The 278,250-nt window shown below is 45.9% G+C and overlaps 4 protein-coding genes across 10 annotated transcripts; 3 read left to right on the forward strand and 1 right to left on the reverse strand.

The window, feature by feature from the left end:
- The first annotated feature begins 662 nt into the window (after window positions 1-662).
- On the forward strand, window positions 663-59,204 carry SYT12 (synaptotagmin 12). 2 transcript variants are annotated; one of them, XM_038407909.2, is made up of 9 exons: window positions 718-907; window positions 4,672-4,732; window positions 14,917-14,984; window positions 17,280-17,473; window positions 21,732-22,124; window positions 48,081-48,296; window positions 49,769-49,889; window positions 51,395-51,528; window positions 55,275-59,204. In XM_038407909.2, exons 3-9 carry the CDS (start codon window positions 14,951-14,953, stop codon window positions 55,446-55,448), a joined length of 1,266 nt encoding a protein of 421 aa, XP_038263837.1. In that variant the 5' UTR covers window positions 718-907; window positions 4,672-4,732; window positions 14,917-14,950; the 3' UTR covers window positions 55,449-59,204. The 2 variants fall into 2 exon arrangements, with proteins under 2 accessions (XP_038263836.1, XP_038263837.1); XM_038407908.2 differs by lacking the exon at window positions 4,672-4,732 and having other exon boundaries at window positions 663-907.
- A 30,429-nt stretch (window positions 59,205-89,633) lies between these two features.
- On the reverse strand, window positions 89,634-167,908 carry IGHMBP2 (immunoglobulin mu DNA binding protein 2). Of its 3 annotated transcripts, none has more exons than XM_038404688.2 (15): window positions 167,777-167,908; window positions 166,064-166,233; window positions 162,989-163,181; window positions 161,930-162,027; window positions 147,530-147,693; window positions 145,673-145,873; window positions 138,144-138,291; window positions 129,930-130,104; window positions 114,627-114,809; window positions 107,536-107,654; window positions 100,819-100,913; window positions 100,179-100,302; window positions 96,706-97,545; window positions 95,177-95,361; window positions 89,634-90,196 (listed from the first exon to the last, which is right to left on the reverse strand). In XM_038404688.2, exons 1-15 carry the CDS (start codon window positions 167,851-167,853, stop codon window positions 89,999-90,001), a joined length of 2,970 nt encoding a protein of 989 aa, XP_038260616.1. In that variant the 5' UTR covers window positions 167,854-167,908; the 3' UTR covers window positions 89,634-89,998. The 3 variants fall into 3 exon arrangements, with proteins under 3 accessions (XP_038260616.1, XP_038260618.1, XP_043373843.1); XM_043517908.1 differs by lacking the exon at window positions 89,634-90,196 and adding an exon at window positions 93,028-93,084; XM_038404690.2 differs by lacking the exons at window positions 161,930-162,027; window positions 162,989-163,181.
- Window positions 167,909-167,962: 54 nt separating this feature from the next.
- MRPL21 (mitochondrial ribosomal protein L21) lies at window positions 167,963-192,894 on the forward strand. 4 transcript variants are annotated; one of them, XM_043517910.1, is made up of 8 exons: window positions 167,988-168,040; window positions 169,461-169,533; window positions 172,819-172,879; window positions 178,995-179,080; window positions 182,678-182,841; window positions 185,060-185,112; window positions 191,352-191,455; window positions 192,750-192,894. In XM_043517910.1, the coding sequence occupies exons 2-8, from the start codon at window positions 169,461-169,463 to the stop codon at window positions 192,812-192,814; spliced, it is 606 nt and encodes a 201-aa protein (XP_043373845.1). In that variant the 5' UTR covers window positions 167,988-168,040; the 3' UTR covers window positions 192,815-192,894. The 4 variants fall into 4 exon arrangements, with proteins under 4 accessions (XP_038260621.1, XP_043373845.1, XP_043373846.1 ...); XM_038404693.2 differs by lacking the exon at window positions 169,461-169,533 and having other exon boundaries at window positions 167,963-168,040; XM_043517911.1 differs by lacking the exons at window positions 167,988-168,040; window positions 191,352-191,455.
- A 19,707-nt stretch (window positions 192,895-212,601) lies between these two features.
- Window positions 212,602-235,697, forward strand: LOC119858029 (ras-related and estrogen-regulated growth inhibitor-like). Its single transcript, XM_038407842.2, has 4 exons — window positions 212,602-213,217; window positions 226,595-226,651; window positions 229,966-230,039; window positions 232,236-235,697. The coding sequence occupies exons 1-4, from the start codon at window positions 213,121-213,123 to the stop codon at window positions 232,719-232,721; spliced, it is 714 nt and encodes a 237-aa protein (XP_038263770.1). The 5' UTR covers window positions 212,602-213,120; the 3' UTR covers window positions 232,722-235,697.
- Window positions 235,698-278,250: the final 42,553 nt, after the last annotated feature.

Raw genomic sequence — 278,250 nt, forward strand, 5'->3', positions numbered from 1 at the left:
GAGAGGCTGGAGAGTGACTGAGTCTGGGCAATGGAGCTTCCCCTGGCTAGGCCAGTGGGGCTAACTCGGCACAGATCACTAGTGCCTGAAAGACGTTCTGCTCCCCAGCCTGCACCACTGAGCTGCACCCTGGTGGTGGAGGGCTCAGCCCGGTTCCCAGTCAGTGTCTCCAGCTTGCAAAGACCCAGCAGCACCATTTGGTGCCTGAGCATCTCAGCTGAAAGAGGCCAAGCCTTGAGGAAGCCAAGCCATGGAGGCTGAACGATCTCATCAGCCCCAGGGGTGACCCCTCCAGGGTGCGCAGCGTGGGAGGGAAGCCTGCCTTGGGTCACACCTGTTCTGTGACTTAAGAGTCCTTCATCTTCCAGGGCTGCCCGTGCGGCTCTGGGTTCACAGGTGGATTTATAGGGGTGAGGGAGCCATGCCCAGGTCAGCTCCAGCCCCATCCGGCTTGGCAAAAGAGGCAGCGCAGGGGTTTCGATGCCCAGCCCCACATGGAGTTTGGGGCACACACGTGGAGGCGGCCAGGATGCCCCGGCTCTCCCCAGGCCGGGCTCGCGGCGGACGGGGTGACTGCAGGGAAGGCGGCGGAGGCTCGCGCTGCCACCCCTCCCCTGTGAGCCCCGGCGGGCACGCGGGGGCGGGGCTGGCACCGCCACACACGGAGCGGCGGCGGGCGAGGCTCAGCGGCGCGGCGCGCTTGTGTGTGGACGGAGCAGGGGGCGCGGCGCGGCGCGGCGCCTGCTTAGCCTGGAGCCGAGCTCCTGGACGATCGCAGCCCGCTCTTCTGGCTGGGGGCGGCGGGGGCTGCTGGCTGTCCAGGCCGCGGGGGGTGGCTCCGTGAGGCGCCCGAGCCCAGCCGCGGAGTTCGCAGGCGGGTCCGCGCTGCACCGCAGTCCCGGGCGAGGTAGGCGGGCGGCCTCGGAGCGGAGCAGCGCAGCGCGCGGGCTTCTCCCTGCGGCCAGGGGCCCTTCCCCACCTGCTGCCGGGTCTGCTGGCCCAGCAGGTGCCCGCTTCCCGGCTCTGGCTGGCTTCGTGCGTGCGGCTTGGCTGGGGCCCTCCCGCGGGGCGGGCTCCGCGGGACGCCTCATGCAGGCAGGCGAGCGGGGCGGTGTGGAGCCCCCACGCGTCCAGGGGGCGAGCAGCCGGGGACGGTGCAAGGGGCTGCGGCGGGAGAGCAGCTCCCGGGGACGGGGCGTGCAGCAAAGGGCTGGTGCAGCGCCCGCCCGCTCCGGCCCCCCGCGCGCTGCCTGCACCGCGCCGAGGCAGGTGCAGTCCCTTGCCCAGCAGCCACTGCCTGCCCCCGGGGGGGGGCTTTCCCTGCAGACCCAGGGCCGGGCATGACTAGCCACAGCCCACGTTTCTCCCGGCGGTTCAGGCTCCTACGAAGTTTCAAGCTCCGGCCCGGGACCAAGGGAGGTATTTAGGCCAGGCTGCCACGCGGGGGCTCCCCTCCCAGTTGTCCACCCCAGCGCGGATCAGGTGGGGGTGTGCTGCGGGGCTCGGGGACGGGGCTGCGGGTGCTGTGTGTCGGTGCACCCCCGAGGTAGCGCGTTGCTGGGTCTCTGGCGGGGAGGGGGGGCCGTGCTCGCTCCAGCGTGGCGCTCCCTGGTTGAACGCGGTCAGGAGCTTAGATACTTGCCTTCGTAGTTAGCACTGAGCTGCTTCTTCCCGGGGGAGAGCCGGAGTGCTCCAGTTTCCTGTGTGAACCCCCCCGGGGCCCGAGCTGGGACGTGTGAAATGCTGAATGGCCGGTGAATGACCACATCTGTGTGTGGGAATCTAGGGCCCCTGGTGGTGAGTGCTGTAGAAATGCTGCTAGGAGAGATGACTTTCTGCCCTATTCAGAAACACTGAATATCTTAGAAAAAAGAAAAGGAGTACTTGTGGCACCTTAGAGACTAACAAATTTATTAGAGCATAAGCTTTCGTGAGCTACAGCTCACTTCATCGGAAGTGAGCTGTAGCTCACGAAAGCTTATGCTCTAATAAATTTGTTAGTCTCTAAGGTGCCACAAGTACTCCTTTTCTTTTTGCGAATACAGACTAACACGGCTGCTACTCTGAAACCTGTGAATATCTTAGGGGTGGTTTCTCAGCTGCGTGGAGTTGGGGAAAAAGGTGGCTTCACACCACAGGGGCAGGTTCAGTCTGTCACAGTTTAGGTAGCCTTGAGGCTGCAGTAAATTGCCTCTGGCTACAATGACCCTCAAGGGGCTGGTTCACCAGCTGGGGCAGCAACAAAGGAGGTGGAGATAAATCAGATCTACACTGCCAAGATTTCCCTGGTGCTGGGACAATCCCCAGGAGGTCAGGTAAACAAACTTTATGCCCCTTGTAAGCTGCCAAAGCCTCATGAAGGGGCTGGATCAGGGCTGAGACTTGACCCTCTGAATGTGCTGTGATTCAGTGTGTTCTAGATTAAAGGGGGTTTAGGTACGTAACTAACACATGCTGCTAGAACTAGACTGGGTCTTACACACAGATACGCGGAGGTCACATTCTCTGCCTTTTACTGCCCCGTCAACCTGCAGAAGCTGGGAAAAATGCAGATCCATTTTTCAGAGACTTTCTAATGAAAGAGGCTAGCCTGCACCGTGATGGCTTGGAATCTCTTGGGAATGGCTGCAAGCTCAGAAATTCACGGAGAAGGGCTGACTGCACCTTTGTAAGAATTTCAGCTCTTGTGCACCTGTGAGAATCCCTCCAGCCTCCTCTTGAACCTGACTGGCTCTTGTATCTCAAGGTTCCATTTTTAAAGGAGGGAAAATCCTAACTCTCCCCAGATAAATTCTTCCACGGCTTCTCCTGTTAACTCCTCCACATTGCCCTCCCAGACATTGCTGCATTTAACTTCTTCTGTAGGATGCAAACACACCCAGAGGGCAAGGCCTGCTTTGCATGCATGGAACCCTGGGCACTGTGCAAGAGGGAACACTTGAAACCGCCATCTTGTTTGCATGCATGTTGGAATGCAGATTTTGGTGTGAACCACTAAGGAAAACATGGGGGTCGGTTCTAGTGGCAGGTGTTTGCCTTAGGGAATTTGGGCAAGAAAACGCCATTTTGGCAGTGGGAAATATCCCCTCATTGTTCACAGTAGGGCTAGTGAGCTGGTTAACTGCTGGACTATCCTCAGAGGGCGCTTGCCTGTGGACTTCCAGCCAGTGCTTAATTTGTGCCAGGGCTCAGCCCCAGCAACTCTGGGTTTGCCACATTGCTTATGAAAGTGTTTTTAAAAAAAAAAAAAAAAAAAAATTGCTTGCGCCCTGGCACCTGTTTCATTATAAATTAAGCACTGCTTCCGGCCACCAGTTTGATGCTCAGTGTCAAGGAGGGACAGCTGTGACATGAACCCTCCTCCAGGTCACTCTCCTTTCACAAAGCCCTTCCAAGACTTGGGCACTTGCCATTCATCTATTCTGACTCCTCCTCTTCCCCCTTCCAAATGCACGTCAGCCACGTTCACTAGTTTCAGCGCATGGAGGTGCCAGCTGCCCCGGGCACTGGGGAAGTTTAACCCTCCCCGTGGGCAGGTGGTTTCTGCTGGGGGGTGGGCCACCTTTAATCTGCAGCTTTGCACTGTGAGAACCCAGGCCATAGAGGCAATTGAATTGGTATGTCCTCCCCACCATCCTGACTACATCACTTCCCTGGCGTCAGTGGCCCCCACCCAATCCACATTGTGAACACTTTGTATAGCAAAGCTTCCCCACTCACCAAACTCTCCACAACTGGTGCCTTGTCTGAGACTCCAGGCCTGCGTTATGCTACCATAAACCCATCAGAAAATCTAACGTGGGGCTTTTTGCTCCCCCCCAGCCTGGCTTCTCTTTCCGAGTTGATCCTGCAGTGAAACCATAGTGCTGAGTTTCAGACAGAATTTGCTGTGTGGATATGGGGCTGTTACTGCATTGCAGGGAGGGGAGCTGAGCTGGGAAGGAGAAACTTAAAGGGCTGAATTCGTATCAAAGAGGAAGACGGGAAGCAGTGACTTCGGCCGCTGCCCAGAGGGAATTCCTATTGTATAAGGGGGTGGTTGCCTAGTGGTTATGGCAGGAGACTAGGATGTTAGGATACCTGGCTCTGACACTGATCCGCTGGGTGGCTTGGGCAAGTCACTTGACGGGTGTGTACCTCAGTTTCCCCATAAGTGAAATGGGGATAGTTATGGGCCAGGCTGCAGGAAGGCCTCCTCAGGGAATCATGTGGGAAGTATTTTCAGGACAGTGGTACACAAATATAGGATACAGCCATGAAATACTTGCTAGCTTGCAGATACCCCATTATGGGGAAGTCCTCCTTTAGCCAATTCTGCTGCTTTCATTTGCTCTCTTTTAACAGCAATTGAGGTGTGGGATGAAATCGAGAGGGGAGAGCCAGTGAAAGCAGGACTGTGCTACAGGGAAAGCACCTGTATATAGAATATCATGCGAAGATCTGGAGTGTGGATTCTAGTCAGTGGCACTGGCTGCGGGGGGTGAGCTGGGGAGCTGTTGGGACTGTGAACACAAGGTTGGGGTAGTGTTTGGGAGTTGAATGGCCTCAGAATCGGAGGGTGGGGGCAGGTAATGGGGGGAGCATGCGGCATTGATGGGGGGAGACGGATGGAAGGAGGAGGGAAGGGATGAGATTAAGTTATTGCTGATCTATATCTGTAACCCATTGCAGGACCCTTTAAGGAGAGTGGATAGACAAGTGGTCCCCTCTACTGGGGTGAAGGGACATACAGGTGAGAGTCTGGTTGTTTTCGGGTACCCCCTGCCTCTCACAGGGAGAAGAGGGGGGTGCTGTGCGGGAGCACTGCTCAGCCAGTCCAGGGAGCAAAATGAGGTGGGAGCTCCCCTCTGCTTTTAGTAGCTGTATATTCAAGCCCCGTGAGTCCTCAAATCCAGGCTGGAAATCTCCTGGAAGAGGCTGTCTCATGAGATTCCCTCTAGTGCTTCCAGCTGGGGCAGAGCCCCCAGGAGCAGCCTTGGCTGTGGCATCTCAGCCCTACAGTCTCTGCTTGGAGCCTGAGAGCTCGCTGGCACGTGGGACTGAACCAGCGTTTCTGAAAGCAGGATGCCTCTCAGGAGAGGTTCCATACCTATTGTGGCTGAAGTTTCAGGTAGGACCTGAATGCCCCTGGCTCAGCGCCACCTGTCCTCTGGACTCTGTAGGTGAGTTATTGCCTCTTGCATGCCAGGCAGTGAGGATGCCAGGTATTTCCGGAGATTTAGTAACATCACTGTTATATTACTGTGAGCTCTTTGGCACAGGGCCTCTCTCTCACTCTGTGTTTGTACAGCACAATGGGGATATAATTTCAATACTAACAATCACTCTAAAGAAAATTGGTATCTCAGCTGCCTTTCTGGCTGTCCTGTGCTACTGAGGCAGTAACATAATAGACTGTACAACATTTTCCAGAGCAACACTAAAAAGATACCTCTCGCTGGGAGTTCTTACCACTCGGTGTCATTATCCAGTAGGTGTTTGGCTATTCCTGTCAAGAGCACTGGAACAGTGCTGCCCTCGCGGGTGGCTCTCCGTGACTCGCTCTGATAGAATGACTTGGTGTGATACACCCAGAATGGCCGTGGTTTGCTCAGTTGAAATCCATACCTGGGGCATAATGTGGGCACTATTCTGTTGCTCTGAAAGGCAGAGATTTCAGGTATGTTCTGTTCTGGGCAAAGTCGCCTGCAAGTAGTCTTGTTTCTTTGAAAATTTGGGAGTGAATTTAGCGCATGTGAAAGGAATGAGTAAGTAGTACTTGGCATGGGGTGCACCACCCAACTCTGCCAATGTATTTCTGTCCTGACTTACAGTCCCCTTGCTAGTCCAGCCCATGGTCTCACACCCTGCCCTCTTGCTGTACCTCGCTTCTGGCCCATGACGCTCCCTCCTATTCCGTTCCAAGGCTTTGTAACAATGCCGTCCTCTCAGAGGTCGTTGTCATCAGCTGGGATAGAATCTAGACCCTCCTGCTCAAAAGTCCAGGCCCCCACCACCTCAGCTAAAGGAGAATCCCAAGTAGGAACAGAAATATTAAGGCTTTTACAGTCTTCATTGACTGCAGCTGTTAGAGGGTTGCAGAAGTACCAGAGCTGGCTAGAACTTGGGAGTTTTGGCTCACAAGGGGTTGTGGAAGCTGGATTGATTAGGTTAGATTTGCATGGGTTCCCACCCTGGGTGTGGCTTTGGATGTTTCAGGTTCAAAGCCAATAAGCCACTGAGTTTTGCCTGGTTTTGTTCAGAAGGTTCTGATCAAGCAGACTGGGTCAGGTCGGACATTCTCCACTGGGGGAGCGAAAGCTGTCAATGATGCCAAAGCAGAATTGCCCTGTGAGGCCTCTGGCAATGGGCCTTCCCAGCAGCAGGTGCTCAGAAGGGAAGGATTCGGAAGTGGGCTGTTCTTCCTAGTTTCTTCTCCAACTCTAAATTTCCTTCAGTTCTGCTGTTACATTGCACCTCAGCCTGGCCTCATCTAATCACTTTCTCTCTCCTGCTGTTTTCCTCCAGGGGCCATCCCCACTACATTTGAAATCAATAGGAAGCTCCAATCAATTGAGAACTAACAGGCCAGCGCATTGACTACCATTGAATTGTCCATTGCCTAACCACTCATCCACATGCTGAAACTCCTGCCTCTTTCCCTCTCCGTTATCTTGGAAATCATTTATGTCCTCGCATAATGATCATTCTGGGGACAAATACCACTTCCCAGTAAGCTAGCAGTCAGTGCTGACCTGTCCTGCTGTGCTCTGTGGAACTCTGCGAATTTCTTTCCTTGGTCAAATGTTGTATATACACACAAAGTTCAAATACACCCACAGCTCTTAGGGTGGACCAAAAATCATCATAGTTCCATTGACTTGATTTACAACAGTTGAGAATCTGGCCCTCTCTTTCCAGACCTTCGCAGAGCCTTTATTAGGAGTTTGTACCACACTTGAATAATAACCATGGTTTCTGCAAGTCAAAAACAGGCCTGTCAATACTGAACAGTCAATAGGCATCGATTGTAGATTCCTTTTTGGGTGAGAATCTCATAGAGCAAGTTATTTATTTACACCATGCACTGGGTATGTGGAATAGCAGGAAATCTCAATATACTCATGGGCAAGATTCAGTTACTTCTTAAAGGTGTAAACACAGGTGGGAATCAGCTCATGTATGGCTGCCAGCTTCTTTCTGTCTTGAGCACAATGGAGTGGGATTAGTCAGGGACTCGTTCTCCATCTGCCTGGCTGTCAGTCAGTGAGGTATCTCCATCCACATTTGTGGCTTTAGCAAATATGCTTGCTGGGAGTCAGTACCTGCTGGGAAATCAGTGGAGTTACCCTAGATTTACATCCCTACAAGTGAGGGCAGAATGGCCCCTTGTATTTAAAGAATCCTTCCAGCAGACTTGAACAAATAGCACACACGGCCATGGTTTCCAATACCCTACCACTGGCTTTCACCTCGCAGTTTGTGTACTCAGCTACCTGGGTGTCAGTAGAAGTTCCCTCCTTTCCTTTTCTGCTGTGATTCACTCTGTGCCATGGATTTCCTTCCCACAATTCTCTGCCACCGAAGCCCTCCCGAGGCCACAAACACTAGATGAATGCATGACTGAATGAATCGGGCAGCGGCAAAAAAGGAGAGAGCTTTGTGTGTAAATATTCCCATAAAGGCACAAGTTAACTGGCCGCTGGGGCTCAGGCCGATATCTCCCCCATAGCCAGGCATGGGGAGGGGGTTTCTGCACACCCGGTGACCGTGACCACTGCCGGAGGCCAGATAATGGACTAGAGAGACCGTTATTTTAGTCCAGTCTGGCAATTTCCTGCATTCTGTGTCTCAGTCTGTGGTATTTATCGGGTGCCTATCACCATAGTATCTAAGCACGTCACAATGTTTAATGTATTTATCCTCACAACACGCCTGTGCCATTATTCCCATTTTACAGGTGGGGAAACTGAGGAAGAGCAATAAAGTGACTCACCTAAAACTGCAGAGAGAACCTATGGTAAAGCGGGGATTACAGTGCGGGAGGGCCAGGTTCTTATCCACATGCTCAGGCCACTGGAGCACAGTACTTGGTTGTGTCTGGGGGACGGCAACTGGAAAAAGGTTTAGTAGTTGGGAGGTAGATGCAGAGGACTGTTTTGGGGGCCTGTGGGCAAGGTGGCAGCTAGAGTGGAAGGTGGGTTGATGGGATTGATCTGTGGGATGGGGTGGATTGAATGTTCAGTGAGGGCCCATTACACAGAATCTTTGCTTGTGGGGCAGTTGCTGTCTTTCTGTCCTGTGTTTGTACAGTGCCTAGCACAGTGGGGTCCTGGTTTGTGACTGGCTTCTTGGTGCTACCACAGTACAAATAATAATAAGACAATATCCCTGCACAATGTATTAGTTTAAACCCCTTCTAATGGGGGGACAGCGCTGAGGGTAAAACGGTTCCCAGGAAGCTGGTCTGGTCAAAGCGTGTTGGTGGGGTCTGTGCTCTCCATTCCCGAGGGGACATTTAACTGCCAGGATGTCTCCCAGGGGGCTGTTTTCCTCCTCCTGCAAAGCACAAGCTATTTATTTCTCCATTGCGAATGGAATATGATTTCCCTGGCTCCGCTCCCCAGTCTGCAGCTGCTCATAAAGAAAACTAACAAGGATCTGGCTCCAACCGCCTTGTCTTCATTAGATTGTCACCAGCCTCCGCTGGCTCTGCCGGCGCTTTAATGAAACTGCTGGTGACGCATACTGTCAGGTTGAAATAATGGGGCTGGTTGAGAGGCATGGAAAGATTTAACAATAAGTCCTTCCCCACCAGCAAAGCCATGAGGGAGGTCTTGCACCACAGCACCCAGCTCCAAAGGAAAGCAGAAATTCACACTCAGTTCTGAGAGGCCCAGAACGGGCATTTCATTGAAATGCCCAAGGGAGAGTCTGAGTTATTCAAATCCAGGGGGTTGAATCTGTAGCCCCAGTGAATCAATGTAGCTGAAGTTGATGGAGCTATTTACGCTAGCTGGAGGGTTTGGCCTTTAAATCTCCAGGCTGTCTGTTCAGTAAGGACAATCCTGTATTCACTACAGGGCATGGAAAAGTAGCTGTAGGTTTCTCTCCTCCATAATCCCTGGGCTCAAAGGATGGGATTTGAAGGGGAGAGCTGGAAAGCCACAAAATGACTCAGTGAAGTGCTCAAGGGAAAGGGGTGTAATTAATACAAAATACTCAAGTTCCCCACAAATTCAACCCACCTCCTCAGCATCTTTTGCCCATGCATTGAAGTCCAACATTTATGCAGCCAGGACCATACAAAAATAATTCAGTTTCTACATGAAACTCCAAAGTGAATCTGGAGATGTATTTGAAACCTGCTAAACTTCTAGCCTTAGGTTTACAGCTGGTTGGGTGAGAATTTCAGTGAAAAAGTTCAAAAGAGAGGAAAGACTTTGGGGGTTTTTCAAAAAATGTTGCAGGAATTTGCAAGTTTTTGGATGAAAATTTTCACTGAGAACTCTGATTTTTCCTTTAAAAACATGGAAAAATTTTGAGGAACACAAAAATCTAGTTTAGGAAAAAAAGGCCAAAAAAAAAGGTGTAATGGAAAATGTTCCACCCGTGCTACATGTGGCATTAAAATGTTCCCTCTGAATTGTAGCTAAGGGCTATACTAAGCAGAACAGTATGCCAGCATCCTAGCCTTATGCTATGCTCTGTTCTCAGTAGACTGAGTTTCAAATCAGGTCACAAGTGAAATGATTTTAGCACAGTCTCACCTAAGTCTCTAGCCCATGTCTGTCCACTGCGCACAGATCGGCCTGCTTTGCCCAGGACGAGCTCCAGGGTGGGGTGTTGGAACAGTGCTACCAGTCTTTCATCTTCAGCTGTATGCCCGCCAGACTTGCCTCACTCCCATTGCTGTTTAGCACTTACGATTCTGTTGCAATATAAACCCTTTAACAACCAGCCAAGATTTTAGGGTAGGGGTGGAAAAGACTCTGCCTCATCTTGACTTTTATCGAAGGGGATCTGTTACCTTGGCAGCTTGCCGTGGTAGGAGCCACTTGCTGAGTTGGAAGCTGATTGCCAAGCTGAAATTGGAAAGAGGAGCCAGGTGTTTATCCTGCTAACATGTTTTCTTTGTCAAAGACTCATTCCATGGGGTTTTGTTGAATTTCTGTCTTTCAATTGGATGTGCAGGTGTAACCCACATACCTGGGTGTGGTGTACTGTCCCATCTAGAGGCACCGAGACCACTTAGAAGAGCTAGAGATGAATGAGTTTGCTCTACAGTCTTAGCTAACAGCCAGTTGGCTTTTAGCTCATGCACTAAGCTCCAGAGGTCCCCAGTTCGATCGTGCTAGCCGGCGACCAGGGTCTGTTGGCGTTACACAGGTATATCCAGTAGGCAGCCTAGGGAGAGGCTTCCAGACAGCAGCCACAGCAGCAGCAATGGTTGTACTCACTCCAGCGTGACTACCATTACCATAACGTGAGGACAGTCCAGACCCAAAAGCATTGATTTTGAGACAGACATGATCTCTTTTGGTCTGAGCACAGCACTGGAAGCCACAAATTCCTGAATGCTGCTCCCCCTCTGACACTGACTCTCTCTGACTTGGGGCAAATCAGTTACCCCTCTCCCTGCTGCAGATTCCCCATTCATAAAATGGGGATTACAATACTTGGCTAAATCCCCATTTTACAGATGAAAAAACTGAGGCAGAGTAGTTTGCCCAGGGCCCCAGAAGGAGTCTGTGTCAGTCTTAGTTACTGCACGGGCGCATTGTACTGTGAGTCATGCTAAATTTGACTCCTGCTTATCCCATGGATCCTAGGTGCATAGCGTTATGACTTGGCACTGGTGGCAGGGAGATCTGACAAGTGTTTAAATGACCGCAGTTTTTTTCCAGCTCTTCATGTATGTTTTTCCTTTGAGAGCTGCTTATTCTTCAGAGTAGCTTTGAATTTACAGCCCACCTATAGAAACGGTCCTCTGGGGATGCCAGACAAGTTTTTACTTTAACCCTGTGCAACTGGAGATTTAATTCCATCCACTTGATATTCTAATGGTGCTTCCTAGCACTGACATCTCTGGGCTTGGAAGAGTTTAATGTGCGTATGTGACTCTGTGAAAGCCCCCCGGCCCAGCTGTAGAAGGATGACTACGCAAAGCATCCTGGGATGTGGATAGTGTCTGACAGGCTAATCATTCTGTGAATTTTCTTCGTTGTCTAGTTTAATCTTTTCTGATGCAGTGAGACGAATAACACAGCAGAACACCAGTGCTGGAAGCCGCAAGCCTTTCCTGAGCACTGTAGCTGAACACTGGCAATGGAAAGAATCTACCTGAGCAACCAAGCACCCATGTAAAATAACAATTAATTTGCAACCCCAATGCAAGAGGGACTTTCTCTGCCAAGTAGAATGGCATTGTGCAATGGCAGAGGGAACACACCAGGCCAAATCTGCCCCTGCTAGTTCTCTCAGGAGCCCACAGTCTGCCCTGAGGAGGGTCATGGAGTCAGCATTCTTATGCAGAGGTTTTAAGGGAATGTTCTCCCTGCGCGTAAACTAAGAAGTTTGGGGTTTTGTCTATTGGCATCTTCTAATGATCTGCAATAGGCCTTGTACTGTGAGTGTATTGGCAAGGGTCTTTTTGCATAGCTGTGTTGGATAAAGCACCTTAAAAACATATGGCCTTGCAAAGATTCTACCTAAATGTAGCAGAGGCCATGAATTTAGAGTGTGCCCAGCAAATTAGCCAGGCACCATGTTGGAAAATTCCTCCAGGCCCCAGAGGTAATAAACAGCCACTGCTGCAAGAATCAACTGACCGGGTATGGCAGAATCGATACATTGGAGTGATTTAGGAAAAACACTGATCCCCTATTGAATTGGCAAGCTGTCTATTCTCCAGAACAGAGCCAGCTAGACTTAGCAAGGAGCTAAACAATGGTGAAATAGGAGATGCAGTGAGAGAGGAAGCTGAAAGGTGCAACAGCCATGTATGCTTAAAAACAGAGTGGAAAAGGGGTGGGGTGAAAAGTCTGGGGAAAATAAGCCCCCTGTGGGCTCTGACCTGGAGGAGTCCGTCCAAAGAGAGAATTAAAAGGACTAGGGGGTAGGGCTCACTTCACCAGCTGGGTTCAACAAGTCCAAACAATTGCTCTTTCTTCACATGGTGAAAACAGCCCAATGGCTGACTGTTAGTAGAATTACGGTGGCGCTTAGAGGTCCCAAAGAGCAAAGCCTCACCGTGTTAGGTGCTGTATATGTAGTTAGGAAGAGACAGCCCCTGCTCCAAAGAGCTTACAGTCTGAACAGACACAGGCAAAGGAAGTATTATTATCCCCACATCACAGATGAGGAACTGAGACCCAGAGATTGTCACTTGGCTGAGGTCACCCAGGGAGTCTGCAGGAGGGCTGGGCTCTTGGGTCCCAGTCCAGTGACTTAAGCACAAGTCCCTCCTTCCTGACTGTCTGTGGAAGAGTGATCTAAATTTTAGGCCTCCCAATGGGAAGAGAACCGTGACAAGCACACCTAGCGCCAGCAGACTGAATGTACCCGTCACCTTTCCATCAGCCTGAGAAGTGGGGAAAGCGGGGAAGACGATGGAGCGTGGAGATCCCTGTGAAAGGCAGCAGAGCCATTGCCCTCTCAAAGACATTTGGAGGCCAAATCCTAGGGAAATGGGCCAAATCCTGCCAAAATATCCATCATCTGGAAGGGAGCTGTAATTCTTCTTCCACACAGAAAGGAGACCTCAGCAATGACTGATAAATCAGAGTCCGGTTGGCAGTTTATAGCGCAGTAGTTTAGCAAGGTTGAACCGAGCAATCAATGAACTCTATTGCTGGACTTTGACCAAGACATGAGGCAGGTTTTGATCAAGACTTTCCTCAGGAGCCCACCTGCACGTCGTGCAGCGCTGCAGGAGGGGAAGGTCTGGAATGCCCCCTGGGATGCTATTCTCATGGAATTTCCCACCAGGCTAAAACCCATGTTAAGGGTTGGATGCCCTGTGCTCATAAGCTTCCAACCCAATCCTAGCTGTCTTGGGTATTTAGATGGTTCCTGTTATGGTAGTACCCGAGAAATGTCATACCTTTAAGGTATTTATTCTCACAACACTAGCTCTAGGTGCTTGGAGCAGTGCAGGGACTGCGTGCCACGTGGGTGGGGAGAGATGTACTGGGCAGAGACACTGCCTCCGCTATGCATTAGCCAATGGAGTTGGCTGGGCATGGGGGGAGGGGTAATGCTGCACCCCATAAAGGAGTGACCCAAATGACACTCCCTAGTGAAACGGGAGCCTCAGGAGGAAGAGTGTCTCTCTATGGCCAGATGCCCCTGGGGTGGTGTCTACCCCTTGGCCCTTACAATGGGCTGCGGCAAATAGCACTATGTAGCGCTGTGTGCACACCCCAGTCAGGGTCAGCAGGAGGAGCGGAATGTAGCCCGGTGGTCTGACTAAGACAGCCTGTTATTCCTGAGATGTGTGGGGCCGTCTGGAGTTGCGTGCATATGAATGGAGAAGTAATGGGGGTAATATATGAGCTGAGAGAGGTGCTGGATGGTACTAGTCCTATATAAATAATCAGAGGTGGTTGAAAAAAGGTGAGTATATTTCATAGGAAAATATTGAAAGAAACCATTTTTTAAATTTCATTTAAATTGTTTAATAATATTTTGGTGGGGGGTGGGACCCAGCTTCTCCGTTTATTCCTTTCTTTTCCTCTCCTCCCCATGCTTTTTTCCCCCTCAGTGGTGAAAAAGGGGAAATTATTGTTGTGGGAAGGGAAGGAGAGGAGTCAAAGTGGGATTTTTTTTTCTCCCCACCAAAACAAAAGCCACAACTATTTTAATTGAAAAGAAAAAAATATTGACCAAAATTACATTTCGTTATGGTTGGGGAAAAAAAAAGTTTTTCATCGAAAAAACCTTTTTTTGGCAGGGATGGGGAGGGGCGTGGAAGTGGGTGAGGCCTATAAATAGTCTCAGGCATATTCCCACTTATCTATTGTGCATCACTTATAATGTCAAGTGAAAACGAGCTCTCTCCAGTCCCTCTCTGGGCTGCGTGACAGAAAGTCAAACCCAGGCTTTGTCCAGGAGCAGCTACAGCCGCAATTGAGCAGGCTCTGAGTAAAGAGCCACAGTGCCCAGACCCCTCTCTCTGCTAATGCTAGTGCTCTATCTCCCCCTTCCTGCATTAAAGAGAAATGGAGGTCTGGGGCTGGAGCTCCATAACATGTAGGTTTCATATTCAGAGTTTGGGTTTAGTCCTGTGTTCAGATTGACATCTGGGTTTGGATTCCTACCACCCAGAAAGTTGCGGGGAGAAGGAGATGTCTGACTCAAGAGTTTGGTTTGAACCCATCCCTAGGTTGGTCACATATAGAATGCCATACCCTGAAATCAGGTAGTGTCCTTGTTGGCAGGGCCAGTGCCTGTTTTAGGTAAAGCCCCTTGCGTGGTGGACAACTGAAGAAAGTGCCAGCTAGCTGAGCTGTGAAACTGACAATAGTCTGGGGCAGATACCTCCACCACCAGGTCTGTCATGGGCTGACACTCTGCCTTTCCTCTTATGCAGGATTCCAGTGTCTCTCTCCTTCCCCTGTCCCACGCAGTCTTTGAACCAGCACCTCACATGCAGGGCATCAGGCCAGGGAGAGTTTGCGTGGCTGAGGAGAGGGAGAAATGGCCAACCTTTTTTTTGGTAACCCTTCCAAGCACATCTCTCTGATGCTCACCAAGCCCCTTCCCTGTGCACACCCTGTGGCAGAAGCCCTGGTTTTTCATTGTGGTCATCTGTCACGGGGCAGAATTTAAATCCAGTGACTGACTGATTGGAAATGCTCTTGTGTGAGAGATCAAATACCTCTCTCTTCTCTGTGTGCTTCTCCTCTCCTGACTACTTTTGTTTGTACATTTCAGGCAATCTCTCTAGCTGAGAGTAATAGAGCTGGACATGGACAGTAATATAGCTGAATACCGCATCAGTGGTGAGTACCTCTAAACAAGCACTAGGGGACGTTGTTTGGGATGGATTTGAGCTGTAATTCTCCGATCTGGGGAACAGAGAACAGCTGCCTTTCTGGGTGTCAGATGGGACTGGTACAGTGACCAGTTCTGAGAGGTCCATGTGGAAGTACTCTTAACACAGTGTATACACCTGTAGAACTCACTTTTGCAGGGCATTCCTGAGGCTACTAAATTGGAAACCTTTGCAAAATGGGATTATTCCCCCCCCCCCCCCAAAAAAACCCCATTGAAGTGAAGTTAAGTCTATAGGTGTGTACCAGTGGTTTGGAATGTGTTCCCTCCAATGTGTAGTAAGCCAGGAATTGGAGAATTAAGGGTTTACTCTGTCATGTCCTCACAACAGAGAATTAAGGGGTGTTGAGAATAATTCATTGATATTTTGAGATGCTCTAAGCATGGGGGCCATATACAGAATAAAACTTGCAATACTTACATTGTAATTGGGGCATGGATTGTCTTTGTTCTGTGTTTGTACAGTACCTATCACAATGGCATCTTGGTCCAGGATTAGGGTTCCCAAGTGCTACACAAGAAATAATAAATCATAATACACCCACTAGGATAAAAATCAAAAGGGCACTCCATCTTCATCTAATCCATCTATCAGTCCATCTATTTTTGTATTGCGGTAGAATCTAAATCTAAAGCTAAATCTAAATCTAGCACCCCAAACGGGGATCAGGGTCTCATTGAGCTTGGCACTGGACAAGCAGAACAAAAAGATGGTCCCTGGGCTGTCCCAAAGAGTTTACAGTCTAAGTACAAATGAAGAGACAAAGGGAAGTACAAGGTAATGATGAGACAGTACTGATCAGTGTGAAGAGGAGTGACCACAGCATACCTCATGCTTCACAGCCCAAGTAGATCACCAGCCATGATCAGGAAAAACTCCCCTTCTCTTCCCCACTCTATCACAATTAGATCAATTTTATAGGTATTATGGCTTCCTCTGACACATCCATCACTGACCATTGTCAGAGACAGGGTGTGGAAGTAGGTAGACCATTGTTCTGCTCAAATATGATATTCACAGTCTAAGACGAAGTCTTGGTTGTATATTTTTTAAGAAATGATGCGAGTGGACCAGAATGTTGTCATAAGAAAAGGGTCTGCTATTTGAGAAAAGGCCAGTTTCTGTTTTCACTGCTGGAGGCACAGATCTCATGGTGGCATTGCATGACAAGGATTTAATGTCTTGTTGCATGTTGAATGATGGATGTAGATTTAACTATTTTATGTGATGGATGCTGGCACAATGCAGCAACAATGTGAAATGTACCATGCTGGAACTCCTGTATTCTCTTAAGTTGACGGTGAAGAATGCAGATTTTTCTCTGTATAGCCAGATAGGCATAGGAAGCTTTCTCCCAAATTCATTTGGCATCACCAACCCATTGGAAACTGGCCTTGTAGAAAGGACAATGTATTTCATACACCCAGAGAGTATGTTCTGTACACTTTATATATGAATAAAATCATCTATTGAGGTAAATTGTCATAGTTCCATTGACTTTGATGGAGCTCTGACACTCTATACTAGATGAGGATCTAGCTTTGTGCATATGTGTGGGGGCTGAAATATATGAAAGCAACCCCGCACAAATTAGTTCATAGTGAGTGAAATGATGATTGCGATTTCCATCACAGCTCTTTGGTGGGAAACAATTACACAGGACCTGCCATTTTACAGGAGCAGATGAATGATCCATCTGGTCTGGTGTCCTGTTTCTGACAGTGGCCAATGCCACATGCTTCAGAAGAAGATGCCCCTTTTTCAGTCCCCCTTTTTCCCCATAATTTGGGGATGGGCATTCCTTCCTGGCCCGGGCTGGTGATCAGTCTTTGCTGTGAAGCATGAGGATTGAGAGCCCTTGGTTTAGTGTAACTTTAGATACCCTTGTGATTCACTTAATGATGATACCTAATCCTCTCTGAGTTTACTTAGCAGCGTTTCCCAGTAAAAGCCTGGCACTATTGCTCTGAAGTTAAATGTTATCGCTAGACAGCTTGTCCAGGAATTCCAGACTGGATCAGACCCAAGATCCTTCTGGTCCAGTATCCTGGCTCTGACTGTGGCCAGGACCAGATGCTGCAGAGGAAGGTGTAAGAAACCCTGCGGCAGGCAGATGCGGGATAATCTGCCACGCATTAGTTCTCATCCTCATCACTGAGAGATTGGTTTAAGCTCTGAAGCATGAGGTTTACTATCTCTGCCCCTGGACCCCACTCGTGACAATAACTCTCCTCTCTTCTAGTTATAAGGAGTCCGCACGGGTGGGAAATAGGCATCTATGTGACTGGTGCACTTGTTCTGCTGGGAATCGCTGCACTAAACCTGTGGAAACTATGGAAGTCTGGGAATTATCCAGCACCGTCTCCATTTCCCAATTACAACTACCGATACCTGGAACAAAAGTACGGGACTACATATTCGGACATCAAACACAAGGTAAAAGCCCTTCCTGTTCAGTGTGTCTAGGTCGCTAAAAAAACAGGAGTACTTGTGGCGCCTTAGAAACTAACAAATTTATTTGATTGTAAGCTTTTGTGGGCTACAGCCCACTTCATCGGATGCATAGAATGGAACATATGGTAAGAAGATATATACGCATACAGAGAACATGAAAAGGTGGAGTAAGAGGCTAATTAATTAATTAATAGCACAGTAGTGTCCAGGAAATGGACCGCTTATGTAGCCCAATCCACACAAGCGGTCCATTTTCTGGACACTACTGTGCTAATAAGCGATGGTCACATAAACACCACCCTATATCGGAAACCTATTGACCGCTATATTTACCTACATGCCTCCAGCTTTCATCCAGGACACACCACATGATCCATTATCTATAGCCAAGCTCTAAGATGCAACTGCATTTGCTCCAATCCCTCAGACAGAGACAAACACCTACAAGATCTCTATCAAGTGTTCTTAAAACTACAATACCCACCTGCTGAAGTGAAAAAACATATTGACAGAGCCAGAAGAGTACCCAGAAGTCACCTACTATAGGACAGGCCCAACAAGAAAATAACAGAATGTCACTAGCTGTCACCTTCAGCCCCCAACTAAAACCTCTCCAGCGCATCATCAAAGATCTACAGCCTATCCTGAAAAATGATCCTTCACTCTCACAGATCTTCCTCACTTACAGACAGCAGCCCAACCTGAAGCAAATACTCTCCAGCAACCACACAACAAAAACGCTAACCCAGGAACCTATCCTTGCAACAAAGCCCGATGCCAACTCTGTCCACCTATTTATTCAAGTGACACCATCATAGGACCTAATCACATTAGCCACACCATCAGGGGCTCGTTCACCTGCACATCTACCAATGTGATATATGCCATCATGTGCCAGCAATGCCCCTTTGTCATGTACGTTGGCCAAACTGGACAGTCTCTACGCAAAAGAATAAATGAACACAAATCTGACATCAGGAATCATAACATTCAAAAACCAATAGGAGAACACTTCAACCTCTCTGGCCACTCAGTAACAGACTGAAAGGTGGCAATTTTGCAACAGAAAAGCTTCAAAAACAGACTCCAATGAGAAACTGCTGTGCTTGAATTAATATGCAAACTACATACTATTAACTTGGGTTTGAATAGAGACTGGGAGTGGCTGGGTCATTACACATATCGAATCTGTTTCCCCATGTTAAGTATCCTCACACCATCTTGTCAACTGTCTGAAATGGGCCATCTTGATTATCACTACAAAAGTTTTTTTTTTTTTCCTGCTGATAATAGCTCTTCTTAATTAATTAGCCTCTTACTCCACCTTTTCATGTTCTGTGTGTGTGTGTGTGTATGTATATATATATATAATCTTCTTACTATATGTTCCATTCTATGCATCCGATGAAGTGGGCTGTAGTCCGCGAAAGCTTATGCTCAAATAAATTTTAGTCTCTAAGGTGCCACAAGTACTCCTGTTCTTTTTGTGGATACAGACTAACACGGCTGCTACTCTGAAATAGGTCGCTAAACGTTCCCAGCAGCCATCAAGCTTTTATAAAGACAGATCAATATGGAGAACATAATCAGCTCAATCCTTTGATTTCCTTAGCAAGGTCTCAAACAGAGGAAGAAACATCAAGCATTATTTTGGGGATAAATTAAATTTCAGGAATATATATTTTGGGGAAAAAACAAATAAACCTTGATCACAAGCCTGGCTAAATATACTGGCCCAGATCCTCAGCCGGTATAAGCTGGCATGTCTCCACTCACCTCAGCTGTGGATCTGGCCCATTGGGTCTGAAGCCTAGCATTCTATTGTTACCACCAGCCAGGAGGCAGAGGTGGACTTTGATCTTCGCTGCACGTCAGTAGGACATCAGCCTTCTGAAGAGTTTACTGACATTATTGCACTGTCCCATCCTGGTCACCAGTATTCTTTGGTATTGTTTTCCATAGACAGAGAGAGAGAGAGCATATGCTTTGGGTCTGGCTCCTACTTTGGAGTTTACTCAGCTCATGATGCAACTATTGCCTCGTAAACAGGGAGCGTCCTCAAATTATGGAAATAGAAGCTCGGTCTGACAAGCTGCTGTCAGGAGGACAGGGGGAATTCACAAAAGAAACTCTAAATCCACCAGAGTAGCTATTAACACCAACAAAGAAAGGAAAAATCAAGGCTGGGTTATTGCTTGTAAATCTTAGCAGGATGGGGAGTTAAGGACTGGAAGCCACAGGGTTAAATCACAATAACGCTGCTAAATTTGACCTAAACTCATAGTGTAGACCTAGTCACCTTATTACAAAGAGGACACTGTAGAAATGGAAGAGGCGCAAGGGAGCTGAGAGCAAACAGAATGATACAGGGGCTTTAACTTAGGGCTTGATCCAAAGCTCACTTAAGTCAATGAGTGTCTATCCCTCAACTTCAATGAGCTTTGGCCCTTAAGTGAGAGAAGAAACAGAATCCACTAGACATGTGGTGTTTGTAAACTAAAGGAGAAGATATGCATAGACCGAAACAAACAAGGGCCTGGGAAGGCAAGAGAAATGGCAGGATTGTCTGATGAAATGGTGCAAGAAGATATGGAGCTGATTCAGCTCCATTGAAGTAAATGGAAAGATGTCCACTAACTTCAATGGGAGTTGGATCAGGACCTCTGAGTTAAACAGGCATTCTTCAGAAAATGGAACTCCAACCCAAGTGAAGTCACTAGAAAGCAGCATAAACCACAGCAGAAACATGCAAGAAGAAAATTAGGAAGGCGATGAAGAAATTTGAAGAGCTAATAACCAAAGATAAAAAACAAATCACACAATGTTCTTTACATCTATTAGAATCAGGAAACCTGCAAGAGAATTGGTGGGGTGGCTGGACCATGCGAGGGGTACAATGAACAGTTACATGGTAGAGCCACAAAATGATTGCTTTGCATCACCTTTCATACAGACAAGGTTGGGAAGGTATTTGTCCTAGATCTGAGCTAAAGGAAAATATGACTCATTAGGTCCCTTCCAGTCCTCCAATCCAGTCCCCTGAGATTGCAGACAACTGTCATCTAATCCTATTAAGGAATTTACCAAGCTTCATCATAAAACCACTTAGGTTGTGTGCCCCTACTACTCTTATTGGGAGGCTGCCCCAGAACTCACTCCTTTGATGGTTAGAAACCTTCTACTTTCCAGCCTGCGTTTATTCATGGCCAGTTTTATATCCATTTATTCTTGTGACAATATCAGCCTTTAGTTTAAATAGTTTTTCTCTCTCCCTGCTGTTTACCCCCTGGATGGATTCATAGCGAGCACTCATATCCCTTCTCAGCCACACTCTTTTTAGTCTTCTCTGATCGTCCTAGTAGCTTTTCTCTGCACCTGTTCCAGTGTGAATTCATCTTTCTTGAACCTGGGTGATCAGAACTGTACACACTATTTCAGATGAGAATCTCTCTTTGTTACCTGTAGGTCATAGTACTACTGACAACTTTTTCGGTAGTACCTAAGTGACTTAGGAGCCAAAGTCTAATTGAAAGTCAATGGGATTTAGGCTTCTAAGTGCCTAAATCACTTTGAAAATGGAACTTAGGCTCCAAAGCTGCTTAGGCACTTGAGAGAGTGTAAAATTTCCTTATTTATGGGCTAAATGCTATTGGGTAACATAATCAGACACTTGAGCAAATATAGTTCACCCAGTAGGGGGCAGTGATGCATGTTATGTATTAGAGGTGGCCAAAAAAACGGAAGGGGGACCGATTTGTGGAAAAACTTCAAATTTTTGATTGGTTTTTTAAATTAATTATTTTTCATTTTTTGTACCTTTTTCATCATCTTTTTTATGTTCCAAAATGGAAAATTTTCAAAAATGGTTTGTTTTGAATATTTATATTTACAAATAACTAAGGTGTCAGTTGACTAATGAAAAGTTACCCTGCAGCAAAACGAGAAAGGGAGAAATAAGGGATGGGAAGGGGCTTTCATATCATATACCGTATATGTTCTAGTGCGTTATCTAGTCTCTCTTAAATGACCTAAGCACTTGTCCTGGGAGACTGTACCACAGCCTAATGCTGTAGATCTTCTTGTTAAGGAATCACCTTCATATCCCATGGCAATTGCATATTTAGACCCCTTAGCACTTAAGAGCCCCATATGCTTTGTTTCACATGTAGTAAGAAGTAGTTTGGAGAAGAAGGGATTAATGCAACCTGAGTGCCTCTTCTATCCTTTTCTATGTCTGCAGAGAGGGAGAGCCTCAAACTTCCGAAAGGCAGCGGAAAGGACGTCCCCTGTCCGCAAGCCTAGCCTGAAGATGGATGACACCTTTGAGAACATCAGTGAGCTGGGTACCTTAGAGTTGATGAGCAAAGACCTAGATCTGGGTCCATTCGGGCTACTAAAGAAATCTGTGTCCACTGACTCCCTCAGCTCCATCTCTTCCATTGGGAATAACTTTGGCCAAGACTTCACTGTGGGCCAGGTGGAAGTCAACATGGAGTACAATGTGTTCTCCAACACCCTGCATGTCACGCTGCTGCAAGGGAAGGACCTCCTGGAGAAGGAGGACATCAACTTTGAGTCTTGCTTTGTGCGTATTAGTTTGCTCCCAGATGAACAAATCATTGGCATTTCCAGGGTAAGTGTCTGTTACCTTCTTTTGCAGCATTTTTGGAGGGGGTGTGTGTGTGTGTGTGTGTGTGTGTGTGTGTTAAGTGAAATGTGTATGGGACTAGTCATTGTTCATGGTATTCGGACCTCTGAAAAGCTAGATCTCAACCTCCTTGCGGCAAATTGGCTGAGCAGTCGGGTCAAATCTGAGGGTGCATCTCCTGCTGCTCTCCTTTCCTGATAGGAGGGTGATAGGGCAGCATGAGTCAGTAGGGTCAGGGTGGATGGATGATTTATGAGAAGTGGGCCACAGAAGCAGTGCGTCTTGGAGCCCTGGGAGGAGTATGATAGCTGGAAGCAGTTGGCAGAGTGATTACTGCAACTTAGGGCCTCCTAGTGCTTGGAATGGCTACAACATTACCGCCAAGCTCACGGTATATAATGCAATGTCGTCTCATTTTTCGAAGAATTGGGGTAGGTTCTCAACGCATGGTCACTCCTGCGATAAAACCGATAGGCAAAGGAGTTCGCAAATGCAGAATCACGCTCTTGTCCCAGTCCTAATTGTCCATGATGGAACCTGAATGAATCTAGTTTGAATGAAGAAATGTACATTTTGAGTTGGAGAAGGAGCAGCTTTATCCAGCTGGGAAGGAAGTTGCAGGTCTGCACTGGTGACCTTCGCTGGTCGTGCACTGTAGAAAGACTCTTTATTTCAAAATTTGCCAGTAGGGGCAAGTTTGCACCATGTGGGACATTCTGCATCTCCTCTGCTAGAGCAGAAATGGGTGTACACTTAGTAGCAAGTTATACAATATAGGAGACCCCAAATACCTGCTGTTCAAGGGTCACCCCACATTTTTCAGCGTATCCTTGGGCACAGCTAACTCATCACATGTATGTTTCCATGTCCCTCCAAACATGAACAACCCTGGAGGTCATGTCTCCATGACATCAAAAACCATAGGTGCTGAAACTAGGGATGTGGGTGGGGGGGGTACAATCTGTGGACTGGGTGTGCTTGACTCAAGGGAACAATCCCCAAGGCCCCTGTTCCTGTAATAAATTACACAGCCTCTGATGCTGTCCCAGCCGTCTCTCCACCATGTACAGTTCCACCATCCAAACAAGCAGAGGCAGAAATATCACGGCGCTTGCAAATCCAGACTCTGATCTGAAATTGATGATCACAGCTTCCCGGTCTCCTGCTTGCTTGTGACAAATCAACATTCATTTCTGCTGTAGCTTGGCTGCTTCTAGAGCTGGGTGAGTGCCCCTGAGCAGCAGCTGTCCAAAGCGAGATTGCACTTCTCTGTGAACTTAGAGTATGATCGGTTTGTTCTGGGGATCACTTTTATCAAACAAATGCTGAGCACACATTGCATGATTCCTCTCGCATGGGCTTCCTTCCTTCCTATTTAGATACAGGCAAGCACTAGGCATTGGTCAGTTCCTGGGGCACTTGTACTAGTGTTTTCCAGCCCCCTCCTTAGATGTGGAGTCTGTCCTTCCAAGCGCGAGGTGGATCAGTTTACTTCAGGGCTATCATGGGCTGTTGTAGACAACTGATGACTCGTGTCACACTTGTTTATGAGGCATGAGACTGTGTGCATAAGAAAAGTGTGTAATAACTGTTGAGAGATGAAGGCTGGTCCTGTGGCTTGAGGCGCTGACCTGGAACAAATTAAAATCCGTGTTCGGTTCCTGATTCTGCCACAGGCTTCTGGTGTGACACTGGGCAAGTGGCTTAATCCCTGTGCCTAGTTCCCTATATTTATCATGGGGTTAATAGTGCTTCCTTTGTCTGTCCTGTCTGTTTAGACTATACACTCGTCAGGGCAGGGACTGTCTCTTACTATGTGTGTTCGCAGTACCCAGCACAGTGGGGCTCTGATCCCGGCTGGGCCTCTAAATGTTACCATAATCTAAACAACAGCCGTCATCTTTAGGGAATAACTCTGCATTGTTGGCTGAGAGGGCCAAGATCCCCTAATAGGAATGAGGGATGGGCATTACCTGTAATTCCCTGTCAGCTCAATATGGTAAAATGGCTGTTAACTGACAGCAAAGGGAGGAAACCTTTCGAGGGCTTTAATTCAAAAGCCTGCTGAAGGCAAGAACTCTTCCCATGCAGACAGGGTCCCGTGCTCGGATGCTCCTGGGCTGAGCTGACCAGTCCAGCTCTTGCCATCTCCAGCGTGTGTTTGACAGTGTGTCCGTGCCTGCGGATTTCAGGTCCAGTTCTGGAATGCTGAGCAGCTGCAGGAAGATGAGCGGCTATTGCCGGGTGCCCCCGATGAGCATTTTCCTGGGTGTTTGTTCTTGCCAGGCCACTCACACCTTTGGGGCGGTCATGCAGTGTGAGTGGGGAGTCAGGCTATAGGGATGCAGCCCAGCTACATCCATGGGCCATATTCAGCCCTGTCATTAGCAGGCAAAACACCATTCGAGTCAATGGAATCACACCGGCTTCTGCCAGCAAAGAATTTGGCCCCATGGCTGCAAAGGCATTGTCAGCAGAATTGTATGAGGGGAGTGGATGGCCGGGCACTACTCCTCAGTCCAAGTGGCTTGTTCTGTTCCATTCCCTGCTTCGTAGCTGACTTAGCACCTGAGCCAGTGCCCACTGAAGTCAATGGAAAGACTCCCATTGATTTCGCTTGGATAAGGCCCCCTGATGTGCCACAGTGAGCTGGGAGGTAGATGCAGCACCATGCAATGCACTGGGTATGTCTGCTGTGAGCTGCTGGCTGGGATCCAGTGGAATATTCTCCTCCCCAATCCTCAGCACTAGCCCTTCCGTTTCTCCCCAGCTGCGTCAGTGGTGAGTAATGGATTAATCCCGAAAGAAACCTCCACTGGGGCATGGGAAGCTCCGGGCAGACCCAGTTATAATTCAGAAGCTTCTTCCTTGGAAGTTGCTTGTGATTCCATCTGTCAATTTACTAACTGTAATGGGAGCAATTAAGTCTGTTCTATGAGATGGAAAGCACTGTAAAGAGAATTTTATTTCAATCGCTTCCCTAGTCAATGAGCTGCAGGCATGCCCTTCTAGCTCTTGGGAAGCAGGTCTGTGAGCAATATGCAAAGGGACCTGGGAGGTGCTGTCTCCTGGCAAAAGCAATAGAGCGGGGAGTTCGGACTCCTGAGTGCCTTTCCCAGCTCTGCTAATGACTTGCTCTCTAGCCTTAGACAAGGCACATATCCTCCCTGTAACTCACGTTCTTCATCTTACAGCAGGGGTCCTGATACAGACCCACCTCCCAGGGGCACTGTACTAACTCATGTCTGTAAAGCAGGAGAGAACCTTGTCTGGACAATTCAAGCATCCTGGATTTTGCAGGACATTCCACTCTGGCTGAATCAGGCTGCCTGTTTCACTGCATCACAAAGGCAGGGAAGGAGAGGAGTGACAGACTTCCACCAAATGTGCTGTAGCCTGTGGGAAAATGCTTTGAGAAGGAGACCATGGCCTCAGATCTTGTCTCTGTTTCATGTACTTCATAGCCCTTATTACTGACCAAGACCTTTTATCCCACCCCTAGGAGCCTGCCGGTGCTCTCCAGCTGGCTCGGAGTACCCAGGGAAAACTGATTGTGACAGGAGCACTCCCACCTGCAAATATTGGGAGACTGACCTGCTCCTCTGCACATGCAGCTGCTCTGATTTGCTGCCCTTTCCAGGAGGCAGGCAAGGGAATAGGGCAGGGCAGTGAATCAGGTGCAGACTTCCCCAAAGGAAGTCTATAAGCGTATAGTCTGTGGGGCAAACCCATAGCATTGGCTGGTCTGATTTTGGTTATCCCTCTGTTCACTGCTGGTTGTATTTCTATGCCCAGAATGGAGGGGGAGATGGCTAATGGTGGGGAGGAAGGCGAGTGAAAGGAAGAATATTAAAGGGAAAGGGAGACTGTGGGAGACAGGTCAGATCAGTTAAGAAAACTAAGAGAGGTGATTAGGTTGGGACCCAGCATGTGCTTAGCCTGAAGCATATGAGTCTTCCTGTTGAAAGTCAGTGGAATTGCTCACATGCTTAAAGTTAGCCACCTACCTACGTGTTTTGCTATATCCAGGCATTTGAGGGGGGAAAAGCCAAACTGAAACACGAACAAATGATGCCAAAGGATAGAGAAACGTGGGTGGGGAAAATCCAGAATGTGGAAAAGACTTGAAAAAAAGAGGCCTTGAAGATGGAGAATAGGGAGAGGAGAGAGGACGAAAAAAGATGTAGTTAGTCATTATTTGATCATATATAAAGTTTTAGTTTCTATAAGATTTTTGTATGTGATTTGTTGTTGCTATATTTGTGTGTGTTACCCCAGGGTCCCAGTCCTTAACCAGGACCTCATTGTGCTGGGTGCTTTACAAGCAGAACAAAAAGCAGAGTCCATGCCCCAAGCAGCTTACAATAGAAGTGTAAGACAAGAGATGACAGGTGGGGAAGCACGAGGAGACAATGAGATAATACAGATCAGCATGTTAGACAATTTTCTCAGCACACCAACTACCTAACTGTTGACAAGGTATGGAGGGGTTGGTTTGTGTTTTATTACTAGTGGCTTAGATTTGCTAGAAATAAATAACACGTTTCCCAGTTTTGTACTCAGAGGGCCACCCTCCCCCCTAAATCCACTGGCCTGGGGCACTCTGTGGATCATCAGTGATAGGTATGCTGGGGCAGCTACCTGGTAGCTCAGAGAGTAAAGGCTAAGCATTGGTGCCAACCACCATCCATTCTATTCCTCCTTCTGTTGCATGTGGCTTGCTCTTGCCTGTCCTGTCCACCTCTGTCCTCTTGGAAATGGCTGTCCGCTTCCAGCAGCATTGTGTGGTGTTTGTGCTTGGTTTCTGGACAAGCTAATTTGAGTGTGGCCAGGGAGGGGGAAGCCCCTGGGAGGCTAGATATGGAAAACGTGAAGACAATTAAAAGTTTGAGGAAACTGGACTGGAAGTTGCGTGTAATTTCTGTAAATGGGACGTTCCTCCAGCTGGTGATCCCGACGGGCTCTGTGTGTATCATGTAGGAGGCAAGTCTCTCTGAGCAGCTCAAAGGAACATGCAGGCATATTTCACATTTGCACGTGCAGTCATGCCGTTCTGCTCAGCCTTGACGTATATCAATTTATATATGTCGACATCCCAATTTAACTCCATGAGCACGAGCCAGGGCCAAAAGATTCAGACCGTTTCAACAAATGAGGAACTAAAATGACATCCCACAGGGACAGCTTGGATCCTACTGTGTGGTTTTTCACATCTTCCCCTTCCTAAATCTCCTCACTGCTCCACAGTTTCCTTTTAATTAGCCATGAGATAAGGAAAACACAATGCTAGATTTGCAGTGCTCAGCACTCACAACTGGGACCAGACCCTCCCTGCTGAGCTCTTTGCAAAATCTGGCTCCAATTAATAGAGATACCTAGCTCTTGTATAGCACTTTTCATCAGTACATCTCAAAGCACTTCACAATCTTTTAAATCACCCCTATGAGCTAACACGGGGCTATTGTACAGATGGGAAACTGAGGCACAGAGAGACTAAGTGACTTGCCCAAGGTCACAGAAAAATCTCTGTCAGAGCAGGGAATTGAACCCAGGTCTTCCAAGTCTTAGGCCAGGGCCCAAACCACACTACTATCCTTTCACTATAGTGGTGAGTTCCTGATGATCTTGCCCATAATGTCTCTTATTCCTTTTAATTTTTTGAGGGGGTAATTTTTAAATAAATCCATTTCTGGTAAATGACGCTAGGTGGCCAGCTTGAGACACTCCAGTCTCGTTCTGCCATGGAGCAGGGACAGCCGTGTTTGCTTGCTTGCTTGCTTCTCCCCCAGTCCCATCCCAAGCTGCCTTTGCTTTTACCTGGAGACACACCCTGCAGTCCCCAGGATCATTCAATTCCTGGCCTCTCCGCTGAGGCGGCCTACAAGGGTGCCAATTAATACCAGTTAAGATGGTGGCTTTTGTGCCATGGAGTCCTGCCCAGCAGAGACCAAACTGAAATCACTAATTCATACAGCAAAGGCTACATAGAACAATGGTCAGAAGTTAATGACTGATCATTGCCATTCTGGGCTGGATTTGAACCAGTCACCAAGGCCCTGATCCCCCAAAGGTTTCCATGCAAGTGAACCCCTATGGCCCTGCCAATGAAGTCAGTGGGGCTCCATACCGGTGCAGGACACCACCCACATGGAGTCTTTTGCAGGTTTCCAGCTATTGCAGGATTAGGGCCCTACAACTGAAAAGCTTCCTACCCCATTGCTCTGAGAATTTCAGTCCCACATTGCAAAGCCACTTGTTAAGGTGGCAAAGAGCTTTCCATTCTAAACCTGATTTTTGACCATATCCTCTAAGTTCCTCAGTAAAAGAAGTCCTTAATATTCAACATGTCTCATGATTCTTCTCTAGCCAGCTTGGTTTCTTTGGTTGGGGGTTGTGTTTTGCTGCTTTCTGTTGCAAAGTTTGAGGTTAGTTGGAGGCAGTGAAGTTGGAGAGAGTTGGTTCATTTTTGGAAAAGGCATGTGATGCTTTTGTCTCTGGCCTAGACACCCCAGCTTTGCCTTATTCAGTTGTCCTCAGTGAGGAGAGTTTGAGTACTTAAGGCAGGTTGCATGGTTAATTCTGGAGTTATTCGCTATCCAAGTTGGACACCCTGAATGTCCTGTCCAGTCCTGCCATATGTTGATGACTGACCCTGTAAACAGTCGTGCCCCACTAAGCTTTAGCTTAAAAAAGAAGTCTTCTTATCATTGCAACTAGTTTAAAGATATGAACTGATTCCAAGAGGTGGAACTTTGTCCAGCTCATGGCAAAACGCCCCAATCTGTCTCCTTTAAGCCAGATAGGAGGTCACTGGGAACCTGTCTGCTCCTGTCAATGAGCTTTGGATCAGGCCTATAAAACAAAGCCCCTCACAGCCTGAGCTGGAGAACTCAATCTACATCTACACAGACTAGAACCCCCGTGTATCTGCTGCACTTCATCCCTCCTTCCCGTCGGACGACATTTTCCTGTCTTCTCTTTACAAACTGGCGGTAGATGCCTGAGCACCACACCAGGACACACTGAAGCCTGGTTTGTAGCAGGCAGAGATGCAGGAAACCCAACTTTACTGAATGTGAGAGACCAGTGTCCCATGCTGAATCTCTACTATTTGTCCCGCTACAACTTGTCTCCCTCTTGCCTTCCAGAGCCCCTGGTCCTTCACCACCCTCATCCCTCTAGAAACGTGATCCTCTTTCTCAAGTTCCACTTATTCCGCTGCAAGGTCCACATGCAGAATGTTATATTTTCAGTTTGTAGGCCCAGCTACTTATGATTGGAAAGGCTCAGAACCAGTGGGGAGGGAAGGGAGGAATGCAAACATTGTCACAAATTATTGTTTTTGCTGACATTTTGTTTTCACCAACATTTACTCACTAGCTTCATTTACAATGTACCAATATCCACATTGGGTGGGCAGGGGCAGGGTTACAGTAGGGTTGCCAATTTTGAGTGGGCATATTCCTGGAAGTTTCATCACATGACATAATCTTTAATTAAAGATTAATTTTTAATTCCTGGAGGCTCCAGAACAATCCTGAAGGGTTGGCAACCCTAAATTACAGAGTCAGAGTTAAGGTTGTCTTTGTGGAACCTTATCTCCAAATTTCCAAGCTCTCAAACATTTGGTGGTTTGGGAGGTTTTTTTAACTACAGTGGTATAAGTATAATGTTGTTTGGAACTAACTGCCATATATTTATGACTCTAGCTCTGGCCTCACCAAATTGTTTATCTGGAAATTCAATGAACAAAAGAAGAAAAATCATCTTAGTAGGTAGTAAATTTTGGCTTCCGAAGATATCTGTGTAAAATACTCCAGCAAGTTTAAGATATTTTGACAGTGCCCTTTTAAGAATAATTTTCAGCACAAAGACCAGGCTCTCTGAATTTATGCGCTGTAGTTATTATTTATTGAGTCTATTTACAATTCACTAACACTATTTATAGTCGCATACTGGCCTGAGACAAGTAATGAAGACGCATTAGTCTCTTTTCTGTAGTGTTCTGTAGTCACTTGAAAAAAATTAATATTTATATAGTATCTTTCAATTCATAGATCCCCCAAAACTGTAGCAACTGTAGATATTTATACAGGGATCACTCCACCATTGATGTAGTGGAGTCATTTTGAGAGCCCATCTTTCCCCCAGAGAATGCCCAGATCTCCCATTGACCTCAGTGGGAGTTGCTCATAACCCATGGGGAAGCATAGGGCCATTGGGTGGCAGGCAGCAGCTGTCTAAGACCCGGATGTTGCAATAGGCTTTGCAGAAGCAGACCCAGTGTTCTCAACTCAAGATAAGTCTGTCAATATCTGGTGTTTTTCTTTGAGCTCCAGTTCCCGGATTCATGTGGTTAGAGGAGAACCTGAGCTTTCGTTTAAAGAAACAGGAAGTTTCTAGCCCTCACAATTGCAGAGAAAAGCTAGGAAATGTGAGTCTAGAGCATCCTAAAGGCTCAGAATCTGGACAAAGAACAAGAATCTCAAATTAATTATTTGTAATGATCTCATGAGTTTTGAATGCTTGGGGTTGGCAATACCACAGAGCCCCATCGAAATCCATGTGTTCTCTGTCTGTGTGCAAAGGTATGTCCACACTACAATTAGACATCTGTGGCTGGCCCGTGCCATTGACTCAGGCTCGCAGGGCTCTGGCTCAAGGGCTGTTTAATTGCAGTGTAGGCGTTTGAGCTCAGGCTGGAGGTGGGAGGTCCCAGAGCACAGGCTGCAGCCCAAGCTGGAACATCTATACCGCTTAGCCCAAGTCAGCTGGCACAGGCCAGCCATGGGCTTGTAATTGCAATGTAGATACACCCCCAGAGCCTACCCATGCTTAGGGGATCATAACCCAGCAGTGTCCTGTTATGCTACAGGACAATCAGTGGAGCATGCTGTACATCAGCTAAATGAAGCAACAGGGAGGATTTTACAAGAGGCAGCTGTCCAGTGGTAGGTATCATGGTGTGCAGGATCTCAGCTTCCCGGACTGACTGTGGGAACTGGAAGGGTGCAGAGAGCGGAGACGTGCAAACAAAGGTGATTTATTACCACCTGATCACAGAGCTCCAAATGGTAGAACTCAGACAGGAATGTTCAGGCCTTAAGGGTGCATCTACACTGTAAAACCAGCCCTGTGGTAGTGAGTCTCACTGGCCAGGTCAACTGACTCAGGCTTGCAGGGCTTGCGCTACGGGGCTAAAGTAGCAGTGTAGACGTTCCTGCTTAGGCTGGAGCCGGGGCTCTGAGCATACGTCTACACTGAGATTAAAAACACGTGGAGTCTCAGACGCTGAGCTCCAGGCTGAGGCTGAACATTTACATTGCAGCTTTATAGCTTTCTCTGAGCCCAAGCCCCGTGAGCCTGGGTCAGCTGATCTGGGCTAGCTGCGGCCATGCTGTGCTTCTTTTATCACAGTATAGACATACCCTGAGGACCCACCCCTCTTGCCAGGTCTCAGATCCTGGGCTCCAGCCTGAGCAGGAATGTCTACACTGCTACTTTTAGCCCCAGCGTACAAGCCCCATGAGCCTGAGTCAGTTGATCCAGGCTCTGAGACTCACTGCTGTGGGATTTGGTTTTCTGGGCTCTGTAGACATATCCTAACACTCCTCTCATATGATACTGGAGACATGTCACCTCTGTGGTTCTGCCCTTCCCCTGATTACAGCAGGCAATGTGGTGGTTTGTCACCCGGAGCCTGCCTCTGGCCTCATTCATCCTCTGTTCCACACAATCAGTTGCCATCAACATGTCATTGGTCACTTTCCCCTTTGTCCTTGTGGGAGGGGAAAGCAGGGTCATTAATGAGCCTTTGGCTACTTGTCCCTTTCTGTGACAATAATCAGCATGAAAGCCTTATCCACTGGACTGCACTGTGTGTGAGGTGATCTCCCCTCACCCCAATGGCAGTGTCTGCCATAGTACTTTTTTGGCATCCAGTGCCATGTTGCATCAGCGTTGTCAGCTCACGCAGCCCTGATGGATATCCCTGGTCACCAGCTGTGACGCCGCCTGTCTGTCTGGCAGCCCTGGGCATACTTAGTGCCTGAGAAATCTATCCAGAAGCTCAAGGGAGGCGAAAACAGCGCAGCCTGCAACGTGTTTGTTTATTTCTGCAGTCCAGAAACAGCATCATATATTTGCAGAGTGACAGTCACCCCATTGTGTTGAGTAATGATCAGTAAGAGGCTCATGCTCCTTTAGCGTTGTGTTTATCTATGGCAAAAGCAGAGTATTATGGTTACTGTGGGAACCAGAGTTTTCACAGTGTTTGTGTGTGCAAAACTTCAGCCATGAGGACTGCATTCAGTTTAGCTATTTGCAGTGAGTAGATTACACTCCACAGTGGCACAAGATCAGTCTCTATCCTCTTAAAGGTCACTCGCCATTTCTCACTGGAAACTCCAGAGGGTCCGTAGTGACTAGTTGTGTAATCTGGAAGTCATTTGCACTGCACAATAACAACAACTTTATGGGTTTTACAAACTTATGAACAACTTCATGTATTCTTGTGCGCCTGAAGATGGCACTCTTTATATTAACAGTCTACCCATACTCAAATATAGTCAGCTATATCTCGTTTATATGTAACACCTGTAATGCTTAGGGCAGGAGCATCAAACGTGTGGCCCACAGAACAGTTTCATCTGGCCCAGGACTTCCCATGAATCTTTGGGATCGTTTCATGACCCCAGAGTCTGCACTACAGGGGGTGTGATTTGTAGGGTGCACCAATGTGTTGTGTTCTAACTCCACCATGTAGACCCTGCTAGTGTGCATTGATGTGGTCCTGGACTAAAAACAGGTCTACATCAATGCACACTAAGGACATTTAGTGCACGCCAGTAGATCCACATGGTGCGTCCTACAAATCACACCCCTGTCGTCCAGACTTTGTAGCAGCAAAAGCTTGCATACAAGTGTAGAACCACATGGTCACATTGAAGAGGCTCTGGAGAGGAATAAGTCTGGCAGAAGGTGGTACAAGGCTGAGTGAGGGGAAAATGGCACGGAAAAGCGCTTACCTGCCAACTGGAGAATAGATACCCCAACCTGGCAAGTCGAAGAAAAGGAAATTTAAAATCTGTCAGAGGGTGAATGCAAGTAATCACCACCATGGTTTATCTTTAGCTATTTCTATTTAAGCTTTTGCTGGATGTGGCCCATGGTAAGTGGCAGGTATCAGATCAGGCCCGCCATGTGAAATGAGTTTGACTTGGGGCTTATCTACATAGTAGTAGGGTAATGTGCTTTAGAGGGGTGTGACTTCTGCACATGAGAGAATCTTTAGTGCAAATCACCAGGGTCTCCATGGCCCAGTTAACGTGCAGCATGTTAATGTGGTTTAGAAATCACACCCCCCCAGAGCACATTACCCGACAGCATAGACAAACCCTTAGGCTTGCTGGTCTATAAAGCACCACACCCATCAAAAATCTTTCTACTCCTCTGGGGAAACCATGTTATGAGGAGAGTCTTTAAATCAGAAGTCTTTATATCAAGACTGGTTGGCTTTCTATAAACTATCATCTGCTCTAGTTCTACCCAAGTTAATGGGACTGATGCAGGAATCACTGGGTGAGATTCTATGGCCCAGGTTATACATGAGGTCAAACTCTATGATCATAATGGTCCCTTCTGACTTTAAAAGTTATCAGCATGTCACCATGTTTCCCCATCTCAAGCCCAATAATGTCAGTAGGGCAGAGGCTAGGCAGGTGATGAGCTGAGATTAGAGCTACTGATAGGCTATGAATCAGTCTGTGCTAAAACAGCCTATTTTTGTTACCCTGGGTTCCCCCCCTCCCCTTTACTGGTTTCATCCACCTCCGATATCTTGGCTTTTACACTGTAAGCTTTTTGGAGCAGCGACTGTCATTTCCTATTTACAGACCAAAAAAACTGCATTCAGATGGCGTTAAGGTTGAGAATATAGGTTATTCTGGGTTAAAAAAAATATCATAAGGTAGTTATAATTTCCCAAAATCAAACATTACAGGCACAGTTCAGGCACTCAAATCACCTTAACTCTGCCCTGAAGTGATATCATGCAATAACTGTACAATTAAGGCATTTTAGTGTTTGTGGTCTCAGACTAGATAAAATTGATTTTTAAGGACACATTACATTCTTTTTTGTTTTTTTTTTTTTCTCCTGATGCGGCCGAGGTCTCTAGGCACTATGGCAAGATAATGGTAAATAATAATAAAGGCTCTATCCGTGCTGGCTGGCACTGTGTGGCAGGAACAATTCCATTATGCAATAAAACACAATGGTGTGAGTGTTATAGTCTAATAATGATGATGCCTTATTGTTGGTTAAGCTTGAAGCTATAGACTAAGTCCTACCACCAAGAGATGTAATTATGGTTTTCACAATAACAAATCCAATTATGAAATGAAAAGATTTCACATGTAATAATCAGGCCCAGAATTTCAAAGGTATGTGTGCTTGGCCTAAGCCAGCAAGCCAGTGCTCCCAGAGATGGTGTCTCTAGCTTCAGTTTTGCGAGAAGCTGGGAATGGGCGACAGGGGATGGATCATGTGATGATTACCTGCTCTGTTCATTCCCTCTGGGACACCAGGCATTGGCCACTGTCGGAAGACAGGATACTGGGCTAGATGGACCTTTGGTCTGACCCAGTATGGCCGTTCTTATGTTCGCTACGTGAAATCCCCAGCCTGCCTGCACATGGGAGAAGTCTGAGTGCCCACAAAATGCTAGGCCTCTCTTTTTAAAAAGTCTGGTGGCTGAGTGGATAAGATGCTCCACTACAATCCTGATAGTCATGGCTTCGAGTCTCACTTGATCTCACGTTGAAAGGCCACCTCCAATTCACCCAGCTGCAAAATGCGTACCTGATCCGTCAGGTTAGGGCAGTCAGATATGATGCTGGCCATGTCACTCCCTTTTGTACCATTGGCTATGAAACAGATGTGCCTGATCTGCATCCATGTGATGAGCCACTGGTTTGGGGGAACTTTGACTTTATCTCTTTTTAAACCCAAACTGAAGATGGCAATGAAAAGTACAATCTGAAGAAAGAGCCGAGGCTGGCTTTGCTTTGCTGGATGGCTGGTGTGGGGCTGGATTCCAGTTGTGCGTTTACTGCTTAAGTGTTCTCGACACATAAGTAGTGTTACATTTATTCAGGTAATTAACACCCTTGGACTGCACACTGTGACAAATAGTGTTGTTATTAAGCCTGTCATGGGAGAGTTCCATGTGCATAAAAGGGGCAGAGTTAGATGCCAGCAGATTTGGTAGATATTGTTCAGTTTGTTCTGTGCCTCCATCACGGCTAAGTTAGAGGTGGTAGGACATTCAGTTGGCCCGGCTGGGCAATTTTAAAGCCCTCTCCATAGAGAATAGGCAGCTGCACATTCTCTTAACTATAAAATCTTAACAAGCCCACAGGGAGGAGGAAAAGCCTGAAAATCAGCTTTTAAGAACCTCAAAGTTTTATCTGTGGGTTTAAGTTTCTAAGACAGCTAAACCTGAACCTAAGCAGAGAAATCCCCCTGAACATATTTCTCAGTCTCACTTTCAGGCCGTGTTCCTTTCAAGCACAGCTAGGAAGGTGGAAGGAAAGCAGATGTGATGAGGCCTGTTTTGTCATGTAGGTATGAATAATAAGCCCAAAAAATGATAACCTCTCTGCTTCCACTGAAGTCAACAAGAGCTATGGGTGCTCGCAGTAGAAGGGGGAAGTGTTTGATTACGGTCAATAACCACGCTGCTGTGCTATCTGGAATCACAGTCTTAAACAGAGGATGTGTTTAGTTAGAAAACAACTGCAAATATAAGTATTGCCCACTGTTGTGATTTTATCATGAATCTGATGATGTTTGATATTTTTCTTAAAGCCCCAGCTTCTGGAGTCTTGTAACTACCTTAGAATCTCTGCTTTTTTTTTTTTTTTATAAAAAAGTAAATTTCTTCCATTCATAGTTGCAGAGAAAAAAACTGAAAACATGGCTAGAGTTGTACCTTAAAGCTTAGAAACCAGAAGGCAAAGAAAAACTATTATTTTTCAGCCAGTCTCATTATTTATTTTGGGTGGGCCTGACCATGATTTTTGAATGTTTGAGGTTGGCAATACTGAGACTCAAACAGGCTTCCATTCAACTCGAGTTACAGCTCTGTCTCTCTTGTTTACCAGGGGCCGTTCCTTGTTTGGAACTCTATAAAGTGAACAGAAACTTCTAGTGGCTGAACTTGAAGTGCACTTGAAGTAAACATATCGTTTCACACATAGTCCATCAGTGTGTTAGAAAGTGTCTTTCCTGACAGTGCCAGCCCCAGTACAGTTGGGATCCAACAGCTACATTAAAAACAATTATAATGAGGGAGAGCATCCTTAACTCTGCATGTAGACAGTGCTACTATAACTCAGCCTCTTTGTGCACGTCCAGCTGATGCTAGGAAACTGTTGGCTTTGTAGAATTGGGCTGGGTATCGGGGTTGAGAGGAAAGTTTCCTCCATTCATCTCTGACTTTTTACTCAACACAGCTATGGGTCTCATGCATTCTCCAGTTCTCCCTAATTTCCATACCCCTGTTCTGATCCTGCCTCTCTCTGGGTGAGCTTTCTTGGTATGAAAGCAGCTTTCTTGGTATTCCTGTGCTCTTAATGTGTCCCTAATGAAGAAATACAGAACAGCAGGAGGGGAGGAGGAAATTAATGACATTACTTTCTGCCCCTCCAGACGGGTTCAAAATCAGCTTGAAGGTGAGGTGAAGATTTGCATCCATTATGCTCCTCACTGAACCCACTGTCCCTATTCCACCACCATGATACTGCTGGGACTGGCACTACGCAATTCCTCTTGGTGTCCCTCCAAATGCAGCATGCTGCTGAGATGAATTTTTAATGCCCGCTTCAGTTCAGACTGTTGCCATGTTCTCAGCCTAATTCTGTTTTTTCGGCGTGCCCAGGGAGGTTGTGTCACACCATCAAAAGAACTGGAATAGGGAGAGATGCGATAGTATTTCAATGACAGCTTGAACCCTAGAGCCCTCATTAGAGGCGCTCCTTGGAGGAGAGAGGGCAGGAAAGCCGTGGGAAGGAGGCATCTCTGTCTTGAGAATGTCAGAGCGAGGGTGCTGAGTGTGAGCCCTTCGGTGAGCAGGGGGATTGCATGCATTCCTTGGGGAATAGCTAATCTGCTGGAGTGTGGCGAGGAGACTGATTCCTTTTGAAGCACCAGTTCATTTAAAAGCTACTGGGCTTCGCTGTCCCATTGGCCAGTCCGCTGCATGCTCCCCCTGAATCCCTGCAAGGATAGCTTTGTGGTCAAGGCTTGGCAATGGGACACAAAAGAGCTGCTTCAGTTCCTCCCACAGACTCCATGTGGGACCCTGGACAAGTCCCTTAGGGTACATCATTGCTGCAGTAAAAAACCCATGGCAGCGAGTGTCAGGCCCAAGTCATGGGCTCGTGAGGCTTGTGCTAGACAGCTAAAAATAGCAGTGTAGGTGTCCCACGTGGGCGGGAGCCCAGGGTCTGAAACCCAGGGAGTGGGGAGCCTAAACATCTATGCTGCTATTTTTCTCCCGAGTCAGTAGATTAATAGCAGTGGGAAATGTGAGTACTGAGAATTGGGTGACCAGGCAAGGCCCATTCGCTGCAGTACTACATGTAGAATGCTTACGGGATTCATCTCAATGCAGTTACGTACTTTGGAATTTAGCCAGGACACCAGGGTTTATGCCTAGGTTGTGAAAAAGGCCAGGGTTTCTTTAACAACCATGAGTGATCTGGACATTACATTTCTATTGCATGCAAGCCCTCACACCATGACACAAGTGCCGCCCAATGGGCCTGGCTCCTACTGCTTTTCTAACTGGGGCTGAGTAAATGTAGGAGTCAGCTGGGGAAAGTTAATGTAACTGTTGGTGATGACATTGCGAAGCCCAAAGACAGAGCAGGGAGCATTTCCCTGCACGGCTCCAGTCGCATGCGTTGTTATTAAGGGCATGGCTACACTTGCAGATGTAGAGCGCTTTGAGTTAAACCAGCCTTCATAGCTCACAGTAAGGAAAGCGCTGCAGTCTGTCCACACTGACAGCTCAAGTGCACTGGCGTGGCTGCAACATGCTTTTCAAATGGAAGTGTGTGTGACAGGGAGTGTGTTGTGTGTATGTGGGGAGAGAGAGTGGGTTTTGGGGGGGCTGAGAGCATGTCAGCATGCTGTCTTGTAAGTTCAGACAGCAGCAGATCCCCCCTCGCCTCTCTCTCTCTCCCATAGCATTCCACACTAATGGTTGCTTTGTCTCGGAGCAGATAAGCAGCGGGCTGTCAGAAATGGAGCTTTCAAGGGCATTTCCGCATTCCTACAGCCGATTCCAAACAATGACAAGAGTGGCCACTTGACTTAAGGGGATTATGGGACGTTTCCGGAGGCCAATCAGAGCGTAGTAAAGCAACACCTCATTCACACTGGCGCCACAGCGCTCCAGTGAGGGCACAGCAAATGTTATTCCATTCGCCGAGGTGGAGTACCAGCAGCGCTGTAACTGTGGAGTCAGAGCGTGCCTTGCCAATGTGCATGGGTAGTGAGCTAGGGCACCCGGGGCTCCTTTATTGTGCTGTAACTCACAAGTGTAGCTAACTCTTGCAGGCCCCTGTGCTCCAGATGTGATGGGAGAGTGAAGAGGGAGGAATTGCCTTTCAAATGTCTCGTGGCAAGACATGACGGTCCATTATGATAACTAGCTGGCAGATGCAGCACGTCTGGGGTGTGCTACGGTGGAATTGCTGTGTTTAGGGTCTGCCAGAGAAGTCGCTAGAAAATAATACAGAGTGCTCCCTTACCTAGGACCTTGCTTTGCTGCTGAATATGGAAAAGCACTCAGGGTCTCACACAGCGGTGCACTGAACTACCTGGAGGGTCACTGGTGTCAACCCTTTCCATTACGGATGGGGGACTGGATCAGACAGGAGCAGGAGCCCCTCAAGCTTTGGCTGAATCTTGAATTGAACCATCTTGAGGGTTCAAAAAATCTTGTTTCACTTTAAAAAAAAAAAAAAAAATTATGGGTTTTGTACCTGTTGGTGCTTCCAGAGCAGGAAGCGAGAGCAGCCGAGCCTCTGGCCCTGAGCAGATGCAAAAAGCCTGTGATTGGATGAGTCCCTTCTCCCTGGATTTTCAGATCCAAGGTGTTTGCCCAACTCCGCTTGTGGCAGCTTAGCCAGATCTCACCTGAATCTTCAGGTTCACCCATCTGTTCAATGGAGTTTCTTTGCATTACTACACTGGAGACCCCACAGGCTGCTGGAAGCTAATGCCCGCAGCTGCTGGTAGGAGCACCCCAACTTTCTTATATGTGTGTGTGTCTGTGCAGAGCCTGTGAAACCAGCATTCTGGCCCCCGCCGCTGTCAGGGAAATGTGCACATTGAATCAACAACAAAGGTCAGATGGCTTGAAACTTGTCAGTGTTTATTAAGAGAGCTGCTTTCATCCCTCTCTTCCCTCAGGACTTCCTCACCCTCCTTTGGAATGGGGTCAGTGGGAGAATACTGGACAGGGAGGGAGATGGCTAAGAAGTTCCCCTGCCGCCCTGTGCTCTATCAACTCTCTGCAGAACCGGGACCCAGTCAGGCAATGAGTCCTCCTTTTATAAGCTGTGTTTCAGCCAGCCATTTGGTTCTAGTTCCTGTCTCAGAATGAATACAGCAAAGCATCTAAGCTGTCAGGTTTGCAAAAACCAGACCCCGTGACTGTTGAAAAATCTAACTGACACCTCAGGAAGAAAGTGACCTCATTTCCAGACATTGTTGTAACACAGCTCCGTGGGATGGGGCTGGTAGCTGGGATCTTTGGTGCTAAAAGCCTCAGCATCTGCTATATTACAGTCCTGGTTTCTATTCTGAGCTTTGTTTGGTGAGATCTTATGTAACTGATTTGTAAAATACAAGGATGCTATTTGACTGCCTTCCGGAAGGTAACAAGGCCTTGCTCTATACCGAGTGAAGTGTAAACAGCAGATAGAGGTGAGACCAGAACTCACAGGCCTGGTCTACACTTTAAAATTAGACTGATCTAGCTACATTGCTCAGGTCTGTGAAAAATGTTGTGCCCCAAGCACCAGTTAGGTCAACCTAACCCCCAGCGTAGACACGGCTAGATTGATAGAAGAATTCTTCCATCAACCTAGCTACTGCTTCTCGGAGAGGTGGATTAACTACATTGATGGGAAACCCCCTTCTGTCTATGTGGGAAGTGTCCATGCTACGGCGCTACATCAGCCCAGCCCCACAGCCATAGCCATGCCGCTGTAGGGGAGACATGGCCTCCGTTTCCAGGCTCCCTGCTTAGTACACTTTCCCCTTAGTACAATTTCCCCTAAACAGGCTATTAACAGAGGAGTCTGTCTCATTTGTGAAGCATGGAACAAGCAGCCAGATTGAGCTGAAAGGAAGGCCACCTGGCAAAATCCCATGCATGCGAGAGCTCTGCTGCTAACAAACGATGCTGTTGCACCAACGACCTTGCTGCTGGGTCCAGAACTGCATCTTTTGCCTCTGTTAAGTAGAAGCCAATGAAACACAAATCCTGTTCAGCTGAGTTCCTCCCCACCAGTGTGGGAGGGGATTTCCTGTAGTGGACAACAGTTGCCTTTCAGGGACAGTGCACCCGTCCTTGACTTAGCACTGCAGGCTTTCTCCTCTGTGCCGCAAACCTCCCACGCACACTGGAACTGAGAGAAAGCAGGCAGGGATGGAGCAGGAAGGGCTTGCTTTATGGCTTCATGTTCTCACAGAAAGCTCTAACCGTCCTGATTCATACAAGACGCTTTCTCAGTGCAGGTTTCAGAGTAGCAGCCGTGTTAGTCTGTATTCACAAAAAGAACAGGAGGACTTGTGGAACCTTAGAGACTAACAAATTTATTTGAGCATAAGCTTTCGTGAGCTACAGCTCACTTCATCAGATGCATTCGGTCTCTAAGGTGCCACAAGTCCTCCTTTTCTTTTCTCAGTGCAGCTGCTGCAGCGATCAGTTAGAAACAGCCTGTCCTGTTGGCAATGAAGCGCTGTTTTCCTGCTGGATCGCAGATTGGTCATTAATTGCTATGATGCCTGCATCAGTGGCAACTCGGAGCCCTCCAGACTCAACAGCAGGGAACAGGGAAGAACTTTTCTGTTGGGTTGCTGGACGACCTCCTTTCGGCTAAGTTTGGGTGCAGAATCCGATCTGAGCCCAACCTTCCACAGTCTGGGGGCGGCCAGGGTTAAGATCTGCCTCTCTTCTTATTTTCATGAGTGTAAAATCAGAGATGGCTTCATTGGACTCAATGGAGTGTAAACCTAATGTGAGAGCAGAATCAGGCCTTTAGCACTGCAGATTGGCCCACTTACAGAGAAAGAGAGAGCGAGCGATAAGTCACAAGGTTCTGAGCGGGCACTGATCCGGGTGTGAACATCCACAAAGCTGGGGGCAGGGAGGTTAGACCTCATGAACTCGGTCAGGCCCAGCTCTAGTTTATAAGAGCTGTAGTGACCTCTGAGTCGGGCGTCTGCTGGAGGTAATACCACTCTGCCTCCGGCCATCAACTCCTCCAGGCCATTAGCAATTTGGAGGCTGTTACTGCTTCAGTAGCTGGCTTGTAAGAGAGTCAGCGCAGAGCTCTGAGGAGTAAATGTGCAGAGAGCACTCCAGGCAGCATACTGAGCCCAAGGCTTTATTCTGAAGGGAGTAGCCAATTGTATGGATTTTACCCAGAGGGCAGGTGTGAGTTTCCTGTAAACCTGCCCTGTGGAGACGGGGAAGAATTTTCTCTGGAGAGGCCAAGGGAGCATGTGGCAGGGAATCATAGTGCTCTCAGGGGCATGCAGACTGCAGCTGGGGAGCCACCCCATGGCACTGCAAATCTGAGGAGCAATATCCAGGCAGTCAGAAAATAAATAGTACAAGGAGAGACAGGAAACCCAGAGGCATCACCAGAGAAAATCATAGGAGAGGCTCGCAGGGACACAGGCTTTCTGGGGCCAGATCCTCAGCTGGTGGAAATAACCCCATTGACTTCACCAGAGAGAGAGGCTGGCTTGCATCAGCTGAAGAGCTGGCTGCGAGTTTGCTTCCTCTTCTAATTACTTTTTCTTTTCAGTTTAATGTGTGATATTAAAATCCATTAGCCAAGCAGTTACTGAAACGAGATAATACAGCACTGGGTACAACTCAGCTTCTTGTGTGATAAATAACTTTATACATCATAATAGATCTTCTGTTCTACAGCAGATTTCTTCCAGAAGGATCCCAGACAGCCAACCCCAGGCATCCAGGATAGGGTGACCAGATGTCCGGTTTTTGACTGGAACACCCAGTCGGAAAGGGACCCTGGCAGCTCCAGTCAGCACCGCCGACGCGGCCATTAGAAGTCTGGTCAGCGGTGCTGCGGAGCTAAGGCAGGCTAGTCCCTACCTGTCCTGGCTCCGCGCTGTGCTCCGTAAGCAGCCAGCAGGTTGCCGGCAGGCGCACCAGGCAGCTCTGCGCCCTGCCCCCACCCCGAGCACCGGCTCTGCATCCCATTGGCTGGGAACCGTGACCAATGGGAGCTGCGGGAGCGGCACCTGCAGGCGAGAGCAGCGCGCACCACCACCTGCTGCACCTCCACCTAGGAGCCAGACCTGCTGGCCACTTCCAGGGCGCAGCACGGAGTCTGGACTGGCAGGAAGCCTGCCTTAGGACCCCTGCTGCACCACTGACGGGGAGCCGCCAGAGGTAAGCCCACGCTCCAGCTCCGGTCCCAACCCTGAGCCCCCCTCCTGCACCCCAAACTCCTCATCCCTGGCCCCACCCCAGAGCCTGCACCCCCAGATGGAGCCCGTACCCCCTCCTGCACCCCAACCCCCTGCCCCAGCACAGAGCCCCCTCCCACATCCTGGAGCCCCCTCCTGCACCTCAAACCCCTCATCCCTGGTCCCACCCCAGAGCCTGAAACCTCCAGCTGGAACCCTCACCCCCTCCCAACCTCCTGCCCAGTCTGGAGCCCCCTCCTGTAACTTGAACCCCTCATTTCTGCCCCCACACCCCAGTTAGAACCCTCACTCCCTTGCATACCCCAACCCTCTGCCCCAACCCAGTGAAAGTGAGTGAGGGTGGGGTAAAGTGAGCCACAGAGGGAGAGGGAATGTAGTGAGCAGGAGGAGGGGCCTCGGGGAAGAGGTGGGGCTATGGTGTTTGGTTTTGTGCAATTAGAAAGTTGGCAACCCTAATCCTGGAATTTCTCTCCCTTCCACTGAAATGCAGCCACCTCTGGGCTGGAGGGTGGCTGGTGCTTAATAGTGCACAGCACTGCTACACAACAGGGGCCCGAACCTGCAAACTCACACGGGTGGTCTCTCAAGCCAACTCTCATGAGTGAAGAACTATGGGTGGGGATAAGGGTATGTCGGATCAGGTCTTGCTTTAGGACAGGAAGCAGAGAAAAGGGAAAAAAGTAAAACATCAAATTTTTGACCAATCCCAATTGACAAATCCCCCCTGGAATGGCTTACGCGGGTAACTAGAGGAGTGGGGGGAACCCCATGAGACAGGGATCACGTCTCCTGCAGCCCAGGGAATGGAAGTGGACGCAGGAAACGCCGGCCAAGGTTCTGTTTTATCAGGCAGGTTTCACTGGTGCTAGCCCAGTGCAGCAGCCTCGGGCAAACACCACATGCTCCCACATGCACAGCCATCGTTCAGTCCTAAGTGTCCTTGGGAGCACGGGGGAGGCAGAGGGAGCTCTCACCACAGGACCCATTCTTCTGCTCCCCAAGTAGCACTGAGAGACTCTGAGGAGCCATGTCTGACCCTCTGCAGCTGGTCTGACAGGTTATCCTATTATGGCACTTTAGTGGGGAGGGGCCCATTTCTCCCCTTCCATTCCCCCTCCATTTATCCTCCCTCCTGCCCCTACATCCCCATGTTTCCTTGCACACACATGCATCCTGCCCGCTTCTGAGCACCCACAACCCACACAGATTTCAGTGAAGATGCTCAGCACCTCACAAGATGTGCTAGTAGGTCAGCAAACTCTCTTCCACTCTGTTCACTGGCTGGTCGGGGGCAGCTAGCATGGTGCATGCTGTGGTGTCACATGGAGAGGGAACCAGCAATGAGGGGAGGGATCCAACAGACTCCTTCCCTCCCCCTACCCCAGAGGCCCCACTGCTTGGGGGGGGAGGGTGTCACTTGTTAATACCACAGCTGGTGGTGTTCTCTGACTGCCCTTCCCAGGGTTCCTTTAAGCCTTGGTGTCTCTAGAACTTCCACATAACACACGCACGGAGGGAGAAGGCTGGTGCAGAGCCTGCCTGTGCTCCTCACACTGCATTCCCCCGCCTCATTTCAGGAGTTGTGGAATAGTGATAGCTCAGCAATCCCTAATCTTCCCTGTGTCAACAGCTCTCCCCTGGAATGCTTCCTTCAGCCCTATTTAGAAATTTCTGCACTGATATGGGGACAGCTATTGCTATGGAACAGGCTTGTGATTTTGCTCTCGCCCTGTGGAATCATAGTATGCTTATACATGAGGAATTTAGGGACGACCTAGAGCTCATTAATGGAACAAACTCACCGCAGCCCCATGTCACAGAATTAAAAAGCTGTGTCCCAAGAGTCTCAGCCCTCTCCTCTTTCCCCTAAGGCAGTGGTTCTCAACCAGGGGTACACATACCCTTGGGGGTACGCAGAGGTCTTCCAGGAGGGTACATCAACTCATCTAGATATTTGTCTACTTTTACAACAGGCTACAGAAAAAGCACTAGCCAAGTCTGTACAAACTAAAACTTCATATAATGACTTCGTTGTACTGCTCTATGTACTATACACTGAAATGTAAGTACAGTGTTTATATTCCAGTTGACTTATTTTATAATTCTATGGTAAAAATGAGAAAGGAAGCAACTGTTCAGTACTAGTGTGCTGAGACACTTTTTAATTTTTATGTCTGATTTTGTAAGTAAGTCGTTTTTAAGTGAGGTGAAACTTGGGAGTTCACAAGACAAATCTGAAAGGGGTAGAGTGGTCTGGAAAGGTTGAGAGCCACTGCCCTAATGTACCTTGATCTGCTTATTTAACTGTGTCATAACCATAAGGGCAGCCTAAAATTCTTCCTTACCTGCAAGGGGTTAAGAAGCTCAAGTAACCTGGTTGGCACCTGACCAAGGAACCAATTGGGAAAAAAGATACTTTCAAATCTGTGGGGAAGAGAGAGGTTTTGTTTTGGGTTCTTTGTTTTTCTGTGGCCGTTCGCTCTTGGAACTAAGAGGGACTGGACATCAATCCATGTTTTCCAAATCTTTCTGAACAAGTCTCTCATATTTCAGACTTGTAAGTAACAGCCAGGCAAGGCATATTAATGCATCCGATGAAGTGAGCTGTAGCTCAGGAAAGCTTATGCTCTAATAAATTTGTTAGTCTCTAAGGTGCCACAAGTACTCCTTTTCTTTTTGCAAGGCATATTAGTTTATCTTTGTTTTCTCAACTTGTGAATTTTCCCTTTGCTAGAGGGCAGTTTATCCCTGTTTTGTTGTAACTTTGAAACTAAGGCTAAAGGGGTTCCTCTGTGCACTTTGAATTTTCTGATACTTTGTAAGGTTAACTACTAGGCTAAGTTTACAGAGGTGATTCTTTTACCTTTTCTCTTTAAATAAAATTTTTCTTTTTAATAATCTGACTGATTTTTCCATTGTTCTAAGACCCAAAGGTTTGGGTCTGTAGTCCCTTTGTAATGAGCTGGTGAGGATATATGCTCAAGCCTTCCCTAGGAAAGGGGGTGTAAGCTTTGGGTAATATTTTGGGGGGAATAGGACTCCAAGTGGTCCTTTCCCTGATTGTTTGTTAAATCACTTGGTGGTGGCAGCGATCCCAAGGCAAGAAAGAAATCTGTGCCTTGGGGAAGTTTTAACTTAAGCTGGTAAGAATAAGCTTAGGGGGTCTTTCATGTGCGTCCCCACATCTGTACCCCAGAGTTCAGAGTGGGGAAGGAACTCTGACAAGCTGCCTTACAAGTCCAACTCAGTTTTTTCATAGAAATGTAGGGCTGGAAGGGTTCTCAAGAGGTCATCTAGTCCAGCCCCCTGTGCTGAGGAGGGACCAAGTAAACTTAGACCATCCCTGACAGGAGTTTATCTAACCTGTTCTTAAAAATTTCCAATGGTAGGGATTCCACAAGCTCCCTCACTAACCTGTGCCAGTACATAACTATCCTTATAGTTAGAAAGCTTTTTCTAATATCTAACCTAAATCCCCCTTGCTGCACATTAAGCCCATTCCTTCTTGTACTACCTTCAGCAGACATGGAGAACAATTGATCACCAGTCTCTTTATAACAAGCCTTAATGTATTTGAAGACTGTTATTGTGTTCTCCCCTCAGCCTTTTTTCTCAGGGCTACATGCTCAGATTTTTTAACCTTTCCTCATAGATCACATTTTCTAAATCTTTTATCATTTTTGTTGCTCTCCTCTGGATCCTTTCCAATTTGTTCACATCTCTCTCAAAGTGTAGTGCCAAAAACTGGACACAGTACTCCAGCTGAGGTCTTACCAGTGCCGAGTAGAGCAGGACAATTCCCTCCCGTTTCTTACATACAACACTCCTGTTAATACACCCCAAAATGATATTAGTCTTTTTTTGCAACTGCATCACGTTGTTGACTCGTAATCAATTTGTGAGTCACCATAACTCTGACACCCTTTTTTGCAGGTCTGTTATCTGGCCAGTTATTCCCCATTTTGTAGCTGTGCATTTGATTTTTCCTTCCTAAGTGTAGTAATTTGCACTTGTCTTTATTGACTTTCATCTTGTCGATCTCAGACCAATTCTCCAATTTATCAAGATTATTTTGAATTCTAATCCTGTCCTCTGAAGTGCTAGCAACCCCTTCTTCATCGTGGTGTCATCTGCACATTTTATAAGCATGCTCTTCATTCCATTGTCTAAGTCATTAATGAAAACATTGAATAGTACTGGCTCCAGAATAGACCCATTTGTGACCCCACGAGATACATCCTCCCAGTTTCCAACCAGTCGTGCAAATTTATAGTAATTTCATCTAGACCACGTTTCTCCAGATAAATCGTGTCTGTGGCTTTCCCCCTATCCACTAGGCCAGTAACCCATTAAAGAAGGAAACTAGGTTGGGTTGGCATGGTTTATTCTTGACAAATCCATGTTGGTTATTACTTATCACCCTATTGTCCTCTAGGTGTGTACAAATTGACTCTTTAATAATTTGTTCCAGTATTTTTCCAAGTAACAAAGTTCGACTGGCTGGTCTATAATTCCCTGAATCCTTTTTGTTCCCCTTTTTAAAGATAGGTACTATGTTTGCCCTTCATCCGTCCTCCATCTGGAACAAGGAGCCATCCTTTAGGTGCAGTGACTTGCTTTAATTCTGCACCTCACACAAGGACTTTCCTATCTTTTGTAGCCCCTTTTATCGAAGCACTTCACACACAGGAACTTCCTAAACCTCATGGCTTCCTGTGAAGTAGAGCACAGATATGTCTGGTGTCACCAATGGCAGTGTAAGCACATAACTAGCATGTTGTGGGGGGATAGCTGTGGGGCTGGCAGAACAAGCATCAGGGGATAGCCCTTTTGTAAATTTTGCCCTGACTTTCTGCCAACAGCTAGGAGAACCTTGGTTCTTAAGGTCTTGTGTGGGCAGATCCTCCCACTCAGTAAACTGCATGAAGCTCTATATGTCTCTACCCTGGAAGCACAAAGGGTTGGATCAATCCTGGTGGGATTTGAACCTGCCGTTCCGGCCACTTAGAGATCTACTAAACTGCTAACTTACTGCCTTTGAAGGGAATCTTTTTCAGAGCTTTCCAGGTGGTTTCAGCGGCTCTTTAAAGGAAAACACCCTCCCCCAAGTAACTCTCTGTAGTAGCACGTTCATCTCCTGCAGCCATAGCGTTGAACCTTCCTTTCTCTCGGCAGATTCAAAGGACTGCCTTTTCTGTCTTCTTTGATGAGAAGTTTTCCATCCCCTTGGACCCGTCTGTGCTGGAGGAAAACAGCTTGAGATTTTCTGTCTTTGGCATTGATGAGGATGAGAGGAACATCAGCACCGGGGTAGCAGAGCTGAAGCTGTTGGACTTGGATCTGGCCAGCCGCCCATTCAATGCTTGGCTCTATCTGCAGGACATGAACAAGGTGAGCTCTTGTCTTCTGCATGCTGGTGCCAGCTGGGCTCCCTGAAAATGAGTTAGTGGGGCAGGAAAGATAAGCGCTGTGTTTTCTGTACTTACTGGGTAGGCTACAGGCAGTGCTGGTTTGATTACTTCCCCAGCGGGAGCCGTCCAGTGCATGAAGTGTGAAAGAATTTCATCTTTACTGCTGGGTTAGGAACCAGAGCTGATGCTGAAGCACATGGGGGGAAACGGGTTAGGATATCATCCTGTTCAGTGGCATGGCACTGGCCAACGTTTCCTGCTGTGGAGTGAGGTGAACCCGGCCCCTTGCCCTCATAGTGCACCTCGCCAACTGTGTAATGATTCACCTGAGAGGAGCAATTCCCTCCTCCTCCCTGCAGGCCATCCGCTGACACCCCAAAGCATGTGCACCCTTTTCTCAGCTTAGATGGCTGTTCTGGCTATTTGGAGCCAGAGCACCAAAGCTGAGGTCCAGAACCAAATTTTCCAAGTGTTCAAGTGTTTGATTCTGGTGTTGGCTCAGGCCCAGCTCAGTTCATTAAGAGTCCTTGACTTCTTAAAAGCAGTGAAAATATTTGTCTCATTGACCTCCACAAGGTGAGGTGAAATAGCGTTTCCTTTTCTGCGTCTAGATTCACTGGCAGACCCTCAGCTGGTGTGGGTCAGCATTTACACCAGTGAGAATCCAGCCCTCTGCCTTTTGATTTAATCAATGTGACCCCTGTTTCTCCCAGTATGGGGCAAGGTAGCAAGGAGAATAGGGGGACGTGATCAGGGTTTCCCTCTGCTTCTGCTACCATTGATGACAGTTAGATGTCATCTTCATGTGTGACATCCATCTTTCTGAGGTACTTATGTGGCTTCCGCACTGTATTATCTGAGCCCCTCATAGCCCTCCATGTAGTTATCCATGCCACACCCCTGTGAGGTAGAGAAGTGCTATTTTCCCCATCTGCAAGAATTGAGACACAGAGACTAAGACCTTGTCTACACTTACAGCTTAGGTCGACATAGCTAAGGCTCTGAGGGAGGTGAAAAGTCCACCCCCTTGAGCACTGTAGCTCTGCCACCCTAAGTCCCCAGTGTAGGTTGATAAAAGACTGCTTCTGTCAACCTAGCTACTGTCACTTGGGAGGTGAAGTTACTACAGCTTTTTCCCATTGTCACGCACATCTACGCTGGGGGCTACAGTAACCCAGCCACCCCATAGTATGGACAAACTCTCTGTGAGTTTCCCATGGTCACACAGGCAGTTTGGAGCAGAGAATTGAACCCAGGTCTCCTGAGTCCCAATGCTCGCCTCTAACCACTAGGCCAGTCTCTGTAGGCTATAACTACTCTGGCTAGTTTCTGCTCTCATTCAGGGAAAAACTTTCCCTGCCAGAGAGTTATTTCTCCTTCCCCTCTTGTCTGTGAATGAGTCATTTCTGCTGACGTTTGCTGTTGGGTGACGGTGCCTTACGTGCCCTACAGGCAGTTGACTCGGTGGGAGAGATCTTGCTGTCTCTTAGTTACCTACCCACAGCGGAGAGGCTAACGGTCGTTGTGGTTAAAGCCAAAAACCTCGTGTGGACCAACAGCAAAATGACAGCAGGTGAGTGCGAGGCCATGAAAGAGCAGCTCCCACCAGAGGCCAGCTGTGTGCAGCTCTGCCCTGCGGCTTTCCCTGCTAGCACGGCTGCCCAGAGTGCATCTCTGCTGCATTAGTGCTGGAAGTGCTGCAGTGAGTCCAGGCACTTCACGCCTGTTAAATCAGCTGTAGCTCTGGGGAGCTCAGACGAGAAGCCCAGAACTTGAGCTCCAAAACCTCAGGCCTCTTGCCCTTGAGTCAAGGAGATCATGTAGAGCTGCTAGCGATGGCAGTTGTTGTTTACTGTTTGTAGTATGATAGTCCCGAATAGAGACTGGGCCCCATTGCACTAGCACTGCACTTAATCTCTGTATTGCTCAGCCACTAGGAGGCAGCATTGCTCACAGGCACTGTTTTTCTGTTGCCTCATTATAGTCACCAAGGGTCCCGTAGTTAAATGGGAAGGGCCTGTTCTGCCACTGGTGAATGGGGAGTTTATTCAAGTCACCCCCAGGCATACTAACAGGTTACATTATGTATTATTGCGGTAGTGCCTCGTAGCCCCAGTCATGGACCAGGACCTCCTGTGCTAGGTGCTGTACAACCACAGAGCAAACAGATGGTCCCTGTCCCAAAGAGCTAATGCAGAGCTAACTTGTGGGGGGGGGGTCACGTTCTTCCCCTCCCCCGATATCTGCCTTTCATTTAGCAACAGCTTCTATTCAGAGATTTTCAAAATGTGGGGTGTCCCCCGCTAGGGATGAACATCCAGGGAGGCGAGCAGCGATGCCAGCCCTGCATGAAAGGGCTCCATCCCCTGACTCACCTCAGCCAGAAGCCCCGCTTGTCAGCTTATCTCAAGTCCGGCAACCCCCACGCTTCGAGAGCTGGGCTCCATCCTTGTTAGTAGTGGCCAACACTGTCACCTGCTCTGTGGCGCCCCATGCCCCTCCCTCCAGCCCCTGCCCACCTCACCTCACCGGGACAGGGGCGGCATCTCCAGGCTGGGGCCAGCACCACCTGCACCGAAATGCTGTCCACTGGCCCGGGACAGGCGTTTGCAATGTCAACGCTTTCCTAAACTTGGTTGCGGTTTCTCTGCTTGAGGCAGCGCGTGGTCGGCACTGGGGTGGGGTTCAGGATGCAGCGCGCTAGCCGCTGTGGGGCTGGCTGGGAGCAGTGGGGCCACGGGGCACAAAGGTGGTGGAGAGAGAGGGGCTCGCCAAGGCTGCCAGAGGGGGCAGGGCAAATGGGTAGGAACATGTCATTCCTCCCTGTTCCTTCCCATGCCCCTCAGTCACTCCCACCCCTCGCCCTGCAGAGGCAATGCATGGAGAAGTCGTGTGTCCCCCCATAACCTTTAAATTGTGGGCCCCCCCATCACCAGTTACACGTCATCTCTGAGCTACTGTGCATATACACCTTTTCCCTGACGTTCAATGCTCCCTGCGCTCACTCAGCATTGTCTCTGCTTATGGGTGGAGGACAGTTGCCGAATGATGGTCCTTTGCTTCCCATTGTCCAAACAGATCCTTTCGTCAAAGTGTACTTGCTTCAGGACAGGAGGAAGATCAGCAAGAAGAAGACAGCTGTGAAGAGAGACGAGACAAATCCGGTGTTTAACGAGGCCATGATTTTCTCAGTGCCCGCAATCGTCCTACAGGTGAGAACTTCCCAGTCAAGGGCAGACTGAAGAGTTATAACTTTTTTTTTTTTTTTTTTTTAAAGCCAGAAAACTTTATACTGTTCATGAGATCCACCCAAACCTGCCTCTTGGGTCTACCCAACAGGGTGCGTTCAAGACTGCACCTTCCCTCCTCCCCCACATCAAGGAAATGACAGTACACCAGGGCCTGGGTATGTAACTAGAACTGCAGACTGAGCTGTAAATCTTCACTCCTCCTTAGCCTGACATTTACAGCTTTTATGAAATCTCCCAGAGTTTGACTGCTGCTTATTTCAGGGAAGAGATTTGGGCAGTGAGTTCCCTGGTGCAAATCAGAGACATTAAAATTAAATCCTGCAGCTGAAACAGGAGGGCCAATGGCTGAGATCTAACCAGGATCACTGCACGGCCTGGAAGCAGAGAGTAATTTCATTTAGCAAGTCAGTGGCTAATAAATGTGTCTGAAGGAGACACCTTCAAAGGACAGATAATAAGGTGGAAGGTTTCTTCAGTGGCATGGAAACAAGAAAGAGCCTATTAAGGGATGGTTGCCATAACAACATCTCCAGGGGTCTCCTGTTTCTCCCACCGTGAGGGTGATAGCACTGAGATCAAGGAGAACTGGACAAAGAGAAGGGAAATGAATGTGTCAGTGATAATGGCTAGAGCAGCAGTGAGTGAAAGCTAGATCTGTAGCGTATCAATCTGCAGGTGCGGATGAAACACACTTGAGCCTTTTCAAAGCAACCAGGAGAGGAAATCTCAGAAAATCAGCTTCAATAAGTCCAAGGACTCAGGAGACAGGAAGGGTGGATCAGTGGTTAAGGGGCTAGGCTGCTGCTCAGGAAAACCAGGTGCAGTTCTGTGCACCGCCACAGATTTTCTATGTGACCTTGGGCAAGTCGCTTAGTCTCTCTGTGCCATTTCAGTACCCCATCTGTAAAATGGCAATAATAGCACTTCCCACCACCCAGTGGTGCTGTAAGGTTAAGTACATGAAAGATTGGGAGGTACTGCAGTGATGGGGCTATACAAGTACCTAAGATGGATGGGCAGAGATGCAGTCCCTGATGACTGGGAAGAAGCAAACCTGGGACTGGAGCTCCATGTAGGGAAGGGAATACAGGAAATTGCCCTCTGCTTAGTCTGACGTCCATCCATGTAAACGATTCCAGCCTGTAACAAGGGAATTTGTGGTTGAACATTTAGGAGAGATGGGCTTTTTGAATGAACGTAGGCCACGCCAAACAAATGGAATAGCTGGGTCTATAGCTCACTGACTGAGGAGGCAATTGTCTTCCGCGGGCCATGGCTCTGGAGCAAAGGCAGCAGGCAGAAGCCTCAGCAGGCAAAGGGAGTGCCACCTCTCTGAGTGTCACACCCCTGTAGCATCAGGGACCTGGCTAAATACCAAGGCATGAATCAGAAATGTGCTGATTAGAACTGGATGGAAATTTCCCACCAAAACTTTTTTTCAGTGGAAAATGCTTTTTTCAACCAAAGTAGAAGTTCTCATGAAAAACTTACATTTTGATCCAAAGGTTTTGTTTATTGACTTCCCCCCCACCACCACCAACATTTCCAGTGGGGGAGGAACCCACTTGCTCCCACTTTTTCCTCCCCTTTTTTTCCCCAAGGGGTAAAAGACTTTTAAAAAAGTGAAAGCAAGTTATATTTTTCCTACCATAATGATGTGTTGTTTAAAACTTCACAACCAGGGGAAAATAAAACCCAATTAACAAAAAGTTTCAAGCAAAATTAAAGATGCTTGTTTTGAAATGTTCATATAATACACACCATCGTTTTCTGACCCGCTCTGTCTAGTGCTGATGGACAGAGCCTAATTTTGCATGGTAAGTAGAGATAGGCCCAAGCTGTACATCATAGTTCCAGATCTAAACTGCTCCAGAACTCAATATCCAGGCTGTTTCATTCACACACATCTTTCATGACAAGGCTTTCAAAGAGAGGAGCTGCTGGGGTCATTTCTAGGGCCCCCGTTAAAGTCAACGAGCGCTGAGGATGCTCAGCACCTCCCAGCAGCATCAGGCTCCTTGTGGGTGAAAGTCTCTCGGCTGTATCCTGAAAGGTGCTGAGTTCCTGCTACCCTGTGTGATATCAGTCGGCGTGATGCACTATGAGCTGGTCCTCGGCTGCTCTCAGGTTTTGGCCGGGTTGAAAAGCAGTTGTAGATCTAGAGGAGGATTTCTACAAAGGGGAATTTAATAGACAGCCAGCACTGACAGATATTATTCAGCTGGAACTCTCTTCCACCCAGCCCCCTACATGAACAGAACTGCACTGGCTTTGTGCTGGAGCTCCCTAAGTAGGAAGAAGTAGTGCTGGGCTTGCTGTTTCCATCTTGAGTTTAAGGGGAGGGTCATTTCTCTCCAAGCCCTACTCAGCAAGAGACTCTGTGGGAAGAATCCTGTTGACTTCAGGTCCCCTGTATGTTCCTGGCAGCTGGCTGGGGTGTGAGAGAATGTGCCATGCACTCGTCTCTGCAATTCGTTTGTAATCACTGACTGTTTTGGAAGTAGTGTGGGATGTAATGAAAAGCAGGGCTGGGTCGCTAAACTAACCAGATTTCAGAGTAGCAGCCGTGTTAGTCTGTATTCGCAAAAAGAAAAGGAGTACTTGTGGCACCTTAGAGACTAACAAATTTATTAGAGCATAAGCTTTCGTGAGCTACAGCTCACTTCATCGGATGCATTTGGTGGAATCTCTCCTCTGTTTTTTCCACCAAATGCATCCGATGAAGTGAGCTGTAGCTCACGAAAGCTTATGCTCTAATAAATTTGTTAGTCTCTAAGGTGCCACAAGTACTCCTTTTCTTTAAACTAACCAGAGTAATCTCCACTTTGCATGCAGGCTCACATGGAGCCAATTGCATTGCTCAGCTCATGCGAGAAAGGGGCTGCTGTGTACTCAGTACACAAGGGAAATATTCCTTGGGCTGAGGTCTGAGTTACACTCTCCAGTGCTAATTATTCATAATGCTGACCCCTTAGGCATTAACCAAAGCTATCCTAGCCACTAGTATTAAAGTTGGCTTTCACTCTGCAACGGCTCTGTGTATACATGGTTCCCAGTCCCACAGCAGATCAGCCTCCTCTGTGTATCCAGACTCTGATCTGCTGACTTGAGTGGCAACAATAAGGCTTATTATGGCTTTTTACACAGAGCCAGCACTCCCATGGGAGACTATTCCACCTTGTGTGTTGTTGGCAGAATTATTTATTATATTCCAGAGACAAGGTGGGGGAGGTAATATCCTTTATTGGACCAACTTCCGTTGGTGAGAGAGACAAGCTTTCGGGCTTACACAGAGCCCTTCTTAGGTCTGGGCTGAAGCGGGAAGTGAGAGTGAGTCTAATTGATGGCACAGACACCCTGTGCTAGCGTAAGTTTCCCCAGCTTGTACTCCCCTAGAATCCAATGGACTTTTCTATCAGTTTGGCCCCTTAAGTCTCATAAGGACCTACTCTCAGGAGATTTTGGAGACTCTGTGCTTTCAGGGATACCTCACTCATGATACTTGACCCTTGCCTTTCACTACCATCAGGCACCAAATTGTGCTTAGATTGCAGTGGGCTCTTTGGGGCAGGGACTCTATTTTTGTTCTGTGTTTGTACAGTGCCTCGCACAATAGGTCCTGTGACCGGGGCTCCGAGGTGCTACCTCAGTACAAATAAATAAATAAATGCCATGGGACATAAGTAATGTTTCCTGTGCCCCTCCAGGATCTGTCTCTCCGGGTGACGGTGGCAGAGTGTTGCGAAGATGGGAGAGCTGAAAACATTGGCCATGTCATCATTGGCCCATCGGCCAGCGGCATGGGCATCACGCACTGGAACCAGATGTTGGCCACCTTAAGGAAGCCGGTGTCCATGTGGCACCCAGTTCTACGAAACTAAGGGCAAAGTTACACTCTGCGAGTATCTTGCATGGTGCCTAGACTTCCCATAAGCAAATATTCTTGGCAAATGGACAGTGGTACGTGAGACATAAACTATTTTTCTAAATGTTCTTCACAAGTTCCATTTAGTAAGAAGGAGCAGCAGGGGAAGTCACTGAATCAGATCCTTGAGGAAGCTTCAGTGGACTAAAACCTGAGAGAAGAAGCAACTCGTGTGATTATGCGCAGAAGTAGTTTCCGGGCAAACACTTCCTTCCTAGCACTTCCTTTCCAGTGACACCGGCTTGGGAGTCCCATTATCCCTAATTGTTTGTGATTTTATTTTCCAGTGAATGTTACACAGCAGAGCATGGTCTGTTTACTGACTTAAGGGGGTTAGGGGTAAATTTGTGATCTCGCACCCACGGTGGGCTTAGCCCCACTGATTGTCAACACAGTGCCTGGGGGGAGTTTAGCCACATGGATTTTCATCTACATGATGGCCAGGCTGGCATTTAACCACTGGGTGTTTTCAGTGCAGGGTCCAAAGAGAAATTTATGGTTTTAATACAGTGCTGCCCTAACAATAGTGCCCTCTCCAAAAGGCGTCCTTTGGTTCCTCCTCTGGATGGCTCCCCGTTAAAAACTTGAGTTCAGGCAGAGTGAGCAGCTTCATAAATAATGGGTGCTTATCTTTCTTGTCCGATTACTGGACATTCTGAGCTAAACTGTGAGCAGAGGGAATACAAATGTTGACATTTTTAATAAAGGAGCAGTCTTTTTTAAAAAAGAAAGCTATTTCTCAATGCATAATATGAACCTAAAGGAGAGTTCCTTTAGGAAGAACTCATACTGCACTTTACCATTTCAATGAAACCAGCCTTTTCCACAGCCCATTCTCTCAAAGGCTCGATTCTGCAGTCAGTAGAAGTTGAGGGCCCTCAGCATCTTGGACACTTGGATTTTGGGGGCCTCCATGTTTGAGGTTGGCTGAAATTCTTCAAATTTCAATTAAAATGTCATCAAAATCTGACTGGGGAAAAATGGAGATGGTGGTGGAATTTGATAACGTTGGTGACTCCTGTTTTTTTGACCAACTATGGAACAGGGTGAAATGTTTTGAATTTCAAATGCCAACCAGAAAAGTGGGGAAAGTGTCTACTTACAAAACTACTGATTTATTTTTCCCCCCTCCTGTTTTCCAGCCAATTCCAGAGCCCAACGTGAGACACATTGGTGCCAATTTCCAGAGCTCCTGAGGTTCTGCAGACCTTCAGCTGAGATTGTGGGTGCTCAGCACCTCTGGAAGCCAGGCCCACAGGGTCTCGTACTGGGAACCCAACAGTGTAGACCTCAGTTTTTATTCAGTTGCCACTTAAAGGTCAAGTTTAGCACGTGCCAGCTAATCCCAGCCTCAACTCAGCCACTCCTCCTAGTGAAATAAACCTAGTGTTTCCAGCTATCACAGTTGTCGCAAATCTCATGATTTTTGGTGTTTTCCGTAAAGCCCCAGCACTTGGAATCCTGTAGTTACTTGCTAATCTCACTTAAAACAAAAACAACAAACAATGAAGTGTCTAGCCCTCGTGATAATGGAGAAAAGCTTGAAAGCATGAGCCCTCAGGGCTCAAATGCCACAAGCAAATGTAAAGAGCCCCAATTTTTTTATTTGTATAAAATGTCATGTTATTTCAGCCAATCTCGTGATTTTTGGGGTGGGCGCCTGATTCTCAGTTTTGAATTTAGGGATTGGCAAAAGTTCAGTCTCTTTGGGGACAATTGGTGTTTGTTTCAGGGCAGTGTAAAAACTGAGTGAGACTCTTCAGAAGAACCAGCTGCTGCTGAAAGCTGTGAAGGTGGAATGCAAACCCATTACAGGAGACATTTCCTGCCGTCTTTGAACTTGAAAAAGCCGTCAAGAACCAAAATCAGTGCTCTGTTGTGATGGGCTTTCCAGGAAATGAAGGGAGAGATTACTTAATAGAGGGGAAATAAAACCAGTCAGCTGTTTAATTCTACCTCTGTCCAACCAAATGGCATGGGGTGGGGGTGGGTGTTGGCTTCAGCATCTGGGCAGAACCATTAAAAGCAGGCACAGCTGATTGCAGCCAGGGATGGTTTCTTTAAAGCAGTTGTGGTCAGGCTACACCCTGTACCCTGCTGGGGAGGGACACCCAAGCTAGTAGAAGGAGAGGTGAGCAAAGAAATGGCGTGTATTTTCTTTGCTACCTGGAAGACTTCGCAGTGAGGATTCAGACAAGACGTGGGGGGTCTCTCAGACTGCAGCTCTGCTGGGTGCTGCCATGTCTTGGTAGGTATGAAGCTATTAGCAGGGTTCCCCCTGCTCCAGAATGCATGGTTAGCCTCCAGGGCTGGAGCATGCTCATTGCTTATGGGAGGGGAGACCCAAATATCAGTGGGCTCTGGGGAACCCCCATTTCCCCTCATCTTACCTGTGTAGGTGCAAGGCAACTTATGGACCTCACTGAAATACCCTGCAGGTTTCCTGGGTTCTAATGCAGCAGCATCTACTTGCTTGAGGGCAACCCCAAGCTTCCTGGGCACACAGTGCCATTGGGCAGCAGGCACTGGGCGAGAGCATACTGCGTACCCAGTGCCACTTCCCCAGCAAGGGGGCTTCCCCTTTGCTAGAGAAACATGCTTGTTTTCAGTGTGAATCACCCTTGTCAAATGCCTCAATCAAACGGTGAGGCAGTCTGTCAAGTCCAACAATTGCAGCTTTGGGAACATGAGACTAACTTTTCAGTTCCAGCAGCTTCCCACATCGCTAGTCAAAGGGCATGGGGCGAGGGGAGGCCTGTTCCTTAGCACTGGGTTCTGGGCTTGGCCCTGTGTCAAACTCTTCCCTCCTGCTCGCAAATGTTCTTCACAAATTGTTAGGATAAAATTGACGTTGGCTTTGAACTTTGTTGGCTATCGGGGCCTGATTAAAGGCTGACTTCAGTGGGCTTTGGTTCAGGTGTAATATTCCCCCTGTCTTGATTCAGACAAAGGTTAAAAGTCTTTTTATTTACATGGCCTAGTGTCCCAATTGTAGCTCCCTTTATGATGGAAGCAGAGCAAGGATGGTCTTATGATTAAGGCTCTGGCCCAAGCCTTAGGAGAAGGGGCTTTAGCCCTGGCTCTGATACAGGCGTATACACGGTATTGGGCTATCACTCAGACTGCACCATTACTGGATGTCTTTTTAAGAGCTATGCTGGAGTCCAGCCACCAAGTTATTAATGCGGAACTCACTGGGTGAGATCCCGTGGGCTGTGTGATACAGGAGGCCAGAAAAGATGATCACAATGCTCCCTTCTGGCCTTAAAATGTGTCTGTTGCAAATGTCCTTCCCATAGCATCAGATCCCTTTGGGAGCACAAGGCCAGGGCCGAAATGCTTTTGGCTGCAGGCTGTGATAATGCTCGGCCAAAAAAGAATGAAAACGTTAATGGTATTATGGGACTGACCAAAAAATAAAAAAGCAACAATGGCTGTAGTTAAAATTGGTACTTTGAATGCTTAATATTCTGCTCTCTCCACGCCATTGTTTTGTCAGCATTCCATCATAGCAGAGTAGAGCAACATGCCAGCAGGGGGGGGGGTCGGGGGGTTCTATGAAAAGTGTATCTAGCATCATGCCATAGCTGTGCTATGTATTTCAATGGTTATGTTATCACTTTAAAGACCTGTCAGCCTCAGTGTATCGCACCTGCCCTTCATTCCAGCTGAAAGATAAATAAACAGTGAGGAAACTTGGCAAATGACTTCATGCAGAGTTGTTTTCTTTGGCGCTCTGGAGCTAAAAACTGTCCATGATTGTAAAGTGTGCAGGGTTGTGTGAGAGGATGAACATAGGCAGGGGACCTCAGTTTCCCCATCCTTAAAAGGGGGACAATCTCCTTCCCACGAGAGGTTGTGAGCCCAACTTCATTAGTGTCTGTAACACACTGTGGATAAAAGGCATTGCAGATGAGCAGAGTCTTAATTATTTTCGTCTTGGTTTGAATGTCCCCCTTTAAAACCATTCTGAATGTAGGATTCATCAGCATGGGAAGAACCTGTGGAACGACCACCTGACGAGAGGGACACAGAGACAACGCACTGAGCAGTGTTTCAATGACACACACTTGTTTGAGACCCCTCCCCCCCAAAAAAACCTCTTTACGTGGGCCACCAAAGAGCCATAAGATGTTCAAGGATTTCACCTCCAAGGCAGTTACGGAGCAATGCCGAAGACATGAAGGCTCCATATCTCTCCCCAGCCACTCCCTGAGCCACCGGTGCTATTTAATGGGAATTGGAAGGCAAGGTTCCAAACGTGACTAGCAACATGTGGAATTCAGGTGCGTGGGTGGGGTGACTTCCAGGTGAAAATACAAAATTAGAAGCTGCAATCCCTGTTGATTAAAAACCAGCCAGACGTGAGTTAGGAGCAAATGGAAAGGCCGCTGCGCGTCTGTTACACTCACCTTAGTGCTGGGTGCGGAGGCAGGTGAGGCCGTGGGGGCTCTCTGGAGTCCCAAGGACCATGCCCTGCAGCCACAGAAGATGGGCCACAGTCTGCTCTCTGCACGGCCTCTCTAAACCCAGAGCAATTCAGCTAGAGACAGTGGGGTGTCTCTGGATTTGCAGTGGGGTTAGTGACAGCAGAATCTGTCCCAGTAAGTATAGCTGCTCTAGTCCTCCCTTGGCCTCTCAGGTCCTCCCTTGGCCTTTCCTCTGCCCATTTGTTTGCCCCTCTGTTTCCGAAGCCCTTCTTTATCTGCCTCTCTTCTCTCCTTCCCTGCCCCTCCTTCTCTCTTTCCATCAGCCCCCTTTCTCCGTCTCTCTGTTCTCCATTTCCCCTTCCCTTCTTTTTTTTTATCTGTCACATATCCCCTCTCTTTCTTCTGACCCCCTCCTCCTTCCCTGCTCTCTCCTACTAAGCTGCACAGCCCGGTCTAATTAACTGGCCAGCAGCAGCAGCACCTCTCGCCACTAATGCAAACACCTAGGCCCTTCCCTCATTTGCTCTCTGTGGCCCTGAGGAGACACCTCATTGCCAGGTGGACTGGGCCCTGCACCAATATCCTTGGGAGAGTTCAGCAGCCCTGGAGCCTCCAGACACTGCATTTGATTGAGCCATGGCAGCATTCTGAGGGAGGGCTATAAACCCCTTCCATATAATCAGCAAATAATTCTTCCAGCTTTGCTGGTTCCTCTGCTGCTGGGAATTGCATCCCATTGCCTCCCCCTCTCTGCCCTTAGGCTTTGGCTAGTGTGAGTCCAAAGGGTTACAATGACGTGCTGTGACAGGCAGTGCTGGTACCAGCCTTCCCAAACCGGCATTGCCCTGACATACACACACAACAGCTGAGTTAGAGGCCACAGAAGGGACATGGGCAAATAGGGCACTAGTGAGATTCAGTCCTGCCTTCTGACTGGATGCTGAGAAGAGATGGCTTGATCCCGTGAGAGGCCAATGAAAGACTCGGCAGGAGCTCCGAACATATCCATGCAAATGTATGCACACACACCATATTTTGTCAACCCATTAGGCAGGCATGTCTTCTGCCTCTCTGTATTTCTGTCCCCATTACTTCTGAACTGGCCTGTCTCAGCACAGACACCATCTTGTGTAAAACCTGGTCTGTAGGGAAGTAGTGTGGTCTAGTGGTTAGAGCACCGAACTGGGCCTTAGGAGACCTGGTTTCTAACCCTGGCTCTGCCACTTAGGTACTTACGTGCCTGACCACCAATGGAATTTAGCTTTTGTTCCCCCAACCCCCAAATCACCTCACACTCTTTAATGCAGTTCATAGCACCCCTGTGAGGTAGGGCCAGTATCCCCATTGAACAGCCAGAGAGCGACAGTACAGAAAGGTATTTAGGTTTCCAACTGCCTCTTCAAGCACCAGGAATGGGCTCAGAACTACTGCTTAGCTGCCACCTAACCCCATAGGAGCCTAAGTCTCCATAGTGCCTATGTTTCGGGGTGGGCATGCACACTGCCACCGAAGCACTGACACCACCTGACAGGGAATAGCTGCTCAGAGTCCTAGCACAAGCCAAAGCCCCAGCAGATACAAAGCAGGGGGTCCCAAATCATGTGTTCGCCTGCCTACCTTGCCAATGGGGCTGGCTTTTGCAGGTGTGCTTAGAGTGCATTCTGAATACTTGTCCTTGGGTTTTTCATGAAAAACAGTTGGCCTAGCTCAAGCCGCTAACTCCAGGTTCACAGCTGAGCATCCCCAGTAGTGGTAGGCATCTCCCTCTGGCCTGGCAGGCACCTAAAGGCCAGATCAACAGGTGTTAGGCACTGTAATAACTTTGAGGATACCCCATCCACATTTCCTCTGCATGCCTGGCTAGCTTAGGCAGCTGGCTGGCAGCCGAGAATCCCTTCCTTAGGTGCCTCACACTAATACATTATATAGGGAGCCCGAGCACCTAATGTAGAGCAAGGCTGCCACTGGGCTGGAGGCGTTAGGCATTGCAATGCCTCAGGGCTTGTGTGACTCTAGCCCTAAGTGACTTACCCAAGGCCACACACAAAGTCTGTGGCAGAGCAGGCCCTAATCACTGACCCACCTCTCCTCTCATGTGCGCTGCCTGACCCTGAGCAGGTCACTGCCACTCCATGCCAGCTGTTTCCTCTCAGCCATTGTCAGGCTCCTCTATTTAGATTGTGACTAACAGGCCCTGCTCTCAAAGATTGACAGTGTGTTTGTACAGCACCTAGCACAATGGGGCCCAAAGCTCAGTTGTTACACAAATACTAATAATTACTTCAGTTGGGCCAACGTCCCGCTCAGGAGTCCAGAGGGCTTTTTCAAGGACATTGCAGCAACTGCTCTGGAAAGTGGCTGTAAGAGGCCTTCCTGGATCACTGAAAACAGACACCATAAAGTCCATCTTAATTAAAAAGCATGGTTAATGCAAAGTTACGGTTTCCCAGCAGCAGCCTGTGTCCTTCCAAATTGTCAAGTTCAGCCAAACTAAAATGTCAGAGGGAAAAAACAAACAGGAATTACAGAGTTTAACTTACACACCCATGTAACTTTAACTCCGCCCTTCCCTCCCCCCCCCCCGCCCCCACTCCCCCAAGCTGGCAATAGCCACTGGGACTTATTCACATGCACTGCAGCAGCATTCAGTGTGATTGTAACCATATTGAACAGTTTTATGGAGGAGGCAGTAGGTTGGGCGAGAGGTGTTTGAGACCTGAGATGGGGGTTAGTTTGAGGGGTGTGACAAGCTGTGCCATCAGGCGATGAGGGAATGTTCCTACCCTGTGGGTGAGTAAAGGAAAGGGGCACGTGTGTACCTGAGAAGCTAGTCTGCAGCGTTTTAGTGCAAAATTGTGCAGGTTGGCTCAGACATCAGGCACCTGGGGGAGGTCTTGTGCTCCAATTGGCAGTAATGAGGGGGAGACCGAAGCAAATAAATAAAGGGGAATAAAGCAAAATGCCACATTTATTGTGAATACAGAAAGAATCATAGTAAGCACTTAATTATACCTATAACATTCCATTAAATTTCATATTTATTCACACATTCATTCATACACACACACAGATTCTGCAAGGTTGTTATCATAGTTACCAGCCTTAGAGTTGCTCATGCCAAGCCACTGGCCAGGTTGCCTGGACATGAGGAGGGAGCAGGGCCTTGTCAGATACTCATCCGATGCTCCTGGAAGTTGGTTTGCAGAATCAGACCCCAAAGTTCTCAGTTTCTAGAGTCCATTTTTATAGAAATTTATTCCTATGCCAGTCTATGGGAATTGCTTCATCATGCTGTTGCTGAATCAATCAGCAGATGGCACATTCCTGACGCCTCCGTGCTGCCAGATGTTATCTTGATCTTCGGTTCTCCCATCCTTGAGGCTGTTGGGTGGATTCCAGTCTGCTCTCCGGGGTCTTCTCATTGTTTCCACTTGACGCCTTCTTCGGCCAATCAACACTGGATTCTTAGGCTGGCACCTCCCTGATCATTCATTTATTATCCACACCAAGCATCCATCCACATACATCCTCTATCTCTATTTTAATCACAATTGTTAACAAAGCGAGATGAATACAACAAAAGGGCAGGTTTCAGAGTAGCAGCCGTGTTAGTCTGTATTCGCAAAAAGAAAAGGAGTACTTGTGGCACCTTAGAGACTAACAAATTTATTAGAGCATAAGCTTTCGTGAGCTACAGCTCACTTCATCGGATGCATCCGATGAAGTGAGCTGTAGCTCACGAAAGCTTATGCTCTAATAAATTTGTTAGTCTCTAAGGTGCCACAAGTACTCCTTTTCTTTTAACAAAAGGGCAGGGAGTCTCTGAGTGCTGTTTCTGTTGTTACAAAGTATTGCTTTGAGAACAGACTCTGTCTTAGGATGTACTAACACAATTAGCAGCTTGCAAGTTTCACACAGAGAGGGAGAGAAACAGTAAAAATAAGAGACCAAAAACCAAGAGACCTCTTAATTGGTAATACCCTGGAATTTAAACTATGGGGAATCAAACTCATTTGTGATTTTAACACAGAACTTCTTTAATATGATCCAACATAACACAGGCTGACCATTACCTGCTTCTGAGCTGAGTGTTTTACCAGCCACTTTCGCCCACCTATTTTGGTGTCACCAGCTTCCATTGCTGCATGTCTGAAGTGACATTTCCTCCCTTCCCATGGGCAGCCTCTGCACAGATGGCCATGAATAATCAGGGACCTTGCCTAGCGCTATTTTGAGCCATGTGTGGAGCTGCCACCTGTGCCTCCACAAGCCCAGGCCTGTGTTCAGTGAAATGTTCCTACCCAGCGCAGGGAACGCCATCCAAGTCAGCCCTCCCCCTCGCCCCCTCGCCACACACACCTCTTCCCTCTGGTTGTCAGAAGCTGCTGAATGTATCCTCCCCAACACAGCGGCTGTCAGCCAAGCTTGTAGAATACCACACGGGGCTGTCAACCGGCATGCAGCTGTGCTATCACTGGCACCGGTTCCAAAATCGGATCTCAGGAGTTGAAAAAGTGACTGTAAAATGTCACTATGAGGATTTCATAGCAATTCTCCCTTAGTGAAAAAGTTGCTCGCTGATGGGCCAGATCCTCCACAGGAGCATATCACCAGACCTGCATTGACTTCAGTTACACCAGCCCTGGGCATTTGGCCTGACGTTCCTAACTGGCAGTGCTGCAAACAGCCTGGGTTCAGAGACTCAAAGTGGGTTCTTTCTGCCCCTCATATCTGTAGTATCGGGTCTAGTAACTCACACTGTGCCGGGCTCCCTACCATCTCTCCATGTGACAGGTCTTGTCCTAGCAAACTTCCTGCCTAGCGATTTGCGTGCTCAGCTTTTACTGTTGCCCAGAGTCATGTCCATGGAGTGTAAACTCTTCATGGCAGGCCCAGTGGGACCTGATTCTGTTCTTACTCATGCAAAGATCATTCTCCTAGCCTGCTGCTTTACTATGTTACCTCGCTCTTTGACTTCCTCCACTGGCTCTCCATTCTCTATTGCATTAAACATAAGCGGCTTGTACACACTTTCAAGGCCCTTCATGGTCATATCCCACCCTACCTATCATCTCTCCTTCGCTGTTCCCTGCTGAGGCTCACCTCCACTCAGCCATGGTGGCAGCCTCCATTTCCCACTTACTACATTTTCAAAGAAGCACCTTTGTTCTTCTTCCCATGCTGTATCAATGAGCTTGGAGAAAATATAAAATAATTACTTGTAGAATTTGCAGATGACACAAAAATTAGTTGTATGGTAAATGATATAAGGACAAATCAATTATGCAAGGTGATTTGGCTCTCATGGTCAACTGGGTTCACTCGAACAACATTTTAATGCAGAAAATTTAAGGTCATATGTTGAGAAATCAAGAATGTAGGTCATACTTATAGGTTGGGGGGCTATTTTGGAGCATGCTTGGGAAGTGCTCCCCATAAACATCTGCACAGCTAGCTTGTCACCCTCCTCCCAAACCATCCTTTGCCAAGAGGCTCACAGATAGCTTGATAATGATTAACAGCTAGGCTGTTGGTAGGCAGAGAGCACTGCCTATCATGTCTCACTGGTTCCTTGTATTCCCTCATCTGTCTGTATCCATTTCCTGGCTTTTGTTTTACACTTTGATTGTAAGTCCCTTGGAGCTGGGGGTGGGGGGTGAGAAGTGTTCACCCCATACCAGCCTCTGAAGGAGTTAAGGTGGTTAGGTGGGCCCGTTAACCACCTAGGCTGCACCTGGAGGAGGAGCCGGGAGCAATGAGGACCAACTAAAGGATGATGCTTACCTGGACAAGAACAGAGGGGAGGGTGGTTGTATAAAGCCAGGTAGCTGAGGGCAGAAAAGGGCTGCAAGGGAGGAAGTCTACAGTCTCTCTCTCTGAGGCCTAGAGGACAGTGGAGAAGCCTGATAACTGGGTGGGTGAGCTTCTGTGGCCTGCGTTGTGCAGGAGGTCGGACTAGATGATCAGAATGGTCCCTTCTGACCTTAGTATCTATGATAAAGGCAATGTAGGAAGCAATCCAGGGAAACAGTAGCAAGTGGGAGAGCAGTGCAGCCTTTAGCTGGTGGTTGCCTTCTACCCTGGGTTCCAGCCCAGGGACTCTACAAGTCTGGGTTCCCCTACCAACCACTGGGGAAGTGGCACCAGGGAGGGGAAGTGAATTGGAAGACACAATCAGCGGAGAGAGACTTTGCTACACAAATGCCTGGAAGGGGAAAACTACAGCAACCTGGCTGGAGGGCCAAGCCACAAAGTGGGAGCCACTTTGTTTCAAGAGAGAGGGAGACCAAGTGAGCACCTACAGGAAAAGGCATCAGATTGTCAGAGCTAATCCCCAACCAGGCCCACAAAGAGGTGCTCCCGAGCTGAGTAGAGCACCCTGTGACAAGCAGGGACTATCTTTTTGTTCGGTGTTTGTCAAGTGCCTTGCACAATGGGGCCTTTGGGCTATGACTAGGGCTCCCAAGTGGCACAATAATACAAACAATTAATAATAAAAAAATCTGGAGCAACTCTGCTGAAGTTAATGGAATTACACAGGTGTAAAACCGGTGTGAGAGCGGAATCAGGTCCCTTGGGCTCAGTTCACCACACCCCTGCATGCCATGCATTCATTCACACCAGTGCCAAGTGAATGCCATTGCCTTTAAACATGGAGGATGATGGGGCTGCCCAGAGGGGAAGGAATCTTTTCTGTCATATCAAATGATCAGGGTCAGTTTTACATTTGTAGGAGATGGTCAGTGATGAAGTGTCTCTCTGTTGATGAAGCTCTTCTGAACATTTATCTTAGACAGCAAGCAGGCTGTGGGGTTTTTTTTGTTTTATTTTTGTCTGCAAAATATTCTGGGAAGCCTGACAGGACAGCGTGGGGGTGGATTTGGTATATTTACTAGAAAGCAAGTGACACTTGGGAAGCTAGATGATGTATTTAATGGCTGCGGTATTGAATCGTTTGAATGAATTGAGCAAAGAGTGTGAATGATCAATTTATCCTTGATTACAGATAATGCCAAAATAATTATGGACATGAATACTTAATGGATGGCATTTTCCTTTCTGCTTGGGTCCATTTGTTTTAGATATGAGTCTCATTTAAGGATTAAATCTTCATTTTTCATGGTTTCTCTCTCATTTCTTCCACGCACACCCTCTCTCTCTATCTCCCACCAAAAAATCACACCCCCAAATCCTTCCTCCACTCCAGTCTTTCACACTCAGTAGGGCCGGTTGCCCCTCTGTTACCTGCCATGCAAGTGACTAAAAAGACTGCATCAGCTCCCAGAAAAAGATAGATGAGCTACATCCAAACAGCACCACTGCCATGGCCTCCCTCTGTGGAATGAGCTGACGGCCGCACAGGGCTTTGGCAGCACTGAGACCAAAAGTGAGACCAAATGCAAAGCAGGAACGGCCAGAGAGAGAAAACACCACAGTATGCTCCCCCTCCCCCTCTACTACCACACACACACACACACACACACACGGCTCTAAAGTACAGTGACTGGAAAGGCTGAGGCACGGGGGATCAGATTCTGCTGCGTGCCTCAGTGAGAGGAAGGATTCCCCAGTGGTTTAGGGAACTACCCCGGAATTCAGGAGACAGGCTTAATTTCCTTGCTGTGCCATAGACTGTCTGGGTGGCCATGTAGTTGCTCTGTGCCTCAGTTTCCCCATCAGTAAAATGGGAATAAATGCACTCCCCTACTTCGCAGGGGTGTTGCGAAGATAAATACAGGACAGACTGTGAAGTGCTCAGTTACTACAGGTATGGGGGCCATAGCCGTACTTTGATAGACACATCCAGGAGGGGCTAGAAACTTCATTCACTTCAATGGAGTCAGTAGTTATTCTGGATTAACCCAATTGTCTGAAGAGTCAAGTCTGGCCTAGGGGTTCTCCCAGAGTGGGACACTATTGGGGGCCAGTGTCCCCACTGAAAGCAATTAGGAGACTCGCACACCCTAGAGGCTGCCTCTAAATAAGAAAGCCAAAGAAAATGTTAATGTACCATGGATGGCTTGTCAGCAATGGGGACAGAACTCAGGACCCAAAAGTATGAGCCTCTGTTGTTAATAATTTGTGTAGAGGTAGCCCTATGAGTCCCAGTCATGGACCAGAAACCTATTGTGCTCGGTACTGTACAAAGAACAAAAAGTCTCTGCCCCAAAGCATGTACAATCTCCATAAACTAAAGGAGAAGATGCTTTAGCTGGTGCTGAACAATCAGTTGCTATACATATAGCCACTAGAGGGGGACAGAGAGCAATGCTGGGTTAGCTTGGGTTCTGTCACCAGGGGATACCTTGCACGGATTGAAAAACTGTAGTATCCACCTTACCTCACCTTTCTTTTTACCTGCAAAATAAACTGTTCAATATGAGTAGTGTCCCCAGCACCTGTGAAAATACTTCTTGACCTGTCCCCCCAAGTTTGTCAAAGTGCTGGTTGAAACACCACCCTTGATAATCTATGTGGTTGATGCTAGCTAGAACTGAGTGTGGCAGACCAAATTTCTGAAGCTATGCTAGGGAACAAGACTTACTCGCCAGGGTACTTGTAAAAAGCTCTTTCAGACCTCAGCCATTGAACTATTCTGGAAAGCAAAGCTGAAGTTCCATGACCTCCCGTGTGGATTGATGTTGATGGCGGTTGGTTCCATGAGTTGTCCAGTCAAAGAAAAGAAACTTAGCTTCATGCTTTATGTGACTAATTGACAGAGAGTGAATGCTGAATGGCTCATCAATGACTGCAGGCCAAGAGTTGCGCACTGCGGCTTTTGTAGTGTGCTGGTGGACATTTCCCAAATAGAAAAAGAGGTGAAATAAACATATTGAAATGATTTGTTCTGAGTTATTTATCTAGCTCTGATCTTAGTGTATGGGCTTCCAAGACACTTGATAATTAGTCTTGCTTCTGGGCTATGTGGTCTTGGATTCAAGCCCCTTGTTCAGTCTTGGGTTTCTCCTCCCTGCTGCAATTGCAGTATTGTGCTGGCCTTTGGATGAGCCATTAAACTAAGCTCGGGTCCCTGGTGCTTGTCCAGATGGACATTGAAGCTGCCGTGGCACATTCTGAAAAACAAAGGTCCCAAGGTCTGATCCAATCTCTCTCTCAATAAGGGCCAGCTCCAAAGCCCACTGAAGTCAATGAGAGCCTTGCCAACTAACCTGGCTCTGGTGCTCAAGGGTGTGCACGAGCTGCTGCATCTGCTTCTTTTGCTTGCCTTGCCCTGCCAGGACCTAACTTATTGCTTTGTGAAGCACTCTGAGTATTAAAACTGCTGCCAAAAACATTCTGTTCCATGCAATGCATAATTTGATTTGGGTCAGTTGAGCCCAATGCTTCCCCTCAGAGAGACTCTGACCATATACAGATTCCAATCTCTCTGCTGGGGTGCAGGCCATATCCTGAGGTCTTCGGTAATTCTGAACACAACCTTAAGGACTATATGTGATCCATGACCCACAGAGCAATCTTTGCCCTAAACTGTGGGTTGCAACCCCAAATGGGGTTGCACCCTCAGCAGATGGGGCTATGGCGATCCCTAGTGTGCAGAGGATGCCGATTTGCTCAGCCCAGTGCAACCTCGCATGTACGGTGCATGGGAGGTCACAATGCATAGAGGACACGGTTTTGCTCTACAAACTGGCATCCTCCACTCAGCGAGACCTGACACACACCCAGGGTATGAGATCACCCTGTGGAGGATGGCATTTTGTAGAGCAAAATGGCGTCTTCCATGTGGCATGACCTTGCAAGCATGGTGAATGGGAAGTCATGCTGTGTGGAGGATGCCATTTTACTCTACAAAATGGCATCCTCTATGGTGTCTGGGGTCCTGGCAGGAAATACCTTATTACAATGGGGACAGAGAGTTTGGGAACCCCTGCCCTACAATCTTCGGAAGATTCAGCTGATACCTTTATGGCAACACCATTTGTAAGAACGTACAGTAAAAAGGCTGTTTTATTTCATAACTTACTAATGGGAGTACCTGGTGCTAACTTCTGCACAGGAAGACTGAGCTCATCATAAAACATTTCTATGCCCATCTATCACTGACACCTAAATGCCAGTTCACTGCTCTGATAAGGGCAAGATCGGGCCCTTAGTATGTATTCTAGTGCCTTGTCCATGCACATTTAAAATGGCTCAAGCAACACCATTTCCACCTCTCCCCTTGGAGCCTAATTTCATAGTTAGGCAGAGCTCTCCAGCAGGAAATGGTCCTTTGCTCAATTTTCGATCCCATCCCTTCCAGTTATTTCCCCTTGGACTAGTCTGTACAAATCTTTTCTCTCCTTAGGCCATGGCTGTACAAACAGCACTGCAGCGGTCTAGTGGAGAAGCTCTATGCTGACGGGCTCTCCTGTCGACATAAAAATACCACCTCCGTGAGTGGCACAAGCCATGTCAATGGGAGCAACTCTCCCGCCCGCTGCACACACCTGCACTTAAGTCAGTGTAACTTAAGTCACTCCGGAGGGTGAATATTTAACCCCCTCAGCCACATAAATTGTGGGGAATGAGCTGTTTGTTCACACAGAACATCACTGTCGAAATGTCGGTCAGTACTTTGCCTTGTGAGATGGAAAGGATACAATAACAGGAGGAGAAATCTAAGGAATGACACAGAGTGTGAGAAGTGGCTTTCATTTTCGCTTAGGCCCTGCTTTTTTGGCTAGAGTAAAATGGTTAATCAGCAATGAAACCCGCAGTACAGTGTTGTCGCCATGGGCTTTTGGCTCCACAGCACCATTAGATCCAGCCTTCTTCTGGAGAAGGATATGTGGGGGACAGGAAAAAAAACCTCTTGAGAATGGCTGTGACTTCCATTGACTTCAGAGGGTGCTAGAGGCACCCAAGCATCTCTCACGATTGTCCATTTGATATTCCAGATCCATCCATCTGTCATCTGGCCCAGTAGTGTGATATCCTGCCTCCAGCAGTGCTCAATCTCTGATGGCCCCGAAGAAGTCAACCTTTTCCACAGAGCAAGCCAACTGCATATTTCTGTCCATGAGGCAGGTGGATTCCTTGCTGTCCCATCAGTGGTCAGCTTCAGCCTTCCTGCATGAGGTTTGATTACCATTATCTCAGGCTTGTCTGCACTCCAGAGTTAGGTCGACATAAGTTGCCTAACGTCAGTGTCTATGTCACTATGTCAGTGTCTACACTACAGCCTTGTAGTAAGTGCCCTACTATACCGACAGAATAACTACACCTCCATGAGAGGGGTAGGGTTTATGTTGATGTAATTAGGGCGTTGCAGAGTTTGTGTCAGTGGTTCTCAATCTATTTACCATTGTGGGCTGCATCCAATACTACCTGTATGGCCCTTAGGATGTCACATGGGCCACAGCTGTGTGCTGATTGTGCCGCAAGCAACCCACAGATCGCAGGTTGAGAACCACTGGTCTGTGTAGACGCTGTGTTCCTTACAGTGGAAGCATTGACTAAGAGAACCAGGCAGGGGAAAAGATGGGCTACTGAAGGAGAAACAGAGCTCAAAAACAGGTTTGCAGAGTTGGAAAATGAAGAAGGGGCAGCAGGTGGTCACTGAAGGTGGAAGGGCAAGGAAGAAGAGAAGAGCAGCTAGTCCTATAGGAAAAGGGGAAGAGTCAATGGAGACTACACCAAATATGAGCCCCAGGAGGATACAGGATGGGTTGAAGAAGATTACAAGGGAGAAAAGGAATGGAAAGAACTTGCAGCCAGAGGGAACAGCGAATAGATTGGAGAATAGCACCGTCACCAGGAAAAGGCAGGTCTACATGATCAGGGACTCCTTACTGAGAAGAATAGACAGGCCTGTAACCAGAGCTGATCCAGAGAATAGAAGGTTTCAGAGTAGTAGCCGTGTTAGTCTGTATTCGCAAAAAGAAAAGGAGTGCTTGTGGCACCTTAGAGACTAACAAATTTATTTGAGCATAAGCTTTCGTGAGCTACAGCTCACTTCATTGGATGGGAAGCTCACGAAAGCTTATGCTCAAATAAATTTGTTAGTCTCTAAGGTGCTGCAAGTACTCCCTTTCTTTTTGAGAATAGAAGGGTGTGCTGTCTTCCAGGTGCTAAGAAATGGGATGTAGACCTGAGGTTGAAAAGGATCCTAAAGGGAGCGGGAAAAAATCCACTGGTTATCCTTCATGTGGGAACAAATGATACCAGTAGATTCTCGCTGGAACGTAGCAAGGGAGACTATGCCAGGCTGGGGAAGACGCTTAAGGAAATTGAGGCTCAGGTGATCTTCAGTGGGATTCTGCCTGTTCCTAGAGAAGGGCAACAAAGGTGTGACAAGATTATGACTATCAACAGATGGTTCAGGCAGTGGTGCTATAAGGAGGGCTTTGGGATGTATGGCCACTGGGAGGCATTCATGGACAGAGGACAGTTCTCTCGGGATGGACTTCATCTGAGTAGGGAAGGAAATAGACTTCTAGGATGGAGGCTGGTGCAACTGATTAAGAGAGCTTTAAACTAAGAATTTGGGGGAGATGGTTGGGAGATGTCCAGGTAATCTCCACGCCGGATTTTAGCATTGAGAGGGAAGAAAACAAAATAAGAAAGGATACAGCCGTGGGTAGGAGAATGGACATCAGGAGGAAGGGCAGTGTGGATACCAGTCTAATAGGTCATACTGGTGGTAGAATGTCCATGCCTAATCGGGTAAAGAATGTGAGTGAGGCCAAACAGCAAAAATTCAGATGTTTGTACACCAATGTGAGGAGCCTAGGTAAAAAAAATGGAGGAACTAGAGCTACTAGTGCAGGAAGTGAAACCAGATATTACAGGGATAACAGAAACATGGTGGAATAGTAGTCATGAGTGGACTACAGGTATTGAAGGGTATGTGCTATTTAGGAAAGACAGAAATAAAGGTAAAGGTGGTGGAGTAGCATTGTATATCAATGATGAGGTAGAATGTAAAGAAATAAGAAGCGATGGAATGGATAAGACAGAGTCCATCTGAGCAAAAACCACATTGGGGAAGAAAATGAGTAGAGTCTCTCCTGTGATAGTGCTTGGGGTGTACTATAGACCTCCGGGATCTAATTTGGATATGGATAGAGCCCTCTTTAATGTTTTTAATGAAGTAAATACTAATGGAAACTGCATGATCATGGGAGACTTTAACTTCCCAGATATAGACTGGAGGACAAGTGCTAGCAATAATAATAGGGCTCAGATTTTCCTAGATGCGATAGCTGATGGATTCCTTCATCAAGTCGTTGCTGAACCGACTAGAGGGGATGCCATTTTAGATTTGGTTTTGGTGAATAGTGAGGACCTTATAGAAGAAATGGTTGTAGGGGACAATCTTGGTTCAAGTGATCATGAGCTAATTCAGTTCAAACTGAATGGAAGGATAAACAAAAATAAATCTGCGACTACGGTATTTGATTTCAAAAGGGCTGACTTTCAAAAATTAAGGAAATTAGTTAGGGAAGTGGATTGGACTGAAGAATTTATGGATCTAAAGGTAGAGGAAGCCTGGGATTACTTTAAATCAAAGATGCAGAAGCTATTGGAAGCCTGCATCCCAAGAAAGGGGAAAAATTTCATCGGCAGGAGTTGTAGACCAAGCTGGATGAGCAAGCATCTCAGAGAGTTGATGAAGAAAAAGCAGAAAGCATACAGGGAGTGGAAGATGGGAGGGATCAGCAAGGAAAGCTACCTAATTGAGGTCAGAACATATAGTGATAAAGTGAGAAAGGCTAAAAGTCAAGTAGAGTTGGACCTTGCAAAGGGAATTAAAACCAATAGTAAAAGGTTCTATAGCCATATAAATAAGAAGAAAACAAAGAAAGAAGTGGGACCGCTAAACACTGGAGGATGCAGTGGAGGTTAAGGATAACTAGGCATTGCCCAATATCTAAACAAATACTTTACCTCAGTCTTTAATAAGGCTACTGAGGATCTTAGGGATAATGGTAGCATGACAAATGGGAATGAGGATATGGAGGTAGATATTACCATATCTGAGGTAGAAGCGAAACTCGAACAGCTTAATGGGACTAAATCGGGGGGCCCAGATAATTTCATCCAAGAATATTAAAGGAATTGGCACCCAAAATTGCAAACCCATTAGCAAGAATTTTTAATGAATCTGTAAACTCAGGGGTTGTACCATATACTGGAGAATTGCTAATATAGTTCCTATTATTAAGAAAGGAGAAAAAAAAAGTGATCTGGGTAACTAGAGGCCTGTTAGTTTGACATCTCTAGTATGCAAGGTCTTGGAAAAAATTTTGAAGGAGAAAGTAGTTAAGGACATTGAGGTCAATGGTAAATGGGACAAGATATAACATGGTTTTACAAAAGGTAGATCGTGCCAAACCAACCTGATCTCCTTCTTTGAGAAAGTAACTGATTTTTTAGACAAAGGAAACGCAGTGGATCTAATTTACCTAGCTTTCAGTAAGGTGTCTGATATGGTGCCATATGGGGAATTATTAGTTAAATTGGAAAAGATGGGGATCAATATGAAAATTGAAAGGTGGATAAGGAATTGGTTAAAGGGGAGACTACAGCGGGTCATACTGAAAGGTGAACTGTCAGGCTGGAGGGAGGTTACCAGTGGAGTTCCTCAGGGATCGGTTTTGGGATCAATCTTATTTAATCTTTTTATTACTGACCTCGGCACAAAAAGTGGGAGTATGCTAATAAAGTTTGCGGATGATACAAAGCTGGGAGGTATTGCCAATTCAGAGAAGGACCGGGATATCATACAGGAGTATCTGGATGACCTTGTAAACTGGAGTAATAGTAATAGGATGAAATTTAATAGTGAGAAGTGTAAGGTCATGCATTTAGGGATTAATAATAAGAATTTTAGTTATAAACTGGGGACGCATCAATTAGAAGTAATGGAGGAAGAGGAAGGACCTTGGAGTATTGGTTGACCATGGGATGACTATGAACCGCCAATGTGATATGGCCATGAAAAAAAATAATGCGGTCTTGGAATGCATCAGGCGAGGTATTTCCAGAAGAGATAAGGTGGTGTTAGTACTGTTATACAAGGCACTGGTGAGACCTCACCTGGAATACTGTGGCAGTTCTGGTCTCCAATGTTTAAGAAGGATGAATTCAAACTGGAACAGGCATAGAGAAGGGCTACTAGGATGATCCGAGGAATGGAAAACCTATCTTATGAAAGGAGACTTAAGGAGCTTGGCTTGCTTAGCCTAACCAAAAGACGGTTGAGGGGAGATATGATTGCTCTCTATAAATATATCAGAGGGATAAATATAGGAGAGGGAGAGGAATTATTTAAGCTCAGTACCAATGTGGACACAAGAACAAATGGATATAAACTGGCCATCGGGAAGTTTAGACTTGAAATTAGATGAAGGTTTCTAACCATCAGAAGAGTGAAGTTCTGGAATAGCCTTCCAAGGGAAGCAGTGGGGGCAAAAGACCCATCTGGCTTCAAGATTAAACTCGATAAGTTTATGGAGGAGATGGTATGATGGGTTAACATGATTTTGGCAATTAATTGATCTTTAAACATTCATGGTAAATAGGCCCAATGCCTGTGATGTGATGTTAGATGGGGTGGGATCTGAGTTACTACAGAGAATTCTTTCCTGGGTATCTGGCTGGTGAATCTTGCCCATACGCTCAGGGTTCAGCTGATCGCCATATTTGGGGTTGGGAAGGAATTTTCCTCCAGGGCAGATTGGAAGAGGCCCTGGAGGTTTTTTGTCTTCCTCTGTAGCATGGGGCACGGGTCACGTGCTGGAGGATTCTCTGCACCTTGAAATCTTTAAACCATGATTTAAGGACTTCAATAGCTCAGACATAGGTGAGAGGTTTATCGCAGGAGTGGGTGGGTGAGATTCTGTGGCCTGCATTGTGCAGGAGGTCAGACTAGATGATCATAATGGTCCCTTTCACCTTAATATCTATGAATCAGCTGTTGGCGGTCTTAAGAAAGCCAGCTCCTGGCTCCCCAGCCAGGCTGCTGCCACGTCTCCGCTCCAAGCCAGTCTGCCACCCAGGCTCCCAACTTGGGCTGCCTCCCAGATTCCCTGCTCCCCACTCCCTGCCAGGAGCACGGCAGCCCAGCGGATTCTGGGCATGGAGCTCCCTGCCAGAGGCAAGAAGCCCCAGGCAGCTGCCCTACCACTCCTGGCTGGGAACGGGGAGGATAGAAGCCCTGGAGAGCAGCTGGGCTCCTGGTAGGGAGCTGCATGGAGCTGACAGCCCTGGCTCTCAGCCCCCTATGCTGCCCCTCTTCAGACAGTGGGATGTGCTCCTGGTGAGGACACACACCACCAACAGGAGGAGGGCAGTGTGGAGAGGCGGTGGCTGTAGATTGCAGTGTAGACATGCCCATAGTCTCTACTGGTGTTCAATAACGGTCATACATTTATCCAGTGATCTTTCAAATCCATCCAGGCCTTCCTTTGCAATACAAAGAGTGGTTAAAGGCTTCTCAGGATCGAAACACTCACAAAAAAGAGAGAGGGTCTGACTGGACCCAGGAAAATGCCACAAATAGTTTCCTAGGAATAATCACAAGTTTAAACCAGTTCACGTCCATAGGTTTTGCACCCTGGCTCTGTGTGGGGGTGTGAATGTTCTAACCAACCTGTTTCCTGGCAGAAGCAGTGGCCATTGCAGTATATTCATGGAATACATGCTTCAAATGCACAATGGTGAGTGAAATCTGACTCGGAGAGTTATGCTCATCCAATCAGAGAACAGAAACACATCACATAGCCCACACCCAACCAACATATATGCAACTCACCAAAAAGTTCCAGATCATAGAATCATAGAATCTCAGGGTTGGAAGGGACCTCAGGAGGTCATATAGTCCAACCCCCTGCTCAAAGCAGGACCAATCCCCAACTAAATCATCCCAGCCAGGGTTTTATCAAGCCTGACCTTAAAAACTTCTATGGAAGGAGATTCCACCACCTCCCTAGGTAACACATTCCAGTGTTTCACCACCCTCCTAGTGAAAAGGTTTTTCCTAATATCCAACCTAAACCTCCCCCACTGCAACTTGAGACCATTATTCCTCATTCTGTCATCTGCTACCACTGAGAACAGTCTAGAGCCATCCTCTTTGGAACCCCCTTTCAGGTAGTTGAAAGCAGCTATCAAACCCCCCTCATTCTTCTCTTCTGCAGACTAAACAATCCCAGTTCCCTCAGCCTCTCCTCATAAGTCATGTGTTCCAGTCTCCTAATCATTTTTGTTGCCCTCTGCTGGACTATTTCCAATTTTTCCACATCCATCTTGTAGTGTGGGGCCCAAAACTGGTCACAGTACTCCAGATGAGGCCTCACCAATGTCGAATAGAGGGGAATGATCACGTCCCTCGATCTGCTGACAATGCCCCTACTTATACATCCCAAAATGCCATTGCCTTCTTGGCAACAATGGCACACTGTTGGCTCATATCCGGCTTCTCCTCCACTGTAACCCCTTTTCTGGTCCTTTTCTGCAGAACTGCTGCCGAGCCATTCGGTCCCTAGTCCATAGCGGTGCATGGGATTCTTCCATCCTAGGTGCAGGACTCTGCACTTGTCCTTGTTGAACCTCATCAGATTTCTTTTGGCCCAATCCTCTGATTTATCTAGGTCCCTTGGTATCCTATCCCTACCCTCCAGCATATCTACCTCACCTCCCAGTTTAGTGTCATCTGAAAACTTGCTGAGGGTGCAATCCACGCCATCCTCCAGATCATTTATGAAGATATTGAACAAAACCGGCCCGAGGACTGACACTTGGGGCATTCCACTTGATACTGGCTGCCAACTAGACATGGAGCCATTGATCACTACCCGCTGAGCCCGACAATCTAGCCAACTTTCTATCCACCTTATAGTCCATTCATCCAGCCCATACTTCTTTAACTTGCTGGCAAGAATACTGCGGGAAACCATGTCAAAAGCTTTGCTAAAGTCAAGGAACAACACGTTCACTGCTTTCCCCTCATCCACAGAGCCAGTTATCTCGTCATAGAAGGCAATTAGGTTAGTCAGGATGAATTAGTAGAGGCCAGATCTGGCTGGGAAATGCAGAAAGTCTTGTCTTTTTTGGAGCTGTTATTAGTCCATACATGGATAGTCCTCCAGGACTATCAGTTACGCGTTAGGATTCTTCAGCAGACTTTTCACATTTTAAAAAGGTGGTTCCGCTCTGAAAGGTGACTGGGCACCAAGAGCCCTTTCTCATGCAGCCAGCGTTCTCCCAATTTGTCTTCAGAATCAGATCAGCTGGCTTTAGTGACAAAAAAAGCCCTCATTACTTTTTACTCCCGCTAGCTCTGCAGAGCCAAAACTAAGAGGGAAGAAACTGGATTCTATGCCTTTTTGCGCAGTGCAGACCAAGGAGGAGACACCAGTGGTAAGGTTTTCAAAAGCACCTATGCGACTTGGGTGCCCCAGTCCCATTTCAAAAATGACTTCAATATTTAGGAGCCTTAATTCCATGGGATTTAGGCTCCTAAGTGCCTGCCACTTCTGAAAAAGGGACTTAGGTGCTTTTGAAAATTGTACCCAACACTTTTAGGAAAAGATGGGTCAACACCCCAGAGAAACTAAAAGACAAGTATTTGCTTACTGCCAATACAGTGAAAACCAGGAACTGTTACAGGCTGAGAAAACAGTTTCCACTGTTTGCTGTACTGGATCCTCCATCTCTATGGTGGCTTCAAGTTGTTGCTGACCCCACAATTCCTTTAATGGAGATGATAGCATGGCACAATAGGTGCCAATATACATGAGAGGTAAGAACTGGCTGCAGATTTCGAAGGAGAGAGGCCCTTGGCTCAGAAGTAGGAATCTGAAAGGACTCCCTCTGCCTAGTGACTGTAGAGAGTTGACATGTTTTAGTGGGGCAGCTGGTGACTTTTTCAGATCCGCCTTTTCTGTTTATTTGTTAGGGAAATGTAAATGACATAATTAAGATCAACTGGCTGCTGGGCAGGAGGCCCAGAGGAAACCTTAGCCACTTCGCTGCAAGTCTGTCCATTTCCTGGTGCTGGCATATTTTATCTTTACAGAGTAACTGTGTGGAAGGAATTAATGTTCTCCTTGGATTTATTATGTGGCATTGTAGTCTCTCGGCTCGCTTCTGATCTTTTGTACTCAGAGAACGGAGCAGGGCTGGTGATATCATATACTTCACTCTTGAAGTATTCCAGAACGCTTTACTAACTAATAGACAGTTAGCAGTGCAGGAGGGAAAGGGAAGCCAGCATATGCTCAGCACGACCTCAGACAGAGCCTGGGATATAAGGTCTGATATAAAGAGAGAAGGAATGTTGGCCTGAACATTGCGACTATCCCCTAAAGTGTTATGGGATCTTTAACCCCCACCTGGACAACCAGCAGGGCATTGGAAAGGTCTCACCTGAGGATTCAGAGAGTTTAAGGCCAGAAGTGACTATCAGATCATCTAGTGTGACCTCCTCCATGTCACAAGCCCAGTTACTCCTCCTCTCCTAGCACCATCTTCCCTAGCATGGCACTGCAATGTCAGTGTTTTCTATCTAAGCTCCATGCCTGGGGTTTGGTTTAACCTTCATGGGCCAGAACCTCCGCCGCCATAAATTGCTGTAGCATCATTGACTTCAATGGCGCTGAGCAACTTCATACCAGCTGAGAATCTGGCCCATGATTTTCAAACCTAGAGACAAGGGGCTTGATTCACGGCTGCCTGTAGTCGTGGTACCTGTGCAAGGTGGGTGGGAAACATTATCAAACCGGAAGGGTAGCATTTTACACCCACGTTGCCTGGGGTAAAAGTCGACCCATGGTGCCCAAGAAACAGGTGCAAGAGTGAACTCATCCAAGCCAAACTCTACCCATACATTGCTCATGTGCTGAAACATCTTCCTAATCCCAGGGCAGCAGACTCTAGCATCTAGGACAAGTTTACTTGGCATCCATGGTCCACTGGGTCATCTGTCAACACCTTACTGATTGGGCCAAAAACCATGTGCTGCATCGATCACAGACCTAAGAGTGGCTATACTTCAACAAAAAAGCTTCAAAAACAGACTCCAAGGAGAGACTGCTGAATTGGAATTAATTTGCAAACTGGATACAATTAACTTAGGCTTGAATAGAGACTGGGAATGGATGAGTCATTACACAAAGTAAAACTATTTCCCCATGGTATTTCTCCCCCCCACCCCACCCCCCACTGTTCCTCTGATATTCTTGTTAACTGCTGGAATTAGCCTACCTGCTTGTCACCATGGAAGGTTTTCCTCCTTTCCCCCCCCTGCTGTGGGTGATGGCTTATCTTAAGTGATCACTCTCCTTACAGTGTGTATGATAAACCCATTGTTTCATGTTCTCTGTGTGTGTGTATATAAATCTCTCCTCTGTTTTTTCCACCAAATGCATCCGATGAAGTGAGCTGTAGCTCACGAAAGCTTATGCTCTAATAAATTTGTTAGTCTCTAAGGTGCCACAAGTACTCCTTTTCTTTTTGCGAATACAGACTAACACGGCTGCTACTCTGAAACCTGTGTTAACTCTGCAGGTTATAAAGAGACCCTGGATGTCAGGGTAAAACCGGAACACAGTCAGGATGCTCTTTGGTCCCATCTCTATTCACTCATCTCTCATAGCGGCATTAATTATGATGCAATTCAGCAGCACAGGGAGAGGCAACAGCCTCTTCCATCACTGATGAATGGAACATAGGTCAGAGAACCAGGGAACAGGGGTCCCCCTGCTCCTTGATAAAACAGACAGTTAGCCCGTTCTGATGTCCCAAAGTATTGGCACAATCCAAGATACAACCTCCAGCTGGTTTGTGGGAGAAGCCCTCTCAGACTGAAGTGTGTCACTGAGACCAAGGAGGCCATATCTCTGCCTGGGACGGTCACAGGTTAGTTCTGGCCGACAGTCAAGGAGAATGGTTGCAAGAGGATTACAGTAGAGAATGTAAAGAGAGAAAAGTCTCCTTCATGGATGGGAGAGAATGTGCGTCTCTGAAGCACAGAACAGATCCAGGTTGCTACTAAACTGGTTGATACTAAACTGGGAGGAGTGGTAGATACGCTGGAGGGGAGGGATAGGATACAGAAGGACCTAGACAAATTGGAGGATTGGGCCAAAAGAAATCTAATGAGGTTCAATAAGGATAAGTGCAGGGTCCTGCACTTAGGATGGAAGAATCCAATGCACCGCTACAGACTAGGGACCGAATGGCTCGGCAGCAGTTCTGCGGAAAAGGACCTAGGGGTGACAGTGGACGAGAAGCTGGATATGAGTCAGCAGTGTGCCCTTGTTGCCAAGAAGGCCAATGGCATTTTGGGATGTATAAGTAGGGGCATAGCGAGCAGATCGAGGGACGTGATCGTTCCCCTCTATTCGACACTGGTGAGGCCTCATCTGGAGTACTGTGTCCAGTTTTGGGCCCCACACTACAGGAAGGATGTGGATAAATTGGAAAGAGTACAGCGAAGGGCAACAAAAATGATTAGGGGTCTAGAGGACATGACTTATGAGGAGAGGCTGAGGGAGCTGGGATTGTTTAGTCTGCAGAAGAGAAGAATGAGGGGGGATTTGATAGCTGCTTTCAACTACCTGAAAGGGGGTTTCAAAGAGGATGGCTCTAGACTGTTCTCAATGGTAGCAGATGACAGAACGAGGAGTAATGGTCTCAAGTTGCAGTGGGGGAGGTTTAGATTGGATATTAGGAAAAACTTTTTCACTAAGAGGGTGGTGAAACACTGGAATGCGTTACCTAGGGAGGTGGTAGAATCTCCTTCCTTAGAGGTTTTTAAGGTCAGGCTCGACAAAGCCCTGGCTGGGATGATTTAACTGGGACTTGGTCCTGCTTTGAGCAGGGGGTTGGACTAGATGACCTTCTGGGGTCCCTTCCAACCCTGATATTCTATGATTCTATGATTCTATGCATGGACTATAGTTTGGGTCAAATGATCTCCTACAGAGCAGCATGTTCTCTGTATTGCAGATCAGAGGCAGTGAGGGGCTAGGAAGAATGGTGCAATTTACTTAGCGGCACATTGGCAACTCCTGTTTCTCAGCCAGTCCTAGGGACAACAGCAACAAGCCCTGCTATCATCCTGTGAGTTTGGGTAGTAAACCAGAAGGCCCTGCAGATCCTTTGAGAGATACATGGATAGCTGGGGGCATCCCAAGGGAATGGGCAGCACAGGTGCTATATGCGAGTCTTTCAGCAGGTAGAGGTAAGAGATTCATCATCTTCATTTGCCAGCTCCCAACAGGTTGGCTCACAGATGAGGTCTCAAGATGAAGAAGCGACTGGCACATATAGCCAGAGCCATCCTTGTTCACCATATTAGCTAAAGATAAAGAGCCTGACGTTATTTATTACTCTTTCCATCTCATGATTTTGGGGGGCCTGTTCCACGGTTTTTAAACATTTGGGGCTGGCACTACTGCTCACTTCTCATCTAGTCTGGCTCCACAAGACTGAATGAAAGCCATCTGGTGCCCTAGCCACAACCAACATGGCCCTTCCCTGTCATGGCCGTGCCCCTCTTCAGTGTGGTAGCAGGTTTCATTGTTCAGATAAATGGGGTAGATCACATCTCTTGGAGCTATTGTTCCAGGCTGGCTGTAGACTCTAGCAGGCATCAGTTACACCTGGTTAATGGTTCAAGCTGTTCTTTGCATCCATGAGGACTAAGAATACATTTTCAAGGAAAGAAGAGATTCTGATCTCATCATGCGACTCCAGAAGCTAGTGCCTTAATTCCACCTTCTGGCTCTGTAGCCCATTACTAATTCCCTGAGCTATACATGCACCCAGTTCTCCTTTTCTTTATTTGTGGGTACCACTCAATCGTGCCAAGGCCACACAGGGAATGTGCAAGGGCACAAAAATCTTTACGTTTTTGTTGCTAATTGCGTGTGGTTGGAAAGACATTTGCCTCTAAACCAGTAACAGGGTGAGGTATCTAGACTCTTCTGTGTGACCCACCCTTCCCCACAGCCTAACCACTTAATACCACCAGGCATAACGTATAGACGGGACAAAAAGCGATCTCTTGGATGATAGGAAGTGAATGGCTTTGCTTGGACTGTGGATGGTCAAGAAATAGAACGCAGAGGTTGAACAAACCAGAACACACGGGCACTGGATATGGGGGTGGGGAGCAAAGGGCCATTGACCCTCCCCCCAACTTTTTAAATAGGGGATTGTGCTCCTGCACTTCTTAAACAGAGGGGCCATGAACTCATCAGGGGCACAATGAAGGAAGCACAGCCACCTCCCCCATTGGCTTTGGACTGGAGTTGGCTAGTGTAATGGCAGAGCCCCTACCTTGCTGGCTTGACAGAGGGGTGGCGAGCCCACCCTCCAGGTTGCAACCTCACTCACTCAAATTTGACCCGGTCGCCCCTCTGTCATGATCAGGCCAAGCTTGGAGTTCCCTGTTTTGCAGGCCACTGACAGAACGCACAGCTCATCTATTATCCACAATTCATGCAGCACTCCCAACTGGGAAACAAGGAATCAGACCATCAGTCCCCCAGGGCAGAACAAAGCCCTAACCATGAGGCTGCTGGGCCAAAACATGCACCCTCTCTAGCCTGAGGAGGGAGAGCTGTGGAGCAGGAAATGAATGTGGGTCGCTTGCATTGCAGTTCAGGGAAACTGCTCACTTAAATGACGTTAATATCTGGGACATGCAGGGCCAAGCAATGGCCAATGATGCTCCTTGGTGGGCTTCCTTTTAGCCACCCAAAAGCTTGTTTTTCTTTATTAAATATGGCCACTTACACAACCTGCAGCTGAGATCTGGGGTCAGTGGCCTCCCCTTGCTTTAAGAACCACACGTGTGTAATGCAGTGGTCCCTTTGTTTAACAATTTGTCTACCACATCAAAACTTTTTGCCAGTCAAAGAAACAAATCCCTCCAATCTATCTAGGAAATGGGAATGTCCCATCTCTGTTCTATCAAAGTGCTGACGAATTTACATTGAGCACATGGTCTGAAAGGCTATTCTCCATGTATATGGCATGGATTTGAGACTGTAAGCCCTTCAGAGTAGGATTTGTCTCCTGCTGTGTGTTTGTATGATGCCTAGCTCAATAGGGCCCTGATCAGCTGGGCTTCTAGCTGCTGCCATAATACAAATAATAATAATAACGAATTATCATTGTATGAGTTACTCTCAGCAGTGCAGTGATGCTGAGCCATTCTCTTTAGTGCGGCTATTGTGAGAAAACTATTGCATGCAACTACGTTGTGCTCTGAAAGGGTCATTCTAGGATGAGACGTCAACTCGCACGACAAGGACAAATCAAAGAACCCTGGAGAGAGCAACAGTGGAGTAGAATTCTCACCCCGACTTGCACCGCAGCATGTGCCTCTCCCCTCTCTGCAAGATGGAATGTGCCAGCCCTGCTGCTGTGCACATCAGATCCCAACCAGTGGAGCCACTCATTGAATTAACTCATTGGGAGGAGGCCTCTGTTCCTGCAGCCAAAGGCTTTGATTTCTTCTCCCCAATTCTGGATGCACTGGCTTAATGGGCAGCTGGGTGGCCACGCACCACTGCACCCTTCCTGCAGCTCGCTCTCCAGTAATTTTCTGAGGTTAGCACAAGCCACAAACTTGAGGCAGTGGACTGGAAGGCAGCCTCCGGCTCCAATGAGCACTCTTTGCATAAGAACAACGGCGCCAACAAACACCTTATATATTTTTTATGGGAGTCTGTATACACGAGTCCCACAGGCAGTGCAGGCGACACGTAGCAAGTCCGGCTGCTTGCTCAGCCCTGCGTAACTGTGAGAAGACATTTCCCTCCCTGGGACACAGGAACAAGAATGATTTTATTGCTGTAGCACCTGCTTTCTGGATTATTACACAACACCACCAAATCCAGATTGAGGGCCAGCTCCACAGTTACTTCAGATTTACAGAGGTTGGCCCTAAATGATTTGAAACAGCCAAGACTAAAACAGGATCAATTCAAACCATTTGGAAAATCAATGTGCCAGCCCAAAGGCCGTCAGGAACAAACTAGTCTAGAGGGGACTAATTCGAGGGCTGTTAAGGCCCGTGCTGCTGCTCCAAATCCCAGCGCTCAGCTGCGCTGTTCCCTTCACCTCCTGAAAGTAGGATGGCACAGAAGGAAGCAGGGTGCTGAGTGCAATCGGCACGGTCACATTTTAAACTCCATCCTTGCCAACAAGGGCAGCAGCCTGTGACCTGAACACAGTAGCGTGGGTTGAGGACCCCATCTGCTGCCCACTCCAGAGCTGCCACGCTCCAGGTAAAATATTTCACCAAATCTCACCCCAGGCAAATAGAATTTGCATCATCAGCTATTTTTCTGAGTTTCTATATATTTGCAAAAAGAAAAGGAGGACTTGTGGCACCTTAGAGACTAAATTTATTAAAATAAATTTGTTAGTCTCTAAGGTGCCACAAGTCCTCCTTTTCTTTTTGTGGATACAGACTAACAAGGCTGCTACTCTGAAACCTGTCAGTATATATTTGCAGAGATTCATATGTTTCAAGGCCCAAATAGACCATTACCACCATGCAGTCTGCCCCACTGCATAGCACCGGCCATAGATTTTCACCCAGCAGTTGCTACCTTGAGCCTAGTAGTTTGTGACTAAGTTAGAGCTTATCTTTCAGGCAGATGTTTTTTGAAAGGGGAAATTCCTTTCCAAGGATTCCTGTCCACCTGCCAGGGCTCCTTTCCTAGACTCAGTGAAAGTGTCAGGAGCAATTCTGCTGTCCATCACATGCACCAAGTGCATCTGACACGCTTGCCACATGGGAAATCATTTGTGTTTCAATGCCTTTCTCTCTGTTTAATATCCAGTTCCAGATGTTTTATTTCCTCTCTGACTCTTTGTTGTCAGCTTTAAGCTCTATTTTGGCATCTTTCAATACAAATGTTTTTCCCGGGTGGGAAGAGGAAAGGGGGCTTCAATGCAGAAGAATCACTAGTCAGGTTGCAGAAAACTCACCTGAAAGATCTGGTGGTGCAGCAAATTTTTCTCAAAGTTTGGCTCACTGGAAAGTGGGCTCACCTGCTGGTGGGCCTGGTGCACATTCAGGTGAACTCTAGCACTTAATAGAGCAGTGCTTTATCAACACTACCTAATTGGACTCATGAGGCAGGTGGGTGTTATTGTCCCCATTTCACAGATGAGGACACTAAGGCAGAAAGGTTGATTAAAGCCACAGAGCATGTCAGCGTCAGAGCCGAGATCAGAACGCAGGGGTCCTTTGTTCTCAGCTCCATGCCTCATCCACTAGACCACACTGCCTCTTGCACTGTTGACTTATCTCGCCTTATAGCCAGAAGCCACACTAGCAACTGTTGATGACTGGGAGTGTCCCTAATGCCCATTACAGTAGCCAAGCCAGCACACAGCAACAAACTGGTCATGGCAGCTGGTCTCAGGGCTTCCAAAGGCCAGCCACAAGGACACCAGCTAGAAACTTCAAAAGAAAAGTGAGATTAGCCTTGCTCTTTCCAGACGCCTGAAATGGAGCAGGCCTTCCCAGGCCCCAAAGGGGGAAATGGCTAGGCTTGTTTGGACACTTTATGGAACCTAGACACCCAGGTCATTTCTAGAGATACAAACTTGGCCCAGGTCTCCAATCCTTAGCCCACCCCGAGTTCTCACTGAACTTCTAGCAGCTTCATGAGTGCTCTCTGATGCGAGACTCTGTTCGTGCTGCCCTCCCCTGTGACTCAGAGAGAGCCACCCTTCGGCTGCGTTTGCTTCTGAATGTTGTTCCTGATAATGGGCTACAATTTCATGTTGCTTCACCTAGAGCTTATGCAGGCACATCACGGGGGCAGCAAGAAGTTCAATATTTCTGGGGGAGAAGGGATGACTCCATATTAGGACAAAGAGGATATTAGTTTCTACTCTCTGGTTGCATCTGGGTAGTTGCTTGCTATTTTAATGTTTATATTATTGCATGGTTTACTAGTGTTTTGGAAAGGAATGGTCAACAGGTCAACTCCTAATTTGCCTTTGGGCCCCCTAGCCACCATTGTCAGAATTCATGAGCACTAGGAATGCTCCGAGGTGGCTGCATACAGGAGAAGTACTGGGTCTCTCTGCACACAGATGGTATTTAAATCCCAGGCACTATGAAGAAATTGGTGCTTAAGGAAACAGTCTCCATTAATCTGAGATATTCCTCCTCACGTTCAAAGTGATCTGTGCCCAAATTGGTTTTCTTCTTCCTCTGAAGTAGCATCATCCTGTCTGAATACATGAGGTGCACTTTCATAGAAAAATGGCTTTTCCACTGGAGTCCAATTCTCCCATGTCCTGAGTAACCTCAGCTTCTATTGCAGTAGTTCTCAAATTTTTTTTTTCACGGACCAATTGAAAATTGCTGAGCATCTCAGTGGACCACTTAAAGATCTTTCCAAAAGTTGTTTGCACCATTAGCTAAGTATTGTAAAGCGCTTTGGATTAAAGCACTATATAAAAAAAACCTTAATAATAATAATTAACATTCTTTGTTTACAAATAAAAGCACACAACTCATTTTAATATCAAGAGTCATGCCTTTCTAATGCGATGGATGTGCCCTCTCTTCCCCGCTGCAGCAGCCCCCGAGCTGGGACTAGGAAGGGGGGTGTCTCTCTCTCTCTCCCCCACCGCAGCAGTCCCCGAGTTGAGGCTGGGAAGGTGGAGGTGGTCTCTCCATGGCAGCCACAGCCCTGGAGCTGGGGATAGTTGTCTCTTTCTCTGGCCACCTCAGCCTTGCATGTCCCAAGTTCCCACACCCCCTCTTCTCACCCCACTGCCCCTCCCACCTACCCCCATTCCCCCCAAGGCCACCACCTCCCCTTACATGCACATCTTCTCCAGGGTTCAGGCACCTAATTCATGGAGCCATGCCTGCACGGCTCCACAGATTAGGTGGGTGGCCCTTCATTCTCTCGTGTGCGGCTGCCCAGGTGCGCACCTTAGAGGGAACTATCCACAGACGACCTGAATGGAGCTCCGCAGACCACAGTTTGAGAATCTCTGTTCTATTGACTCCATTGGGGATGGCAGGTGCTCACCACTTCGTTGAATAAAGCCCTGGGTGAAGATTCCCCTGCTGCCTCCCTGAAGCAAACAGGAGGCAGCTTAGGTAAGATGGTAACATTGCTTTACTTGATGGAGTATAAGCAAACCCAATGGCTTTCCTGTCCACTGGGAGAGAGCCTGGAAACCCAGGAATTGTTTTCACGTGGGAAGACGATTTCTCATAGCCCTTAGGAACATGGAGATTTTATCAACCAAAAACCCTTCCAAAAAATTCTTCAACCCCAACAGACCACATTGTAGAGAGCCGGTTTGAAGGGAAGGAAGATAGGAGCCTGGTGGTGGAACAGGACCAGAGTGAAGCTTGGTTGGGTGACCTTAGCTAAGCATTTCCAATGGTTGGCTGCTGTTTGCATTTTAATGCTGAACCTTACATTTTGAAAATTAAGGTTTTTCCATCTTTTTTTTCCAAATTCACTTTTTTTGGGGTTAACCGCAACATTCTTTTAAGGCATTTTCTGAAGAGATATAGGGTATATCTGATCAACCCTCGTTCTGGCGACACACATACTTTGCCTGGGGGAGGTTTGAGAGTTTGGCACCAGCCTGGCTTCATATTACACCTCCTTCTTGGCATGGCCTATGGCTTCCTGCCTCCTCTCCTTCTGGACTGTGCGTTTCAGATTTGGTGCATTCAGAAGATGAAGAAATGTTTGTTTCTGATTCTCCTTGCTCCAAGTTTTTGGAGATTCTCCATTTCCTACAGCCTTTAAAACAAGGTGGCCACAGAAACCTTTGTATTCCCTGCTGAAGCTTAATTAAGAAACCCTGGCTTCTCAGATGTAACTGACCCCAATCTTTACTCTTTGGGGGCAAAATCCCCCCAACCCAGAAGGCCTGCACAAAGCTTTTTGCATCATTAAGCCATGTTGACAGGGCTTGAGAAGTGTTCAGGCCTTGTGCTGATTTTCTGCCCAAAGGTGAATTTCACCCTTAGTGCCCAAAGTGGTCCCTCCCCACTTCTGAAGTACAAAGAGATATGGGGAAAGAAAGTGCAGATATTTAATGAGGTTTCCTTCAAGGCAGATATTTATCTAACCGTCATTCTGTCCTCCAAATACACCAGATATAACCCAAATCCTAAACTGGGTCAATATCTACTGCACACTAGTACAGAAATGAGCCAAGGGGTAGGAGCTGCTGTGCTTCCTAGATACGGCCGACACCGAGCATTCTGGGGGCACCGTGTCGGCTCAGTCATAGAAGTGGTCTGTCAAGTTGCCGTTGGCTCACTCAACCTCCACCTTGTGGTCAAGGTTTTGGAATATGCCTGATCATATTCCAATTAATTTAAAATGTTTAGTAGAGGGGCACATGTGGCAGCTAAAATGTTTACCATTCAGAGATGGAAGACTCTTGTCCTGTCTGCCTTTTCACACTGGTTAGCACAAAAGACCCAGTTGAGTGACCTGGAAAATTTCATTTCATTCTGACTCAAAAATCTTGTTTGTTCTTCAGTACACAAGTGAGATTTCTGGGCTGGAGAAACTGAATTGGTTATGCTATTTTTATTCTGTTGTTTCCTTAATGCATAGTCACCTGAGGCTAAGTTGTTCCCACCCCACTGGTTATGAGGTTCTCATATCATATCTCATGGACATTTAACTTATTAGAGTATCACATTGACACACATTGTCACACTGACAGCTTACTGCTTACAGGGTTTCATACCATTCTTTATTGTAATTCCGTGCATCCTCTCTGTATACATTACCACGAGCCAAACAAAGCAAATAACCTTCCCCCCTCCCCTACCCCACCCTTACCAGCAGTGCATTTTAGATTGGTCTTGACTGATATTTATTTTGCAGCACATCATACAGTCACAGAGCAGCTCTAAGCTTTACACTCTTCCAAACGAAAAGGTTCTTTTTCTGTCTTCAGCACAGTAAGAACTCAGGTTACAAAGGCCATAGATTTAAGATCCCCATTGGCTTTCCACATCCCTGTGTGTTCAACTGGAATATCAGTCCCAAAAGGGAAACATGATGGAATTCAGACTCTGAGAGTAAATCCCTCATTTTTCTTTGTCTTTCTTTTTGCTCTTTCTCTGGCTGGTCAATTCATTAAGTTTTTTATCCAGGCGCCTCTGGAGATGAGCTCTTTTTGCTGGGTCCAGTGACTTGTCTTTTGATCCACTCCCAGCGTAGAGAATTCCTTCTCTGCTAATTTTCTGCCGAGCTTGTGCTTTGGCTTTCTCCCCACACCCATGAATCTGTAGGAGACAAAACAATAATTTTGGTGGCAGACCTGGAACTGCCTTGAGGTGTTACCCAGAAAATGCCTTATGAATGAGTGGCATTGTTAGAACCTGAAGTTCCTCATGCAGACTTCTAAGCTTGAGCATACTTCACAGGCCATAAAAATGTCCACTGGTTATTTATAGCTCTTTTAATTCAGAAACAAAATACATAAGTCATTTGCCTGATAGAATACACATAGTAATTAAATCATCCCTTTAGACAGCTTAAGTATTTCCTTCACAAAGTCTAAACATTTTGGGAGATCATTGCTCCACCATTTGAGTCACCAGATTTTTTAAACTTCTCTCATACCATCTGGTGAAATATTAACTCTGTTTTCTAACCTGCGGTGTTAATGTCTGCTATTTCTTTTCTCTCTCATTGAGAGAATGCATCTAAAATAGGTCTCATCAAGCAGGTATTGCACTTAAAGTCAGAAAAGTGACTTTTGGGGGGGAAAAAGGCACCTTTTATTCAAATATCTGCCCCTTCTGTGTGGGCCTATTTACACTGGGGAAATTTTCTAATTGGTTTTAAAATCAGGTCAGCTAAACCAGTTTCAAAACTGGACAGAACTGTAGTGAAGACTCTGCTTAAGGTGGCCTGATTCACTCAACTCTTTTTAAGATTATTACTGGTTCTGTAAGACAGGGTCAGGCCACCTTAAATCACTTAAAACCAGGTTGAAACCAATGCTCTTACCAGTTTACCGAATCGGTTTTGTTCAACCTATTTTAAAACCAGTTTGACATTTTCCCAGTGTAGACAGACCCTTAGAGTCATATTACCTGATTCTTTTATTGACATGACAAACATTTTTACTAGTTAGCACTACAGGGCCAGGTGGTAAACTCTTTAGGGCAAGGACTATCTTTTTATTCGGTGTTTGTAGACTGCCTGGCACAGTGGAGTCACGGTCCATGACTGAGGCACTCCTAGGCACTACAGTAATATAAATAATAAATGTTAAGGAATAAAGAACTGGCTTCTGATCTGCCATATGCAACATAAACATTACTGCCACCTAAATTCTTACTCTGGAGTATTTGTTACCACGGCTTACGTAGCCAGAGAGAGAGAGAACACAGCTGGGTTTTCAGATGCCAGCAACAGCTTGCAGTGCTGACATAGATGATGTATATCATCTAAAGATCACTGAGGGAGATTAAATATGGAATCCCACAAAGTCATTTTAATTGGAATTTTGGGACCTTTGGGGCCCTATCTGGTACCGTTTGAAATCAGTGGGAGTTTTGTCACTGACTTTGGCCCCAGTTCAGCCAGGTACTTAAGCATGTACCTAAACTATTTAATAATATCAATCCTATTCAGCAAAATTATTAAACAGCACATATTAAATCCCAATAAATGGGATTTAACAAGGGCTTTGCTCAATAGGAATGGATTTACACATGTGTTTAAGATAGGCATACTCTTAAGTGCTTTGTTGAATTGGGGTCTTTATTAGGAAAAAACCTGGAGCCTTTATAAAGACTGTTCAGTCCCCACATGCACATCAATCCCAATAGGAGCTAAGAGGTTTGGTCTGATGTTAATGGCAAGCCTGGCCTCTTATTAGATCAGACCAAAGTCTGACCTGCTGAACCCAAATAAACAAGCAACAAAAAGGTAGTGAAGCAGATTTTATCCTTACAATTAATTCTCATTAAATTTTTCATTACAATTCATCAAAGAAAGGATCTCAATTAGATTCTGCATGAAATGAAATTCTGTCCAAACCAGATTTTGAATAAACATAAATACAAATATTCTTTGCCATAGAAATAAATCTTGGTTTTTTCAGTGGAATAATCTACACTGATAGTTTACAGAACCAGCTAGGTTCTTAGAAGTATAGAGGATACTCTGCTGGGTGATGTAACGGCCTGTGTTATGCAGGTCAGACTAGATGATCATAATAGTCCCTTATCCATTCTGGCCTTAAAGTCTATGAATATCTGACAGGGTGGCACAGGCAGTTCAGATGTACTCGCTTTTCATCTCTGCAGAGCTGAGTGCAGATTCTGGGTGTGGCACATATGAAAAATCAATTTGGTGGTATCCTCATATTTCCTGGTGGAAACTGGATCAAACTGCCATGCAATCTGGCCCAGCAGGAAGTCTGATCAGGAGAAGTCCAGTCTAGGAATACGGAGACTTGGGTGCATTGGAAGAGTAGCATGGAGGAAGTTTACAGAGAGACTGGCTTGGTAACTCGTTCAGCCAAACATGTGGACACAACTTTCTGAATCAGAAATCAAAATCTCCAAACAAGGAGAAGCTTCCTCAGATCTACTTACTGAAAGGGAGGAACTGATTAGGTGTATGAGAAAAGGGAAGTTTAGAACCAGTGACCATGAGCTATTTGAGTTTACTCAATTCTGAACCCTACCTGTGTGGCTTACTGTATGGCCCTAGCCTCCAGTTCCATCCCAGCTATGCCCTGGAAGCAATGGGTAAATCTCTAGCTCCTTTAATTTCAAGACTATCCTGAATTGTTAAAATTAACAACAACAAAAATTCTGAAGGGATATTAAACCTCATGCTTCAGTGTTTAAGCGTTGATATTAATATAGGTAGAGGGTTTTAAGGAACATCTTCTACATCAAGATGCCATGGACAGCAAGAACACTGAGGGCTTGTCTACACTTACCGGGGTATCAATGTGCAGCAATCGATACATCAGCAGTTGATTTAGCGGGTCTAGTGAAGACACCTGTCAACATCGCGTAGTGTGGACCCCGCGGTAAGTAGATCTAAGTATGTTGACTTCAGCTACGTTATTCACGTAGCTGAAGTTGTGTAACTTAGATCAATCTCCCCCCCACAGCGTAGACAAGGCCTGAGTGTTAATTGTGAGCTGAAGAGGAAAGAAAGGTTTTGAGGTGAGATTTGCAGAGAGGAAGTGACTCAGACTCAGTGGGAGGGAAAGGACTCCAAAGAGCTGCATTATTTCAGCGCTAGCACATTGTTACACTGCCTACCCTCAGATATGGGTTTAAGTGCTCTCTAACGGCATAGTCTAGTAACTGAATCCAAGGACATGCACAATTGTACACCCAGTTCACTTCTTACATATAAAAATAGTAGGTTTCAGAGTAGCAGCCGTGTTAGTCTGTATTCGCAAAAAGAAAAGGAGTATTTGTGGCACCTTAGAGACTAACAAATTTATTAGAGCATAAGCTTTCGTGAGCTACAGCTCACTTCATCGGATGCATTTTCATCGGATGCATCCGATGAAGTGAGCTGTAGCTCACGAAAGCTTATGCTCTAATAAATTTGTTAGTCTCTAAGGTGCCACAAATACTCCTTTTCTTTTTATAAAAATAGTATAATCAGAGATTGGGGAAAAAGTGTTTTCCCATGCTTGGAAACAAAACACATGCTGGAGCTGAACTTTGACAGCAAGTAAAACCTTTCTCAAGTATCTGCTGGAGAAAAAGGTAAAAGGAGATTTTTTTTTTTTTTACCATCAATAGAAAACAATTCAAATCAGTCCAAACAGCTAAGGCACAAAACAAAGCCCTGTGTAAAAAACCAACAGGAGCAAATGCTCTATTTTCTCATCTCTCTGTTATGGTCAACCATAACTTCTAGACTCACTTCTCTTTCTCACTCACATTCCAGCAGAGTGCACGTTGGTTTCATTAGGGTTATTACCTGTATTGCAGTAGTGGTTAGGCGCCCCAGTGGAGACCGGGGCTCCAGCGTGTTAGATACTGTCCTACCTACACCAGAGGTGGGCCACATGTGGCCCACAGGACCGTCCTGCCCGGCCCCTGAGCTCTCTGAGGGGAGGCAAGCCCGCTGTCCCTCTCCTGGCGTTCCCCCTCCCCCGCAGTCTCAGCTCACCGCACTGCCAGCGCTCTGGGCAGTGGGGCTACGCGCTCATGCAGGGTAGTGCGTCTGGCTCTGGCCAGGCGGCACGGCTCCAGACATGCTACTCTGAGCGGCATGGTAAGGGGGCGGGGAGCAGGGGATTGGATATGGGGCAGGAGGTCCTGGGGGGCAGTCAGGGGACAGGGAGCAGGGGGGTTGGATAGGGGGTGGGGTCCCGGGGGGTGGGGGTCCCGGGAGGGGTGGTCAGGGGACAAGGAGAAGCGGGGTTGGATGGGTTAGGGGTTCTGAGGGGGGCAGACATTGGGCGGGAAGTGGGAGGGGTCGGATAGGGGGTGGGGGCCAGGCTGTTTGGGGAGGAACAGCCTTCCCTACCTGGCCCTCCATACAGTTTTGCACCCCGATGTGGCCCTTGGGCCAAAACATTTGCCCACCCCTGACCTACACAGTCCCAAGGATGGGAGACAGAAGTGCTATTATCTCCATTTTACAGATGGGGATCTGAAGCAGAGAGAATTTAAGGATTGATCCTGCTGAGCACTCTGGTCCCAATCCAGCAAAGCCCATAAGCACATGCCTAAATGCTTTGCTTTATTGGGGCCAGAGTGCTCAGCAGCTCTGCAGGATCAAGCCCTAATTGATTTGGGAATTAAATCCACTTTTTCAGATCCCCAATCCAGTGCCAAGATCATCCTTTCTTTTTTTCTATTTCTATTTTCTAGAAATGTGAATGTCAGATCAGTAACAGAGAGAAGCAGCTACCACCAGGAGGACTTTGTAGCCTGTGTACTGCTAACAAAACCTGTACGCTCTTTGCATTCACTTTTTACAAATGCTCCTGATGTAGAGGGTTTCCTCCAGAACGAAAAGGTGCTCAGATTCAGGAGCAGAGCCCTCATTTCAAACTTCTCTGAGAAGCCAAGAGCAAGGCTAAGGAAATCAGCCTCAGAACGTTCAGTAGGGAAAGTCAGTTCCATAATCCCATCTTATAAAAATTCATCTTGGTTCAAGTTTGGCCAAGAGACCAAACAGACGGCCAACTCCTGGCACTGCTCAGCCCCCTGCATTCACCCAGCTCTTCAGGACTGTCAGAGGCGGACACACACAGCTCATACCTCTGGGATGTGATGGCTGAGGCAGAAGCGCTTGTGGCAATGCAGGCAGAGCTGTCCCAAGGTGATAATGCTGGCTTGACACCTGGGGAAACCACATATATTGTCAGCTTTCACTGCAGCAGAAATCAGGGCATCGATATCTTCTTCAGCTGGGCTGTCCGCTCCGGTTTTAACCACAGTCTTTCCTAGAAGTCCAGGGAAAAACCCAACTGGTTACCTGAACATAATCAAATGAACTCAACAGAGAACGGGCTACATTCTTTGCTGGTGTTATGCAGCTCTACAGATTCCAGAGAGGTTTGCCCATTTGTGCCAGCAGAGGATTTGGCCCCAAAACGCCGCCAATCAGACATGATCACCAAGAACAGTTGCTGAGAGCCAGATACGACAGTAATATGTACCAAATGGCATATGCCACTGACACACTTGCATGGTAGTGGATATGTAACAGTAGGTAGCAGACGTCTCAGAATGTAACCTGTTCCGATTGTTCCCATACTCAGTTTTTCAGTTTGGGCATTTTTAGGAAACTCACTGGTAATGCTGAAACAGATTGTTGCAGGCTCCTTGTGCTAGAGGAGCTTGGCCATTGGTTTAAAGACTCATGTGGCCTTAAGCCTCAAACACTTCTAGCTCCTTCTCGTCATCCCCGACATGCCAGCATTTGCCCCATGTGTCTCTCGTCATCCCCGACATGCCAATGTTTGCCTCATGTGTCAATAAGCCTATTTCTAGGCAGGTGAGTGCAGCTCCCAATCCATTCTACACAACAAACAGATCCAGGTCCCAGCCTGTGATCATCTAGGAATTATTTCTTTAGAGATGAGCATCAGTGACCTTTCTAAAAGTCAAGTCAGATGCTCTATGGGCACATACAAAGCTCACCCCCTGAGGGGAAACGCAGGGAATTAATGAGAGCCCTGCAAGCCCTCGATTTAAGCATGGTCAATAATTCTACTGAATCCCCCATCTCATGGCAACTGTCAAAGACTACGTCTCTCTGGAGATGGAATATCCCTGGCTAGTGAGTCAACTGACTCGGGCTTGCTGGGCTTGGGCTCCAGGGCTGAAAAATTGCTGTGTAGATGTTCGATGTCTACACAACCCAAGCTCCCTGAGTCAGCTGACCCAGGCCAAACCTGGCCATGCCACGGTGCTTTTCTCCCCGTGTAGGCCTTCCCAAAGGAGGCGCTATTCAGAAAGGGCCTGTTCTATCTGAGCAGAGGCAGAGAAACAGGCTGTAGCTGGGAGTACTTTACTAAAGCAGTGCAATGTTCAGAGGTCTGACATAGCTACAGTCTTAGGCTGGGATTTTCAAAGCAGCCTAAGGGAGTTAGGCACCCACTGAATTTCAGCGAGAGCTGGGCACCTTAATTTTCTTAAGCTCTTCTGAGAAGAGCCCAGGGAGCAGTGACAATGGGAAGCCTGCAGTGTGATGGGCTTTTGCTATGGAAATAATGAATCTTGCTAAAGGCGGGGAAAGCATTAAAGAGGAAAAGCCCTGGAAATCCCCGGAAGGAGGGGCCTACCTTTGGCTTCATTTTTCAGTTTCCTTCCAGCTATTTCCTGCAAATTGGTGCTCAGCTCCTGATTCTTTCTGACCCTCTCTTCCTGTTTGGCTTTTTCCCGTTGCATTCTCTCCAGGTGCAGCGTTTTCAGATCCACTTTCCCTGAGCTTATGCTGCTTCCTCCTTTCTTGACAGGGGCTAACGCCTCTTTTGCAGGGCTTTGAGATTTGGCAGGCAGGGTTTGCTCACTGCCACCCGCATTCACTGGAGAGGAGCTGACGGTGGTGGTTCTCTTGCTGATGCTGATGTACCTCTCTCTCCCCTCCCCGGTGCTTACATGCTGCAATCCATATTCTTCGGCCATTTGGTGCACCAGCATCCTGTCGTGCGAGTTTAAGGATGAAGGGAAATCCAACTGCATTTCGCTGCTCTCCAGAAACTCCACCATCATGGCTCTAAACTTGCCTGAATTGTCTTTCATCTCTGGTCTTTCCACCCTGGCCTCCTTCACACTCTGCAAGGGACCTGCTGCTGGCTTGCGTGTGGATGGTTTCGCTGGATTGGATTTGGATTTCCGGCCTTCAGGTGGAGGTTTAGGAGCAGAGGTTGTGCTGGTTTTAGGCCCTGCCCCTTGCTCGCCATGACCCTGAGAGTTCTTGTGAGAGTAATTTTCTGGCACAATGTCGTCTAAGTACTCAAAGGCCGTCCGCACTTCCCCATGCTCACTCAGATAATCCACCAGCCGTTTCAGAAAGGCCTGGGTGCTGACTGTCCGCGAGTCACAGATGACTGCCACATGGCGGCGTGCCCGAGTCACGGCCACGTTTATCCTCCGGTCTTCAGCGAGAAAACCCACCTCGCCTACAAAACACAAAACCCCTCGGGCCATCAGAAATGACAGCATGGGTGGCTGGCCACGCAAACAGCAATGTTTCCATACTAAAGGCCAGATCCCTCAGCTGGTGTAAATCAGCACAGATCATTGGAACTCCAGGGGTTTACTCCAGCTGTGGATTTGGCCCAAGATATTGTATTGGCTGCAGAGTGAGATAGCTGGATCTAGTGGCCTGACCATGGGGCTGGGAGGCAACAACTCCTGAGTTCCAGTCCTGGCTCTATTGCTGAGTCCCTCCTATGGCCTTGGACAAGTCAGTCAACCTCTGCCTCAGTTTCACCATCTGCTAAATGGAACTAACAATACTTATATAGCTAACAGGTGATAGAGAACAGATAAATGCATAAAGGATTTGAAGATGAATAGCATTATACAAGAGTTACTGTCTGAATGGATTATAATCAGGGCTCAGGAATGCAACAGCAGGGAATGCCTGAAATAGAAGGGGAAGCTGCATATTAGGATTATGACACATGGGCAGAAATCAGCCTTCACAGCACCTGCCCACCCATAGTCTGTCTCCAGCTATCGATACTAGTCTCACTTTCACAAGCAGAGAAATATACCAATCCCAAGATACACCCCCTCCCCCATACCCACACAGACGAAGGGTTAAAAATAACAAACATGTAGGAGATTATCCCAAGTCTATTTCCGCTCTCTGGCTATTTTCTCAAGGAGCAGTAATAATAGATAGCAAATGCCAGAATGACTCAGCCCAGCTAGTGAGAAGGCCAGTGTGGGCGGCTCCCAAGTCTCCTGCTTCTATGGATAAATCGGAGACAACTGGAAAAATACACATTACGCAGATCGAGGTGACAAGCTTCATTCTGAGCACCGGAGGATCACAATACAGAACAAATCAAGCCACATTGGATTTTAATAGATAATTGTGTGTGACCACATCTCAGTGCTCCACGACCTGACGTTTTGGTTGCTGGTCTTCACTGGGCAGAGGCTGCCAGCAGTGCCAAAGTATGGGGTTTCTGTGATGTACACACCTTGGGAAATAGGACTTGGGCTCCTGTCCTTAGTTAAGTGCTGTCATCCACTGTGACGCCTCTGCTCAGATGCCTACTAGATGACAACAGGGGCAGACTGTGATGGGGAGTTTGGGGATGTAGCCACCTATAGTGAATTCATTCTGGGTAAGTCACCGACAGCCATCACATGGCAGAGAGTCCCTGGTTACTAATGGCTTTCAGTCATCAGCCTATTCTAATCCACCGACACCCCCTCTTCTCCGTCAATCTCTTCTCAAATCACAATTCTTCCATGAATCCTTCCCAATTCCTTCTCTCACTCTTCAAACCCTGCACCCCTCCTTTTCCCTAACCACTGCTCAATGTCTCGTCTGTAACTATCTTAGACCGTAAGCCCTTTGGGTCTCGCTCTGTGTCTGAAAGGTATGATGCACACAAGGGTGTAAGTAATTTAAGGGAGGGGCTGGGGTCCTGAGCTGGGGGGAGCCTCATGCAGAAGGGGCGGGACATCAGACAAAAGGGGCGGGGCCTTTAAAATCACCACTGCTATCCCAGGGCTCTGGCAGCGATTTAAAGGGCTAGGGGCTCTGGCGCTGCTAGTAGCCCAGGGCCCTTTAAATTGCCGGCCTAGGGAAGCTGCCCCCTGCCGGTACGGTGGGCTATGTACCGGCTCTTGACAGTACACTGTACTGTACTGTACCAGCTTACTTTCACCTCTGGATGCACATTTATGGTGCTAAAGAAATGATTCTGAATGATAATCCTTATGGTTCAGATAGAGCAAGATGTGTTGCAATGGGCCCCAATTACATGGTTCAGCAGACTGAGTCTAAGAAGAATTACAGGGTTAGAAGGAACTGCAAGGGTCGTCTAGTCTAACCCCTGCCACGCTGCAGGATTTGTTGCGTCTAAACCATCCAAGACAGATGGCTACCCAGTCTCCTTTTGAAAACCTCCAATGAAGAAGACTTCCAGCTTCAGGCGATTAGCCTCATTTCAGCTATTATCTTCTGCTGTATTCACTGACAGGAAAGACCCCAATTTTCTGCCCTAGATTTTGCTCTGAAAACAAACAGTGTTATGCATTATTTACAATAGCAGATTCGGGTTGCTCTTTCTCTAAGGGAGGAAGCCTGCAAAAAACAGGTTTCCCCAGGAACTCAGTGTTGTGTGGGGAATGCCTGGGGCTTGCATCCAGGTAGGAAGCCGGTGATGTGAGTGCAGGACTGCCAACCCAAAGGATTCAAAAATGGTGAGTCAAGCCATTCTCCTCACTTTTTGAGGATGTATGGATCATGAGATTTTAAAAATAATACACATTGAGTTCTTATTTACTTTAGGCTGCGTGAGCCCTTGGTGTTCATCGTTTCAAGCTTTTCTCTGCAATCATGAGGGCTACAAAGTTACTTGTTTTAAAAAAAGAAAGCTGAGATTCTCAGGTAATCATGTGGCTCCAAAAGCCGGGACTTCAGAAAAAAACACCAGCTCTCAAGAGGCTTGCAATAAAAATCACAAGAATTGGCAACATAGAATTTTGCACTGTTAAATGATTCCCATTTCCTTATGTGATCAAGCTTCCTCTTCCCCCAAAATATTGTCCAGCACGGAACACATACCGTTCCGATTGGATCTCACAAAGGAGAGCACGACAGCCTCCTTCTCCCGTCCCTGGAAGCCATCTACTGATTTAATTTCCAGCTCTGGATATCGGTGACAAAGATGCTCTCTTAGCATGTCCACCTGAAAAACAAGGACATGAATATATTAAGGACAAGGTAAATGCAAGGTAAGAAGGATGAAAATAATATCTCCCCCTCCTGGAAGGTGCCCGCCTTCCTCCATATTCATGCATGCCTGAACTTGCATACCCTAAGGGGGAGGACTATTACCCAAGGGACTGGTCATGGAACTGTTAGTGAAGAACCACCTTAGTTCCAGCCCCCTCTCTGACACGGATTCCCTCTGTGGCCTTGGAATAGTCACTTAATCCTGCTGGGCCAGATCCCTAGCTGGTAAAAATTGGTTCAGCTCCCCTGAAGTGAGACCCATTTACACCAGCAGAGGGCTGTCCCTCTATTTCAGCATCCTCATCTGCAACATGAGGATACTAGGGAGAGTTAGGTAGGATTAGTTATTGAGCTCTGAACCTTTAACATACTAAGTACTATTTTAAAATACCAACAAATCTGGATTTGTTCTGGTTTATTCATTCTACACTCAGCTTGAAAAGCTGTGTAGGGGGTACTGTGCGCTCACCTGGAGGTTGTAAGGAGCAATGACAGCAATGTCTCTTGCTTTAACACCAGCTTCCACCAAAGCCTGGACGTGCAAGCCGACAAGATGCACTTCCCCTAGAGAAAAAACAAACCCAGCAGTAAATCAAGAACGGGTGATTTCACTCCATGAATTTACAGGTAAAGTCAAAAGGTGATGGCCACTCAGCTGCTCACTTCTGCTGCAGTGATTAAGAAAAGCTACATTTTCCAAACTAACTCAACTGCATCCTTAAAGGCACCCTCGGACTTTGGACATTTTCCATAAAGTCAGATTTATATATCATGGCACCAGTGTGGACAGAAAGCTCCAGGGTTCAGTGAAAACATCAGACAGGACAGGGCTTGTTATAGTAACCCCTGCACCAGTGCTTAAAAAAGCACTGTCAGACAGAGGATCAGTGACAGTCTTAATGGGTTTCATCCCACGATCTCCTTGGATGGAGCTTATTGCTATATACTGCTGGAAACCTAGGACTCCCCAGTTTCGCGTCCATTTATTTCTAGCTCTCCCAGATCATAAGATATCTAGCAATTTAAACATATGATCACAGCATTCTGATCATCATCAGGCTTCTTCCCATTCTCCCATTTCAATTCAGATATGATTTCAGTTGTCAGCACTTTATCTTGTCTAGAAGCAGGGCCCTGTGTATTACACAGCAATGGAATTTACTGCAGAATCTACCCTCTCTCCCACATTGTGATCTAGAATCTAAACTTTTAATTAGAAAGTTTCTATCTCCCATGGTTGTGAAGACAACCTTGAAAATGCCATCCAAGTGTAAGAGATGCAATGTTATTTTCCTGAGGCTGCAGAGAGCCTGATTCAGTAGCTCTGAGAAGAAAAAAATCACCTCATTCAGCTCAATGAGTGTTAACTCTGAATCCTGAAGAAGGTAATATAAATGTGAACATTGTTAACTATTTCCCCATTAATCATTTTAGCAATAGCCAGCTAATGTGCCTATCCCACAATACCTCCCACCCCTTCCTCAGTGCTAAAACTTACAAACCTAACACACTGCGGGTCATGCTCAACTGCCAAAACTTCCAGCTTTCCCCCAACACACACACCCACAAAACTCCTGGCAACTTCTATAGTTCAATTACTCTTTGTCAATACCAACATCAGTTGCCTATTGAAAACTATAAATATGGGGACAGCAGAAAATAAATTGAATTTAACATGAAAAGAAAGACCCTGGGGGCTGCTGGACTGATGGTTACCTACGGTTATATTTAATACTTTTTAAAAATCAAATTTTTTGTTTAAAGGTAAAGGCCATTGAATTTCCAGTCTGCCACACCAGAATGTGGCAGAGTCCAGGGATCTCATTGCAGAATTTAGGTCCAGTTTGTCAGAGAGTAAGCAGGGTTCTGTCTAGGAGCTTGGAATCTTGGCTTTCAATGGTCCAAAGCCCTGGTCTAGCTCTAGAAGTTCATGAGAGACAGCATTAATACCTGACCCTTCAAACATTTATTACGTCCACGCTTAACTTTTTGCAAGCGAGTAGCCAAGCATGTAAGTTTGCAGAATCAGAGCTTTAGTTGCTAAAACTAGGTTATTTGAGGTGATGGGTGGCCCAATGGTTAGGGCAACAAGCCGGAGACTTAGGAGGACTAGGTTCCATTCCCTCTTCTGCCACGGACTTCCTGCATGACCTTGAGCAGGTCACCTAGTCTCTTGGTTCCCCATCTGTAAAATAGGGAGAATAGCACTGCCTACCTCACAGGGGTGTTATGAGGAGAAATAAAGATTGTGAGGCACTCAGATACTGTGGTAATGGGGGTCATATAAGTACCTCATCTAGACAGATAGGGTTCAATTGAAAGAAGGTTAAAAAGGCTGAGTTGGTAAAGACTGTGATGTTCTCTTAAGGTCCGACTTGCCAGAGGAGCATTCAGACCCAGGAAACTAGAGCACGACACTTGGAATTTTCAATGTTGTGCACATTCCAAGCACGGGATTTGGGCTAGTGAGCAGAAAAAAATTCAGGCTATTGTAGAGGTGATGGCGTGTGGGGCAGGGAGTCCACAGCATTGCTGGCCCAGAGGAGAAGCTGAAAGTTTTGAGTACGCTTGGTTATTATTTGGGAACCTCAGTCAAGGATCAGGGATCTGTTGCGCCAGGCACGATATAGCACTGCAGAGACAACTAACAAAGAAGACAGTCCCTGCCCCAGAGAGCTTAAAATCTAGGCGAGGATATGCTATCGTACTAGCAGCCAGCATATAGGGGTTGGGGGAGAGGGCTTATACTTCTGGTCTCAGATGATTAGTGTTCAAGCATCACCATGATACACAGTGTAAATGGCTGGTATGAGGAAGTCAGAGCTGCTCGCTTTTCTGCTCTCCTTCCTAACATTTATGTACGATGTACGCTAATCAAAATAAGCCAATCTTCCCAAAACACATGGCTAAGTGAGCTCCATCAGATACAGGAAAGACATGAAATTCACTGCTTTACGTAATGCCAAGGGATAACATTTCATCATTATTGCCCAACTAATTTGCCAACATAAAATGCTGTCCCCAGTGCTCTGGTCTTTCTTCCTGTTTGGAATCTCATTATATTACTATAGTGAAACCGCTACTGTCCCATTTAACTGTAGAGGTTTATGTACCTAATGTGTTACAATAAAGATCTGACAAAGTGATACTCCAAGGCAATTAAAGCAACAACGCCGTAGACTATTGTACAGCACAAACCAAATGGGAGTTCAGCATTGAGGGCGACACTCCATGCTGAAAACTTACAGCTCTGCCCACCATTTCCTGACTGGTGTGACAATCTGTGTGGTATTTAAACCCCCATTATCTGATCCAAGGTGATTCAGTCTGTTTTCTTCCAGCCTTTTCCAGCTCCAACGAGCAGCAGCTGGTGCGGCTATGGTCCCAATCCATTGTGTCGCCCCCAGAAACCCTAATGCATGCAGCGCTCACAAACCGGGTAGAATTAGTGGGGGAAGCAAAAGTGGATGGGAATCTGGGAGGCAGTGACCATGAGTTGGTTGAGTTCAGGATCCTGACGCAGGGAAGAAAGGTAAGCAGCAGGATACGGACCCTGGACTTCAGGAAAGCAGACTTTGACTCCCTCAGGGAACAGATGGCCAGGATCCCCTGGGGGACTAACATGAAAGGGAAGGGAGTCCAGGAGAGCTGGCTGTATTTCAAGGAATCCCTGTTGAGGTTACAGGGACAAACCATCCCGATGACTCGAAAGAATAGTAAATATGGCAGGCGACCAGCTTGGCTTAATGGTGAAATCCTAGCGGATCTTAAACATAAAAAAGAAGCTTACAAGAAGTGGAAGCTTGGACATATGACCAGGGAAGAGTATAAAAATATTGCTCGGGCATGTAGGAAAGATATCAGGAGGGCCAAATCGCACCTGGAGCTGCAGCTAGCAAGAGATGTCAAGAGTAACAAGAAGGGTTTCTTCAGGTATGTTGGCAACAAGAAGAAAGCCAAGGAAAGTGTGGGCCCCTTACTGAATGAGGGAGGCAAGCTAGTGACAGAGGATGTGGAAAAAGCTAATGTACTCAATGCTTTTTTTGCCTCTGTTTTCACTAACAAGGTCAGCTCCCAGACTGCTGTGCTGGGCAACACAAAATGGGGAAGAGATGGCCAGCCCTCTGTAGAGATAGAGGTGGTTAGGGACTATTTAGAAAAGCTGGACGTGCACAAGTCCATGGGGCCGGACGAATTGCATCCGAGAGTGCTGAAGGAATTGGCGGCTGTGATTGCAGAGCCCTTGGCCATTATCTTTGAAAACTCGTGGCGAACGGGGGAAGTCCCGGATGACTGGAAAAAGGCTAATGTAGTGCCCATCTTTAAAAAAGGGAAGAAGGAGGATCCTGGGAACTACAGGCCGGTCAGCCTAACCTCAGTCCCTGGAAAAATCATGGAGCAGGTCCTCAAAGAATCAATCCTGAAGCACTTAGAGGAGAGGAAAGTGATCAGGAACAGTCAGCATGGATTCACCAAGGGAAGGTCATGCCTGACTAATCTAATCGCCTTTTATGATGAGATTACTGGTTCTGTGGATGAAGGGAAAGCAGTGGATGTATTGTTTCTTGACTTTAGCAAAGCTTTTGACACGGTCTCCCACAGCATTCTTGTCAGCAAGTTAAGGAAGTATGGGCTGGATGAATGCACTATAAGGTGGGTAGAAAGCTGGCTAGATTGTCGGGCTCAACGGGTAGTGATCAATGGCTCCATGTCTAGTTGGCAGCCGGTGTCAAGTGGAGTGCCCCAGGGGTCGGTCCTGGGGCCCGTTTTGTTCAATATCTTCATAAATGATCTGGAGGATGGTGTGGATTGCACTCTCAGCAAATTTGCGGATGATACCAAACTGGGAGGAGTGGTAGATACGCTGGAGGGGAGGGATAGGATACAGAAGGACCTAGACAAATTGGAGGATTGGGCCAAAAGAAATCTAATGAGGTTCAATAAGGATAAATGCAGGGTCCTGCACTTAGGATGGAAGAATCCAATGCACCGCTACAGACTAGGGACCGAATGGCTCGGCAGCAGTTCTGCGGAAAAGGACCTAGGGGTGACAGTGGACGAGAAGCTGGATATGAGTCAGCAGTGTGCCCTTGTTGCCAAGAAGGCCAATGGCATTTTGGGTTGTATAAGTAGGGGCATAGCGAGCAGATCGAGGGACGTGATCGTTCCCCTCTATTCGACACTGGTGAGGCCTCATCTGGAGTACTGTGTCCAGTTTTGGGCCCCACACTACAGGAAGGATGTGGATAAATTGGAAAGAGTACAACGAAGGGCAACGAAAATGATTAGGGGTCTAGAGCACATGACTTATGAGGAGAGGCTGAGGGAGCTGGGATTGTTTAGTCTGCAGAAGAGAAGAATGAGGGGGGATTTGATAGCTGCTTTCAACTACCTGAAAGGGGGTTTCAAAGAGGATGGCTCTAGACTGTTCTCAATGGTAGCAGATGACAGAACGAGGAGTAATGGTCTCAAGTTGCAATGGGGAAGGTTTAGATTGGATATTAGGAAAAACTTTTTCACTAAGAGGGTGGTGAAACACTGGAATGCGTTACCTAGGGAGGTGGTAGAATCTCCTTCCTTAGAGGTTTTTAAGGTCAGGCTTGACAAAGCCCTAGCTGGGATGATTTAACTGGGACTTGGTCCTGCTTTGAGCAGGGGGTTGGACTAGATGACCTTCTGGGGTCCCTTCCAACCCTGATATTCTATGATTCTATGATTCTATGATTCTCTAGGCCAGCAGAGCAGGGGGCTGTGCCCATTCTTCCTGTTTCCAGACTCTTGGCCGACATCCGATGAAGTGAGCTGTAGCTCATGAAAGCTTATGCTCAAATAAATTTGTTAGTCTCTAAGGTGCCACAAGTCTTCCTTTTCTTTTTGCGATCCACGGAGCTAAACTGGCACTGCCGCCTGCAAGAGACATTGATTTGTCCCTTCTGAGAGGAGAGCAGGAGCTGCACTTACAGAAGCGGCTCCAGCAGCAGAGGAGAAGTGGCTCCAAATCATAGTTATACTTTGGCTGTAAACTCTCTGGGTAGGGACTGGCTATTCATCCTGAGTATGTACGGCGCCTAGCAGGATGGGGCCCCGAGTCCTGGTTGGATCTGGACTAAAGCAGAGGAGAGAAGAAATGGATTCAGAGGGCTCAGCTCTCACTCTGGGTATGCGGTTGGGTGTGGGGTAAAGAGATGAAGAAGAAGGGGAGAGATGGTCACAGAGGGAAAGGAGGTATCAGAAAGCACTGGAAAGGAATTGATGCAGGCCTTAACTCCAAAGGACAAGGGCTGTACACAACCGATTTGCCCAGGAAACAGTCACTGCCATGCACTTAAGGAAATGAATCTCAATATGATGGGAAGAGCGGGTAATAAACGGTGTGACCCATTTGATTAGGCTCCACTCCCTGAATTGATAACCAAGTAACAAAGAGGTTTGTCACTGTCTATGAAAGCCCGTGCTGATAACACAGTTCCTGCTGCCCTCTCCATGCCAGGGTGCCACCAACTGGCATTTTACGTCCAAAAGGGAGAGGGAGCTGACAGGAGGCATTTATCCTTTTAAAGTAAGGCTGTTACTGGCATGAAGGTGGTTGCTGCTCTCAGTCCCAGCACACAGGGCAGCCCAAGAACATCAAGTTCCACCGAGCTCTGCGGCCCAAATCCTGACCCGCCCCAGCACAGCAAAACTCTTGGGTGGGGAGGATGTAGGAGCTCATGGGGAGGGGGCAATTATCCTTGTGCACCACTGAGCCCAGCTCTGTAGGGGTCCTTAGGTAGCTCTTTGGGATGTGGCAGGGCTGGTTGATCAGCCACTATGAATATCCTTCAGCAGCCCCTGGCATTCCTTCCATCTGACGTACTACATCTTATTGCTTTGCTCTTTCCAGCATTTTAAAGAAACAGGACTAACCCCATCCACAGGAAACACCACCACATAGTTACTGGCAGTCCTTGCCAGCTGACCGGTCTCTGTATCCCTGTAAAAGCCAGTATCTTGTTTTTCAATATCATCCACTCAGTAACCCTCCAACTTCCGCTGATAGAAAGTTATCCGGTGTTATTTGAACTCTCCTCCGAACTGTGCTACGACTTAGTGGGTGAATGGACAGCATGGCTGCAAGCTAGAGGGCTGGGAATCTGGGACAATCTACTCCTGTCAGCAAATTTTACGTCCTGTGAAGCAACAGTACCTTGATTCCCTTTAGACTGTTCATCTTCCACTTCAAGCTCAAATAAGCCACAGCCAGCTGTATCTATAAGCAGCAGTGGAATCCTAGTCTCTTCTGTAGAAGCAACTCCTGGCAGGTCCCTAATGGGTTATGTGGAAAAGAGTGAATTAACAACACTGAGGTAATACTGCAGCATCAGACAGCAGATCAAACATTCTGCCTCCCGCCTCCGCCCCTGACACAGCAAATAAAGACACTCTCGTCTCAAGGGTAAGACAGAGAAACCATTATATAGCACCCACTACAGGCAAGGTTATAGACCAACAGAGGCATCCACTCTAGAGGGGAAGTTCAAACAGGTCTGTATGTCACATGGTGCACAAGAATGGTCACAGGACTGGGAGTCAGGAGCTCCTGCATTCTCATCTCAGCTCGGCTATATGGCCTTGACAAGTCCCTTCACCTCTCTACTTCATTTTCCCCACCTATGTTATATAACACCTCCCTGATCCCCTTCTCCACTCCTCAATGTTCTGGGCATGCTGCACTGGTAATGACATGGCTCCAATTGTCATGTATTGCATCACTTTAAGAGTGCGACGAATGCTGCAGCTCCGGGATCACCCTATGTAACCCACTGGGCGTGTTACATGTCCTGGACAGCACCTGTTTCACAGAGGACATGGGTTTGCTCTAACTTTCAGCTTGAGAGCCTGGCTCTCCAGCTAGTGCAAAGGCTCGTGCCTTTAGCTCTTGGGTCCCCGAATTCAGCCCCTGGTATTGACCAAGATGATTGTCATTGCAGTGCACTGCAAGACAGACTTGTGACCATGCCATATATCAATTTCCAAGATGGCGGCAGTTCAGCAGCGGCAGAACTTTGTGTCTGAAAAACTGATCTGAACACTGGTCAAAAGGACTATGTCGTAACATTCCCTTAAACCCCTCTCCCCAACCACCCAATGGGAGGGGTGATGGGCACCACTGGGCAGTTGCTTCTTCCCAAAGCCTGGGCTAGCCAGCCAGCCCTGAAAACTTTGAGATTATGTAAAAACCACACACCACTTTTTTATGAACTGCAATCATTTCTAATACGAGCCAAAGTAGAGAGCATGGGAGTTAGTATTTCACTCCACTAGCGTCAGACAGTAAAGCTACAGAAATAGTTTTTTTTCCCCGCAGCAGCTTTTAGCACCGTAAGGAGGAAGAGACCTTAAAAGTGTTCTAAGACGTAGCAATTTGACAGCCGTGATATCAGTTGAGTCAGAACACACCAGCCAGGTAACTAGCCAGGGATTCTGGTTTCATGTCATTTCTACATCTGAAGAAGCTACATCAAAAAGTTACATTTTATCCCCGAAGAGAGTTGTTCCTTGAATTCAGTCTGTGAATGGACCAAGAGATGGAAGGGCTGGAGTAGTAAACTAGCAGAATGCTGGACAGCTCCAAGACAAGTACACTTTCAAGTCCAAAGGCTCTGATCCTACAGTACAATCCTATCATCACTGAGATGTCATAGGAACAAAATCAAGGTCGCTGTTATTACAGAAGCACAGAGAGGCCCCAGCCCAGTTCGGCAGTTCACTGTGCTAAGAGGGGTACACGCACATAGCAGGAGAGTCCCTGCCCCAAACAGCTTGCAAGCCAAATAGGCAAGAGACACAAAAGGTGGGAGAAAGGAAGCGTTATCTCCATTTTACAGATAGGGAACTAGGACAGAGGATGAAATCCTGGCACCACTGCAGTCTGTGGGCCAGGATTTCACCTAGAGAAATGAAGTGGCTTTCTAAGGTAATCAGGGAAACCCATAGCAGAACCAGGAACTGATCCCAAGTTCCCTGAGTTGCAAGGCAGGGCCTTAACCACATTTGAATGATTTTCCAGCTTGGTTAAGTTTGCCCATCTGCATTTGCATTCCACTGGGTTTGCTTTGCTTTCAATGGGCTCTCTTAGAATATTACTCGCTTCATCAACAACAAAAGAACCCTCCTCTTTGGACTGACACTCATTCATCTTCTAGCTAGAGACGTCCCCAGAGTAGCACGTGCACATGAGCATACATAAATGAACACCGACACAACAGACTACTGTACACCCCTACGAAAATTCCAGCCAACGTTTCGACTTGCCTTGCAAGAAGCAGCACAAAGACAGACTGCAGCCTAATGGACAATCATTTAAAGCTCAGGGCTGCCCCTCACAGGACTGGTCTAGTGCCCACTTGAAGGGATCACGTAGGGTGTTTATGAGCCCTGGGTCAGGGCCGAGCTGGATTTACCAGCCACAGCACACTGCACCCTGCCAAGACACTCCATTGCTGCTTTTAGACCTAGAGGAAGATTTCTTCCCCCCCCCCCCCCCAGCCATGGAGGTTCCCTTCCCAAAGCACAGCTGCTTGGGCTTCATGCTGCAGTCCAGCATTTGGATTTTAATAAAAATGTGACTCATCCCCCATATTTACAGTTAATTCTTGTAATTACCATCCATGTTTTCCACAGATCCAGTTCTGAGCAGCAGCAAACCAGTTTCTCACTGAAGTACTTCTTCCACTTTGGTCTGCAGGACAGATTTATCCCTCTTTTCTTGTTGCAAACCCTAAGCAGCTTCCCATCCCTTTAACATCTGTCCTGTTATTCTTCACGCTGGTAGCCTGCTTACATACACACTGAAGGATTTGTCTCAAACCCAAACATGGTTAGTCTCCTCCATAATCCTATTGACATGGATTCTTTGACAACTCCTAGAGGCCAAAGAATGTACTTGCAGCACGTCTCATTATAGGGAACAATCTTAATCTGGAAACTTCATTTTAGAGGAATAATTAGCTGCATAAAACTTTTGGGGGACAGAAACAACGTGCTCCTTTGGGAGAGGAAAGCATTCAGCAGAACAGGGTGTTATCCTGGAAAAAGTTCTCGTGCTTATTTAAACGCTAGCCCCTTAGACACAAGGGGGAAGGTTAACCCACTGGCTGTTGCAAAGGAACCTGAAATGCAGCCATGTGTTACTGTTTTAGGGAGAGAATCCTGCAGTCAGCATCACAGTTGGGACAGTCACTGCAGTCAAATGCTGGATGGAATCCCAGTTCTGGTGCAATACATATAATGCTTTACTGCCTCCTGCACTTCCTTTGAAAGAAACATTTCCCAACTTCTTGTTTGTTTACTAACTAGTTAGCTGAACACAATAACCACAGGTGTCAGGTGCCTCTCAGGCACAGCCAATATGGCCAACTCCTGTGATTTTGTCATGGGGGACTCACAATATTTGGTGTTTCACTTAAAATGCCTACCCTTGGTTTCTTGTAATTAGGGGAGAATCGCACCTGTCATTTAAGAAAAAAAAAAAAGTTTCCAAGCCCTCGTGGTTGCAGAGAAAATCTTGAAAACATGACCAAAGGGCACCCTAAAGACTCAGAAACCAGCCAGCTAATAAAAGGAACCCATGATGTACGTCTTGTTTAAATCTCAGGATTTTAAGCCAATCTCAGGATTTCTTAGACTCGTGATTCTTGAATCCTGAGGGTTGGCGATACTACACTATGGCCTCACAGATTTAACAGTGAGATAGGGGGGTTTCTTATAGCCCAGTGCTCCAGCTTCATAAGTGTGCTGTCATCTGCTGGTAGTGCCTGAAAGGAAGTTTGGAAAGTCGAGTTTGGTCCTTAAGAAATATTAGGACTATGAGGGATGCTGAAGGCAAAGTGTATCCTTTTGATATAGCACAACCCCATTTTACTGAAAACCCCCATTAACTGAAATCTGGCTAGGTGTCTCATGGGGCTTTGCTGTGATTATTCATGTTCATTATTTCTATTGCAGTAGCATCTAAGAACCCGAAGCGGGGTTCAGGTCCCCAACCCCATGATAGACACTATACAAAAAAGTAACACAAAGAGCTGCCTCAGACAGCTCACAAACCAGGATTCTGACAGTATGCAATAGGTGAATAAACAGACAAACATGGAAGGGGAGAACAAGGCGTGTTTGCGTAAGTTAGTACCTCTGTATAAGATGCCAATCAGTGTCAGAATCAAAGACAACTTTAAAGGGGCTGCACACCAACTGGCAGGGTCCCTTTAAATAATCTGGCACTGTTTTCACCAGAGCTCATGGTCCAAATTTCAGAGCCTGGACCTACCAAGCTCCCCCTTTGATATGAGACCCTACATATCCAAAAGGTTTTAGGTGCCTCCACCAAGACCTTCCCACAGAGAGGGCACTGCTTCTCCCAGGACAGCATCCTTTTCACTTCTTCAGTGACCCAAGTGGTTGAAGTGTCACTCTTGCCCAGAAGGCTACTTTCATTTACTATCCTTTGAGTAAGAAGAGCTTCCTGCAATCTGCTTGGAGTATTCTTTTCTGTAGCGTTCACACATGGTTGCTGGCCCTATCATTTATGCTGTGCTTGAAGAAGTAAGTGATAGTTAATTATTGCAGCATAAATGTTGTAAGATTCCTTCTGCTTTCCTGTTTTGCTGCAATGCCTGACTCACAGCAGCAGGCTCTTCTCAGATTCATGCATGCTGGCCAAGAAACAGTCACAGCTGGAGTCTGTTAGTCTTATCTGTTATCTGCTGCCTAATGTACATATTTTATATGCTCACAATCGCTTTATTAATGCAAAATTGGACTCAGACAGATCAGTGCCAGGATGCAAAACAGAGGAGCTTGTGGGATTTGAGAATCACCTTTGCAAGCAGTCTCCAAAATGCATGTCAAATCCCCAGCCAGAAGAATCAGGTGAAGAGTGAGGGTTGTAAAGATATCAAGCATTTAAGGGGAGGAGGAAACATTTTTAATTTTCTTGGTTTCTGACTTTTGTAAACTACCATTTTAAAAAATTCAATCAAATTTACACTTTGAAAAAAAACATTAGATACGGAAATACAGAGTAAGGCTCCCTAACAACATAAACTCTACCCTGAGGGCACAGCTAAGGTTGTTAAGGAAATACAGATTTCTCTCTGGGCAAAGCTAAAGTTTTTTAATGGAACCTTAGCTTGTTATCTCCATACTTTCAAATGCTTAGCGTTTCTATGGAAGGGCATCCCCTACAGCAGTGGTTTTCAAACTGCGGGTTGTGATCCAGTACTGGGTCGCAGAACGTAAGGCACTGGATCGCGGCAGCTCTGGTCAGCACTGCCGACTGCGCCATTAAAAGTCTGTCGGCAGTGCTGCCCGGCTAAGGCAGGCTAGTCCCTACCTGTTCCGACACCGCGCTGCGCCCCAGAAGCGTCCAGCAGCAGGTTGGCTCCTAGGTGGGGAGGCAATGGGGCTCTGTGTGCTGCCCCCGCCCCACATTCCCATTGGCCGGTTCCCGGCCAATGGGAGCTGGGGTGGTGGTGCCTGCAGGCGAGAGCCACGCAGAGCTGCTTGCGCACCTCCACCTAGGAGCCAGACCTGCTACTGGCCACTTCCAGGCTGAAGTGTGGTCCGTGGTGCCAGGACAGGCAGGAAGCCTGTCTCTGCTCCCCGGCTGTGCTGCTGACCGGGAGCCACTGGAGGTAAGCCCACGCCCCAACCCTGTGCCTCAATCCCCTGCCCCAGCCCTGAGCACCCCCCTCAACCCAGAGCACCTTCCTGCACCCCACCCCAGAGCCTGCACCCTCAGCCCTGAGACCCTCCCACACCCCAAACCCCTCATCCCCAGCTCCGTTGGGTCACAGGCATCAAAAATTTTCTTCAACTGGGTCACCAGAAAAAAGATTGAAAACCACTGTCCTACAGAGTGTCAGTACAGGGCAGATTTTCAAAAGCATTCAGCCTGGCCTAACTCCGCTCCCATTGAAGCCAAATCTCACCCTACACATCTATCACAAGTATCATTTTATCATAGGAGTTGGCATTTAAACACCAGATACCTTGGTGGTAGGGTCAGGAACCTTGGCAGCCAGGAACATCTTAGATCCTATACACTTTGGTGTTTCATATATGGCTGCAGACGTTTTAAACCTCTTTCAGCGCTCCTTTTGAAGTCAGTGGGTGCTGCTATGGGTGTAACTGTTTTTAAAATCAGGATACTTATTTAGGTGCCTAAATACTGATTTCAGAGCCTAATTTTGGTTACCCATTTTTAAAATCTTGGCCAGTGTTTCTAGCTCAAAGGCATTTTTGACAATATGCTGAGCAACCCCCTCCCTCCAAGTCAACTGAAGATGTTTCAAGAGGGGGACACACTTCACCTTGAGCCTCCATATCTTTCAAACCTCTTGTCTTATTTGGTTCCAAGAGCCCAGAAATGTCTACCCTCGCACAGAATCAGATATATGAAACAGCAGGTAGGGTGGTGCGAATTTGACAAAGCTTGGTGAGTGGATAATGAGGGCAAGATCAGAGTTTTGAGGGTTAGGTTCCTCCAGCCTCACATATATGGGTTCTAGCATCTCACCAGGATACGCCCAACCAGTCTGTAAAAAGGGTTCCAGTATCCTCTCATCTCAAACCTGTCAGGACTTCATTAATCTGATCCTCATTTACTAGCACCTGGGCACAGTAAAATGAAAAGGCAGAAAACCAGAGTCAGAATACATGAGAATGCTGCAGACATGATTAAAGTGTCCTACAGTGTTACTTTCAAATATCAGTAGGCAAAAACTTTCAAAAGTCCCTTCCCAGGGATGCTTTCATCAGTAAAAGGACTAAAATATACCTATTTGTCCACTAGAAGTAGACAGAGACAAATCATTTGGCATAGGTCACCAATAGCCATCAGATAGTCACAGATTCATAAACAGAGCTGGATTTGAAAACCCACTTATAGATTTGTCTCAACAGATACAGTGCTACAGATGTTATAGCTAAGTCAATATTTAGCGCTCTGTTCTGGGGAGTTCTTCTTGGAGAAGCAGCAGATCAGGCCTTCTTGTATAACAAGTCATAGGAGGATTTTTTAAAAACCAAAACAGAGCATAGCCCTGTGGGTTTCTATTCTGTAAGCTGTACAAGGGAAAAAAAAATCAATGTTTGCTAAATGAAATCAGAACAAATGGGAAAGAAATAGCAAAAGGACATCGCAGACCGTCGGAAAATTGTTAACGGTTGATAAATATTAATTGACAATGTCCATTCCTCATTAAAACCTGGTTAAAAAAAAAGAGCCAAATCACTTACTTCAGTAAATGATGCGCCACGGAAGGGTGAGCTGAGAGTCGGCCACAGTACATTTCTGTGGAGGCCCACTGCATTATGGCCTGATGCATTCGGTATTGCACAGTCAGCATCTTCACTATGCTCTCACCAAATTTCTGAATCAGACGCTCCATTAAGGTGAGAGAAAGACCCTTTGCTGCAGCCCTGCACCAGGAGAACAATTAACAAGACAAACTCAACAGGCAAGGAGAATAAGTCCATTAAGGAGGTTGTTTAAAGATTGTTAAAGGAGTGCCATCAACTTAGTTATCACATTTCTGACTGACTTTCAAAAATTATTATTAAATTAGGAGCCATGATCTCCATTAAAGCCTCTAGAACCCAGAGACCCAGTCCCGAACACCAACCATAGATCATACTATCTCTGTATATACTTGTTTTATAACCAGCCACGGCTTCCACTATTCGGATTGTTTTTTCTAACTGTTCATTTTAAATTCTCTTACACAAAGCGTAACTCTACAGGGTTCTACAACTAGTATCTATGTCTGCCTCTCTGCTGCAATGCATTCTGACCTTGCAGCACATTGTCGGAAAAGCTCTACAGCCACCATACTTAGATTGCAAACTCTTGCATGCAGGGACTAGCTTTTTGCCCTGTGCTTGTACAGCACCTAGCACAATTGGGTTCTGGCCCATGACAGGGTGTTCCAGATGCTACAATAACACTAAATAAATAAATAAACAACAGCGATAGTGGATAACTCAGTAAAACCACTGCCCCGGCTGTTTAAACACACAAGGAGTGTGCAATTAACAAAGGGACAGAAGATCATTCAGAAAATATTTCATTAAATGAAACAATACATGCCCTCTTTTGTAGTACTGTCTGGTCACCTCATGTTAGAAACATGGCAAGATTTACATAAAATGAGAGACTGCAGATTAATTACAACTGCAGAGGAGAAGACTCAGGAAGCACTTCCTTGATGAGGAAAGGGTCTACAGTGAAACATGACCAGATTCTCCTTCTTGCCCTGTCACATATTACAATATCAGGAGAAGCCCCTTGAAATTAAAAGGGCCATATATTTAGAGCAAGATGAAGAAGCTACTTCTTTACATCATCAATGGTTAACATGTGCAACTCCCTGCCACGGGAGGGCGGAGATAAATACAGTGGCTGGATTTTAAAAAGGACTCACTAATTTTACTACCATGATCAACATTTGCAGCCATAGACGGAAAGGGAAAGTTTGGCAGGGGAAGGAAGGAAGAAATGTTCTGTTATATGGCACATTCTGACTGCTGGCAGGACCTAGGAGAATATTCCACCTCACACTACAGTATCATACAATTGACACTTCTTTGCTACAGCTGACAGAGAGCTCAGACAAAGGGATGATATGCATTGCCCACAATTTCACCACTGGTTCTTTCAGAGTTTGTAGGACTAAACCCACAACACAGCTCAGCTCCCTCCAACAGTAGAGACAACCTCCTCAGTCTCCTTCAATGGGATGGCTTCAGGGCTTGCCCACTCCTTCTGACACATGTATCAACTACAGAAGTTTTTTTCATTACTCTGAATTCCATAAACCAGAATGCTGTGATGGAGAGTAAAGGTGGGTATGGAAGTCACTCATTTCACCCATCTAAGGTAAATGGTGAGTGAATACACAACTAGACACACCCTTCTGGCCAGGTAGTAATTTTATTACCAAACCTGTGTAAATAACCAGCAAAGAAAAAGCAAAAGTTTTGGTACTCAGTATAAGTAAAGTCAAAACCGTGGCATGAACAATGCAAGTAATGGACTGGGGCTCTGTGGTCAGATGTTGATTTAGGAACAAACGGAACGACTAAACCGGAATGATCTTCCCTTCCAGGAGCAGAAATGAATGGGGAAGTAACTCACAGCTTGATCCCTCATCTTACTCTCTGCCCTGCTGCGGTCCTGAAAATTGTTAGCTCAGCCCTGAGGCAAGCAGGAAGAGAAGCAGTGATGATTGAACAATAAACAACAAAGAAAACGTAGCGACATATGGGAAGTAGAATCAAGTTGGATAGACTCTGATCTGGATAGACTCCACTATTGATTGTTCTGGGCCTAGCAATAGTAGGGCCAATTAACTCTTAGTGAGAAGTAAAAGGCATAATTATCACCTGGGAGAATTGAGATAATCCCCTCCAGCCACATGCAGGGGTCATTTGAATCAAGTTGTTTGTTTACAGAGTGTTGGGTTTAATTTTGATATATGTTTGAGCTTGGCTACACTTGAACATTTACTGAAATAGCTATTGCAGGATAATTATTTCAGCATAAGCCCCCATGTGGATACTCTTATTTTGGAATGAGAGTGTCCAGAATAATTGTTCTGTAATAATTATTCCAGAACAGCTAATCTGGTCAATTTCCAACTGCAGACAATCCCTTACACATAATTATTTTAGTGCTGATGAAAGGGGCTGGTTTTAGAGCCCAGGAGTCTGAAGGGCCTGATTCTGATTGATAAGAAGGCCTTTTTGCCTTGCTCTGGCAGGATTAAGGAGTTGTAGTGTCAATCAGAAAAAGGCCCTGGAGTCTGCTGTTTATTCACATAACAAGTCTGGCATTAGGAAACTAAGCTTTTCTACTCTGCTGAGCCAATCTACCCCAATCTTACCATGGCAGGGCCACCTCCAGGGGTGAGAGGATGCTGTGTTCCATTCACATTCAGTCCTTGCAGTTTCCAATCACACTGTCAACAAAGACAGTCATCAGTGCTAACTGTGAAGTGGATACCTGACCACTAGAAACCGGACTGAGACCAACTTTCTTCACACAGGCCACCAGAGAGCAATCCCCTTTTGCTTACTGTATTTAGTATCTTGATTCTCATTACAGCACCTTGGGCCTGCCAGCCCTCTGAATATCTGCCACTGCTAATGAAAAACAAGCCACTTATTGAGATGTGGACTCCAGTTCTATGTTAGGGAAGCAGCTGGCTGTATTAGCCAGGTCAGGCAAATCAAGTGTGAGTCGCACTGGTTCAGGAGATTTGGCACTTGGCTCCAGACGAACAATGTAAAAATACCTCTTGGTACATCACTGACAGGTTCAACTGGATGTAACAAGTTAACAGATTAGAGTCTTTCCAAACAAAGAGGCTCTTTTCCCCTCACTCAGTTGAAAAATTCTTTACAAATCTAATAAGTGAACCAAGGATCATGTTTAAAGATGACCCCATGGAGTATTTGCAATAAAACCTCTCTTTTTAATACCAGGCAAGAAATGTTCTAAGGGATTTCTTTTAATGGCATCTCATAAAACATAGGTGAAGTAACAGAACATGCCCTCTCCTCTGAAATACAACCCCTATATAAAAAGAAAAGCAGTACTTGTGGCACCTTAGAGACTAACAAATTTATTAGAGCATAAGCTTTTGTGAGCTACAGCTCACTTCATCGGATGCATCCGATGAAGTGAGCTGTAGCTCACGAAAGCTTATGCTCTAATAAATTTGTTAGTCTCTAAGGTGCCGCAAGTACTGCTTTTCTTTTTGCGAATACAGACTAACATGGCTGTTACTCTGAAACCCCTATATAGATATTCACAGCACTGTTTCCAGGGTCCTGTATATCCACTGGGGGGCCAGAACCGGGCTGCAGGGGCAGAACTGCAGGGTGGGCTGGAGAAACTCAAGCTCATGAAAATGAGTCTGTAGCCCTGCGGTGTAGCTGTAGCCAATACAACCGGTCTGTGTGCATCTGGGGTGTGTATGCTGTGTGTGTCTGTGTTGGGGAGGGGGTGTATTAATGAGGAGGATAAATTTAGAAATCTTTCACTTGTTAATAACGTTTTCTATTATTTCACCATCCAATTAGTCTCTCCAGTTGTTGAGTCTCACTCCAGGAGAGGATTAAAGAGAGCCCACAGCAAATGCCAGGAATGGAGTGGGGAGTCAAAAGGAGGTGACCTAGCCAAGCTCAGGGCTGACCAGGAAGGAGAGCAGAGCTCTGCTTCGGATGTGAGAGAAGCCTAGTTGCCACTCAGAGACTGAGCTAGCTTACTGGCTAGACAAGCCTCCTGCTAGATGGGACAACCTGCCTCTGGGGAATCAGTGGAAACAAGGACTGTTTGAAGACAAGCCCTGAACAGAAGGGCAGGCTCCCACAAAAGGTTTATCAGACCACCCTGTTCTGAGCTGTGGTATTTTGTTCTTGGTTTTCTTTGAACCGTAACATGCTGAAAGGGGCTGGACTGAAGTGTGATTTGGCCACGGGGCTAAAGCATCGCTATCTTGGATGCCTGTGGCTGCATGAGTCATGCCCTGATGGGCCATGCAGGGATGCTGCAGAGGCAAATCCAGGCATACATGGAGTTAAGGTTATAAGTATCAGTTACTTAAGACAAAAAAAGTCTTTAGGGGAAAAATGTAGTTCTCTCAAAACACACATAGAAAGTCAAAGTTAAGGTCACACTTAAAAACTAGGAAGTCAGGAAACGCACAGCTAAAGTCACCCAACCCAACAGAATTCATCATGTGCCCTGTCAAATTGCACTCGTCATACTTTGCATATAAAGAGAGACATTATGATGCAAGACTTCAAGATTCCACTTGCAAAATTTCCCTGCCGAATCAAGGTTGGGATTAAAACGCGCTGAGCACCTGTTCTATGAAAATTGGGCCCCATTAAGATGTCTCAAGCTCAGCATCGAAATACTCTGAGGGACACAAAACCACTTTTTTATCTTGGTCTAAGTCTTTTGACTTCTCAGTGGATCATATTTAATGTGGAAGTCCCTGAGAACATGGATGTCCTATGAGGAATAGCGTCGTACACTGTCCATAACAGAGTCACTTTACTGAAAGCAATCTCATTTTAAATTACATCTTTAATCAGATTACCACTAATTCATCAATACCCGTCTGTTAGCCACATATCATGTCCCTGTGAAGGGATTTAATCAAGGAACTAAACGCAACAGGGGACAGTTCAAAATGTTTTAGACGAGATGGGTTTTAGATTGATGCGTTAGGCTAATGCAGGCTGTGTTGGCCTCCAATGCACTTTTCTGGGAGCCTTACTTCCGATGCCTTTCAAAAGATATTTGCTGCAGCTCAGTTGGTCACTGATTCTTCTCTGGATGGCTGGTACTAGATTTAGAGGGCTACAGACTGGAGCCTTTCATCTTCAATCAAGAAGAGTGCCACATTCTGGAAATGATTTCTTACTAGGAATAGTCCCTTAGTAAAAGACTGGGATTTGCAACCATATGCTCCCCTACCTGCAGTTTTCAAAGCACACACAACGGAGGATCAGGAGGTGAATGCAGCACTTGAGAAGTGCCAGAACACAAGCACTGGAAGTACTAAAGAACCACAAGCCACCTGTTTGACTCCTAAAAAAAGTTCCAGAGTTCCAGCATGTCTCCAGCACTGCTGAGTGAGGACGCTTCTTCCAACCCAGTTTCCCCACGGCAAAGCTGGTGTAAAACACAGCCAAGCTACAGTCTGGATAGTGACACAAATAATCCAGTCACTATCCAGAACAGATTGGTTGGAAGATTGTTTAGAAAAGTAATGCCATCCTGCTGTTAGAACATTATTTGGGGAGGAAAGTGATCCAACATGCAAGCCAAGTGGCCTAGAGGATGACAGGCACATGCTCTGTTAGTTCCAGTTTTTGAAAGGTTCATAAAAACTGTGTGTGTGTCCCCCCCCCAGCCCCCAGGCATTTTTATTTACTTTTATTTTCCTCATTCTGTTAAATGTCTCTTTTTATTATCACTTGATTTTTAAATTGATTTTTAAGACTATCCATGCCTTGAATTGCATTTAGAAGCCAATCAGGAGCCAGGGAAGTCTTTGGAGCATACGTGTGACTAACGCAAGCAAGCACTGTCAGGGCAGTTTTCGATTTGCCTCCAAAGGTACCCCCATGGAGAGGGCATCACAGCAATTGAATTGGGATGGCACAAAAGCAGGGATAACTTTAACAAGATCAGAGAGAAATGATGATATTGCTGCGTTGCAAGCAACATTGATGAGGGGAAAAAGGAGCTTCTACGGATCCAGTCCTTAGCTGTTGGAGGTGCCATCGTGAGGTTAAGACACAGAAGTAAGGCCCCAACTGCTTATACTATTCCTGTAACTGAAGAGCCAATGATACTGTTTGGAGGAGGAAGACTATTGAGCCAACTTTCAGCAGTGAAACCCTGATGCTTATAATCTGGGCCTATTCAATTGTCCCCTGCCAGTTCAGTTGTTTAAATTATCCTTCATTTCCTGACCTGACTTGCCATGTGATTTTTCTGGCACTGCCCAATGTGTACTCTATCCCATCCCAGAAGAGGGTGATGAGATATAACCTGTACAATCCTCAGGTGTTCTGTTCTTCTGGACGACGGCATTTTGTGAATGGTAGAGGCCAATGAGAACGGTCCATTCTCCACTCCAAAGAGGCCACTGCTGCCCTTTTGCAGGCAAGCCCTTGTCAGCTAGCACTGGAAAGAAGTTCTTTGAATGAACTATTGGTATCTTTCATAGCCAAGGAGGGCCTACCCAAGCGTGTGACTCCACCCCCAGGTGCCCAGCCACATTCTGGGCTGGCCATAAAAGGGATCATTAGTACTTCCAGGATTAAATAAGGTTATTGAATTAAATTTATATTTTAAAATGACACTACTTTGGGACTCATGAAAGGATGGAACTATGACTTCCTCTCTTCAATCTTGTACTATTATCTGTAAACCAAGTACCATTAAAATATTTTAGTCAATACATTTTCATTTTCTGGCTATTTTTGTAAAGACGGTCTTGTCACTAAGACACAGCACAGGGAGTCAAGAGATCTGGGTTTGATTCCTGGTTCAGCACTTGACTCTCACTGTGCAAGCCTGAGCTTGTCACTTAACCTCTCTGGGCCTTGGCTTCCCCATCTGTAACAGCACTTGCATACATAAAGAGGGCTTAACTCACATGTCTGTAAAACGCTTTGGCATTCTTTGCATATCTACAGCAATATCCATGCAACAGGATTAGATCTCTCATGGTATCATCGGTTTCATGCATTTGGCATTTTGTTTTATGTTGTGCCGTATCATTAAGAGATTTCTGAAACTGCTATGAAGATAGGCATGCTATTTACTGTACTGTAATGATTCCCTCCCCCACAGTCATTTTCCTTTTAAATCACTGCAGGAATAAGCTGTACAACTGCAATAAAACACGTGGTGCAGCTTATTATTGGAATCTGTAGTGGCTAGCCACAGAAAGTTCAGGCCCAATATTTGATATTTAGTGATTAAATGGAAATAAATTTGTTTGGATGCCACATGCAAATACATCATATACCTGAGCAGGAAGACTGCTGCTGCAACACTATGATGATTTCAAGGCAGCTCAGTGGCAGAAAGATGCAGATTGATTTATGACAAATGATTAGAAGAGTTAAATATGGCTAAGTTTATCTGAGCAACACCAGCAAGAAGGGATACGATAATTATCTGGAAATATTTGAAGAGCGTAATGAGGAGTAATGGGCTGGTATGAAACAAAAAAGCAAACTTTTAGGATGAATATCAGGAAGCATCCTGACAATGAGATGCATTATGGCACGCATCCAAAGTCCAAAGAGGTCAATGGGATGCTTTTTACATTGACTTCAGTGGGCTTTGGAGCAGGCCCAAAATTGGGAAATAGTCTCATAGGAAGTTGTAGGAATCGCAGTGTTTCGGATGCGTAGGACTAGATTGTTTCTCTAAGACATAGCCCTTCAGGGACAGTGCACTGTTGTGTAAACCCAGAAGCAGCATAGGGAGGGAACAGTAGCTCTGGGAGTCACATTCCCCCTCCATATTCCCCCAGGGTAATAATTTGCTGGGCTATCCCTGCAGCAAATTACTACCTATCTCTAAGCCAACTAAGCTCTACTGTCTGGCACGTTGTGGGGGATAGAGGAAACCCTCTACCCATTTCCCACCCACTTGCTCCTTTGCACCCAGAGCCAAGGTCCAGGTAGCCCATGCCAAGCTATAAGAAAGGGGTCTGACCTCCCACACTTTTGTGCAGCCAGAGTAAAAAATCTAGCCCTTAAATTTCAACTGGAGAAAACACTAAAATATGTACTGTATAGTCTGCCCTGGCAATTGCCCCTGTGTGCTATATAGTGTTCCAGGGAGAAAATGGTCCCTGATAAGCAATGGAGACACAGCTGGAACACAAGCTGTGTGGAAGCCTGTTTGTTTGTGTCTGCAGCTGTAGAGGGTTTCATTTAATAAAGGCTTCTTGCTTAAGTAGGGCCAATTCCATACATCATGACAACAGTCTTTTAATATATGGGATGTCCTTCTGTGGAGCTCTTAGGTGTGAAAACCATACAATCAACACTCCCAGTACTGAGGCTTATTTGTACTGCTAAAGGGGGCAGTGTCGCAAGGCACACCGTGGCTCATGATGCTTACATATTTTATTAAGCCTAAATTTCTGCTCACATATGACAATTAAAACCTGCACTTTGTAAATCTGATCCTACTGGTAACCCCATTGTGTAAGGTGCTGTACTGCTGTAATGTTCTTCCTGTGGCTACAACTAACGGGCCACTCCGGTCAAGTCCACCATTCCACCATCTTGAGAATCAGGGTTCCGCTCAAATCTTGGCATTGTTTGCAAAGCAGTTGAATCTACAGGCTGCTAGACACAATTTCAATTTGCTAAAATGAGATGTGGAAGTGATGCAAAGAATCTTGTGGAAACAAAAATACTAAATTAGTGTTGTCTGTTTTTACTGGAGATATAATTGTGTAATGCTGAATATTTCTTTTAAATGCCTTCTAAATCTTTTCCATTACAGATTAAAAAAAAAACCAAAACCCTTTGTCAGCATTTGTTTGTAAAGGATAAAGATGTGAGTAGAGTCCAGAAGCTATATTGGATTAGCTGACAGAGATTGGATTGATAACCCTCCTAGTTAAATGCAACAGCTAATACATTTGGAGCACAATTATATTATTTTGAAGCCTGATGAAAAGAAGCAATTTAAAACATCTAATTTATTTTTCAAAGCACGCGCTAGAAAAAATAATTAGTTCTTTCCCTTTGAAAATCTGATCCTCCAAGTGGGCTGAAGTCAATGTGACTCCTTACACCAGTAGCTGTACTCCTGGGTGCCAGCTCAAGCTCACAGTTGGTATCCTGTCTGAAAAGCTAGGGGGTTACTGATCTACAGAGTACTGAAGATGCCTTGAACAATGGTTTTAATACAGTAAACTCCTTGGAGCATAATTTACTGGTAACTTGAGAGATGTAAATCTGTTAACAATATTGATTTAGAGACACATTCTCTCTGCTCTGTTTTATTTTAAATCTATTAAACCTAAAGAGGGACACTGGGTACCACAGCATCCAAATAGTGCTAAAGCTTCTAACTCAGAAGACTTGGATATTGGTCCACAAGAAGCTATTATAACAACAGATTTTACTGCAGAGTTGTTTACGAGGATGCCATTAAGGTTGAAAACCAGATATTTGGCTTCCACCCATCCCTTCCCTTTCTTATTCTTGCAGAGTCCAATTATTTGTACTGTAAGAACTTTAAAAAAAATGCATGAAGATGCTACAAAACTCCCTTAAAATAAAAGTCAGCAGCTTGGCACTTGGAGTCTTTGCAACAACTAATTAGCAAAATAGCGCAACTGAGGGAGTGGGGGAAAATTAATCATCATAACATATAAACACAGGGCCAGGAAGGGGAAAATGGTGAAAATTGTGAGGGATTCATTGCAAAGTTAAATAAAAACTCAAAGCAGAGGGAGAGACGCATTAAGACATCCAGGCAAGGGAGCAAACACAAATTTCCAAGAGCATTTGCAAACAGCTGGAGTCTTGATGAAGTAGAAAGATATTTTCACTGTCAGATAACCAGAGCTAGAGAAGGCTCTTGGTACTGGCAGTCATGAGACAGAGGAAGTCAGTATTACTGGAGCTCAGGGATCAGAAAGGGGCAGCTGAGAGACTCAAGGTCCAAGGGACAGGGGGGAGCAAAGTGAACAGCACAGATACAAAATTTGGGGAATACGCCCAAACCAATGCACTCATGACACAAAAGGCAGTTCAGCTTTATCTTGTCGCCGTCAAATAGCCTCATTACTTTTTCGTGTAACCCAGCCCTAGGGAAGGTGTGAGACAGGGAGTAGGAGGTTGGGTCTATGAGAGGATCCTCACCTTCGGTGAGCTGCAATATGAAAACTTTGGAGGACCACTCATCCATTGGGTGAGGCAGTGTTGCCGAGCAGCTAGGGCACTGGGCTGAACGCCTGGAAACTTGGATTCTAATCTTGGTTCTGCCTCCTGTGTTGGTACTGAAACCAGTACATGAGAAATGGTGCAGTTATATATAGCAGGGTACCCGCATGCCATGGGTGCAGGGTGAAATGTGAAGCTGAAGCACCTGTAAACACCCCAATATGGCTAAATATCTTGTTACAGTTGCACGCCTTGAAAGATGTCAGTAGTTTTCAAGATTTTCAGCTGGTGTAAATCAGCATAGTTCCACTGACATCAAAGGCGCTATGGCAACTTACACCAGCTGAGGATCTGACCCATTCATTCAGAGAGCAATGTGCTTGGTAATGTCTTCTTTGTATGCTGATAATTTGGCCCACATTATTTAAACAAGTACAAATGGTGTTTGAAAATTTCCTAATGATGCAGCTCTGTCCAGTAAAACAACCTCCACTATTCAGGATGCTTCGTAGTCTGATCTGAATTCTGATGTCCATAAAAAGTGCTTCATACAACTAAAACCAAGAAATTTAAACGTGTTGAAGTTTTTTCTGACAGGTTTTAATACTAATGCAGAGCACTTATGCAGCACTTCAATATATGACAGAAAACTGGAAGGCCCAGATTGCAAACCCGTCGCTCTCACTCGTAAGCAGTTGCTCACACAAGCAGTACCACTGAAGTCAGTGGGACTATGCAGTCATGTAACTGCTCATGGCTGGGAGTGAGGAGCTCATTATCTGGCCCTAAACAATTAATCCTTCTAATACTTCTCTAATGTACTTAAGCATCCTTATCCTCATTTTACATAGGGGGAAACTGAGGCACAGAGGCATGAAAACACTTGGCCAACAAACTCACAAAGCAAGACAACAGAAAAAGCTGAGACTAGAATTCCAAGGTTCCAGCCAGGCTTCCCAGTTACTCACTGACTCCTTTTGCCAATAGCTGTTTACAAGGCTAGTGCTGGGAGATCTGCTAGTTTGTCTGAGATTTGGATGTGCTGCATAACAGCCTCTCAAGATTTATGTTCAAATCAGAACACATTGCTCCAAGATGATGTGTTGCTTTAACCTTATTTATAATGATCTCTTAGCAGCCTGCTTTGAGTTGTTCTATCCTCTGGACGTCTGTAATAGGAGGTTTTTGCTATTCTGAAATTTAAGTCAGGTTATAGATATGTATTTTGCTTCTTTTGGCTGCCATGTTATGGAATTAGCTCCCTTACTCAGGTTTTGATGCAGCAAGTGCCTAGTCCTTTCATTTTTTAAAAAGGTGCAGTGACTCAAGACACTTTTTGAAATTACAGGGACAGATCCTCAGCAGGTGTAAACTGTCATAACTCGCTTGGAGCCATGGCAATTTACACCACCTGCGGATCTTCTCTGCAATGTAATTGTTCTTAAAGCACATGCTGTATGTATTGTCATTTTATAATTGCGGCTGTGTGCATGATAACTCGAATTGCTTCCTCTTAGTAGGCTTACGATTGCACTAATATTTTAAATAAATAAGTGTGGAACCACAATGACAGAATTTAATAAGGAAAAAGAATGCATGAACTAATAAGACAGAGTGCCTAAATCCATCAAACAAAGCCAGATACTCTAACCAGTAGTATGGAGAGATAGGCCAAGCAAACCCTTTGACAGGGTCAATAAAAATCATGATTTATAAAAAAAATTAAATCAAATCTTTTATTTACATTATGATTATTTCAAAAATTAAATTAATTTTTCATTTAAATCAGACTTTTTATTTACATGTTGTTAGTTCTCTATCTTCTTACCATTTTATAGGCTTAAATTTCTGAAGTGTTTTGGGTTTTTTTTAATACTTGCTTCTTTAATTTGTTTCCCAACTGTTAGCAGAATTTCAGATTTTACATACTGATTTTTTTTCCTGCTAAGATGTCTCACACTGAAAATGCTCATGTATATTAGACAAATCCAGGTCCTCATTAACTGTGAGAATACCACAACACAAAACTGAGAAGCAAAGAGCCTGTATTATATTTGTAACCAACTCCTCTTTCCAATACACTAAAAGTTCCACAAGTCACAATAGCTGAAATGCTTCAACCAAACTATGCCCCTTCTTCAGAGTTTGAAATCTGTGGGACTTGTACTCCTAGCTGTTTTAGAAAATCCAACCTTCAGTGCCGAAATATGAACTGAGAAACCTAACACTAAGTTCCTATTTTTGAAAATGTTGGCCGTTTGTATCAAGACATTCACAATATCTTTGTTAAAATGTATCAAAAAATTTATGCCACTAATAAGATTTTAATAAAAATACAATGGTAGGCAAACATTTATGCACTTGTTTAAATTAATTTAAGTACGATTCCCTAGAAGCCTTCATTTTCGATCTTTTGTTCTTTACCTACAGTAGTTTTGTAAAATTCAAACATACCTACCAGTTAGCAGCACTGAAAATAACCACCATGAACATTTAATTCATTATAAATTGAAATACAAATTTGCTATCACATAAATTGATGGCAGAGGGAGTTAGGCACCTAACCGGCTTTGGTGCTTTTGTAAACCTCACTAAGCATCCGTCTCCACCCTTAGGTACCTAAATACCTTTGAAAATCTGGTCCTTAACGTCTCAGTTCCCATCTGTAAATAGGGATACTAATTCCTCTTTCCCACCTTCTAGTCTTTTTTGTCTATTTAGAGTGTAAGCTCTATGAATCAGAGACTGTCTATTACTAGGTATATGTACAGAACCTATTACCGGGGCCCTGATTTTAGATGGGTTCTCTAGGTGCTACTCTAATACAAATAATTAACATTAAAAGTGTACATATTTCTAGATATAAAATTAGCTCCCTTGCACATGTTTCTGTATACAGTAGGCCATTCATCCATCAAGCTGGCAATATATAATGAAAAGACTCATAGCTATCGCTTGCATAAAACCAAATTAAGGTTCACATGTTAAGATCAGCAAACATAACAATACACAATGTAGGAAGCAATATGCAGGAAATCAATATTGGGAAAGGATATTAAAAAGACAATTTATGCTAGTGATTTATGACTCTCAAGGAAGAGATCTACAAATTAGACCTAATTTTCAATAAACCAGCAGTAATTCATAACAAATATTCAACCCAACTAAAAAAGCCAAGCAATAAATTAAATCCTTTGGAACCTAAACTTTGATTGATGGAAGCATGCAGGCAAATATCCATTACAGACAGTGGAAAGGAAAAGTTTGATCCTCTGATAGAGCTGGATGGGAGTCTGGACAGCATCAACTCATCTCAGTGTATTCCCATGATTTCTCTTATTAGTACCTGTCCCTAATCCAACACCCACAGAAGTCAACTGAAAGACTCCAATTGACTATATAGGGCTTTAGATCAACGGCTGATTAAGGCCTCATTCCCTCAATCACTTAAGCAGATGCTTAATTTTAAGCACAATGGGACTATTCATATGCTAACAGTGAGGCATGTGCTTGAGTGCTTTGCTGAATAGAAACAGACTTAAGTTACAGGTGCATAACTTTAAGCATGAGTGTTTTGCTTACTTGGGGCCTTGATGCACTGAAATATGGGGCATGCCATCATTATAAACTCAAGAAAGCCAGATCCATTTTCTGTTCCTTTCATTCTCCTAACCACACCTTCTACTACAATGTATCTAGCTGCTGTCGGTGGTTCTCTTTCCCCTAAAAAGCCTCTAGTTCTTCCTCTATTGCTCGCTATGCCAGCTCCACATTTCAGTTAGCTAATTTGTAACAGGTTTCCGAGTAGCAGCTGTGTTAGTCTGTATTCGCAAAAAGAAAAGGAGTACTTGTGGCACCTTAGAGACTAACAAATTTATTAGAGCATAAGCTTTCGTGAGCTACAGCTCACTTCATCGGATGCATTTGGTGGAAAAAAAATGCATCAGATGCATTTTTCCACCAAATGCATCTGATGAAGTGAGCTGTAGCTCACGAAAGCTTATGCTCTAACTAACAAATTTATAAGAGCTGTAGCTCACGAAAGCTTATGCTCTAATAAATTTGTTAGTCTCTAAGGTGCCACAAGTACTCCTTTTCTTTTTGCTAATTTGTAACGACACTCTACACAGATCCTCCTCTTTCTTCCGTGATCTCTTTCTAGTTCCTATATCAGACTGATTTGCTCTTCATTCTTGCTTTGGTTTTCAAGATCTCAAACGCTTGTATGTATTATATTAAGCCCCAGGTATATGCAATGAATGGACACATTATCGTCACATAAGTGTCTGGAAATTCAAAGTAAAAGCTGCCAAAGCAACCATCTTCCCCTTTGCATATACCACATGCATTAAAATGGGGTCCTCTGAACATATATTCCACCCAGCTCCAAATGAAGTCTATACATATCACATGAAGTCAAATTTATCTGATTCCTAGGATTTGCATTTACTGGCAACTCAAACAATAATCCTCACATAAACTTTTCCTTACAAGCCTGGCTCTTTCTAGTTTCCTGCAGGATCTCCATGTCATGGCCCCTAGTTCTGACCAGAGAGTCAGGCCTACATCTTGGTGGAATTAGCAAACTGCACCTGCCACAGTGAATCAACAGAATGTATTCAGCAGCTTAATGCACCGTTCAAACGCCTTCCAAGAGGTTAATTCAACAGAAGACCACTGCATCCCTAAGCAAGGTCACAGATCCTGCCACCATCTTACAAGTCCTTTATTACTTGATCCTACAGTATTCACACATCACCACAAGAAGCTTCATATACGTGCATCTAGGATAATATAAAAGGCGAAATGCCCTTGTATTACATTATTTGGTCACCAGCATGTAAAATTACATGGTGTTGTCTCATCATGTAACGAAAGAGCGTGCTGCAATGTATACACATTAATCTTTAACAAGGGACCATAGTTAAAGTTGCTGTAAAAGAACTATGAACGTGTATTAAATTCAGCCAGTGTAATATACACACCAAACAGCTCATTCTAATGAAGTGCTGTCCACCATGAATCTTTGGGACGTTTATCAATGTCTGCCTGAATAATTAATGGGAGATTCTAAAGCTGTGAAATGCTGCTTACTTGTCAGATATGATTGTGGGAGGCAGCTGTTTGTGATCCCCAGCCAGGATACACTTTCTGGCCTTCAGCAGAGGTATCCAGCAGCTTGCTTCTAGTGCCTGAGCACATTCATCTATCACCACCAGATCAAAGTGATTTTCAGGAAGTAACTTCAGTGGACCATCAGAGGAAGCACCTAATCAACAGAGAAATCAAAAGAGAATTAACACATCTTGGTAGGAGAGAATAAGAGCACAAAGAAACCTCTTAAAAAAAATTCCTTGCAAATTAATTGCTTTTAAAGGCAGGTAACAAAGATGCTGGTTCTCTGCAGAAATTCACAATTTCAAATCTGCAGTCCATGCGGGGGGGGGGGGGGGGGGGGAAGGGAAAGGGACTTGTTATTTGGTAGTTTCTGGCTACGACGACAGTTTTTGCTTTGGCATTCACACCCATGCCCTCTTGAGCATCTTAAAGACAACAATAAAAACCAGACAATTAAAACCACAGAACGATATGCTCCACTATGACAGGTTTCAGAGTAGCAGCCGTGTTGGTCTGTATTCGCAAAAAGAAAAGGAGTACTTGTGGCACCTTAGAGACTAACACATTTATTTGCGCATAAGCTTTTGTGAGCTACAGCTCACTGCATCCGATGAAGTGAGCTGTAGCTCATGAAAGCTTATGCTCAAATAAATTTGTTAGTCTCTAAGGTGCCACAAGTACTCCTTTTCTTTATGCTCCACTATCTCACCAAAGCAGAGCAAAAGCACTAACTTTTCTTCTGCCCTCTCCATCAAACAACCAAAGCTAGAAGGGAAATAGATTTAAGAGTTGCCTTTAATGATGTACTATGGGAAAGAATTTCTGACCTTAAACTGAACAGGCTTTGTCTAACCTACCGGTCTTCTCAAGAATATATTGTAGTATGGATAGGAAAACCAATTCTATCAACAATGCTGCACAAACACACTTTAGAACATTTGTGGTGTAACAGAGCAGATAAAATTATTTGGGGCAGGGACTGTCCCTTCATTAAGTGTGTAAAGTGTCTAGCACAACGGGGCCCCAACCCTTAAAATCAGGGTCTCTAGACATAACCACAATTGAATTATTAAATTAAATTTACACTTCTATTGCTCAGAGCTCTAGATTTGAGAGGCACTGAAAATGTTGGTGAACTAATTCATGAAAGTGGGTGAAAAGGGGGTGAGGAGGAGAGAAAAATGTAGGAACCTGTTGTATGTTTATTATTCAGAGCAATTTCATCAAAGGAAAGATTGGTTTCTAAAACATCTTGTACTAGGGCTGAGGAATGCAGCTTAGGTTAGGGATGATTTTGTTCTTCTTTTATAAACCAGACTGTGTATACAGTTTTGGATCAGATTGGACACACGTGACACAAGCTACAGTTTGTCAGCCTAAGTGCAATCTCTTTTTATTAGGCAAAACTTTTTCAGAATATACTTACCACTTATAGTTTCATGGGATGTATAATTTGCACCTGGCATATGATGTATTGCCATGCTCCAAGCTCCCTCCAAAAAAGATATATGTAACGAAAGACTACAATTGTGCAGGTAGAGAGGGGCTGTACCATTCTAGCTATACAGCATGACTCTAATGTATTGATCTCCACTTAACTAAAGGTCACTTATGTCTCCCCTGCAGAGGGTTGCAGTAATTAAGCTCTCCTCCTACTGAGCTTAGCAGCAGAGAGATGCAGAGAGGTCTGGCTTGTGTGAATAAATCCTGCTAACTGGATGGTTCTGAGTAAGCCAGCAGGCTTTCTATACTGGAGAAACCATAATTATCTGAACCTCCTGTTTTACCCATGCTGTGACTATCCCAGCTTTGTAAAATCAAGACTGCATTGGGGTTTTTTTTTATGTAATGTATTGACTTGTTTTGTAAAGGACTTTTGACAAAGCCAAGTTATTTAGACTTTAAAACTAGCTAGCAAGCCAGCAGGGGTGCATGAGTTTGCAGGGAGAACCCCAGCTGAGATGGCAGTGTGAGAGTACCACTATCGTTGAAAGACAGAGGTCAAGCCCCAATTCTTTCACACAGTTACAACTAGAACTGAAGGACTACTTCCCTACAAATAATTTATTTCAAGATTTCATAGGGCATTTTCCTATTCGTGAATTGTCCATGGCCATCCTGTGAAACACTTCAATATATTTGTTATTTGAAATTATTCATACTTTTCTTCAAATAGTTATTGATCAAATAATAGCAGGTTGCATTTCTTGATGCCTTGGGCCCTGATCCAGCAAAGCACTTAAGTATGTGTTTAACTTTTATGTGAGTAGTCCCGTTGATGTCAATGGAACTGCTTATGTGCTTAAAAATAAGCATATGCATAAGTGGTTGGCAGGATCAGTACCTATGTTACTTCCCTGAGTCATATGGTATCATTTCTGTTCCCTAATTGGGTGACTAAACAAACACTGCATACATTGCGTCAAGTACAAATGAATATTCTATTCAGATTTCTCACTCTGTTGGTCAGTTACATAAAACATCCCATCAGGAATCAGAAACATGTGACCTACGGACCTGACTAGGACAGTGAAAAAATTTCAAACAACAAGTGTTGCTCATTGAAAATAGAATTCATACTTCATACTGCGTTGGCTGTTTAACCACCATGTGAAGTACACATTTTACAAGCAAAAGCAGTCTGAAAGTCACTTTTGGTGACTATTCAAGTTGAAAATTCACTTTTCAGGAGTATTCATATTACTGAAGTTGGAATGTTTGTTGAAAGTGAACATTAAAGGGTCACACATAGAAGTGAAAACAGATTTGTGTTTAACAAAATAATTACGTGAGAATTTTCCCAGCCCTGCACCACTATTTGCTCAGCTCAGCTTTCAATACTGTCTCTCTCTGTTTCTGCCTCTGACCTATGACTGTTACCGAGCTAATTCCAGTTCATCCTAAGCCTCACAGAGCAAGGCACCTTTGTCTTTTATAGCTCTGTCAAGTGCCCTGTGCGCTTACAACGCTATAAAAACAGTACATTTTACAAGCAGTTTGGTCCGAGTTAGGCCACTTCACAAGGTTTTTGTTGTTGTTGTTTATAAATATATATATTTTTTTTAAATGATGGAGGTATTGATGTTTGCAGCCAGGTCATGAAACATCTGCAAATGTTACTTTTCACAGAATATTTTACTACCTTTACATGGCAGCGTTAACTGCTTTGTTATATAAAGTTGTGATCACAACGGCCATACATTATTATTTATTCTATATATTACTGTAGCACCAAGACCCCAAATGAGATCAGGCCTCCATTGTGCTAGGCCCTGTGCAAACAGGTAGTAAGGGACAGTCCCTGCCACAAAGAGCTTATGTGCTAAATAATAAATATAGTCAGAGAGAGAAAGAGAGAGAGAGAGAGAGAGAGAGAGAGAGAGAGAGTGTGTGTGTGTGTGTGTGTGTATATAGAGGAAGGATCAGCATAGTTTGTTTTATCAACATTAAATAGAACACAAAGGAAGATAACACAAAGAAATTAGATCGGGATTTTTCACCTCTGGGTCACAATCCCAACAGGTGTTAGGGAATCGCAACCACCCTGTCATTCTTATATTGCTCAGTGGTAAGCAGGTAATGGACAAAAGGGAGGAGGGTCTCCATAGGGTAAAAGGTTGAGAGCCAATGAAATAGATTACAATTGAAAAGGCAGAGAAAAGGAGTTCTAGGACTCCTATCCACCCCGGGTACACATTACAGACCAAACACCACACGGAGTGATATTAAATTACATATAGTTTGGCTATCTAAGTCAGGGGTGGGCAAACTTTTTGGCCCGAGGGCCACATCGGGGAATAGAAATTGTATGGCGGGCCATGAATGCTCACAAAATTGGGATTGGAGTGTGGGAGAGGATGAGGGCTCTGGTTGGGGGTGCAGGCTCTGAGGTGGGGCTGGGGATGAGAGGTTTGGGGTGCAGGAGGGTACTCCAGGCTGGGATGGAGGGGTTTGGAGAGTGGGAGGGGGATGAGGGCTAGGACAGGGGGTTGGGGCGTGGGAAGAGGCTGAGGGGTGTTGGCTCTGAGTGGCGCTTACCTCAAGCAACTCCCGGAAGCAGTGGCATGTCCTACACAGAGGCGCCACCAAGCGGCTCTGTATGCTGCCCCATATGCAGGCACCACCCCTGCAGCTCCCATTGGAGCGCCAGAGGGGCCATTGGAGTGCGTAGGAGCCGGAGCAGGGCCATGCTGTGGCTTCCGGGAGCTGCGTGCTGCGGCCCCTGACCCAGTGCCCCAGACGGAGCAGGGCCGAGCCGCATGATGCGGCCCCCGACCCCGCTCCCCAGCGGGAGTTTGCAGGCTGGCTTAGGGCCGTAGTTTGCCCACCCTGGATCTAAGTCTCTGGTGACTCTTCAATCAGAGATATGGTTGAACTACATGTAGACATACAAGCGAGCTTTACTCTAGCTCAGTAATACTCAGAACTCAGCGGTTTCGGAGCCAAATTAGCAATCAACCTAAATTCCCTCTAAGCTGCGCAGCAGGCTAACAAAGGCCGTGCAGGCAGGGAGAAAAGGAGTACTTGTGGCACCTCAGAGACTAACAAATTTATTAGAGCATAAGCTTTCATGAGCTACAGCTCACTTCATCGGATGCATTTGGTGGAAAAAACAGAGGAGAGATTTATATACACACACACAGAGAACATGAAACAATGGGTTTATCATACACACTGTAAGGAGAGTGATCACTTAAGATAAGCCATCACCAGCAGCAGGGGGGGGAAAGGAGGAAAACCTTTCATAGTGACAAGCAAGGTAGGCTAATTCCAGCAGTTAACAAGAATATCAGAGGTTTCAGAGTAGCAGCCGTGTTAGTCTGTATTTGCAAAAAGAAAAGAAGTACTTGTGGCACCTTAGAGACTAACAAATTTATTAGAGCATAAGCTTTCGTGAGCTACAGCTCACTTCATCAGTTGCATCCGATGAAGTGAGCTGTAGCTCACGAAAGCTTATGCTCTAATAAATTTGTTAGTCTCTAAGGTGCCACAAGTACTCCTTTTCTTTTTAAGAATATCAGAGGAACAGTGGGGGGTGGGGTGGGAGGGAGAAATACCATGGGGAAATAGTTTTACTTTGTGTAATGACTCATCCATTCCCAGTCTCTATTCAAGCCTAAGTTAATTGTATCCAGTTTGCAAATTAATTCCAATTCAGCAGTCTCTCGTTGGAGTCTGTTTTCAGCTCTCGTCCCCTAATGCCCCTACTCTACTTGCGCTACATTGATGACATCTTCATCATCTGGACCCATGGAAAAGAAGCTCTTGAGGAATTCCACCATGATTTCAACAATTTCCATCCCACCATCAACCTCAGCCTGGACCAGTCCACACAAGAGATCCACTTCCTGGACACTACGGTGCTAATAAGCGATGGTCACATAAACATCACCCTATATCGGAAACCTACTGACCGCTATTCCTACCTACATGCCTCTAGCTTTCATCCAGATCATACCACTCGATCCATTGTCTACAGCCAAGCGCTACGATATAACCGCATTTGCTCCAACCCCTCAGACAGAGACAAACACCTACAAGATCTCTATCATGCATTCCTACAACTACAATACCCACCTGCTGAAGTGAAGAAACAGATTGACAGAGCCAGAAGAGTACCCAGAAGTCACCTACTACAGGACAGGCCCAACAAAGAAAACAACAGAACGCCACTAGCCATCCCCTTCAGCCCCCAACTAAAACCTCTCCAACGCATCATCAAGGATCTACAACCTATCCTGAAGGACGACCCATCACTCTCACAGATCTTGGGAGACAGACCAGTCCTTGCTTACACACAGCCCCCCAATCTGAAGCAAATACTCACCAGCAACCACACACCACACAACAGAACCACTAACCCAGGAACCTATCCTTGCAACAAAGCCCGTTGCCAACTCTGTCCACATATCTATTCAGGGGACACCATCATAGGGCCTAATCACATCAGCCACACTATCAGAGACTCGTTCACCTGCGCATCTACCAATGTGATATATGCCATCATGTGCCAGCAATGCCCCTCTGCCATGTACATTGGCCAAACTGGACAGTCTCTACGTAAAAGAATGAATGGACACAAATCAGACGTCAAGAATTATAACATTCAAAAACCAGTTGGAGAACACTTCAATCTCTCTGGTCACTCGATCACAGACCTAAGAGTGGCTATACTTCAACAAAAAAGCTTCAAAAACAGACTCCAACGAGAGACTGCTGAATTGGAATTAATTTGCAAACTGGATACAATTAACTTAGGCTTGAATAGAGACTGGGAATGGATGAGTCATTACACAAAGTAAAACTATTTCCCCATGGTATTTCTCCCTCCCACCCCACCCCCCACTGTTCCTCTGATAGTGAGCTGTAGCTCACGAAAGCTTATGCTCTAATAAATTTGTTAGTCTCTAAGGTGCCACAAGTACTCCTTTTCTTTTTGCGAATACAGACTAACACGGCTGCTATTCTGAAACCTCTGATATTCTTGTTAACTGCTGGAATTAGCCTACCTTGCTTGTCACCATGAAAGGTTTTCCTCCTTTCCCCCCCCTGCTGCTGGTGATGGCTTATCTTAAGTGATCACTCTCCTTACAGTGTGTATGATAAACCCATTGTTTCATGTTCTCTGTGTGTGTGTGTATATAAATCTCTCCTCTGTTTTTTCCACCAAATGCATCCGATGAAGTGAGCTGTAGCTCACAAAAGCTTATGCTCTAATAAATTTGTTAGTCTCTAAGGTGCCACAAGTACTCCTTTTCTTTTTGTGAATACAGACTAACACGGCTGCTACTCTGAAACCAGGCAGGGAGAGGCGCCCTTCCCCTGGCCCGGCCCAGCCTAGCCCAGCTGGAGCTGCCATGGCTGGGGAGACGCTCCTCTCACCCTGGCCCTGAGCTGCTGCAGCAAGAGAGGGCTGGGGGAAGTCCTCTCCTTCTGCCGCAGCCCCGGGGCAGCCTGCACCCCAAACCCCTCATCCATGGCCGCATCCCCAGCCAGAGCCCTCAGCCCCCACACTCCAACCCTTTGCCTCAGTCCTGAGCCCCCTCCTGCACCTTGAACCTCTCATCCCCAGCCCCACCCCAGAACCTTCATCCGCACCTGTAGCCCTCACCCCCCTGCACCCCAACCCTCTGCCCCAGCCCTGAGCCCAATCCCACATCTCTCATCCCCAGCCCCACCCCAGAACCTGCATCCCCAGCCAGAACCCTCACTCCCCCGCACCCCAATCCTCTGCCCCCGCCCTGAGCTCCCTCCCACGCTCCGAACCCCTTGGCCCCACCCCCACCACACATCACCTCCATATTGCAAAAAGAAAAGGAGGACTTGTGGCACCTTAGAGACTAACAAGTAGCTCACAAAAGCTTATGCTCAAATACATTTGTTAGTCTCTAAGTTGCCACAAGTCCTCCTTTTCTTTTTGTGAATACAGACTAACACGGCTGCTACTCTGACACCTCCATGTTGGTCCATATAGGAAAACTCATTCTGCACATGGACGTAAAAAATTAAAGGGAACACTGCAATCAACATTACCCAAAAGAGCCAGAGTAGTGTGAATTCACTGTTTCATTTACTATTTTTACATACATACATATATATATTATTTTCACAACAAACGACTGACCAAATATTCTACATTTGGTTAATAACATAGTAAAAGCATCCTGATTGGTTAATAATTAAATCACACAGTGTTTTACTATCCTGCAGCTCTTTGTAGTGCCTGAGACACATTAAAGAGCCACTTGTGGCTTCTGGAGCCTCAGTCTGAGTATCACTGCTCTAGCTAGTGCAAGTAACAATAGCAGTGAAGTCAGAGAGGCATGGGCTTCAGCATGGGTTGGTACAAGCCCACACGAGACCTTGGATGCTTCCACGGTTGGCTAGCCCATGCTGCCGCGGCTTCACTGCTATTGGTGCTTGCACCAGTTGGATTAAAGCTAGTTTGGGCATGTCTACACACAATCACACCTTTGACTGCAGTATAGATATACCCTAAGTAATTCTAACAGCAAAGTAGATGACCAGACAGAAGTATTTTGTATATTGCTTTTACTATTACAGAATCACTCTTAGCTACTTGGAGCCTCTGATGAAGCTATGAAGCTCTGTTGAAACAACAATGATCTGTAATCATAGCTAATATGACCTAACATTTCTAAAGGCAAAAGAGGAAATAGTATGTCTAACCTGTATTTGTTGCAAGAACAACATTAGCCCGGGTAAGGATTTCAGTCATAGCAGTTTCTTCTCGCTCCTTCAGCTCCTTTCTCAGTGCCTTAATCTCATTTCGGAAATGACTTCTCTCCCCCTTGTCCTGGGTCTTTTTGGTTTTTGTCTGCACAATGGAAATCAAAACCAGATGAAAAAGACAGCCTATAGTCCAAGGACTACTAAAGGAAATTTGTAGTAGCCCATTTAACAACGAAAGCAACAGAATCTCTGGCATAAGCGCAATTTACTGAATTTCATTCAACCGCACTTCATTAAAAAAAAAAAAATACAAGATTGCTCTACAGGCTTATGACTCCAACCCTAAAACCCTTATTCCCATGGTTATCATGTGACTGAGGTTTGCAGGATACACTCTAGAATCTTAAAACATGATCCATAGCCTAATCTTGATCTGTCCTAAATAATCTCGGTTACTCATTTCTGCAGCCATTACTCCTTTCCAAGCACAAGGAGGAGGCAGGGGAGGAACTGAGAGACCATCAGAGTAACACTCTGTTCTCTGCTCTACTCATGGGAAGCTGTAACTAGAGAGTTTGCCCCTTACTCAGGACAGACTGGAAAGTTCCAATGTATCCTTCACACAGTAAGGCTAAATGAGTTGTTTGCACTCATCTAGCCTAATCAGCAGCTTTACACTTTTTATCAACTGCCTTTACACTTTCATAAATGATTTAGAATATTTTTAATAGAGAGGGTTTTTTTTAGTTGCACCTATTTAAAAAATAAACCAGAGGTTTCTAAAATATCCATGGTTAATCTTTGGTGGATGTGGTGCATTGGCAAAGCCACCTCCCATTGCAATTCATCTTGGAAGGGCACCAACCTCGCACAGCAATGATGCGCTCCCAAACGGAAAACAACTTTGGAATGGTTTTATCTCCCTGGTGGTCAAAACTTATTAGAAAGCTGGAAAGGCTACAAAAACTCCACTCGCTCAAACTGCAGCAGTAAGTTGTTTGCTGTGGAAGAGAGTGGGTGAAAAGCAAACTTGGCTTTGATTATAGATACTATGCTGACTAGTGCCATAGATGGCTAAGACAAACAGATACCAATTACATCTCTTGCAAAACAGCAGGAAGCAGAGGGGAAATGGGAAAATATATGGCCTCAGTAGATTGATGTTTACATTTTGCTCTGCAGAAGGATCCTGTGCAACTAAAACTGTTAGTAAAAGAAATAAGTGGAGTAACTGTATCCTGAAATCTGCTGCTGTCATGAGTACGTGTAGAGCAGATTGGATCTGAGCACAGAAAGCAGTCAGGGGAGCCAGCTGCAGTGTGACGGGGCCAAGGCAATGGAGTAAGTGTGGTAGAAGGACCGGAGGAACCTTTTGGAGTACACAGCATACAGTAATAGAGTTCTGTTTGCTGCTCTTTGCTATTATCTTTGTCTTCATCTTTTGCACATAAAATCAGTGCAGCTATGCGTCGCCATCAAAAAGTTATTTATTGCTGAAGGACCGATAAAGATCAGGGCCCCATTGTGCCAGGTAGGGTACAAACGGAGGTACAGACAGTCCCCATCCCAACGAGCTTGCAGTCTAAAGAGATAAGGCAGACAAAGGGACAGAACACACCAACAGAGTGATGATTTGCAAACGGCATGTTAATTACACGATTTTTTTTTTGAGGGAATGGGGGTTTTATTGGAAGGGGATGAGCTAAATGAAGAGACAAAGGTTGAAGGGGACAAGACAAGGGAGAGAAAAGTTAGGGGTGAAAGTAAAAGGATAAGAAGGGCAGGTGGAGTGAGGCTGAGGTGAAAAGACTGGGGAGGTGGGGGAGCAAGAAAGCATCTGGAATATCATCTATACAGCTTCAATACGGTATCCTGTATTTTCAACAAACATCCCTGATTGGCCACTCTCAGTATTTTCCTTTCAGATTTCCTCCCAAGAGGCCAAGACTAGCCAGCTGTGACACATGGGGAGGGGCAAGGCATCTAGCTCAGCTTCCATGTCAGTTCAAAAGTAGAGCAATTTGAACACTGTCCAATATCATGCTGCTCTTGACATGATGACTCAATCTGGGGCAGGGGGGAAAGGAGAACATAAATCTGGAGCATCGTTCTTCAGAGAGAGAATCTCTGGGGAAATTAAAGTACAGATGGTTTCATTGCCATGGGATCCAATCAGTGAGCCTTAAAATATCTTCTTGCTAATTCTGCATTTTGAGGATTAAGCATACACCCAGTGCTTAATTTGTGCCAGGGCTGAGCCCTGACACCTCTAGCAGTTCATAGGCCCAGCACTCTCGGCTTGCCACATCAGTTATGAAAGTAAAAAAACTGCTTGAGCCCCGGAACCTCTTTCATTACAAATAAAACATCGCATAAACCCCTTTAAAGTCCTCCCTTCAGCAGCCATTTTGGAACGCAGTTCATCAACCATATCCATTCCCACAAGAGGAAGCAGAAAGGAAAACCCTAGTACCCATTCCCCCCTAGTTTCCATTCTGCTATAGGGAATCAGGAGAGTCAAGGGGCTTGTCGGTCAAAATTCCCCATTTCCTCAACGTATCCCCAAGAAAGCAAAGTTGAGGGGAAAAATTAGCTGAAAATTGGAAAGTTGTGAAATGACTTAAAATATAATCAAAATCTATGGCTTACAGATGAGAAAACAACCTAAGTCTCTGTTAAAGCAGATGCTAAGTAACTGCTGGAAACCCATTCATTTTACAGGACAGACCCCTGGCTGTGCATACCTATCCATCTATCCATGGAACAAAGTCCTTTCCTGCCCCAATGTCTACCTGCAGGAACCTGAATGAAAAAGCTGCCAGGAGACCTGTCTACCAAGTGAGGTTCTTTTCTAGCTCTCAGCTGCTTCTACTGCAAATATGCTCAAAAGCAGCAACAGAAATGCAAGATGATGAATAGCCTCAATTGAAAAACTTAAGTAAGCTGCTGCCGTAGCAATAGCTGCACATGAATGATTATGGATCTAGAAGCCACAGTCAATCTGCACCATCTATATAGTAGAAATGTGTTGCCTTGTCTCTAGCCTTGCAAAGAAAGTCTGAAGACTGCTGCTTGGGAGCAAAACCTTCCAGCTTTGCAGGCAAAAGTCAGCATTTTATTGGGGAGGGGGAGGAAGGAGAGCAGTGGTACAAAAAATGGCCTTGGAGGCTTTCACTTCACGGTTGTGCATTTTAGCTTCTACTGGAGATGTTAAAAGGAGTCATGATCTTAGGGAATGCAGAGAACAAAGAGGAAGGGAAGGACTGATTAATCATGGGGGAACTAGATAACAGATTTTGGCAGACATGACACAATTTTTGTTGTGCTGGGATATGAGGATACCTCAAGTGTTTCACTGTGTGAGAAGGGAATATTTGCCAGCACAGTGTGTTGAGATTGTAAAGCCATCCCGTGCCATGCCATCATTGGGGGGAAACATTAATCTGCACTGAAATGTTTTATGCCAATTAAAATAGTGCCGCATTCTAAATTAAGCTATAAATAATTACATTAAAATCATAATGGGAGGATGTATCATGGCAACCAGAACCATCATTCTGAAGTTATTTACTGATGTGACTGTGTCCCTGCCTTTTCAGTGTAAAAGGTAAAATTGCAGAAAGGTGCCACACTGACTGTCTGGAGGCTGCAGTGGCTAGCCACAGAGCACAGACAATACAGCACACTCTTCTCTGCCACACCCTGCCGCGATGTCTCAATCATCACCCGGATGGACCAGCTCTAGCCATACAGGCCCACTCCAGTCAATGGAGCAGCTCCCACAGGCTTTAACGTGGGTATTCAGTCTTCTCCACCTGCACTCAATCCATGGCCTCTCTGCTGAGTCTGTCAACAAGGCTGATGACTGTGCCGATGTGGACACCTGTCCAATAGGAACTATGCTGAAACCACCTAACCCTTTTACAGAGACCACACTAACCAGCACTAAAGGCACTGCTGGCACTTCACAAAGATAAATGGAATGGCAGCAACTGGCCATCATTTCTAGTCTTGGGTTGTATTTGAACCACTAACCTAGATGTGAATAAATAAATATCCCACTACCAACCCTCTGGACTATTCATACCGTTAATTATGTCTTCTCTTTTCAGAAGTATCCAAATGATAAAATGACATGGAATAACTCAGTTCTGAGAGCAAGCTGTAGCTTTTAAAAGTGCATAACATGCAACTAAATAGACCACAGTTGTGACGTGCCAGGAGACAACCACAACCACTGACAATTGGTAGAAGGGAGGGTTTGCTAGCCATTTTATGAGGACCTTGCTTTGATGCGTTTCACTTATTAGCAGGACAAAGATCTCACCAACACAAGGACACTCAATACCCACATAGACTTGGTCCATGATCCAATACCATTACAACATGCTGCCACACGAGAATCCCTTTCACTCACTCCTAGGACCAACAGGGCTTAGCAGTGGCATACTGAGACTAGGAAAGTATGCTTCGCAGGTCCTCTGTGTTCAGTATGGTGATTTGTGTCGATGAGCCATAGCTGGAGCCTCAACCAGCCCTACACGGCCAGAAAGAAGGAGGATATTGTGCCACTGAGTGGGAATCGGGCAAAAGTGGGGAAATCCTGAAAGGCCCCCTGCCCATCAAAAAGTAATAAGAATATTTCTCTCTTATACAGAGCTTGGATCTCACACCTCTTTGCCCGGGATGAGGAATGGGTGTCCTTAGCCCCACTTTCCAAATGTGGAAACACACTCAGGAAAAAGAACAGGAGGAGTTGTGGCATCTTAGAGACTATCAAATTTATTTGAGCATAAGCTTTCGTGAGCTATAGCTCACTTCATCGGATGCATGAGCTGTAGCTCACGAAAGCTTATGCTCAAATAAATTTGTTAGTCTCTAAGGTGCCACAAGTCCTCCTTTTCTTTTTGCGAATACAGACTAACCCGGCTGCTACTCTGAAACACTCAGGAAAGAGGAAATGACATTCCCAATGTTGCACAGCACAGTCAACGACAGAACCCATGGCTCTCAGACCACTGCCATGTCCACCCTACTGTCTCCTTATTCCCACAGGAGAGAAGAAATCAGGTTCTAATTATGAATATCTTCTTGCATAAGAAATCTAAGGAACACTGTGAAAACGGCTCATGTCAGGGTCTCATGTTTGAAAGACTGAAATGGATTCATTAATACTAAGTGTTCTTTTGGCATACAAAGCAGAGCAGTCATAAGGAACAGCCTTATGGAAAGGGCAGCTAAAGATTTTTTTCTTTTAGACCTGTAGTAAACATATTACACAGACAGTTTTCCACAGTGCATTACTTTTAACCCTTCACTGCCTCAGAATGATCTACAACTGCTGAGCAAAGGGAAACCTCCAGCCTCTCTGAATCCTGTACACTCCTCCACTTGAATGACCCTCATCATAGATCCAAAGTCATCACCAGGTCTCACTTTTATGGATGTAGGATACTTACAGCTGAAATACAGGATTAGAAGCAAGACAAAAACCAAGGACAGAGTGAGTCCATTACTCAGTGAGGGAGGGGAAAACAATAATGGAAAATGTGGAATAATGGAAAAGGTGGAAATGACAGAAGTGTTAAATGACTTTTTTTGTTTCGGTTTTCACCAAAAAGGTTAGTAGCAATTGGACATCAAACATAGTGAATACCAGTGAAAATGAGGTAAGATCAGAGGCTTAAATAGGGAAAGAACAAGTTCAAAATTACTTAACAAGTTAGATGTCTTCAAGTTACCAGGGCCTGATGAAATATATCCTAGAATACTCAAGGAGCTGACTGAGGAGATATCTGAGCCATTAGCAATTATCTTCAAAAAGTCATGGAAGATAGGAGAGATTCCAGAGGACTGGAAAAGGGCAAATATAGTGCCCATCTATAAAAAGGGAAATAAGGACAACCCAGAGAATTACAGACCAGTCAACTTAATTTCAGTACCGGGAAAGATAATGGAGCAAATAATTAAGCAATCAATTTGCAAACACCTAGAAGATGATAAGTAACAGTCAGAATGGATTTGTCAAGAACAAATTGTGTCAAAACAACCTAACAGCTTTCTTTGACGGGGTAACAAACCTTGTGGATGGGGGGAAGCAGTAGATATGGTATACCTTGACTTTAGTAAGTCTTTTGATACTGTCTCACATGACCTGAAACAATCTAGGGAAATACAATCTAGATGGAGCTATTAAAAAGTGAGTGTATAACTGGTTGCAAAAATGTTCTCAGAGAGTACTTATCAGTGGTTCACAGTCAAGCTGGAAGGGCATATCGAGTGGGGTCAGTTCTGGGTCCAGTTCTCGTCAATATCTTCATCAATGATTTAGAAAATGGCATTGAGACTACACTTACAAATTTGCAGACGATCTCAATCTGGGAGGGGTTGCAAGTGCTTTGGAGGCTAGGATTAAAATTCACAATGATTTGGACAAACTGGAGAAATGGTCTGAAGTACAGAGGATGAAATTCAATAAGGACAAATGCAAAGTACTCCACTTTGGAAGCAACAATCAGCTGCACACATACAAAATGGGAAATGACTGCCTAGGAAGGAGTACTACAGAAAGGGATCTGAGAATCATAGTTGATCATAAGCTAAATTTGAGTCAACAGAGTAACACTGTTGCAAAAAAAGCAAACATCATTCTGGGATGTATTAGCAGGAGTATTGGAAGCAAGACACAAGAAGTAAGTAATTCTTCCGCTATACTCTGCGCTTAGACCCCAACTGGGAGTATTGGAGTATTGTGTCCAGTTCTGGGTTCCCCATTTCAGGAAAGATGTGGACAAATTGGAGAAAGGTCAGAGAAGAGCAACCAAAATGATTAAAGGTCTAGAAAACATGTCCTATAAGGGAAGATTGAAAAAAATGGGTTTGCTTAGTCTGGAGAAGAGAAGACTGAGAGGGGACATTATAACAGTTTTCAAGTATATAAAAGGTTGTTACAAGGGGGAGGGGGGAAAATCATTCTCCTTAACATCTAAGGATAACACAAGAAGCAATGGGCTTAAATTGCAGCAAGGGAGGTTTAGGTTGGACATTAGGAAAAACTTCCTAACTATCAGGGTGGATACGCACAGGAATAAATTGCCTAAGGAGGCTGTGGAATCTCCATCTTTGAAGATTTTTAAGAGCAGGTTGGACAAACACCTGTCAGGGATGGTCTAGATAATATTTAGTCCTTCCAGGAGTGCAGGGACTGGACTAGATGACCTCTCAAGGTCCCTTCCAGTCCTACGATTCTATGATTATTCAAAGTATCATTTTAAGATTCCTGCACTACAATTTATTTGTAATAAATTTTGCATTTGTTTCCTACATTTGATCTCAACAAAATGAGGGATCTGATTCTATTTTATAGGTGATAGCTGCCCGTAGTGAGTGCATTGAAAGTAGGAAGAAATCATAATAGAGCTGTAAGAGTGACATTTTGGTGCATATTAACATCAACCCAGATCATTGTCTGCAGTATAAATATTATCTAGAGAGTAAGTCTGTTGACAGTGGAATGAGACACATACGAATGCCTGGTCAATATCCTTCCTGATATCTGCCACTATCTGGGCATTATCGCCACGTGCCAAGACTGCATCCAGGGAATGATGCTGGATGGTCTCCAGCAGACGAGCAGGGTGACCAAGACGCAGTATCTTCTCCTTATAGCCAGCCAGTCTTTCCACCAGATTATCCACTGCAATATTTGAGGGAGCACAACACAGGACCTTGGAGACAAAAGAAAGTGCTAATTAACTTCAAACACTGAACTGCTGAGGATTGCAAAGCCTCTGATTAAGAGCATTTAAAGTAAGGACCGTCTCACCAGTGTAGACAGGAGGGAAGAGGAGATTGGTGAATGTAGCTAAGAGGAAAGGCAACAGTTTAAATCTCTGTAGCTTCAAAATACTGCTGGAAACACACATGTACACAACACAAAACAGTGCAAGTTTTTAAATAATTACCTACAGTCTATGTCTCAAGACTTCACTTAGGCCTTGTGTACACCTGGGATTTGCCCCAGTTCCAGCCATCCACATAGCTGTATATTTGCAACCGATAGCATAGGCAGGTGAAGCTGCTACTTGCACCAGAAGAACTTATCCTGGTTTCAGCCAATGGCTAGAATTGGGGGAAATCTCTGATGTTGACAAGGCCCTCAATTCCAAAGTACAGACACCTTGTATGCTCAAACAACGCAAATGACAACATGTAAATGCACAATCTATAGCTACAGCACTAGCACTAGAATGATGGACTGGTTGGCTCAATCAGATAGGGCCCTTTTCTCTCAGGAGTCAAAGCCTGGGCTCTCTGAAGACGATTAATGACTGCTCAATATGCTTCCCTCCCTCCCACACCCACAGGTGCCATGCAAGTGACTTAACATTCTCAAGAGAACCCCATAGTAGGACAAGAGCTGGCTTCCTGGCCCCTAACAGATATGTATTGATGCAAAAAAAATGAAATACCATTTAATAAGGATTCAGAACTAGCATGTTTTATAAAACTTTACAGCAGTGTATATTTAGTGAGACAATATGGAAAGCCACCCCCATGTCACACAGCCCACAAATGTGACATTTCATCAGCTGGAGGGGAAGGGTGGTCCTGTGGTTAGATACTGAACTGGGAATCAAAAGATGTTGGATCAATTCCTACCTCTGCCATCGATTTCCTGTGTGGCGTTGGGGAAATCTCTTAATCTCTCTGTGCCTCTCGTCTCCATGTGCAGAACGAGGAAAACAACACTTCCCTACTTCCGATGGGTGGGTGAGAATAAACCATTCACTTTTATGGGGCAGTCATACTACGCTGACTGTAATCATTGGGGCAGAGACTTTCTTAGACTATTTGCACATACAGCACCTAGCACAATGGGGTCCCAGTCTTAGTTGGGAACTCTGGATACGACTGTAAAATAAAGAATACAAATCCAGGCATTGCTAGAGTGCCCATCATTGTAGTGTCTAGGCAACTTAAGCCACTGCTTCCAAGTGGACCTGGTACATGGGGTAAAATATGTCAGGTGCTGCCCAATGGATCAGAGATGTCAAAGGCACTGGCACATAGGTGCTGAAACTAGGGGTACTGCCACACCTCCTGGCTTGACGTGGTTTCCATTATATACAAAGTTTACAGTTTGGTTCAATGGCTCTCAGCACCTGCACTATACAAATTGTTCTGGCACTGGTGCATACACACACACTTTTTTCTTTTTACTATCAATTCCCCCGACTAATGGGGCAGGTATGAGAGTCAATACGGAAGCTGCAGTGAAATGTAGCAGGGATGGGCAGCAATAAAGAATTCCACAGCTCAACATTAGCTGATTAGTTAGCAAAATAAGCATATCCCTAGCGATTCTGGCATCTCTCACTCACTTTCAGGCCTTGCTGCACTGCTTGAAGTATTAGCTCGACCACGGTAGTGGTTTTGCCAGTTCCAGGTGGTCCATGGATGATGGCAAGTTCTTTCTGTGCCAGTGAGAAGGAAACAGCCTCCCTCTGGGAGACATCCAGTGATTCATTATAGAATTTTAAAGGCTCTGTGGAAACAGCAGAGGATCATTCAGATGTCAGCTACACATTGGGCATTTGCAAAAGAGTGAATACACAAGTACAAATGAAGTATGTTCTTGGTAGCTGGTGTGAATTAGTCTGACAATGAGAATAACATTTCTAGCGAGCAAGGCAAGCTGTTTAACACCCTGGGGACTAACACTTGAAACTTGGATTTCTTTCAAAAATGATAGGTTATATGCATTTTCCTGATCATCCTTGCTTTGTTATCTTGGGCATGCTTCAGAGGGAGTGTGTATTATTTTTCCAGATAGTGTCTTATCAAAACACTGCTGCACTGGACAGCATTTAAAGGAGCAGTCTACTTAAGGGAAAACCAAAGGGTGGTGGTGGTTGTTGTTAAAGGGACCAGAAATGTTTTGATAATGCTAAAAATTCAATTGGAGAAAATTCAGAGGTTTTTTTTAATTTAATCATTCCTCTGCTGATTATGAATCCACACACAAGAGCATTGTGTTAGCAACCAGGAGAAGTAGAAAAATTACACTGGCTGTAAACAAAAGTAAAACAGACCAGCCTAGTTTCACTGCACAACCCCAAGCAAACAGCATAAATGGTGAAAAAGAAAATTAGATTTTCAAATCTCTTTCAGTTCTAATTATCTAAGATGTTGCTAGCAACACAGGAAAAGGAAAACTAATATGTGACTTTCATTTTGACTGTGCTCTTAATTTCAAAATATGGGATTCTTATCTTATTTCTACAAGGAGTTTATTTCTCTTTATACCTCTCAGATTTCTCTGAGTTAGAGCCAACTTTATTCTCATCCCACATAATCCTGTTGCTAATTTCCCTTGTTATTACTGCAAATTAATTACCATGGAAAAGCTAACTCATGAGACTGAAGTTTACACATAAAAATGATGGGTGAAAACCCACATAAGGCAGGCTCCTGGTACCATCTTTTGCCTGGTGTCATTCATTAATTTCACTTAGGGCCTGATGCAAAGCCCAAAGAAATCAGTGGGAGACTTTCTATTGAAAGTGACTTTCCATCTTCAATGAACTTTAGATCAGGCCCTGGCACATTGGCAGGTTGAATGATGTTCTTCCCTTTGGTACAGATTTTGCCACCTCGGGCACCCACCTTTAAAACTACTGAGCACAGGTTAATAACACAGGGGGCTCAAAAGGCTTCAAGGGGGAGGGGAAGAAAATGGTGTCTTGTCCTTGGGTCTTATTCTGCCCCCCCCCCTTTTTTTTTTTTTGAGGGTAGAGCCTGTTACAGTAACTAGCAGAAGAATATCAGGTCTTTATAGGATAGGGAAAAATCAGCTCCCAAATGAGAGGCATGTCCCACAAAGAGGAATAGTTGGCAAGTAGGAGTCATTGCTTTTTTTTTTTAGTTTGGCAAACAGGAACAGGTGTTTTCAATTGCATGCTGGCAAAAGGTGTTCAATGGAGTAGGCATATCAGGAGGAGTGACAGTGCCAGCTTCTTCCCCCTCATCAGTGTGCTTATTTAGAGGGGCCATCACTCACAAGGACAAGGTGGCCCAGACCCCAAGCCCATTCAGTCCTCAGCCTCACTCTACAACCACTAAAAAGAGGTAAACATTGAGAATATTTTGTGTGTGTACCAGTTGATTTCACTATGGCCACCAAGCAGCCATCAGTCACTGGCATGGGGTGGAGGAACCGCACATTAAGCCAGGACAGAAAGGGGTTTCGTGGTCTCGCCTGCAGACAGGGCTTGAGGTCTGGGCCACTCCACAACACCTGCCAGAAGCGTCAAGCCTAGAGGGGAGCATTCTCCAGCTGGACAGAAGATCCAGGAGGGCCAAGAAGAGAGACCGGAGGAGGCAGAGGGAGGAGCCCTTTTGTAGATCCGGAAGGAACTTGTTCCCAAAGGTCAGAAAACTACAGGCTGTCCAAAAGACAAAGGGGAGGAACAGTGGTGGACCTACCCTGAGTGGCAGGGAGTTCAGGCTACAGACTGCTCAGCCATCTGGCAACTGGAAGAAGAGCCTGTGGAGCAGTTTTCCCCTGAGAGTCAAATTTGGAAACCTCTCCAGGTCTCTCTGAGGTTATAACCAGTCTGCGAAATGGAATGGGCAGGTGGTGGGTTTTGTCTCTCTAGAACAGACCCCAGCTCATTCCCAGCTTAGGCCTGGACTTTTTGTTGATTCTTCAGATTGTTAGTTTGATTAAAGAGTTTTTCATCCCTAGCCCCACTCAGAGGGAAAATCTTCCTTTCTAGTTCCTGCCATGGCCAGCTGGCCTTCTACTGACACAACACTTGCCTGTGCTGACCAAGTTGCTGCTTTCCGGCTGCTGCTGTGGCCTCTTTGTTGGTCTCATTTCTCTTCTCCATATAAAATTTAGGCTCAGAATATCTGCTGTGAAATACACACAGCTCATCTGATCTGCTTCAATCTACAAGCAGATTGTTGTTCTTAAGAGCTACTCAGAATTATTTTTTTAATTAAGAATTTCCAGGTATAGCCTGAAATCAGACCTGGCAGCATACTTAGGCCTTCATGTACATAGAAGAAATGAATACATGTATGTCAGGCCTCTCTTCCAATCAGTGCTCTGCTTGCAAATTTTAATCCTAATAAATAGAGTGTGCAAGGGCCTGTTCACACACCCAGCACCCCTGGGCTTGGTGGCTGTGAGTCACACAGATGAGACGCTGGAATCTTATCGCCATTGCAGCCCTGGTTTGGACAAGCCAAAACCCTTTTCAGTGTCAGAGCTATGAGGAAGCAGTTTGTAGGGAGAGTTACACGAGGAGCCTGTGAAGTGGGATGGTATCCCTCTAGCACAGAGGTGGGCAAACTATGGCCCACGGGCCACATCCAGCCCACGGGACCGCACTGCCCGGCCCTTGAGCTCCCAGCTGGGGAGGCTAGCCCCCAGCCCCTCCCCTGCTGTCCCCCCTTCCCCGCAGCCTCAGCTCACCGTGCCACCAGCACTCTGGGCGGCGAGGCTGTGAGCTCCTGCCGGCCAGTGCGGCTGCGAGAGCCACCGGCCTGCCCCAGTGCTCTAGACTGCGCGGCAGCATGGCTGGCTCCAGCTGGGCGGCACGGCTGCCATTCCTGGTGCTCTAAGCAGCATGGTAAAGGGGTGGGGAGCGGGGGGGGGAGGGTTGGGTAAGGGGCACAGGGTCCCGGGGGCAGTCAGGGGACAGGGAGCAGGGGGCGGTTGGATAGGCATGGGAGTCCTGGGGGGCCTGTCGGGGGTGGGGGTGTGGATAGGGGTCAGGGCAGTCAGGGGACAGGGAGCAGGGGGGTTGGATAGGGGATGGTGTCCCAGGAGGGGGGCAGTCAGGGGACAAGGAGCAGTTGGGTTGGATGGGTCGAGGGTTCTGAGGGGGGCAGTCATGGGGCGGGAAGTGGAAGGGGGTGGATAGGGAGTGGTGGCACAACCTTCCCTACCCGGCCCTCCATTCAGTTTCAGAACCACGATGGGGCCCTCAGGGCAAAAAGTTTGCCCACCCCTGCTCTAGCATGTGATTACCCAGATCTCTTTGAACTCTAAGGGCCAGGTTGCAAACTCTTTACAGTGATGAAGTTATCCCACTGTAGTCAGTGGAAGTACTTCTGTACCTGCTCACCAGTGTAAGGAATTCAATTTTCAATGTCCAGAGGCCTCTCAAACCTGAGGGGTTCATTGACATTTACTCATAGCTGTAGAGACATTAAGGAGACTCACACCCATGTCCTGGTAGAAGAACAGATCCCATTCAGCTTCTCCATTATAACCTGACAGCACCTAAATGACTTTAAAAAAGGGGTCACGGGGTGCTTAACCCGGAACAAGATGCTCTCCTCTCTGTTCCTAATGCGTGATTAGACAAGGCATGTCACAACTGGAGACGTACCAAAGATGGGAGGGATTCTTGCATGGGGCAGCAGCTTCCTACTCCAAAGTGTGCTTTGCAATCCTCCCTGACTCCTTCACAAACACTACAGATTAGCAGTGCAATGACTATGTAAATCCAGAGTGTATTAGAGAGGTATGGCACATTTGGGATTCGTCAGGTGAGTGAGTGCAACAACTGTCCGGTGTAAATGGAGAATTACCCCACAAGAACACTAGAAAAAGTTCTGCAGTAAATCTTCAGCGGTTCTGTCATACTTCTGCTGATGGCTCAGCTTCTGTCTTTAATCACTACCACCTTTTTAAATACCTTCTTTAAACCATGTACTCTTAGTGCAATAAAACTGAACTGGGATTTCAACAGCGCCTTTTCTTGCTCGAGATATCCACAAGCTCTTCCCAAAGCAATGTGGGTAGCAAAACAACCGCACAGCCAAATGCAGCAGCCACTCTGTCCTCAGCATTGGCTCACAATCAGACCAGGTCAGCAAAACAGATTCTTTTGTGACGCACCTTTGATCAAGACAGCATCAGGATCCTGGGTGACTCAGCTACTCTTCCCACTTTCTCCTGGACAGCAGAGAAAAGCAACAGATTCTGCTACCCTCTCTGCTGTGCAATTGCATAGTTAGGCCTGTAACATGGAATGCTTCACAAAAGAAGTGTAGGGATTCACATCCTTGGATCGCTCATTAGAGCTGGCTGCCCTAGCTGCATACAGCTAATAGCACAATGCTGACCCCTGGTGGATAATAGTATAATTTATCTCCTTGCACATTGAAGAGCTCCAAAACCCTACTAGTTTCAGCATATACACACAGGAATCACTCCAAACACACTGAAACGCAGGCACCTCTAGGGTGTAATTGAGCAGCTGTTTAACAGCTGGAATTAAGTGTGAGATTTATTTAGAACACTCTAAATGGTTTGGTCCACAACTGCATAAAGGGATGGCACACAACAGTTGTGATCAAGCTGTTCTAAAAGGGAGAGAGATCCTGGCAGGGCATTCTCCATGAGACTCTGGAGCTTGCTGCCTATTTGGTTTGACAAGACCAGGACTTCTTAAAGTTCAGAGCCTGCTATTAGGAATATCTATTCTCACAGGCTTCCCTGGGAGCAGCAGAATTAGGGATTTGCAGTAACTGTTCTGAGGAAGGGTTTTATTCTTTACAATAGACTTATTTCATCTGGGCATATTATGTCCAAAAGCTGCTTGTTATATTACCCTATATTACTGCATGAGCCATTATATTTGTAGCCTCTCTGAAAAATCTTGTGTTTGTGTTAAAGATATTTATTCTTGGTTGCAGTTTCAATCATTTTACAATGCTGTAGGCTTGGACAGGCACTATTGTAAGAGTAAATAACTAAAAATTAAATCAATAAATAACACTCAGTAGTTTAAATGCATCCGATGAAGTGAGCTATAGCTCACGAAAGCTTATGCTCTAATAAATTTGTTAGTCTCTAAGGTGCCACCAGTACTCCTTTTCTTTTTGCGAATACAGACTAACACGGCTGCTACTCTGAAACTAGTTTAAGATGGGAAGTGGATATTGCTGTATCCAGCTGTAAATGCAATTAATTACACTGGAATTTGCCATAGATATAGGGTCTACCATGCCTAGGACCCTACTAAATTCACGGTCTATTTTGGTTAATGCCACAGTCATGGGATTTTAAAAATTGTAAATTTCATGATTTCAGCTATTTAAATCTGAATGTTCATGATGTTGTAATTGTAGGGGTCCTGACCCAAAAAGAAATTGGGGGGGGTCACAAGGTTATTGTAGGAGTGGGTCACAGTACTGCTACCCTTACTTCTGTGCAGCTGCTGCTGGCTGCGCTGCCTTCAGAGCTGGGCAGCTGGACAGCGGCGGCTGCTGGCTGGGAGCTGAGCTCTGAAGGCAGAGTTGCTGCCAGCAGCAGCGCAGAAGTAAGGATGGCCTGGTATGGTATTGCCACCCTGACTTCTGCGCTGCTGCCTGCAGAGCTGGGCCCTCAGTCATCAGCCACTGCTCTCTGGCTGCCCAGCTCTGAAGGCAGCAGTGCAGAAGTAAGGGTGGCAATTCCATACCATGCCATCCTTACTTCTGCACTGCTGCTGGCGGGGAGCTGCTTTCAAAACTGAGCAGCTGGAGAGTGGTGGCTGCTGGCCGGGAGCCCAGCTCTGAAGCAGAGCCACTGCCAGCAGCAGTGCAGAAGTAAGGATGGCATGGTATGGTATTGCCACCCTTACTTCTGTGCTGCTGCTGGAGGGATGCTGCCTTCAGAGCTGGGCGCCTGGCCAACAGCCGCCATTCTCTGGCCACCCAGCTCTGAAGGCATCACAGAAGTAAGGGTGGCAATACTGTGACCCCTCTAAAATAACCTTGTGACTCCCCTGCAACTCCCTTTTGTGTCAGGCTCCCCAATTTGAGAAGCACTCCTCTTGCACATGAAATCTGTTTAGTAGAGGATGAAAGCACACCAAAAAACAGATTTCACAGGGGGAGACCAGATTTCAAGGTCTATGATGCGTATTTCATGGCCGTGAATTTGGTAGAGCCCTGTGACAGGGTGCTGGGCAAGGAGTGCTTAATCAGACCCCTGCCACGCCCACTCCAATTAAGAGGAGTAGATTGAAGCTGGCTGAATAGGCTTGTGCCTGCCTGGCAACTAGCAACAGCTGCCAGCCTAATTAGCCAGGGGCGATAAAAGGGCTGGGAAGAAGGAAGCTGGAGGGAGAGTGGGGAAGAAGGAAGCTGAGGGGAGAGGAAAGGAAGAGAGAAAGGGAGTGGCTTTGGTCTGCTGCTTGTAAAGCCTGGCAGAAGCAAACCTATATATAAATAGTAAGGTGGTGATGGGAAAGAGCTATAAATAAAGTGCACTGGTGATTGCTTCGACCCGACAGACCCTGACTGGTTTGTGAGGGCAGAAGCAAGAGGGGCCCAGCTGCGCCTCGCTAAGGCCCTAACCATGCCTATGCTTCAGAAAAGTGCCATGGGATCTTAAAACAACCTCAAATCATCAGAATTTCAGCGTTCCATCTCATGGGGGAGGCAGCACCTCCTACAGCCCAGTGTTCCTTAATACCATGCTGGTGCGTGCAAAGAAGCACCTTCTAAATCAGCAGTAACACTTCTTTCAGCACAGAATTGCTCCTCAGAATTAACAAGTTCTGACCCTCCTCAGCTTGCAAGCTCTAAAAAGGTCACAGCCAGAGGTGGTAGAAATGCCGGCCCAGCATTGAACAGCAATAGCAGTAAGACAGCAGAGGTAGAAATGCAAGTTATAAGACCACTGATGCAAGCCTACTGTGTCCAAAGTTCAAGAGAGAGGCCCAAAGAAACTCAACAATGAAAGGAAGTTAGCACTAGGCCTCAGTAGCTGGAATTCTGGTGGGAGACATCTCTGCGCCTTGTTGCTACTGACCTGGAGTTCATTCCACTACTGGTGTCTGGGATTTTCTAGCGACACTGGGACTGAGAGAAGGGAAGCGCGCAGACTACTGTCAACAACTCTGTAAATCACTATGAGTCCAAGTGGAATTGCTTAAAATTGCTGTTATGACCATTATGTGCCAAGTGATTGTTTCTTTATGCGGTGCAACATCACAAACTGTAGTTGGGTGTCAAGAGTAGCAACCATGTTAGTCTGTATTCGTAAAAAGAAAAGGAGTACTTGTGGCACCTTAGAGACTAAAATTTATTTGAGCATAAGCTTTCGTGAGCTACAGCTCACTTCACCGGATGCATTTGGTGGAAAATACAGTAGGGAAAAACCCATTGTTTCATGTTCTCTGTGGGTGTGTATATAAATCTCCCCACTGTATTTTCCACCGAATGCATCCGATGAAGTGAGCTGTAGCTCACGAAAGCTTATGCTCAGATAAATTTGTTAGTCTCTAAGGTGCCACAAGTACTCCTTTTCTTTTTTGTAGCTGGGTGCTGTTTTTAATTACTTTAAGGCCATGTCTACATTAGCTTCTTCTTCTTCGGCTATCCCTCGATGCGAGGACAACGTCTAACAAGGGGGTTTATTGGTGAGTTTTTAAGTGGCTGAGGAGCCCAATTCTTGCCATGCTGATTTTCCCACAGATGTGACAGGTATAATATTCAAGAAGGGGACAAATCGTTGTGCGGGAACTACAGAGATATTGCCCTCCTCTCCAACGCAGGGAAGACTCTTGCCTGGATCCTACTAAACCGCCTCCTCACCCTTACTGAGGAAGTCCTCCACGAATCACAGTGTGGCTTCAGGACATCCTGAGGCACAACCGACATAATCTTTGTGGCAGGACAGATTCAGGAGAAGTGCAGAGAGCAACACCAGGAACAGTTCATGGCATTCATCAACCTAACCAAGGCCTTTGACTCTATCAATCGTGATACCCTACGGAAGGTGCTGTGTAGGTTTGGCTGTCCACAGAAATTTATTTCCGTCATCAGACTACTCCATGATGGGATGACTGCCATTTTGTGCAATGGCTCAGAGATCGAACCATTCACCATTTGTATCGGTGTCAAGCAGGATTGTCATTGCTCCAACACTCTTCTCCATTTACCTTGCCGTTATCCTGATTTTCATTTGCAACCGCCTTCCTGACAGAATCTGGATTAAGTATTGTATAGATGGCCAACTCCTCTATCTTCAATGTCTCCAAACAAAATCTAAGATCAAGAGAATTGGCATCACTGACCTTCAGTATGCAGATGACTGTCATTCTTGCACACACAAAAGCCGACCTGCAAAGCAAATCTTTTTGCAGATGCATATCACAACCTGGGTCTTTCTCTCAACATCAGGAAAACCAAGATACTCTACCAGCCTGCACTTGCACAAACTACTATTTGTACTCCACAAATCACCATCAGTGGAAAACCCCTGGAAAATACCTTGGCAGCCACCTCTCCCAATCAGCCAGCACTGACACAGAAATTGAATATTGAGAAAATTGAGAAATTGAGGATCCGCTGTGCCAGCACATCTTTTGAAAGACTACTCAAACAAGTCTTCAATGAGGGATCTACAAATAGGTACAAAGATCTTGGTTTACAAGGCAGTTGTCATCCCCACCCTTCTCTATAGGTGTGAGACCTGGGTAACCTACAGATGACAGCTCAAGCTGCTGGAGTGGTTCCGGCAGCGCTGCCTCAGGAGGATTCTCCGGATCAGCTGAGAAGACCAACACACTAAAATCAGCGTTCTCTCTGCAGCCAACATCAGCAGCGTAGAAGCGCAGGTCATGAAATACCAACTTGGCTGGGCTGGCCACTCTGTACGTATGCCTGACACTCGCCTCCCAAAGCAAGTACTCTTCTCTCAGTTAAGTCAGGGAAGAAAGGCTCACGGAGGGCAGCAGAAGCATTTCAAAGTCATACTAAAAGTACATCTTAAAAAGGGAGGCATCAACCCAATAAACTGGGAGGACTTGGCCCAGAACAGAACACTTTGACGCCACACCATACACCAAGCCACAGCTCACTTTGAGGAGAACAGATGTGCTCATGAGACGGAGAAGCGACAAAGGAGGAAAGAAAGGGCACAACACTCCCGCCAACAATTATGTCTCCTCCAAGATTACACCTGTCTATACTAGCACTTATGTTGACAAAATTTTTGTTGCCCAGGGGTGTGAAAAACACACACCCAAGTGACATAACTTTTGCCAGCATAAGCGTTTGTGTGCACAATGCTACATCAGCAGGAGGTGCTCGCTGAGCTGGTTTTATTATGTTAGTGGGAGAACTCTCTCCCGTCAGCGTAACGTGGTGACATGAGTGCTCTTACAATGGCACAGCTCTATTGGTACAGCTGTGCCACTGTAAGCTTGTAGGTGTAGACATTGCCATGCTACGATTCACTTTGTTGGATTCACAGTCCATCTAATTCGCTAGGAAATGGATTAACCAGGCCTAGCTTGTGCATGACATATGCAGCCACTTACATAGATCCTTCAGCCACAGTATTTGGCACTTTACACATTGGTTCTAAAACAACAAAAGCTGTTAAGACCACATTGTAAATCATAGTACATTTCATTAGAAAATAACTGAAACCCATTGACCAGTTTGGAGTAGCACAAAAGAGTGTCTCAAGCTATTACTATTCTATTTCTTTGTGCTCTGGTAGAACTTCAAAAGAAAACCAGCCTCACTAATCTTTTGCAAAATGGAAGAGATTTCTTCTCCAGGCCAAGAGGCTATATGCCAGGAATCAGTCCAGTAAAGAAATCTACAAGGAAAGTACACAGTGGCTTGAGGACTCTGCCTAGCTGCTGACATACCTACAGCAACAAGAAATTACTGTCCCCCTTCTGACTCTGTCTCTTAATATTGCTTGTGAACATCATTTCACATTCACACTGAGATGCTGCAGCATGTTTATTTTTACGGTATTATATAGCTTCTTAAGCTTTATACCTCCCATGCCCACTTACAGCTCTGTCACTAATGAAACCCAGCTCCATGCGTTTGTTATTTATCATCTTGGTCCGTAGGACCTCCTGTTCTCTGATCTCCTTGCAGCTCAATTCTTCTCCGTTCTGTCTATTCAAAGTTCTGTGGTCAAAAATCATGATCCTTTCCTGCCATTCTGACCCCATCTCCTCTCTTCTTGAATCCCTTCCTTGGATTCCATTCTTCATCCTCAACATTAAGTGCAAGTTATTCTTCCTATTTGCACAATTCTCCTCTACCTACATTTTTTCTACACCTCTCTTGCTCCCTACAAACTTCTGTCATGTACTTGACATCTACTCCCGAGTTAGACCAAATTTTCAGCCTCAGCATTATCACATGAAGCATCTTTGATGCATCTATCCCTGAAGATAATTGCATCTTCTAATTTAACAAAAGATGTACTCTTGGTCCCTGAAGGAGATGTTCTGCTATGTCAGTAAAGGGGCATGAAAAGATTTAACATTTTTCCAGGCATGTGTCAGAAAGCACAATTGTGAGACACAGAATTCTCTCTCTATACGTTTCCTTGCTGTTTGTAGAATCTTATCCCTGTCTAAGCTAAAAAGCATCACTCGGAAACTGCCTGGGGCCTTGTTGATCTAGTGATCAGAGATGACAGGACAGGAGTTTTGTCAGTGTTTATATTTAAGTCTACAAAGTTCTGAACCTTCTTTCCCCATGAAAGAGAGAGAGAATTCTAAGGCTATAGGAGCAAGTATTGTATACCTTCCAGCTTCACTTTCTCTTTGGGCCTGATTCAAAGCCTACTGAAACTGATCAGAGTCTTCTGAAACTGATGAGTCTTTCCGGTGATTGCAATGAGCTTTGGATCAGACCACTTATTTGTTCATTTCCGCCTCACTGACTCCTGACATGCTCATTTCCTCCTCCACACTGATTTAAGTCTAGATGGCATGTAATCAAGCTCAGCCTCAATTGTGAGTGTCATTTGCATAATCAGCCTTGTTCTGCGCTGCTCCTCCTCCTCTGTAAAGATGATGTCTAGTCTCCTTCCACAGACACTGACAAACAAGATTGGAAAAGATTTGTGTTTTTCCTGCTTAGGCCAAAACAAATGTTTTAAGATGTATATTTGGCATCGATTGCAGAGCTCCACAGATCTAGCCAGTGAGGGTAACCCACAAAATAACGACAGTGACTGTGCAGCTACATTGGGAGTCACAGCACGGGCTGCGGGCTCTCAATATAAGGAAGTAGGATCCGGGATTCAGTAGGTGGCGCTCTTCACCAAGTTGCTCCTGAACCAATGCATCAAAACAGTGTTAGAAGACACTGCTGCTGAAGTCCCCTTCTTTCAGGTCATGATAGAGCAGGGGTGGGCAGACTCTTTGGCCCGAGGGCCACATCTGGGTGGGGAAATTGTATGCAGGGCCATGAATGTAGGGCTGGGGCAAGGGGTTGGGGTGCAGGAGGGGGGCAGGGTGTGGAGGTGCGGAGTGTGGCAGGGGGCTCAAGGCAGGGGATTGGGGGCTTAGGGTAGAGGTGCAGGAGGGGTATGGCAGGGGGTTAAGGGGCTCAGGGCACGGGGTTGAGATGCAGGGTACAGGCTCCAGCATGGCACCGCTTATCTTGAGTGGCTTCGGGGTGCAGCAGCACGCAGCGGGGCTAAGGCAGGCTAACTGCCTACCCTGGCCCTCCACCGCTCCCGGAAGTGGCAAACACGTCTGGCAGTGGTTCCTAAGGGTGGGGTGGGGTGGGGCAGGCAGCTCTGCTGAGCTTTGCCCTCGCCTGCGGATACCACCCCCGAAGCTGCCATTGGCCGCAGTTCCCCGTTCCCGGTCAATGGGAGTTGCGGGGGTTGGTGCCTGCAGGCAAGGGCAGCGCATGGAGCCCTCTGCCCCCCTTCCCCCGGGGCTGCAGAGACATGGTGCCGTCCGCTTCCGGAGCGGCGCAGGGCCAGGGCAGGTAGGCAGCCTGCCTTAGCCCCACTGCGCCACAGGGCTGGCAATCCTGCGGGCCAGATTGAAAGCCCTGACAGGCCGGACCCGGCTCGCAGGCCATAGTTTGCCCTCCCCTGTGCTAGAGGACCTAATGATTATGGGGCTAACCCAGCTAGGTACTGGGCACCTTCAACTCTTCGAGTCAATGGGAGTGGAGAATGCACAGCACCTTCCAGGTGTTATATAAAGTAAGATCATTATTCTTCAAAGCCAGGTCAGTGCAGCATCTTCCTCTTTAAGCAGAAAGTGTGTACACTGGAGATATAAATGGAAGACATGCTTTGCGTGTGACTGTGGTATGGTATTTTAGAGTGATATGCCACAGCTGTCATATTACAACTCGGCTGATTAATGCAGCTAAATTTGCATATTAATCAATATACTCAATGACTGGGAGTAAAAAAAAAAATCTGCAGAGTCTCTACTAAACATCTGGGCAATTCACAGATGTATTTTTTTTTTTAAATCAAATGAGGCCGTTCTGCCAACATGCAGGAAATGCAAAGTTAATAACTAGGGCCCTACCAAATTTATGGCCACGAAAAACATGACACGGACTGTGAAATCTGGTCTTACCCAATGAAATCTGGTCTTTTGTGTGCTTTTACCCTATGCTATACAGATTTCACAGGGAAGACCAGTGTTTCTCAAATTGGGGGGGCCTGACCCAAAAGGGAGTTGCAGGGGGGTCACAAGGTTATTTTAGGGAGGGTCATGGTATTGCCACCCTTACTTCTACACTGCCTTCAGAGGTGGGCAGCCAGAGAGCGGCGGCTGTTGGCCAGGTGCCCAGCTCTGAAGGCAGTGCCCAGTCAACAGCAGCGCAGAAGTAAGTTTGGCAATACCACACCATGCCACCCTTACTTCTGCGCTGCTGTCTTCAGTGCCTGGCGACCGGAGAGTGGCAGCTGCTGACTGAGGGCCAGACTCTGCAGACAGCAGTACAGAAGTAAGTGGGGCAATACTATACCAGGCCATCCTTACTTCTGTGCTGCTGCTGGCAGTGGCACTGCCTTCACAGTGGGGCTCCCAGCCAGCAGCCACCGCGCTCCAGTGCCCAGCTCTGAAGGCAGCACTGCCACCAACAGCAGTGCAGAAGTAAGGGTAGCAGTACTGTAATTCTCCCTAAAATAACCTTGAGACACCTCCTACCCGACAACTCCTTTTTTGGGTCAGGACCCCTACAATTACAACACCGTGAAATTTCAGAAATAAATAGCTAAAATCATGAAATGTACAATTTTAAAAATCCTATAATCATGAAATTGACCAAAATAGACCGTGAATTTGGTAGGGCCCTATTAATGACACATCCAAACAAGGATGAAATTAATGCACTTATTTAATATAAAAATCTGACATACATCAGAGTCCCTGAATATCCAAAAGGTGAAGAGGAAGGCACTGGGGGATGGTTTAGTTTAAGCACAGTATTTGGAATACATAGCTGCATGACTTACATTAATGTTATTCTTCATTCTCAGTATATTATGCCAGAAATCTAGTCCAAGGCATAGTTATAAAATACGAACGAGAGTCTGTGTGAAAAGGGGAAATGTGAGTTCCTATGTGATGCTCATGTACAAAGAAGTTAAGGAATCAAGATGAAAGAAAACATAACTGCAGGCACAGAGTGCAAGGAAGTTGTGGCATGAAGGACAACAAACAGGACATCCACCAGTGTGTAGAAGGAGGGGCAACACGGATAGCATAATTTTCAATCAATGAGCTAGGGCAGGGATTGACTGGGCAGTGTATAATAGGTCATGAACGATGAGTTTGCGAACACGATCCTGGACTGGGACTAAGGAGAAATTGATTCTCCTGGCTCAGCCCCAGACTTCCTGTGTGACCTTGGGCAAATTTCTTAATCTGATCTGCGGGCAGAGGACTTCAAGCTCTAGAACTATCAATCCAACACCTTCCACCAGCATTACATCCACCTTCAGAAAGAGAAATAAGAGTTCTTACTTGTTTCACCAGGAGCACTTGGATCAGAGGAAAAGAAGAGGATATCGATAAGATTGCATGCTGGACCCGAGTGATACTGATTTAGTGTGTTTAAAGCTCTGCCAAAGAAGAGAATATAAAGGTTGCAAATTTAAAGGGGACTCCTTCAGAAGCTCCTGATCATCCAGAAACCCTGGTAAGCAACACTAACATTCCCTCCCTCACAGGGCACTCTTAGTGTCTAACCATCTAGACATGGCACAAAGTTCAAATCTGAAGTGGGACTTTCCTAAGGGTGCTCAGGCCTGAGGGCTTAGTCTGGGCCCCTCTCCACTAGCAATTGGATCCTCAGTTTGGTTTTCAAGCGAGAAGCTGTCCTTCTGCGCCTTCGCGCCTCCCACTAGCCACACAGAGCTAACTAAATAAATAATGTGAATAAACTTCCCATTCTAAAAAGGGCAACTGTCATGAATTATAGTGCAGGTAAGTGTCAGAGCACCTAGGCCTGCATTAAGATTAACAAGGTATAGCTTCAGTGGCTGGAGAATTACACATACAAGTCCCATGAACAACAGGGACTGTGCAACTAATGCTTCAGCGAGTACCACTGAGGTAGTACCTAACGAGGTATAGCCCAGTGTTATTTTGCATGGTATCTCTCACAGAAGCTGCATCTGAAAATACTTTAGAGAGAGAAATAAGCTAACCACAGAGTTACACAACGACAGACAGAGAAAAATTATAAGGTACAGTGAGAGGGAAAGGACAGGTTTTCAGAGGAGATCTAAAAACAAGATGGAGAGATAATGAGGCGGAAGGAGGCGGGGGGGTGGGGTGGGTGGCAGAAGCTGTAGCAGAGAAGCTCTCCCATGAATAGAATCAAAACTGTACAGAAGGACAGAGAGGGAACGTGGTAGTGGGAGAAGAGAGAGGAATCCGATCAGTGGGGTAAACTAAGGCAAGTCCCTGGCGGGGGTTCCTAAAAAAGGAAAGCAGTTTTGAACTGGATCCTGAACTGAATGAGGAGCCAGTGGAGCTGTCTGGGGCTGTGAGTGATATGGAAGGTGGGCAGCAGCTTACTTTTTCAGCCTCTTGTAGGTGACATCATTGGCTAGCTTCAGCAGGCGGTAGGAATTCTCTTGGCCCAAGCTCAACAGGCCATCTCGAGACTCCTCAAAGGCAACGGTAACAGATTTGGGGGTTATGCGGGTCACAACTCCTGTGGAAAGTGGATCACCCTGACCAGCAGATTCATAAAGACCCACAATGTCACCTGCAAAAACAAGCCATGGCAGAGAACAAAACTCAGTGCACAACAGGCCCTAATGCTGTTCATAAGCCAACACAGAGGAGGCCTCAAGAGGAGCCCCCGTGAGGAGACAGTGAGCCACTCCTCCAGCTGGTGTAAATCAGCATAGCCCGTTGAAATCAGAGGACTCCTGCCAATCTACACCCACGAGGATCTTGCACTTTTGTTCACCACGAGGTTTAAACTTGTATCAAACTCCTAAGGAAAGGACTTCTTCTCTTAGATGACAGAGAGCCACTCCTTAAAGCAGGGCTGGGCAAACTTTTTGGCCCAAGGGCCACATCTAGATGGGGAAATTGTATGCAGGACCATGAATGTAGGGCTGGGACAGGGGGTTGGGGTGCAGGAAGGGGTGGGGCAGGGTGTGGGAGGGCCATTAATGTAGGGCTGGGGTGGGGTGTGGGAGGGGGTGCGGTGTGCAGGAAGGGGCTCAGGGCAGAGGGTTGGGGTGCAGGAGGGGTGTGGCAGGGGGCTCAAGGCAGGGGGTTAGGGGACAAGGTGCAGGAGTGGTTCGGGGTGCAGGCTCTACCCAGCACCACTTACCTTGAGCAGCTCCAGGGTGGCAGTGGCTCGCAGCGGAGCTAAGGCAGACTCCCTGCCTGCCCTGGCCACGCGCTGCTCCCAGAAGTGGCCAGCATGTCCGGCCGTGGATCCTGGGAGGGTGGGTGGGGCAGGCGGCTCCACCGCACGTCGCCCTCGCCTGCAGGTACCATTCCTGAAGCTGCCATTGGCCGCGGTTCCCCGTTCCCGGCCAATGGGAGTTGCAGGGGGCAGTGCCTGCAGGTGTGGGAAGAGCATGGAGCCCTCTGCCCAGGAACGTGGTGCCAGCCACTTCCAGGAGCGGCACGGGGCCAGGGCAGGCAGGGATCCTGACTTAGCCCCGCTGTGCCATGGGGCTGGCAATCCCATGGGCCAGACTGAAAACTCTGACGGGCCAGATCCGGCCTGCGGGCCATAGTTTGCCCACCCCTGCCTTAAAGCAAAAACCCAGCCACATACCCCTTCCCTTTCACCTCCTCTTTCATTCCTCCTCCTAAAATATTGATTCATTATGGGATACATTCTGCCCTGCACAATGAGAAGTGTTCAGACACTAGTAATCCCCAAACCAACTGCGCTGGACTTCATCTCCTGCGCTGGACTTCATCTTCTTTGCCATAGACCAGCAGCAAAGTGCTCTTCCAGAGCCAGCACTCAGGGAAATGATGCGCATTTACAAGGCTCGGTGGGGGGCTTTTCTGAAAGCTCTTGTTTCTCTGAACTTCAGCCAGTTTATTGCAGACAGCCCTTTTCTTTACAATGACTGAGAGGACATGACATTGTGCTCCTTTCAAATTACTGCTCTAATGTATATCAGCTGTTAGGGCTAAAAAACAAATGAGCGAGACCTGACATTTAGATGGAATTGCAGTTCATTTTAGCTTAGGGATGGGCCTCTGCTGATCAAGCTACTTGGTTTAATTATGAAATGGTGGTTTAGCGAGATGGATGTCTGCCAAGTGATCTGATTAACAGAAGGTGGCATGGCTGCAGGCTGAGAATAAATGTGGAACCCCACAGCGTCATTCAGATTGTCATTTTTCTGACAATATATCCACCTTTTGTAACTGGAGACATAACTGAGTTACAGATAGGGTTGCCAATCCTCCCGGATGTCCTGGAGTCTCCAGAAATTAAAAGATTAATCTTTAATTAAAGATTATGTCATGTGATGAAACCTCCAGGAATATGTCCAACCAAACTTGCCAACCCTAGTTATAGACAGCACTGGGCATTTATTTTACACCACTGAGTAATGCACCACAGGCAAACCTCTACCAGCTGGTGATTACATACCAAAGGTGGCCATTTATAGACAGAATAATTTCATATCACAACTGAGGCTCATAATAGTATACCCATCCATATGGCATTGCCCATATGAGCGACACTTAAAATCTCACAGTGACCATATGACCTTCTTGTCTTAGACATAAAGGGACAGATTTGCAAAGGCATTTAGGCACTTAAGATATAGAGAGATTCTTAGTGAGATTTTACACGAGCGCCTAAATGGGTTAGGTGTCTAACTCACGTAGGCACTTCTCACTGGGAACCTATCTGTATCTTTAGGTGCCTAAATACCTTTACAAATTTGACTCAAAGAGGATGAATTCAAGAGAGTTTTTGAAATGGGACAAATTTTAAAATGAGAGCATCTCCCAGCCCAATACTGTCTATGCTCCCTATGCTCTTATGGACAAGATGTACGTTTTTATAAATGTGGTTTCTCCTGCTGTTTTATCCTGCGATGATGTCATAACCCCGGGATTATGACAAGACAGAACCTTTGCACCAGAAAACACTCTGTGTCAACAATTCAGCAAAATGACACAAGAGATAGGGAAGTGTAATTACCATTGTACAAGACACTGGTGAGACCTCATCTGGAATACTGTGTGCAATTCTGGTCTCCCATGTCACTTGCTGGTTTGAACTAGAGTAAATGGTGAATTCTCTGTAACTTGAAGTCTTTAAATAAAGATTTGAAGGTTTCAGTAACTCTGCCAAATGTCATGGGAATATCGCAGGAGTGAGTGGGAGAGGTTCTGTGTGGCCTGCAACGTGCAAGAGGTCAGCCTAGACGATCATGATGGTCCTTTCTGGCCTTGAAGTCTAGGAGTCTATAATTGATTGGGAAGAAGCAAGGCCCTTTTTCTATAGATTCAACATTAGTGATTAGGTGTTTCTCTTTTAGCCTGACTTGTTCAGCATTTTTAAAAATATTAATAATACAAAGGATATTACAAAAATACATTATTAACCTTTCACCTTACATCCTTATCAGCAATAGAAATGTTGCATACCAGGCCCAAAGCTGTTACAGGGCAGCTCCGCCTCTGGATCATATTTTCTAGGCTGAAACGTTATAAGTAGCCGTCCGTACAGCCCAGTTCTTTGACTTGCTACCTGCAATTTGAGCAAGCAGACCCCTCTGCGCTGGAGTTCTTTCAGGAAGATGCTTTCCCGCCATGCCCTGGAAAAAACACACATAGGCACTGCAATGCTTTGCAAGGAGATAGTACCAATTCAAACTGTCAAATACTAAAAGAGCAGACCAGGAGGGAGATGGGTGGAGAAAGAGACCTCAGCAAAAAAAAAAAAAAAATACCGTAAAGGGCGGTCTAGACACAGTTTTTGTACCAATTTAACTATATTGGTTTAATATAGCTTATTTCAGGAAATACGCCTACCAGCACATGCACCTTTATACCAGTATTACAGCCTTGACACTAGGGGGTTGCAACAATTTGATTATGTCAGTACAAATCAGTACAGAAACCTGCGTGTAGCCCAACCTTTGGAATCAGCTGTGTGGGATTGAGGGGGAGGACTGGCAAGCAAGCTTTAGAAGACTCACAAAACTGAAGTTAAGGTTGTAGAGAATAAAGGCTAAATTGTGTCTTTAAGCATAGGAGTGTTGTATAAACTGCATTGCCTCAGGAGTTTGAGGTGATAATGACTGTTACGTTAATGTAAAGGTCCTGCTCATTGCACTGTTTGTTTGTTTTCATTAAATCAATTAAAATATGTTGCTAAAATAAAGAAATTAAAGTTCTTCCCTTCCTCTAAGTCTTTCAGCATGTTTTGTTTTTCCTTTGACTGCATGGGAGGTAATTTCTACATTAGAGAAATTTAAGGAGAAATTTGCATCAGGCTAAGTTTCCTTAAATTCCCAGATGTAGACAAGCCCCCAGATTGCCGTCCTTGGAGACCTTTATTTGTGTGTCTACAAAGCAACAAGCCCCTAGTATTTAACATAATTATTTAATTACATACAAATAACCCACAAGCAAACAAAACTCTGCTAAAAGAAAGCTAATGAAGTTGCAAAGTCAAGCATTCAAAAGTTTACAACATTCTTTTAATTTTCTTTTCTTTTTTAAAAAAAATCAAATCATTTTATAATGGAAAGTGTTGGGCAACCTTAATATAGGGGCTGATACCAGCCACTCATGTCTACACACCTTTCTGAGTGGCAAGCACAGAATTCTATTATAATAGGGCAGTGCTGGGACCCACAAGAGTCTGTGGGTGCTGCAGGACCAGGTGGTTATGAGACTGGGGGTTGGGGGGCGTCTACTCTCCCAAATAGCTAATAAGGTGGGGGGGAGGGTAATGTCGGATTGTGGGGCTATAAGGTTACGGGGGGGAGGGATCCCCAGAGAGGATGGTGCAGTTTCCTGGATCTCACAGGGATGGGGGGCCCCGAAAGGATGAGATGGGGTTCTATATATGGGATGATGGTGTGGGGGTCTCCATAGGGGATAGCGGGGGCCCCTAGATTTCATTGGGGTGGGGGTCACTCACACTAGGGGATTTCAGAGGTTCCTGGGGCTCCCATAAGGGTGGGGTGGGGAGTCCTGGCTCTCATCGGGGATGGTGAGGGTTGCTGGCTCCCCGCAAAGGTCGTTATAGGGGACGGTGGGGTTCCTGGATCTCACAGGGGACGGGGGGGGGGTCCCCGTGAGGCTGGGGGACGCCGTGTCTCCGGCGGGGCAGGACCCCAGCCCCGGTACCTGGTCTCCTCGATCTCGGCCTCTCTCTCCTCCTGCAGCAGCTCCAGCTGCCGGGACACGAAGTCCGGCACCGCCATGGGCGCCGGGGCGGGCGCGGGGCCTCCTGCGGCTGCTGCTTGGGTCGGCGCTGCGTTCCCGGCCGGCCCGGTGCGCCCTCACTCCGGCTCCCCCGGCTTCCGGCTCCGGCGCGGCGCGGCGGGATGATGGCGGCGGCCTGCGGGCGGCTCCTGGGCCCGGGGCGGCAGCGGGCGGGCCCCGCGGCAGGTGAGACCCGACCGGGGCTCTGGGGGTTTTGCTCCCCGCCCCGCGCTGCGGTTGACGCGGGGTCGGCTGCACCCCAGCGCCGGGCCCCTCCGTACGCCAGGCCCGTGCCCTGACGGGCAGAACGGGAGTCCGTGTCCCTGCCCCCAGAGCGCCCGGGCCCCGGTGTGCTGGGCGCGCTGCAGCGCCGGGAGGGAAAGTCCGTCCCTGGCAGGGCTGTATAGGGGCAGTCCCGGTATTCGGGGCGTTTTCTTCTATGGGCACCTGTTACCCCCTCCCCCTCGATCTGTCACCCCAGTCCCTGCCCCAAGGAGCTCGCGGCCTGAGTGCGGGTGTTCGCCGTGCAGGGACGGGCACTCGCCCAGGCCTCGCTGGCTGGCTCTGGCGCTAATGCTCAGGGGCTAGCGGGTTGCCCTGTGTGGGGCTGGGATGAACTTCCCTGCTCTCCCCCCCCCCCCCCAAGTATTTTGGGAAAGTTCTAGGGCCTGTGTCACCTAGGACAGAGATCAGACTAGATGGTCACAATGGTCCCTTCCGGCCTTGGCGTCAATGAAGGGTCAGATTGATGGTGACTGTTGCCGTTGGGTTGTGTTTTTCCCCCCTTCTTTCCAGTGTGTGGGTGCGGTTAACTTGCCAGAATTATCTGGGTGTATCTCACTTAATCATTTCCCTGCCATTGTGGGGGCCTCAGGCACTGGTGCACCTCTGTGTCTCCTGTTCTCTGCCTGTGGCACATAATAGTTTAGTCTCCTGTAGGCTGTAATACTTTGGTCTGATTGAATCAGTTGGGTTTGGAGTGTGGGTATTGCATGGTATTGGTGGCCTGTGATATACAGACTGGTGGTCCCTTTTGGCCTTTAACTGTATCACTGTTGGCCAGGCTTCAAACAAGTTAGGACTTGTCTACATTGGAAAGTTGTAACATGTTAACCATTCCAGTATAGTTAAGACTCTCTTAGCATGAATGCAGTGGTATCCCTATGCTGGTGCTTTATAGCAGCATAGCTATTCCCATACAGGAAGGGGAATAAGCTATATCAGTCTAAGATTCCTTTATGCTAGTTTAATTGTGTCCACACTGGGGAGTGTACTTGTATAACTTTAATTTAAAAAAACTCCCTAACTGAAATAATTGCACCAGTACAAAAACTTGATAGCTACAAGTTTGAAAAAGAAAATGGTGTTGATGTAATAGACTTCTATAAAGTATTTGACTTTGTACCACATGACATTAAGAAACAAGAATGATACAAAATCAACATAGTACATGTTAAATGGATAAAAAACTGGCTAATCATCAGGCATAGGTGTGTTTCTTTTGGGGTCCTGGAGGGATGAGTTTTTGTCCCTACACTATTTAACATTTTTACCAGTGACCTGGAAAAAAAAAACACTATAAAATCATCACTGTTATAATTTGCAGATGACACAGAGATTGGGAAAGTGGTTAATAATGAAGATGAGGGTCACTCATTCAGAGCAATCTGAATCACTTGGTAAGATGGGCTCAAACAAACAATGTGCATTTTAATACAGCCATATGTAAAGTCATCCATCTAGGAACAAAGATTGAAAGCCATACTTACATGATGGGGAACTCTGTCCTGGGAAGCTGCAACTCTGAAAAGAATGGATAATCAGCTGAACAGAGGCATATATTAGTTGTCATACCCTGGTGAAATCTGCAGACTAGCTCGATATTGGCACCATTTCCTGATTCTTAAATCTGCTGCTTAAGGCAGTCACATATTGCCCATACATGTCCCTCGTAGGTGGACCACATAGCAGTTGGGTCCTGCCATAGGCAATTGTGTATGACAGACATGGCACCTCTGCTAGAATCACTAGTACTCAGGGCTTGAAAAAGTGAGTGGCAAGCTTGGGTGGGTGAAAGAAGAGATATGATTTCATCAAAAATAAAGGGTGTCCCGCCCTAATTACCTTCCAAATATAGACCAATGCCAGTTGTCTTCCTGAGTCTGCAGGCAGATAGCTTGAGTGCCCCTTGATGCTTAGCCTTGGCTAACAGCAGCAGAGTAAAATTAACAAAGATTTTGGTTGGGTTTTTTATTTGCTATTCAGAACCCTGTAGGCCTCAGTGAAATAGTCAAGAATTATGTCAGTTTCATGCTGCTGGTACTCCGAAAAACTATGAAGTACAGCAGAGGCAAGCACCAGAGATTTTTGTAGGGGAACAAGACATAAAGAGAGTCTGGTGAGGAGTAAAGTAGCAGTGACCATCCTCACAGCAGCCAACAGGAGATGGCACTTCACATTTCTGAGACATCTACTAGCTAGAGTTTGTCAGAAAATATGGAGCCCTTAAGCAAAATTCAGGGACAGCAGTCTGGTAGCAATCCCATCAAATGGGAGAGGTTGAGCTACACACCAGGGCATTCATAATGGGAATCGTTAAACGTAGGTGTGGCCAGTAGCAGGATGCTTGTGAAAGCACTTTGAGATCTACTAATGAGAAACAGTATACAAAGAGCTAAATGTGATTATCTGAATAAGCTGGCTGCCTCATGAGCTTTAAATCCAGACCTACATTTGATTTGTTCTACCAGTTGGTTATAATAATAATCAAAAGCAGAGCGCATAGTCTAGAATCATTATGTTTATTTGGTTGTAATGGGCCTTTTCCAGACATTTGTATTTATTGCACTCTGGAGGGTGAAAGAAGGAGGCAACACAACTTCCAACATTCCTCCAAAGCAGCTGCTTAAAGGAGCTGTGCAAACACTTTCTTCTAGTTAAGCAAAGAACTTCAGAGACAGCTTCTTTTTCGTTCAATTGCTGTCTTTCTTATTTATTAGCCCAGTTTTCCAGGGTTAGGCCCTCCCTGTTAATTAGCAATTGTGCAGGTCTAATTTCTTTCCAAAGAAAATCTCTCCAATTTTGTGACTGCAAAAAAGAAATTAAAATAATTGCCCATCAGAAAGCAACCCTTCCGTTAGGGGATTTTCATTAATCTCTCTGGATATTTGGTCACATTAATGATAATCCTCCATTCCACTCTTCCTTTGCCATTTCAGTTGCTCATTGTCTAGAGCAGGGGTGGGCAAACTTTTTGGCCTGAGGGCCACATCTGGGAATAGAAATTGTATGGTGTGCCATGAATAGTCACAAAATTGGGGTTGGGGTGCAGGAGGGGGTGAGGGCTCTGGTTGGGGGTGTGGAATCTGGGTTGGGGCCAGAAATGAGGAGTTCGGGGGGGGGGGTGAGGGCTCTGGGGTGGGCCTGGGGATGAGGAGTTTGGGGTGTAGGAGGGCTCTCTGGGATGGGTCCGAAGGGTTCGGAGGGCAGGATGGGGGCTGGGGCAGGGGTTGAGGTGCAGGCGCCAGCTGGGGGTGTGGGCTCTGGGATGGGGCTGGGGCTGGGGATGAGGGGTTTGTGGTGCAGGAGGGTGCTCTGGGCTGGGATTGAGAGGCTTAGAGGGCAGGAGGGGGATCAGGGCTGGGGCAGGGGTTTGGGGCATGGTGGGTGGTGAGGGAGTGCAGGCTCCAGGCGGCGCTTACCTCAAGCGGCTCACGGAAGCAGCGGCATGTCCCTTCTCCGGCTCCTACGTGGAGGCATGGCCAGGCGGTTCTGCACGCTGCCCCGTCCACAGGCACCGCCCCTGCAGCTCCCATTGGCTGTGGTTCCCGGCCAATGAGAGATGTGGGAGTAGTGTGCAGAGTGAAGACCCCTGGTTGTCCCTACATGTAGGAGCCGGAATGGGGCCATGCCGCTGCTTCTGGGAGCCATGTGGAGTGGCACCCGACCCTGCTCCCCGGCTGGAGCACCGGAGCGGGGCAAGCCCCAGACTCTGCTCCCCAGTGGAAGCTCAAGGGCTGGATTAAAACGGCTGGCGGGCCGGATCCGGCCCACAGGCCGTAGTTTACCCATCCCGGTCTAGAGCGTTAGATGTAAATAGAGAGCCCTGATTTAGCCATTTAAAACAATCTTCGTGCTCAAGTTTTCTGTGTTTTTTAATCCCTCCAATTGATGCTGTTTTACAGCCCGCTTGTCTGTGAGAAGAGAGACGGTACTTGGAGTCAGGGAAAGCCAAGGCATATGCGTGTAAAAACCAACGTCCCCCACTCTAGAAAGGTTTCTTTAAGGCCTCTGCACTTACACTGGTTCCCTATGTTTCACTTGTCACTGAAGTGACTGCTTGGAGAATGAATGGCCAGAGAGTTACTGGAGTTATCTGCAGTGCTCTCTCTCTCTCTTCTCCTTTGCATGCATGGAAATGAGGGTGTGGGGAAGCTTGGTGAGGCTTAATGAAAGTTGCAGAGAGCCACCTTGTTTTGTCCTACAAATATTCTATAACTTGTCACAGCCTTAAAAGGGTGAGAGGCTTCTATGCAGGGAAGGATACAGCTAACCGTATCCATTAAAGAAATAGTTCAGCGCTGGAAGGATGCAACACAACTATGTATAGGCTCCTGGAACATTCCCCTGTCTTGGTGAAAAAAAGAGATGTTATGCACAAATACAACAATATTACATTGTTGCAATCCACATTTGGAATCTTCTAGCTGATACTGTCACTTACTGTATGTATTCCGTGTATGCTGTAGAAGAGTGATCCTGTCTCTGTTCTGCTCCCTTGGGATATTGTGCATTAGGGAAGAGTTCTTGATTTATTACATACTGTGTCTTGTTTCTGTCTCCTGCATTGTGGTGCTTTTCCCAGCAGTGCTCAAATTGACATGGCTCATACTTACTCATTAAATTACCAGGGACTGATAAATGTTACTGCTTATTTTTAATTCTCTCTCTTCTCTTCTTATTAGCGTCTCTGTTGTGGTCTACAGTTCGAAGCGAGCGATCTCAAAGCACTTCACTACAGCAAGGGTAATGTCAACATGTTGCTCTGCTTCCGTCTGAAATACTAACCCTCGCTTCCCCTGCTCCCCATTATTGTCTCCCTCTCCCTTTCAGTGACCTGGTATAGATAGAGGTACCTGCAACTGCCTGAGCAAGTCAGTGTACAGCTTCAGTCAGTGCCGCTCCTTGCTTTAGCCAGAAGGGGTCACTAAAGAAATAGAAAATTACTCTATGCTGGGTCCTGGAATATATATGACCTAGTAATTATTTTCTGTCTCTGATTTCTGCAGTTCTAAAGAGCAAGATGAGGCACTCCCTTTCCTTTATCTCGAGTGCTTGAGAGAGAGGGTTTTTACTCTGTCCCTGCATCACAGAATATGGCACTGACATTAAGCCATGGAGCCAGCCCAAAAAGGCATGGTTCTTTAGAATTTTTTGATAACATTTGGTTTGTGTTTCTGTTAAATGTAGGCACTTTAAAGAGCACTAATGGGCATTGCCAAGTAGATTGAACATAACTCCCATGCTATTCATTTTACCCTGATTTACTAGTGTCTAGCGTTTCCCTTGAATTTGAAAATGCATGTTGTAATTTTCACATCACTTGATAACTATGGAAACTACTGCAGGGAAGTACTGACCAGAGCTCTCAGGAATTCTTTGCTCCCTTTTTATGTCAGGGACAATTTTATGGTATTTGGACAGTTCCTGGCTGTTTTAAGTTTCAGAAGCCAATGCCTTTCTGGCCAGCCCATCTGAGACACATTACCTGCACAAAAGAGAAGATGGTACTGAATCAAACACTATTTTCTGAAAATGTCTTTGCAGTGTCATTGGTTCTTACTTATTAAAATATTTATTCCTTATTAGATATGGGGCATTTTAACTGTTTGTCTCTTTGAATTAAAACATCCTGCAACTGTTAGGATCCCCTTAGACATTGGAATATGCAGAATTGTTCTTGATGGCAACTATTACTTAGAGTATTTGCAGGGGAAGGTAAGTTTCTGCTCCATGGTGGGGCTTGCGTAGCAAAACATACAGCTGCTGTGAGGAGTGAGAGTGGAACTTAGGTTCTGTTCCCACTGCCGCTGACTCAGTATGATTTTGTGTAGTTCACATAATCTCTCTATGCCAGTTTCTCCTTCTGCAAAGCGGGTATGCTTCAGTGCTTACCTTCTTTGGTAAAGTGCTTTGAGATCTCTGGGTGAAAAGCATTGTATGTGTGCAAAGTATTGTCCTTTAGAATAATCATGCTTTTCCCTCCATCATTCTATGGAACAAATGAAAAGCTTTCATAGAAAGTCATGAAGCAAAGGTGTTAGCTGTTGCCACAACCCTTCCAAAATGTCACAACTTGTATGAGAGATCATAAGAGGTTCCTAACTCCAGCAAAGGTTACTCAGATAATTTTTCCACCTAAAATCACACTTCTTAGATTTTAAAGCCAGAAGGGAGCATTGTGATCATTTAGTCTGACTTCCATTTTATAGCATATAGGCATTTTCTATGTACTTTTTCATCTTCTAATTAAAACTGTTGAAATATTTGAGCAGGGTTTTAATTGATGCTCAACTCTGAAGTTTATCGCAAATAGGTATTTTCACTAGTGATGTCCCAGTTCCTTGTCAGTCATCCCTTCATTGGCCAAGCAAACCAGCCAATGTAGTTGACATACTATTAGTTGAACAGGACTTTTCAGGTAACAAGGGATTTTTTTCAATGTTGGGGCAAAGAATCCCCCACAGTGACAGTCTTGACTGAAGCAGAGAGAATCCACTCAGATTGCTGACAGGAAAACACTGATGGATGCTGGCTTAAATATCCCTGCTAGCTTCCATTCATCAGCGTTGTGGCAGCCGCAGAGGATTTGCTGCCACTCATTGCATCCCCAGGACACTCTGAAACTGTCACTTAATTAGAGCTGTCATTGTGTTAGCAATTTTGACATTTCCAGCAGTTAAGGTAGCGGCAACACCTCAGAGTAGAAAGTAAATCAGCCTCCTGGGAAGGCCTATTCAGCACAGAAATTAGCAGCCAAGTGCTTGGGCAGTTTGAGCTCTGATGACAGTTCTTTTGAATTGTGGATGTCAGTGCTGAGTGCCCTTAGGGAAAGTCAATCTGTGGTACCCAGTGTCATCCAAGTATAATGCTCTGTTCTTCCTGTTAGCTGGATTCTCAAGGAGATTCCTCAGGAAAGAATGTCTAGCACAGGGGAGGGAAAACTATGGCCCGTGGGCCGGATCCGGCCCATCAGGGCTTTCATTCCAGCTCGTGGGATTACCAGCCCCGTGGCTCAGCAGGGCTAAGGCAGGCTCCCTGCCTGCCCTGGCCCCGTTCTGCTCCGAGAAGCGGCCAGCATCACTTCCCTGCAGCCTCTGGGGAAGGGGGGCAGGCAGAGGGCTCCATGCGCTGCCCTCACCTGCAGGCACCACGCCCCTCAGCTTCCATTGACCAGGAATGGGGAACCGAGGCCAATGGGAGCTTTGGGGGTGGTACCCACAGGCGAGGGCAGCACATGGCGGAGCTGCCTGCCCCACCCCACCCCCAGGAGCCACTGCCAGACATGCTGGTCACTTCCAGGAGCAGCGCAGGGCCAGGGCAGGCAGGGAGCCTGCCTTAGCCCCGCGGCACGCCGCTGCCACCCCAGAGCTGCTCAAGGTAAGCAGCAGTGGGCCGGAGCAAGCACCCCAAATCTCTCCTGCACCCCAACCCTCTGCCCTGAGCCCCCTGCCACACTCAGACCCCCCCCTTCCCTGAGCCACCAACCCCCTGCCACACCCCGCACTCATCCTGCACCCCAGCCGCTTGCCCTGGGCCCCCTCCTGCACCCTAACCCCTTGTCCTGGGCCTCTTCCTGCACACCGCACCCCTTCCCATACCCCGCACTCCCTCCCGCACCCCAACCCCCTGCCCCAGCCCTACATTCATGGCCCTGCATATAATTTCCCCACCCAGATGTGGCCCTTGGGCAAAAAAGTTTGCCCACCCCTGGTCTAGCGTGTAGAAACCCTTCTCTTGGTGCAATCAGGAGGTACATCAGGAAGTAAAGGAATTTGGATCACAGCTATAAGAGGCACAGAAAAAATGTTGAGGATATAAGTTGGAACATTTAACAAAATTTGCTGGATCTCATTCAATAGACCAAGTCTGTATAAAGTACAAAACTAATAACAAACCACAGCTTCGTGGCTGTGTATATGAAACACTGCTGTGCCAGCTGGCACTAAGAACTCCTGACCCCTTTGTATTCCCCCCAGAATGGTAACCATGGTCTGTGAGGTGGATCTGTTAGCGAGTTGGATCCGGTCATTCAGAGAACATGCATTATATCTACACAGCAAAAAGAACCCCTCATTTGGCTGTGCCAACTGCTTCAGGCTTGCAGGGCTCAGGCTGCTGGGCTGTTTCATTGCTGTGTAGACTTCCAGGCTCGGGCTGGAGTCTAAACTCTGGGACCCTCCCACCCCACAGAGTCCAAGGTCTACACAACAATGAAACTGCCCCACAGTCTGAGCCCGAGTCGAGTAGTAAAAGGTGAGCCTCGGGTGTCTAGTTGCTGTGTAGACAGACCCACAGTCAGTTTACCCCAAAACCCAAAGCAAATTGGAAAGTAACAAACAAGCTCAGTGGTACTTACTCAAGATAGTTAGTCCAAAGCAGACTGCGAAGAGTTACAAAAGGATCTCACAAAACTGGGTGATCGGGCAACAGCATGGCAGATGCACGTTGGAAAACATAATCCCAAACATACATACAAACTGATGGGGTCTAAATTAGCTGTTACCACTGAAGAAAGATTTTGGAGTCGTGAATAGTTCTCTGAAAACATCCACTTAATGAGCAGCAGCAATCAAAAAAGCTAACTATATTAGGAACCATTAGGAAAAGGATAGATAAGACAGAAAATATCATAATGCCACTATATAAATCCATGGTACACCCACACCTTGAATACTGTGTGCAGTTCTGGTCACCCTATCTCAAAAAAAGATGCAATGCAATTGGAAAAGGTACAGAGAAAATCAACAAAAATGATTAAGGATATGGAACAGCTTCCACATGAGGAGAGATTAAACAGACTAGGACTTTTCAGCTTGGATATGCAAGGAGTCTATAAAATCATGAATGGTGTGGAGAAAGTAAATAAGGAAGTGTTATTTACTCCTTCATATAACACAAGAACCAGAGGTTAACCAATGAAATTATTAGGCAACAGGTTTAAAACAAACAAAAGTATTTCTTCACACAATGCATAGTCAGCCTGTGGAACTCATTGTCAGGAGATGTTGTGAAGTCCAGAACTGTAATGGGGTTCAAAAAGAATTAGATCAGTTCATGGAGATTAGGTCCATCCTATTAGCCAAGATGGTCAGAGATGCAACCCAATACTCTGGGTGTCCCTAGCTTCTGATTGCCAGAAGCTGGAAATGGACAACAGGGGATGGATCACTCAGAGATTGCCTGCTCTGTTCATTCTCTCTGAAGCACGTGTCATTGGCCTTTGTCAGAAGACAGAATACCGGGCTAGATGGACCATTGGTATGACCCAGTAAGGCTATTCTTATGTTCACAAAGGGGCTTTTGGACTAAATAAAGTCTTTCAGCTCAAACGTTGTATTAAAGCAGAAATTTCCAAGAGGGATGTTAGCAGCTATCAGTGTCATCATTCAAGATGTGCAGCTGGAAGCTTAAAAAAAGCAAGTTTGTAATCTTGTATAGAGAGCCCAGCTGTGGTTCTCAAGGCCCTCACTAAACTATCAATTTAGCAGAGAAGAGCTTTTAAAAATAGTCCTCCTAGAGAGGGACAAGTAACGTGCATGAGTGATTAATCTCCAGTCCCCTGAGGCTGATTTAGGGACATTATCTTAAACCTTCTTTTCCTTCTAAGGCTGCATCTGTGCTGGGTTGTTTTCTGAAATACTCTCCACCATTGTTAACACCAGTGTAGCAACGGGGAGAGTAGACAATGTAGTGTAGACAATGCTTCAGGCAGCCACCAGCATTTAAAGCAGTCTAGGCCTGCTCCCACTGAAGTCAATGGCAGTGGGGTGGGATCATGCCTCATGTCATCTACACAACATGGTGCTAAAAGCCACTGATAGTCCCTGGCACTTTATGTGCACCAGCATTCCCAGCTGTAGCTGCAATGGTGTCATCAATGGTGTGAAGTTAAAGTCTGGTGTAGCAAAGGCCGAAGGAGATTTTAAGCTAATCTCCAGCTCAACGTCAAACTGCTTATTCTTAAAGGTCATTTTTGCATATTTTGGCTTGTTGCATTATAATATTGAAGAAAAAACTTGTCCTCAACTTGTACTGTTTATACGGGAGGGGGGAGGGGACGACAAATGAGCTATTCATCTCCTTTCTAGCAAAGCTCTCGGGGGTTCTCTGAACTTTGTTGTGTAGCTGATTGACATTGAGCACTGGGAGTAGCAGCTGTTTCTGTTTGAGTACAGTGCCTTTTTGTAATTTGCAAGACTAACTCTTAAGCAAGACAAAGCATTTTCAGCATTTGGTTAAACAGTCTCTTCAAACAGGCTGCAATTTCCACACCTTTGAAAAGTGCCTACTGGTGCCTTAATCGTCAGAATGCATCAATGTATTTCATTACTGAGCCTGCTTTTAATATGGTCTTTCTTGAGGCAGCTGCTCAGTTGCTGTGATGGGAGTTGAACAAATAGTTTGGGGAGATAGGAATGGGAATTTTGCTCCATCAAAAGCCCTCTTACTGTACCAAGTTTTATCCTGACTCTTATGGGAAGAGGATATTTTTCTTGCTTCATCTAGTTAGACATCCCCTGACTATCACACAGAACACTGGAGTGGGGAGAATCAGTAACCAAAACTTCTTTAACTTGCTCAGTGGCTGATCCAAAGCCCATTGACTGGAAAGTTCCCCACTGACTTCAGTGGGCTTTGGATCAGGCACTGAGTGCTGATGAGTGAGCTGTGTCAGGAAGAGAACCGTAACTCCTGAGGTTTTGCCTCCCTCCGCAGATGGCAGAGCAGCCCTGCTTTTCACTCTCCCGCCATGTAGGAATTTTATGTGCATATGCTATTGACTCTCGTCTTTGTTAATGATTTGGGTCTCATGGTAATACATATTTGTAATAGCTGATTCACACCTTATTTTTGACAGAATTATTGCCAAAACATCATTGTCCTCACCCCCATGGCCTGAAGTCAAACTGCCAGATCCAATAGAAGAGGCAAAGTTCCATGCAGGTAAAGGTCTCCAGCTGCAGAGCCTAGCAGCACTGCTTCCATACTGTTGTTGGCAGTCTGAAAGGCTGTAAGACAGCACATCCTTGGTCTTCTGAGTGGGTTTTGGTTCTTCTCAGTCTTCTTCATGTTTTTCTCTCATTCCACCCAGCATATTTTAGAGAGGGGAGCTATTGCACTGTCTACTGGGGCCATGGGATGCTGCATTTAATGAATGTAGTTCACTCAACAATGGAGAGATAAAATATCAATAAATAACTACATGGATCATCAGCTACTTGAAAAAGAGCCTTCAGCTCCAGACCTCCTTTTCTGGATTGTTTTCATTCTGCTCTGTGCACAGCACACACTGCACCACTCGCTATTGCTCAGGTGACAAATTAATGTAATGAAGAAAAGTGTTCGTCCCGCAAGTACTGTTTGTTGACACAGTGAACCATAAATTTTTAATATCAGCACTGGGGGAAATAAATATTGTACTGTTTGGTAAAATGTATCAAATCCGCCGTTGAGTCTGATTTGCACAGGGCTCTCTGCCTTTGAGCCATTGTAATTTCCAGGCTTCATGACCTCATAGATATTCATGGTTTTGTGTCATTCCATACGATGTGTCCACGAGGCCTCTTTCCAAACCAACTGGCTTGCCCCTCCAGAGCAAGCTCAGAATATTAGAGCTCTGACTTCTACTCACAGCTGTAAGAGTATTTGAGTTCTACCTGCCAATCTTGCCCTCCCTCGCTCAGTTGTGCCTGGATATGGCCAGAGATATTTTATGTAAGATCACTCCCTGTACTGCAAAAATGCAGATGACTATTAATGATAAAATGGCAGCATTTCGTTGATGTGAATTTCCTTTTTTAAGGATCCGATCATGAAACTGCAGTCGTTTCAGCTCAGATAAAATTATAGGCCAAAATTTTCAAATATAAAGGTCTGAAGTTAGGCTTCTGAATATAAGTAGTTTGAATTTCAAATTTACGGAGCACCTACAAATCTCATTGACTTCAATGGGAGATGCTAGTATTGTGTGTGACAGGGTGCCACTTGGAACTGGGGTATCACTGAGCCCTCTGACTCATCAGCTTGGGCTCCGTCTCACACCTTGCTGCTGTGACAAGCTTTAGACCGCTCTGAGTCCGACACTCCCACCAGCATTCTCACAGGCAGGGACATACCCAGCTACAGTTGCATGCAGGCTTTGGCCAGCCACTGCATGAACCAACAATAGGGAAGCTGCAGTCAAATAACCCCCACTTCTCCAGCCTAAGACCCCAGAGCAGTACCGTCCTGCCCTGTTCAAAACCCCAGCCAATATGAACTTATTACTCAGTTCGTCTCTTCCTCAATGTGGAGAGGAATATGCACGCTTGTGGTAACCAAGCTGGAATTTTCCCCAGACACTTCAGTCAAAGGCACACTGGTTTAGATTAAAACATAGAACAAGTTTATTAACTACAAAAAGATAGATTTTAAGTGATTATAAGTGATAGCAAACAGAAAGATTGGATATGAATCAGCAATTTCTCACCCTGACTGATGATACAAGCAGGCTTGCAGCTTCTCAAGGCACAAGCTGCACTTGCTTTGTAGCTTGGGCTCCCCACCCCCGTTCCAAGTTGTTTTCTTTCAGAGCTTCTTTCGGGTGTTGAGTTGTGGGGGAGCGAAGAACAATAGATGATGTCACTCCCTGCCTTGTATAGCCTTCCATGTGGCAGGAACCCTTTGTTTCAAACTTGGTTCCCAGACCAGTTTGTGGAAAAATACAGGTATCCAAAATGGAGCCCAGAGTCGTGTGGTCTAGTCACATGCCCTTGCAGCCATTACTTACAGGCTGTCTGGAGCCTTCTCAGGAAAGCTCACCAGGTGGGGGATAAGCTTCTCCTAAGGCCTATTGTTTTTCCTAACGGCCCATTACCCTGAATAAGCCCTTCACAACCAGCTATCTAGGCTGGAAGCATTTTGTCTAGTGGGTGTCACCCAGGTGTAACCACATTTGAAATACAGATACATAGTCAATATTTATAACTTCAGATACAAAAAGGATACATGCATACAAATAGAATAATGATATTCAGCAAATCATAACTTCTCCAATGATGCCTTACATGACCCATCTTGTACAAAATGCAGCATAATTATGCCATAATCATATCATAATAATATTACTATGACAAAGATGGGGTATAGTGTCACACTTTGCATTACTGTAAATCAGCCTACTTTTATTTAGGAGCCTAAGTAGGAATTTATGAGCCTAACCTAAAGCACATAGGTTTGAACATTTTGCCCACAAGGATATTGACCACAATGGAATAAGCTATTCACGATCTTGAGGCAGGCAAAACTTTTTCCCAACAATATCATGAAGTGCAGTTGAGGTCACTGGAAAGGAGATGGGGATCACACTTCTGTCTCTGAAGCATCTAGTAGTAATAACTGTGAGTAAAAGGATACTAGACCATATGGACATTTGGTTTGTTCCTATGTGCAATACTTTCTGACCATAACATAAGCTCCTTGCTTAATTGTAGTGGGAATAGCACTGACTTCTGTGATTAAGGTTGCGTAATAGTTTCCATCTAGCTCCCTGTTTTCAGTTGCTCATAACTTTGGGTTTTTTGTGTGCCTTTTGGGATAAAACATTCCATGCTTCATCTTTTTCTGAAATGGGATTTTTGTTTAAATTCTGAGTAAAATTGGGTCAGTTATTTTTGAGCACAAGGAAGGGGGGAATATACTTTTCCTTATTATAAAAAATACTCATTTTCTGAACAGCTTGAGAGCTGAAAGGCCTGAGGGTAGAAAGTTGAAATTTGACAGGGAAATAGCCCTCATTAGGAAGTGCCTTTGAGTGTTCCCATAAAGGCAGAGTTTGATTTGACTGAGTTATGACTTTTAAAAATTGTGGGCTTTGCTTGTGTGGAACATTTTGCATAGCCAAGGAAGGCTGCAATGCACATGCATGCATGGATAATCTCTCTGGGAAGTGTACAATAAGGGGCAGAGGAAGGGACCCTGCTTGCTTTGTGAAATACACAAGATCTCAAGCTTGGGCTTTGCAAGTACAGTGGAGCCACAATTTGCAGAGCCCTGTGTACCTTACAAAGTACACTGGAGCCCTTCTTCAGCCCATGTGAATTTTGTAAGGTTTTCAGGAGTTACGGGGTGGCTCCTGTACACTGCGGGATGCATCGAAGGCAGAGTGGGGCACTCTCATGGAACACCTTGGATCTACAGGATAGGGCATTCCAGTGGTGTCTAAACAAATGTTTCAGACTTCAGCAATTCGATATAAGCTGCAGCAGTGGAAACTATGTCTACATTAAGGGGTTGTATGGGTTCAGCCAGTTCAGCAGCTAACATCCAAGTGTAGACAAGACTTCAGTCTTTCAAGAAGGGAGATAAAGTCCATGCTTATGAAACATCATCACTGTTCAGCCAATCCCTGCCACCCTAAGTAGGACTACTACTCAGATAATGGTTTCTGTGGGAGGGTGGCAGGAACAAAATGTGTTGGTGTTGAACAGCTAGCCTTTTCTGATGGTTTTTCTCACTGTGGCCTATCCCTGATGTACTCATTAACTCACCATTTGTTAACAGAGGTCGTGCAAAAAGTGAATGAGATGATTGCCACTGGGCAGTATGGAAGGCTCTTTGCTGTGGTTCACTTTGCCAGTAAGCAGTGGAAGGTAACCAGTGAAGATTTGATTTTAATGGAGAATGTGCTGCCAGCTGAATGTGGAGACCGAATCCGACTGGAGAAGGTAAAACCCTCCCGATGTTCAGGATTATGTACGTTAACTTGAGAACTCCTAGCCCGCCTTACGTCGGTGATTGTTTGTGACAGACATGAGACTAGTCCCCACCCATGCAGCCCACTGTGGCTTTGGTTCTTTCTCCAGGCTGCCTCAGTTAATGCAATTTGGGGGAAAGTATATCTATTTCATCCTTGGGAAAGGCTGTTGACCTCTATTCATTTATTGAAACGAGGTCACTGACCAAATGATCCAAGCCACCTACTTACTGTTCACGATGCCTGCTTCATTGTTTCATAAAACCCTAGGGGTCCCCCTACCTGACCAACAAGTCAAGAAAACTCCATTCGTCCATATGGAAGGCAATAAAACTGACTCAGCAGGATTAGTGGATGTTGTGGTATTTAAGATTGTGCTGAGGGCTGGAAGAGGGAGCTGGCTGTTTATAAAAATAAATAAACAAAAGATTATGGGAAACTAGTGTCCCTTGCTCTCCCCTACCACAGTAGCCCTCTGTAAGGTTTAATATCATGGATGTGTTTCCATAGAAAATGTTTACACGACTCAGCCCCACCAGTTCTGTGCTAACCACAAGGATGTGGTGTTGTTCTTTGGGCTCATTAGCAGAAATGCCATGGATAGAGGCCAGCTTTCCCAACATGGCATCATAAATGGGAAGAAGTTCCCTTAGAACTCAGAAATAATTTCAGAGAAGTCCTGAATATTCTCCTTGGATCTGCAGAAGCTCCAGTTCTAACTGTAGCTACTTGCAAAGCCTTCACGTTGCTGTGATTTTAATTATCCTCTTATTGACAATGTTAGCATGATTTACATCGGAGAGAGATGGACTGAATTGCTCTGCAGATTTCAGGCTCCTTCCCTCTGTGTAGGAAAACAGACAGTTTGCTTTACCCATTCGGTCCAAAGTCGTAAACATTTCTCTGTTGGATGTTTGCATTCACAGACATGCTGCACAAGAAAAGTTTGTTGTTTTGAAATTGACAACATTAATCAGCTGATGCAGCAATCTGCCCAAAAGAGACTGTACATCTGAAAGTGATGTAAGAGTTGATTCCTCTCCTGAGCTTCCATGATGTTCATTGTATCTGTGGATGAGGAGGGCATGGAGGGGATAATTGTGGGCTCCTGGTTAGATATTTCCAACCTAATCCACCTCTAACACTTAAATGACCCCACAGAGACTCATTAATCCAAACTTTGGTTGAAATACCGTGAAGTGAGGCTACACTGGATTAATCTTTATTCATCATAGCCAAGTATTTATTTGCCGTGTAATAAGATATGGAATAGGCCACTTTTCTAAAGGTTTGTGGCTTTAAAGCCCAGTATCGAGGCACCTTTTCTGGTAGCTGCTGGTTGAATCCTTGGGTGAGACAGGCAATTGCAAGAAGCAGCCTGCTGAGAGGGCAGAGTGGGTCAGGGTGAAGAAAGTCAGGCATTTATGTTTAATCTTCCAGTAAATCCAGACCATAATCCTGTCAGGTTTTTGCTAACAAATGTCTATCTGAACCAAAAATCAAAGCCCTAGTTATATGTGCAACCCTTTTAACTGCTGCAGTACAGTTAGTGGGGAAAAGAAATAGGCTGTAGAAACTCTGTGTTTTAAATACTTCTCAGTCTGCCCAAGTCTTGACTGTAGGTGCTGCCTGTTCTCTTACTTAAGCAGGCAATTTAAATTCCCTGAACCAAAAGACTAGTACGTGGCATGAATCTACCCTGGATATCTATTTGTTTGTTACTCATCTAAATGTGCAGAAAGAAGAAGAATGAAAATGTTGCTATTTCCCTAAGGAGTGTATAGCAACTGCTATAAAACTCCAGTGATCATAGCAGCTATGTTCACAGGCCTTGGCATGAAGATCTTAGAAATTCAGGGTCTTTATTTTTTCCTCTGCCTTTTCTTCCACTGTCTTACAAATGTAGATAGAATCAAAGGGTTTAGGGCCTCTGATTAGTGTGTAGAGTGTTTGTAAAACACGCTCTGATAGAATAAAACCTAGCCCTTGCCTGGGAGAGTGTTTATTGAATAGGTCTGTTTCTTGGTGTGTTGCTCTCTTTCAGCAGCAGATTGAGGCTTGAAGCTCATAAAAATGCAAATTTTCCAACACCCAAGCCTCTAGGATACTTGTAAAGTTTTGATAATATTGTTTCTAATTACATTGCGACCACTGGCAAGTGACCCAAGTGCATAATTTAATCTCTCCAGGTTTTGTTGGTTGGTGCCGATGACTTCACGCTAATTGGAAAGCCACTTCTGGGGTAAGAAAGACACACTTTATAATAACGTATCTTCAAGTCAGCTGACTGCCCAGTGAAATGTTTTCAAGATTCAGCCCTACCAGGGCTGCGGGCATACAAGAAGTCTATGCAGCATATTGCAAGCAGTGCTGAGGGGGTTGTGCATGTGTCACTTCTCTTAGCATTTGTGGGGAGTTAGGTGCGCACATCAAAGGGATTAGGCCCCTAAGTCTGTGACTCTCATTTGATCCTAGAACTAAATCTGCTCTTCTAGTAACGTAGAGCAAAATAGTTAAGGGTTGAACACAGCTGTAACATATTAATTGGATGAGAAAGTGAATCCAACTGCTGATGGGGACAGTGTGGAGGCATCTTACTCTTACATACACTTAAAGACTGTAAATCCTCTCATAGAGAGGAAGAATCATAGAATATGAAGGGTGGTCTTGTGACGAGTACCCCCTGTTCCTGCTCTGTCTATCTCCCAGGCCAGTCGCAAGACAAAATTAATCAATGTTTCTAACGTGCTTTGAGATCTTCAGATGGTAGAACTGTAAAGCATTATTATTGTTACTCATTGTACTAAAAATAGGAAACAGACTGATGATTACAGCAATATTTTTTCACTTCAAATATTTTAATATGCCTGTGGGGCTTCTCAGGGCAGAATGTGTTAAGTAGGGGAGGAAAATTCATTCTGTGGATTGGGCCAAATCACATTTTTAATTATGGCCCATGGGCTGGGAGATCAGACTATGTACATTCCTCAGACCACAGCAGAATTCTCCCTGATGTCACAGGCTGATATGCATAAAGATCAAGGGTTGAAAGATGGGGAACTGTATGTAGTAGCCTCACTTTTTGTTATTATTTAAGTGCCTTATTGTCATATTGAGTATCACGTATTGGGTAAATGCACTTCCCTTTAGTGTTAAACTTCCTTCCTTCCTCATCCTCCTTCCTCTCCTGTCCTTGGCCAGATCTAGGTGAGAGTGATTTGCTGGTATAGTTTTTCAGGAATATTATACCAGCAAAGCACTCATAGTGTGGATGCAGCTTATACTGGCAAAGCTGCGCTTGTGCTGGGATAGCTTATTCCAGTCCCCCGGTGAAATAAAATATATCGGCAAAAGCGTGGTTTTACCAGTATAAGCTGTATCCATACTTGGGGTTTTTGCTGGCGCAGCTGTGTGGGATTGCAAATCACACCACTGACCAACTCAACTGGGCTGGCAAAAGCATGTAGCATAGACCTGGTCTTTGTGTTTCTCCTCTTTTCTGCTCTGTCTATTTCCCTCCCTGCAGCTTCTCTCAGTTTGCATGCCTCCCCTCCAGCTTCGTTCCCACTCTCTGCCACATCTCATCTGCTACAGTGTTCAGCAGCAAAATAGTTAATGTTGATGTGTTGCATGACAATGTTAGGCTTTAGCATTAACACCCCCAGTGAAATGAACTGAGAGGAGAGGGAGCTCACACCTCTCAGAGCCTTTATTTCAGGCTGTGTGTATGCATAACCAGGAAGGCAACGCTGCATTGATTCACATTCTGTTCTTGGCTGGCCAGTTTTCTTTGCAACCATAGCCTCGTCTACCCTAGGGATTATTTGTAAAACATTTGCACAGTCACTATCGTGCTAGCAGCATTGGGAGCCCTAGAGTAGACAAGGCTTCCGTGGCTGCCAGCATTTTAGACCTGAAACGCTGGGGCCCACGGGAACCTTGTGTACTCTGGGCTCCCGACACTGCTACCAGCAGAGGAAGTGAACCAGCATTGACATTTGTGGGGAATTTTTGCAAAAATACAAGTAGGGCTAGAAACTTAATATCTTGCAATGAAAGCTCAGATTTTGCAGACTCCGAGTAAGTTGTAAGTCACCTCAAACAGGCCATGTTTTTGGCACCACTTAAAGGAACGTTCCTCCGGCAATGCAGATCTTTCTGCACAGTGCCCTAAACTCTGCTAATTAATTGCCAGCATGACAGTACGCTGGCAAAGATATAGTTGTGCACTAGCCTTTGGGCACACACTGAAACACAGGGCTTCCCTGGAGATTTTGGGGAAGAGGAAAAGCCATCATTTGGTCTCCGTATATGCCTCAAAAGTGGGGAGGCTTTGGCAGTGTGACTGACTGCAGCCCAAACTGTTGCGTTTCAGTGTTAGGTTACACTGAGTTAAAAGTAGTGGAGGAGAGGAAATGTGTGTGAAATAGTGAAATAGAAGTGTGGTGTGGTGTCCCATTAGGGTGACCAGATGTCCTGATTTTATAGGAACAGTCCTGATATTTGGGGCTTTGTTTGATATAGGCACCTGTGACCCCCCAGCCCCGTCCCGATTTTTCACACTTGCTGTCTGGTCACCCTGCATCCCATCCTCTCTTTTGGGGCTTTGGGGAAACTCTGACATACGTACAAGCTGCCCACTACTATGGTATGAGACAAAGGAAAACAGAGCACCACCTATTAGAGATGGTAATATTTGTTCATAGATCCCTACTTTCCCTAAGACACAAGTGTTTTGAAAGATAGATAACAGCTTGGATTAATACAAAGACTTTTTGTTTTCCATTGGCTTAAAAATCAACACATAAGAGAACGTCTGAGCCAGTGTCCGTGCAGTGCAGTCCATTTCAGCTGCGTTCCTTGATCAGTCTTGGAGGTGGGTAGGAACTGGTTCTGTTTTAGACAGATGGTCATTTTAATTTTCCTTAGAAATCAGATACCTCCCAACAAGACACTCCTTTAACATCTTTAAACAAAACAAAATGTCTCTCTCCTCCCACTCCCAGTAACCCATACCAAGTGCCAAGTCTGTGATCGGCCTTGTTCTTTGCAACCATTTCTTGTCCAGTGTTTCTATGCAAAAGCAATATTAAGTTGTATGCAATTGTCATTTCCTTAGCTTTATAACTTGTACAGTATTGTACACCCCCCAAAGCTGCAACGGGAAATGATTGTGACCCAGAAATCATAGCACCTTTTTCACTGCTTTCCAGTGAGGTGTTTACACTCTGAACCATTGCAAAACACCCTAAGGCAATTTAGCCCTAAGTAAAGGAGACATGGCGTCCTTGGTGGTTCATGTGTTAGGCAAAGAGCTCAGCTTACTCTAACCCTAGATCTTGTTGATCAGATTTCTTTCCATTAACGTAGCCAGCTATTTTACACAAGGCTTCCTCTTGTCTGCTTGCCCAGGTTGGCCGAGGCTACAGACTCCTGGTTGCCAGATGGCATGGTGCCACACTGCCTCTTTCTCCCAAAAAAGCCATGTTGAAGTTCACCTGCCTCCTGTCAGGAGAGATACTCCTGGGAGTGATATAAAGATTGTCATCAGTAAGCATCTTGATACTTACGGGATGTCCCCTGCATGGATTATATTCATTATTTAGTAACAATCACTTTCACACCAACTTGGATATAGGAAGTTATTGTATGAATTCCTCTTCCTTATTAGAAAAACCTAATCTGGAAATTCTGGCGCCACTGAAGTCAGTGGGAGTTTACCATTCAATTCAGGGGGGGCAGGAGTTCACCTCTGTGATTGCATAAGGCTAACAGCTGAGAAGTTTAATAAACCGTTACTATTTATTATTTATATTGCTCTAGCGCCAAGAGGCCTTGATTCAAGATTAGGGCCTCATTTTGCACCGCACTGGACAGATGCCTATTGAGAGCGAGAGTCCCTTCCCTGAAAAGTTCAGTCTCTCAGACATTCAGCCCTAATGACTGATTCAACAGAGGGCAAAATTCACACTGTAGTCAGACACACAGCTTGGGTCAGATAGCTTTGAAACTTGACTTGCAGACAGAAGTTGCTTCTTGACACCTGGGCATGCTTAAGAATAGCATTTTGGAAGGTCTGCTTGTATGTGTGTTGCTGTGGCTCAGTACACATGTCTGTAGGACAGTGTGTATCCAGCACCTAGAGAAGGGAGCTCCCTACTTGGGTTTGTATAGATATTTCCCTAGTGTAATACCTCTGGCTGAACACAAGTAAGGCCCATGAGAGCTGGGACACCTGGCCCGCCAGTAACCAAAGGCTCATTTCTGGACCAGCTTTCCCTGCACCACCACTCTATTTTTCATACTTCTGGTTGCTTGAAGCCCATTACTGCACTACTAAAAATCTTGACTACTATTTGCTTAAAACAGCTCACAGATTTTAGTGTTTGAATCACTCTGTCCCCACTGATCTTGCCTTCTGAGTGTCGATTACGTCCATGTGATTCCACAGCACAGCTGCTAGTGTTAGTGACTGGACTTGCTTACGTGCACGGAGTCTAATCCTGCAGTAGTGAGGCAAGCGGGAGTCTAGCTTTCCCATTGGCTTCAGGCACACGGTCAGGCAGAATAGCTCCCTAATCAGAAGACATTTTTCATAAAATACCCCTATACCCTGCTTTTCTTTGCCTTTGCTGGTTTCTTTTCTAGCATTGCTGTTCCGTGCACTTAGAGACCCTAACTGTGATTGGGGTGTCATTGTGCTAGCTGTGGAGTACATCCTTTCTCTGGGTCATGCTCTGCTCTGTAGCTCATTTAGATGTGGCCAGTAGCCATATATATTAAACTGTATTTGTTCCCTGTGTCTGGCTGCAGAATATGCAGATAGGCTGATTTTTTGTGTGTGTTCCTCTAAGAATTCAGTCTCTTATAGATATTGTATTCCCAAAGGGTATATGTTAATACTGATGGTGAATGTTTCAAAGCCTTTGGCCCTTTCATGATCTTATTGGAGAGTTGTTTTTTTCCTTACATGCAGACTGAGTCATTTGTCAGGAAAATGTTCTTTACGTGTCCTCTGGCGAAGAAGGGAGCACAATAATGAGCTTTTAATGTTGTTTGGGGTGTTATGAAAAAGTGCGTCCTCCACCACTACCATTCATTACAACCAAAACTTCCCAAAGCACAGGACTGGGTTTCCTGTCCTAAAATGAGGCTGATTTGTTATGAGAGAGAGGGACAGTTGCTCAGGCAGGTAGCTCATTCTTCGGTGTGGAGCTTAAATTGCCATCCTTTCTGTCCGCCTCTCTAGGTGGCAGTTAAAGATTCCAGGGCGCTCTTCCACAAGGGGATACCTCAGTGGTCTTGACCAGTAGTTCTCCTCTCAGTAGCATCCAGCATCCAAGGATGTGTGTGAGAGCTGTTGCTGAATGGCGAATTCCATGTGTGTTTGCACGCTGAGTCACTGCCCTTTCAAGAGAGAATGCCTTGCATGCCAGCTCGTGTGAGATGGGAGCTTTTGGAACCATGCTGCCCTGAGTATCTTTCACAGGGAAGGGAGGATGGGAAAGATTTTATCACTGAGTGATGCTGACTGTGGCAATAGGTTACAGAATCAAGATTTTAAGGCCATATTCTTCCCTTAATAATCTCTTGGCAAGCCTCCCACAGGTGTCTGTGAGAGATCCATTCTGGATCTAGGAGAGCATGAAGTCCTGAATTTATATCTGGACTTCTCCTCCAAATAAGATTGAAATCCCAGGAGTAAATAGACAAGGTAGACAAAGGGTGGGAGGAGAAAAAGAGGTGAAATGACTCATGCAAGGTCACACAACCAGACAGAGAGCAGTGTTCTATTAGCTGCATTATTGGACACAGGATCAAGTCCTGCTCCTCTTATCAGGTGAACAGTCCATTGTCTTCTCTAGGAATAGAATCATAGAAGACTAGGGTTGGAAGAGACCTCAGGAGGTCATCTAGTCCAACCCCCTGCTCAAATCAGGACCAACTCAATATTCAGGTGAGTCACACTAGAGGAATTTAACCTTCAGTCTATAAATCAAAATGCCAGTGCTTGCTGTCTCTTTTGCTTTGTAGAAAGGGGAACAGCTTTGGTCTTGATGAAGGAAGAGCTCTGTAGAAGAGTTGCATCATTTCAGGCATTCACAGCACTGGGAATTTGGGATTGCCAGCTCTGAGTGTCGTTGCAGACTTCCACTGTTACTCTACCAGCATTGGACATTTCTAATTCCCTCCCAGTGTGGCAGAGAAGTACTGCCCTGCAGACTAGTGTGACACTGACCCGTTAAGACTTGCATAGTCAGTCCTGTGTTTCTTCAGTGCAAAGCCTGCAAGTGGGCACTGCTGAGATGGATTTACCCACTCAGCAGCTGGGGACCTTGCAGTTTCCACAGGACAGGGTTTTGTCAGAAAGGTGCATTACTTTGTGGTAGTCTTCCAGGGAGTCTGCCCATTGATTAGAGAAGACCGTCATTAGTTATGCTGTGTTTCTTTCTTTCTTTCTTTTTTTTTTTCATTTTTAAGGAAAGATCTTGTCCGTGTGGAAGCCACAGTTATCGAAAAAACAGAATCTTGGCCAAGAATTAACATGAGATTTTGGAAAAGGCACAATTATCAAAGGAAGAAAAGTAAGATGAAAAGAATATAGCACTGTCACTTCCCACTGCCTTCATGGCCCAGGGCCACAGGATCGGTACAAAATGCCCTCGCAGCTCAGATCCCAGTGACATAGGCATAGCACACAATGTCCTTGCAGCTCAGAGTATGGACAAGGACATGGTATGCAATGCCCACAGGAGTGACCAGATGTTATAGGGATGTGGGCTCAGTACCCAATACCCTCCCAGCTCAGTGCACAGGGACATGATCCCATTACACAGTGCCCTTGGAGCTCAGAGCACGGACACAGGCATGGTACACAGTGCTCACAGGAATGCTCTGCTGACACACAGCACAGGGCTATGGGCTCCATACACAATGCCCTCGTGTCTTACAGCACAGGGACACAGTGCCCAGAGGAGTGCCCTGATAGTTCGCAACACAGCAACATGGGCAGGAGACACAAGTCCTGACCGTTCTGAGCAAAGTGACCTCATTTCCTTCCTCCGCTATCTGACACTCATTGCCAAAAAGACCATTTAAAATACTGTTTTCAACACATGGAAGTGTTGCTGTTCTCCTTCCCCAGCCTCTAATCTTGCATATTTATCCACAGATGTTAACAAGTCTAAACAGCATCTTGAACCAGGCCTTGATTACCATGTAAATGAGGCAGCTGTAAAGTTTCTTCCTGAATTGTCAACAGGAAAAAACAGTGAGGTAGAAATATGAGTGAAACCTGTCACACTCTCACAGGAGCTCACCATTCGTGCTCGTACCTTTGCTCAGGCTCTGCCTACGTGAGACGGCTTTGCCAGTATAGTTATACCTACGTAACAATACCAGCAAAACTGCGCTTTTGCTGGTGTAGTCCACTCCAGCTCTCTCAAGTGACACAAGTTGTGCTGGTAAAAGCACAATTGTTTCGGTATAACTGTGTCTACGTGTAGGACTTTTGCCGGCACCACCGTGTGGATCATGGATCGCACCTTATCTACCCTGCATCAACATAACTGTGTCAGCAAAAGCCGGTTAGTGTAGACATGGCCTTTGGTCCAGATTTTTAAAGGTATTTAGGCATTGCATTGCTCAGCATCACAAAGCCTAACTGATTTAGGTGCCTAATTCTCATTTTTTTTCTTGCTGATGGGATTTAGCTGTCTAAATGCCTAAATCTCTTTGAAAATGATATTTAGGCTCCTAAATCAGTTAGGCATTGCGGCACTGTGAACAGCAGTGTCTAAATACCTTTACAAATCCGGGCCTTAGTGTATAAGATACTTTAATGCATGATCTTATTTTTCTTCTTTCATTCTTTTTCAGTTATCGTGCAGCCACAGACGGTCCTCCGGATAAACACCATAGAAATTGCTCCCTGCTTGTCATGATGGATTGTTGGTCTAGTAGGGCTAGGTTTATTTTTACTGCTTTAGGAAGTATGGAAATAAAGAACTCTTGTCACTGAAAAGTCTTGGGCTTTTTATTATTGGCTATAATGGAAACCTATTTTTACTTTTTTAACAAACATTTTTTGTTGAAATACTATTTCAGCTTTAATGATGTTTGTTTGTAACCAATTCCTTCTGAAATTCAGAATCCAAGGATCATTGACAAGATGTTTAATTCCACTCCAGTCTGTCTTTGCCTGAGCTCCAGCACTCTCACAAGCAGAAGACAGGCATCATGGAAAAAATGAAAGCAAGTGGTCAGCTCAGCTTTTAAAATGGACGGAGATCTAATGGTGTAAAAGAGAAAAGCCATGTAACTTCACAGCCTTGCAGCTTAGACCCTGATCCAGCAAAACATTTAAGCATGTTAATAGCCCCATTAATTTCAATGGAACTGCTCCTGTGCATAGTTATTCACATGCTTCAGTGCTTTGCTGGATAAGGTCTAGTGCACGAACATAAACGAACCCTACAATCAGGTCAATAGACATTGTGTGTAGCATGTGATTCCTCCCTCTCCTCATGACACAATCGCTACTGTTCCATTCTTTGGGAGCTCAAAACCAGAGTAGTATGATATGATCCTTGCAGTTCTACAGCTCCAGAGAATAATGTGGTACGGTATGGTACATAACAAACATGGGGGCGACGGGAGAGATGAACCTGGTGACTGAAGGACTTGGAATGCGCTTCATGATGGGGCCAATCGGTGCAAATCCATGTTAATGATTAGCAAGAGAGGATGCAGCTGAGGAGTTAATCCTCTTAAAGGTGAACCTGATTATTTCTAAAAAGCTGTTCAGAGTCCCAACCCATTAGCAGAAGTCATATAAATAGCCTTAGAAATGACAGATCTCTGCCGTATTTGAAAATGTTCTTTTGGCTGAGTTCAGGGTCCTTTAACAGCTGGTGACACTAACATTTAAAGCAGAGAAGAGGGGCCTATAAGCTCTTTGGGACAGGGCCTCTCCTTTTGCTCTGTATATGTACAGTACAGTGGGGCCCCACTCCCTGGGTTCATGAGTGGGACTCCTAGGCACTATTTCAGTACAAATAGTAATGTAAGGAAGTGTTGGCAAATGTCCTTTTGGCTAAGGCACTGAATGGACTCCAGAGATCTGGATTCAATTCCCAATTCTGCCACAGACTGTGTGACGTTGGGCAAGGTGTTTAATCTGTGCCTGAGTCCCCATCAGTGTCTGGGGATTGTATTTCCTTTTCCCCACCTGTTGTCTGTGTAGATTGTAAGACCTTTGGGGCTGACTTTGACTGTACTGTTTGTGTACAGCGCCCGGCACAGACGGAACCTAATCTCACCTGGGATATCTGGGTGGTTCTGGAATATAAACAGTAACAACAGGATAGAACTGTTTTTACCACTCCTCCTGTGAGAGGTCTCTTCCAACTCTGATATTCTGTGATTCTATGTTTTTGGATTGTAAATTGAGGTTTTTTGATGTCACTTTGTGGCTCTCGTGGTTCCTATCACTGTTTGGGAATCCACAGATCATGTTATTTACATTAACGCTTGCAAACTGAAATAGCTTGCTTAGAAATCGGAGGCTGTCCCCACTGTTTGTGCACTTCCTTTTACCCTCTGTGCCACATTTTCCTGCTGGTTGTAGGACTCCTCTCTTGATCAGACATGCACCCTCCAGCAATTGGAACTCAGCTGCAAACAGTTTGCCTGAACAATTCTAAGGCACTCAGACATAAGGAGCAGCATTCAGTGTGATGAGAGAGAGAGAGAGAGAGAGAACTGCTTTTCTTAGATCTTTCAGCACATTGTCAGAGTAGCTGTCAGATTCCCTGCAGCTACTACATAAAGTAAAAAATGGCCCTTGCTCAGCGCTTCCTGGGGGGGTAAATAACCTTTTCAAAGTGGCAGAGACTAAGCCCAAAGAAAGTGTGTTGAAGAGGGCCAAACATCTTATCTACAAATCCATCTGCTTCTCTACCATGCTGTGCCATAACAACATTTATTATAAATATGCTTGGATACTTGTGCTGTGAGCCTGTGAGAGCTAAGCAGGGTTGGGTCAAGGGAGTACTTGAATAGGAGCCTCCAAAGGATCACTAGGTGGTGCAGGAAACAGAATTAGGGTATCCACACTACAAAGACTGTACCAGTGTAGCTATGCCAGCATAGTCTCATCGTGTGGATTCAGGCAACACCAACAGAAGGGGTTTTTCTGGTGCTGTTGGAACACCACTTCCCTAAATAATGGTAGCTACATTTGTCCATTGACATAGCTGCGTCTACACTGTGGGTTAGGTTGGCATAGCTACATCAGTCCCAGCAATTTTTGGTGTCTTTCTTAAACCTCCAGCTGCCGGAACCAAGAGACTGGATGAGAATCTCTTTTCATTTTTTTAAAAATTAAACTTCTAGCTCTCTTGGTTGTAGAAAAAAATCTTGATAATGTGACGTGAGTGCAACCTAAAGGCTGAGAAACCAGCAGGCAAATAAAAAGAACCCACCTTTTATCATTTAAAAAAAAAAAAAACCAACTCATACTTTTTAAGCCACTCTAGAGCTGATCAGAAAACCGCCAATGGAAAAGTTTTCTATTGGAAAACACATTTCTGTCAAAAGCAAAACACTTTGCGAAATTGTCAATTTTTCCAAAATTTCATTTTAGAGGGGAAAAAAGTTCCAACAATGTCAAAATGTCTCGCTTTGACATTTTCAGAATGAAACCTTTCAATTTTTCGTTCCCAACGTGACTTTTTATTTCTAATTTGTTTTATTTTGTATTATAAGATTTAAAAAATCAAGGTGAAACATTTAGCTTTTATTTAGCCATTTGTTTTTTCATTTAGTCAATATGAATTTCTTTTTACAGCAACTTTCACAATTTTCAGGTTTGGGTCCAAATAGGAACAGAAAACAAGTTTCAAAAATCTCAAAATCCTCCACGAAACAGGATTTCCATTCTCCACCCAGCTCTACCAATATTATGATTTGGAGTGGAGAGGGGAGACTCATTCATGATTTGTGAATGCTTGAAGTTGGCAATACTGCAGGCGGCTTGCCAAAAGCTTGTCTATTCAATGTACAGGGAGACAAATGCTCCTTCTCCATCTTTGCTAATATGATGAGTCAGACCCATGCTGTCTCTGAACTTGTTAGCGATTGTATACAAAGGGCTGGATTAATGGCTGTGCAGGCCTTCATTTCCTGACTCAAATTGAAGTCTTAAACAAATCCCCCACCCCACCTTTTCGGTCACCATTCTGGAGAACTAAAGGGAAACCACTTAGCCAGGCAGTAATGAAGTGTTCACTGTACTGGGGAGCAGCTTGTAGTGTTGTGCAAGAGATCAATGAATTGTTGGCCCGATTAAACATCAGTGTTATGATAAATTCGTCAATCACCCTCAAGAGCATGAGCTATGGCACTTAAATTTGTTTGTGTGGGTTTTTTAGCCAGATACGAATGTTTTGGGGATTTTTAATGTTTTATTAAGTAGAAGGGCTAATATTGTTCCCTTTGTTCTCCAAATGTCACCCACTGATAATGTTTGCTTGTCTGTTAAGTGTGCCATTTGGTGATGCTTATCCCCAGAACAACAACAGATTTATCAAAATGAAGGATGGAAAAAGGCTCATCAAATTTGTCCCCCAAGGTGCCCAGTGCAGAATTGCTCCCTGCAGCATAATCTATGGTGCTTTGTCCTGTTACATTTTTATCTGTTCCCTTGGCAAATTAATCCGCACTCTAGAATAAGCCTTACTGCTAAGAAATTGCTCTTGATGCTCAGCCTACATGTTGAGGATTTATTAGTGTGGTGTAGTGTAATGAAGCACTATATACTTGCTAAGTGTTATCATCATATCCTGCCCCACTTTTATAGAGACTGGCGTAGGATTGTATGAAACCAAGGGCTTGACTACACTTGCAAGTTAGAGTGCATTAAAGGAGCCCCAGGCGCCCTAGTTCACTACCTGTTCACACTGGCAAGGCACGTAGAGCGCTCTGACTCCACAGCTAGAGTGCTGCTGGTACTACATCTCAGTGAGTGGAATAACGTTTGATGCGCCCCTGCTGGAGCGCCGCAGCACCAGTGTGGACGCCCTGGTCTGTTAGTGCACTCCGATCGGCATCCAGGGGTGTCCCACGATGCCTGTTCTTGTTATTCTGCTCATCACTTTGAACTCTACTGCCCTGCCCTTAGGTGACCAACTGTCAGACCCGCCCTTTAAATTCTCTGGGAATTTTGAAAATCCCTTTCCTGTTTGCTCAGCCAGGTGTGGAGTGCTTTCAGTGCATCTTTCCAGGTGACCGTGCCTCCACGCGCCAGGCGATCCCCAGTATGGAGCAATGGTGAGGCGCTGGACACATCAGTGTTTGTGGGGAGGAAGCTGTCTAGTCTCAGCTATACTCTAGCCATAGGAATTACGATACCTTCAGGCAGATATCAAGGGACATGATGGAAAGGGGCCATGACCGGGACGCACTGCAGTGCAGGGTTAAAGTGAAGGAGCTGCGGAATGCCTACCACAAAGCCCGCGAGGCAAACCACTGCTCTGGTGCTGCCCCCACGGCCTGCAGTTTCTACAAAGAGCAGGACGCGATACTTGGGGGCAACCCCACCTCCACCCTGAGTACCACCATGGACACTTCAGAGCCCAGTGCAACAAGGCAGGAGGAGGAGCAAAGCGGGAGCGAGGGTGCTGAGGTGGAGGAAGACACCCCAGAATCCCTAGATGCAGGCAGCCAGGAGCAGTTCTCAAGCCAGGAGGAAGGTAGCCAGTCGCGGGGGCTGGTGCTTGGGGAAGGACAAATACCAGGGGAGGTTCCTAGTAAGCGGCTTTTATTTTGGGAAGGAAGTTATTTGGTGCGGGCTCTTGGGGCGAGGAGGGTTGGGGCTGCATGCATGCCTAGATGAGGAATAGGGCATTGATGTGCTCTCTCACATTGCGGTAGTCAGCCTCAGTGATCTCTTCAAAGGTCTCATGCAGAACTTGGGCAATGCACTTGCGCAGGTTTCTCAGGAGAGCCACTGTGGTCCTTGTCCCAGTAAGGCTAACATGTCCCCGCCACTGTGCCGTGAGGGGTGGGGGGGACCATTGCGGCACACAGGCAAGCTGCATATGGGCTAGGGCGGAAGCCGCATTGTAGTAGAAGGCCCTCCCTTGCTTCCCAGGTCACCCTTGGCAGCAAAATATCTTCCAGGACAAACTCCTGTGGAAAATGTGGGGACAGTGTTCAGTGTAGGGGCTCCCTGCCGCTGTTGGCTCTCCCCAAGGCACAGAAACCCAGAGGACAGTATAGCCATGAAACAATCAGTCACACTTGACCCTGTGCTTACTCACCATTTTGGGGCTCCTGTGGGTTGTGTGTGCTCACTTTGGGATGGGCAAATGATGCTATTGTGTAGACTGTGCTTGCCCTTAAGTACGGGGGAATCATTGCTCTGTCTGGTGTGAACAATGCTGCCTCTGTTAAGTGTTGCATTTTGCCTTTACAGATGCAAGCTTGAGATCTCAGCTGTCCACGTTATCAGTGGCCAAAAGACTCCAAAGAATTAGAAAGAGGCCACATAGAAGCAAGGAAGACATGTTGCATGAAGTAATGCAGCGTTCAAGTAATGAAAATCAAAAAGTGCAGGAGTGGTGGGACAGTGAAAGAAGGATCTGCCAGCAGAATGAGGAGTGATGGCACAAAAGCATGGTGCTCTGGCAGCAAACCATGGATCGGCTGATAAGCATAATGGAGCGCCAAGTGGACTCTATCCAAATGCTCATAGCCATGCAGGTGGACCACTACCGCGCCCGCCCTCCCCTGCAGCCCTTGTCCCAAAACTCTTTCCCTTGTGCCCCCATGTCACCTCCAACCCACTTTCCCCAACATCTGGGTTCTTGCCTCCACCAGCTGCCTCCAACACTTGTAGCTTCACCACCCAGCCCTGAAAACTACGACCTTTACCCACTGCACTCAACCCCCATCACCATGCAGTATAGTCATCCTGAAGTTGCACTCATTGCACAGCACTCCAGACAGGAAGGCTGAGTATGATAACAGGACATATGCAAATCTGTGATTGTACTGTTCCTCTCCCCCTTGCTCTTTCTGTTTCCCAAGCAGGTGTATTTCTTTTCAATAAATGAATTTTCTTTTCAATAAATGGATTTTTTGGCTTTGAAAACATTCTTTATTATTGCATAAAATAAAAGATACCTTAGCTCAGGAAAGAAACAGGCACTTCAAATCATTGTAGCAAATACAGATTCCTACTAACATTGGAACCACTGCACTTTGCTTCCATGCAGGGCACCAGACATTACTGGTGGTTTTCAGCCTCAAATTGCTCCCTCAAGGCATCCCTAATCCTTGCAGCCCCACACTGGGCCCCTCTGATAGCCCTGCTCTCTGACTGTTCAAATTCAGCCTCCAGGTGATGAACCTCTGTGGTCCATACCTGAGTAAAGCTTTCACCCTTCCCTTCACAAATGTTATGCAGGGTACTGCACGCGGATATAACCGCGGGGATGCTGTCATCGGCCAGGTCCAGCTTCCCATACAGAGAGCACCAGCGGCCCTTTAAACGGCCAAAAGCACACTCCCCAGTCATTCTGACGGCTCAGCCTGAACCGCTCCTTGCTGCTGTCAAGTCTCCCTGTGTAGGGTTTCATGAGCCACGGCATTAAAGGTTAAGCGGGGTCTCCAAGGATCACAATGGGCATTTCAACTTCCCCTATGGTGATCTGGTCTGGGAAAAAAGTCCCGGCTTGCAGCTTCCTGGACAGGCCAGTGTTCCGAAAGATGTGTGCATTATGCACCTTTCCGGGCCAGCCTGCTTTAATGTTAATGAAACGTCCACGGTGATCCACAAGCGCCTGGAGAACCATAGAGAAATACCCCTTCCGATTAACGTACTCGGAGGTTAGGTGGGCTGGTGCCAGAATTGGAATATGTGTGCTATTTATCGCCCCTCCGCAGTTAGGGAAACCCATTTGTGCAAGCCAGCCAGAATGTCATGCACGTTACCCAGAGTCACAGTTCTTCTGAGCAGGATGCGATTAATGGCCCTGCAAGCTTGCATCAACATGATTCCAACGATCGACTTTCCCACTCCAAACTGGTTAGCGACCGATCGGTATCTGTCTGGAGTTGCCTATTGTGTCATAATAGGATGATAGTATTTGTAAGATCACATTTTCAAAAGCAATAGCCGCCCACTTCTCCACTGTCAGGGCAGCTTTCAATCTTGTGTCCTTGTGCCCAGGGTGGTGGCGAGCTCCTCACACAATCCCATGAAAGTGGCTTTTCTCATCCGAAAGTTCTGCAGCCACTGCTCATCATCCCAGGCTAGCATGATGATGTGATCCCACCACTCAGTGCTTGTTTCCCGAGCCCAAAAGCGGCATTCCACGGTGTAGAGCATGTCTGTGAATGCCACAAGCAAACTCGTGTCATATGTGTTAAGAGAGTTGATATCGTCAGAGCCCTCACTGTCACTTTGGATCATAAGGAATAACTCGATTGCCAAACGTGACGTGCTGGCGAGATTCGTCAGCATACTCCTCAGCAGTTCGGGCTCCATTCCCCCAGACCGAAAGGGAAGACAGAGCGTGCAGCACAAAAAATGTTGAAAGATGGCACCAAATGTGGACAGAAGCAGAGGGATTGCAGGGATGCGAACCGATGAATCACGGGGCGTTGGGACAGGACCCAGAATGCCCCGCCCCCTTCCCACAAGCCATAGCGCCAGAATGGGAAGAGGTGCTCTGTGGGATAGCTGCCCGTAATGCACCGCTCCCAATGCCGCTGCAACTGCCGCAAATGTGGCCACGCCAGAGTGCTTGCAGCTGTCAGTGTGGACAGACTGCAGCGCTTTCCCTACTGCGCTCTCCAAAGGTAGGTTTAACTCAAAGCGCTGTACATCAAGTGTAGCCATGCCCCAAGTTGTGTGAAACTATCTATTCAGACCCACTGGCAACAGCTAGGGGCAGCATCTAGTTACAATCATTGGAATTACTTAATACTTGAACTCCCTGACACGTCCCATACTACAGCATGTTTCCAGCTAAATGAAAATGCAGTTTGAAAGGTTCACAGAGCTTTGATGCTGGAGGGGTGCTAAGGAAATGCTCTTGTTATTCCCCTTTGCTTTTGTTTTTCTTTCTTTCTTATTCTGTCAGCTTTGTAAGGCATCTTTGAACTCTTTCTAGATCCGGATTGATTTTCTCAAGGTGATACAGACACATCCTGGCTGCAAATACAAAATATGTTGTAGTGGTTAGAATTCAGAACCAGGAAGGCTGTCATACCAGGGAATTGTGTTGCCTAGATTTCTCTGTATAATGGAGCTTTTCTTTGTGACCAAGGAAATAAGCTTTTTAATGAACGGTGGGGGAGGGGATAATATTTTGTCAATAGGTGTATGCAGTTATAACTATTTTGCAGAAGTCTTGCAGCAATGAGCAATCTAGGACATGATCAGACATTGAGGCCAGTAATCTTTCACATGTTAGCTCCTATTTATAGAATATGGAAATGAGACTGTGACCTGTGTCCCTATCCTACCAGCAACTGCTCAAATTTTAAGTTCCTTAAGTTTTATTTTAAGTTAATTTCAGTGGGAGCAGAAGCAGGTCCACAGACCTGCTAAGAAAAACGGCAGGTCCAGTTCCCCCTGAAGTTAATGGGAGCGCTTGTTAATTTCTACAGCAATAAAATAAAAAACAAAAACCCATGCTAGGAGTTTATTGGCAAGGTGGCATTGCTGTCTCTACAGGAAGAATGCGGAGTCCCCCAGAGTGAATTTTCTGAATGTATTACTAGATTAACTATAGAGATGTGTGGTGATAGCAATGTTTGTGACCGTGTGTCATAATAGGATAGTATTTGTAAGATCACTAATGAGATGGTAACATTTTCAAAAGTACCTGAGTTAGGCTCCTAAATCCAATTTTCAAAAGTGACTCGAGCACTTAGGAGCCTGCGTTCCATTAAAAGCCAATAAGACTTAGGCTCCAAAACACCTAAACTGCTTTTGAAAATGGGATTTAGGCTCCAAAGTCACTTGGGCCCTTTAGAAAATTTCCCCCAAGATTTTTGATTACATCCCCTCGCTTTCAGTTCATTTAATTGTGAAGGAAGGGCCTGACTCATAAAAGAAATAGCCAGTTATTTTTTCTCTCAGTCCCAGCAAAGTGCAAATCCATTTTGGTCTTGAAATAGCCAGTGACCCATGCTAAGATATAGCTCGGATCATGTGGTGGTTATCCCTTGCTCCAAGACAGTAGCCTGGGGTGATTTCTTGCTTCTTCTGCTTTAAGACAACTTTCAGAGTAGCAGACGTGTTAGTCTGAATTCGCAAAATTTATTTGAGCATAAGCTTTCGTTAGCATCTGATGAAATAAATAAATTTGTTAGTCTCTAAGGTGCCACAAGTACTCCTTTTCTTTTAAGACAACTATTGCTTTTTATATGCCTGCTGAGAGGGTTTTATTTGTAATGATGCAATTCACTTTGAATCTGGCCTATTTCCAAACGCAAACTCTGCAGAGATCTTCACTCTGCTTCAAGGTAGCAAGACACAATATGGAATATCCTGAGCATAGATATTTTGATATAACACAAAATGCATTCAGAAAGTGCAGACCTTCAACTGCTCCATTGAGCATTGCTAGTGCTCTGGTTAACCTGGATGCTAGTTTACATAACTGCCAATCATTATGCCTAATTTCCGAACAGGTTTGCAGAGTTGGAAAATGAAGAAGGGGCTCAGCAGGTACTTGTTGAAGGTGGAAGGGTAAGGAAGAAGAGAAGAGAGGCTAGTCCTATAGGAAAAGCGGAAGAGTCAAGGGAGACTACACCAAATATGAGCCCCAGGAGGATACAGGATGGGTAGAAGAGGATTATAAGGGAAAATAGGAATGGAAAGAACTTGCAGCTGGAGGGAACAGGGGAGAGACTGGAGAATAGCACTGTCACCAGGAAAAGGCAGGTCTATGTGATCGGGGACTCTTTATTGAGAAGAATAGACAGGCCTGTAACTAGAGCTGATCCAGAGAATAGAAGGGTGTGCTGTCTTCCGGGTGCTAAGATACGGGATGTAGACCTGAGGTTGAAAAGGATCCTAAAGGGAGTGGGAAAGAATCCCCTAATTATCCTTCTTGTGGGAACAAATGATACGGCTAGATTCTCGCTGGAAAGTATTAAGGGAGACTATGCTAGGCTGGGGAAGATGCTTAAGGAAATTGAGGCTCAGGTGATCTTTAGTGGGATCCTTCCTGTTCCTAGAAAAGGGCAACAAAGGTGTGACAAGATTATGACTGTCAACAGATGGCTTAGGCAGTGGTGCTATAAGGAGGGCTTTGGGATGTATGGCCACTGGGAGGCATTCACGGACAGAGGACAGTTCTCTCGGGTTAGACTTCATCTGAGTAGTGAAGGAAATAGACTTCTAGGATCAAGGCTGGCACAACTGATAAAGAGAGCTTTAAACTAGGAATTAGGGGGAGATGGTTGGGAGATGTCCAGGAAATCTCCATGCCAGATTTTAGCATTGAGAGGGAAGAAGACGAAGTAAGAAAGGATACAGCCGTGGGTAGGAGAATGTATATAAGGAGCGAGGGCGGTGTGGATACTAGTCTAATAGATTATACTGGCTGTAGAATGACTGTGCCTAATAGGGTACAAAATGTGAGCGAGGCCAAACAGCAAAAATTCAGATGTTTATACACCAATGCGAGGAGCCTAGGTAACAAAATGGAGGAACTAGAGCTACTGGTGCAGGAAGTGAAACCAGATATTATAGGGATAACAGAAACATGGTGGAATAGTAGTCATGACTGGACTACAGGTATTGAAGGGTATGTGCTGTTTAGGAAAGACAGAAACAAAGGTAAAGGTGGTGGAGTAGCATTGTATATCAATGATGAGGTAGAATGTAAAGAAATAAGAAGCGATGCAATGGATAAGACAGAGTCCGTCTGGGCAAAAATTACATTGGGGAAGAAAACTAGTAAAGCCTCTCCTATGATAGTGCTTGGGGTGTGCTATAGACCTCCGGGATCTAATTTGGATATGGATAGAGCCCTTTTTAATGTTTTTAATAAAGTAAATACTAATGGAAACTGCGTGATCATGGGATACTTTAACTTCCCAGATATAGACTGGAGGACCAGTGCTAGTAATAATAATAGGGCTCAGATTTTCCTAGATGTGATAGCTGATGGATTCCTTCATCAAGTAGTTGCTGAACCGACTAGAGGGGATGCCATTTTAGATTTAATTTTGGTGAGTAGCGAGGACCTCATAGAAGAAATGGTTGTAGGGGACAATCTTGGTTCAAGTGATCATGAGCTAATTCAGTTCAAACTAAATGGAAGGATTAACAAAAATAAATCTGCAACTAGGGTTTTTGATTTCAAAAGGGCTGACTTTCAAAAATTAAGGAAATTAGTTAGGGAAGTGGATTGGACTGAAGAACTTATGGATCTAAAGGTAGAGGAGGCCTGGGAATTACTTTAAATCAAAGCTGCAGAAGTTATCGGAAGCCTGTATCCCAAGAAAGGGGAAAAAATTCATAGGAAGGAGTTGTAGACCAAGCTGGATGAGCAAGCATCTTAGAGAGGTGATTAAGAAGAAGCAGAAAGCATACAGGGAGTGGAAGATGGGAGGGATCAGCAAGGAAAGCTACCTAATTGAGGTCAGAACATGTAGGGATAAAGTGAGACAGGCTAAAAGTCGAGTAGAGTTGGACCTTGCAAAGGGAATTAAAACCAATAGTAAAAGGTTCTATAGCCATATAAATAAGAAGAAAACTAAAAAGGAAGAAGTGGGGCCGCTTAACACTGAGGATGGAGTGGAGGTTAAAGATAATCTAGGCATGGCCCAATATCTAAACAAATACTTTACCTCAGTCTTTAATAAGGCTAAAGAGGATTTTAGGGATAATGGTAGCATGACAAATGGGAATGAGGATATGGAGGTAGATATTACCATATCTGAGGTAGAAGCAAAACTGAAAGAGCTTAATGGGACTAAATCGGGGGGCCCAGATAATCTTCATCCAAGAATATTAAAGGAATTGGCACCTGAAATTGCAAGCCCATTAGCAAGAATTTTTAATGAATCTGTAAACTCAGGAGTAGTACCGAATGATTGGAAAATTGCTAATATAGTTCCTATTTTTAAGAAAGGAAAAAAAAGTGATCCGGGTAACTACAGGCCAGTTAGTTTGATATCTGTAGTATGCAAGGTCCTGGAAAAAATTTTGAAGGAGAAATTAGTTAAGGACATTGAAGTCAATGGTAAATGGGACAAAATACAACATGGTTTTACAAAAGGTAGATCGTGCCAAACCAACCTAATCTCCTTTTTTGAAAAAGTAACAGATTTTTTAGATAAAGGAAACGCAGTGGATCTAATTTACCTAGATTTCAGTAAGGCATTTGATACCGTGCCACATGGGGAATTATTAGTTAAATTGGAGAAGATGGGGAGCAATATGAACATCAAAAGGTGGATAAGGAATTGGTTAAAGGGGAGACTGCAACGGGTCCTACTGAAAGGCTAATTGTCAGGTTGGAGGGAGGTTACCAGTGGAGTTCCTCAGGGATCGGTTTTGGGACCAATCTTATTTAATCTTTTTATTACTGACCTCGGCACAAAAAGTGGGAGTGTGCTAATAAAGTTTGCAGATGATACAAAGCTGCGAGGTATTGCCAATTCGGAGAAGGATCGGGATATTATACAGGAGGATCTGGATGACCTTGTGAACTGGAGTAATAGTAATAGGATGAAATTTAATAGTGAGAAATGTAAGGTTATGCATTTAGGGATTAATAACAAGAATTTTAGTTATAAGTTGGGGACACATCAATTAGAAGTAACGGAGGAGGAGAAGGACCTTGGAGTATTGGTTGCCCACAGGATGACTATGAGCTGCCAAAGTGATATGGCTGTGAAAAAAGCTAATGCGGTTTTGGGATGCATCAGGAGAGGCATTTCCAGTAGGGATAAGGAGGTTTTAGTACCATTATACAAGGCACTGGTGAGACCTCACCTAGAATACTGTGTGCAGTTCTGGTCTCCCATGTTTAAAAAGGATGAATTCAAACTGGAGCAGGTACAGAGAAGGGCTACTAGGATGATCCGAGGAATGGAAAACTTGTCTTATGAAAGGAGACTTAAGGAGCTTGGCTTGTTTAGCCTAACTAAAAGAAGGTTGAGGGGAGATATGATTGCTCTCTATAAATATATCAGAGGGATAAATACAGGAGAGGGAGAGGAATTATTTAAGCTCAGCACCAATGTGGACACAAGAACAAATAGGTATAAACTGGCCACCAGGAAGTTTAGACTTGAAATTAGATGAAGGTTTTTAACCATCAGAGGAGTGAAGTTTTGGAATAGCCTCCCAAGGGAAGCAGTGGGGGCAAAAGATCTATCTGGTTTTAAGATTCTACTCAATAAGTTTATGGAGGAGATGGTATGATGGGATAATGGGATTTTGGTAAGTAATTGATCTTTAAATATTCAGGGTAAATAGGACTAATCCCCTGAGATGGGATATTAGATGGATGGGATCTGAGTTACCCAGGAAAGAATTTTCTGTAGTATCTGGCTGGTGAATCTTGCCCATATGCTCAGGGTTTAGCTGATCGCCATATTTGGGGTCGGGAAGGAATTTTCCTCCAGGGCAGATTGGAGAGGCCCTTGAGGTTTTTCGCCTTCCTCTGTAGCATGGGGCACGGGTCACGTGCTGGAGGATTCTCTGCACCTTGAAGTCTTTAAACCATGATTTAAGGACTTCAATAGCTCAGACATAGGTGAGAGGTTTATCGCAGGAGTGGGTGGGTGAGATTCTGTGGCCTGCATTGTGCAGGAGGTCAGACTAGATGATCAGAATGGTCCCTTCTGACCTTAGTATCTATGAATCTATCTATATTACAATGGAGCCTAAAAGTCCCAACCAAAATTGAGACCCCATAGTTCTATGTATGGTACCCACGTAGAGTAAGATACAGTCCCTGCTCTAAAGAGCTGCCACCGTGCCTCCATGAGTCACAGCTGAGGATGCCAGATTCAGGACAAGCGAGAAATAACCATCTCCAACCATGGTTATTCCATTATTAGCTATACCAAGCCAGAAACAAAAGTAAACTTATGTCTCACCACACTAGTTAACAAGAAGTCCATAATGCACTCTCCTTAGGCATCTCAGCCCTGGTTTCACCACCAAGATACTAGACTTTATGACGAGAGGTTATTGAAAACCAATTTCATCAATCAAAGGGTTCTTCTGATCTCAAAAGATCTGCTGCATACCTAGGTCAATATATAACCCAGATCTTACCCAATAATCATGCTGTTGCCAATCCTTTAGTATCTAATATCTAAATGTTTATTTATGAGAGAAAAGAAAGAGTTAAAATGGTGAAGAAAATCAGATATATACAATCATTGCAAAGTTATTGTATCAGGTTTGTAGCAGTGAGGGAATAAATTGCTAATTTGCAAAACGTCTCTCTGGAAATTACCCAAACAGCTTCAGGATCATCAGTCCTTGTTTAGAGCTTCCTTCTTAGAAATCCAGTCCAGAGAAATAAAGCAGGAAATGAAGACAAAATGGAGATTTTCCAGCCAGGGTCTTTTATATCCTCTCCCATGTGGATGGAATTTTACTGTCCCAAACAAAGTTCTCAGTCTTTGTTTGTGGAAAATTACAGGCACAAGATGGAGTCCAGGGTCACATGCCCATACATGCTTTGATGATTCACAAGCACAGCCATTACCCATATTCTGGCTGGGGGTCCACAGGAAGGCTTGCTGGGCTGGATGGATTTCTTCTATGGGCCATCAACACAAAGCTGTCTTGCTTCTGTGTAGATTTTACCTGGGGGTGTTGCTCAGGAATATAGCACATATGTAGGATGCCAGTACATAGTCTGTTCATAACTTCAGATACAAAAATGATACATGCATGTAAACAGGATAATCATACTCAGCAAATCATAACTTTTCCACTGACACCTTACATGATATACTTTGTACACGTTCTATTGCAGTTGTCCAACAGTGGCAATATTAATAATATACATGATCATATCTCAATCAGACAGCATCACAAGAGCTTAAAATCTAAATACATAAGACAGACAAAGGGTAGGAGGGTTAACAGAAGCATAGAGAGGGAAAGCAATTTGCCCAAGGTCATAAGTAGGTCAGTGGCAGAGCCATGACTAGTAGAAACTCATGTCTCCTGAGACCACTGCCCTTTCCACAGGCCCATATTGCCTTTAGGGTGAAATTCACCCTAGTGCAAAATGCATCAATTAAGCCTTATTTTAAGGCATTAGTTGTGTTTATACCCTTGTATGGGCCCTCTACACCAGAGTGAATTTCACCCTCAGTTAGTATTAACTGACAACACTTATATCGTCTGTTACTCCCTTTACACTCTGTGTTACATACAGCGGGTGGCTACCTAGGCAGGTAGGTGTGTAGCATGCAACGGGTGTGCTGCCTCTGGATATAGCATATGCAGCCACCTCTGGGCATCACGTGCAGCAGGTGGACTGCAGCAGGGCTGAGAAAGGAGAGCCATGCATGGTGGTTTGTCAGTGTTATTTCTGAAAGCGTTGTCAAGGATATAAACCCTTCTACTTCAGGGCATACGCCAACCTCTGCATGGGAGGTGCATGGTCAGAAGGAAACTTCTTCTGTGTGCATCTTATTCCATCGTTGGCCACATCTGAGTTTCTTGCACCTTGTGCTGAAGCAGCAGTGCTGGCCACCCCCGGAGGCAGGATACTGGACTGGGTGGCCCAGTGCGCTGCTCTGCCCTGGCAATTCCAGTGTGAATGGAACAGTGCAGTCTTCTCCTGTTGGGCACATTCTAGGCTGTGTCTGAGCAGAAGGATCTGGAGTGGCAAATATTAATCCCATGACTCCCAGGGCCAGCACTTAATTGGGTTGAAGCTGAGTATAAGGGAACATGATAAAATGCTCTCCCAGGCCTATTGACTTTCCTCAAGGAGGAAGAAAACAAACCTGTACAAGTCTGAGTCAGGCTTTTATTGAAGTAGGTGAAATAAGGCAGGAATGTAAAGGGGTGTGGGGGGAGCCTGTAGGAGGGACAGCAACTGCCATGGAGCTCAGCTTCCCCTCTCTCCTCCTTTCTGACAAAGCTGACTCTCCCCACCTGGGTTAGAGACACTACAGTTCTGTGCCTTGCAATGAAAAGCAATTAGCGCTCATAATTAGCTCTTCTGGGGGCTAATCCAGAGCCCACTGCAATCAATGGGAGCCTTAGAGTAGGTCCACGTAACACTTTTATTACACAGCAGGTATATTACACAAATTCAGTACAACAGAGTCTTCGTTCTCCCTCCCAGCAGAAAGGTTGCCTCTCACTTTTTCAATTGGAGCAGGGGCAAAAGAATTGGGGTTTCTAATTGTTTTTTATGCTCTGAGAGCTTCACAAAATGGTGGGTTAGATATGGACAACACAGCTACTGTGTGTGCATTGCCAGTAGGTTCCGCCCTTAGCTTCTTCGCAGTAATTCTCCTGCATCCTTGACCTGTGTTTTAGTGAGAGGGGCAGGTTGACCAGGCTCTCTTGATTGGCTACAGACTGATTGTCCCATGAAATTCTGCCAATGTATAAATGCCAGAGGTGCAGAAAAGTCCCTGCATCACACCAACATTGTTTTTCTTTCCGCCCAGTTCTTCACACAAATGCCTTGGGACATCACAAAGAAGCAAGGCCACTTTGTCCCCAACCCCTTATGGAGATGGGGACAATCTATGTGGATGAGCAGCTGAGGGGATGCTTAGCAGCTCTGAGGACATAATACATTTTCTGCTACAGCCTCTTGGACTGTACCTCTGAGTTTCAGCCGAAGGTCGATGCACTGTTTATGCCCTCAGCCTATGAGATTTAAGAGCACCTTGGTCTTGTGCAGCGGCCACCTCGCCCATAGAACAATCTGGGAGAAAAGTTCCATTAAATCCCCTCACCACACAGAGGCCTCACTGGCAAATTTGCACTCACCCCAGCAGGCTGCTCCGATGGCTGACAAGACCAACAGATAAGCACCTAGAATGGACCTCTCTTTATTTTCCTGATGTTTGCAAAACTCCTTCCCTAGCCTACTGTCATGTGCTCATGTTCTCCTTCCCCTAGCACATTGCCCAGCCAAACCCAGACTCCTCATGGAGAAATGAGAAAGGAGCTGCTCTGTCCATCCACACTGTGATTATGCCCAGAAGACCTGAAGCCAACATGCCCCAGTCACTACAAGCAAAAGCTGGGGAAAGGGCATGCAGAAGTAAGGGGCACAGTAGAGAGTGGACGGTGCCAAGTTAAATTGGTTCAAAACCCCTCCAGGCCTCTCAAACCAAAGTAAAATACTTTTAAATTAGTTCCTCTTTAGATAACAGGTATGTTATAAAGTGGCCTGCAGCCATGACTACTCAAGTTAGGATCTTATCATCTCCTAGACAAAGAAGGACTAGACTGATTAGATTTTCCTGGGGGGGAGGGTCTCTGTGACACACTGTACCCTTAAGTTCACCATTTTTACAAAACTAGGATACATTTTGTACAAAGTATGCCTTGTGAGATATCATATGAAAACTTATAATTCACTGGTCATTATTGTCCTGGTAAAATATGTGTGGCAACATTGCATGTAAAGTTATAAGATTCTACTGCATGATTTTAGTAAGGCATATTGCAAACCTGGGGAAGCAGCCCAAACCAGTTCCTCAGAGGCAAACTGATGCCTCAGCCAGGTGTCAACAAAGTCAGATGGACTATGGCCTCGTTAAGTGGCCATTCTTTGACAGCAAGAAGGGTGTGAGTGAGAAATTTCCATTTTAGTTGGAGGTTCCCATGTAAACAGACCGGCTGTCACTTGAACCCCAGCTGGAGATGATTCTCAAAGAGGAGGAAAAGATATAAAAATGAGGAACAGAGGACACAAATCAGCTCTCTTCCCTCATCTCTGTTCAGGGCATCAACAACATTTGAAAGACAAAAGAAGCATCATTGAACTGGGGGAGTGGTCTTGACTGAAAAATCCAGCGAGACTTCTGTGAGCATGTGGTGAGAAAAACCTTTTTGCTTCAAGCTCACTTAGCTTGTTAAGGTAGGTGTTAGTTTACATTTTACCTTTTATTTCTTTGTAACCAATCCTGACCTTTATGCCTCATTACTGTAATCACTTAAAATCTATCTTTCTGTCGTTAATAAACTTGTTTTATTGTTTTATTTAAACCAGTGTGTGTTTGTTTGCAAACCTCCATTTGAGATAACAGGATTTGTGCATATCATTTTCTATTAATGAAATGACAGATTTTCTATGAGCTGGTACTCAAAGAAGGGAAGAGGTGGGCTCTGCACTATCAAAGAGCTGCCAAGACTTACCTGAGAGGTGGTTGTTTTTCAGCAGTGGGGAAAACTGATTTCAATATCTGTAAAGTTTGTTGCTCCACTTTTAGAATGCAAATTGCTACTTTTCAACGTAAGGCACAGTTGTTTATTAAGAAAATGAATAATGATAGACTGTTAATCCACTGAAGAAATGCACACATCTGACATAATACAAGGGACTTCTTAGCACATATATAACACCTTCCACTCAAGGGACTTGGTAAGGTATTAATTAAGCCATTTCACAGATGGGGAAACTGAAGCGCAGTGTTTATGGGATTTGCCCAAAGTCACATGAATTCAGGAGTCCTGACTTCCAGTCATCCACTTTAACCTCTAGGCCACACTGCCTCCCACAAAGGATACAGACTTCTAATGTCACAAATTAAAACATCTCTCCAAATGCTAATCCAGCGCTGAACATTGTTTTGTCAATGTGTGTGCACAGCACATTCCCTGCTGTCGGGGTAGAAGATGTATTTCACTAAACATTGGCTTTCTGTTCCTCACTCCAATCTGCAGGGATAAACAAAATGTGTACAGTTATTAAATACTTACTGGCATATTTGCAAAGGAGGAAGAAAGGGCAGAATTGAGAGAATTTACAGTCAATGTACCAAGTTTGATAAGGGAAAATAAAGCAGCCCCTCCCCTGTAAACATAATCCATGAAGCTGTGCTTCATAACCTTACATGGCAAAACAAAGATCATATTTGAAAAAAATCATGATGTAAAATTATGAAATCTTGTTAGTTTCATTTGTAAACATCATGTTGTCATGGTCTCTCTGCCTGGTATGCTCATTCTCTCCCTGTTCCTCTGTCTACATTATTATTTGTATTGGAGTTGCACCTAGAGGTCCCAGCTGAGATCAGGGTCGTTTTGTGCTAGGCATGGTACACAAGACGAAGTGAGAGACAGACCCTGCCTTGAAGATCTTACCGTCTAAATAGATGAGACAAAGGAAGTAGAATTATCTCAGTTTTACAGACGGAAAATTGAAGCAGAGAGAGATTAAGTGACTTGCCCAAAGTCACAAAAGAATCCTGTGGCACCGCCAGGAACAGAATACAGATTGCCGGACTCAACCCAGTGCCTTAACCACAATGACAGGTTTCAGAATAGCAGCCGTGTTAGTCTGTATTCGCAAAGAGAAAAGGAGTACTTGTGGCACCTTAGAGACTAACAAATTTATTTGAGCATAAGCTTTGGTGACTACAGCTCACTTCAGCGGATGCATTATGCTCAAAATAAATTTGTTAGTCTCTAAGGTGCTACAAGTCCTCCTTTTCTTCTTAACCATAATGCCATTCTTCCTCTCAGATCAGTCTTCCTGTACACAGAGATACATCCATCCACTAACTTCTGAAGAGTCAGTAGATTTACGGATATTGGGGGCTTGACTGCGTCCAAGGCTAGGAGGGGTGTCTCATCAGCCCCTGTGCCCTTTGTGGGAATGGGGGAGGGAGAAAGGTAGCTACCCCAGAGACAAAGAAAAGGCAGCGAGCCTGCCATGAGGAGAGGGGAGATCCCAGCCCCTGGGGATTGGGGAGCAGCTAGGCAGATCCCGGCCCCTTGGGGATTCAGGAGGGGCTGGGAAGCGGGGAGATCCCGGCCCCTGGGGAGTGGGGAGCAGCACTAGCTCTGCCCCCGGCGCTGACGGGCTGGGATCCCGGGAGGAGTCGGGGGCGCTGGCGGCCGGCCCGTCCCTCCGGGGCGGAGCTCTCTTCCCCCCGCCGCAGACTGTGCACGCCCGGGAGCCAGAGCGGAGCCGGCCGGAGCCCGAGCGCGGCGGCCGCGGAGCATGGAGCGGGCAGCGCCCTGAGCCCCTTCCCCGGCGGCAGCATGAGCTTCTCGCGGCCCCTGCGGCGCTCGGTCAGCCTGAGCCAAGCGCGGACCCTGCGGCTGGTGGTGCTGGGACAGGGCGCCGTGGGCAAGACAGGTAGGGACCCTGACCGTCGTGCGCCCGGGGGGGGGCCTCGGACCCCCCCAGCCCTGCAGGGCAGCGCCAGCCGCCTCGCCAGGCAACTTCCCCGCTTCCTCCCGGCTTTGCTGGACGGCGGAAGCGGGAAGCCAGGCGGGGGAAAAGGCTCAGGCTGCCCGTGGTCGCACCGGGCTGACCGTGCCCTGCCTGCGAGGCTGCATGGACCGAGATCCCGGACACGGGCCTTAGATCAGCGGCCCCGGGGGCCCTGGGCAGTCAGGCTCCCCCTGGCGCCCCAGCAGGGATTTCCCCACCCCCTGGTGCTGCCAGGTTTGGCAGGTGGGTGCGCTTTGTAACCCCACCCTTCGTGTTTTGCATAGCACCTTCCCGCCAAAGCCCTCAGCCCAGCAGGTGTTATGGGCTTCCCTTGCAGACACGTGCGCTGGGGGCGTGAATAGATCACTTGCCCCACGCCTGAAATGTTGCCGATCAGATGCTTTCCATTGCCGCTGGAAACGGCAAAAACCGGGCTTTGTAAGGGAGTGGTCAGGCAGGCAGTCCTGGCTTCCAAAATCAGCCTTTGCAAAGGACCGTGGACTGGAGATTGCTGGACAGGGGCAATAAACACAAAACTTCTCCTTTGTGGGGGTGCTGAACTTCCACTGACTCCATTTGGAGTTAGTGGGGACTCATTGATTCTGGGAATCGTACCCAAAGGATTTTGGCTCACGTCACCACCTGCCTGCAGATATGCTCCTTGTAGATCAGCTTGGCTTAGACTTGTGGGTCAGTGCCCTATATCTTCTAGCCATATGAAAGATATCTTTTGGGGGAAAGCAGGTTTAAACTCCCATCAGTTACTCTGAAATTCCTGCCTGTATTTAGTAAATTTAAAGCAAGCAAGCCATTAACATCCTTTAGTTGTAAGTTTGGGGGTGGGGGAAGGGGGGTTAAAAGTTGAATGACTTTCACTGCATTTTCAAGTGACTTTTTTTAAGCTGAAGTTTGGGTAGGTTTGTGGACTGAAAGGCAGTGTGGTCTAGTAGATAGAGCACTGGACTGGGAGTCAGGGACCTGGGTTCTTCTAGTCCTTGTTTGATCACGGAACTGCTGTGACTTTAAACAAGTCACTTGCTTTCCCCCACCCCCATCTGTCTATCTAGATTGTAAACTACTGGGGGGGAAGACCATCTTCTACTGTGTGTTTGTACAGCATCTAGCACAATGATTTGAGAGCCTGTAGGGCCGGGGTGGGCAAACTTTTTGGCCCAAGGGCCACGTTGGGGAATAGAAATTTTATGGCGGGCCATGAATGCTCACAAAATTGGGGTTGGGGTGCAGACTCTGGGGATGAGGAGTTTTGGATGTAGGAGGGTGCTCTGGGCTGGGACCAAGGGGTACAGAGGGCAGGAGGGGGATTGGGGCTGGGGTGTGGGAAGGGGTGCAGGTTCTGGCTGGGGGGGTGCAGGCTCTGGGGTGGGGCTGGGGATGAGAGGTTTGGGGTGAAGAATGGTGCTCTGGGCTGGGATCGAGGCGTTTGGAGAACAGGAGGGAGACCATGGCAGGGGGTTGGGGCATGGGGAGAGGCTCAGGGATGCAGGCTCCGAGTGGTGCTTACCTCAAGCGGCTCCTGGAAACAGTGGCATGTCCTTTCTCCGGCTCCTATGCGGAGGCGCGGCCAGGTGGCTCTACACACTGCCCCACCCACAGGCACTGCCCATGCAGCTCCCATTGGAGCGCCGGAGGGGGCCATTGGAGCGCATAGGAGCTGGAGTGGAGTACGAGCCGCGTGGTCCGGCCCCTGGCCGGAGCGCCGGAGTGAGGCCGAGTCGTGTGGTGAGGCTCACGGGCCAGCTTAAAACAGCTCGCGGGCCATAGTTTGCCCAGCCCTGCTGTAGGGGCTTCACACAGCACAGTCAACCTGTGGAACTCCTTGCCTGATGAGGTTGTGAAGGCTAGGACTATTACAGGGTTTAAAAGAGAGCTGGATAAATTCATGGAGGTTAAGTCCATTAATGGCTATTAGCCAGGATGGGTAAGGAATGGTGTCCCTAGCCTCTGTTTGTCAGAGGGTGGCGATGGATTGCAGGAGAGAGATCACTTGATCATTACCTCTTAGGTTCACTCCCTCTGGGGCACCTGGCATTGGCCACTGTCGGTAGACAGGATACTGGTCTGGATGGACCTTTGGTCTGACCCAGTATGGCTGTTCTTAATGGGAGATACAAGTTTACTCTGGTAATCATACTTTTTCTCTGTTACTAGGGGTCAGTGGTGTTGGCAGTTGAAATGCAAATTTCCACAATAAACTCCAGGAAAGTATTGTGGTCATTTTGGGGTGGTGGGAGAGAGATGGCAAGTTTTAAAGAACACTTCCCCACCATTTATTTGCCCACTCCAGTAATACTCTACAGATATGGTATTCCTGTCTAGTTCACAACACAGACTTTGATTTGGCTGTAGATGCTCTGTTAGTTGTGCATTTCCACTGAATTTATTTCTTTGTAAACTGGTGAATTCCTTCCTTTCAGTAAATGAAAAATCACAATTTTTCATTGTTTAAAAGGAAGTAAAATAAACTCTTGGAGTTAACATTTTAACTTAAATTTATGATTTTTTTTGAATTCGGCATATAAACATGAAAAGATCACCAAGCCCAGGCTCTAGGGGCTATGGAAAGAGAATTAAAAGTGCAATCCAACTAAGGCATGAAACAAAAACCCAACAGCGGTTGAAAAGCAACAGCCTTTCTCCACACAGAAAAGAAGGCAAATCACAACACCTCCATTTCAGCTCCTGTAAAATCCTAACCTCTCCCATCAAATAAATACTCACACCCATACACCTTCCTAGATAGACAGGTTTTGCAGCAGGTTTCAAAAGTCAACACCTTAGGTTATTTTTGACCAGGAAAAGGAATGAATACCAAATTGGAGGGAACCCCTCCTGGGAAAATATCCTGCCAGCAGCTCCTAGTATGGGGTACAGTTGCAACAAAGACAGCACCTGAATGTGGCTCTGACATGGGTGTGCTAAGTGTCAAAAGTTTCATGTGGGCAGAGCCTGCCGGGACTCTGCGTAGGTACAGGGATCCTCCTGCACCCAGCTGCTTGTAGAATCAGGACCTACATGTGGTATCCAGGCCAGGACTGAGTAATTGGAAGTGGGAAGAGCAGATGGAACAGTAAATGAAAAGTCACATGAATTGTGTTTCATGCAGAAGAATGCTGGTAAGAAAACCCCGCAAACCAACAGCTAGTCAATTTCATAACCTCGAAGCTGAACATATATGGTTCCCTCATGCACTTTAATAACTCATCAGCCATAACATACAAGAAAAGAATTGCAGAGAGAACACATTTTGATTAACCAAATGCCAGGGAAATTCAGGCCACCCCTCATTATAATTAAGTGGTGGTTCCCGTTTTCCATTTAAATTGATCCTAGAAAGAATTATTTCCATCTATAAAATGACTGGGGGAGGGCATGTTATTTTTTGTTTGTTTATTTTAAAAGATCAAAGTGAACTAATGCACTTGAAAGGTTAATGGCTTTTGGCCTTGCTTGCACTGAGGATTTGCCCCGATTGCAGCCATCGCTGGCCAGCCACCTGCCTAGCAGCAGCAGTGAAAACCAAGATTATGTCTAGACTACAGCTGGGAGTGAGCCTCTCAGCCTGGGTACACGGGCTTGAGGCTTGCACAGATGTGGTAAAAATAGCTGCGTGGAGGTTGTGGCCCTGGCGGAGGCTTGGGCTAGCTATCCAAGCTTGAACCCACCCTGACCCTGGGTCCAAGCCCAGGTGGCTAGCCCAGGCCTCTGCTGGTGCTGCAGTGTCCACAGTGCTTTTTCTAGCATGTTTGCATGAGGCTCATTAATACAAGTCTGTCTGCCCAGGCTAGGAGACTTGCTCACCGTTGCAGTGTAGACATACCTTTCCAGTGCAGGCAGCCAAAGCTGCGCCTATAAACCACGATTTGCAGTGATGCAGTTTTAGCTCAGTTTCAAGTAGGGAGTGAACTGCATCGGTGCAAATTATGGCTTCTAGTGGCTTTGCATGTCTGCATTAAGGCTGTGCGTCAGTTCAGCTACACCAGTGGTTGAAATCCCCTCTAAAGTTTAGACTTCACTCCTAATGCTTTTGTCTCTACAATGTGCTAATGCGATAGCCTGTTAAAATAAGTCAGTCTCCACAATGACACTAACATCTGGCTTACTTTTTAGTTTAAAAATACAGGTCAGAAGAGTGAGTGAGTTAGCTGGGTAGCCTCCCTAGAGACTGTAGGCACAGAGGTGAGGGGGAGAAGTGATGTCTCCCAATTGCTTGCCTTTGAATAGTTATTTTGCAACATTGCTTGGACAAAGCCAAATCTCAGAAGTCTGACGGACTTTCATATTTACTGGAAGGTGAATTCTGGAGCTTGATTCATACTTCGGACTATGCCATTGTCCCACTCTCAGCTTTCACAATCCTAGTGTATTAGCAGAGCTCCACAGTTGTATTTCTATCCCAGTGTTCACCGACAAGTAAGATAACCCCCCCGCACAGGGCAGTAGGTGAAGACATAGAAATGTTTGATGACAGTTCACATAGACTATTTATTATTTTTTGTATTACAGAAGCATTTTGAGGGCCCAGCTGAGATCTAGGCCTCGTTGTACTAGGCGCTGGACTGAGAGACAGTCCGTGCCCTGAATATTTTATAATCTAAAAATGGGCAAGACAGACGAAAGAAATATGATCCCCATTTTGCAGATAAGGAACTGAGGCACGGACTCAGTAACTTGCCCTATGTCACAGAGGAAAGTATATAGCAGTGGTGGGATTTGAACCCAGGGCTCTTGAGTCCCGTGCTTTCCTCTCTCGTTTCAATTTCAGCATTCCCCTAGATTGTTCTTTAACTCACACATTGGCACATTGTTTTAGTGTATGAAAACCAGAGAATGAGTAGTTTTGATTATCCAAGCTGAAAACAATGTAAAAACTAAACAGGCACTGCAAATGAGGAAAAATGAATTTGAGAGACAAGGTGGGGGAGGTAATATCTTTTATTGCACTCACTTCTGTTGGTGAACGAGATGACTTTTCAAGCTGCACAGAGCTCTTCAACAGCCCTATGTAGCTCAAAAGCTTGTTTTGTTCACCAACAAAAGCTGGTCCAATAAAAGATATTACCTCACTTACCTTGTCTCTCTCATATCCTGGGATCAACATGGCTACAACACTGCAAATGAAAAATGAATTCAATTTTTTTTTTGAAATCCCCTTGGTTTCAATCATCTGAAGTGTAGCTACAAACAGTCCCGCTCCATGTCTCCCCTCCCCCAGTCTGATAGTAACTTGACAGCAGTGTCCCATAATGATCCTTTTGGAATCAGATAGTTAAATTAGAGGTCAAGTTTAACGAGCTATCAGGGATGCTATCTGTGAACCCCTTCCACATGCAGTAGCAATTAAAATCTTGAGAGATGGCGATAGATACGTTTACAGGAGGAAAGTATCCCACTCCTTGAAAATAATTTAACTGCCAATCCTTTGTGGTTGACTGGAAATCCTCAACAGGTGTCCGTGCTAGTAGCAAAACACTGTGACCAGGACAAAACCATGTTCAAAGCCATTGCAGGAAGGGTGGCTGGGACCAGCTGCATCTGGATTTGAATATCATCAAAGTTGAGCAGCTTTGTTTCAGGTTTATCTGTAGTTTAGAGGTTTGGCTATTGAACTAGGTAAGTCACCTGTAAAAGCTTATAAATCCAGAATATCCAAATCCTTTAATGTGCTTCCCCCTCTCCCCCTGCTGCATATCTTCTGCTGTCTAATTTTGACACTAGCCAGTGTAATCACAGTCATATTTCACATGAAGGTTCTGTTTATAAAGGATTAATAAGTGATTAAGAGATGTCAGAAGCCTGTTGCAGCAGACATGAGTCGCATGTGATATAGAGAGCTATATGCACATTGTTAGATGGCATTATAGATGGCTGTAAAGCATCATTCCAAACAACCTATTGGTCTCTCTAGCAATCAGTTAATGATTTATTAAACGATCTGTTAATTTATTAACCATTTATAAATGGAACCTTAATATAAAGTGTAACCATGTCCACTTTTTAAATCCCCCTCTCTGAAAGGTATAAAATCATCTGAAGTGATGAACAAAAAAGGTCTTTGCATTGTCACGCCTCTGCCCTCATCCACTTCCTTGTATTGGCAACTTCTGTTGTTTTTCTTGTACCCAAGCCAATTTTTAATCAATTTAATTGGTTCTCCATCTTAATAAAGTACTGTGTGTTGCAGCTTTGGGAGACTGCCTAGAGCGTACTACAGTATCAGGTGCTTCCTAGGAATCAGGTTTGATTTGTTCCGCTGTCTCTCCTTTTCTCTGACAAATCAATAGTGTCCTTAAAGATGAAAATAAATACCCACAGCAGGATCCAACTCTTAGCGAGCTCTGTTGGGCAGTTTTATTAAGCTACAGTGTATTTCTGCATATTGTATCTTGTCAGTAATTACAACACAGGGAAAATGAAACTAGAGACCTGTAAGACTTGTTGGATTTTCCCCCTTATTATTTAATAAATAAATAAAGAGTCAATTTGGCAGATAACACAAGTTGATGGAGTCCCCAGAAAAGTTATTAAAAATGTGTATCAAAACACTTACTGAGTAGTAAAGATAAACCAGGGGCTAACAGGCTGGTTTACAGTTCACACTGGTGTAAGGCGACATTGCATCATATCCACCATCTGGTTTGGAGTCACTATTGATTTTGTGATGTGATAAACTGTCAGTATGGAAACAGGCATTGCATGGATAGGTGGTGAGATCTGAGTTGTAGACGTGGCAGATTGTATCTGTCTTCTAAATAAAATAATTGAAGATATGCAGCAAATAGGGCTGCCACCTGTCCAGGCTTTCCCAGAATCATTCCTCTTTTGAGATAGTCATGCCAGGAAATCTATAAGTAGTGTTGTCACCTATCCCAGGTTTTCCAGGATTGTCCCTCATTTGAGGTAACTGTCCCAGATGAAATGGTTCAGGTGTCCCATTTTTTTGGTGGAAAGTGAAGACCCAAGTAGCAAAAGACAGATATCTTGCAAATTCTGCCAAGAAAATGGGTCTTCTCAATACATCGAAGACCGAAGTTATGAAAATTAATTTGCCCACCAATTATTTTAACTGCTTGGAAACCTGTTAAGAAATTGACTTACGATTACTGGTGATTACTACAATACTGGTGATTGTGTTTGATATGAAGTTCAGAGCAGGTACTATATTTCAAAACCTCCCTGTAGTGTGCAAGTCCAGTGTGACTTGCAAAAATACTTAACTAAGATCTTTAGAAGCAACTTCCGAAGTGTCTCTGATATATTATGGAAAAATAATAGGTCCATCCAATGCAAACTGAACCACTTTAATGCAGGTGTCGGCATAGAATATTCAAAGTAAAATGGGACATAGAATAAGGACTTGTCTAAACACGCGCTCGGTTCATGGCAACCTGGGGTGCAAATCTATGTCGCGCTAACCGGCTGCGCACTGTGTCCATGTGGACCCTGCTGCTGCACACTAACAGGTTCCTAGTGCAGTGGTCTCAAAAAAGGTTGCAAACCATGGCTCTAGTGTACTTTATTGTTTCAAAGCAGGAGTCCGTTTCCTATCCCTGGACAAAGTGAAACCTTTTTTCCTCCTAAGAGCTCCAGCACGGCTCCTTCCTTATCAGCTGGAATGTTGTTTGTGTTCTGAGCGTGTATCCAATTTTAGGGCTCGCTCCTGTTCCATTGAAACCAATGGGAGTGTTGCCATTGAACAGTGTGGGAGCAGGAGCAGATCCTTATTTTTCTCTGAGTCCAGACAAGGTAGAATCGGGGCCCTTAAAAATCCTTTTTGTGTTTGCTCAGTCACTTTCCAGCCACATTGGTCTTTCTGGTTCAGTGACCCATAATTCCTGATTCCCGTGGCTCTTTCACTGTTGTGAGAAATCTGTCTAACTGTATTCCCTAATGGCTGGAGAGCACACAGTTTCTGCTCCATCCATGCTTTAACCAGGGCTTTCTTTCACCAACAAGACCCCACCCACCTCCTCTGCATGGCTGCCTGTGTCCACCACACTACCTACGTTCTTGACCTTAGTGCCCTGGTAATTATCCTTTTCCAAATGGAGAGAGTCTCTAGTGTCCCACTTAACTTTCTATACCTTCTGCATCTGGCTGGCTGTGTTTCTGTGCTGGGCTGTCTGTATTTGTACGGCGAGTAGTAAGTCAATACTTCTTGAACCTCCCCTTTGTGCTTCCTCCCTCATTACCCCTAAAGCATACAATCATGATCATTTCTTCCACATGGGTAGGTGCTTTGCTAAGTTCTTGTGTGTAATGTGGCATGTAGATTCCTCCTCCCCTGCCCCCTTAATGGTTTCCAGCTCCTGGCAGAAGGGAAGCCCTCCACCCTGCGTCACATCGTCTCTCCACCCTGATGTTCAGGTTTTTATTCTATCTGCTCTTCTGTTGCCTGCTAAACAATGAACCAGTAAACATCACCTTTCTGTTCTTAGTCTCCCCTGTGGAGTATTCAACTGTTTTCTTTTACCTTACCCACCACCAGCAGCATTCCCCCATCAGCGTGAACCCTGACCTCATCTTGTTGCATCCTTAGTAAGGCATTTCTGGGACTCCACTAATTACCAACTGGCTGTGTCTCTGAAATCCCTCCTTCCCAGCTCTTTGAACTTGTCCTCAACCTCTCCATTACCATGGATAAGCTGTCAAGAGCAGGATCTCTGTGGTCCAGAACAGGACTCCAGAGCAGCTGAAATAGAGCCAGCCCAGCCCCAGTGCTTGCTAGGTCAGGGCCATATGGGTCTTTCTTGGCTTTGTGTAGACCTTCAGCCAAGCTGGAGATGTTCAGTAAAGCTGCTAGTTCTTTACCTTGATACTCAGCCTTGGTGTATTAACTTTTAATGTTTCTGGTAACCTGGCACACAGCCATTAGTTTGACTATAATCTGTGATTAGCTCACACCTTGTCTTCCCTCATCAGAGCTTCTCCCCCTGTGATGTGATGTCCTGCACCTGGAAAACTCTTGCATTTGAATTCATGACAACACATCCCTTCCCTCCCACCTGCACACCAGTCCCTAGGAACCTCCTCTCCTGTCCTCTGAGATTTCTGGGGAGCTGTTTGTGAATGTGGGCTGGTTCCTCTTTAACTCGTCACTGCATTTATCAGGCACCCTGGAACTAGTAAAATAGAGATTCGATATAAAAGCTGTCTAGCTAGATCTCCCTTAGAATAAATGGGAGCAATCCTAGGCCAGTGCTGAGTGCTTCTGAAAATCCCACCCTAAATGAGCATTTTTTCTACTGTACTCTTAATGACCCACTAGTCTAGCTGCTCACTATATCTCCTTTTTACTCTAGGCATAGATGCTTGCCTTCCCGTCACATGGAAGAGTGATTGCCATCTGATGGCTGTTTGCATTCAACCAAGTTCCTAGTAGACAGGAATCACCATTGCAATAGAAACAGTGAGACAACAGACATCTCTTGAGTCTCCATGTCCAGTCAACCTTTGGACTCTCTAATAAGCTGTGCTCTCACCCCTACAGCTTATTCTTCCAGGTCAGGGAAGAGGAACATTGGTGGAGTGGGGTGGAGAAGCTTGCTCAGCTGCAGCCCCTGTCTCTGTTCTATGGTGAAAGGCCGAGTTTGAATCTCCAGGACATCAGCACTGCAATCGCTCGCTTTTTAGAAAGAGTCTTTCCTCCTTCCCGCATGCTCCTGGACTGTAGCCAGCTGAGTCTCCACGCTCTGTGTAAGCAAGTGAGCAAGGGCCTGGTTCTCCCCACCGCTGGAGAGGGCATTTCTCTGGGAATTGCTAGAGGACATCTGCCTCACCTGGAGACTAGCCTTGTCACCTAGTAACCCATTACAGCCAGCTCTGGAGAGGCATTTATTTAGTTCCCAGCCTGCTGTGCTTCACCTTTACCAGGCCTGTCATTTAACTTGGGTGGCCTCCCTCGAGGATTGTTCCTTTCCCGAGGCTGCTTTGGGGTTAGTCTGGCTTGCTTAGAGTGAATGTGGAAGATACGACACAAGCCAGTACTTTTCCATGGCAGGGGTAGGGAGAAAGGGGCATATGCAATGCTTAATTTGTGCCAGGGCTTGTCAGGGCTGAGCCCTGGCACCTCTGGGCTTGGCAGTTCACAGCCAGGCACCTCTGGGCTTGCTGCATCAGTATGAATATAAAAAAATTGCTTGAGCACTGGCACCTCTTTCATTACCAATTAAGCACTAGACAGATGCAGTGTTGGGATGGAACTATTGGTCCAGCACTCCAGCATTAGGCTTTGTCCTGGTTCAGTTGAGCATTAAATTGGACATAAAGGATTTGGGCCTCCTGTCCCCCTGTTGCAGGGAGATTGGACGCTTGGATAGAACGGTTTAATTGTGTACATTCCTCTTCTGTGGCTGTTCCCACCCAACGCTCGTGACTGAACGATTTGATCTCTGTTGCTGCTTCCGGGCCTGCCTGATTGGGAAATACAAAAGGGAAAAAAAGACATTTTCACAGCCACCATCCAGTTATTTGTGAAGGGCTAAAGCAAACTCCCCCTGGGGGCCCTGGCCCAGGTATGCCTACGTAGCATTTTGGGGCGAGCAGGAGCAAGCCTCCCAGCCTGGGTCCACAGATTCGGGCTAGTTCACTAAAGGAAACTGTGCAGATAGTGCTTTGAAGTTGCAGCTCGTGCTGAAGCTTGGTCTCTGAAGCCTAGGTAGGGAAAGGTCGAGCTAAAACAACATCCCTTCCCTGTGCTGGGGATAGACATTCCCAGGCATAAATGCAGTATATGTGTGGCATGTAAGGGGTAAGTGACAGCAAACAGGAGAGTGAGGAGAGAAGTTCTGGGCTACATTTCATGCTGTTCCTTGTATAGGCCTTTCTGTCTTGCTCTTCCCCACTCTCCACTAAAAAAATAGAAAGGGAGTACTTGTGGCATCTTAGAGACTAACAAATTTATTTGAGCATAAGCTTTCATGAGCTACAGCTCACTTCATCGGATGCATTCGGTGGAAAATACAGTGGGAAGATTTATAGACACACACAGAGAACATGAAATCTCCCCACTGTATTTTCCACTGAATGCATCCAATGAAGTGAACTGTAGCTCACGAAAGCTTATGCTCAAATAAATTTGTTAGTCTCTAAGGTGTCACAAGTCCTCCTTTTCTTTTTTGCGAATACAGACTAACACGGCTGCTATTCTCCACCCTCCACTGTGTTCTCAACTGTAAATATTCTTTAATAGTTGTTTTGTTGTATGTCTCATTTTAAAAGGATACTGCCGAGTATAGGTAGAACCTAGCTTTGAACTATCTTCCCTCCCTCTGTTTGCCAAGCTCCTCTAATTTCTTATATAAAATACAAACGTGGTGATGCTGTCTCATTATACAGCTATTGTGGTGCTGAGCCTTTGACAGATTGAATACGAGTATACAAGATGGTACAATTTGCGTTCGATGTATTTAACTTGAGAATAAAACGTTCAATAAACAGTATTGGAAATTCATCAGATTGAGCAGATATCCCGCCCTTTCTGGAGCAGTTATGTCACCTAGGCTGATGTGATGCATCAAGATCCCTCTGTCCTGCCAAAGCATACACACATGCTGAACTTCATGCGCAGTAAATAACCCCACTGAAGTAGGATGACCAGATGTCCTGTTTTTATAGGGACAGTCTCGTTTTTGGGGACTTTTTCTTATATAGGTGCCTATTACCCTTCACCCCCGTCCCGTTTCTTCACAGTTGCTATCTGGTCATCCTACATCAGTCACTTGGGCTACTCACTGTGCATAAAGTTAAGCACATGCAGGCTTGGGGCCACAAAGCACTCTTTGCCAGTATCTCACATACAGAAAAGCATGCTGAATTATGATGACCTGTATTTTAGAGTGCTCACCAGAATAGTCTCTAACTGCTTCTACACTATATGCTCTTGTCCAGACGCAAAGTGTAAGATTCAGTGCAGGAGTTTTTGTGTGAAATTCTGTGTTATGCAAGAGATCAACTAGATTGCTCATAATGGTCTGTTCTGCTCTTGAAAATCTGTTGGTGAAATCAATGTGACTCCTCAGGGTTAGTTATGAAATGTTGTTTTAAAATGTGACTATTGGACGGGGTGTAGAAATAGGAAGCATGTGAAATTGCTGACGGAGCAAAAACTCTGGGTCTCCGTGATCTCTCTGCTCTTAGGGAACTTGTCAAATGCCACTGTACTGCTGTATATTGACTCAGGTTCGTTTTCTGTTGATATTGCATCTGGGTGTGAGGGAAATATTTGTGCACAAATGCAAGGGTTAAAGAGAAGCACTATGAAGCACCCCTAAAATACATTTCTGACTGAAATCAGTAGGATTGCCCAGGGTGTAAATTGGGCCAGAATTTAGTTCATCTGTGTTACTGTGTGGTTAGATACTTCCACTAGATTTTAAGGCCAGAAAAGACCGTTATGATCATCCAATCTGACTTTCTGAATTGCACGAGCTATGGAATTCTACCCCGGGACTCCTGCGTTCTGCCCAGCAATTTGCGATTGAACTAGAGCATATCCTTTAGAAAGACATCTGACCTCTGCTCTGGGGATCTGTGTTTTGTAAAGTGGCTGCTGTATAAAAACAACTTTGGGCAACGCCAAGGCAGTTCTCATCCACCAATCGGGAGAACAGAGTGTTGGCTACATTGTGAACTTCTCTGTTGGAAGCAGCTAAGCTAACTCTTAGCTCTCGTCAGTTCCTCTGGTAACCAGGGTGCAGAGAGGCACAATCAGGCTTTCTCTGCTCTTCTGTTCACACACGGCAAGTCCTGACTTTGGATTTGGGCAGAGAACTGCTTGCTGGTCAATGTAAAGTTACCCTCTGATCCTTTCCAATCTATCTACTGTAAGTCTTGCAGTTTTCAGCCTTCAAACTCCCAGGGTACTGGAAGTAGGTCTTGGCCAATCTGCCATTTTAATATGCTCTCCCCTGCCCCGTAGCTTTTCAGGTGGCAGCATTGCCAGGTGCGGGAGAGAGACTTTGTTTTTTATTTGTTTGTTACCCAGTATTTATTGATGCTCGTGGTTACACTTTGGAGTAGCTCTTCAGAGATCCTGACTGGCTCCCAACCTAGTTACTAGTATACCTGGTTGGGATCAAAAACTCCCTCCCACTGCCTGTGCTGAGCCCCGCAGGGCACGCCGCCATCAGCCTGTACTCAGGATTGGAGGATGTCCTCACTCCAGAAAGGAGCAAACTCATCAGAGCCCTCCTGTCTCAGTTAATCAGTGTTTTACTGAGTTTGCTTTGTTGATCACAACTGACTTTGGGGGGGGGGTTGTTTTGTTTTTCTCCAATGCAGCTCTAACTGTGAGATTCATCACCAAGAGATTCATAGGGGATTATGACCCTACTCTAGGTAAGCAAATATTTATTATTATTATTTATTTATTAACAACATTATTATTTGTGTTACAGTGGGGCTGAAGGACTCCATCGCGCTAGGTGCTGTACAAAGAATAGTAACTGCTCTATTAAATATAGGTTTAGTAATCTGGAAGCAGTTTGGCCTCGGGGTTGTTTTTTGGGGAGAGAGGCTTTCACGCACAGAGCCAAAAGGGCCGAGTGATTTCCAATGCCCTCGTATTTGGGTGTGTCCAATATGAGCAGCCATCCTTCTGAAAATCATGCCCATTGAATGGTGTGTCAGGTTGGGCACCCAAAAACCACTAGTCACTGTAAATGTAGGTCATTATGTTGAGTCCATGTTATTCACTGGACTGTGTTTTCATGTGCAAGTGCAGGATTTTTTGGTGGGTGGCAGGTGTGCTGGAAATTCCTCAGCCTTGTGGCATTTCATTGAAGAAATGGGTGATCCCTAGTGGAAAACTCAGATAAAACAACCCTGCTAATTCCCTGTCCATCCTCTACTTTCCTGAGTTTGCTTCCCACGTTTGTTAGGACTAGAGATGTTTAGTACAAAAGTAAATATGTTTTCTTTTGGGAGTTCCTCTCTGCCTTCTGCTTATTTCCTCACTTGGAGTTGCTCTCTGGAATGTTATCAAATACGTAAACAGTGCCATAAATATACCTGGTGCTGCAGAGAATGTGGCTGGTTCCCTGCCCCAAAGAGCTTACAGTCCAAATGAGACAGGAGAAACTGGGCAAGATAGGGTCAGTGTGCTAGAAAGTCTGAGCTTAGAGAAAGGAATAGGGGACAAAGGGAAATGAGAAGGAGTGGGAAGAACAGAGGGATCTAGGGGGATTGAGAGCAGAGGTGTAAAGTGGGGGTGAGATTTAACAAAGCTTAAAGATGAGGATGAAGTCGAGTTTTGTGCAGAACCAATGGAGGGATTCAAGGGCGTGAGCAGGTGGGCTGGGAGGGAAGATAGCTTTAGCAGCTGTGTAAACAGACTTGGGCAGCCAGAGGAAAAGATTACAGTCACTGAGGCAGGGTCAAAGACTCAACAGCTGCGATGTCACAAACAAGAAAATGACACCAACAAATGGGAAATAATGTTCAGCCTTGATAGCACTTGACAGACATTAATTAATGTCCACAACACCCTGTCACAAGGTACGTAGGCAAGTCTTATCCCAATGATCAATGGCAGAAGCAGGAATAGCATTCAAAGTCAAGAATTTCAAAACTTGGCGCCTAAAGGTAGACCCATAGATCTGTAGTCTCCTAAATAAGAGCCTAATTTTCAAAAGTCCCAAGTATCCAGCAGCTCCCATGACACTTGTGTTCCTGAGTCCACCCTGTGATCCATCCACTGGACCATGCTATCTCTTGGAATCAGAAGCAAGAAGATATAGATTCTGGAGGGGCAAAGATCCTGTTTTCATACACATGTTTCTATTAATAAAGAATGGGGAAAATACATCCTGGAGATCTTTCTCCCTCTCCCTCTCTGCAGAGTTGTTGCTAAGCAGGATGTTGTGGGATTTATTTCCTGGAGATATTAGTGAGTCTTTAAGCATTTCACTCCATATATTATGTCAAAAAAACAGTACAGATACAAGCATCAGTGCAACTTTTATCTATTGTTTAGAAAAGCAAGATCTCCTCCTATCCTATTTGTGTGTAATATGAGCCGGAATGTAGGCAAGCTAAAGGGTGTGGATTAGCAGCGCCAGTGGGGCTGACAAGCAGTATTAAAATACATTATTTTTAAAAATAGCTTGAAAGGACTCTTATAGCTTTTAAGTCCCTCTTTGTTGGTTATGAAATCACCCTCACTCTCTACCTATTCCTTTTGTTCCTAGCATTCTGCAACCACTGATCACTGCTGTCTCTCCCACCCTTGCACTGCCAACAGCACAAAGCTGCTGATGTGGCTTGGATTTTTTGGTTTTTTTTTTTCTTTACTTCCTTGTCTGTGTCCCTGGCTCAATGGCCTTCATATATGGCCAGGGCTACGTATGGGGCTAGTTTGGGGCAGATAGGATCCACCTCCAGAGGACTTAAAAACACCACAGCAATCTCACGTGGATGGTTCAACTTTCCATTTGCTGAAAATGGAAAAAAATTCCATGCAGATAGTTCTTCCGCTGCCATCCCAAGCTGCACCAGTCCTTGCAGAAAAATTACCCAGAATGCAGCACACCAGGGAGCAGTGCCAGGAACTCTGGGACCCATACCCAGAATGTGGCATATCACATCCAATACAAAACAGTGCCACTGTGGATGTAAGGCAAAACCTTCCAACAGTGCTGTGCTTACAGTGTAGACAAACGCAATAGGAGTTAGATCAATTGGATTATAGACACAAATTGATATTATTCTCTGATGTAGTCAGGGCTTTGGGGGGGACGAGGGCATTGACAGGTGGGCATAAAGGAATGAGATGCTTCTGTGCTCCCGTGGCTATTACTGAAGATACCTGTGTTTGCTGAATAAGAGCTTTTCTCCCTTAAGCGCCAGGGCTGCTTGATCCGTAGTGACATCACTGTCCTGTTTATTTGGCATTATAGTTGTTTGTCATGGAATTAGCTGTGACAACAGAAATCTAGCCTTTTGACTTCCCTGAAGCATGGGGTGAAGGGTTGGGGGCAAAGGTGGATTGCGAGGGAGAAAACAGTCTTTAAAACACAGATTTATTTGACAAATAGGAAAAGGAGCTAGGAAAGTGTTGCCAAAACACGTGCCACACACAGATTTATGTATAAAAAGCTTCTACAGGGTATGCAAGTCCCTTCCTGACCCAACATGCTCTGTTATCATCTTCTAGATCTTGGACAACAGAAGGATGCCCTTGGGTGAAGATGAACTAATAAGACTTGTCAGAACCTACTTATGCCAAACTCAGGGGAGGTTTGGGCCTTTGATATGAGAACAATGTGTGGAAGGAAAGATGGCAGCTTTTTGCACTGTTCATTGTGAACTTCTGTGTGTCATGCTTTCTGTAGATGAGAAGGCTGCGTTCTGACATTGTCTCCTTTAAGAGAGGTTCTGACCCTGTTCCCTTTTGAAGTCACTGGCAAAGTCCCCATTAGCTTTGAGGGCACCAAGAATGGCTTAGAGTCTGCCTGTTTGGTTTGGTGCATCAAGCAGTTACTGTGTCATGGGAAGGGTGGTGACTCTTTTCAGTGATCAGGGAGTTTGAGTCCCCCTTTTGTGTTATCTGTGCCTTCTCATTTAGCATGCTCTTCACCTGGCTGTGCGGAGTAGAATCCACCCGTGCTCTGCGCAAAGATCAGGGAGTTCTCACGCATCTTTGTTTCCTACAGAAATGATTTACAGACACACGGCTGTCATCGATGGGGAGATGGTGCACTTTGAGATTCTCGACACAGCAGGACAGGTATGGTCACGGTCACCACTTCATGGGCAACCGATGTCAGAAAATACTAACCAGAAAATGGTCCCCAGGGTAGAGCATTGTCTTTTCAGTCTGTGGTGATGGTATTGGCCCCATGCGTGCGTTGGGACAGGTGGATTGCAGCTGGGAAAGTGCTGCAGCTGCCCTGAGAGGTTGAGTCAGTGCACATCTCTGTGTTCCGAGGCTTAACCAGTTAGTGTTGGCACTTGCTGGATGGTCACTTGAGTGGTCCCAGCAAAGGCCATCTGACAGGACCAGGGTGGCAGGAAGGGGCACTGTGGCTGGAACAGTGTAGGAAGCCAGCAGCAGTGGAAGAAGAGTGTTGAAAGCAGCACTTATGCTAGACAGAGATCCAGGACTCGCCCCCATGTGTGAAATATTTCATGGTGAGGCTGTGACTCCATCTTGGGGCATGGGAGAGGGATGCTCTGAGGGACTCCAGCTTTGCTTTTGTGCTTTCTGATCTCACCAGGACCCCTTGATGGGATTTCAGCCACATAATTCATAGTTGCCCATTGATTCTTTCTCTTGCACTCTCTCTCTCTCTTTTCCTTTGCTGTGTACAACACAGCCCCATTTTATCAGCAGTGTTTGGGAATATGCAAGACCCACATATGAAGAGAAGAGTGATCCCCTGTGCTGAGGGCTACCTAAGACCAACCTGTCTACATGTACCCAGATATACTTACACAGGTTAAATTCAAGACAAGGGAACCACTTTAACCCAACCTCCTGACCCTGCTGGGCATTGCTGCTGTTTTTAACAGCACGCTGTAAATGTATATTGCACTTTACCGAACATACGAGAAGGCCCCATCTGTGCCAGGCAACAGCTCAGCTGCAGCAGAGGTGGAGTTGAAAGGACAGAGAGGGGGGCCCTTGGGCTGGCCAGTGGTGGAAGGCTGCTCTGAATACAGAGCAAAGGAACGGGGGGAAGCCAGAGGGTGGGCAAAGGGGGCAGCAACACTAAGTGATTTTGAGGAGTGCAGAGAGGAAGAGGAAATAGCAGTGGAGTTGTGGGCAGGAGTGAGATTATGCAGGTCCTTGAAGGGGAGGCCAAGGACCTTGAACTTGATGTGGTAAAGGGCAGAAAGCCAGTGCAGGGGCTGGGGAGGAGGAAGGCGACGTGGTCAGAGCAGTGGGTGAGGAAGGTGACTTGGGGCCTGACCCAAAGTCCCCAGACATGAAAGGGAGTCTTTCCAGTGACGTCAGTGGGCTTGGCTCAAGCCTTATAGCAGCAGTATTGTGGCTAGACTAGGGAGGATGAAAACACAAGCCACACATAGGGCTTGTGGGACCATGTGGCTGCAGAGCTAGAGTAAACGCAGGCACCGAGAACACACAAAGACTCTGATTTGCCAATAGCAGTGGAGGATTGTTTGCGATAGGCATGTTGCATTGTGATCATGTTTAGTTATATCCTATTAAGATGCCCAGCAGCTTTCTAGTGTGGCTGCCTGTAAATTAATGATTACTGCACAATGTCCTGCTGCCAATCCGATGTCACAAGCTAAGCTGGGTCACACTGGGTCAGTGATTAGATGGTCAGCCTCCAATGATCACTCTGCAAGAGGTGATGTCGGTGGCCCCTTGGCCTCGAATCAGTATTGATGGCCCAGAATGGTATTACAGGGCACTGTGCTGCAAAGGATCTCTGCCTGAGGAGAGGAATGTCTGTGGTCCTACTGCCTGTGGTTGTTAAAGATCTCATGGCACTTCCTACATAATCAGAGATGCTGCCCTGAGTACCTGGCCCAACTTCCAATTCAGATAATCTGCATCCCAACGTTACACCTGCAGTTCCAACTGGATGTGGCACCACTTCCTGCCCCGCATTGTTGTGTGGTGTTGCTGTGTTGGTCAGCAGCTGCTGTGTTCCACTCCAGAGGCAGGCACCTTTCAGCGGCATGTGAAACAACCCTCTATCTCTCTCTGTTTCCCTTGATATTGATGGGCCAGATCCTCAGCTGATATAAACTGGTATAGCTCCATAGGTTTGAAAGGAGTGAGGCCGATCTGTTCCAGTGGGTTGATCCTGCACCGTTGAGAGTTTTACCACTGACCCCAATGGGAACGAAAGCAGGAGGTGGTCCAGTGTTGGTAAAAACATTTTGAGCTCATTGCATTAAAAAGCTGCCTTGCGTGGTGATCCTGTGATTTCTGTCCTCCCCACCCTAGGAGGAAGACTCCTTGCAGATCGAGGAAAAGATCAAGTGGGGCGATGGCTTTGCTGTGGTGTACTCTGTGACTGACCGGTGCAGCTTCGACGAAGTCATGAGAATGTGCTTCCTCATCAACCACATCCACTCCAGCCCCAAGCGGAGCAGCGGGAGTGACCAGCCGCCCGTGGTGATTGTTGGCAACAAGAAGGACCTGCAGTTTGACCGGATGGTATCTTGTGAGGACGGTGAGAACCTCTCCAAAGCCCTGAAGCATCCTTTCTATGAGATCTCCACCAGGGACAGCTACGAAGAGACAGTGGTGGTGTTCAACACCCTGTATAACGAGCTGATGAGACAGGGGCACTTCTCCCCGGGCTCCTTCAAGAGGAGGGCCGTATCTAAGCTGATGGAAAAGATTCCAAAGATGCATGCCAACTCCACCCTGAACTCGGGCGGCCGGAGCCTCAGCTTCAACTCCTTCAGGGACTACATACCAGAGTGAGCCCCTGCATGGGCAGGGTGTGGGAGAGAACAGTGCCCCAGAGCAGCCTGGATTGGCAATGGACAGGCTGCAGGCTGCTTACCTTCCTGGTCTAGAGAGTGCTGTATGTCACAAGGGTGGGTCCTTTCAGGCATCTCTATTCCAGGAAGGTCACAGTGCAGATCTGTGCTGGCTTCCTACAGAGAATTAGTAAGAGGTGCATGGCTTAGTGGGGTTGGTGCATCAGCCATTCACCTGTAAAGCCTGAGGGTTTACTTCCTTGCTTAGGATCAGCAGTGAAAACTCATTTGGGAGGGTCTCCCTCCTCCTCCTCCTCCTCATCCCCATTCTGTGCACATCACAAACTGCCACCGAATTTAACACAATTGGCAGGCTCCACTCGGGAGAGGCTGGGGACCGCTGCAGGCTCGGACTGAGGTGCAGACCTGTGTGGGTGCCCAGGCCATGGTTACCAGGGTCTGCTGTAGGGCAAAATCGAGATGCATTGGTGGAATTGGCAGGAAGCTTGCACAGCACATGCTGTCATTCTGCCTGGCTGTTGATCACTCTGTTCCATGAACACAACATCCACAACTTAGGCCAAATAGTGTACATTGGATTTGTCAAAGCAGGTCAGACCAAGGGTCCAGCCAGCCGTGTCTGCTGTCTCTACCGGTGACCAACACTGGATGCTTTGCTTACATACATTTGTTGGTGTATGGATGCCACTAACCAGGAAAGTAGCCAGATCCCGCTTCAGCAAACTTATTTAAAGTGTTTCCAGCATTCTCTGCCCTCAGCCCATTTCCCACACTCACTTTGGATCTAATTCTGCACCCATCAGAACCAATGGCAAAGTTCTCATTGACTGCAGTGGTGCAGAATGAAGCCCTTAGTGCCTTGGAGGTCACACCATTGTGACCCACCAGCTTAGTTTGACTCTCAAAGACTTGCACACAAACACTCAGCACTGAATGTTTCACTCCACCTGCACTCTGCTCCCTTCAGAGTGCCATGCAGATCCTCAGTGACTACTTTGGTGGGCATGGGGAGCCTATTGACACAGATATCATGTGGCCATATAGAGACAAGAGCCTTATTTCTGACCATCATAAATGTCTTAGATGTATGTCTTTAGCTCGGATGATGGAGAAACTATCAAAGGACCTTGTTTTCCCTCTTACAGCTCTCCAGGCTTTTTATTCATTTTTTTTACCCTGAAGAAAATAAATCAAGTGAGAAAAGAAGAACAAAGTCTGTGTGAAAAGTGCCAACAGGGGTGCCATCAGTTTGAAATTGAGTTGATTTCAAAACAGAAATTAAAAGTAGTTTGGTGCCCTACCCCTGCCTACCTGCCAGTCTGGTTTTTCAATCCTATTTCTCTGTTAGTGTTTACAATTTTTGTCTTTCTCATGGCTGTCTGAAAGAGTCACAGAAACCGGGAAAACTGACTAGCGGATATACAGAAAACCATGTACAAAATGAAATAAACTGAGAAGACCGACACTTTCCTGGAATCTCTTTCACATGGAGTGTTCTTAGGTTTCACTTGTAACAATAATAAGGGACAACTTTGGGACAGAAATGGGATTTTCAAGTTGGCAATATCGCTGTGAGAGTTGCATGATGGGAATCCAGCCGTCGCTCTCCACAGGGCTGGGAGCAAGGCATTCTGATATTAAGGTGTGTGTGCTACAAAGACACAGACAAAAGGAGACTTAATGGCTACAGGGTCTGGAGCTCTTCACTTCTAGGATGTTGGTATGACCTTCCCCCACCCGACTCCCAGCTGTGATGGGTAGTAACCAAAAGATTCCATTTGAACCTTATGAGTGGAAGGATGGTCTAGTGGTTAGGGTGCTTGCCTAGGAGATCTAGGGTCAATGCCCTGCTCCGCTACAGGCTGCGTGACTTTAAGCAAAAAGCTTAATCTCTCTGTGCCTCAGTGTCCCACCTGTGAAATGGAAATAATAGCACATTCCCTACATTGCAGGGGTGGTGTGAGGATGTTAAAGATGGTGAGATGCTCGTATGCCCCAATAACAGGGGCCATACAAGTAGATAGATTTGATTTAAAAAAAAAATGTGCTGGCTGTTCAGTAGCCTGTTTGAGCTGTTGCAATCCCAGCGTTGCCCACTAATTACTAGTGACGCCTTGACTATAGAACGAATGTTCTCTCTGCTTTATTTTTCTGCATTTAAATGATAGCCATCTCCCTTCCTGTCTGTCAGGCACTGACCCTGGGGCTTGCACTACAGGGCAATGTTTAATGTAAAAGAGAAAACTGTTTACAGTGGCATTGTTTTGAAAATATGCCTATTAATCCCAGGTTTTGTGAAACCGTTTTTGGCTTAAGCTACTTGAGAGGGTGCCCTTTAAATAGCCCAGTAATCAACATCTTAGGCTAGGAAAGGCAACGATTTCAGATTTTGCTGTCCCACTTCAGCCTAAAAGAACCAGGCACATTTTAATGTGGTGGGGTGGGTTGTGTTTTTTGTTGTTGCGGTGGTTGCTGCACTCTTTGCTGAATCTGTGCATCTTGTGTTCTTTGTCTCACTTTGGGTCCTCCATCTCCTAGGGGAGGGATATACAGGCTTTTTGCACATTCTTAATGAATCTAGCATTTGATTTTAATTTCCATATCACTTCTGATGAACAGAATATTTTTATAGGATCTGCAGCTAATGTCTCCAGACCTAGGCCCGTTAAGAGACTCTGTCAATCCAAGAGGATTTTTCATTTTAAACACCATCTGTTCCCTGCTGAATTTTCTTAGAAGCCAGAATGTGTGTACTCTCCTCTACTGCCAGTCTCTGTAGAATGCATTTGAACGACTGCGCATCACAAATCATAGAGACTGCATTTCCAGTGAGACCCATACTGAAACCTGTGCTAACAATCGCTTGGTAACCACACTCATCAATCCTAGGAGCCAATGAAATATTAATCTCTGTGGCAATTACTCCATCTTAATGGCATTGGTTTATAGCGTGGTTGAATAGTGAACAGAAGACTTAGACGTCCAGTGGAAGAGGTTTCACTGTATATGAGAAAGACCAAACATCTGGGCTGGTAATTCTAAATGTGGATTAAATGGAGCAGAGAGAGGAATCTGGTGATGCACAGAAGAACTGATTCTTTGTCTAGTTATTAATTGTCCCATCTTTATAAAAGGTACCAGTTCAGACATGCTCACCGGGGAGTGAAATCTGCTGTTGCAGGCTGGGTGGAGAGTTCTCTATGGTCACTGCCATGATGTATAGAATTTTTGTATCCTACTGACAAAACTGTTGTCTTCATGATCAAATGCCTTATTGGGGAGCAGACAACCATTGACACATGCTTGGCTTGCAGCTACCAATATCTCTTCTAGTGTCTTCACCCAGGGGGCCTTTCCAAAACATATTCCTGGCTTTCTAAATCATAGACATTAAAGACCGAAACTTCCTCTTGAGTCCCCTTCTGTCTAGGCCCCTATGAGTATAGGACTGTTTCTTCCAAAATATAGCTTTGCTACGTGTGATGGATTTGCTAAAGGTCTGAGATGTAAATAACGTGACTTGCATTTCTCTCGAAGAAATAACTCTAGTCGACTGTTGAACTGTACACTAGCTGCATTCTGTTATAATAAAACTCAACTTGAAAACCTTGTCTGGTTTGCTGGGTAAAGCTTTGGCCATTGCCAGCCTGGGTTCTATCCTCTGTAAGGGAAGAGCTTTACTTTGTCTCAGCAGCATGCATGCAATATTCTTTGCCGTCCCTATCCAGGGAGAGCGTGGCGGTGGTTGCTCTCTAAATGTATGTAATAATATAACACATAGCTCATTTATTATACAGCCCAAGCAGCTGTCTCTTTGTTCACTCCTCTAACCCAGAAATGGGCAGGTGTGAAATTCACTAGTGCCAGCCCCACACACAGGAAATCAATTCTTTGGGGATAACGTCCACTGGTTTTAATGTGTGATTCTGTTTCAATGCTTCAGCAGAAGGTGAAAATTGCCCCAGCGTCCCTGGAGTGGGCCATTCGGGAGTGCAGACAAAAGAAGCCTTAACTTCTGCTGCTTTTACTTGTATACGGTTTTCAGCAGACCAGATGACCTAGTTTGATAATTCACCCAGGCCTCTGTTCTTCTCTCATGCTATGTTTGTAATTCTTGCTGCCTTCGGTGTGAGGTTTTTTCTGCAATAGGGAGAGGAAGGAAAGACCTTTGGGCCTCTGTCTTTCTAAAACTTTGTGAGCTGGATTCACGAAGCAAAATGATGAGAAATGGGTACATTCGGCTAGACACAGTACCCTGCAGAATTAGACGCATCTGTCCTAGATCAGACCATTTGACTATCTAATCAAGGGGTTCTCAAACTGGGGGTCATGACCCCTCGGGGTCACAAGGTTATTACATGGGGGGTTGCGAGCTGTCCACCTTCACCCCCAAACCCCGCTTTGCCACCAGTGTTTATAATGGTGTTAAATACAAAAAAAGTGTTTTTAATTTATAAGGGGAGGTCAAACTCGTAGGTTTGCTGTGTGAAAGAGGTCACCAATACAAAAATTTGAGAAACACTGATCTAATCCAAGGGCGATACCAAGTTAGATTAAAAACCTGATTTAGTACAGCAAATTCTCAGTTCCACCTGACAGGGGGAGCTATAACAATTCCCCCATACTTCTAACGGTGCAATTATTGCATGGCAAATATGTACAGTAACTCCTCACTTAATGTTGTAGATATGTTCCTAAAAAATGTGACCTTAAACGATGTTAAGCGAATCCAATTTCCCCATAAGAATAATGTAAATAGGGGGGTTAGGTTCCAGGGAAATTTTTTTCACCAGACAAAAGACTATATATACACACACACACAGAGTATAAGTTTTAAACAAACAATTTAATACTGGTACACGATGATGACTGTGAAGCTTGGTTGAGGTGGTGGAGTCAGAGGGTGGGGTATTTCCCAGGGAAGGCCTTACTGCTAAATGATGAACTAGCAATTGGCTGAGCCCTCAAAGGCTACATTATTCATGTAGCCTCACACTCTACAAGGCCGCACAAATGGAGGGAGGGGAGACAGCATGGCAGACAGAGACAGAAACACACACCCTGTGTGTGGGAGAGAGAGATGCGCATTTCCCCTTTAAGTATGCTGACCCTACTCTAAGTACACTGCCTTGTTAAATAGATCAGCAAGCTTAGACCGCAGCTGCTGCCAGGAAGCTCCCTCCCTCCAGGGCCCTGTCATGTGTCTCCCCTGCTTTATGGAAGATGGGGTAAGCAGCGTGCAGGAGCAGGGGGGAGGGGAACACCCTGACATTAGTCCCCCTGTCCTCTTCCCCCCCCGCCCCCATCCCCACACAGCAAGCAGGAAGCTTGGGGAGCAGCTCCAAGGCTGAGGGCAGGAGCAGCACATGGCCATGGGGGGAGGGACAGCTGAACTGCTGGCAGTTGATAGCCTGGGGGGCGGATGCTGCACAGGGAGCTTAGGAGAGCAGGGAGCTGCTGGCCCACCCTGGTTCCAAGCCCCCACCAACTAGCTGCCGTGGGCTGCTCTTCCTGCCAGCAGCGGACAAAGCAGGTGGCTGCCAAATGACATTAGAAGGGAACATTGCACAACTTTAAACGAGCATGTTTCCTAACTGATCAGCAACGAAACGACATTAACTGGGACGACTAAGTGAGGAGTTACTGTATACAGTGAAATTCTGGGAAACTTCTATTACACTTGAACACAGTCAGGGTGTGAAAGGATCTATGGAGTCATTTTTGTTGTGTGTACATTTGAAGTGGGGACACCTCTCCACTCATTTTCACTGCTGTTGTGGCTCTAGGGTTTTGGATTAGAAGGCCCTTCCTGAAGCTCCATCAGTAGGTGAGATCCTGCAGAAGACAGATATGAGAGAGTCATTCCTGCCTGCACCTTGCAAAGGAACAAGTCTTGAATTAAACACACAGTGAAGAGACCATATGACATTCCTGGGACACCCCACACTATTAAATCAGTGCACACAATGCAGGTGAAGGACACTCTCATCTCACCATCCCACTCTTGGGGGTCTGTGCCTTCCACCACGCCAAGCTGACAGCATATGAGAGACACAAGTTTGGCAACGTTGATCCTTAGTGCACTGAAGCGGAGCTCTGAGGCCTGGACTCTGGGCTCCTCCATTTTGCCCTCTCCTGCCATGAAAACAATCTCCCACAACAAAACAACCCCCACCCACAAAGCACCTAAAGATGTCCCTCCGCCTGTCACCCAAGCCTCAGGCCACCTTCCTACTGCTCTCACCCAATAGTCCTACCTCCTGACAGGTGCAGATGCTTATGTCTACCCCCTATTTATGCCTTCTTAATGTGACCCTTCTCCTTCCCGCAGGGAAGTGGTGGCTAGTGAAGGTGAGCCATGTTGTGGGTTTGGGCTAACAGAGACTGGGTTGGGGGCAGGATTCTGGAATTCTCCCCCCAAGAGCCTTCTCTGGGCTCCACCTCCCAACAGACAGAAATCTTCCTAGGCACTGCCAGTCAGCCTCAAGCCCTGGAAACCAGCCAATTCTCAGCTGATAGCTGAAAAGCCGCTCAGTGCTTTACAGTGCATCAGTGAAGAGGGAGGGGGAATCCAGGACAAGGGTGGGCAAAAGTCAACTTTTCCTAAAGCTGCACAAGAGCATCATTCTAGGAAGGTGCCAGTGACACAGACTGCCTCCAACCCCAGGGCCTAATCATCTCGCCATGTCCAGTCCCCTGGGGACCAGCCACTCCGTTCTGCATGTTCCTGTGTGAGGTGATCCCGGCAGCATGGAGGGGAGAGAGGGGATTAGTTGATGTTTGATGACAAGCCTCAGTCTCAAGTTGTGTCAGTAGGTCTGGCTGCTGCTTCACCTCCCTCTGCAGTGTGGCTGCTCCTGGGAACAACCGCTGCAAGCCGGCAGCTTGCTAGGCCAGCCTCACAGCAGCTCTCATTAGTCTTTCAGCAGATAATCTTTCAGAAGTCACCTTTGGGGCAGAGTTGGATAGCACAGAGATTTTCCATTGCTCCCCCCACACCCAGCAGTGGCTTGGGTGGGTTTTTATGGACAGGCAGCTCCAGAAACAATGCCCCTACTTTTCCAGCCGTTGAGGGACAGGAATGTGCTACTGGGAACGTTAATGTCCCGCTAGCCCCTTCTCTCGCCTTGTGAAAGGGCCTCTTGCAAACTGTGGCAAATTGCCGGCACTCCGATGATGGGTCTCATGCTTTCTCTTCTGGGGGGTGGGGGTGGGTTCAGGGCACTGTTTCTTGCCCCTGAACTAGGGTATTAACTGCCCCACAGTGTCCTAGAGGGGAGTGAGGGACCTGGGCCCACCCTCTACTCCAGGTCCCAGCCCAGGGGCCCTAGGGATAGTGGTAAACCACAAGAACTAGCAGTTTCTTCCCCTGGGCTACTTCCCTCTCCTGCCCTTCGGCTTGTAGGGCTTCCTACCCTCCCTCTGCACAAACCAGGTGTCCCTTTACTTAGGGTCTTGGTTTTCTTAGCCCACTGCAGCAATTCTCCAAACTCTCCTGTGCTTCCCTCCAAACTGCTCTCTGCTCCAACACCAATCCACTCTGCTTCAACTCCTCCTCTTGCTGATTGAAAGGTGGGGGGGTTATCATGTGACTGGCTTCAGGCACTTTAATTGGCTTCAGGTGCTTTAATTAATTTATAGCAAATTTTCTTCCCTCTACAAGGATTAAGGCTCCTTTCTAATGCTCTCCTGCTGGTCTCTGACAAGACTGTATCACAAAATCTAGCTTCCTTCTAGGACCCAGCTCCTCCTGGATCTAGGAACAGCCCATTGGCACTCTACCCATCAGAGCACTGTCCAGGGGAACTAGAGAGATTCTGAGCTTTGTTCGCCCTTGCATCGCATGGGGCAGCAGCACCTTAAGGTGATTCCAGCTTGTCCTGTTCGCCTCTCTGGGCTTCCAGCAGGATGGGGCAGCTTGAGGTTGCAGCTGCAATGTGCTGAGTCACACCCCCCCCCCACTCCCCACCAGCTGTGCTTGTTACATCTACTTTCCTAGCCCATCTGAGGGTCCCCCAGCAGAGAAGAGGCTATGGCCCCTTTCCCCAGTTTTCTTCCGGCTGATGCTAATGAATGGTCTCCATGTTAGGCCTTGGTTTTACTACTGCTGCACCTGTCAAGCCACGTCTATTGAGTGAAGAGGATTCAACAGCTGCTCTAGACATTATGCCCCTTTGGAAATTCACTGTGTATAAAGAGGCTACCCCTGGCTGGCAGAGAAGGGTTTAAAATGGGTCATTCCACACACCCCCATTCCCTTCCCACACACACCTCTCTCTCTCTCTCTCTCTCTCTCTCTCTCCCCCCCATCTGGATAACAAAGCCAAGAACTAGAAGAGCCTGGCCATGGATTTCAGCCCTAGAGGTGAGCCATCCAGTTCAGGGTTAAGGGTGATCACAGGGCAGCATAGGGGAAGCTTATACTGGTGCTGCCCTTGCTGTACCTATTTGGGGAGCAAACAGATGTGAGACTCCAGCAGTCTGTTAATCTGGCCCCTCTCCCCAGCACTCAATCCTCCAAAAACCTTGTAAAGCCAAGGAAAATGCAAACCCCTGGGAGAGGAGCAGCAGCTGCTGTCCTCCTGGCTTCACAGCTGGACCTGCCAAGGAACCCAGCCATGTGGGAGAAGAGTGGGTGTGATGGTTTAGCTGCACTCAATGACCTTACTGTGTAGATCCAATGCCAAATTATAAGTGGGAGAGGATGTGTGGAGGTGGCTTTGGACAGAGTTTGACAAGTGCAAAGCCCAGAGGGGCCTTTCCCTCAGCCCCGGGAAAGTGATTATTTTGTACCATTCCTAATTGAACTCTGTGAGGCAGGCGCTGTGTTTTGTGGTCTGGCAGCCAAACCTGATGATTATTGTCCTATTGTGTAAGGCTCCTGCATCTTGCAGGCTGCCTGGGAAATAGCCACTTATACCTCTGATGTTGCCATACTGATCACTTCATTGTCCTGGCTTCTGTCCTCTTCTTGCACGAGTGCCCCCTATCAGGCTGGTGCAAACTGGACTTCCTTTTGTGATATGGGATGGAGCATCCTCAAAGCCCTTGGTACAAGCTGCCAGAAGAGAGACATGCAGCTAACACATGCAGCAACTGGACAGCAAAAGCCGATAGTTAAGCAGCTTTGTTCTGTATCGAAAGCCCCATTAAGAAGATACATTGACCAGATTAAAAAAAAACCTCTGGGGCCAGGAACAAAAGTTCAAGAGTCCAGGGCATTCCATTCCGCTCCTCTAAGTGCTTTTGTGGCTTTCTGCTGTCATTAGAATAATGATCATCTAAATGGGACTGAGCACTGTCCAGACTCTCCTAGCTTCCTCTTTCTTCTCCCCCCCCCAGCCCCCGTTAGACCTACTTTCTCCTCACACCCGCCAGTCCTGCTGGGTGGTAATTTCTCCCACTCGCCGCCCTCCTGGCTGCCACAGTGTTCCATACTCCCAGAAAACTTTGGCAAGCGCTTCCCGGCTAATGTCATTCAAACATTTCACGCCGCTCTGCACGGTTTAAAATAACAACGTGGTATTTGGCGCTGGCCTTTGCGCTGGAGGAAATGGAGGCCTTGGCCTTGTGATCTGACGCACAAGATGATTTTCCCGCATTGAGCCAGGATGTTGGGGCATGACCAAAGGAGAGTTCAGCATGTCTCTTATGCTTCCTTCTTTTCAGGAGAGGGAACGTGGAGGGAAAAGAGAGGACCTAGGTGCTGTCACTGAACTTCTACTGCACTTCAGTGCTGAGGTGAGTCCTTCAAAGCATCGCCAGCCCCCCCCCCCGCACTAAACACACCTCCCTTGCCAGCGTTCACACAGGGCAGCGAGGGGTAGTGCCCAGCACGGCCAGAGAGGGGGTGATGGTTCCATCCCTGGCCTGTGCACTCTCTTACTGTAAGGCCTGGGAAGAGCTGGGGGTGTCCAAATGAGGCAGTTTGCCTAGCTCCAAAAGTGGGGCAGCACCTCACATTGCATAATGGCGGCGCCTTGTGGCCCATTCAAGCTGCAAAATTTAACCACTTTGAAGATAGCCCTGCCCAGTCCCATCCCCAGAAGGTCAGTAGCTATAACATGAGGCTTTAAAGATAGCAAAGGACAGGTTTGTGATTAGGCCACTAGCTTGGTACTCAGGATCTGGATGCAATTCCCAGCACTGCCGGCGTGACCTTTGGCAAGTCACTTAATATCTGTGCCTCAGCTCTCTGTCTGTCAAGTGGAGATATGTACTTCGGTCTATTTTAGACTGAGCTCTTTCAGGGAAGGACTGTCTCTCACTCTGTATGTACAACACCTAGCACAATGGAGGCCCTAGCTGAGCCTGGAGCCCCAGCTGCCACGCTATGATGAATGAATCAAACTAATGACTAAGAGGTGGTCAGTCTGGAAGCAGAGAGCTAGGCAGAGGACAGGCTTCTGAGGCAACAAGCGCAAAAGTTCTCAATTGTCCTTTGCCGCCAGACAGAAAAAGAACCCTCAGTCCTGGAGGGTCTTTATCCTGAACTGACCCCTGCATTTTTTTTATCTCTAAAGGAATTCAGAAATGGTTTTTAGCCAGAAGCCTAGCATACCTGCTGCCCTTATTTAAATCTCTAGCCACTTCCCAAAGGTCGGCGGGCTGTTTGTCTTGCTCATGTGCTATAATTAGAAAGAAACTCTATTTCTGTCAAATGATTGCAGCCCTTCAGAGGCACTTTGCTAGTGGGGTTCATTTGGCCTGCTAACAACTAGGCTGCAGGGGCTTGATTGAAAGCTTGGGGTGGGGCTGAGTATCCTGTATAGCATCCCTTTAAAAAAAAAAAAAAAAAAAAGTCCCCAGCCCTGCATTTTACAGTGATGTGACTGCAGTGATCTGGATCCTTACAGCTGATATTTTCATTAGTGACATGTCCCGAATTTCTCTTTGACATTTTAAAACAGGGGCGGGCAAACTACAGCCTGGGGGCAGCATCCGGCCCTTCAGATGTTTTAATCCGGCTCTCGAGCTCCTACCGGGGAGCAGAGGCTTGCTTTGCGCGACTCCTAGAAGCAGGAGCATGTCCCTTCTCCGGCTCCTATGCATAGGGGCAGCCAGGGGGCTCCACTCTGCATGCCACCTCTGCATCTCCCATTGGCCAGGAACCACAGCTAATAGGAGTTGCAGAGGCGGTGACCGCAGACGGGGCAGCGTGCAGAGCCGCCTGGCCGCACCTCCATGTAGGAGCCGGAGAAGGGACATGCTGCTGCTTCCGGGAGCTGCTTGAGGTAAGCACTGCCTGGACCCTGCACCCCTGACCCCCTCCAGCACCCTAACCCCTTGCCCTACCCCAATTTCCCTCCCACCCTCCTAACCTCTCGGTTCCACCCTCCTGCACCCCAGAGCCCACACCCCCAGCCAGAGCCCTCACCCCCCTACTCGTACCCATATCCCTGCCCCGGCCCGGAGCCCCCTCCCACACCCTGAACTCATTTCTGGCCCCACCCCAGAAGCCGCATCCCTAGCTGGAGCCCTCACCCCACCCCCCTGCACCCCACCCCCCAATTTTATGAGCATTCATGGCCCACCATACAATTTCTCTACCCAGATGTGGCCCACTGGCCAAAAAGTTTGCCCACCCCTTTTTTAAAACATATTAGGCCTTGCATCTGCTACAACGCAGAGTTCTAACCCACAAGCAGAGGGGATGGCGCTCTTTGGTCACAAACTCCTGGCTTCCATCAGCTTTGCACTGTCTCTATGCAGCTGCATGCAAGGCTCTGCATGTGGGGAAAATTAAATAATCAGCCCACTCTGTTTTGGTATTTAAACTAGGAGAGCACACACAGTGGCTGAGCCAAAGCCCCCTGAAGTCAATGGGTGTCTAATGATGCCAGTGGATCATGCCTTAAGTGCTCATGAAAGTCCAGACAACATGACCAGTACCATTGGCTTAAGGCAGGCATCCTGCAGGCAGGAGATATACGTACACTTCTTCCACTGCCCCGCCAGAGCACTTCACTCCTGACTTGCAGCACCCCTGCTATTGTAGTGCTGCATCCCCTTCTCCAGCTCTGCCTGTGCACCTTAATCCTTGCCTGTGGTTCCCCTGCTATTCCAATCCCCACAGACGCCACATTGTGCAGAAGAATTTGTATAACATTGCTCATTTCCAGCTCTCCCACCCTTTCCCTCCACTGCTTAGCCTAGTGGTCATGCTGAGTCTGTAAAATGTGGGTATTTTTCAACTCCTGCCCTAGACTATTATGTTGTTTTGTTGTGTACTGTTCACTCTTTGCCTCCTGTCACCCCAGAGGTGGCTCCATTTCCCCATAAGTGAGGGAAGGAGTCCCTATAGAGTTTGCAAAAAGAAAAGGAGTACTTGTGGCACCTTAGAGACTAACAAATTTATTAGAGTATAAGCTTTCGTGAGCTACAGCTCACTTCATCGGGTGAGCTGTAGCTCACGAAAGCTTATACTCTAATAAATTTGTTAGTCTCTAAGGTGCCACAAGTACTCCTTTTCTTTTTGCGAATACAGACTAACACGGCTGCTACTCTGAAACCTATAGAGTTTGTCAATTAGGATGCATCGTGTGCAAGCCAGCCAAGATCCTCCTGAATGAAGGGTGCTGTCTAAAGGTAAGTCAGCATCAGTCTCATTCTGCATGTCACGTCAGCCGGCTGACGTTCATTCCACAAAAGCTGATTGAGCCCAGTCAGCTTTCCTTTATAATGAGGATGTTTGGGGGTTTTTACCTTCAGGTGTGGTAGATCAGCTGCAGCTTGACATCTAGAACTAGCTCAGAATCTCTTCTGCTGCTTGCTTGGAAACACACGACTCCTGGGGACAAGTGCTTCTTAGTTTTATGTGAAGTTCATTTGAGCCAAGAGAACTCTGTGTTCCTTCTGGAGTAACCTGCTGAGTAGACAGAGCGTCCTGTCAGCAAACTCCATCTCTCCCTTGCAGGAACATGCCAATACTTGTTAGAAATCCTGTACGTCTTGGCATGTTTTTGAAAGTAAAACCCCAGGATGCTGCAGGTACTGATAACTCTACAGCTGGCAAATCCCTGGCACCCAGCTGTGGCTTTGCGGTTGATGTTGCTGGCTGAAGGTAATTGTATGCAGATTGCTGATGGAAGAATAAATACTTTTTCTTCATACTGCTACAGAATGTCAGATATTTAAAAAAAAAAATTCAAACAACCTTCAATCCAAAACTATAGTTTAATAATTTGGGTCACGGGTTCAAAGTCCACCTCCTGTCTAGGGATGAGGGCCAAAGTGCTAGCTGGAAATCTTTGCAATATATTTTCTTTGGAGACACTTTGTTTATGCATTGCATATTCTGAGTTCCATCTCCCTGTTCTTAGTGCTGGGGATGCCTCCATGAGACTGACATTTGCGTTCCTTCAGGGTCCCTCTGCTACAGCTGCACCATCCCCGTTTAGCATTACAAGCTCCTTGATGTTGCAGCTGGCTGTTAGGGGATGACGGTAAGGTCAGAGCAGAACAAAGGCCTGGAGGCTCACTGTGCCGAACACCTCCAGCTCCTGTTGGGCCTAATTTTGGGTTGTCCTGCCTGTTGCTTAGGCTGCTCGGCCATAAACCAGGCAGAAATAGCCCTGGGGAATAACTCCAGAATAGGGGGTTCTGTGGCTGGTGTGGAGTTGCCCCAATGGTGCTACATAGACCTGCCTACTCTTTGCCCCTGGTATGGGACATGTCAGGAGAGGGAAGGATGGAGGGTGGCTCATAAGAAGCTATTGCTGTCAGAAAATAATGAAGGGCAGTAATTCTCTACTGTAATTCACACTGAGGGCAAGGAAGTTCCCAGGCAGCCTGCAAATATGAGAGGTGCAGAAGTGGCTGAATCTGCCTGCAGGTGGGAAGAGTCAGCTGGAGTTGTGGGGGCTGCTAAGAGACAAATGGTCCTACAAACAAAATAACAGGAGAAAACCTACCATGCTGTAGAAACAGAATGGTTCAGTGAGAGCCAAATCTGGCTCAGTGAGAGGCTTTTGCAGGAGGGGAATTCATTTAGGTTTGCTTGTCACAGTGTTTATAGTTAAACCTAACTGTAGCTCAAAGACTAACTGACAATTATGGTAATGTCTGCTCTGGAGATTATTCATCAAGATTTCAGAGATGAAAAAATACCAGCCAATTAAAATAAAAGCTCTCCTTCATTCAAACGGCTCCTTTGAGTCTCATGTATTAAAGAGCATGGTCAGACACACTCAGGGTTGTGGGGTGATGGAGCACTTGAGCATTCATAGGTCGTTCCTGTTCATTTGACTGTCATCTATTTAGCTGAGTCTTTAGAGAGATAAGGTGAGTGAGAGAGACAAGCTTTTGAGTTTACACAGGGGCTCTTCAGGTCTGGTACCAGAAATCACCTACTACAGGACAGGCCCAGCAAGGAAAATAACAGAACACCACTGGCCATCACATACAGCCTCCAGCTAAAACCTCTCCAGCACATTATCAACAATCTACATCCTGTCCTGGAAAATGATCCCTCATTCTCACAGACCTTGGGAGGCAGGCCAGTCCTCACTTACAGTCAGCCCCCCAACCTGAAGCAAATACACACCAGCAACTATACACCACACCACAGAAACACTAACCCAGGAACCAATCCCTGTAACAAACCTTGTTGCCTACTCTGTCCCCAAATCTACTCTAGCAACACCATCAGAGGACCCATCCATATAAGCCACACCATCAGGGGGCTCATTCACCTGCACGTCTACTAATGTTATATATGCCATCATGTGCCAGCAATGCCCCTCTGCCATGTACATTGGCCAAACTGGACAGTCCCTATGTAAAAAAATAAATGGACACAAATTGGACATCAGGAATGGTAACATACAAAAGCCAGTAGGAGAACACTTCAATCTCCCTGGACGTTCTATAACAGATCTGAAAGTAGCTACACTTGAACAAAAAAAACTTCAGAAACAGACTTCAAAGAGAAACAGCAGAACTAAAATTCATTTGCAAATTTAACACCATTAATTTGGGCTTGAATAGGGAGTGGGAGTGGCTGGCTCATTACAAAAGCAGCTTTGCCTCTCCTGGAATTGACACCACCTCATCTATTATTGGGAGTGGACTACATCCACCCTGATCAAATTGGCCCTGTCAACACTGGTTCTCCACTTGTGAGGTAACTCCCTTCTCTTCTTGTGCCAGTATATTTATGTCTGCAGCTGTAATTTTCACTCCATGCATCTGAAGAAGTGGGTTTTTTACCCACGAAAGCTTATGCCCAAATAAATCTGTTAGTCTTTAAGGTGCAACCAGACTCCTTGTTGTTTTTGTTTTTGTGGATACAGACTAACACGGCTACCCCCTGATACTTGACGGGTCTGGGAAAGGTACTCAGAGTCACAGCTAAATACATGGTGGAACTGATTGTTTAGTGTAAGTAATTTAACACCCACTCGAGGTGAAGTGTCCCATTAACACCTCTCCAGTCATAGAGGAAAAGAAGGGGAAGGGAGGAATCAGATGGGGGGGGGAGAGGGGATTCTTTGTGGGTTATAGATTGTTGTAATAGACCATAAATCCAGTATCTCTATTCAGTCCATGATTTTTAGTGTCTAACACAGTTATGAATTTAAGCTCCCAGGCTCGTCTCTTGAAAGTGTTTTGCAAGTTTTCTTTTCTTTTTCCCCACAAAGCAATCATTGTCGATCAGACCTATCAGTTCTCATCCTCAAAGAAAACCTGAACAACACTTTCAAAATATAAGCTCACGAGCTTAAATTCATAACTTCGTTAGACACTAAAAATCATGTTTCAGAGTAGCAGCCGTGTTAGTCTGTATTCGCAAAAAAGTAAAGGAGTACTTGTGGCACCTTAAAGACTAACAAATTTATTTGAGCATAAGCTTTCGCGAGCTATAGCTGTAGCTCAAATGCATCAAATGTAGCTGATGCATCTGATGAAGTGAGCTGTAGCTCACGAAAGCTTATGCTCTAATAAATTTGTTAGTCTCTAAGGTGCCACAAATACTCCTTTTCTTTTTGCGAATACAGACTAACACGGCTGCTACTCTGAGACCTGTCAAGATCAGGTTATGTTGTTCCAATGATGGGGAGGGGTGAAGGGGTATCCCTGTCCAGCTACTGTGTCTATGTGACTTTAATATTTCCTCATGGGAAGTCTCATTTAGAAAAGAGCGTGGAGAAATCTCTAACTACTCACAAAAAGAAAAGGAGTACTTGTGGCACCTTAGAGATTAACAAATTTTTTTTAGCATAAGCTTTCGCGAGCTACAGCTCACTTCATCAGATGCATTCACGGCTGCTACTCTGAAACCTGTCTAACTACTGTGATCCAGTAGGTGGTGGTGCTAACCCAGGAGGTTAGGAAACAGGCAGATTCTGGCTCAGCCTTGCATTGCAAATAACCTCCAGCTTTTCTGCCTGGGAGGGGAGCTGCTGCATACAAATAGATATAAAAGTGAGAGCTGATTGAGTCCTTTCAAAGTAGCATCTCATTCTCCCTCCCCTATTAATTTCCTGCTTCTCTGATTCCCGCATTAGTCTGCTACCTGCACAGGGCAAGGGTTACTCTGGGGTCTTATGATAGGAACTTGCCTTATCACTAAAACAGGAGGAAGGAGTAATGATAACAATACTTAACACTTCTCTAGAACTTTCCATCTGGAGACCTCAAAGCGCTTTTACCAAAGAAGGTAAGTGTTGTTAACAAGGCTATGACCTTTACTGTAGCCTCACAGCTTTTCCTGTCTGCTACCAGAGAATAAATGTGTGCAGAATGTTCAGGAAGATAAGAAAGTGGAAACCTTTGATTGTTTACTTCCCTTGTTCTGGGAAGAGGAGGAGAAAACTGCAATGAGGTTCCCCAGCCGTGGATCAAGGGTTTTCCAATGGGGGAAACAAATAGGATGCAACCGAGTGCTGTGCAAACTAGCCGGATCTTTAAGAAAGACAATGAAGCACATGATGCTTTGCACAAGCAATCATCCTGGGACTTTTTACCACATGCTCAGTTGTATTTTCTACCAGTTTATTAGCGTTAGGGGCAACTCCCAGTGAAACTCATAGGAGTCAGTCCACTCAAATGGTCGTTTGTCATGGACATGCATGGATACATTTTTGGGGGGCTAGGAAAGAGTGGGATAAGAATGTTCCCCAATGGCAGCAGCCAAAGGCAAGGTGACAAACTCCCCTATCAATATACAAATTTTAATGTAAAAAAAATACCAGACCACATGGAGCCAGAGTTTTGATAATGTCATTGGGTGTGACGTCCTTTCACTGCCATTTCCTCCATTGCTTAGTACTTAATAGAGACCTGGGGTGAAATCCTACCCTTACTGAAGCCTGTGGCACCAGAATTTCATCCCTGAGGTTTATCAGCAAGTTAATATGGCAGGTAATCCATAACTGAATGTTCACCATAAACATATTTACTAAAACACCCATGGAAAGAAAAAGCAATGAAATTGGGGGCAATTTTACTGAAAGTTCCAAAGCTGTCATTTAGTTGCACTAGGGAAGCATCCATAAATAGAAGGAATAGTGTACGTTTATGATGTTACCGTACAAGGTCTAATGGTACAGTCTGCCTGTGTTATTGCTTGACAATACAGGGCATTGAAAATTCTAGTCTGGCATCACCTCCCATTCGTCTTGCTTTTGCAAAGCATTTGTCAAATTAATCCTCATTTTAAAGTCAGCCCTCGAAGCTTTTTCACCATGTTGTTAAGGCTGTTGCTGTGCACTGCAGTCCAGTGGGGGCTTTATTTTCCTTATGCAAAGGGGCTACAGAATGCTGAGTGAGATGGGAAGATCTGTAGTCTGTGAAGTGTGAAGAATATTTGCATCTCCTGGTATGTTCCAACCTTCTGAATCCTTCTGAACTTTCTGAATCCCCAAAATATATGGACCAAGTTGGTGGAAACAAATGTCAGCATCATGTCTGTCAGTCACTGAGTATCATCTGATGGATTACCCTTTGGTGCTCATGCTTCACTCTAATTGCAGATTCCTTCGCCTAGCTGCAGGTGCTTTTGCAGCCCCATTGAAGAAGACCCATAGGGATTCTGCTGCTTTTCATTCCATCTCTGGCCCGGCTTCAGAATCACAGTCACTGGCTCAGATTCACTGCTGGTATGAAAGGGGCTCAGCTCTGTTGCCCCCAGTGGAGAAGGGTTAATTTGGCTAAATGACAGTAGGTGACGATTGCGGCCCAGATGCTGATTGGATCGTTCTGGCGACACTGCACCCCCCTCAACCCACCCAGCCTCAGTGTACGATCCTGATGCCCTCCCAGTGACAGGCTTGATACCATAAAGCTGAGGAAGGAGCTGATCCTTCATGAGCGCCAATCCGTAGGCCTCCGTTTTGGGAAGTTAGCATCTGCCAGTAATGAATTATGAATAGTGTGGCATTGTGGGAGGCAGGTACCTCTGAGGTCTGATGTGAGCGATATACCTTGTAATGAGGGTAATTGAGAAGCACATTTTGCTATGAGCTGCATGAATAACTTCCGAATGTGATGCACCAGAATGGTGCATGGGATCTGTGCATGCACCACTGCCCTCTGTGGGACAGAACTCAGATTAGCCTTGTTCAATCACTTTTCTACTAACACATCTAACATGCTACCCTCTTACCCTGCCAGCCGAAGCTGTGGGATCCTTTCCTGATACTGCATGTACAGCTAGTGTATGTTTCCACCCGGGAACATAATCAAGATGCCTGCTCCCTTCCAGGAGAATTCAGAGAAGCTAGTGATAGAACAGATCTCATGGACCATCCGATTCATCTATCTCCTATATGGGATGCAATCTCCCCTCTGAGGGATCCAGGAACTTTCAGAAGATGAAAGTTACAATTCAGAGCCCTGGATCCATAGTACTGCTGCCCCTGCAGCTGATCCCATAAAGCAGCTCCTATAAACAGCTGCCTGGATATTGCATTACACCAAAGGGCCCCTCCAGCTGCTGTCACCTGATGGCCCTGGATTAGTAGTTAGTATCTGCTACTCAGCTGTTCCTACAGAGTTCCGGCCATTAAGGAGGGTCTCTGATTATTCCTACTCAAGTGATCCCTGCTTCAATTTTATAGCTCATTTGAATGATAGACTTCAGTGATTTAATGTCTTCAGTTGCCCATTTGGAAATCTACAGATAACATTCTAATCAAAGATCCTTCATGTGCCTGAATTTTTTACCTAACCTTTGACACACGCAGACTGGAATATGGTAGAAGGCTACACTATTGGGGGAGCAAAGGGAGTCTAGCTGGATAGATTGATCAGCGTACAAAGCCCTTTGAGGGTAGCAGTGCAGTGTGTATGGAGACAAAAGTGGGATACCCATAGCTTGGGAAGAAAAAAAGCCAACTTTCAATATATTAAAAACAAAGTTGTCCATACAATGCTGCCTTTATTGGGAGAAATATGGATTTACTAAACTAGCTGAAGCCTACGTCTGGTTCTTGTGGGGGGAAGCACATGCTATTTTAACAAGAAAAACTCAGAATAGAGAGTGCTGACAAAATTAAAGAGGCTAATTAAAGAGCACTAATTTATTGGAGCAGTCTTGGCTTTGCCAGGGCTGAAGGGCCTTCCATGAGCGTCTCTCTCATTCACATAGTAACACACAGTCAAGATATAGATGTTGACTGGAAAGCTCTGCAGATGATCACAGGAAACTGAACAGAGCAGACCTGTTGTTCCACTGTAACCCCATGTATTGAACAAATACTGTTTTAATACAATAAGGGGACAGTTCCTCAGCTGGGGCAAATGGGCGTAGCTCTGACTTCAGTGGAACTCCACTGATTTACACCCACTGAGGAACAAACCCCAGTTCCTGCCTCCAGTGAGATTCATAACCTGCTAAACCTGCTTTGCTGTTGGGTAAATTGGGGCCATTTGGACTCTGCTTGATTTGTCCACCTTATGTGGTCTTCCCCGTGCTTGGCTTCCACAAGCACCACAGCTAATGATCAGTATGGAGTAATGAGCCATGAGGGTCAACAAGAGGTAATGGTGGACCTGACTGACAAACACAAAATCCCCTTTCTGTGTGTGTGGCTAGTATTACGTTGCAGCAGGCAGGGTGTTAAAACTGCTGATAACAATAAAACTTCTAGTGTCTTGTAACAGGATTTTATAAATAGCATAGGAAGGAAAGCCGGAAGGCTCCTACACTTGTGTCCTGGCTAGAATGGTGTCCATTCTGAAATGTAATAGGCAATCCATTTCAATCACACAAAGTCAGGCACTCTCCTTTTAAAAATAAACTGGGTTCAGTTTCTAACAGGGGTGGGCAAACTTTTTGGCCTGAGGGCCACATCTTGGTATGGAAATTGTATGGTGGGCCATGAATGCTCATGAAATTAACAATGGAAAATTAACACTACTCAAACATCAAAGCCACCTAAGACAACAAGTAGCAGGCACGTGGGCTTGCATGTTCCAGGCTCTGATGGCGTGTGAGGTGGAGCTGGAGTAACATGGGGGTCCTCACGTCCGTCATACAGGTCTTGAACGTACAGGAGTGCTGAGTGGGCAGAGCGGGTCAGGGCAAGCCCCTGACCCCGCTCCCTGGCTGGAGAGCCGGAACGAGGCAATGGAGCTTGTGGGCTGGATTAAAAGGTCTGACGGGCCGCGGGCCGTAGTTTGCCCACCCCTGTTCTATCAGCATCTGACTGGTAACAAAACTCACATTAAAAAGAGTCTAGACTTGCGTATGTTATTGCAGAGTTGGTGAGCAGGCCTCGTGTACTCCTCTGGCCAGCTTTCCTGGGAATACGTTGGCATGAGACAAAGGTTTTCAACTGAGTATTTCTTACATGACAGGCTGTTAGCGAAGGGTCAATGTGGTAAACATTGTGAAGGAAAGGGCTAGTCTAGGTCTTCTACTCAAAAGGGCCACTCTCTGGTTCTATATGCAATGAACTTCATGGCGATGTTCAGAGCACTTTTCCTCCCATGCTACAGTGCAGTGGTTCTCAACCCACGGGCCACTTGCAGCCCAATCAGCACACAGCTGTGGCCTATGTGACATCCTCAAGGCCATACAGATAGTATATATATTGTTTGGATGTGGCCCATGTGTCATAAATATAAAGGGAAGGGTAAACACCTTTAAAATCCCTCCTGGCCAGAGGAAAAAGCCTTTCACCGGTAAAGGGTTAAGAAGCTAGCATAACCTTGCTGGCGCCTGACCACAATGACCAATGAGGAGACAAGATACTTTCAAAGCTGGAGGGGGGGAAAACAAAGGGTCTTTGTCTGTCTGGGTGATGCTTTTGCCGGGGACAGAACAGGAATGGAGTCTTAGAACTTAGTAAGTAATCTAGCTAGATATGCGTTAGATTCTGATTTCTTTAAATGGCTGAGAAAATAAGCTGTGCTGAATGGAATGGATATTCCTGTTTTTGTGTCTTTTTGTAACTTAAGGTTTTGCCTAGAGGGATTCTCTATGTTTTGAATCTAATTACCCTGTAAGGTATTTATCATCCTGATTTTACAGAGGTGATTCTTTTTTACTTCTATTAAAATTCTTCTTTTAAGAAACTGAATGTTTTTTTCATTGTTCTTAAGATCCAAGGGTTTGGGTCTGTGGTCACCTATTCAAATTGGTGAGGATTTTTATCAAACCTTCCCCAGAAAAAAAAGATTTGGGAGGATTTTGAGTGGAAAGATGTTTCCAAACGAACTCTTTCCTAATAATAATAATACCGGTGTTAGACGTTTGGTGGTGTTAGCGAAAGTCCAAGGGCAAAGGGTAAAATAGTTTGTACCTTGTGGAAGTTTTAACCTAAGCTGGTAAAAGTAAGCTTAGGAGGTTTTCATGCAGGTCCCCGCATCTGTACCCTAGAGTTCAGAGAGGGGAAGGAACCTTGACACCATGTAATGCACAGAATGCTCAGTATGCCTTCCAAAATGGTAAATAGGTTGAGATTCAGTGCTACCGTGCATGTGTGTGTGTGAATGCAGTGAAAATAGAATTTGCTTGCATGACAAAACCACACTAATTTGTCCCCTTACCAGGAGCCCCTCAGCAAAGAGGCCAAAGCTTAAATTGGCTTATCAATTGAAATACCCCACTTCATCCACCTAGATGTACATTCGCTTTGGCCATATGGCAAAACGTGTAGAAGCTTGCATTGCTTTTGGAGGACAGAGAGGCTGTTCTCTGCTCCAGTGATGGGCCTCTGGAGCATGAGCTCTCTGTATTACAGCAAAATATTTATCCCCTACCCTGTCCCACCAAGTGGCCACCCCTCTCCCAATGGGGTCAAACAGCCTGTGCCCATTGCTCTCCCCACATGGCCCAGTCTTCATGCTGGTATCTGCTCCAAGCTGTGCACCCAGCCCTGCCATATCTGATTTCCCGCTCATGCTGGCACAGGGATCGAGACTGGGGCAGGCACCAGGCCAGGGGCCTCCTCTCTGAACTGATACAGCTGACAGAAACCTTGAACTGCTAACAGCCTAATCTGGGGGGAAGGAATGGGGTGAAAAGCTGAGGGGAGACTCTAGGCTGTGTCTGTGTGGATGGGATTACTCACGGGGGACTAATGGACTCCTGGAGGATTCTAACCATAGGGATTTCTGTAATCCCCTCTCTACTCCCTGCCCCCACAACAGTCCCATAGCCATAGAGCTATGGCTTAGAGATATGGCTAGTGCAGCACTGGGCAGTGCTGTTGCCATCTTCCCCTGGACTCACTGTCTGGGAGTGGCAGTCCTAGCCAGGGAACAGCCAGATACGCTGCCCCACTGCCAGGAAACAAGGACAGAGTATGTCCTAGCTGAGGGCAGGGAACAGCCAGTTCCCCCTCCCAGCCCAGGGCATACACCAAGGTCCAGAAATCCAACCACAGCCCTCCACCATCCAGCCCTGGACAAGGGGCTGCTAGAGGCTTCAGACTCACCAGGTACATCTAAACTGTGATTAAAGACCTGCGGCTGGCCCAGCTCAGCTGACTCTGGTTCACAGGGCTCGAGCTGCAGTATAGACAGTTAGGCTTGGGCTGGAGCCCTGGCTCTGAGATGCTGTGAGAGGGGAGGGTCTCAGAGCCTAGGTTCCAGTCCAAGCCAGAACATCTACACAGCAATTTTTAGCCTCGCAGCCCAAGTCCTGTGAGACAGAGTCAACTGTGTTTTGAATCTGAATACCCTGTAAGGTATTTACCATCCTGATTTTACAGAGGTGATTCTTTTTACTTTTTCTTCTATTAAAATTCTTCTTTTAAGAATCTGAATGCTTTTTCATTGTTCTTAAGATCCAAGGGTTTGGGTCTGTGGTGAGCTATGCAAATTGGTGAGGATTTTTATCAAACCTTCCCCAGGGAAGGGGGTGTAAGGTTTGGGAGTATTTTGGGGGGAAAGACGTTTCCAAACGAGCTCTTTCCCAGTTATATACCTGTTAGATGTTTGGTGGTGGCAGCGATAAAGTCCAAGGGCAAAAGGTAAAATAGTTTGTACCTTGGGGAAGTTTTACCTTAAGCTGGTAAAAGTAAGCTTAGGAGGTTTTCAAGTAGGTCCCCACATCTGTATCCTTGAGTCCAGAGTGGGGAAGGAACCTTGACACTTCCAAAATCTGAGAGTGACGAGGTGTGTAGAATGCTTTCAGAAGTCTTAAAAGAGCAACACTCCAATGTGGAAACTACAGAACCCAAATCACCAAAAAAGAAAATCAACATTCTGCTGGTGGCATCTGACTCAGATGATGAAAATGAACATGCATCGGTCCGCACTGCTTTAGATCGTTATCGAGGAGAGCTCTTCATCAGCATGAATGCATGTCTTCTGGAGTGGTGATTGAAGCATGAAGGGGCATATGAATCTTTAGCACATCTGGCACATAAATATCTTGCAATGCCAGCTACAACAGTGCCATGCAAACGTCTGTTCTCACTTTCAGGTGACATTGTGGGCAGCATTACCTCCTGCAAATTGTAACTAGACTTGTTTGTCTGAGCGATTGGTTGAAGTAGGACTGAGTGGACTTATAGGTTCTAAAGTTTTACATTGTTTTATTTTTGAATGCAGTTACTTTTTGTACATAATTCTACATTTGTAAGTTCAACTTTCATGATAAAGAGATTGCACTACAGTACTTGTATTAGGTGAAATATACAATTTCTTTTGTTTTTTACCATGTAAATATTTGTAATAAAAATAAATATAAAGTGAGCACTGTACACTTTATATTCTGTGTTGTAATTGAAATCAATTTATTTTAAAATATAGAAAAGACCCAAAAATATTTAAATAAATGGTATTCTATGATTGTTTAATAGAGCAATTAATCGCGATTAATTCTTTTAGTCACTTGACAGCCCTACTTGATATCTTTTTTTTAGGAGATTACAAGTTTAGTTCATAAAGATAACAGTGTTGATGTAATATAGTTAGACTTCCGTAAGGCATTAGAGTTGGTACTGGACAATATTTTGATGAAAAAGCTAGAACAATATAAAATTAACATGGCACACATTAAGTGCATTGAATCTGGCTGACAGGATTCAAAATGTAATTGTAAATGGGGAATCGTCACTGAGTGAGTCTGTTTCCAGTGGGGTCCCACAAGGATCAGTTCTTGGCCCTACTTTGTTTTTAATATTTTTATCAGTGACCTGGAAGAAAACATAAAATTGTCACTGATAAAGTTTGCAGATGGCACAAAAATTGGAGGAGTTGTAAAGACGACAGGTCACTGATTCAGAGTAATCTGTTTAATTTGGCAAACTGGATGCAAGCTAACAATATCCATTTTAATACATCTAAGTGTATATATCTACAATCAAATAATGTAGTCCATACTTGTAGGATGGTGGATTCTATTCTGGGAAGCAGTGACTCTGACAAAGATTTGGGGGTTGTAATTGTTAATCAGCTGAATATGAGCTCGTAGTGTAATGTTGCCAAAACAGCTAATGCGATTTGGGACACATAAACTGGAATCTCAAGTAGGAGTAGAGAGGTTATTTCACCTCTATTTGGCACTGGTGTGACACCTGCTGGAATACTGTGTCCTTTTCTCATGTTCGCAATTCAAGAAGGATATTGATAAATTGGAGGGGTTCAGAGAAGAGCCACAAGAATGATTAAAGGATTAGAAAACATAGTGATAGACTCAAGGAGCTCAATCTATTTAGCTTAACAAAGAGAAAGTTAAAGATCGACTTGATTACAGTATATAAGTATCTACACGGGGAACAAATATTTAATAACATGATCCAATGGCTGGAAGTTGAAGCTAGACAAGTTCAGCCTGGAAATAAGTTGTAAATTATTAATGGTGAAAGTAATTAACCATTGGAACAATTTACCAAGACTCATGGTGGGTTTTCCATCAGTGACAACTTTTAAATCAAGATTGTTTTTCTAAAATATCTGTTCTAGGAATTATTCTGGACAAGTTCTATGGCTTGTGTTAGACAGGAGGTCCGACTAGAACTAGATGATCGTAATGGTCTCTTCTGGCCTTAGGATCTATAACTTCTTCCCCAGGAAAATGTTATGACTCTCTGAACCAGTAGCATATGATAATAAAATGATATAGAATATTCTACAGCAGCCAGGCAGTGATTTTAAAATGCCATGACTATTTATATTATCATTACATTTTACTGCAAATCCTGCTGTTTGTTTCATAGTTATTATAAATAATTGCTAAGCTACCCTGGTGTCTTCTGAAGTTCCCTAAAGTCAAGGGTCACTTCCCACCTATGAAATGGGGTGTCTGGTAGTATATGTGATCGAGCACTGAGAGGTGATACTCAGCAATGCTGCAGCCAGTTTTCATGCCGGGCTTCCTAGCATCTTTAATTGCACAGCTTTTTATGTCTCAGGATAGAAACTTTCAGAAGTTAGAGACAAAAAAACTGTGTTCCATCATCTGGTTTCATCCTGCACCCTACAATGTCTTCTGCAGAGATTTGCCCATAGAAGATTTTTGTCCCATTCCCCCTCACCCTTACTAAAAGATGAGGATGGGGCAGACTTTCCTAGCCCCTCTGCAGAGACCACAGAGTTTAGTCTTCAGAAGGGTCCCCTTCCCTGCATCCTAAAATACTCAGGGGATTTTTCAAGAGCAGGGTAACTTCATTTTGGTTGTTTCAGACAGAAAAGGAACCCTCTCCCAAATAGCTGGAAGCCAGTTGTACAGTACTGTACCATGGAGGAGAGGAGATGGCTTCCTGATCTCAACTTGTGATTGGGTGTTGCCCTGCAGCAGGTGTGACAGCCCTTGTAACTTTATCCTAGCAAGTGCAACAGAAGATTCTACTTTTATTCCTCTTGTATAGTACGCATCTAATCATTGGATTGAATTTTACAATGAGAAATACTAAGACCGTGGTGCTTGATTCCCATTTATTTATTTCTAGTAGATATTGATGAAGCGCAGGGACATCTTGTTCTTTTTTTGCTTTATTCCAAGTGAGTCACCAGGCAGGAAACATTTAAAGCAGCTGAAATACAACATCTCAGCAAGCTCCCTCTCTCAGAAAGGATAGGGACATTAGTATAAATTAAGTTATTCCTACCATCCTTCTGATTCATCTTTGCTAGGCCTAGGCTTCATTCCAGGGCACCTGTGAACTCCCACCTCCTTTCTCCTCCCATCTCAGCCTTGCTGCTACATCATGAGCTGGGGCATTGGTGCCAAGAACACTAACATGGCAAGTGTTTGGAGACCACAAAAGGGAAGCCTTCCAACTTGGAAATGATCATCAAGTATCCATAAGTCTCAAGTGACCTTTAAAAACCAAGAGGGATCTACCTCGATGGCATATGCAGTGGTAGTTTAAATAGTTTGGAGCTGCTGGCTCATAAAAAGTGGCCCTATCTAACAATCACACATGTGCTGCTGTATACTTGTGTCATACTAGCTTCAAGCATTACTAAGGGAGAATTGCTCAGCCCAGCAGTTTGAAAGGCATGGGGGCGAGGGGGATGCTAATAGGCTGTGAATATATTGGGAAATAAAGGGTTTTTTTTTATTATACTTGGGCTTTTCAGAGCTTCTGCTGATGCCAGCTTGCTAAGGAAGACATCACGTATGACACCACTACCAGCAGCATGGGAGATTAATGACAGCAACTGTAAGCTTGCTTCAAACATGCTGGACTCCAGTATAATTATCCAGAACTTCACCATCAAATTAAACATACAGGATCCTCAGCTGGTGTAAATCGACGGCGCTCCACTAACTTCAGTGGAGCACCACTGATGTACGCAAGCTGAAGAACTGGCCTTAAGGGTTTGGGGTTTTGTTGTTTTTAAATGAAAGCAGGATAGAGACTTTTCCTGAACAATCTCTGGCACTCGTTCCCATAACGTTAGCATCACAAACTAGGTTCCTCATTAGCAACGGCTATCCTCTCCACAATGCTCAATTGTAATTAAATGTGAAATTTTAAATACGCAGCATGGCTGATTCCTGAGGTGGTGATCTCTCCCTGTGAGTGTTTTGATGGCAGGGTGGCTGTTTCCCTGCAGAAAGAACAGCCCTATATGTTAAACAAGTTAGATTAAAGAAGGCAACAGCAGCAAGAAAAAACAAAAGTAATGTATCAATTGGAAAGCATCAAGTGTATGTCTCCTCTGTAACGGGCTTCAGCAACTCCTCCTGTTAAGAACAAAATGGCTGCAGTCACTGGAGAGAGGAAGAGTTCTGAGAAACTTAAAGTTAAGGACACTTAATACAAAAGGCACGATGTGTCAAGATGCATACATCAAGTGGTATCTTCCAAAATGGTGGCATTTGGGGAAAGCCGGTCGAGTGGTAAGAATATAGGATTAGGTAGCAGTATCCCAACTTAAGGTTCCTTCCCAACTCTGAATGCTAGGGTACAGATGTGGGGACCTGCATGAAAACCTCCTAAGCTTACTTTTACCAGCTTAGGTTAAAACTTCCCCAAGGTACAAACTATTTTACCCTTTGCCCTTGGACTTTCGCTATCACCACCGAACGTCTAACACCGGTATTATTATTATTAGGAAAGAGTTTGTTTGGAAACGTCTTTCCCCCCAAAATCCTCCCAAATCTTACCCCCTTTTTCTGGGGAAAGTTTGATAAAAATCCTCACCAATTTGCATAGGTGACCACAGACCCAAACCCTTGGATCTTAAGAACAATGAAAAAAACATTCAGTTTCTTAAAAGAAGAATTTTAATAGAAGTAAAAAAGAATCACCTCTGTAAAATCAGGATGGTAAATACCTTACAGGGTAATTAGATTCAAAACATAGAGAATCCCTCTAGGCAAAACCTTAAGTTACAAAAAGATGCAAAAACAGGAATATCCATTCCATTCAGCACAGCTTATTTTCTCAGCCATTTAAAGAAATCAGAATCTAACGCATATCTAGCTAGATTATTGACTAAGTTCTAAGACTCCATTCCCATTCTGTCCCTGGCAAAAGCATCACCCAGACAGACCCAGACCCTTTGTTACTCCCCCCCTCCAGCTTTGAAAGTATCTTGTCTCCTCATTGGTCATTGTGGTCAGGTGCCAGCGAGGTTATCCTAGCTTCTTAACCCTTTACAGGTGAAAGGTTTTTCCTCTGGCCAGGAGGGATTTTAAAGGTGTTTACCCTTCCCTTTATATTTATGACCCCCCAAATCACAGATAGGGTGAAATGCTAGCTGGGATTTCTTCCTGAAGCTCTAGGAAAAAGCAGAGTTAATAAGACACATTCACCTTTAAATATACTACCAAGTATATAAAGACTAACAATATTTTCCACATCTCAAGGACGATTTTAACCAGTTGATCCTGGGAAACTTTCATGGGAGAGTGCATCAGCCACTTTGTTAGAAGCTCCTGAGATGTGTTGAATGTTGAAATCAAAATCTTGGAGAGCTAAACTCCACCGAATAAGTTTTTTGTTATTTCCCGTGGTGGTATGAAGCCACTGTAGCGCAGCATGGTCAGTTTGCAGGTGGAAACGCCATCTCCAAACATATGGGCGTAGCTTTTCCAGTGCGTAGACAATGGTGTAACATTCTTTTTCACTGACTGACCAGTTGCTTTCCCTCTCAGACAGCTTCTTGCTGAGAAACACGACAGGGTGGAATTCTTGATCTGGTCCTTCCTGCATTAAAACTGCTCCTGCACCACGCTCGGACGCGTCGGTGGTTACTAGGAACGGTTTGTCAAAGTCTGGGGCCCTTAGTACAGGGTCAGACATGAAGGTCATTTTAAGCTGGTTAAAGGCCTTCTGACATTCTTCGGTCCACTGAACGGCATTTGGCTGTTTCTTTTTGGTTAGGTCTGTCAGTGGGGCGGTGATTTGGCTGTATTGAGGTATAAATCGCCTGTAATAACTGGCCAAGCCTAAGAAGGATTGAACCTGTTTCTTTGACTTTGGGACAGGCCACTTTTGGATAGCATCCACTTTGGCCTGTAGGAGGTTGATAGTTCCTTAACCCACCTGGTGTCCAAGGTAAGTCACTCTGTTTAGGCCTATTTGACACTTCTTAGCCTTAACAGTTAGTCCTGCCTCCCTTATGCACTCAAAGACTTTTTGTAGATGTTCCAGGTGTTCGGCCCAGGAATCTGAAAATATGGCCACATCGTCAAGGTAGGCGACTGCATATTCTCCTAATCCCGCTAGGAGACCATCTACAAGACTTTGGAAGGTGGTGGGTGCATTCCGTAGCCCGAAAGGGAGTACATTAAATTCATACAGCCCGATATGTGTGGTGAAGGCTGACCTTTCCTTGGTGGATTCATCTAGCGGTACCTACCAGTATCCCTTGGTTAAGTCCAAGGTAGAGATGAACTGGGCCCATCCCAGTTTCTCTAATAGTTCACCTGTGCATGGCATTGGATAGTTGTCGGAGCGAGTTACAGCATTTAGCTTACGGTAATCCATGCAAAAATGTATCTCCCCATCTGGTTTGGGAACTAGAACCAATGGAGATGCTCATGCACTGCCAGAGGGGCGGATTACACCCATCTGTAACATATCCTGGATCTCCCGTTCTATAGCAGTTTTAGCTTGAGGAGACACCCAGTAAGGTTGGACTTTAATTGGGTGAGCATTACCTGTGTCAATGGAGTGGTATGCCCGTTCAGTCAGTCCTGGGGTGGCTGAGAACATTAGCACATAGCTCCTGGATCTGCTGTCGCTGCATATGCCCAAGGGTCATGGAGAGGTTCACCTCTTCCATGCCACCAGCACTTTTCCCTTTGTAGTAGACACCTTCAGGTGACTCAGCGTCATCTCTTCCCTGGGCTATAAGCTGACAAACCTTTAATTCTCTGGAATAAAAGGGCTTTAGAGAATTAATATGGTATACCTTAGGCTTTCGGTTGGAGGTGGGGAATGCTATGAGATAATTAACAGATCCCAGTCACTCCTGGACCATGAATGGCCCTTCCCACGAGGCTTCCATTTTATGGGCCTCGAGCACCTTTAAGACCATGACCTGGTCTTCTACTTTGAAGGAACGCTCTCTGGCATATTTATCATACCAGGCTTTTTGTGAGCATCCTGTAGGTTTTCTTTAGCAAGGGCTAGAAAGGTTTGGAGGGTGTTTTGTAGGTTGGTTACAAGGTCCAGAATGTTAGTTCCTGGAGAAGGTGTAAATCCCTCCCATTTCTGCTTCACCAACTGTAACGGCCCCTTAACCTTGTGGCCATATACAAGTTCAAATGGTGAAAACCCTAAACTGGGATATGGTACAGCTCTGTAGGCAAAGAGCAACTGCTGCAACACTAGGTCCCAATAACTGGAGTGCTCATTTACGAATTTACGTATCATGGCCCCCAAAGTTCCATTAAACTTCTCCACCATGCCATTTGTTTGATGGTGGTAAGGAGTGGCAACCAAGTGATTTACCCCATGAGCTTCCCAAAGGCTTTCCATAGTTCCTGCCAGGAAATTAGTTCCTGCATCTGTGAGGATGTTGGAGGGCCAACCTACCCAGGCAAAAATGTCTGCTAGTGCCTGGCACACACTTTTAGCCCTGGTGTTGCTTAGAGCTACTGCTTCCGGCCATCGGGTGGCAAAATCCATGGAAGTCAGTATGTTCTGCTTTCCTCTGGGTGTCTTTTTTGGAAAAGGACCCAGAATATCCACAGCTACTCGCTGAAATGAAACTTCAGTGATGGGGAGTGGCTGGAGAGGGGCTTTGACCTGGTCTTGGGGTTTTCCCCACTCTTTGGCATACCTCACAAGACTGGACATAGGTAGAAATATCCTTGCCCATTTCCTCCCATTGGAATGACTTCCCCAGCTGGTCTTTGGTCCTGTTCACCCCACCATGGCCACTAGGATGATCGTGGGCTAAGTTCAAGAGCTTGACCTGGTACTTAGTTGGAACTACCAACTGTCTCTGAGGATGCCAGTCTTCCTGGTGACCACCAGAAAGAGTTTCCTTGTATAAAAGTCCTCTTTCTACAACAAACCTGGATCGATTAGAAGAGCTGAGAGGTGGTGGGTTGCTCCGTGCTGCCATCCAAGCTCTCTGGAGGCTTTCATCTACTTCCTGTTCGGTCTGGAACTGTTCCCTTGATGCTGGAAACATCAGTTCCTCATTGGATTGTGGACCTATGCTTGGTCCCTCTGGAAGCGATGTAGGGGATGGAGCTGTTTCCGTTGACTGTGAACTGCTCTCTGCTGGTGCACTATGTTGGGGTTCAGGCTCCAGCTGAGTCTCTTATGTAGGGTTATCGGCTGCTGCCAGTTCAGGTTTGGTGAGGCCCTCTGGTGTTGGGGTTGCAAGTACTGGATTCAGTGCTGGCAATGGGTCTGGTGCTAGTTGTTCTGCCAGTTCCGGTTCTGGCTCTGTCTGGGTCTCTGGGACTGGATCCACTACCGCTGTTGCAGGCATTGGCCTGGTGTCCGGGTCCACCACCTCTGATCGGGTGCTGGTAGAAATTTCTGGAACAGAGCTAGGCGTAACGGCTTGTTTAGCCTGGCTGCGGGTGACCATTCCCACCCTCTTGGCTCACTTCACATGATTGGCAACTCTTCCCCCAACAGCATGGGGATGGGATAATCATCATAGACTGCAAAAGTCCACGTTCCTGACCAGCCCTTGTACTGGACAGGCAACTTGGCTGTAGGCAAATTGAAAGAGTTTGACTTGAAGGGTTGAATCATCACTTGGATCTCTGGTTTGATTAAATTGGGGTCCACTAAGGAAGCATGGATAGCTGACACTTGTGCTCCGGTGTCCCTCCAGGCGGTGACCTGCTTCCCACCCACACTTACAGTTTCCCTCCGCTCCAAGGGTATCTGGGAGGTATCTGGGCCTGAGGACCTCTGGTGTGAGTCCGGTGCAATGAACTGTAATCTGTTGGGGTTCTTGGGGCAGTTGGTCTTTACATGCCCCGGCTCATTACATTTAAAGCATCATCCAGCTGATGGATCACTGGGGTAAGGTGGGTTGCTGGAGAACAGTGTGGCGGGATGATAAGGTGTCTGGAGGGTTCCTTGGGGGGTAGTTGGGGCCTTGGGTGGCCCCCGGTAGTAGGGGGTGATCTGAGGTTGTCCCTTCTGGTATCTGCTCCAACTGTGACCAGTTTTTTTCTTTTCTGCCACCTCCACCCATTTGGCTCCAATCTTCCCCGCCTTGATTACAGTTTTGGGCTTCCCATCTAGGATGTATCTTTCTATTTCCTCAGGAACACCCTCTAAGAACTGCTCCATTTGTATTAGGAAGGGCAAATCTTCTGGAGATTTAACATTTGCTCCTGATATTCAGGCATCCCAATGTTTCATGATGTGGTAGGCATGTCGGGTAAATGACACGTCTGGTTTCCACCTTAGGGCTCTGAATCGCTGATGGGAATGCTCGGGTGTTAGCCCCATTCTGACTCTCGCCTTTGTTTTAAACAGTTCATACTGGTTCATGCGTTCCTTAGGCATTTCAGCTGCCACCTCAGCTAAGGGTCCATTGAGCTGTGGCCTCAGCTCTACCATGTATTGGTCTGTAGAGATGCTGTACCCAAGGCAGGCCCTTTCAAAGTTTTCTAAGAAGGCCTCGGTATCATAGCCTGCCTTGTAGGTGGGGAACTTTCTGGGATGGGAAGTGGTACCTGGAGAAGGATTGCTAGGGTTTGTTGGTATGTTCTGCTGAGCCTTTGCCTTCTCCATCTCCAGTGCATGTTTCCTCTCTTTTTCCTTCTCCTCCTCCACATGCTTCCTCGCTTTTTCCTTCTCTTCCAGTTCTTTGGCCCTTGCCTCCATTTATTTTTCCTTTGCCTCCGTTGCTCTCCTGTGAGCAGCCGCTTGGTGTTGTTCTGCCTATTTTGCTGCCTCCAGTCTGCTAACTCCAAATTGTGTTGTGTCTTGGTTTCTGTCATCTTTACCTTTCTGTTTTTAACTAACTTTACACCCGAGAGTTAGAAATAAAAACAAAACAAAAAACAAAAACAACTTGGCTTGTAAAATTTTGCTGTGCTGTGATTTGATACCTATATTCTCTGATAGTGACTGTCAGCCTACAGAAAAATCCTAAAAAAACCCCCCAACAACAACTAAAAAAACCCAACACCCTAACACCTTTGTCTCCAGGCAAATAGTCAGAAAACCCCTCTTGTTGCTCTTAGGTAAAAACAACTTCGGGTTTGTGAAGACTTGCGAATTTCCAGCAGCCCAAAGGAAAAAAAAATTCCCTTTTAAAATCTGTGCTTCTGGTTCAAAAAATCTCAAATTGATCTCAAAATGATTTCAGGTTAATCCCACCGCTCTGTCACCATGTCAAGGTTCCTCTGAACGCTAGGGTACAGATGTGGGGACCTGCATGAAAACCTCCTAAGCTTACTTTTACCAGCTTAGGTTAAAACTTCCCCAAGGTACAAACTATTTTACCCTTTGCCCTTGGACTTTCGCTAACACCACCAAACATCTAACACCGGTATTATTATTATTAGGAAAGAGTTCGTTTGGAAATGTCTTTCCCCCCAAAATCCTCCCAAATCTTACCCCCTTTTTTCTGGGGAAAGTTTGATAAAAATCCTCACCAATTTGCATAGGTGACCACAGACCCAAACCCTTGGATCTTAAGAACAATGAAAAAAACATTCAGTTTCTTAAAAGAAGAATTTTAACAGAAGAAAACATAAAAAAGAATCACCTCTGTAAAATCAGGATGGTAAATACCTTACAGGGTAATTAGATTCAAAACATAGAGAATCTCTCTAGGCAAAACCTTAAGTTACAAAAAGACACAAAAACCAAGAATATCCATTCCATTCAGCACAGCTTATTTTCTCAGCCATTTAAAGAAATCAGAATCTAACGCATATCTAGCTAGATTACTTACTAAGTTCTAAGACTCCATTTCCATTCTGTCCCCAGCAAAAGCATCACCCAGACAGACCCAGATCCTTTGTTTCTCCCCCCCTCCAGCTTTGAAAGTATCTTGTCTCCTCATTGGTCATTGTGGTCAGGTGCCAGCGAGGTTATCCTAGCTTCTTAACCCTTTACAGGTGAAAGGCTTTTTCCTCTGGCCAGGAGGAATTTAAAGGTGTTAACCCTTCCTTTTATATTTATGACAAGTAAGAATATAGGATTAGGTAGCAGTACCCCAACTTCTAAGCCGCTACTGTGCTTGCCTCTGGCTGTCTTTATGGGTATGTATAAATTACTATGTGTTGGTTAGGAATAACATATATATACTGTTGTTGTGGGGTCACAGCAGAATGCTTTGTATTTATTTTTAAAGCAGGTTTTGTGTCAGGTAGAGGTGCCGGACTCACTGACAGCACTTGTCACCAGAGAGGAGTGCAGCAGAAATGCAAGCATCCATCGGATAACTCCACCAAGGCCCACTCTGACCTGAAGGGAACACTTATAAGGGTAAGAGGGGAGTTCAATCTCTATGGACCATTCAATCCCTGACTTGTCCCCTAAACCTGTCAGATGTGGGGGGTTCCCCCTTCATGAATGCTCATGCCATGGGGAAAATTTACTGTTGCAGTGTTGTAGACCCTATACATATATTGCTGCCTACCTTGTGGTACAAGGTAATTTTCCAGTGGTTTGATCATACAATTGTGTGACCCCAATACATTGTATAAGGGTGGTGGCTTTGTGCTGTGGACATCTGCTGTCTATTAAGACTGGGGCCATGGGCTAATTTAAGAAGAATAAGCCACTGAAAAGCTGTCACTAAAATCTGGGAGTTGTTTTAAACTAACAACTTAGAATAAAAGGTTCCCTATGCCCGTACCCATCCCCTGAGCCACCCAGTATTAAAATGCTCACAGGAGTAATTGCCCTATAATAATCTGAGGATCTGAATGGTATCAGGGTCAGATCCTTCGCTGGTATCAATGGACACAGCTCCACTGAAGTCAATGAAATGAGGCCAATTTACACCTGTTGAGAATGTGTTCTGTTGTGCCTTAAACTCGTCAATGAATTAAATAGCTAAAGAAGTCAAGGCTACATTGACTGACCCTGAAACCTCAGAAAGCTGAAGGGAAACTAAGCCCAGCCTCAATCTGCTAACATTCAAATGGAGATTTAGGAATGAGACACAAAAGAAAATGAAGAAAAGCGGGAAAATAAAAGTACCAGCAACTGCTTGTCAGTTTCCCTGATGTTATTGTCGTGGTTTTCCTAGCACTCTCCACACGCTGGAACGCTATTCAGGGCAGGACTAGAGTGAGCGTATCTGGGTGGGAGGAGGGAGAAGCAAATGCCAAAGCCCCATAATAAACCAGCTAGAGAAACACCCTGGAGTTAGGAGAAGAATGATAAGGACCCAGCAGCATAAACCCCTGGGAGGGGCTGAGGAGATCCACTATGTAACACAGAAGGGGGTACGGGAGAGGCTGAGAGAATCTGCTGGCCAAACATAGGGAAAGCAAGGAGTGCAAGGAAGAGAATTCTTAGCACCCCTTGGGAAGGATTTGCTGCCAGTGTGCCAGCCTGATCCCAGCAGTGAGAGACCAGGGAAGGTGACAGCTGTTGCTGAGATAGAAGATCAAAGTGAGCACTCACATACTGCAGCAATTCTGGCACCCACAAATGTGGCAATAGCCCAGCACTGGGTACTGGTGCCCAAGAAGGGGAAAATACTTTAGCAAAACTATGGGATAGGAGTAGATTATACTCACCCATCAGTTATTGGTCTTTCTATGGCGACAATTATTGATTTATCTAGTAGATTACACCTATCAATATAATAAAAGTGTGGTGGGGAATCACAATGCTCAACAGGGCCATAGACTTAAGGTTGAAGAGGACCATTATGGTATATCTCTTGAGATGAGGATGGTGGAAATTGTATTACAGACAAAGAAGCAGAAGATACATCACCATATTTACAATATAGTGCAAAGAAAAGCCAGGGTAAAAAGATGGTTCCACTACTAATGCCCAAAACCAGACCAAGTTCATTAACAAGGACTTGAAACTTACTAAGAAGTCTTTATTGGATACGTGATTATTTTCCCCGTTGACAGGCATTAATGCCTTTAATTCATTCTGGTAGTGAAGGGATCAGATCCTTTCTCCAGTGTCATGTGAGACACTTTGTATGGGCGTTTCAAAAGTGCCAAGATGACTTAGGAACACAAATCCCATTGAAAGTCAATGGAACTTGTGCAAAGTCACTCAAGCATTGTTGAAAATCCTACCCTTCTGTCAAGGTTCCTTCCCCACTCTGAACTCTAGAGTACAGATGTGGGGACCTGCATGAAAGACCCCCTAAGCTTATTCTTACCAGCTTAGGTTAAAAGCTGCCACCACCGAAGTGTTACACAAAGAACAGGAAAAGTGCCCACTTGGAAACGTCTTCCCCCCCAAAATATCCCCCCAAGCACTACACCCCCTTTCCTGGGGAAGGTTTGATAAAAAGAGTTGGGATTTTCAACATGCATTGTTGTGCACCTGAACCTACTTACTATGGGCTTAAACCAAAATCCTCTGAAGTCAATGGGAGTCTTTTCATTGATTTGACTGGGCAGGGGTCATGCCTTACATGACCTAGGCTGAGGATACAGTCATGTTGTGATGCATCATGGCTTCCAAAAAGTGGGCATCGAAACTATGTATGTTTATCCATCTCTGAGCCGTAGGGCATGGATGTCTAGAGAACATCCAGACAGCTGTTCGAAAAGCATGTGTGCAGAAGGCTAAAAGCCACAAGCAGACTAACGGCCTGAAGTGAGGGATAACGTTAAAGGAAATGGACAAAGTGGAATATAGTAGACTGTGAAAGAGATGTGTTAATCTTTTATAGAAACTTTGTTCTGGCTGGTTCGCTGTGGGCTAGAGGCAAAAGCCTTTCAAACACGAGCAAAGTAAGAAAAACATCCCATCGCAGAGAGAAGGAGGTTGATTTTTTCCAAGATAAACATGAGACGAAGAGATGGAAGAAAAGGTCGGCCTTGCTCTGAAAAATAGGAGAAGTGCACCAATATTTTCCCTTCAGTCAGGTCAATGAAAAGCCATTTTTCTTGGCTGTGGAAGGTAAACACTCAAGATCATTTGAGGAAGACTAAACAAGGTGAACTGCAGTTTTGAGCTGTTAGTTCCAAGAAACTGGATCACACTGTGATTTATGACCAGCAAAAAAACCTGTTAAAACCCGTGCTCGGAGAAAAGACAATTCACCAGAGGGCAGGGACAAGTTTCCATCCAGTTTAAATCAGACAGAAGGTTCAAACTGCTTCCCCAAAGATAGTTAATTTGGGAGCACAGGTTAAGATTTTCAAAGCCTGCTAAAATATGTAGATGCACAATACATTAAAATTAATAGGAGTTGTGCAGCTAAATCCTCTAGCTGGCTTTGAAAAATCTCAGCTACTGTCTTGAAGAGAGGGGAATCCATTAAGACCACCTTGAGAATAACAGATGCATCAACCCCGTTTTCTGCAGAGAATGGGGAATCTTCCCACTTGGATTCAGAGTCAAGCAATATTGGAACTAAACAAGAAAGACTAAAGAAACTTTCTGTGCAGGCCAGGCCTTGATGTACAGAATAACCATTAAAACCAGTAATATGAGAGCCTCCTAGGCTAGATAAATATTGAACTGCCCTCAAGATAGTACATCTCTTTCTGCCTGCTTTTTGAAGGATAGCTCAGATTGGGCCAGCACCCATTGGGCCAGCACCCATCCCACTTACTGGTGACCAAAGGCTATTGTGCTTCTAAAGTCCATCTTTCATCCATGAGGAATTGCTTCCTGGAGCTCCACCCCTCTTGTATATACAGGCCCACACCCCACAAACCATAGCCGTCCATCTCCTTGTCACTGCAGGATTTCTCCATATTGGACACTGAATAGGATTTTGTCCCCTTTAGTTTTAAATGTCCCATAGAGAAGGGGCTTCCACCACTCCCATTGGGAGCCTATTCCACAGCCTTAGCTATTTCACAGTCTTCCCCTGATATTCACCCTAAATTTCACCTCATTGCTTCTAGTTGTGCCCCATGTGTATCACACTAAATAGCTCCTCTCCCTCCTTGCTGTTTACACCTTTCACATACTTCACTGTTTAGTCAAGCCATACTAATTTAATTCTTTTAATCTTCTCTCTTAACTCAGTCCCTCCAGTTTCTCCTTGTTTCTGTTCTCTGAACCTCTACACATTTCTCATTCTTTCTCATAAGGAATCTATGCAGTATTTGAGATGTGGGAATGATAATCTATCAGATGTCTCCCACAAGATTCCCTCATTTTAGCCAGACTGGAAATAGCATAAAAACTGTGTGTGTGTCTGTATGTGTCTTGAGCATTTTGGTGCTTTCAAATCTGGATCAAGCCCAAATCGAGAGGCACAGAGGTGTGTGGAAAAAACAGGGGGGAAAATTAACCAAACTTGTGAACCTGAAATATGGTTCAGTTTGAATTTGGGGTGTGGAACCAAGTTGCTCCTTATTTTACCCCGACAATCTTTGGGCTTTGCCATTTCCTACTGATAAACAGAGCTGGGATTTAAAGATTCTCCATGGTACACAGACATATACAGGTAGCTGAGGTGTCCTACTTGTATGAACTTTGAACTCATAGATCTTGCCATCTTGGGTCATTATTGCTCCTGGGAGCTCCAGCCTTGCTGACAGTCTGATCCAGTTCCCAGTGATATCGATGGAAAACTTGCCACTGATGAGAGTAGGAGATGAGTAGGGCTCTGAATGTCTGATCCAAAGCCAATTGAAGTCAATAGAATGGCTCCCATTGGCTCCAATGACACTCTGTATGAGATTCTGAATGCAGTATTTCCTTGAGTATTGCATTGCAGCTTGTAATACTGCTTGGCCAGTAGCACTGCAACATCATTGGTACTTGAAATATTATAAAACTAAGATCCTGACGTCCACCTGCTTGGTTCTCCCCAGATAGGTGGGTTACAGTGCAGTATGCAAGAAAGACATTGGCATGTCATTTGCATCCTCCTCATTATAATTTAGAGCCTGTGTTAATCCTATTCAGATTAAGGACCATTAATTGAGATTTTAAAAAAATCTTTAACAAAGTATTACAAATATTTTTAGTAACATATTTGTATTTTTTAATTGAATGAAACTTCTGTTACTCTGAAAAGTGATTTTGTAATAATGGCATAGTGGCCCTGTCACTGTGTCTCAATGTTTTTCATATCAAATTTTCACAGTTTAAAAGTAAAGGGTTTGCCCTCCTCCCTCCCCCAAAACCAGACTTACAAGCTCAAAACAGGGATCTGAAAGTCAAGCTGGGTTTTTTATCTTCTCATAGATTTTAAAACATTATGATCATCTAGTCTGACCTCCTGCTTCACCCAGGCCATAGAATTTCACCCAGTCATTCCTACATCAAGCTCACAACTGCTGGTTGAGCCAGAGGTTCTCAAACTGGGAGTCGGGAGGTTATTACATGGGGGGTCGTGAGCTGTCAGCCTCCACCCTAAACCCCACTTTGCCTCCAGCATTTCTATATTTAACATATATAAAAAAGTGTTTTTAATTTATAAGGGGGGTCGCACTCAGAGGCTTTCTATGTGAAAGGGGTCACCAGTACAAAAGTTTGAGAACCATTGAGCTATAGCATATCTCTTAGAAAGACCTCCAGTTTTGAAAAGCAGCAAGCAATGGAGAATCCACCACATCCCTAGGTAAGTGATTCTAGTGGTTAAAAAGCTACATCTTGTTTCCAATTTTAAGTTGCTAGTAGTTGGAACTTCTAGTAGTTGGATTTTTTGTTATGCATTTGTTTGCTAGATTAAAAATCTCTCTTCTATCAAATATTGTCTTCCTGTGTAAGTACATCCTCATCACTGAAATAAAGATTCTGCTGACCAAACTGGGCCTTCAGTGGCACCCGTGCAGCTCCATTGTCTTTAGATGAGGCCCTCAATTACCTCTATTGCCTTGAGTGGAAATGCACAGATGTAACTGATATGAAGATAATGGGGTTCTATGGGTGGCCCTGCAAATAGAATTTGGTTGATGTGCAAGACAAAAAATTCTAGTTCACTCAGGATAGGTTCTTTCAGGATAACAGGAGAGAATGGTAATAAAGTCTTACTTGTCACCAACGTCAGCAGAAAGGGCTCTCTGAACACGCCTGCACACAGAGCAGATCTGCTGAGTGGGAAGAGGATACCTGTACATATTTACTTCGTACGGTAAAACTACACTGTAAGAACATTATTTATACTGTTTGTTGAAAAGTGATAATGTACTGAATGATTAGAATATAGATCTGATGAAGACTGAGGAACAATTTAATTACACACATCCAGACCACACCCTTCTACACAAATACCCCAAACAAAATCACTTCCTTCATCCCTATCATACAGCCTGTGCACACTGCAATCCTCTACACACCATTTACCTACACACCCAGGCTCCACCTTCATATCACCTGTGCAGCACACACATTCAACCTTCATGCACTTATCTTTCCATGCACATCAGAAAACAATCCTCTGGCTCTCAAGAGGGCCAAATACATTGGGATGTCCTGATTAGATCTGGTAAAAAAAAAAGGAATAACAGTTGTAAAGCAGAACCATTTCTTGGATTTTTGAAAATTTTCCATATCTTTTTTTTAATTTTGAGACTTTGCCCTCCCACCCCCTCTGAATGCAATAGAATGAAGGATTTCCAGCAGGATTCTTTCTTTCTTTCTTTCTTTCTTTCTTTCTTTCTTTCTTTCTTTCTTTCTTTCTTTCTTTCTTTCTTATTTCAAAACTCTCTCAACTGTTAAAAAGTTAGAGCAGCAGAAGAAAAGTGAAAACTAAGAGAGAAATTTTAAAAGGGCTCCTGTGAATGAAGTAGGTCCAATGCCAGGACAGGGGCTCCCAGTTTGGCCAATTAAGAGGGTGGGAACAGCATGTGGAACTATAAAGGATCAGGGAACCTGGGTGCTGAAGAGGAGAGGAGGATGAGGAAGAGAGAGACTGTGACCGACCGACCAATCAATCTCGTGAGTGATGGCTGCCAGAGTCAGTCAGAAAAGGCAGATAAGAGCTGCTAGAGCCAGAAATTCGATGAAGTGAGCTGTAGCTCACGAAAGCTTATGCTCAGATAAATTTGTTAGTCTCTAAGGTGCCACAAGTCCTCCTTTTCTTAGAGCCAGAAGGTGTTTCTGAGGGTGAAAGCTGAAGGCAAGGAGAGCAGCAAGGGGGGTGGGGGAGGGTTGCGGCTGACCTCCCCAAGGTAGGGCTGGAGACAGCTGCAGGCAGCAGGAGGAGGAGGAGCAGGAGCAGCTGCTGCCTGCTGGCTCTAAGCTGGGGAGCTGAAGCCAAGGGATAAGAGGGCTGAAGCCAGGGGAGCAATGCAGTGGCTGATGTCTCCACAATGGAGAGCTGGACCAAGGGGAACAGGGAGTGGGCCAGGAGAGTGAGGGGTGCTCTCCTGGTGAGGAGGCTCTCCCGGCAGAGATGCTGGGGTCGGGTGAGGGTTCCTGCTGGGAAGAGCAGGGCTGCACTCCAGCTAGAAGGATTGGGGTGGCAGTCCTGGCAGAGCAACAAAAGAGGACCAACAAGGAGCCTAGGTGTGGCAGACAACACTGGAGCATGGTATGGAAGGACTCCCAGCAGAGAAACTGGTGGGGGTGCCCGGTGGGATGAGCAGAGTCATAAAACCATATATATCCTGGGTGTGGGAAATGACTGTGTTCGGGGCTCTTTGTTAAGGACTGACTTGCATTATGGTTTGTAATAAACAGGCCCCAAGGAAGGGTATTACTGAAGCAAGACAGCCTGGCATAGAGTCCTTGCATTACCTGAGAGGCAAAACTGAGGCAGGTGTCCCTGTCATGCCACGGCTTGCCATGGGAGAGTGTTCCACCTTGTTACAAGGGATTGAAACTAACAAACCTCCGCATCAGTCTTTCTGCTGCATTTGGTGGCAGAAAGAGGGGAAACAAAACACTGAAGTGTTGAAATTTCTGGTGAACTTTCCAGGAAAAACTAGAAAATACATTTAAAATAAAAAAGGAAGACTTTTGCAAAAGTATCCAGTTTAGCGACAAAGCCTTTGTTGTTGTACATGTTGTTATGCTTTTTGGTTCTTTTGTTTGGTTGACACAAAGTTTTGCACAAAAAATATTTCAACCAGCTCTACTCCTGACCATTGCCCTGGAGCCAGAATGTGTCAGGATTTCAGCTCCCAGCTGTTGCCAAATTCTTGCTATTAGAGCTACAGGTCCATCAAGGCCTCGATAGATGAGCAGTGGAGTCTGGGGTTGATCAAACCAGTCAAATTTTTACACAGACCATCTGAACCCATCTCTTCTCATTCAGCTGCTGTGCTCCCAGTGCAGAACGTTGTTTCCTTGCAAAAGTTGCTAATATCACAAGCACCTGAGCCCCTGATCCTGCAAATATTTATGCAGATGCCTCCCTTTACTGTCATGAGCAGTTCCACTGACATTGCCCGCATAATGGGGGCCTCAGAGGGGCCTGGAAATGTTCTGCTTTAAGTGTCAGCAGCCATTTCTGGGGAAATAGAGAACCCTAAACTTGGATCTTGGCAGGTAAGTAAAGGAGAAACTGCTAGGAATGAAACTTATGTGTGTGTGTGTGCTTCTCTCTGTAATGGAACTCAAAGCACAGCCTACTTTGTAGGAAAGATGGGAAATGGCGGCGACCAGGGGAAGAGAGAGTCTGGAATAGCTTTAGTGCATGTGGTAGGTTTAATTCACAGTAACATGGACAGATCAAATCCTAGTCAGAATTTCCCACTGTGGATGGGTCATAGCTGCTGATGCTCAAGGCTGGATAACTAGGACCTTCTCCTACACAAACATGATAAAGTTGCACTAAGAATGGTCAGCTGAAAAGTAAAAAGGATGCAGAAAATAGCACAAGAGTAGCCTCCTAATGTGAGCCAGGCCTCTGCTAGGGTCCCTCTGGATTAAGTGATGAGCCTCATTCATCATGACTTAAATCTAATACTAGGTAACTTTATGCCTCTGATTAACCATTTTACCTCCTGTTTTTCTTTTTGCTGACTGGATTCTCTTGCATCAGGTCTGATTGCAACTACAGGTCATTTCAAATGGATGCTACTGGCTGTATTCCGAGGGAAACAGTGTTCCCTCTCCATGGCTAGCACAGCAATCTCCTCCGGGCTAAGATAGCCAAATGTCTGGCCCCCTACAAGATTGGAGCATTCTACTGGTAGGCACCCAGCAGCAATAGCAGCTACCACGCTCAAAATCAATGCCCTGTCTGGATAGGCAGTGAGCAGGTGGTAGCCTACTACTAGCTGAACAAGGGTGAGTCTGGAGGCTCTTGCTTGTTCTGGGGTTGTCTATCTGCAGTTGGGGTTTTCCCCAGACCGACTGGTCATATCTGGCTGGAAGGTCAGTCTAGCAGCTCAGGTTTTGTCAATGGCCAAAAATGGCACTTAATTGTATCCAAAATATTTGCAAATTTGTGTCCTTTTCTCTAAGGGTGTGTCTACACAGGGGGTTTAATCTGAAGCTATTTGATGTGCGTCAGGTAACTCCCAGTGTGGAGTCACACCAATAGCGTGCATGCGGAATGCCTGTTCCGGTTTTAGTTCATATCATGTGAGCACATGGCGGCAGTTTGCTGCGAACTGAGGGCATAGCATTCTCTGGGGGTATCCCATGGTCCTTTGCATCACTGCTGAACAGCGTGCATCCTGGGATTGTTTTCACTATGAATTGTGGGAGGCCAGGTGAGTTCCATTGTTTAATTTTAAAATCCCATGTTTCTGCTGTTTCCGCCCCATACTTCCTTTCTGGGCTGACTCGCACCATTTTCGAATTGCTGTCAGCCAGCATGGACCCAACAATGATCTGCACCATTATGTGGCACCCTCCTTTTCTCATGGACTCTCCTGCAGTAGATCTGTATCTGCATGACTTTTATGCTGGATGGCTGTAAGGTATTTCATTTTAGGACTGTCATTGAAAACCACTCACGGCTCTTGTAGAGCCCAGCAGCACGATTGTTCAAGGGCATCCACCCACAAGCATCGCTGACACATTGTCTCTGACAGCTGCAGTAGCTGCCTGTTACTCAGCAAGTGCATTTCAGGATATCACTGGTAGTGTTTTGAGGCCTTGGATAACACCAGACTGCTCTGCCTGAAGCATTGTGTGCTGCCCTGTCTTCTGCTGTGGCTACTAAAATCTGCAGGATGGAACTGCTGGCCACCTGATGGCATAACTTGTAAGGCCTCTTCCATCAAAAGTCTGTGACTATGGAATCGTCTCTACCTTGATACATGCAATTCTGCAATATCCTTCAGAGCCAAGCTCAAAGCTGTGAGTTTTCTTTTTAATTCAGTGTTTGTGGGGTAGGAGTGGCTATCATTTCGGGAGAGAGAGGGAGTTTGTTTCTCTCTTCTCTGAGGTGTGGTTTATTTGGGATATGTTACTGCATAAAAAACTGTTGATTTCAGTTATTTTTTGGTTAAGGTGGCCAGTTGGTACTGGCCCTGCAACTACCAAGATCTCCCTGTGTCCGCACTGACTTATACTAGCTCTTGTTCCTCTCTGGGGCAGGCCCTCCTGGTTCCTTTGCTTTTGATTGGATGCTGTCAGGGTTCCCTCCCCACTCTGAACTCTAGGGTACAGATGTGGGGACCCGCATGAAAGACCCCCTAAACTTATTTCTTCCAGCTAGGTTAAAATTTCCCCAAGGCTCAAATTCTTTGCCCTTGGAGGGTATGCTGCCACCACCAAGTGATTTAACAAAGCATCAGGGAAAGGACCACTTGGAGTTTCTATTCCCCCAAAATATCCCCCCAAGCCCTTACACCCCGTTTCTTGGGGAGGCTTGAGAATAATATCCTAACCAATTGGTTACAAAGCGATCATAGACCCAAACCCCTGGGTTTTAGGACAACAGAGAAATCATTCAGGTTCTTAAAAGAAGGATTTTACTTTAAAAAAAGATAAAAATCACCTCTGTAAAATCAGGATGAAAAATAACTTTACAGGGTAACAAAAGATTCAAAAACACAGCAGAACTTCCTCTAGGCTTAGATTCAAAGTTACAAAAAAACAGGAATAAACCTCCCTCCAGCAAAGGAAAAATTCACAAGCAGAACAAAAGATAATCCAACACGCCTTGCCTGGCTTTTACTTACAATTTTTGTAATATGA

The sequence above is a fragment of the Dermochelys coriacea genome, chromosome 6, assembly GCF_009764565.3.
Source record: "Dermochelys coriacea isolate rDerCor1 chromosome 6, rDerCor1.pri.v4, whole genome shotgun sequence".
NCBI classification, from domain to species: domain Eukaryota; kingdom Metazoa; phylum Chordata; order Testudines; family Dermochelyidae; genus Dermochelys; species Dermochelys coriacea.

Bases quoted from the DNA above. Each gene is read 5' to 3' on its own strand.
- SYT12 (XM_038407908.2), top strand. From the start codon at position 14,951: ATGGACAGTAATATAGCTGAATACCGCATCAGTG. The intron at 14,985-17,279 runs GTGAGTACCTCT...CCTCTCTTCTAG, and splicing joins AGCTGAATACCGCATCAGTG to TTATAAGGAGTCCGCACGGG. The intron at 22,125-48,080 runs GTAAGTGTCTGT...TTCTCTCGGCAG, and splicing joins AAATCATTGGCATTTCCAGG to ATTCAAAGGACTGCCTTTTC.
- IGHMBP2 (XM_038404688.2), bottom strand. From the start codon at position 167,853: ATGGCGGTGCCGGACTTCGTGTCCCGGCAGCTGGAGCTGCTGCAGGAG. The intron at 166,234-167,776 runs GTACCGGGGCTG...TGTTTTTTCCAG, and splicing joins GCCGAGATCGAGGAGACCAG to GGCATGGCGGGAAAGCATCT. The intron at 100,303-100,818 runs GTGAGCGCACAG...CTTGTTTTTCAG, and splicing joins TTGCTCCTTACAACCTCCAG to GTGGACATGCTAAGAGAGCA.
- MRPL21 (XM_043517910.1), top strand. From the start codon at position 169,461: ATGACACAGAGATTGGGAAAGTGGTTAATAATGAAGATGAGGGTCACT. The intron at 169,534-172,818 runs GTAAGATGGGCT...TCTTCTTATTAG, and splicing joins AGAGCAATCTGAATCACTTG to CGTCTCTGTTGTGGTCTACA. The intron at 172,880-178,994 runs GTAATGTCAACA...TATTTTTGACAG, and splicing joins AGCACTTCACTACAGCAAGG to AATTATTGCCAAAACATCAT.
- LOC119858029 (XM_038407842.2), top strand. From the start codon at position 213,121: ATGAGCTTCTCGCGGCCCCTGCGGCGCTCGGTCAGCCTGAGCCAAGCG. The intron at 213,218-226,594 runs GTAGGGACCCTG...TCTCCAATGCAG, and splicing joins GGGCGCCGTGGGCAAGACAG to CTCTAACTGTGAGATTCATC. The intron at 230,040-232,235 runs GTATGGTCACGG...TCCCCACCCTAG, and splicing joins TTCTCGACACAGCAGGACAG to GAGGAAGACTCCTTGCAGAT.